We start from the raw sequence: 262,091 nt of genomic DNA, 5'->3' as shown, positions 1-262,091 counted from the left end.
ACCTAAATTTTCTAATTGGATTTTTAAAACGTACGTGTAAGAATTATCTTAAAAGTTTTTTAAATGTAGTTTTTTGAAGTCATTATGTTTTTTAGGTACCGTTACAGTCCATTTAAAGTTGTTCAAGTAAACATTAACTTTTAAGCTGTTTGATGTAGTGTTTGAGGTAATTTTATCTTCGAAAAATGGGACGGAACTTTAGTGTTGAGTTAGTTTTTTTCAGCCAGTTTTGATTACCTCAAAAATACTCGTAGTGTGTGTCAAAAGCAGTATTAAAACCCTTTGTAGCCGTAATTTACATTCTAAAATGAAAATGTGAAATTTTTTTGTGTATGTTGTGAAAAACTGCTCTGAATAGTTTCGATTTTTAGACTAAATTACAAAAAATTTCACGAATTGAGATAAAATTGGATGAATCAACTCAAATTGAAAATTGAATCAACTCAATGAAAAATTCTCATTTCAATTTGGCTGAATATCAACGCTCTTCTAGCTTTTATTACTTCTAATTGTTTTTCGGTCAAATTTTTCTGAAGAATAACTTTCATTAACTTGAGAAAAAAGAAAATCTTAGTTTAAAGTTTTTTTTTAATTATCTTGGTCGAAATCTCTGCTATTTGCACAGCAACCGGATATCTTTGCTTTCATGTGTAAGTAACATAAGTTATCCTGGAGGTAGAAGAACAGCTTACAAACTGTTCAAATTTTCAAGGAGAATTGCTTGCTATTCTCCTGCTTAGAATCATACTTAATATTTTTTATTGCAGTGACAAAATCCTACTAATTGAAAACGGATGTTTTACTGCACAATTGTGAATAAAGAGCCGATTTATCCTGCGACTAATTTCCATTTTGCGAGCTATAATCGTTTCTACACAGATAAAAGTATTTTTTAATCAACAAGAGGAACGGATTTTAAAGTCTAAAAACAATCAGTTTTATATTCCCAAACCTTCTCAACATTTTTACTAATACCTGTTATGTGTTGTTATTCTGTGGATACTCTGTCAATAATATGCAGGCGCGGATCTAGGATTTTCTCTAGAGGGGGGGGGGCGGATTTTCACAAAAATTTTGAAAATTTTATCGACCTGTTTTTAGGTCGACTAAATTGATTTTCTGAGCTTTCCGACCACTATAAAGACCCTATATTGACAAATTTTTCTGCGCCTGCGCAGGCAAGTTTTTCAGAAAAAAGAAGATAAAAAAAGGCGTTTTTAATGCACATTTTGGAAAACTTCGACCAAAAAAATGGGTTTTTTTTGGCGCGCGGTCCCTCTCAAATTTAATATATATTGGCGTCAAAGGTGACATTAGAAAAATGTTAAGGTCAGTCAACCAAAAATTGATAGCCCAAAATAGTGCAAAGGGGGGCCCTTTGAATCGGCAAAAAGTCGAATCCCCGAAAAAGAAGCGTCCGCCGTCAACCCCCCCCCCCTGATTCCCCTACTAAGAATATCTATATAAACTGTATAAAATCAGACCGAAATATGTCTTGTATAGAATCTATTTATAATTTATAAGTAATATGAATTCAGTCTGTATATAATTCCTATGGAAACCATTCATTTGAAGGGCTTCTAAAAAATCAGCTTTGAATTATTTAAAGAATACAACATCATTTAGTGATTAATTTTGTACACCAATTTCAGCAAAAAAAACTAAAGGGAAAAACCTCCGTCAGTGTTATAGTCAGTCAAGATTTTTTGGCGGTGTGAATAATTATGATATATATTATGAAGTTGAACAGAATGAAATTTTAGGATAACTAAGTGCATTTTACATTACGAGGCCAAACTGTGCATTTTGTGCATTGTAAGCGGATTCCGCAACAAGGATGCTCCCTTTGTTCTTTTTTTGTTCTTTGCTTTCCTTTGATCGTTCCGACAAAAATTTCACTTGTTTAAAGACGTGTTTTTGGAATCCAGAAACTTAGAGACACAAAATTCTGCTCCTATCCAGAGCACAGTTTGGCCTCGTAATGTAAGCAATTATTAAAAATATAATAATTATTAAAACGAATTAAACTTGGTCTTAAATATCAACTTTTTTCTGCATATAATCAATTTTCATCCATTTTTGTCACTGCGGGTTGGTACTATTCTGACTAAGATCGAACGCGAATCATGGTGGGCCGATTTTCCGCAGATAGGAGGAGACCTTAGCCACTTCACCATTGCTCCCCGAACAAAAACTCATTCAAACCTCCTATTATTCCGACCATTAATGTACAAAAAAATGACAAAATCCCACTAGAGAACGAGAAACTGAAAAAATTGACAGACACTTACCCCTCGGAAGTTTCGAAATCCTTCGTGGCTGTTGCCGCGTTTGTCGCTGATTCGCTCTCTACTACCGCGTAATGCACTTTAGTTGTCGCCTTTTCAGTGAACGGACCTGCTCTTTCAATCACCACTTTTCCCTTTCCGCACGACTCGGGAAACTTAACTTTCTTGTCGGCACAAAACACGACGTTTCGGGTCGCCGAGTCTTTTTTGATGTCGCGTAGCTGATTCACCGCATCCTCCAGAAATCTTCGGTACTTGCGAGTTTGATTGTTGACGTCGGTTTTATGAATTCGGAAATAAGCTCGCGACTTGCCGTAGAAAATGATTTGACTCAACTGCGAGTCGACACTCTTGAACCACGAGTCGGGATCTGCAGGGTTGTTGTCGGCGACTTCTTTCACTCGGGCCATGATTTTCTCCTTTGTCGACATTTTCTGTTTCACGATATTCGAGAGTCTGACGGAGCCTGGTGACGCACAGTCGGCCCGGTTGTTGTCAACCGCTGCCCCATTTTCAACATCGTTAAGAGGTATTTTTTCCTGAATTCAAGCAAGTTCAAAAAACAGGAACAAATCAAAGGAAAATCAATTGATTGCAAAAGATATTTTTTTTGAAAAAACGTCTACCATAACAACTGTGAACAAACGACAGCCGTATCAGTTCCGAATAATTCCGTAGCTCCTCTAAAAACTATTCGTATGGCTTATTTTTAAGGCAAAAATTTGTTATTTTTTCACCGATTTTACCAATAACTGACTCACCGATCCTCCCTCCCCGTTAGCAACTGCAACAGTCGCGTCCTGATCCTCGGGGTCGTAGATGCCGACGTATCGGAAGCCCAGAGCACAGGCCTCGTTCTTCCTGTCTATCGTGTAGGACATTAGGATGAATGCTCCGAACAGTAGAAGAGTGACGAGACCTTCCCACCAATCCACCTGAACAAATTCAGACCTCTTAATTTTATTCAAGTTTTAATCCCCTTTGAGCAAACATGACTTTTCGAAAAGTTGAATAATTTTTTTTTTCATTTATTGAATGCGAATTCATTCGAAATTTGGAGAAAGCTTTCGTATTATCTTATTTGGCATAGTTTAACCGGCATAATAAACCCAGATAGCATGAATTCTTTAATTGACAAAACTCCAAAAACTGCTAAATAGAAAAGCAAAGACCGATCTTACCCAGGAGCTACGTTTCTTGCATAACTTTGAAAGTTTACATACAAACCTTCTCTTTTGAAATGACGGCGATCATCATGTACAACCAAATATACGCGCCAATGCTCCACGCTGCAGTACACGTGAACACTCCGAAGTTCTTCACACTTTTCCCCGTGCCATTTGGGATAACAACCACACATATTGCTGTGATGACGAATAAGTTAAAGGCCGCTGAGCCGACAATTGTGCCCGGCCCTAGATCTCCCGCTTCGAAATTGTTGCCGCAAATTTCAATCACCGACAGTAGAATCTCGGGAGCCGAAGAGCCGAGTGCCATCAAAGTCAAGTTCGCGACAGTTTCGTTCCAGACTTGCACTTCGATTTCTTTATACTCGCCTGAAGATGTTTTCACGACTCTGACTGAAGTTGTCGAAGTGATCACTTCGATCGCCTCCATGAACAAGTCGGCTATTTGAGACACTCCGAGAAACATGTAGCAGAGGCCTGGGAAAAACTAAGGATTCATCCTGGCAAAATGATACCCACGAGAAACTTAGAACATATTAAATCAAACAGATTTCACAAATTTTTCAATTTAATTGGGTACTAATTTGAAAATTTGGGGACCATTTGAAAATCCTCTCACAAACCTATTAAACATTATGTTTTGACATAGTACTAAGCAGTTCTTAAAACAAAAATAAGCTATACGAGGAGATTTTATAAACGTTACATCTTTCTCATTAATCTCTTCGGATGAGCGCAACCCCCCTCCCCCCCCCCCCCCCCCCTCCCCAACTTCATCTCTAAAAAACGTCCCTCCTTAAAAATGGCTTAGCGAGAGAGTTAGGTTTTCTTCGGGGTTGCAGGATTTTAATGTCCATTTTGAGTCTACATAGAAAAGATAGAAGGAAGAGTGCTTTACTTACCTAGGAAGTAGACAGTCGCTCTGAGAATCATAGTGGCAGTCGAGATCTCCGCCCCAGGCGTGCCCCATTCTAGACAAACAGAATAACTCACTATTTTTGAACCATTTTTACAAAGAGGTTCGACCAGAATGAAACTACAACAAATCTATTGACGATTCTTTTCAGCATGTTATTGCAGTCGTATCCCAACTTTGCTGGCGAAAGCGACTTGTCGGAAAATCAACCAAACAAATATTTCAGCAGTATTTTGAACAAAACAAGAATGAATTTAGCAGCGCGAAAAGAAACTCTTTTCCGGCCACTCTTGAATGAATGGGAAGCAACTATGACGTTGGGTTGATACTTTTTCACACAAAATCAGAAAAAAAACAAAGATAGTTTTGAGTGTGGTACTATCTTGGTTTCGAAAAAAAAACATTTAATAAAAAAAAACTGTCTTGGTCTTAGTTTTTAACACTCTGTCGTAAAAGTAGATGACAAATGGACAATTAAATAAATAGTTGTATTTGCTATTCTAGCTGGTTGGTCCAACTTATCTGACCATTAGATATTTTTCCCCAAAATTTCTCTAGAACTTAGCAGTATTGCTTCCAGTTAACTTCTTCTTAATACAATTTCCTTTTGAACGAGATTCACTTAAAAATGCATCAAAAATTGCATCAAAATAGCATTAAACATTTAGGAGTTTGGAAGCTGCTCGTTGGTAATTTAATACACCTGTAAGCCATCTGTTGTTTAAGTAATCAAGTTAATCGGCAATTCATGAATTTAGACAAATATTATTCAAAAGATTGGAGCTTAAATGCAGCTCAAAATTTCGATTTGACTGATTTGAAAGACAAGAAGCTTTGCTTTTGGAAAATCTGCTTCGAGTTTTACTAGAATTTCGGATAAAGTTAACATCCTCCCCCTAAAAAAACCAAATCAAGATATTGTACCGTACTGAGAGGTGCAAAAACTTCTATTCTGATTGGCAGAAAAGTTTGTCGCAAAGTTTGACCAAACTACCATCATCCCTCTTAAAACGCTTTATCGCAGAGGAAACTGTTCACTTTGTCCGAAAACTCAAATCAAACCCGCATAAAGATTGCAAAGAAAAAAATACTACGTTGATTAAGTTATTTCAACAAACCAAACAAAACCTGTAAATTTACCGCGTTTTTTTTTCAAATAGGGCTGACAAAGGCAAAAAGTGACAAAGAATTTGGAGAAAACAAAAAAAAGCAAACGCTTTGCCAAATTTGAGCCCAAATTGTTACCTTAAAAATGGATAAGACTTTGCTTCATCAAAAATTAAGCAACTTGTAAGTCAAGTTATTATATGAATGAAACCAATATGAGTAAAATTTGAGAAGAATGAAATGTCTGAAAAGCTTTGAATTCTTTTTTAATTTAAATTTAAACAAAAAGCGACAATTTTATTTGAAATGAAACCTACTTGTTTTGATAAAAAATGAACTATTACAAACCGAAATTTCACCCTTCATAAACTATGCTGTAAAAGGAAAACACTCATTTAGATGAAATTTGATAATAAAAAAGATTCGGCCATTTTTGCATAACCAATAATCTGCCAAATCGAGTCCCAATAACCATTTTCATAACGAAGCTTTGTTTTCAACTTTGGCACACATCGGAAAATCAACTGATTGGTTTGAAACCCCTCTTAGAACAATACTAAATTTGAGGGGGAGCGCGACCGGGGAGAGGTCAAAATTTTCCAAAAAGTGCCTAAAAATGCCTTTTTGGCCTGTTTTTTCGAAAATTTGCCTGCGCGCAGAAAAATTGGACCAAATGCGGTCTTTATAGTGATTTGGGAGAGCTCATAAATTCAGTTTGGTTGAACTAAAGACAAGATCGACAAAATTTTTGATTTTTTTTTTGAAAATCCTTGCCCCTCCCTCGAGAAAATCCTAGATCCGCCCTTGCTTTTGATTTTGATCACTTTCAAATACAAACAAGACTGCTTCTATCAAAGCCGGTACCTTTTAAAATTTATGAAATAGTGTTCTTTTTAAGAGAAGTTAATAAATTTTGTAAAAAAAAAAACAAGTAAAAATTCAAAATTATTTTGAGAATTTTCTACAACCACACGCTATTCAAAGTACAAATTGATATACTTCGCATATGCCAATTACCATGCCTCAATTTAGCTTAGAACAATCAGAGTGAAGAGCGCAAATTATATTGCTCGTTAATTATTTCCAATTGGCCAAACTGGCAATCTGTAAACCCCCATAGCTTAACAAAAAAAATGATCTCAGTTAAGATACTTTTTGTTCCGACTTTCGCAATGAAAGTAACAGAATATTGGTGCTCGGGGTTTTTCTTGAGCCAAAATTCGACTTTTTATTTGCCATTTTTGACGGAAGTTTTTTGTATCATTCAAAACGTTTTGTTGTCCTGAGCTTGAGTTTTCAACAAAAAAATCTGAGTGATGTAATCGTTGACATTTTGTGAAATTATTGGCGTTTGAAAATCCCCTGATTGCTTATTTAAAAAAGTTAATCAGATCAAAGTTTCTAGCAGACTTGTTCATTTTTATATTGACTCCAAATTCAAACAAAGCGGCAATTTTTCAAACAGTGCTATGGTAATGGTTAGTTTTAAAAAGTTGTGATTGGGGTTAATCAATATCATTTTTTGAATTCATAAATTTAGCTCTTACTCAGCTAGTTTTTCAGACTTAAAAGTGGGACTATAATATTTTATAACAAAAAATTTGACATAATAGTTTTTTTGTAGTTGCGTTATTGCTCAAATTTTTGACTAAAAGGATTTTTTCAAAATTATTTCCATTTTACAATAGAATGAGAAATTTTTGTACGCCTTTTGAACTTTCAAAAATATATGATCATTTACGAACTCTTCAGCTACTCTTGCAATACTCAATTTTTACATGTAGGCTATCCGTTGTTACTACTCCAATTTGGCCGATTAGCATTAAAATTTTGGTAAAAGCGACTTTCAGTTTATACAAATCAAATTGAAAAAAAACCGCGCGCCCAATTTATCGTAATGTTTTGATCACAAGTTTACAAAACTCGCCAAAAATACAAACTTGGCGTTTTTTCTTCAAAATTGGCCATTGCGCCAAAAAAGGGGAAATTTTGTTAACTTTTAGAAAAAGATTGTTTAAAATTTCCATGAAGTCATCCCCTTGCTAAAATTGTGGATCTGGCTCTGAAATTACTAACAGAAAACAAAGCTAAAAACGTATTCGTTTGCAATTTACTGTTCATCATTTTTTCAGGAATATTTTGACCATTATACTGATATAAGTAACTTACTAGAATTACCGACTCTTCCTCTCAAGAAATAGTTTCCAATCAATTTTAGAGATAATGTAGGAAAGCAATCAACTTTAATCAATTCAAAATCAGTATAAAAATCCTTTCTTAGGCTTTTTAATTTTTTACGAAATGGTTATTCGGCAGGGGCGGATTTAGGCAGAAATTTTTTCGGCAGGGGCGGGGGCATCTTTAACCTCCACCCCCTCACCAACCAAAAGGTCCCTCATTTGGTCTTATTTTATGTCATCCATTTTCGACGACAAACCATGAAGTTTTTTAAGGGTACCTTCGGTGCCAACATCGTGTAATTTTGAAAGGGAGCGCGCGCCAAAAAAAAGAGGCATTTTTCAAAGATTTCAAGAAGCATTTTTAAGGGTACCTTACATGAAGTTTTTTAAGGGTACCTTCGGTGCCAACATAGTGTAATTTTGAAAGGGAGCGCGCGCCAAAAAAAAAGAGGCATTTTTCAAAGATTTCAAGAGGCATTTTTAAGGGTACCTTACAAAGAAGTTTTTTAAGGGTACCTTCGGTGCCAACATAGTGTAATTTTGAAAGGGGCGCGCGCCAAAAAAAGAGGCATTTTTCAAAGATTTCAAGAGGCATTTTTAAGGGTACCTTACATGAAGTTTTTTAAGGGTACCTTCGGTGCCAACATAGTGTAATTTTGAGAGGGAGCGCGCGCCAAAAAAAAAGAGGCATTTTTCAAAGATTTCAAGAGGCATTTTTAAGGGTACCTTACAAAGAAGTTTTTTAAGGGTACCTTCGGTGCCAACATAGTGTAATTTTGAAAGGGGCGCGCGCCAAAAAAAGAGGCATTTTTCAAAGATTTCAAGAGGCATTTTTAAGGGTACCTTACATGAAGTTTTTTAAGGGTACCTTCGGTGCCAACATAGTGTAATTTTGAGAGGGAGCGCGCGCCAAAAAAAAAGAGGCATTTTTCAGAGATTTCAAGAGGCATTTCAAGAGGCATTTTTCAAAAATTTGACTGCGACGCAGAAAATTTTGTCCAAATAGGATCTTTATAGAGTTTTGGGACCGCTCGGATGATCATTTTAGAGTCGGCCTAAAAAAGTGGACAAAATGTTTGAAGTCCCCCCACCTCGAGAAAATCATAGGTCTGTCTCTGTTCCGCGGTACCAACCGAAAAAGAGGTTTTTCCAAATTTTTCATATCAAAAAAGTTTAGCTGGGTCGAATTCTCATTTTTCATATGCAGTATTTTAAAAACCTGGGGTAGGATTAGCTTCAGATGAACCTCTTTTCAAGTTGCATCATTTTGTTCGGTCACAGAGAAGAACTTTTCAAGTTGCATCATTCGATCGCCTGTAGAATTGAACTGTAATTGTTGATGGTTCTCTGTGTTTCAAAAGCATGATTCACGTTCAAAGCTAAGCAGACCCTTTTAGTGGAGCTGATTAATTTGAGTTGATCAAGTTGTGGCAATAAACGCAGTATTAAATAAATGAGAATAATCAGCAGGTCAAAATCATCAAGGTATCAAAAGTTACATCAATTGAGAAGTTCTCAAGGTGAGCGAAAAAGGCGGTGTATATAAGTTATTAGTAACTGTAGTTACTGACTTCAAAGCTAATTTAAACTATTAGTTACCCATAGGTAACTAAAAGTTTAAATTAGCTTTGAAGTCAGTACTAACAATCTTTATAACCTTTATAGTGCTGAAAATGCTAAAATAGAACAGCCTACTTTTTGTGCCATTCTTGAAACCACTTGCAATGATCTATCTAACTTCAATTTCAATTTCAGTTTGTCAGTATGGGCGATAGCTTCTCAAATATAACCACTGGTTTTTCTTGTTATAACTTTTAACTTTCGGTACTAACGTGGCAGTATGATTCCCCCCGTGCTGCAGTCCTCTTTGGGTGCGTTAGGATCACACTTTCCATATATGGGCTCACTAGTAGTTGTATTATCGGATGCAAGAGCGGGGCTCACACAGACAACAAACAGCACAAAGGTCAACAAAAAAGGCGGAGGAAGGGCGGATGAGGTCAATTTGCGCCCGATTGAGAAACCACTATTTCTCCTCATTTTGAACTAAATCCGACTTGTAAAAGCCGCCAGCAATGTGTGATCTGAGAAGCCAACTGTCTAGATATCAATGTTGATTGAGCGCCAAGTTCCGCTATTGGTAAGTCTGAATTAGCTAGAAACAGAACAAAAGTCACAATTCATCGTAACCGATGATTTATAATGATTACCTGATATTTGGATCAAAGCAAACATAACTAATCTCTCGGTAAATGCGCGCTTTCATGTGATGTTATTAGTGTTAGAAAAAGGTTTACCTGCAACTTTTGTATATAACTTTTAGCTATCGCGTCTGCCGTTGAATGGTTCTGGTGTAACACCATTTTAAAAAGTGAAACATGGCGAAATTGTGAGTTGTGACCTTATTGTTACGCTATTTACAAACGAGATGCAGCTAATAAAACATAACGCCAACAGACGGTAATAGTAAGATTAACTAGCCGTAAACCAGTATCAGACGGTAGTATGACATAAACTTTTAACTGGGTGTTTACAGTTTAAAAGTTGGACTTAGATTTTGCCCTTATTTTTAGATAGTTGCATGCAGGAGTAGGGGGGGGGGGATTAGTGGGGCTTAGTCACACGTTTTGCGCAAATTGAGAAACATAGTACAACGGTTAAAAATTTTTGAAAATCCTACAAACCCCCCCCCCCCCCCACCCCCCACCTATAAAACAATTAAAACTTACACTATTGAACTTGAAAAAGCCCTCAACCTTGCCAAGATAACATTTTTTCTGTGCTTAAAAAATTTTTGGAGAAGGTTCTTTGAAATTACTTTTCAAAACAGACTTTCAAACCTGAGATAAACAATAACAGCTAACTTTTTTTATATCCAGGTGTTTTGTTGTAAAGTTAATTAACTTACTATTTTAGGAAATCGAACTCAGGTCGGGGGAATTCGTTTAAATTTATTGTTCATCTGCACGTCTTCCGTAAATTGAATGAAATTATGTTCAAAAAATTCTGTTTCTCACTTAGTCTAGGCTAAGCGCTAATTCGTGTCTGAAGAGCGAAAAACAAGGAGAATATTTATAACAAGTGAAAACGTTGCTTCAGACAATAAAATAAATACTTTTATCTAACTGAAAAAAAACAGAAGGCAAGGAAATGCGAAAAAAATTTAAATGTGTTTCGTTAAATTTTCAAACAGCAAAGGCACTATACCTCATTAAAATTACCAAAATTGCTATTTTTGTCAAAATGCAGTTTGACGAATGAGTACCTTGTTTTTATCTATTCCAAGCGAAATTTGAGCGCATTTAGCGATAACATTAAAAACGCTTTTAGTTAAGTTAGTAGCTTATATTTTCACCATGCCAACATAAATAACAAACAAAATTTTCCCCGGAGAGAAACGATAATCAATCCGTTAATTTTATAAACAGTTAAACAATTTCAGCAGCAATTTATGATTTGGTATTCACCAAAAATAAAATTGAACTTTTTGAAATCATGATCAATTCATAATTAAGGAGGAAAAAAAACAGGTAAAAATGAAAGGTTTCCGTGTTTAATTCCCAAGTACGCAGAAAATATAAAAATCAATTGGATAGCCAAGCACAGCATAAAAGAAAATTACAAAGGTTGCTAAATTGTGACTTAATTTTTCAAAGCAGAAGACGTGATCAATCTTAAGATCAATATGCTGAAAACAAAGTGCATTGCAAATGGTAAATAAATGCTGTAATTTTAGCTCAAAAAAATTGACAATTATACAGACTGTTGATTTCAGCGAACAGAAAACTCCCTTCAAACCCCCAAAAAGATTAGTTCACAAAAGCAAATCCCCATTAAATAGAAAGACCTTTAGTTGCCTCTAACAAAACTTACCATTGAAGATGAAAAGCTCAAACACTTCTGACTTAATTCTTCTTGTCAAGATGACACTTCGAGAAAACGGATTCAAGATAGCACGTTTTGACACTTATCTCTCAAAACTGCCTGATATTTTCTTAGGTTTTAGGAGAATTGAATTTAGGTTTAACAAATAGGTGACAAAAACTGAAATTACTTAGGTACAATTGTTACTTGAAATTGGGATGCCTTGAGAAAATCAATTTGACTGGCTGCAGAAAAATAAATAAACTAAAAAAAAAATTCGAATATGAGCCCCCTCCCTCCTCGAAAAAAACCCAGTACCACCCTAGAACAGCATGCAGATAATAATTCAGATAACATTTTAAAATATAACCATAAGAATTTCGAGATGCATTGGGGGGGGGGGGACATAACGGAGAGTATGTGCATTTTAATTTTTTTCTTCCAACTAAATTAGTGTCAAAATTGTCAAATCAATTCAACAAAAATAATAAGAGGAGTTTGAATAAAATAAAAAAACAGATTTTTGAACACAAGCATTTTTCTGAGACAAGTCGGAAAAAGAGTCGGAAGAAAGGACGAGGGTCGAGGGCGAGGAGGTTGTTTTTGAGGATTCGATGCAATTCAGTTTCGAGTAAAAAACTGAAAACCTTCTGCAAATCAGGATTCCAACACAATTTTGTCCACCGCAATATTGTACACCAATTTTTTTGTCCACCGGATTTTTCTCAACTGGAAAATCATCCATTATGATTTTCAGAAACACAATAGATAAATAAAAAAAACGCCCATGCTTCAAAAAATTATGAAAAAGTAAAAAGATTAATAATGTAATATTACTAAATAAAGCTTTCAAACGACTTACAAAGGGATGTTGAGATCAAAAGCAATCCAACCTTTCCAATTCCCGGAGTGCGGTCTGTATTTAGACAACCGCGTATTCCTACTCGTCAGTAAGCAGACAAATACTGTATGAACCAATCAGAATCGAGATTGGAAAGCGAACTTTCGAAATCAACAATTATTCTTTATTCATTTCTTCCTTGTCTCGATTCTGATTGGTTAAAACAGTATTTGTCTGCTTACTGACAAGTAGGAATACGCGGTTGTCTAAATATTGCTACGTAACCCCAATTCCCTTACAGTATTTATTACAGTTCATCCAAAACACAGAAGCAAGAAAAAAGTAAATTCTACACGGTGGTTGCTCGACTAGCATAAAAGTAGACTAGCTTAAAAGTTTGAAAACCTGAAAATGTATCGACTAGCTTAACTTTGCTAGCTTTTTTTCTCAAAAAGACAAAACTGATTTTATAATCCGTTCAAATTAAACTTTGAATTTCCGGGAAATAACAATTTTAGCAATGGAAAAACTAAGCAAATGAAACTTCCTAACAGATTAATTGTGATCAGCCATACCCCGACCTGTAGTGGCTTGAATCATATATTGAAAATAAGTGTGAAATGTGCAAAATGAACTGGGATTTAAACCACTTTCTTGTATATAATGATTTTAGTTTTAACAACACGTGTTTGTGTTTCAATTTTTAGGTTAGTTGATACAATGTTTAATAAAAAAAACTTTCAATCTAGTCGAGCTTCAAGCTAGTCGAAACACTGCTAGACACGCGAATGGTGGAATGTGATTGATAGCCATTGCATTGTTGCAAAACGTATGAAAAATTTGGATTTCAATGAAAACTGCGGAATCAAATTTATTATTTTTTGCATAGTAGGTACCAATTTTCTTCAAATGCTTGCTTTTTTGAAATTTGAAACCCACATAAGTTCTTAGGAAGTCCAGTGCAGAGTTTTTAACAAAAAAAAACTTGAATCAAGTGATTCCGCAATGTACAGCAAACAAACGGCCCTGCTTTAGATGGCGCGGAGTTCGATAGGGAAAGTTTCTTTCAACTACGGAGTAATTGATCCTGATCAATTTGCTTTTTCTGATGAAATGCCGCCAATCAAACTTGCGATTAATTTTTGGTTGCTACATAGGTCACCCGGCTACAGTCGTCAACACACTAATTATAGGAGATGACTATTTGTTTTGATGGCAGAAGAAAATCTAAGTAATTTACAGTTCAGCTGTCATTGCACTCTTACAACAAACACGACAAAACACATCATTATTTTCTTTTGATTTTAGTTTTGCTTATAAGGATAGCATTTGGTGGGAAATTTTAGCTCAAAGCTAAACGCTGGTTGTTTTTGCGAGTAAGAAAAAAAAAGAAATGAACAAAGTATAGTTTTTTGAAGAAAACTTGACAAGCCAACTTTTTGAGTTTTCAACATTATACATATGATAATGCATCATTTGATTGCTTCAATCGGAAAATGACAAATTTTTCTTTGCACCAAGACTTTGGTTTTTCAGAATCATGACATATAGTCAGGGTGGAATTGTTACTGACGACTAAATCAGACCAGTTTTTCTCTACACGGATTTTTTTGTCGTTTTTCTGTCATTTTTTTTTGAACTCAACCAAGTTTGTAGATACCCTCTTTTCACAAAAATTTGGCCTCTTCTCTCGTTTTCCGTTTTCAAAAAAACCTATATATTCTGTCCCTAGCTTTTAGAGGGGAAGTGCTAATGAAAAAGCGCAACTTCTTAACTTAAACTAGGTACAATTAGAGTTTTTGGCCTGTTGATTTAGGAATTGTTGTGTGGCGTAGTAAGTTTTGTCAAAAATGATTTAAAAAATGTTTTAAAGAGCTCGCTTGAAAAAATTCAGAAAATTGAGAATACTTCCGCGCCTGATATGATAACACAGTTAACCCTTTACGAGTTTTCTTTAAGTTGACTAAAATTGGTCAAAAAACCCATCCTACACCTTAGCTTTCCTCAGTATTTCTTGATGCGGCAAAAACAACAAAGGTGTAGTTCGTTCGAAGTTTGTATCAACCATTTAAAGTTTTTTTGATCGCAAAAGAGTGTTTTAGTGGTCTTAATTAAGTTCCTTGATCAAATAGTTTGTTTGCGCGCTTTTTTTGCACAAAATTTTGTAAATTAAATGTAATAAAACAAAAATTATTACATTTAATTTAAAAAAATTAAATGTAATAAAACAAAATGAAATTTTTTTTTCAAAAATTTCAAATTTTTTAAATAAAAATCATCACCCCACACGCCATATAAAGTACAAAAGATAGATTTTGTTCCTTCTAACAAATCAATTACGGCAACTAAGCTTCGACCAACCAATTTGGAACGATTTCTAAGACGGACTAAATCTCCGCTTACGCGTTAATAGCGCGAATTATATCGCGCGTTAGTTAACCCAAATTTATCAAATGGCCAAAATGGCAATATTTAAACTCTCATAGTTTTACGAAAAATGATCACAGGTGAAATATATTTTCAAATTTAAGCTCAAGACAACAATACTTTTTCAATGATATAAAAAAATTCCGTCAAAAATGGCTAGTTAAAAAGTCGAAATTTGTCTGAAGAAAAAAAACCAACCCCGAACCCAAATATTCCGTTACTTTCGAATCGAAAGACAGAACAATAACAAGACTCCTCGTATATCAGGGCGAGGCCCTTAATATTCCGACTGCACGTTTGTGCGTTATGAGAACGCATTATATCATGCGTTAATTATCCCAAGTTGACCAATTAAGCAAAATTCAAACCCCTATAACTTTTTGGAAAATGATCAAAGGTAAAATAGTTTTGTAAATTTGAAAGGAAGACAATATCTCTCAAATGGTTTAACAAAATCCGGTAAAAAATCTTAGTTAAGAACTTGAAATTTTACTGAATGAAAACAAGACTGCTCGTATCAGCCCAACTCTCTGAGTGTTCCAATTGCCATTAAATTGGTCTCGAATAGCTTTTGGTAAATTCAGTAATTGCAAAACTATGAATTTTAAGCTGATCTTTCCTAAATTTAAAATTTAAGAGTGTTACAATTTGAGTTGTGTATGTAGTTAATAAAACCAATTAGCTGCCTCAACTCACTTCGGAACGGTTTTGCAGTGCGGGATAATTTGCCACGCATGTAAATTATAAAATGAGCAGTTTCGACCGATTGGTGGTTAGATAGTTTAATGGTGTGCAGAACCGAGAGGGCCCATGCAGATCAAGAGTTCGATCCCCCGAGGAATCAGAGTTTTGTAAAAATGGTCTGAATGAAAAAAAAACCACCTCGAGCATATATATATTCCTCACTTTCTTCGAAAGTCAGAACAAAAAGTGATAAATAGATAGTTAACTACTCAGCTGAAGTTTGTACAAATGAAATGTCAAAAAACGTCATTATCGGCCATATTTCTGTAAATTTGTGTAAGTTCTGAAAATTTTGGCAAATGAAATGTCAAAAAACGTTATTATCGGCCATATTTCTGTAAATTTGTGTAAATTCTGAAAATTTTGGCATCTATAAAACAATATATATAGCCCGGTCAAAATTTCGATTTTTTGCCAATCCTTCTAATCAAAAACATAGACGCAACTGTGCGCGATGTTTCCACATGCCTAACGGCCCATTGCCAAAGTATTCTTTACCATTTTGAAACTCTGTTTAACTCACCAAGACTGTCCACTCCGTTGGTATATTTCTGAATGGACGAAATCTACTTCCAGATATCAAATGATTAACCACTGCAAGCGAAGATAAAGTTCCGCAAAATGTCCCTTGTTACTTGGTTGAATGAAAGGAATGCGCAACAGGCCAAGTCATAATTTGATCGAGAACATAACTTCTGCAACCAAAATTCAAAGCAGCTGCTTCAGTTCGAAAGTGGATAAAACAAAGACTTTTCCTGTAGAGTCAAGCTTAGTTGATATGAAATTCTGGAGGCTGAAAAATCTGAACTATTTTGATTGGCAAAAGGTGATTTCGGATTTCGGAAAGTGTCGCTTTTTATCGCAGAGCAACTATCGACAATTGTAACGAGTTCTACCAACAAATTTAACTACTTTGCGCCATTTGGACTGACATTAAATATCTGTTTTATGCTCAGAAAACTGAACTTATAGTTTGCTAACATTTTCGATTCCTTCTCGCTTTAGCGTATTTGCAGAGTTAATATGCGCTTTATACCATGGAGTATATAGTTTTAGACAACGTTATAGCATGTTTACCATGCCATGTGTATAAAAACACCGACCGTATTTGCCATAAATTACGCAGTTTCGTTTTTGGTTTGCAGTTCAAATTTATACGCTTCAGTACTCGTTTAGTTTCAACATCGAACAATAAATATGCAAACCATTAATGTGAAAACAAGAATGAAGATAGAACAAACTTGAAGCTCTTTTGCGATATTTCTGCAAGTGTAGAGATCTCAAATTCATTCAAATGGATAACATGTTGCGTATTTGTCATTGAGAAACACTTGTTGGCCATAAAAAAGGGAACTTGAACAAAATTGTTTTTATCAGAGCAAAGCTTTGAGTGATCCGGATGCCCTTTAACGTATCTAAATAAATTTTTTAATCTTCAAAAATAATTTGAAACTTTCAAACAAAAACTGACAAAAATTTGGAGTGATTTTTTTTTCAAAACTTGGTAACGCGCTATGTAAAGTGCAACAAAAAGTCGAAAAAATTTCATTCATTCATTCTCTAAAACTCTGCAAATGAAATCATTTTTTTTCACCGCATCAATTTTTGTCACTTGTTTTTTTTCTCTTATTATGATTAAAATTATCTAATACTTCTTCAATGATTTTATAGAGAGGCAAAATGAAGCAAATCATTTTTTTGTATCGCCATAACCCGGGGTGACATCCAGATTATCTCATTAATCTACAAAAAAAACCTGCAAGAAAACTAGACGGATTGTATTTAGAATCATGATTTTTTTTTGAATGGCAAAGAAAGTAACGGAATACATTTGCTCGTGGTTATTTTGTCATCAAAGCAAATTTGAAAACTTTCAGAGCTTTTTATGATATTTCATAAGACTCGATTCTGAGGTCAAAAAATTTTCAAGTATTTTTTCAGCCTTTTTATGATGTTTGAAGGTTATAGAAGCGTGATTTTAGACAACAGGAATAGTTCATGCCGCTATTCCAGTTTCTAAAATGCTGATTTGAAACACAAAATCTACGCGCTTCTGAAATCAAACGTCTCTTTTGTAAATAAGGTTGAATTCGTAAAACAAATTTAAAGACAAACACTGTTTACTACTGTTTAGCACCAGAACTAAGACGGCGCAGTTTTTTTGCCAAGTTTCGACCCAAAGTTTTATCCCCAACTTGATTTTGTTTGACTCAATTAATTTGATCGAAAAATATTGAAAATTTACCCGGTCAATTTGTCAAAAATCATGTATAAACAAAATCTCCTACGCAGCCAGACACAATTTAAAAATTAAAAAGTCTATAGATTTTTCAAATTTTTCGTTAAAGTGCTCCAAGCTGAAAGTTTGGCTTTTAAAGTTTCCAAATAAAACTGAATATGCGAATTGGTTTATTACACAAACTTTCAATCAAAACAGTTTTCTGAATTTTTGGTGATCTGAACTGAAGACTCATTCTAATATATTTATTTTAAATGTTTTAGCAGAAAAATGACAGAATATTTGTGCTCGGGTGGTTTTTTATAAGCAAACTCCGACTTTTTAACTAGCATCTTTTAAAAAATCATTCGAAAAAATTTATTATCTTGAGCTCAAACTTACAAAGATATTTCACCTGTGATCATTTTTCCTGAAGGAATGGCGGTTTAAAGATTGCCCATTTGGCCAAAATCGGACTTTTAAAGCGCGATGTATTCCATGCTTTTACCGAGAATTTATCTGCCTTAGAATAAGTTTCTAATTTTTTGAGGCATGCATTTTGAACTATTTAATTTATTGCTAAATGCAAACTATATCACATGTGGGGCGATTATTTCCACTAAAAAAACGCAAAAAATTTTCTTTGTTTTTTTCTTTTTTTGAAATTTCATCAATTGTCTTCATTCAAACTACTCCGTAGAAATTGAAATGCAGTCGAGGCCTTCAAGGGTTTGCCTTGATACGAGTATGTTTATTTTAAGAAAGATTGAGTCAGATTTTTGAAATGATTTTTGACCTACAAGATGTGCCATCTTCTAAGCAATTCAGACTTACCGTTTTTGGACAAAACTCAACCCAGTTTGAGATAAACTTGAAAAAACTGCAAATTTATAGTTGCTTTTTTGGATATTTCAATTTGACAATACTTTGTTGCAAAGCTTATGCAAAAATGAATACGACTACATAAGGCAGAAAACTTCAGCCATAAAAAAGTGAGGTGTCCAAAGCGAATGATCGCCCTGAACTCAAAAAGACTAGAACAATGTTTTTGTGATTTGTTTATAACTGGATTACTTCTACTTCAAACTCTAGATGGCAGTCAAAAAATGTAGTTTTCTGCTGATAAAACAAACTCGCTAGAAATCATGAAGAAACAATGCGAAAAAGCAATATGACGCTCATTTAAAAGACATTATTTTAATTTGTCTCGCCGTTAATATTCTGCAGATTTGAAGCAACATCGCTCCACAATTGCAGGAAAATTTTCTTTTTTCTTTCTTAAAAATGCATTTAACCTACCATGTGTAGGCAAAAGTTGAGCCTAAGAGAAAGGTTTCTCGGTGCAATTGGTGGATGATGCTGCAAAAGATCCAAGTGTATAGCTTATTACTACTATCAGATTTGCAAGATTTACGACCAAAATTTTTATCCATTATTTTTCATCCATAATTAGCCCTCGTTAGAAATCAAAAAGAAAAAAGAGAAAAAACGATATGAGGCTACTTTAAAATATGTTTTGTTTAAATTGTCTTGCCGGTAATTTTCTGATGTTTTAAAGCAACATCAATCCACAGTTGCAAACAAAAATTTCAACCTTCTTTTTTATAAAGGTGTTTAATCCTTCATTCAAATGCAAAGCTGAGTCTGGCAGAAAATTTTTTCGATCAAATGGCGGAGGATGGTTCAAAAGATTCAAAGAAAAAGTTGTAGCATACTACTACCATCATTTTGTAAAAGTTGTTTGCTCCGAGAAAACAACTTTGATAAATGTGGATCCGAAAAACCGACAAACTAGAAAAAACCTATACTGGATATTGCTGAAATGGTTCCACTATGACTCTATATATCCGACTATTCTGAAAAAGACTCACACGTTATCTTGAAGCCGTCTGCGCATACCTAAATCTTAAGATTATAAGCTTAATAAACCAAATCATGAGACAGAGGCGAAGCGGAGCATCTCATCAGTTGCGATACAACACAAACAAAAAAACAAGTCGAAAAAAATCTAGTTTACATTCAGTAAAATCGGCGAAATTATGTTTGAATCTAATTCTTTCAAATACTGTAAAACCCAGACATCTCATCAGCATGGGGATTTTTCTCTTATATGTGGGTTACCAGACATGAAAAATTACGACTTCTTCCAGCTTTGAGAAAAAACAAACCCTTGGGTCCTTCTAAAACACCAGTATGGGCATTACATTTTTGTGCCTGCAAAAGCATCTCCAGTAATTCAATTAGTTATTGAATAGCTCGCTCTCAAAAATTTTCTAGATAGAATTAAATTGGCTAAAATTACACCTTTCTGTCAGAAAAACACAATTTTTTTCTCACACAAAGGTGTAATTTTAGCCAATTTAATTCTATCTAGAAAATTTTTGAGAGCGAGCTATTCAATAACTAATTGAATTACTGGAGATGCTTTTGCAGGCACAATAATGTAATACCCATACTGGTGTTTTAGAAGGACCCAAGGGTTTGTTTTTTCTCAAAGCTGGAAGAAGTCGTAATTTTTCATGTCTGGTAACCCACATATAAGAGAAAAATCCCCATGCTGATGAGATGTCTGGGTTTTACAGTATTTGAAAGAATTAGATTCAAACATAATTTCGCCGATTTTACTGAATGTAAACAAGATTTTTTTCGACTTGTTTTTTTGTTTGTGTTGTATCGCAACTGATGAGATGCTCCGCTTCGCCTCTGTCTCATGATTTGGTTTATTAAGCTTATAATCTTAAGGTTTTCATCCATAATTTTTCATCCATAATTACAACTCGTTATAAATCAACTTAAAAGATTTTTATTTGTTTTGTCGTGCCGTTAATATTCTGCTGTTGTAAAGCAACATCGCTCCACAATTGCAGAAAAAAATTTTAAAAAACATTCTTATAGAGGCGTTTAAAAATTCTTGTATAAGCGAAAGTTAAGCCTAACAGAAAACATTCTGGATGTAGTTGGCGGATATCAGTTCAGGAAAACTAATTATAGAAACAGTAGTTTATTGCTACCATCTTATTTGCAACATTTACGACAACATTATTTATACATAAAATTTCAGCCATGATTAGAATTCGTTAGAAATCAAGAAGAAAAAGGAGAAAAAACGATACGAGACTACTTTAATAGATTTTTTGTTTAATATGTCTTGCCGGTAATTTTCTGCTGTTTTAAAGCAATATCAATCCACAGTTGCAAAAAAAACTCAATGTTGTTTGTTATAAAGATGTTTAATCATTCATTCAAATGCAACGATGATCCTAGCAGAAAAAATCATCGATCTAACTGGCGGAGGTTGGTTCAAAAGATTCAATTAAAAAGTTGTAGCATACTACTACCATCATATTAGTACGAATTTCGTGAAAATTTTTCAACCATGATTTTTTATACATAATTAGAACTCGTTATAAATCAAAAGAAGAAACGGGGAAAAACGATATGAAACTAACTTTAAAGGATGTTTATTTGTTTTGTTTTGTCCTTAATATTCTGCTTTTGTAAAGCAACATCGCTCTTCAGTTGCAGAAAAAAATTCTTTTTAAATTTTCTTTTAAAGGCATTTAAACATTCTTGTATCTGCAAAACTTAAGCCTAACAGAAAAGTTCGGATGTAGTTGGCGGATGTTAGTTCAAAAGATCCAACTATAAGAACCGTAGTATATTACTACCATCATATTTGCAAAATTGTGGACAAACTTTTTATACATAAAATTATATCTATGGTTAGAACTCGCTAGAAATCAAGAAGAAAAGGAGAAAGAACGATACGAGGCTACTCGAAAATTTATTTATTAATTTTGACTTGCCAGTAAAATTCTGCTGCTGTAAAGCAATATCAAAACACAATTGCCGGAAAACTTTTCATTTTTTCACTGCATAGACGTTTAACTATTCATTCATATGCAAAAGTTATGCCTAACAGAAAAGTTTCTCGATGTAATTTTCGGAGGATAAAACACAAGATTCTAATAAATAAATCGTAGCATAATACCACCATCAAATTTTCAAAATTTACGACAAACTTTTTCAACTATAAATAGAGCTCGTTAGACATCAACAAGTAAAAGCGAGGAAAACTTACAAGAGGCTAAGTTAAATGATATTACTTTAAATTGTAAGAATTCAGAAAAAATTTTCATCCAATATTTTTTCTCCAAAATTAACCCTCATTATGAAGCAAGAAGAAAAACCGAAAAAAAACGATATGAAGCTACATTAAGCGAAGTTTTTTTTGTCTTGTCGTTAATAATCTGCCGTTGTAAAGCAATATTGCTCCACAATTGCAGAAAAAAGTTGTTTCTTAATTTTTTATAAAAGCGTTTAAACATTCTTGTATATGGAAAAGATAAGCCTAAAAGAAAAGTTTCCGGATGTAGTTGGCGAATGTTAGTTCAAAAGATCCAATTATAGAAACCGTCGTATATTACTACCATCGTTTTCCCAAGATTTACGACAAATTTTTCATACGTAATATTTCATCCATGAATAGAACTCTTTAGAAATCAAGAAGAAAAAGGGGAAAGAACCATACGAGGCTACTCAAAAATTTGTTTAATTGATTTTGTCTTGCCAGTAATCTTCTGCTGTTCTTACTCAAAATCAATCTACAATTGCAGGAAGAATTTTCATTCTTCTTCCTCATAAAGACATTTACCTTTTAGCATATGCAAAAGTTATGCCTAACAGAAAATTGTCTGGATATAGTTGGCGGATGTTAGTTCAAAAGATCCAATTAGAGAAACCGTAGTATACATCTACCATCATATTTGCAAGATTGAAGACAAATTGTTGTATACATAAATTTCCATCCATGGTTAGAAATCGTTAGAAATCAAGAAGAAAAAGGAGAAAGAACGGCACGAGGCTACTCAAAAATTTACCTATTAATTTCACTTACCAGTATAATTCTGCTGTTGTAAAGCAATGTCAATCCACAAGTGCAGGAAAATTTTTCAATTTTCCCCCGTGTAGATAGACATTTAATTTTTCATGCATATGCAAAAGCTATGCCTAACAGAAAAGTTTCTCGATGTAATTTTTGGAGGATAGTTCACAAGATTTAATCAAAGAAATCGTAGCGTATTACTACAACCTCATTTGCAAAATTTACGACAACTTATTCCAATTATAATTAGAGCTCGTTAGAAATCAAGAAACAAAAGCAAAGAAAAATTAAAAGAGGCTAATTTAAATGATTTTACTTTAATTTGCAAGAACTAAGAAAAAATTTTCATCCATAATATTTTATCAAAATTATTATTCATTAAAAACAAGAAGAAAAAACGAGGAAAAAAACTAAATTAGGCTAATTTAAAGGATTTTTTTTATTAAGTTTTGCCGTTAACTTGCTGCTGTTGTAAAGCAACATCGATCCACAACTGTAGAAAACTTTTTTTGAAAAACCTTTTTCTAAAGGAGTTTAAAATTCTTGTATAAGCAAAAGTTAAGCCTAACAGAAAAGTTTCTGGATGTAGTTGGCGGATTTTAGTTCAAAAAAACCAATTATAGAAACTGTGGTATGTTACTACTATCATACTTGCAAGATTGACGACAAAATTTTTATACATTAAATTCCATCCATGATAAGAATTCGTTAGAAATCAAGAAAAAAAAGGAGAAAGAACGATACGAGGCTACTTTGAAAGATTTTTTGCCTAAAATGTCTTGCCAGTAATTTTCTGCTGTCTCAAAGCAACATCAATCCACAGTTGCAAAAAAAGTTCAATGTTCTTTGTGATAAAGGTGTTTAATCATTCATTCAAATGCAAAGATAAGCCTAGCAGAAATTTTTTTCAATCTAACTGGCGGAGGTTGGTTCAAAAGATTCAATCAAAAAGTTGTAGCATACTACTACCATCATATTTGTAAGATTTACGTAAAAGTTTTTCATCCATAATTTTTTATTCATAATTAGAACTCGTTATAAATCAAGAAGAAAAAACGGGAAAAAACGATATGAAGCTAACTTGAAATGATGTTCATTTGTTTTGTGTTGTCCTTAATATTCTGCTTTTGTAAAGCAATATCGCTCTACAGTTGCAGAAAAAAGAATTTTTTAAAAATTTTTTTAAAGGCATTTAAACATTCTTGTATCTGCAAAAGTTAGGCCTAACAGAAAAGTTTCTGGATTAAGTTGGCGGATGTTAGTTCAAAAGATCCAATCATAGAAACCGTAGTATTTTACTTCCATCATTTTTGCAGGATTGAAGACAAATTTTTGTATACATAAATTTCTGTCTATGGTTAGAACTCGTTAGAAATCAAAAAGAAAAAGGAGAAAAAACGATACGAGGCTTCTCGAAAATTTACTTACTATTTTTGTCTGGCCAGTAAAATTCTGCTGTTGTAAAGCAATATCAATCCACAATTGCCGGAAAATGTTTCTTTTTTTTCCCTGTATAGACATTTAATTATTCATGCATATGCAAAAGTTATGCCTAACAGAAAAGTTTCTCGATGTAATTTTCGGAGGATAGTTCGCAAGATTCAATTAAAGAAATTGTAGCATAACACCACTTTCATATTTGCAAAATTTACGACAAATTTTTTCAACTATAATTAGAGCACCATAGACATCAAAAAGTAAAAGCAAGGAAAACTTACAAGAGGCTAAGTTAAATGATATTACTTTAATTTGCAAGAATTAAGAAAAAATTTTCATTCAAAATTTTTATCCATAAAAAAAACTCGTTATAAATCAAGAAGAAAAAACGGGGAAGAAGATATGAAGATACACTGAAGGATGTTTATTTGTTTTGTCTTGCCGTTAATATTCTGCTGTTGTATAGCAACATCAATCCACAGTTGCAAAAACAATTCAATCAATGTTATTAAGGTGTTTAATCATTCATTCAAATGCAACAAAGAGCCTAGCAGAAAATTTTCTCGTTCTAACTGACGGAGGTTGGTTCAAAAGATTCAATGAAAAAGTTGTAGCATACTACTACCATCATTTTGTAAGATTTACGAAGTTTTTCAACCATAATTTTTTATCCATAATTAGAACTCGTTATAAATCAAGAAATAAAAAACGGGAGAAAACAATATGAAGCTAACTTTAAAGGATGCTGTTTTGTTTTGCGTTGTCCTTAATATTCTGCTTTTGTAAAGTAACATTGCTCCACAGTTGCAGAAAAAAATTGTTTTTAAATTTTTATGAAGGCATTTAAACATTCTTGTATCTGCAAAAGTTAAGCCTAACAGAAAGTTTCAGGATATAGTCGGCGGATGTTAGTTCAAAAGATCCAATCGTAGAAACCGTAGTATATTACTACCATCATATTTGCAAGATTAAAGACAAATTTTTGTATGCATAAAATTCCATCTATGGTTAGAACTCGTTAGAAATCAAAAAGAAAAGGAAGGAAGGACGATACGAGGCTACTCGAAAAATATTTTTTTTCTGAATAGATATTTAACTATTCATGCATATGCAGTATTTATGTCTAAGAGAAAAGTTTCTTGATGTTCTAGAACTCGTTAAAAATCAAAAAGAAAAAGGAGAAAAAACGATACGAGGCTACTCGAAAATTTACTTACTATTTTTAGTTCAAAAAAACCAATTTTAGTTCAAAAATTTTAGTTCGAACTAACATGTGCAGTATTTATGTCTAAGAGAAAAGTTTCTTGATGTAATTTTCGGAGGATAGTTCACAAGGTTCAATTAGAGAAATTGTAGCATAACACCACTTTCATATTTGCGAAATTTACGTCAAATTTTTTCAACTATAATTAGAGCTCGATAGACATCAAGAAAAAAGCGAGGAAAACATACAAGAGGCTAAGTTAAATGATACTACTATTTAATTTGCAGGATTTAAAAAAAAATTTCATTCTTAATTTTTTATCCATAATTAAAACTCGTTTAAAATCAAGGAGAAAAAAACGTTAAAAATTGATTTGAAGCTATATTAAAGAATGTTTATTTGTTTTGTCTTGCCGTAAATATTCTGCTGTTGTAAAGCAACATCGCTCCACAATTGTAGAAAAAGTTGCCACTTAAGTTTTTATAAAGGCGTTTAAGCATTCTTGTATATGCAAAAGTTAAGCCTAACAGAAAAGTTCGGATGTAGTTGGCGGATGTTAGTTCAAAAGATCCAATTATAGAAACCGTCGTAAATTATAACCATCATTTTCGCAAGATTTACGACAAAAATTTTATTACGTAAAATTTAATCCATGATTAGAACTCGTTAGAAATCAAGAAGAAAAAGGAGAAAGAACCATACGAGGCTATTTAAAAACTTATTTATTAATTTTGTCTTTCCAGGAATTTTCTGCTGTTCTTAATCAAAATCAATCCACAGTTGCGGGAAAAAATTTCATTCTTCTTCCTTTTAAAAACATTTAACTTTTCATGCATGTGCAAAAGTAATGCCTAATAGAAAAGTTTCTCGATATAATTTTTGGGGGATAGTTCACAAGATTTAATCAAAGAAATCGTACCGTATTACTACAACCTTATTTGCAAAATTTACGACAATTTTTTTTCAATTATAATTAGAGCTCGTTAGAAATCAAGAAACAAAAACCAAGAAAAATCACAAGAGGCTAATTCAAATGATTTTACTTTAATTTGCAAGAACTAAGAAAAATTTTTATCCCCAATTTTTTATCAAAATTTAAATTTCATTTCAAACAAGAAGAAAAAACGAGGAAAAAACTAAATGAGGCTAAGTTAAAGATTTTTTTTTTATCTTTTGCCGTTAACTTGCTGCTAAAGTAAAGCAACATCGCTCCACAATTGCAGAAAAAAATTTCCTTTTTCTTTTTTTATAAATTTGTTTATAAAAAGTCCATGTACATGCAAAAATCCAGCTTAAAAGAATTTTTTTTGGATGTAATTGGCGGAAAATAGTTCTAGAGATCCAATAATAGAAACCGTAGTATACTACTGCTATCATATTTGCAAGATTTACGACGAAATGTTTCATAGATAATTTTTCATCATAATCAGAATTCAAAATCAGATAGTTTTTCATCGTTAAACAGAAATCAAGAAAAAAAAAACGGGAAAAAGCAATATGAAGCTAGCTTAATTGATTTTGATTTGTTTTGTTTTGCCGTCTGTTTTGTAAAGCAACATCAATCCACAGTTACAAGAAAAACTTCAAAATCCTTAGTTTTAGAGGTGTTTGATCATTCGTTCATGAGCAAAGACTAGCCTAGGAGAAAATTTTCTCGATGTCACTGGCGGCGGATAATTCAAGTGCTTGTTTAAAAAAAATATTATTGCTATATTACTGCCATCGTTTTTACAAGACATACAAAGAAAGTTTTCATCTATAAACAGATCAATAAGTAAAAGCGAGAAAAATATAAAAGAGGCTAAATTAAATGATACTACTTTAAATCGTCTTGCCATTAATATTCTGCTGTTGCAAAGCAATATCAGTCCACAATTAAGGGAAAAATTTTCATTCTACTTCTTTATAAAGGCATGTAACTATTCATGCATATGGAAAAGTTATGCCTAACAGAAAAGTTTGTTTCTCGATGTAATTTTCGGAGGATAAGTCATGAGACTTAATTAACTAAATCGCAGCATAAAACAACAATCATATTTGCAAGATTTACGACAATGTTCTTTCAACTATAGTTAAACGTTGTTAGATATCAAGATACAAAAACGAAGAAAAATTACAAACTTTCCTTTTTCTTTTTTATAAATGTGTTTAACCCTTCATGTATATGCAAGAGTCCAGCTTAAAAGAAAATTTTTGGATGTAAATGGCGGATGATAGTTCAAATTATCCAAATATAGAAATCGTAGTATACTACTACCATCATATTTTCAAGATTTATGACAAATTTTTTCATAGATAATTTTTCATCAGAATCAGAAATCACTAAAAATCAAGAAAAAAACGATGAAAAGTTACATGAAGCTTTTAAATGATATCTATCAATTTTGTTTCACAGTTGACTTTCTGCTGTTTTATAGCAACATCGCCCCACAATTTGTCTTTTTCTTTCTTTAAGTTGTGTTTAACTATTATTGTATATACAAAAAAAATAAGACTAACAGAAAAGTTTCTGGATGTAGTTGGCGCATGATAGTTCAAAAGATCCAATTAAAAAACGTATTAAAGATCCAAGTAAAAAAAGATCCAATCAAAAATTAAAAAAAAAAGAGAAAAAACGATACGAGGCTACTCGAAATTTTACTTAATAATTTTGTCTTGCCGTTATTATTCTGCTGTTGTGAAGCACCGTCGCTTCAAAAGTGCAGTAGGGTTTTCCTTTCTTCTTTTTTTCGTATATACACATATCTTATGATGAATAGTTTTAAAATCGTTTAGTTTTTTATTGGCGCCGTCGGTGCTGTCTGTGATACTGGATTAATTCAAAAAAGTACCTGCCAGTTTGATATCGGGAGTGTTCGTTAGCTAAATTAGTTGAAGTTTTTATAATTCGGATTGCAGTAGGAGATTTTTTTATTCAGAATTAAAATATCGTTCATTCGGTTTTCACACGGCGCAAACCAACAGGATACGGCGCGGGGACTGGGAAAACCTACTCGGGATCACGGCGTTTTGGTCAAGCAAGCGCACGGAGGCACCGATTGCATGCGAGAACTGGATCACTCCTTCTACCTGGGGGGTAATAGCAAAGCAGGGATTTAATCCTACGGCTTTTTATTTCGATTGCACCCTCTCAGCAGCTCAAATTGTTGGGCTTCCGGAGGATGTGCAAGGTTAAATGGTGTGGAGGTGGAGCAGACGCTCATTTCTAATTGTATTTTAGCATGGGGGAGCGCGGGCAGGATGAACTCCACATTTGGAAGCACCAACTGGACTTGGCGAAGAATAGATATCCAAGAGCAATGAACGAGTTCGCGAACTTTTTCAAAAAGGAAAGGAACGAAACGTTCAAAACACATCAAATATTGTCTAGAAAACAGAGGGTCGGCGAGACGTTTTTAATTTTTTATCCAATACAAAGCGGGTTGGCGGCAAGGTGCCATCTAGGAACGCTGGAGCAAAAGGTTCTGCGGGATATTTTTACAGTGAATTTGTCGAATAAGGAGGCGCAAACGGGACTCTGCCGATCTACCAAACATCTAGATGAGGTTTACCGGACCGAACTATAGTATGAACGAGAGGAAAAATTCATCAAAAAAAGCAAAGTTTTCGATGGAGGGCTCGCTACGACGACGGCGGGGGCGCTTCAGATAAAATTAGAACATGTGAGCTCAATCCGCGGTGAACATCGACGACCATTTCGACGACCAATTCGACGACCATCGGGATTGAAGAGGAGTATTTAGAGGAAAAAATTGCGGTGGAGTGAGTCGCAAGCGTTGCGATCAAAGTGGGTGTAAAATGGACCACATTGGGAGATGTCCCGAGAAAAACGCTAACTGCATTTTTGTTTTAAAAAAACGGGACACTGTGAGCGCACGTGTAGAGGGCGAAGAGCAAAAGCAAAAGGACGTGTGGGCCTTACTCATGAGGACTGCAACTAGGGAGATCCTCACCAGGAACAGGACGAGAACGCACCGCGCTATGGATACTCCGTCGGATGGGTAAACGATCCCAATGAAGCAGTCTACTGCTGGGATTCAGATAACTCGAAAAACTAAATTGTAATGTCGATCCGGCGGAGAAAGTAAGAGGAACTGAAATTAGCGGGTGCGAAGCTAAGGCTCAAATTCAGTGAACACTCCACTCAAGCCTGGATTGATAGCGGATCGCCTTTATCCATTTTCACAATTGGAGAACTCAAACATACCTTAGGAAAGCAGAACGTGCAGCCCAGTCGATAGATCCAAAGGTCGACCATTTCAGGATTCATGAAAACAATCCTTTGGAGCTGATGGGGAAATTGATTGCGACTCTTCACTCCAACTGATAGACAACCCAGGCAGCAATCATTGTGATCGGAGACTGTAGCCCATCAATCATCGGTAGAGTCCTGATGCCGGCACTGGGGTTCATACTTGTTCAAGCGCCAACGGAGCAAAGATTACTCAAAATTCAGGTGCAACCGGATATTGAGACCCAGGAAGGTGACCTAGATGACTGGCAGAAACATTTCAGTATTTCAAAGCCTTTTTCATAAGGTAGGGTGCATACAAAAATTTCAAATTCAAGCTGAATTCTTCAAAATTTTAGAATGCCTATCCAACAAAAGGGCAGAAAAGTGACTATCACACTACAAGGTAAAATAGATGATGAAATTGATAAGCTACTGGCACATGAGCACATAAAAAAAACTGGAAGAGTGCTCAGACTATTTCGTCTCACCGATCGTCATCACAGTTAAAAAGGTCAATTCGGTAAAATTGGCATTGGAGTCAAGGGTATTGAATAAGCAGGTACTTAAAAAGAAGTACCAGATGCCAAGCATTGAGCTGCTAATGGACAATGTGGGGCAAATGATGAGTGAACGGAAAAATGGGGATTGTTTCCCACTACGATGGACCTAACTTATGCTGCGATGATTGCGGAATTTCAGAGTGGCATCGACGCGAAACTCTCAGAATTTTCCTGTGCGCACGCTTTGATTGACGATATCTTTGTTATATCTAAAGGTTCCGAAAATGAGCATATCGCGTTGGCCGAGAAAAACGCGAAAAAAACTAGATAAAAAAACATGGCGCTGAAATTGGAGAAAGCAAATTCGCGAGGAAAGAATGTGAATGTTTGGGACAACGTATCACAAATTCTGGCATCACACCTTTACTAAGCAAAAACGACCCCATAGATAATTGTCGCAATTAGAAAATCCCTCCAATTTTTGTCACATTTAAAATCCTTCATGGGATCGATACACAGCCTACACAAATACTTGCTGGCGCTAACGGAATACACGGCGTCGTTGCTTCCACTACTGAGTACGAAAAAATATTCATGTGGACAAACGAATGCCAATTGACATTCGAAATACTGAAAGAACAAGTGGCGAACATCATCGAACTAAAGCATTTTGTTGTGCATAAGGATATCCCAATCGTTTGTGATGCAAATCATGATGGCTTAAAACAACTAGGCTCCGAAGGATGGCGTCCGATTTCATTCGCATCTCGGTTTACAAACGCGGTGAAGAAAAAGTACTCTACAAATGAATGAACTGGAGATGTTAGCAGTTGAATGGGGCTCGGAATATTTTAGAATATACTTAATTGGTAGGCATTTTCTAGTCGTAACGAATCATAAGACGTTGGTGACACTGCTAAATGGAAATATAAAGGAAAACAAATTTATGTTTAGCAGATTAACACGATGGATCGATAGAATATTTTTGCTGAACTTCAAAATCGAACACATGCCAGGGGCAAAAACGGTTGAGCTGACTACTTACCAAGGCACCCCGTCGGTGATGCATTGCCTGTTAGTAGAATTGATAATACACTCACTGTTGCTATAATACGCTCAAAATTTTAACTCCTTCGGATATGCGAATTTAGAAAACACCGCCGGGTTAATGAAATCCAAATCAAAAATATCGACTGTTTCGGGCAATAAAAGTGCAGTATGGAAATTTGTTTGCAAAATTACACCGGATGAGGGCGGAAAACTATGTGCTCGAAAATCAACCAATCAGATGGCAGAGATTTGTATATCTGATTGTAACGACCAAAAAGGCGCAAAAATAGTCAAATCCATTACTGACTGCTAATTGAGTGAGTTAGAAATTCCTTCCATTCCAACTAGTTGTGTTTGTACTTTTACAATGACGAGCGTTAACTTGAAGAAATAATTAAACTTTTTTCACAACATCCAGATTTTACGAGCGGGAGCAGCAGCGAGGTTGAGGCGGTGGATACTCGAATCGACTGGAGGCGGCGGCAACGGGATTGAGTGACATTTTTTGTAATACAGTAGTTTCAATTCCATCGGCATTTGGGGGTAAAATATTTCCGCCGGCTTACCCAGCTAATGTGTTGATGTCTGTCATCCCGCCAGTAGACGCCCTAACAGAACTCGTTAGTCTAAAGACCCACGACTGAAGGCGATCAAGGAAATGGTAGAAAGAAAAGACCCTGATCTGGACCGGAATCTCAAAGCAATGGGTGCATATCTGGGTCATGGGTCACCATACGAATGACTTCCATGTAAACGAGAATTGTTTTTGGATGTACGAACTCCTTGTTGTCCCAATGCCCCTTGAAACTGCGTTGTTTAATTGGATTCATAGTCTCCATCACTGACGGGGTAACATGTTCGAAGCAGCGAGGGACGCGTGGTTTCCTAATCTCCACCGGAGTTTGGTGGCCGCCGCCGACGGAAGCAAGGAGTGTACCGCTGCAGGTAAAAATCTAAGACCAATGTGCGGCATAGGTGATATTGGGAAAATATGTGAAATTAAGGAGCCAAACGAATGCCTACAATTAGATTTTTGCGGCCCTGTCAAATTTTTAAATGAACCAGACAAATACATCGTGGTGGACCGGTTTTCACGATGGCCGTCGGCTATGATTTGTATTCATAAGAAAAAGGATAAGGTTCCAAATTTCTGAAAAACTACATATTCCAAGAGTGCCAAAAACCATTTACGGGAATCAAAGAGTCTAGCTTTACTTCAAAAGCAAAAAAATGTTCTGTAACAATAAAGGAATTGAAATCATCTACTCGCCAGTAAACGAGCATAGAGCCAGCGGCTGCGTAAATCGCACGATAGGTAGTTTGAAGATTTTTTTCTTGACTTATGCAAAAGAAAAAAATCATGGGAATCCAGAACCAATGATAAAACGCGAATTTAGTGCTCTCAAGTTTGCACCGAACGCAAACCATGCTATTCGAGCACACCACGGTCTGGAGGCCAACACGATTCTTAGAAATCTCACCAGAAAACCATTGCTACAAAAACTTAACTGGGACAAAATATTGAAACAAAAAAAGTATTTTTAGATACTCAATTTCCGCGTACTAATCGAATGCGCCACCCGACACAGGTTAGCTGAAATGAAAGGTCGGACACCAAGTATGATGTGGAACATTTAAACCACCCACGGGGGTTAGCGGTCAATAAGCTGGTCAGTAGGCCTGTATATTCTAAAGACGCGAAGTGCGCGAGCAACGGCAGTGGCTCCAAAGGCGCTAAGGAATCGAACACCCGAGGCCCGTCGAGCAAGCCAAGTAAGCGGACGGAATTGTTTCAACGGATTAGAGACCGCAATCGAAGATATAAACCGTTAAATTAGATGGTTGTTACAGAATCTGAACGTACCTTGCTTGAAAAAACTAACCGGGCACTAACACTATTGCCTACGGCAAAACACCTGCAGATGTTGGACATTTAGTTTTAAAATTCAAGATCCCCTGGTCGTTCACTTTTTAGTGAAAATGCACGGAGCAGTTCAATTTTTGTATTCATCTTAAAATGTCAATATAGAGTTTGACCAGGATACTTTGCTCAAACCTATGTTCGGGTTTGTCGGATTTTTTTTCGTGAGCTTCCTTATATGCTTCAGTCTTGACTTTTTTTGTTCCGATATCAGTTCAGACTGCGTTGGTTGGATTCATTCATACCGAACAATTTCAACACTTTGACCAATCACTTATACATCTAAAGTAGATCAATCCCGTATACTCAAAATTACAAAGATCTTATACCAAGGTTAATTTGTGATGAAATAATGGGTAGAAATTGGCCAATTTGGGCAATCTGGGAAATCAATTCGCTCGATTTTCGTTTTCTGTGTGCGATTAGCAAAATATGCGATTACACAAAGCAATCTGGCTCAAAAATCATTCCAATTTTAAACCAGAAACGTTAACCAATCCTATTTTTTGGTTATGATATTTAGAGTATAACACTTTTTTTTTTAATTTATGGTGTGAGGTCTTAGTTGAAAAAAATAATACATTTTTTTATGAATTTTTTTCTCTGCATTTTTTCAAAAAAAATTCTCGTGCACTCAAAAAAACTTGATAAATTTTTGAAAAATAAAAGAACTGTCCTGATTTATCCAGTGTTGTTCTCTTTAACCGGTCTTTTTTCCCCAAAAATTACTGCTTACCCTAAAAGTTATTTTTTTAGTATAAAAATGGTTGTCATATACTTTGCTCAAATTTCAAAAACTCTTTTAAAGCCTTTTGAAAAAAAACTTCTCATCAATTGAACGTTTTTGAAAGATTTTGTTTGAAAATTCCTTTCATAGTTTGAATAAAAAACAGTATAACGGAAAAAAAATTTTTAGTATAGTTTTCAAGTACGAAAATTGTAGGATTCGAATTTTTTCTCTTTTTAGGCTTTTTTGTTCTTCTCTGATCGCAAACTCAGTTCTGTGGGAAACAAATCTTTTATAGAGAAAAACTGCACGTTGATTTATCTATGCCTCGTCCTGGCTGATTTTCTCACAAATCAATTTTTCGAGGTAGAATGTAGATTTTATTCCAGGTCAGCGGCGGATTTAGGGTGGGTGGGGGCCGGACGCCCTCTTTCACGGATTCGACCCCCTGCCGACCCCAACGGTCCCCCTTTGGTATTTTTTTTAGAAATCCATTTTCAGCCGACCGACCCTTAAATTTTTCTAAAGGCGCCTTTGGCGCCAAATAATACTAATTTTGTGGGGGGGAGCGCATGCCGAAAAAACGCGATTTTTTAATCAAAATTTTCCAAAAAGTGCCCGTAAAAACGCCTTTTTTTTGGACTGTTTTTCAAAAGTTCGCCTGCGGCGCAGAAAATTTGGCTAAAACAGGGACTAAACCGAGCTAAGGAAGAGCTCGAAAAATCAATTCGGTCGACCTAATCAAAAAGAAAATCCGCCCCCCCCCTCCAGAAAATCCTAGATCCGCCCCTGTTCAAGGTAGAAGTTTTCATTAATAAAAGTGATCACATCAAGTAACATGACTACCCAAATAATGCAATCTATCTCTCTGATTTTTGCCAACTGTTTTAACCCCTGTTTTTGTTGTAAAACACATACGTAGAATTTTGTTTTCGGTCAAAACCCAAAATTCCATTGAGGACACCAAATTAGCTTGAGTTTTTTGTATTTGTGCAGTAAGTTTTTAGGCTTATTTTATAAAAAAAAATCTGCTCGTCATACATTTTTCTTTAAATAAAAACTGCTCATCGAGAGATTTAATTAATGTTTCCCTACGTAAAAATCTGTAGAAAATTAAAAGAAAAAAGTGTTGTTCGATTTAGAAAATTCGATTAAGAATAGAAGTTTTAGTCGATCCGAGCAGTTCGTGAGATAATTTGACCCCAATAAAAATTTAGTCAACTTGATTCTAAACTCCTTTGAGTCAAAGCTGAAAATTATAACGTTCATATCAACTTCAGAATCAGATTTCGCCAAATGTGAATAATTTGTACTTCATCTTCTGTTTTTTACTCATTTTTTGCGCATATCGACTCTTTGTAAGGCTTGCAATCTAGACAGATATCAATTCTTCAGTTTGGCAACACTAAACCCCACAAATAAATTATTATTTTTTGAATTATGAGCACTTTTTCGTCAAACGGTTCCTAATTCTCATTGATAAGTTTCTTATTGAAACTGTGTTTGATTTGTGTAAAACTTGGAACTCTCTTGATAACTGGAATGCTATAACATATGAACAATTTTTTTTCAGCTTAAATTTCTGTCTAAAAAGCTACATATTTTTTAAATGAAGTTGCTGTTCCAGGATTAGTCTGATCCAACATTTATTCACGGTTTATGGCCTTAAGTTTACGCCAATCAATTCATGCTCCATTGTTTCAGTCGTTCACCAATTACCCTGGTCAACATTTTTCGAAAATATATCAAAACCGATTTCAATTTCAGGTGACATATTCTTAAAAGGTATCTATCAAGTGATATGTCAAAGACCTTCAAATCAAACTAAGAAAATATTAATATGAAACGCGCTATAAAACAAATAAAACTGATTTCCCTAATTTAGATTTCCATTAGAAAAATTAGACACATTTTTAAAAAAAAATCCCGGGTAGCGATTTGTTCATTCTAAAGATTTGCTAAGCTTGGATATTTTTGACGTTCATGATTTAAATTAAAGTTGAACCAAAGGAACCACCTTTGGAAATTTTTGGCAACCAAAATTGAGGGGAGAGGCGGTCCACCGCCCCCCTCTGCACGCTACTGACAGTAGTACATTATTTGTATGTAACGCTTGAATCTCAACCAACCCAAATAAATCTTGGATGACAGTAACTACAAACCGGCAAAATTTTTGCTCAAAAACTCACCAAATACCTCAAATAACCAACAAACGAACAAATTTTTTTTTCGCAAATTAAGTGAGCGTTAGCTCGAATGGTTCTTTTGGCACATTTTTTTGTGCTAAGAAAATAGTTTATAAATTTTGAAAAACATTTTGGTCTGTTTGCATTGGCGAAAACAAAAATTAAGGATGATCACTATCCTTGTTGTTGCTTCATTAGAGTATTTTCCCTTATTTTACAAAATTGAAAAGCCTATGCTTGCTTCAATTTCAAACACTGATAAAACCTGCAATTACTCCCATTCAAACCCTTGAAGTAACAGCAAATGTTTCTCGGCAAATAAATCCGACAATCGTTGAAATTGAACATTATAAGTCGTTCATAGCCCCAAGAATTTACAGCTCAAAACTCGAAGCAAGCTCTCAAAACACTAGTATTTGTCCTTGAGACAAATAGTCTTCTTTAGAGATCAAAACAAACTGGTTAAATCTGAACCCGTTCAGAGAAAAAAAAACTTTGAAAAACGAATCAAAGTGGACTATAGACCCTCGGTTTTGCATGTATGAAGCTTAGGGTACTGGGAGATTCGAACCCGAGTGACCGGCGGTTTAGCCGTTGTAATTTACTTTAGTCCTGTTAGTCTTTGAGCGTTTTCACTTGTTCTTTACTTTCACACTAACACAACCTATTTTGCACTGCAGCATCCTCCTACCCCAAAGATTGAAGAGCTGGGGCAAGCCTACCGTCGGTAGGGTAAGTTCGGTCGTGGATGTCAACATAAGAGCAGAACGTGTGTATTCGTCTTCGCCGTAGTAAAAACTTAACGATGCGGGCGAGAGGGCAAAATTATCGCGAGCTATCGGGTTCAATCATTCAGAAAAGATCACTCGTTTTCAGATTGATTGTTACCTTTCGCAATCTTGTGAGGTAAAGTGACATATTTTCGTAGACAACGAGACCATATAGCGTCGGCGTACGACTGGATTCGTATGTACTTTTTCATATGATCAAAATATTCTCGGGATTGGTTGGGGGTTAACGCTCCAGAGGATGGACAGGCAACCTATCGTTAGGTTTAGGCCACTGCAGTGCGGTGGCACCATCTGTTCACATGAAGATATCATTCACTTTAACTGTGAGTGTTTTCATACTTTCAATTTTTAACCGTTTGGCAAGTAAAGCAGATTGAAGCCCTAACTTGGGTTTTGACAACGCTTTCCTTGGCGCAAAAAACGCCCTATCGAAGACAAAAGATGTTCTAGTTCTGTGCGAGCGCACGCAAAGACCCAACGGCACAGAAAAGATGCTGCGAGCTTTCACAAATCGTGTGAAGCTCGATACGATCCACAGCTTCCGTGAAGTAACTGCGGAAAATTGTCAGTTGATCTTATACAAGGAGGCGTGAGTGCCCCTCAAGAAATTTTTCCGTACATCTTCTGGTGAATTATCATTGCCAGATGTTTTTTGAGTAATGAGAAGCTCAATCGGAGAGACGGCCTGGTGGTACTCCTGTCCTATGATAACTTCTATATCTTGATACTTGTACTGTAGGCGCTGTATAGAAGCTAACATAGGATTTTTGTCCTGCAACTCAGGCATATTAATACATTCTGTACCAACGTAAATGTTGTGTTTCACAAAAGATTTCATAGTGAAGAACAAATCGGCGTTATTTGATTCAGACGAGACAATTTGACTCAATGAGTTTCGATGACGTTTATAGCATTGAAACCACTGATGTGCAAATGGATTGGCTCACCAACCAGCTTTAAGTGGCTAGCGAGAGAGATAGAGATACCCAAGAATGTGTAGCCGTCTCAAAGAACCAACCTCTGAAAAATGTTGTCATCGGAAGACATACCAACTGTTGCAATTGGAAACAGTCTTTTCGGTAATTCTTTGTGATTTTCGCTTCCTCAAACCGCTTGAGCGGGAAAATGTTCAACACTTTTCGGTTTTGATTAATGGTTTTCGTCGAAAAGTTTTATCAGCACAGTGAAACAAAATTCAATCTCACAATCCTGTCTGAGACATTTCTTTGCCTCCGTGCAGTTACGGAATCAATGGTTCCTATTGAGGTGCGCAAAGCAAACTTTTTGCTCAGGTTCAAAATTTCCACGTTGAGTTCTTTCTGTTAAACCCAACGCAAGACAAAAAGGCATGCTTTCCTTTACACAACAAGCACGGCGGATAAATAGGCTTGTTTGTTTTTGTAATCCTAACTGCTTCTAGCATATGATGCAAACATTTTATTAATTTCGGTTGAACAGTTTCGTTCGTGTCCGGTTGCGAGCACCTTTAGTTAAGTTAATTTCTCGTAAACACTCAAATAGTTGAATTTAAGGGTTCAAGTAAAATGTCCAAATTGAGCGTGCCAGTTCAGAGCATTACCGTCAAATTGACTGAATTATAATACTGGGAGGCAATCTTTGCTGTTATTTTTCATTATTTCAGCTAGTTCACGAGCCAAAATTGATTGCTGTACCGGATGTTCAAACGACGAACCAACAAGGGGTTTAGAAAACCCTTGGTACGAAGAGTTCACATTGAGGACACTAATACACGGTACCACCACAGCCATGCGGCCTGATCCCACCTTAAGTACGGCCAATCGGAGTGGTAAAAAAACATTCGCATCAGTATTCTAACGCGTTGTCATCAGAGAAAATCTGTAGAAAATTTAAAGAAAAAAGTGTTGTTCGATTTAGAAAATTGAATGAATAGAAGTTTTAGTCGATCCGAGCAGTTCGTGAGATAATTTGACCCCAATAAAAATTTAGTCAATTTGATTCTAAACTCCTTTGAGTCAAAGCTGAAAATTATAACGTTCATATCAACTTCAGAATCAGATTTCGCCAAATGTGAATAATTTGTACTTCATCTTCTGTTTTTTACTCATTTTTTGCGCATATCGACTCTTTGTAAGGCTTGCAATCTAGACAGATATCAATTCTTCAGTTTGGCAACACTAAACCCCACAAATAAATTATTATTTTTTGAATTATGAGCACTTTTTCGTCAAACGGTTCGCAATTCTCAGTGATAATTTTCTTATTGAAACTGTGTTTGATTTGTGTAAAACTTGGAACTCTCTTGATAACTGGAATGCTGTAACATATGAACAATTTTTTTTCAGCTTAAATTTCTGTCTAAAAAGCTACATATTTTTTAAATGAAGTTGCTGTTCCAGGATTAGTCTGATCCAAAATTTATTCACGGTTTATGGCCTTAAGTTTACGCCAATCAATTCATGATCCATTGTTTCAGTCGTTCACCAATTACCCTGGTCAACATTTTTCGAAAATATATCAAAACCGATTTCAATTTCAGGTGACATATTCTTAAAAGGTATCTATCAAGTGATATGTCAAAGACCTTCAAATCAAACTAAGAAAATATTAATATGAAACGCGCTATAAAACAAATAAAACTGATTTCCCTAATTTAGATTTCCATTAGAAAAATTAGACACATTTTTAAAAAAAAATCCCGGGTAGCGATTTGTTCATTCTAAAGATTTGCTAAGCTTGGATATTTTTGACGTTCATGATTTAAATTAAAGTTGAACCAAAGGAACCACCTTTGGAAATTTTTGGCAACCAAAATTGAGGGGAGAGGCGGTCCACCGCCCCCCTCTGAACGCTACTGACAGTAGTACATTATTTGTATGTAACGCTTGAATCTCAACCAACCTAAATAAATCTTGGATGACAGTAACTACAAACCGGCAAAATTTTTGCTCAAAAACTCACCAAATACCTCAAATAACCAACAAACGAACAAATTTTTTTTTCGCAAATTAAGTGAGCGTTAGCTCGAATGGTTCTTTTGGCACATTTTTTTGTGCTAAGAAAATAGTTTATAAATTTTGAAAAACATTTTGGTCTGTTTGCATTGGCGAAAACAAAAATTAAGGATGATCACTATCCTTGTTGTTGCTTCATTAGAGTATTTTCCCTTATTTTACAAAATTGAAAAGCCTATGCTTGCTTCAATTTCAAACACTGATAAAACCTGCAATTACTCCCATTCAAACCCTTGAAGTAACAGCAAATGTTTCTCGGCAAATAAATCCGACAATCGTTGAAATTGAACATTATAAGTCGTTCATAGCCCCAAGAATTTACAGCTCAAAACTCGAAGCAAGCTCTCAAAACACTAGTATTTGTCCTTGAGACAAATAGTCTTCTTTAGAGATCAAAACAAACTGGTTAAATCTGAACCCGTTCAGAGAAAAAAAAACTTTGAAAAACGAATCAAAGTGGACTATAGACCCTCGGTTTTGCATGTATGAAGCTTAGGGTACTGGGAGATTCGAACCCGAGTGACCGGCGGTTTAGCCGTTGTAATTTACTTTAGTCCTGTTAGTCTTTGAGCGTTTTCACTTGTTCTTTACTTTCACACTAACACAACCTATTTTGCACTGCAGCATCCTCCTACCCCAAAGATTGAAGAGCTGGGGCAAGCCTACCGTCGGTAGGGTAAGTTCGGTCGTGGATGTCAACATAAGAGCAGAACGTGTGTATTCGTCTTCGCCGTAGTAAAAACTTAACGATGCGGGCAAGAGGGCAAAATTATCGCGAGCTATCGGGTTCAATCATTCAGAAAAGATCACTCGTTTTCAGATTGGTTGTTACCTTTCGCAATCTTGTGAGGTAAAGTGACATATTTTCGTAGACAACGAGACCATATAGCGTCGGCGTACGACTGGATTCGTATGTACTTTTTCATATGATCAAAATATTCTCGGGATTGGTTGGGGGTTAACGCTCCAGAGGATGGACAGGCAACCTATCGTTAGGTTTAGGCCACTGCAGTGCGGTGGCACCATCTGTTCACATGAAGATATCATTCACTTTAACTGTGAGTGTTTTCATACTTTCAATTTTTAACCGTTTGGCAAGTAAAGCAGATTGAAGCCCTAACTTGGGTTTTGACAACGCTTTCCTTGGCGCAAAAAACGCCCTATCGAAGACAAAAGATGTTCTAGTTCTGTGCGAGCGCACGCAAAGACCCAACGGCACAGAAAAGATGCTGCGAGCTTTCACAAATCGTGTGAAGCTCGATACGATCCACAGCTTCCGTGAAGTAACTGCGGAAAATTGTCAGTTGATCTTATACAAGGAGGCGTGAGTGCCCCTCAAGAAATTTTTCCGTACATCTTCTGGTGAATTATCATTGCCAGATGTTTTTGAGTAATGAGAAGCTCAATCGGAGAGACGGCCTGGTGGTACTCCTGTCCTATGATAACTTCTATATCTTGATACTTGTACTGTAGGCGCTGTATAGAAGCTAACATAGGATTTTTGTCCTGCAACTCAGGCATATTCATACATTCTGTACCAACGTAAATGTTGTGTTTCACAAAAGATTTCATAGTGAAGAACAAATCGGCGTTATTTGATTCAGACGAGACAATTTGACTCAATGAGTTTCGATGACGTTTATAGCATTGAAACCACTGATGTGCAAATGGATTGGCTCACCAACCAGCTTTAAGTGGCTAGCGAGAGAGATGGAGATACACAAGAATGTGTAGCCGTCTCAAAGAACCAACCTCTGAAAAATGTTGTCATCGGAAGACATACCAACTGTTGCAATTGGAAACAGTCTTTTCGGTAATTCTTTGTGATTTTCGCTTCCTCAAACCGCTTGAGCGGGAAAATGTTCAACACTTTTCGGTTTTGATTAATGGTTTTCGTCGAAAAGTTTTATCAGCACAGTGAAACAAAATTCAATCTCACAATCCTGTCTGAGACATTTCTTTGCCTCCGTGCAGTTACGGAATCAATGGTTCCTATTGAGGTGCGCAAAGCAAACTTTTTGCTCAGGTTCAAAATTTCCACGTTGAGTTCTTTCTGTTAAACCCAACGCAAGACAAAAAGGCATGCTTTCCTTTACACAACAAGCACGGCGGATAAATAGGCTTGTTTGTTTTTGTAATCCTAACTGCTTCTAGCATATGATGCAAACATTTTATTAATTTCGGTTGAACAGTTTCGTTCGTGTCCGGTTGCGAGCACCTTTAGTTAAGTTAATTTCTCGTAAACACTCAAATAGTTGAATTTAAGGGTTCAAGTAAAATGTCCAAATTGAGCGTGCCAGTTCAGAGCATTACCGTCAAATTGACTGAATTATAATACTGGGAGGCAATCTTTGCTGTTATTTTTCATTATTTCAGCTAGTTCACGAGCCAAAATTGATTGCTGTACCGGATGTTCAAACGACGAACCAACAAGGGGTTTAGAAAACCCTTGGTACGAAGAGTTCACATTGAGGACACTAATACACGGTACCACCACAGCCATGCGGCCTGATCCCACCTTAAGTACGGCCAATCGGAGTGGTAAAAAAACATTCGCATCAGTATTCTAACGCGTTGTCATCAGAGGTGTTTGCGGGGTCAAACTTCATGCTGAATTACTCAAATGGACCACAAGAGGCATGCTATTTGCAATGCAGCCTAGTGATCAAAGAAGCTGCTGATTCTGCCTCCGGTTTTCATTTAAATGAGCTGTTGACAAATGATAAATTTTTGGATGATTCAACGCCACCTGCGGCGCAGATGGTGCGACGTTTTGCGGAACTGTGTGATCTAATGGAAAATGATTCATCAGACCATTACTACCAAGATTTTGTTTTGAAATCTTTCAAACCCGACTTCTTCTAGCTTTCTTGTATGATTGTCAGCTAATGCTAGCATGTCTATTTCATTTTGTTGCTGTTTTAATATCAAAGGCAAGTTGATCCTGTCGCAACTTATTCAATTCTTCTTTCAAATTTTTAGACCCGGTGACTCCAGTTTCAAGCAAATGTTTAGATTTTTTGTCGCCAGCTACCTTTTCTTTTCGGGTCTTTACTACAGTTTAATTTGCTTCTGGGTTTCCTAAACACAGTTTCTAAATTTCAACCTCCTGTTAAACTTTACTATTAGTCTCTGTTAATTTGTGGAGATAAAAATCTCTTTTTTGATTTTCGTTTTGGTTTTCAATGAGTTCTATCACAAGAGCTTGATATTTGTGAAGATATTTTTCCGTGGAGTCTCTGTTTTTTTTCCATATTTTTACCGAGTATAAACTTGTCAATTATGATTTGTAAAATACAAGCAAAGCTCAAAAGAAATGTTTTTTTTTGATAGTATGACATCAGCAATCAAAGACTATGGCAGTCAAATCCATTTTATTTGAATTAATTTTAATCAAAGCTGATTTTGAGGTGAAAGCGTTCGAGTTTAAGGATGCGGAAACAAACGACTAACAAGCTCTGGAGAAGTCTCAGTGTACGAGCGAAATGGAGAAATAGGAGCGAAATAGCGAAAAAGGACTTGGAGACGAGAAAGGAGACTTGTGCAAGCTAGCTAAGCTAGAGACATTGAAGGTACAAGTGATCAATGAAATAAGCCTTATATGTTTCTTCGTCATTGAAACATGTTCTGAATCCTTGAATTCTCAGAGGGGAGTTCAAAGTACGAGGAGAGTTATCACAGAAAGACTAGTTTCTAGGAGTACTATTTTAACTAAATGAAACCTCTGCTTAAACTTGTTTTGTATGGCTTTCGGGTGTTAAAGGATTAAACATTTTCACTGTTTACTGGTTTTGAGAACACTGAGGCTGGCGCTGTAACGCTTTAACAAGAGGAGAGTCTTTAACTCAAGGCGAGCAGGCAGGTGAAGTTTCTTGTACATCTGATTGACCAACTGATCCTCAGCCTTGCACTTAGAAATGAAGTCTTTTGCCACAATAAGTACGAGAACACCTGGCCAACTAATTGCTTCTTTATATGCTCAGTACTGCTCCTTTGGTAGTAAACGATTGCACATAGGTTTTTCTTGTACCGCAGTAATAAATATATAAACAGCCCAGTTCTTATTCTGCGGTTTTGCTTACTGCTATGATCACTTATGAAACTTTTAATGGAATCGTGCCGAATGACATTCTCGGTATGTGAAGATAGAAAATGGTGCAGATAGAACTGAATACTTTTTCTGCAGAAACTTTAGCATTGATGTTCAAACTTAAACCGGGTTTCTGCACACCATCGCAACCTTTCTTACTAATGGGGTTGGGAATTAAGTGGTCGGTTGAATTCGAACAACACACGAGGAAAAAAACGGAGGCTAAAAAATTCAACTTTACTCAATTTCACTCAATTTAAAATCAACTAACCAGACCACCACACTTAACAGCGAAAACACCTAATCGATAGACTTACGAGCGAAACGGGGTGTGTTTTTATCTTTAACAAGAGGGGTGAGGAAACAGGCAAGCCAGTTGATTTTCAACAAAATACACGCAAAAATCTGAGCCTGAATAAATCAAATTATTCTGCCTGATTTTAAACTACTAGACCACTTAACTAGTGTTTATTGTCATGTAAAGCAAAGTTTGCCGAGCTCTGCGTTTTTTTTTGGCAATAATTGAAACTTTTTCACAAAACTTTTTTTGGATATTTCTTTTAGCGGGTTTGAGTCATACGCGGATTCAGTATTTAGTCTAGTACCCGATGTCTATTATGCGACCACAAGGACATTCAATCCTAGATTATTTTAATGCAAAACTTTTAGTAACGAGAAAAATGTGGAACTTTATTCCAACTAAATTGATCTAAAACATTTGAATTTCGAGAAAAAGTGCTAATTTTGTTAAAAGACACTTATCCAAATTTTTCAGTAATGGGAAAAAAAATAGATCTCGGAGCTTGCTCTGTGTCGTATTATAACATAGAATACCTTTATCAAATTCATAGCGGCAAGTTGATAAAGTTTTGTTTAACAAGTTTTCAAGAATGGGCGATCACCGGGAAAAAGGCAAAAGCTCCGAGTCGAGAAAAATTTCAATTCCACGCGAACCAAAATCTACAATCAGGATAGCTGAGAAGGCCTCTATAACAGTTTTTGGCTAGCAGAACACTTTCGGCCAACTGGACATTCCCAACACTCGCACTAGGAACGAACTTCGGCTAACTGCACTACGTGACGAGTTTCGGCAAATTGCTCACTTAGACATTGTCGGCCAACTGGGTTTTGACGAATTTCGTCCAATTTTCGTATAACTCTCAGCCAATTTGCTAATACTCTTGGCCAATTGATCTCTAACTCTCTCGTCCAAGTCGCTATTTATCTAGGCCAATTGATTGCTATCACTCTCGGTGAAGGATACACTCGTGTCAGTGTCGATACACTAGTGTGTGGGTTGATACGCTCGTGTCCGATATCCTCGAGTCCAAGTAGACACTTTAGTCCGGAAGGATAGACTCGAGTCCGCATCGTACAGCTTCTGAAAATAACTCTGTCCGGGTCGTCCAGCTTCTGAAAACAAATCTGAAAGTCTGTCCGGGTCGTCCAGCTTCTGAAAACAAGTCTGAAAGTCTTCCGGGTCGTACAGCTTCTAAGAACAAGTGGTCCGGATCGATATAGCTTCTGAAACCAAGTCGCCCCGGGTCGGACAGCTTCTGAAAAAAAGTCTGTCCGGGTAGATACACTCCAGTCCGTGTCGTGCAGCATCTGAAAACAAGTCTGTCCGGCTCGTCCATTTTCTGAAAACAAATCTGAAAGTCTGTCCGGCTCGTCCAGCTTCTGAAAACAAATCTGAAAGTCTGTCCGGGTCGTCCAGCTTCTGAAACCAAGTCTGAAAGTCTGTTCGGGTCGTACAGCTTCTAAGAACAAGTGGTTCGGATCGATATAGTTTCTGAAACAAAATCGCCCCGGGTCGGAAGCTTCTGAAAACAAGTCTGCCCGGGTCGATACACTCGCTCAAGTCCGGGTCGTACAGCTTCTGATAACAAGTTGTCGCGGGTTGCAGCATCAAAATGGGCTCGCTCCACTCTCAAACTCTGAAAAAGTAAGCCAATTCAAACAGTTGAATTAACGGTAAAAAATTTTCGGAAAACCAATTCGATAGTCGGTATATTTGCACTTTTTACATCGTGCATGGCAACAACAACTTATAGTTTAAAACACAAAACAAGCTCTGAAAACACTGGTGTTCGCTCTGGAGACAAATCACTCGTTTTTGGGGGTCAGACTTAATCAAGTAAGAACCGTGTTAGAGATTAAAAAAACGCTTAAAATAATGTATCACCCCTAGTTTAGTTTCTTAAAACATAGTAGCTGGTGTGTTCGAACCTACGCCAACCGGTGGACGTTTTAATTAGCTTTTAGACCGCTTGGCCATACCCGCATCCAAGTTTAGGCGTAAATAATTGATTATAACGGATTATTATGATGATTTTTGACAATTATAATCGATTATAATTACCAAAATTAGGTCTTTAAGGGATTTATAATTGATTATAATCGTGATATTTTCCAAGAGATTATTATCTCTTATAATCGATTATAATTGATTATAATTGATTATAGTTCTTACCAAAAACCCTTAAAATCAATTATAATCGATTATAATCGATTATAATCTCTTATTTTGCCGAAATTTTTTTATATTCGAAATATCTCTTACGGGTTATTTTTTTGTGTCAATAGAAAAAATCTCTGAAAGAGAGATCTCTTGAACACTTTGGTTCATCTGAACACAAAGTTATACCACGAAACAAAAGTTTCATAGAGATCCTTTCATATGAGTGGAAAGGTTCTCGCGGTAGATGAAAAATAAATTTTCAGAATCAATCATGAAACTAAATCAATCTGCTGATGTTTTGGTGTTTAAAAAAGCTTAAAATATGCATCAAAAAACAACTCTATTGGGGAAGAAATGAAAAAAAAAACTTATAAATTTGAATTAATTGGAAAACTTTAAAAACATTTTTCTCATTTTTCATAGGAACCAGCGTACACAAAAAGCATAAAATATAAGCAATTTAGATGCAACTTCGAAGACAAAAATGGACAAACAAAAGGGATTATAATCAATTATAATCAATTATAATGGATTTTTGTGCAAAACTAATAAAATAGAAATTTGAATAAAAATAATGGATTATAATCAATTATAATCGATTATAATTGTATCAAAAAATAGACGAAAAAATAATCGATTATAATCGATTATAATGGATTATAATTAATTATAATTTGAATTTAAAAAGAGAGATTATAATCGCTTATTAATTGATTAAAATTGATTGTTTCTCAATTATAGTGAGACTGGTACTAAAATAACGCTAAGATAACGTAATATAATCGATTATTAACGCTTGAAACTGGATGCGGGTAAGTTTGTGCACGTTAGTCCAATCATTTTGCTGATTACTTTCACGCTTGTTGTGGCTAAAAGCATTTATACTCCAATTGATTTTCGCTCAAAAGTTACATCTGCGCGACAACAACGCCAATTTTTTTCCTGCATGGAAACGTACTGACAACTAAATTAATAAACTGATAAAAAAGACGGAATTGATCAAACAAACCGTTGAGTAAGAAATCATTTTTTGTATGATCGTACACCGTCAGTCCGACACAAAAATCCGAGGGCGATTCATTTTTGATTTTAACTTCAAAAAAGAAAACAAAACATGCAAGCAACCTGATAGAACTAAAAAAATTCTCTCTGTTTACTTATTCAAAGCAAAAACCACATCGAAAAATATTTCTGTTTGCAAAATTTTAGGGGTGTGAAAAAATAGGGGAAAACCCTGCAAGTCGTAAAACTACTGAAGTTGGTTTTAAATCTCTGTTCAGTTTCAAATTCTAATTTTAGAGTTTATGTTTTAAAGATTCCACCTCTAAAAAGCATACATAATGTTTTGGTGATAACAACTGATTTTCACCAAAAAAACGGAACGTTTTTGTATACTAATTTTTTTTTCAAAACTCGTGGGGCATCTGTCTGATAAGTTGTGGCCACCCAAAAACTGTGTTTGAGTTTATGTTTGTGTTTTTGGCTTAAATCAAACAATCATCTCTTGTTTTCAATGTTGTACCGGCTCTTATGGTCACAAAACAAAAAAAATGTACCTGATGGCAAAGTAAGACATTAATTTTTTGGACTAAACATACTCAAGTAATCATTTTTAAGGCTTGATACTTTCTTAAACAAAAACAATTTATGGTGTCAATAAACTCCAATGAAAAAACTAAAATCGATGATTATAAGTTTTTTGAAAAACTTACTGTTTATCAAATCAACGAGTTCAGATTTTTTTGAACAGACGAATTTTTTGCTTAATTCGGTTGAACATTAAAAACTCCCATTATTAGTAATATCAGTTTTATAGACCCTAACAATTTGAAGGTTGGCAAATACTCTTTGAGTAGTCATGGTGAATTGATTTAGTGGTGAATTGACCTTTTATGAATAATTATGTTGACTGGAAAGTATTAGTTTTTCATTTTTAACCACAATTAAAAGTAATTGTATTTAAAATTTTCGAACTCTTCGGTGATAACTGTACGCTTTAGTTCTCGTCCACTATTAATAAAATTTACCTATTAATAAAAAAATTCACCAGTAACTTTACTAAAAAATGTCACCAATTTTGTTCCGATTTTCGAAAAAAAAGAATACTTATTCTTGGTGTGTTTTTTTTCAGTCAATTTACTCAACAAAAAAATAGTTTTTAGAAAAAAAGATTAAGCCCTATTGAAGATATCGACTCCCTGGTATCAAAGGTTTTAAAAAAAAAGATTTTACCTACGATCATTTTTTAAAAAAAGTTATGGCAGTTTGTAGTTTGCCAATTTGGCCATGCTTTGGACCAATTTATGGGCATTTTGAAGATTTTATCCATAACCCCGAAAGCGTAACGCAAATTATTTATTCGTTGCGACTTATCCTGCACAATAAAATTGTTCCAAAGTAAATTGAGGCTAGCTAGTCTGTCGTAGTAATTTGGTACGACTCATTTTTTTTACACTTTCTGATATTATCCACATTCTATAGTTTTTCAACATTTTCTTTCTCAAAAATCTATTCGATATGAGTTAAGGGGAAATTGGAAGATTCAAGGCTTTACCCTGGTATACGAGCAGTCTTTTTTGTTTTATTAAATGTGTGTATATTTTTGAAAATTATGAGTACAAACATTATCAAAAAAGAAACAAATAAATGTGCATGGTTCATTGATTTCAGCTTTAAAAAATGATCCATGTTATATAATTATAGTGAGCAGGCATTCGTTCCTAATTTTTAGCCGCAATTGAATCAAGATTGATCGTATCAGAGTAAAGCCGTCAATGTTCCAACGGTCTTTTATTGTCTAAGAAGCAGTGTTCGTTCTAACAAAATGATGAATTTTTCGAACAAGAAAAAAACATGTATATAATATTTTGAGTTTTTTAAAAATCAAGCCTCCACAAGCCATATAAAGTACTAAGTGATAATTTTCAAAACTAGTAACGTAGGATTTATGACAAATGGCCTGTTTTAATCAATTTTGAACGATTTCTATGAGGGATTATATCTCCGCATATTGACAATCTTTAAACCGTCATAACGTCATGAAAAAAAAATAATCACAGGTAAAATGATTTTTCAAATTTGATCTCAGAATGACAATACTTTTCAGCTGATATAAAAAAAATCCGTCAAAAAGTCTGAGTTAAAAACTCAAACTTTGTCTGAAGAAAAAAAAACACCCCGAGCACAAATATTCCGTTACATTTTGAAGAAGGGGAAACCATTTTGTTTTGAAATCTTTTTTCTTACTCAACTGTGGTTTTTATATGCCAAATAAGTCAGCTCAAATGAAAATGAATTTTGATTTTGAAAAGCTATCGTGGATAGTTACTTTTAGCAAGAAAGCTTTTTTTTGTCAATTTTTGTCGCAATATTCAGAAGCTGCAGAACCTGATATTAATTAAATCGGCGAAAATTAAGTTTTTGAAAATTAAATTATAGAAGGAGTCTGTGAAAGTCAACTAAATAGTGTATGAAGTAGTCAAGATGTAGAAAAAAAAAGATTTGTGAATTTCTAATAATCCAAATTCAACTTGCTATGACGTCAAATCTTTTTTGCCAATTAACACTCTTTCGAGATTAATCCTCTTCTACTGCTCGCCGTTTTTTCCATCCCGATAAAATATCCATACGAGGCCATCAAAATATAGCTATCAAAGTAGAGTATGCTGAATAGTCTTGCGTTCTATAGTCAATTTTTGCTGCAGAGCAACATCTTCCCGTGTTGCATAAAAACTTTTAAAAAAGCGGAAAAAAGCGTTCGTTTTACAACCACTGAGCTTGCATATTCCACTTGTAGTTGCAGATTCCAGGACAGCTTAAGTATATTAAACACATGTATTATTGTTTGTATATGGATTCCACAAATGGTTCCGAATTCCTCAAATTTTGTTGTGGGTTCCACAAATTTTACTTCGGATTCCGCAAAGTTGACTGTTTTTGGAGCGATTTCGAGCAATACAGATTTTAAGCTATTTGTCCTAATCCAAAACAGCAAAAAAGATCAGAGAAAAGTAGCAATTTTGCGGATTTCTGTTTTTGGCCTGTTGCCGAATCCGCTTCCAATTCTCAAAATGCACAGCTTGGCTTCTTTATGAGCTAGTTTGAATGCCGATATTAGCAGCAGCAGAAGTCAATTGAGCTATAACAGTTTGTAAAATAGCTGAACAGTCGATAACAAAAAGTATACTGTTGGCATGGTCTAAGTCAACTACACACAGTCCTTGTGAAACGCAAATGACCTGAACTACAATTTTTTGTGATTCAGACAATCACTGATTTGAATTGCTAGAGCGTACAAGAAAGCCGGCATTTTACTCTATTTGTCACTATTTGTCAACGCAGAACGGGTCATAAGCTCATCATACACTCTCACTTTACATCCTAAACTTGCATGATCATTAATTTTGTACTGATGTTTTTTGGTGAACTTATAGTCACCTTGGTTAAATCATTCTGGTTGCCAAATTTTTTCCAAAGTGTCCCACTTTGGTATAATTTTACGACATCCATTTTTGGTTGACCAACCTGAAAATTTTTCCAAAGGCGCTTATGGCACCAAAACAAATAATATTGAGGAGGGGGGGGGGGAAGCGCGCGTCGAAAAACGCAGTTTTCTAGTCAACATTTTCCAAAAATGGCCTATAAACGCCTTTTCTGGCCTGTTTTTTGGAAAAAATTGTCTGCGGCGCAGAAAATTTTGACAACATATGGTCTTTATAGTATTTTCGGTTGACCGAAAGTGAAATTGGTCAACCTAGTACTAAAAAAATCAGGCAACTTTTTCAAAAATTTTCGAAAAACCGCCCTTTCCCCTAAAAACTTTCCAGCAAACGCCACTGGTCACAATGCTTCTTTTTCAAGCCCATAAACTTTGACTCATCAGGTTTTACATCTTTTATAACTTGTTTTCAATGTTGTACCGGCTCTATAGCTCACAAAATAAAAAAATTGTATCTGATTGCAAAAAAAAATACATTAATTTTTTTTTTTTACTAAACACAGTCATCGTTTTTAATGCTTGATGCTTTCTTAAGCAAGAACAATTTAACGTTTCAATCATTTTTAAGCATACAGATCATACAATTGCTTAAAAATTTCATCTTCAAATCTAATGTTAAGAAACTCAAACCGAAGACTAAATATTTTTTGAAAAACTTACTGCTTATTACATCAACGAGTTCAACTTTTTTTTTGCACAGACGAATCTTTTGCACATTAAAAACTCTTAGCCCATTTTTAGTCATATCATTTTTGTAGACCCTAAAAATTGCAGGTTGAAAAATACTCTTCAAATAGGCATGGTGAATTGATTTCAGTTATGAATTGACATTTTATAATTAATTATAATGAATAAAAAGCATTTGTTTTTAATTTTTAACCGCAGTTGAAAGTTATTGTTTTTATAGCTTTCAAATTCTTGTTGATAATTGTACGCCTTAGTTCTAATCGATGGCTCAAATTTAACAAATAAAATTCACCTTTAAATTCCCCAAAAAAGGTCACCAATATTTGTTCCGATTTTCAAAGATTTGCATCTCTTGTAACTTGTTTTTAAGCACTCGCTTGTTTTTAAGCGCTAAATCATAGTGAAAATTTTCAGATTCCTTGATATCTTTGTTTTTTTTTTCATTTTTTGATAAGACCGATGATCTGGCGTCATTATCCGATGCTAGTTTGGGTGATACCGCCGCTACCGCAACAACTCGCAAGAAAAGACAGCTCCCAAGAAAAGAAAACTCGCAAGAAAAGACAACTCGCAGCAAAAGACAACTCGCAAAATTTAAGGAAAGCGACTACTCGCAAGTATTTGAAGCTAATTGTAAGCTTTAAATTCTCGGTTTAAGGTCGCCGGCGGGCGCGTTACGCGCACTTCGCCGCTTCGTGGCAATAACCGGCTCTAAATTTCGTATTAAGTCCTACCCTCTGTTGGCAAGCTTGCAACACGTTGGCGCGACTGCGGCGGTGAGTATATTGCGGATCGTCTTTTCTTGTGAGCTGTCGGATTACGGATAGCGCAATCGTCTGCGGTGACGGTTCCTTGAAAGCGACTATTGCTCCCCTTTCCGGTCATGTTTTTGAGGTTGAAGCCGTACTTCTTGCTGCTTTAGGCTACGAGTTTGGCTTGGCAGGGGTTTTTGGCTGAGAACGTTTCTGCTTATTTGTCTTTGCTTATTTTAACTTGAGCTGCACCAGATTTCTTATCCGTTATTTTGCGATAAACAGGACCACTAGAAAGGTTGTAAATTTTATATGCCATGTTTTCCAAACAGTTGAAATTAGCAAAATAATCCAGCTTGGAAGCAATCGGGTATAAGCTAAATTAATTAGCTAACAACAACAGCCATCAAATAAACAGAGCAATTAATTGACAAACAGGAAGCATTTACCTTCAAGTACAAACTATTTGGATTTTAAATGTTGTCGGATTTTTCTGCTCGTAAACTGTAAAACAGATGCAATTAGCAAAATAATCCAGCTTGGAAGCAATCGGGTATAAGCTAAATTAATTAGCTAACAACAACAGCCATCAAATAAACAGAGCAATAAATTGACAAACAGGAAGCATTTACCTTCAAGTAAAAACTATTTGGATTTTAAAGGTTGTCGGATTTTTCTGCTCGTAAACTGTAAAACAGATGCAATTAGCAAAATAATCCAGCTTGGAAGCAATCGGGTATAAGCTAAATTAATTAGCTAACAACAACAGCCATCAAATAAACAGAGCAATAAATTGACAAACAGGAAGCATTTACCTTCAAGTAAAAACTATTTGGATTTTAAATGTTGTCGGATTTTTCTGCTCGTAAACTGTAAAACAGTTGAAATTAGCAAAATAATCCAGCTTGGAAGCAATCGGGTATAAGCTAAATTAATTAGCTAACAACAACAGCCATCAAATAAACAGAGCAATAAATTGACAAACAGGAAGCATTTACCTTCAAGTAAAAACTATTTGGATTTTAAATGTTGTCGGATTTTTCTGCTCGTAAACTGTAAAACAGATGCAATTAGCAAAATAAGCCTGTATATATGTTTTTTAATGTGCAGTTAGCTAGAACAGTATATTTGCTGGTCATAGACAGGGCCGCCACCAGAAGGCCTACATAACGGTCCCAACCAGCAGCATTGCTTTGGGCGAAGAAAAAAATTCCTTGGGCGCCAATATACAGTAATTTTGAGTAAGCGCGACTTTTTGGTCAAAGTTTTTCAAAAAGTGCCTAAAAATGATTTTTTACTTGTTTTTTTTTCATATGGCCAACACGGGGTCTTTTGAGTACATTGGGAGAGCTCGGAAAATTAATTTGGTTAACCTAAAAAAAAGGTCGACAAAAATTTCAAACACGTTCTGAAAATCCGCTCCCCCTCGAGAAATTCCCAGATTCGCCTCTAGATATATATACTAGAAGTGCGCGCCGAAAAACGCAACATTTTGGTCGACATTTTCCTAAAACAATCTAAATCACTTTTTACTCGTTTTTTTTCAAAAAATTGCTTGAAACGCAGATAATTTGGTTCAACTGAGGTCTTTAGATTGGTTTGGAGAGCTCGGAAAATCAATTTGGCTGAACTGAAGAAAAAGGCTCACAAAATTTTCAAGAATTTAAAATTCCTTCTCCCTCGAGTAATTCCTTTATCTGCCCCTGTAAGGATGCCTCTGAAATATCTGATCAAATATTCTCCAAAGCCCAGCGAGAAAAAAGAGTTTAATTATTTATTCGAAAAAATTGGTACTGTTTTTTCAGCGAACACCAGCAAGCATGAAATAAAAAATGAAAATTCCATTACATTCGTTACAATGTCGGAACAATAAGCAAGTCGCTTAATTAACTTTTGAACCGATGAATTTGTACCGAACTATGGGTTATCATATTCGAAACCCAACGGGATTTTTTTTTGATGCTAGTGTAATCGAAAACGCTACCTAGACGTCAATTCGAAACTGTTGCCTCTATGAGCTACGGAGATAAGAGCTCATCGAACCTTTTAGCTTCCTTGATTCGGATTCCAATTTTTTGAAATAGACTGAAATATTGAAAAAATTTCAGTCTCTAGATATAGGGTAAAAATTGGTTTGAATTAACTTTAAACTAGTTTTTTCTGTTGTTTAAGATATAACTAGACTTCATTCACTCATTGCTCTATTCAAATTGCACAATTCTTACTCACATAAGAAAAAACATTAAGAAAAATTAAACACTGCTCGAAACATGTTGAAGCGTTGAATACTACTACTGGCACATTAAAATATTTGATTGCTTTTGGTCATGAGAATTGATGAAAATTGGCTAAAAAATTGATAAAAATTATAAACGAAGCTTCTGAAGGTTTTTTTCTGAAGGTGCTGCAGATCGTTTCTACCAAAAAAAAATTGTTACAAACTTCAGGGCATTCGAATAATTCAGGTCATTGCACTGATTTCAGCGGTCAATTTTAGATCCAGTTCAATTTTGTACCATTTAACTGAGTCGCAAATACACCAAGCATGGTCGGCCATACGTTCAATATACGGTCGGTTTGCGTTACAAAACGGAAAAAACAAGCTTTTTGCGCGATTTTAGTCAATGTGTACAAACACGTTGTGTTTTATAGCTTTTCTTTTCATGTTTTAGACAGTCGATTTGCAACACTACTTTACTAAATTTGCATGTTCAATTTATAATTCTTAACCACAAAAGTCAAGTTGCGTTCTTCGCTCCAACTGAGATAAAGCGAACAAAAAAGTACAGTTGAAAAAAATAACAAAAATGTCAGAAATTGACTGGGATGCTATTAGAGCGAAACTTCCGACCGACAAAAATCCAGGGGACAAAGCCAGAAGGAAGCAGATGTTTAACGAATTCGACAATGGTTAGAATTAGAAATATCACGCAACACTTTCTAAATTTTTGATCTACTTTTTTCGTCCAAATAGCTAGTTCGATCTAATTTTTTCGTCCAAAAGAAACTCCTCAACTGAACCAGAGAACCTTTGCAGTTTAAGGCTAACTTATTGTTTTGTCATTTTCTAGGGGGGGGGGGCTATTCTCTATGACAGAAAGATACCGAATGCACAGAAATTTTCAACCAATCAACACTCTTTGTACTGTCTAAAAATATCTAAGCTTCCTGTTCAGGTTTTGACATACTGAATTCTGATGGGCTAGTAAAACTTTCTCTTAGTCGGTCCATCAAGCGATGATCGTTTTCTTGGTGCTCGCTGCGAGGTTCACTTGAAGATCATCTGAAAGTTCGCAAAGATTTCAATGAATTTTGCGAGCAAAAATTTTGTCAATGAAGAAAGTTGTCATAATATTGCACATTTTAACGGCAAAAACGATCGCAGTCCATACTGCTCCGCGCTCTTTTTAAGTTATATTATTTTCTGTTCATGTTGTCTGATTGTTACGAAAACTCGATTGATACGAAAACACGTTAACTTGATACCACAAAAAACTGTGGAATCAAGTTAACATCCTGCCCCCCCCCCCCCCACCTCAAATAGACACAGTTAAGATCCTCCACCCGAGAGTTCAATTTAAATTAAATTTGCTAAGCGCTGCGTGTAAAATGCTTTATTCTGATTTGCTGAAAATTTGAACTCGGCTTTGGGGGGGGGGGGGGGAGCAGGATGTTAAATTGGTCCAAATTTGGTGATTGCCTAGGTAACGGAATACTGAGTCTAGCAGAAGTGGACAAGGCTATCAGAGATGTTCTGTGCATTGATGAGCTGTTCGATGCCAAACCGGCCATCATGAGGGCATTCCAACATGCGAAGAGTGTGAGTAACAAGGGAGACGCGAAAGATGACTACATCGAGTTCATAGAGTTCCGACAGTTCCTCCTAGCTCTCAGACAGGTGACAAAAACAATATTAGTAATAAAAACTATATTTATTATAACAAGAGTAGCCGGTTGCAAAAAAAGGCTCAGTGCAAAACAATAATCTCATATCAAAAAAAAAAAATTCGAAAAAAGTCCATTTTTTTCAATTTTTTTAAATTTTAAAAATTTAAATTTTTTTTTTTGAAATAATAAGATAAATCAACAAACTATTTCCTGCCTACAAAACATTATAAGCAATCACTAATTTGTTCAAAGCAAAAAATCATTCATTGTTGAAATGAAACTTCGGCTAAACTTTAGACCGTTGAAATTTTAATCCGTCTGAAAATTAAAACTTCCGCTACCCAAAATTTTTTTGAAATAACTTTCTGAAATCTGAATAACGACCAAAGAGGTATTAATATGATGCGGACCATTGATGAAAATAATGAAACTTTGAAATTTCCAATTAATAATCCTATTAAAACTAATTGAAAAAAGGGAGGCGAATCTGGGCGTCCCAAAAGCAAGTAAAAAATGGCATAAAGGATCTTTAAAAGAAAACGCAAAGATAGTCAATGAGTTTTTGAACATTTAGAAATTATACTGTCGTTGAGAATCGAAACCGGCCTTCTTTTGGCGGAGGCAACTGCACCATACCTTCTGCGTGTCTCCAAACAACAGCCTCAAGAAAAGCGTATAAAAAATGCTGTTAAAATTCCAAATAGAGTTAGAACTACACAGATATTGAAATTGAACTTTTACATATTTTCTTTTTTTGATTAAGAAAATAAATGTGAAAAATGACGAGGTGGTAAAATAGGAGGAGTTAAACCATTAACCCATTAGTATACCCATGGATAAACTGGGGGAGGGTGGAGTGGATATAGTTCAACCATAGGAATCAACCCTTAACCCCTCTCCCCCCGTTCAACCATTAACCCCCCGCACTGGAGTTTCATGGATTATAATCAAATATTATGATTTTTCCTTGTCAGTCTCAATACATTTCAAATATAATCGCGATTATAATCGATTATAAAGGATTTTTTAAGAGTTTATCGATAAAACCTGCAAATTTTTTCAAAGATACCTCATTTAATGTTACACGTTTCATAAATTTTTACTGTTCACGTGATATTTTATAGCTTCATTTTCTCTATTTTTCAGTTTGGCAGTTTAACATTTTGTAATTGTCTTTTTACCATCGCCATGGTAAAAACCGCCATTCTCCCATTTTTACTATCGGGGAGGGGGGTCTCAATGGTTGAACGGGGGTGACTAAATGTAAATTCCGTCACCTCTTCTAAACTCCCGTCCCGTGAAACTCCAGTGCTCTTCCTCCAATTTGGACGCTCGGCAATATTGGCAGTTAAAGGAATAGCGATTTGGCGGCTGGGTGAATGGCAATTTTGGTTAACAAAATTTTACAAACTGTTAAGCTACCATGAAGTAAGAATTGAAAAAGTAGAAAAAGATAAATAAGTCTAAGATCTGCGCAAGATATAAACTTTTAAATGTAAGAAATTCTGAAACTTAATAGATATCAATTGCAGAAAACAGGAAATGAGATAAAATGTAAATTTCATCTATAATTTCTCAAAAGAGGCGTTATGACCTGTTACAATCGATTATAATGGGTTATATTGACATAAAAAGTTTATAATTAAAATCCATTTTTAATGGATTATATAATCGAGTTTTTTTTGTAATGCTATAGGTACTGAATATAAACACTTATATAAACACAAAAAAAACTAACATGAACCATGAGCGCTCGGTGCCGTTACTTACTACAAAATATATTCATTGATTTAAAACTATTTTTTGGACGAGTTTCACTGCACAGTTACTTTCAAAAAGCTTCGGCTTTCTGTGACAAAAAAAAACATCAAAATTGTTATTATTAACATTTTTAAGGGTGGTGTGCACACAAAATTTTTGAAAAATTTCAATTAGCAGAAGAGGGTTCAAAATCTTGAAAATGAAAAATCAGTAGCGTTTCCCTCTGTCTTCAACCAGGGTTTCAAAAGAGCTACAAATAGTGTAACAACAACAGTAAATTGGTTTATTTCAGTACTTCGAGTACTATGTGGCGTTCCAGCGAGTCGATTCCAGTGGCGACAAACGCATAGAGCTGGTCGAGTTCCAAGCTGCCATCGGGAAACTGGAGACATGGGTGGGGACTATCGACAACCCCGAAGAGGAGTTCAAGTCTATCGACACAAACGGAGGGGGGTTTATTCTGTTTGACGAGTTCTGCAACTGGGCTATCGCTAAGAACCTGGATTTGGAGGACGACGATGATTAACTTGGAAAAACATTATAATCTGTTTATAAATAATCCCCTCCCTTTATAAACATTTGTGTAACAAAATATGTAAAGCGATGGATCTTAAAATAAATACAGCCAGACGGATTGAAGCTTATTGTATTAAAAATTTCATAATACCAATTTTATCACTTTGGGCTGGACGAGATTTTCATAATCAAAACATCTTCTGTTTGGCTGCGGTAGATACATGTCATCAATTTACTAATTAAAGTTAAATCAATTCTTCAACTGCGGCACAGACTTATATCTCATATATAATGCTATTTAATTTAGGAAACAATTAAAAGCTGAACTAGCCTTTAATTGTGCGCTACAGACAATGTTTTACAAGAAATAAAAATTCATTTCTTGAAAAGTTTCTATGAAAAAAGTGATTTTCGTTGAAATTGATTTAACCAGCTTGTTGTTGTACGTTAAATATTCGAGAAAAAAGAAAACATAAAAAATAGTAGCCTCACCCGGGTTGACCAAAATCTTATTATACAATTCAATACTATAGAAAAAATACTTACATACAACTTGAGACAATTCCATAGATTCAAAAACATTGTACGAAATCACAAGATAAGAATTTTTTCCGTACAATGGAATTGTATGTTAAGCATTTTTTTCATGTTATTTTTTTTGTGTTTCGCCCTGGTCACAAACATCAAAACTGTTACCACTCAAAATTATAACAAATTAATGTAACTTTGGATCAAAATAACATCCCCCCCCCCCAGACCCCCAGATAGACCAAGTTAAAATCTTCCTCCCCAGCATTTAATTTGCATTAAATTTATTAAGCGCTGCATGTGTAATGCTCGATTCTGATGGGCTAAAAATTCCTAACCAAGTTAACATCCCGCCCCCCAAAAAAACGGTTTTGGGAGGATGTTAACTTGGTCCGTTATTTTTTGAATATAACAACGAGGCCTCTGGGCCTCTGTTTGGAAAAACTCAGACTTTGAAAAATGTGGCCTGTCTTTTGGTTATAATTTGGTTTTATCTTATCATCTAAAATTGAAAAGTACAATTCTGCCATCACAGAGAACCTTCATTGTAACCCTTGAATATTTTATGAATAAGGATTGAGAGTGGACTACGTTATAAGCAAAAACAGAAAATTTTTAGAAAACGTTCTTTTGTTCGTAAACCTGGTTTACCTAATGAAAAGAGAGCTGAAAAATTTTTTCCTCAGATTTTAGTTTTTTAAATGAAAACAAGGCTTAATTTACAATTTTCATAAAATAAATTCTTATGACCAGCCTTTTTATTGTATTGGGTAAACCCAGGCAGTTCAGAGGATTCTGTGTTTCAATCTTCCCGGAAAAATTTTGGAAAAAGAGACAACACTGCAAATTTTTCTTGAAAAAATTTGATACGCAACGATATTCACTCACAGCAAACAGCAAGTTTTGAGTCGAGTCTTGTACTGGGTTAACGGACCAACTACTTTGCACTTATTCCATTTGGCATAATTTCTAGAGTTACAAAAACTTACAAAAAGCTTGCTGCAATTAAATAGCAGGGGCTTATGCATTGAGCAGCATGAATAATTATAAGCCCTCAAAATATGGGCTACAACTGGTTTGGTCTAAGACCCCCGTAATGATTAGTAAAATAATCAAAAGAATTGTTGAAACCTCTATATACAATTCAAAAGAAAAGTAAGTAAAAAACTCAACCCCTAAGTTTTGAGCACACTTTGAGGCATAACTAAAAAGAAGATTCAGGGGGAACCGTCTCTTAGCACAAATATTGATTAGCATGGCCATGTACAAAAATGCAGTTTGAGGATTTGCAGCTACAATTCTGCTCTTTCAAATTTGAACAGCGTGCACCCAACCGAGTTTTTAATTAAACAAACAAATGGTATGGTTTTTGAATTTATTTGAAAATTAAGGCTTGTTGTTTTCATATAAAAGCACATCCAATTACAGCAACTAACGCATGCTAATAGACGTACATGCTAATCGCCCAAAACGTTTAGCTGATTACTAATCAAAAAATAAATTATCTTAAAACCCACACACACATAGAATTGAATTAGTTTTATAGATCAACCATTTTCAAATCATTATATACAAGTGCATATAATGATACATGTAATTCATATATGTATATATTTATATATATATATATATATATATATATATATATATATATATATATATATAACAACTTTTCAACACAACTGGAACATGTTTTCGGAAGTTGGTTTAGCTCTTGACTCTCTCTTACCGAACATCACCCGCGTAAGTCGTCCTCCTCCTCCTCAGATATCTCCAATAGATATCTTAAAAATATATATCTTAAAGTAACTGGCTATATTTGTTAAAATCGTCAATTATTGATTTCGAATAGAACTGAATACACTGGCAGAGCATTGCGATATGCTCAGTTTTTTTGCAAATCTACTAACATATACTTACGATCACTTTGAGGAGGAGGAGGACTTACGCGGATGATGTTCGGTAAGAGAGAGTCAAGAGCTAAACCAACTTCCGAAAACATGTTCCAGTTGTGCTTGAAAATTTTTAGCTTGCTGCGCAGCTACCTCGTCTTGTTTCTGTTTTTTTTTATGACCATAAACCAAATCTCGTTCGGCGTATGAAAAACATTTACCCAAATGTTCAATTATCCATCAATGAAAAAATATTCAATAAATTCAGCGGTACTAAAAAATGTCTACAAAAATTTCAGTCCTTCAAATACAGGTTTCGAGTTTTTTCCAGGCCTTTTTTCAGATCTGTCGCGAATACTAGGCTCTTTTTAACCGGTATGCAGAGTGAGTGTGGACCAACAGCAACCGCATCAGGAGGCAACTGAGCAGAATTAGGCCGTACGTAGGGGTCACTCGCCTGGTACTGTGGCGAAACACAAGAAAGAGCAACAACAGGGATAAGAAAAAAACTCAAAAAACTTATAAGTCTCTAACTTTTCAAAAGAGTAGTTTTTTCGCATCGTGCTTATTTAATTTTTTAGGGAATTTTAAAATTATTGAAATTTGTTAATCTTTGAGTGCCAAATTGTTAATTTTTCTGTGTTTGACAGCACACACGAAACGTAACCACTGTTTGAGCTCAAAAAAAAACCAAGAAACACGATATACTAAAATCCGAAAAATCCAAAATCTTTAATTTTTGACTCAAAATTAAAGTTTTGGTTATTATTGGATATATGTATTTGAAACTGAATAAAATAAGCCCGAATTAATAAGCAAGTTTTTGTGACAATTAGCCTTACAAAAAAAAAAAAATAAGTTTTAGAAAAATTTTTTAAAAATAATTCTTGTATGTTAGGAAAAGAACGGCTGCTTAACTTCCGGCACACTGAAATCTTTTAATCATGCAGGAGTCCAAGCGGTGGGAATATGAGCACCGGAAAACAAGTCAAAGCATGTAAGACACATGAAAAAAAAATCGAAAGAATAGTATGAAATAAAATGCGACACCTTATTTAAAAAACGTGAAAAACAGCCGGTAGAAAAACGTGACATATAAGCAGTACCGAGGCGAGCGGAAAGGAGCGAGGAGAAAACCCGCCACCCACTCCATCGCGCCATTAAAATGAGGTTTTTGACTGTTATCAAAACAGCTCAAAACTTGCATAATTTTAACCACCTCCGTCAAAAAATCCTTCTCATGCTTTTTGATTGAAACTCAACTTGGTATGATGCTTTTGAGAAAACACTAGCTAGTTTATGGCAATACAGTAATTACATGAATATGATGAACAAAATCGGCCCCACTATCTACCCTGCAAGTGAACAATGATATCAGTACCAGACGAGTCTCCGGTCGTTATCAGACACTGGCCTTTAACTTGTCAGACTGGAACTACATGGAAACCGTTGAAATAATGACTCTGAAACTTTGCTGACCTCAAATTAACAAAAACGGATTTCCATACCGTCCTTTGAATTCTAATCTAACCGCCTTTGGGATTTTGTTTATTAATGAATCGAAAACTAGTTTCAATCAGACAAAAACTTACGCTCATTTTTTTAGTAGTTATATCCAGCTGATACTCAAATAAATTGGACCAAGTGTCCAAGTTATTTTATTCAATTTAGGGTCTTTTTGATAATATAAGAAAATTTGCTCAAAATAATTAGGAGTTTTGAGCTGAGGATACTAGCAAAAAAAGGCCGCAAAGTTGTACTGTTATTAATAGCTCACAAGTTTTTCGTATTTTTGCCGTAAGGGAAACAAAAATGATTTTTCACGCCATTGTTAGCAAGGTGGGGGAATTTTTTCAAGGTCGGACGCATAACTACAAAAGGCAAGTTGTGCTGCTTGGCTGCTTATTTCTCATTACTTCAATACATGTTCACGCCCATTCGCGGAGTGAGCGGAGCCAATTTCCACCAAACTCTTCTTCTGGGAAATTATCAGAAGGTTCACACTGTGATCTGAATATTCTGGAGGAAGCATTGCTGGCTACTGCGAAAGTCCAGAATGGTTAGTTGGGGGAGGGGGAGGAGGGTCTTTATTCGCGGCAGCAGATGGAACAAATAACAGAAAAATAAATATGTCCAAATTAGAAAACAATTATCAAAAATCGGAAAGTATCTGTTGCCAATTAAGACAGTTACGAACAGTTTAAAAGTAATCGATTGTTCGGAAACTGTCTGGGATTCGGTGATTCCTTGTCATGAGAATAGAATCTTATAAAACGGACCGGCAAAGTAGTTGTAGCGTCAAAAAATACTTTTCTAGTTAGTTTTCAGCGACTTCCAGAAATAACCAATCTTTTCAGGTTTTTATTTTTCCAACAACTAGACCAAGAAAAATGTCGCAATGTTTCCGTGTTGACGTCAGTTGCATAAAATGGCATTTTATTGTTGTTTAAATGTAAGAAACCGCTTTTTCCCAACCGTTGCTTTAACTTTGGGGTCAAATCGTGGAAACCTGACTGAAATCAAGTCCAACACAGCTAATGGCCCTGAGAAAATGGCCCTTAAAAACAGTTTTAAAAATTGAAACGATTTAAAACATTTTTTAAGGAAAACGCTTTTTCGATAGAAAATTTCCCGGTTTTTGGGCAATTTCTTAGAAACAATATAACAATTTGTTTGCAACTTTTTGATTACTTTTCGGAATCTTCAGCGGCAACGCGTCTCCTAAGCTTTGATTATGAACTACTTTGAAAGCAATTATGAAACGGACTGATAGGACTCATTTGCATAGCAAAATTATATGAATTTCATCCATTCGAAAGCTTTAAAACTAAATTAATTGATTTCCAGCAAAAAAGACGACAGCTGTAAAGACGAAAATCACTTTTGATGGGACTTTAAAACGACTCCTCAAGCGTTTCTCCAATTGTTTTCTGAGATAATAATACTCCTAAGCTTAAACGGTTTATTTTAAGTGTTTGAAATATATTTGTCGTCTTAATGTCCAGTTATTGTAATTATTTAGCATCAAATAGAATGTCCAATTTGAACAACTTTTTCTCAGACTTTGTAAGGTGATTTGTATTGGCTAATATACAGTCCGTCATTTGATTCCTGTTCCATAAGCCTTTTCACACGACTTGTCGATTAATTTTTAATACATTAAGTTTTATTAGGACAGTTACGAACAGTTTAAAAGTAATTGATTGTTTAAAATTGTCTGAGATTCGGTGGCTCCTTGTCATGAGAATAGAATCTTACAAAACGGACAGGCAATGTACTTGTAGCATCAAAAATAATTTTCTTGTTAGTTTTCAGCGACTTGTTGGAAAAACATTAATAGAAAAATTAGAAAATTGAACATAGAGCAACTAGTTTTTGCAGCAAGTTTTCCAAACAAAAATATAGCAATATAAAATCAATATAACTTTCTTTCACTTCACTCGTTATATCTGATTAGCGACAATTTTGAGAAAATCAATATATAAATTGTATATGGTCTGAATTAAATCGGTATTTAATCTGCATTTAATTTACATATAGTCTGTATAAAATCTGTATGAAATCAGTATATAATCTAAAGATATTGTAGAGATAATCTGCAGATGTTCTGTATTTGATCTGCATACAATCTGTATATAGTATGCAGAAAAATTGATACAAAAAAAGAACAGTTTTAGAGTATTTTGGTCCATGATTGTTAAATGGAGAGATATTTTACGAAAATTTTGCTAAAACAAAATGCATTATAACCGATAATTAAAATTACATAATTGAAGTTTTGTTTTTTATAAATTAACAACAGATCTGAAATCTGTTTAATTTTCGGTAGATAACTGGTTTTTATCACTATCATTTTTGTCACTATGGATGTAAAAATTTTTTGAAATCAGCCGAATTTCAAGCAAAATCAGGTCATTCTAATCAATTTGTACAAAAATGAGTGCTATTTTACAATGAAGACTTATCATTTCCCGTTCGTCCCGCAATTACAAGTTGCAGAAAAATTTGACGAACAACATATCCAGAAATTCTCGCCGCTTAGACTATTGTTCTGAATCTGTTTTTCAAATGGAAACAATTCAGGTCAGTAAGTCAAGTAAGGTCACTAAATTGATTGGGTTTTTATTCACTTAGGCCATATAAAGGACTTAATTCAGAAAGATGAAAGTTTTTTTTTTGATTTTTCTTACAAATCAAAAAATAGAAAATATTTGTGCAATCTTTTTTACACGCTCAGCAAGCAGCTACATCTAAAAAGTTTTTTATTCTATGAAACTGTTTAAGAAAAACTTCGTAAAGCGTAAATAACCTGAATGCCTGAGTAAATTTCAGTTCTCAACATGTCGAAAGTTAAGCTGTTATAATAAACTCTCAACTGATCTAAAACAATTATTTAAAGAAATTGAGTCAAACGTTAATTTGCCCTAACTAGTTAATTTGGTAGTGCAAATCAAACTAGTCAAACCAAACAAAAAAGTGAATTATTTTTTTCTTGGTGTCTGGCAGTGCTTACTTTTGAATTAAATTATGATTTTACATATTGGATTTTTGCAATTGCTTTAGCCCACATGGAGCCGTCAAATGAAACATTAAGCACGCTGAAACAAAAAGGACAATTATTCATATGGAACTCGTGTGAGTTCTTGCTGAATTTCGGTTAATTTGGAATTTTTTTTTCCAATTTTCGAAGAAATGCGGCACATTTGCGCTTGCGATGGTTTTTTAGTTCAGTCAAATTTGGAAATCGAAACAAATTTTCACTAATTTTTTTTTTCACCATTCACCATTACTATCAGAGCTTAAGTGTACAAAATAATTTACTTCCAGTTATTTTTCTTTAAAGTTCTGGATGCTTGAAGTTTGAAAAAATGCCATGCTCTGGACTAGTTTATTTGCGTTGATGTCATTTTATTTTTGATGCTGACATCGTAACGCGACTTGTTTATTTGTGGGCAATTATTCGTCCTACAAAAACGTTACAAAAAAAATTCTAATAGTTCCGTAGGCTAATCGATGATTTTATTTTACTGCATTAAAATTTCACACATGTTTGATATTGTCCGAAACGTATGGGTTGTATATTGTCCGAAACACAAATTTCGGCGTTTGATGTAATAGTTTTACGTTTCGAGTAGAACACGCGGATTTTGTTCGAACCAAATTTCTTAGTAGAAGACAGCCCTTTCGGTTGAGCACAATTTTCAAACATAGTCAATTCCATAATCGAAACATAGTTAAACACTATTTTGAGTCATCATTTTTCCCATAGTCGAACAATTTTTCATTCAGTTAGGTCGGTCGAAACACTCAGTTTTAGTTGAATCAATCAAACAGATTTTTCTTTCGATGGAGTTGGTCGAAACATAGCCACTGCGGGTCCAGTCAGTCTAAAAACAACTTGTTAGAGTTGATCATAGTCGAATACTTTTTTCCTTGGGTCGCGTCGGTCGAAATCTAGCCAGTTTGTTTCGACCAGCCATTTTTGGTCGAGTCGGTCGAAACATATTTCAACTACCTGAACCCCTGGAAGTAATTTCTAAGCAAGCCATTTTTCTTTTTTTTCTTACTGTTGAAAGCTTATGAATGAAAAAATAAATTGTCATGAGCTCCAATTCGTCATTTGTTAAGCTAACAAAAAATAATTCCAGACTAGATAAATCCTAAATTTATACAATAGTTTTAGTTGTTTTCTGAAAATTTTTGATAGATAAATTGAAAAAATGAAAAGATATCGACCAACTCGAAGGAGCTTACTACAAAATCGAAGGCGCTTATTGCAAATCAGACAAATTTGGACAATTTTAGGGACATGGGTCGCAGAAAGCAACCACGCCTCCCCCCCAAATTCTGGTTGCCAAAAATCCTCAAAGAGTCCCCCCTAAATACTTTTAGTACATTCATTTTGGTCGCTCAACCCTGAAAATGATTTTCAGGCTTAAAGAGGAGGCTTAAGGTCTTAAGGCTTAAGGCTTAAGGCTTGAGGAGCATAAAAAATCCAAATTTTGAGGGGGAACGCGTGCTGAAAAAAAAACGCAATATTTTGGTCAAAACGTTCCAAAAGCGCCCAAAAACAACCTTTTGCCCTGTTTTAAAAAAAATTGCCTGGGGCGCACACATTTTGGACAAATTAGGGTTTGTACAGGGTTTTGTACAGGAGCTCTAAACCGCACTCTATCTTCCCAATCAAAAAGTTCTGGCAAAATCCCACTTAAGCGAAGAAATTACGTGAAAAATTAAGAAAAAAAAAACAGTTTGGTAGTGAAATAGGAACCACGTGCTCATTCATATGTCGGTTGGGTTGAATTACCCACGCATGTTTTAGTCTGTATCAAAGTCTACCGGGCTGATTGTTTTAAACACACCTTTATCTGGCGTTTGTTATTATAACTAAAGGCACTCCGCACCCACAAAATAACCGATTTGTTTAAAATTGAAGCTTAATCCCAACTTAATTTGGCCAAATTTATTTACGAGAAACGCCAATTTTAATTTCTTACCAAATCTGTCAATTTGTTGTCTTATATCAGGAATACACAACGCATTTACTTCAAACATTGACATTTTATTTCGGCAAATTTGCCAAAAAACTGGTTAAAAGAGGTACACATCAGCTGTTATTTCTCGGTAATTAGCTTTTTTGATAATGAAAAAAAAAAAAAACGCGGCGACCCAATTTTTTGTCGCCTCTAACTGGTGTCTGATATCTAGGCGAGTCCCAAGACAGTCTTCCCACCCTTATTTTATGTCACCATAAATTTCCAGTTCTACTATTGTGCCAGTCATTTTAGATAGGAAGATCTGAAGTTTTTTTAAAACACTACACGAGGTTTCATTGTCTAAGTTTTCCCAGATGAGCTTAAAAAGTCCATTGGCGCTGGCTTGTTGAATGCGAAACAGTAATTATTTTCTAACAATTTAATTTGTTGGTCTGAAACAATATCAAAATTGACTCATTTTTTTTAATTTTTCAAAAACTTCCAACAAAAAACCATGAACAATAAGAGCTCAGCAGCCCCGGTTAGAAACTCCTGATTACCATATTAAATGCTTTGCTGAAAAAAAAATTGAACGCCTATTTAAGCCTTAGCAGTTCTGAAATATATATTTTTCAATGGTGATTTTCTTACAATTTTTTTTTTTGGAAATGTTTCAGCCCACATAATCTGTAGTTTACTTTAAAGTCTTTTTTACGCTAAGAAATTTGACATTTAAAAACACGAAATGTTACTACCGTATTTTATAGTAACGAATATTCAATACGCAAGCTGCATCCAATTATGCAACTAACAATTAAAAATGTCATTCAATCAAATACGTTATTTTAAACTTTTTTAGAACAAACCTTCAGTCTCTGTTTGTGTCAATTGAACGTAAGTTTTATACTACATAACCTTTTCTGAGGCGAACAATAAATCGTACCGACGTCGATATAACAAAATTATTTTAAATTATATTTACGAAACTTCGTCATATATATATTTTTTCACACCTGAAATTTTTGGCGACGAGTTTTGCCATATCAGATAATCACAGAAGTAACTTGTTTTTCTCCAAAAACACTGCAAAGTTAGAAGTTTTGTGGTATAAAAAGACAACTGAAAGCTTATGGCAAGATAACGTATGCATGAAAACTTATGGTAAGAATTTGTCATTTTTATTGCTTCATAACATGTGTGACCTCCGAACAAACAGAGCAACGAGAGTGGATTGTTGTTGTGCAAGTAGCATGCAGTATTTTGGCCAGAGTAATTAAAGCAAAATTATATCCTAGCCCTTCTCTTTTTTAGAAAAATTAGCCTGGAAAACGAAATACTTTCATCAACCAATTTTTTTTTTCTACTGTAAGACAGCTTTAGTTTTTTGAATGGAGACTGGAAGAGGTTTAATGAGACAATTGATGACTCATGAGCATTGCTGAAATTGCTGGATTTGGTGCAAAAATAAACCACGCTAGACCAGAGTTCATTCCAATCTCATTTTTTTCCGTTTTTTGAATTGTCTTACGTGTTTTTCAGGCTGAACGAGTGATGTTACGAAGTAAGGTACGAAGAACAAATGTGTTCACCATGCAAACTTGTCAATTCATTCACCATGCAAACTTTCCTTGCATTATCACAACGTAAAATTAGTTTTTCAAAATTGAATTTCACATGTGAAATCTTAAATCAAACTGAACTCTTAAATCTAATTGGACTAATTTTTATCAAAAAGTGTCTATCAAAAAGTGTTCTAGTTTTAGGGCCATCTATTTTTTTGAGGTTGGAGTGAACCTAATCAACTTCACAACCCAGGTTGACCTATATAGACCAAGAATGCTAATCACACAATTCGATAAACTAAGTATATGAAAAAATACGTATCATAAAAATTTCATACATTTTGCTAAAAAGGTATTATCGAGTTTTCAAAGAAATTTTTTCTTGTTTTGGCATAAAAGTTGGTGTATCGTACAAGTAAAAAAATTTTGTCAAAAAACTGCTTATGATACAATTTCAATATGTGGAAGTTGTATGTCTAGCATTTTTTTGAAGGCGACAACAAAAAATTTTCAAAAATATTTTCCAAGTATTTTTGAAATTTACTCTAAAGCAATTTTTTTTCAACCGCAAATCAAATTTTGTACTTAATCAAACACTTTCCCAATTTTTTTTGCATGCAAAACTTTATTTCCTGTGTCCTAGATACACAAAAGCTGGATTTTTTTTCCGTATCTCTGGATAGCTTTTTTTCAAAACGCGAAGAACTCCTCTTTCTTTTGTCTGGCATGTTTACTTATATTTTTTATCAATAATTAAAAAATTAACAAATTCAAACTTTGAAAATAATCATATTTTGAAAAAATTTGCCAAAATTTAAAAGTTTGGAGCTTTCAAATATGATTTGTTTCAGAAGACTCTTTTACAATTCAACTCAAAGATTAACTGTAGCCTCTTGCTGTTAAAAAAATTAAATATTTTGAAAAACTATTTTGATAGTAACTAGAAAAAAACAAGGATAGCCGCTTATTGTGCAAATAGCACCAAGTGTTCCCACCACAGTCATAAAAAACAAAAAAAAAATATATATTTTTTTCAAATTGGTATCGTTTTTTTTTGCATGTTCTGATACAAAAGATCTGTTGCGTTTTGTGTTAAAACTAAACAGTAGAACTAAACAGTAGATAAAGTCAATGGTAAAAAAAATTTCAAGAAAAATGACTTGAAAAACGAAAAACAAATATATATGTATGCAGAAATTTTTTTGAATTTTCAGTTCATTTATTCTTAAAATTGCATTTATTCTTAAAAGTTCATTTTAATAAGCTATTATAAGCGTACATGGCCACCTTAATTGCTCAAAATTTGACCAAAAATCAAAAACTTCAAACACATTTTTCTCGACACTGTGAATAAAATTTTGAAATTTTTAAAAAATTGTTCGAATAACGACTAAAAGGGCTTTATCATTCACTTCAGTCTGATGATTCATTTTAGTTCCTCATTTTCGTGGAAAACAACACAAAAACAATTCAAACACACCCAAATACAATGTTCCTCCTCAATTTCAATGGTCAGAACAAAAAAATGGATTGTCAACAAACCTTTTGGCAGTTGTTTTAATAGTTTAGAAAAATTACTGTAGCCGGAATATTTTGCATGTAACGCAGCATACAGCTATCAGTGTTGCCTTTAAATTTTTCTGTTATTTTTAAGGGAAATTTTTAAGCGAAGTTGTGTTTGGAACAAAAAAAGTTCAATCCTTTGAAGTTGAAACTATAATTTTGCCAAAATTGTTTATTAGCGAAGGATACTTAGCAAATTATTGCCGGGTATTTTCACACGCTGGATTGATTGTGGATCTTAAAAGTCTAAAATTATTGAATCTCACTGAGTTCTTAAAAACTACAAAAAACCAGCAGTGAGCGCTCAAAGATAAAAAATGACTATGTTGTATATATATATATATTCAATTTCTTAAAAACTCCAAAATAAAGTATTAATTTCCAAAATAAGCGGATTTTTAATTCGATGTAAATCTAATCTATTTCAGTGTATTATGATGTTTTTTGAGAGGGAATAAAATTTTTTATGTTCAGTTCAAAATCTTATCAATGGATGTTCAATCTAGCTGCCTTATTTTAATTATATTTAAGTGTTTTTGTATACTTCAAAGGATTTTTAATTCCGTTATTAGTTTATATATTTTTTGCGTTATAACAATTCATAATTTGGTCGCCCTGCTTCCGACGTAACCCGAAATTTCTTCGAAAAATTTGTGGAGTTATACTTACGTCAATCAAATTATTTTTGCCAAAATTGGCCACTGGATACTGCACCAACTAATTAATTTTGCGCCAAAATCTAGCCTAGCAATTTTAAAAGTCAACCAAACTATGTAACAGCTTATTTTTTCATATAACAGCGCTTAAAGTATTTTAGGCATTCCCTGGAAAACTTTGACAAAAAATGCGTTCTCTGCGGCACGCCTCCCTCAGAGTTGAAAAAAGAGCCGCCGATGACAACAAGCGACAATTCGTAGCAAGGCAGTGGCAAGTTGAATACGCTTGCTCCGTTTCGCTCCGCTGCGCTTACATCCGACACGAGATGAATACTGGGCGTGCTTCAGTGTTCCCCGCTTAATCTACTTTTACGAACTGTCGTCTCTTACGAATTGTCGCCTCACGCGTTTAATAGTACCATAGATAGGACTCTATCTAATTAATTTTTTGTTGATTGGATTTTACAGCAAAACGGTGTTCCAGTACGTTTCTTCCTAACTGATAAGAATCTTTTTTTGATAAGAATCTTTTGATAACTTTTTTCACCTATTGTTAAACGTTTTGTTGCTTCCAGAGAAATGTATTTATTATTTCATTTTGTTTTTCGTTAAAATTACACAAGGCCATTTTTCTGAGAATTCAAGCAATTAAACTACGACAAAAAGATACCAAGTTTGAAGAATGGAGGAAAAAAGTTGGATACATTGGATACTTTGTGTTTTTGGCAGCAGCTTCACAAGCTCTTCTCTCAGTTGACGTTATTTCTTGTAAAAATAATTGAATACTTCCAACTATGGATAAAACTTCTTTTCTTAATATAATTATCATAAGCCAAATATCTAATACAGAAAGATGAAACAGCGCCGGCTTTTATTTTGAGCCAATAATCTTGGCAAAGTTCACTGAAACATAATTGAAATTTTTTTTTTGTTCAGCACTTTTTTCAGACACAAGAAAATGCGTGAAAAACTCACTTCAAAGGTTAACTTATGAAAAAAAACAATTTAAAAAATGGTCTATTAAAACTGACATCAAAGCTAATTGAGTTAGTTGTCATAGCTATCGTCACCAATTTGTGTCTAAAATGATGAATCTTTTAAATTGCTGATTAAAGCTGCTTAAATTGCTGATTAAAAGTTTCTGACTACAACCAAATAAATCTGAAACAAAGTGAGTAAAACTATAATAAATTCGGTGAAACGTTAAGAAAAATTAGAGAAAAAACCTACAAAAAAGACTGGAAAAATTATTAACGGGCCTTCGGAGCAACTTTTTGTATCACAGCAACCAAATTTCGCGCTAATTTTTATTTTGCCTCTTTTTATTTTAAAACAATTCAAGTGTAGTTGTGTAAAGAACCAAACTAATTCAGTCCGGTTCCCATCAAACCGTAATATTGGAATTGAAAAAAATATATATAATTTAGCAAAACTATTTGCTAGCGCAGGATAATTAGCAACTTTTTGATAATGAAGAGAAAAATTTTGCATCTTTTAAAAATGAGTTTTTTTAATTACTAAAAACTCTTGCATTCGTAGCATTTTTAAAACATCCTTTGAAACAACACAATTAGTCACTCTGAAGTAAGACGTTTAAAAACACTGTCTTTTACTAACTGAACTTTTACTACTGTACGGTCTTACAAACAAACTATAAGGCCCCTTTTTCCAGATCTAATGCGCCGAATGAAAAATGAAGCTGGGTTTTGTCAACAATTAATCTCCCTATATTTTATATGAATAAATTTGTTATTGAACTAAAAGCAAAAAAAAACGATGTTTCAAAAATTGTTCGCTGTGTTGCAACTTTTTTCTATGGATGATAAATTTATTTCAATGCAAGGGATGCTTCCACGCTGTCTGAAAGCAGCATATCAAATTTCAAGCATCTTTCTATCATTATACTCTCACGCCATGATTCAAATGCTAAAAAAATTTCCTATGCAAATTTATAATGCTTATTTTTGAAGTCTTCTGCTGGTCAGTTTTATAGTAGTCCAGTTATTTCCAATCACCAGTATTGTAGATGTAATTACAAACCAAAACATCTCAAGAAGAGAACTTTTCATATTACTTTTTCATATTAGCACTAGGGCGTTTTTGTTTTTTCAATTCTGTTTTCAGCAAAAATAGGCTAGTAAAACCAAGAAAACAGATGGGTGGAAGAATAGGTCAACCGCAGCTTGCTCCGGAATAAATGAAAGCTTTTGTTAAAAAAAACACTATTAACGCATAAACGCTCATTCACTAAAAAAATGGTTTTATTTTGTCAATCAAACATTTTTCCAACGCAAAAAGTGGAAAGCGTTGTCTGCGGTTAAAAGTTTGCTTTCTTCCAAGCAAAAACAAAAGACGGAAAATTATGTCAGTGGTTGAGGAAAACCAATTCAAAACGTTTAATTTTCAGCTCAAGTCGTAGTACGTAAAGCGTTCGAATATATCACAATTCTCAAACAAATCTTAAAAAACTAATTTTTGAAGCCTTTTTTGAGGGACTTTTTTGCACTAAATTTTCATAAAGTTATTCAAAATAAAAGTGAACAAATTGATAATTCTTAAAAATATTTTTTGTTTTTATATTTAACAAGACTGCTCATATCAGGGAGAAGCCCTGAATGTTCCGACTGCCTTTAAAGGTTTTATGGAGCAGTAGTATCAAAAAATAAATGTAATAAAATAAAATGAAAGAAAAAATATAAACTTTGAATTTTTTTGAAATCATCCCCCACACGCCATATAAAGTAAAAAAAAGGATAGATTTCGCTCTTTGTAACAAATCAATTATGGCAAATAAGCTTCTTTCAATCTATTTGGAACGATTTCTAACTTGAAATAAATCTCAGCTTACGCGTTAATAGCGCGAAATATATCGCGCGTTAATTGTCCCAAATTGCCCAAATTGCCCAAATTGGCCCAAATTGGCCCAAATTGGCCAAATTTTAAACCCCCATAACTTTACAAAAAATGATCACAGGTGAAATATCTTTTCAAGTTTAAGCTCAGGACAACAATACCTTTCGAATGATAAAAAAATCCGTCAAAAATGGCTAGTTATAAAAATGAAAATTGTCTGAAGAAAAAAAAACCCACCCGAGCACAAATATTCCGTTACTTTCGTATCAAAAGTCGGAACAATAATTGTGAATTACTTGTAGCCAGATAATTTGTAGAACTGTTAGTAGCCTTGTTGCAAGATCATAAATTGTTTTATTGCTTCTAGACAATTGAAATAGTTTTCTGAAACTTTTTCAAATAAAATTAATTACCGCATTTTTTGTCAGGTTTCGAGCTATAAAACTACGAAAAAAGCATCCAGTTCAAAAATACTTGAACAAACATTCAAAAAACAGAAAGATAGGAAAATAATTTATTTTGAGAATGCTGAAACAGGTGAAAACAACTTAGAACTTAGCTATCTTGTTTGGATCTTCGATTACTTTAATTATATTTGTGGCAATTTTTAAGTTTCATTAAATCTTTGGCATTATTTAAAAATACCACTTTTTGATGAAACCATCAAGTCAGTCTCAAATATCTAAAAAAAGTTATGTAAGAACAGAGGATAGATAAAGTTTTTAGCTGAAAGTACACTTTTACTCGCTGGTTCTTTTTCAAAACAATATTTTGATTATTTGTTTAAACAATTTATATGTAAGAAAAAGCTAGTGAACTTATTAAAATTTTTGCACATCTAGTACAAAGCAGTGTTCGTTTGCGACCAAGACGACAAAAAATTATCACGACCATTTTGTAGAAGCAAAAATAAACAGACATTTAAAACATTTCTGTCCAATTTCTCCGATCGCTGCAGAAGTTACTTTCTAAAAAACCAATTTTTCAAGCAAGTCGGCGCAAAGTTTTTTCACGTGTTTTTTTTTGAAAAATGTGCCGTTTTGCTTACCAATCAATAATTTAACTAAAATTTTAAATTATCTAAGAATTCAAGCTGTCGTAAAGCTACCAGTTTTGTCAATCAAGAATCAATCACTCGACAATCAAGCTGACAGTTTTTGGCCAATTTTATAAACCAGAATCGCCAAGTTTAACTTCTGTCCCAATTTTGTTTGCTGATCATCTCATATCAATAACGTTCTTCTTGGAATCCGTTATATAATATGCTTGAACATAAACTTTTTGTCAGTTTTTGCGTCTAAACAATATATTATCTTTATTAAACTGTTCCGCGATTGTGTTTAGTTAAAATTGATATTTACAAAACTTAAATTTTGTAAACTGGTGCTCATTTGAACGCTAAAAATATTTATTCTACAAGAAACGATTAAAACTACAGATTTAAATAAAATGTATATTTTTTGGCGAGTCAATATGATGAGTCCAACATGAAGCAATCAAACGAGTTCAGGTGTATTAGAGTGAAGATAAAAGTATAACTGATTCCCGCAGTCGAGCATTATTTTCCAGTCTGGATAAAAATCGATTACCTTGTTATTTTAGAGTCAGTCTCTGTAAAATTTACAAAAAAATTTTGAAATCCAGTTTAAAAAGATTTTAATTCTTAAGTTTTTAACCTAAAGGAAATCTATTTATTACGAAAATAGCGTATTTTTTAAGAGAACTTTGTTAAAATGATTTTTAAAAGTCATATCAGTTTGGTTGTTTTCTTTTAAGTTTTTTTTCCATATTACATGACACTTTGTTATTTTTGAACATCTTCGCAAAAACCTGATATAAAAGTTGATATTGATATAATGGCCATTGGTTAAATCTTCCTAGTTTTTAGGTAATTTATTTTTTAATTTTTGGTTTATTTTAACAGTTTTCTTGATTTTTTACATATGTTAATGCACAAAATCTGATTTACAATGATGATTTTCTAGATTTTCGTTGCATAATTTTGAGGTCAAACGTTGATTTTTAGCGAACTTTTTCTCTATTTAATACATTGGTGTTTGCCCAATATCTGATTTACATTGATAGTTTTTTAATAATTCTATTGCATATTTTTGAGCTCAAAATCTGTTTTATATTAACTATTTTTTTATTTATTTCTTGAATTCTGAAACATCTGGCACGTGCGTTTTTGTTTAAAAAAGCAAGAATAAAGTATTTCAATTAGTTTTCTAAATTGCATGTTTTTTTTGCCTTGTTTGCAAAAAAAATCGATTTTAGTGAGTCGTAAAATCCATCGAAATCGATTCAAATGAATTTTTTTTGACACTTAAATCGATTTAAAATTTTCAAAACGATCGATTTAAATCAATTTAAAATGGATTTAAGTGAGATTCTGATGGAATTAAGTGAGATTCTGATGGATTCTAGTGAGTCGGAAAATCCATCGAAATCTTTTTAAATCGATTTTTAAGACACTTAAATTGATATAAAATTTTCAAAAAGATCGATTTAAATCGATTTAAAATCCATTTAAGTGCGTAAAATGTACATGGTTAATCGATTTGGATCGATTTGAAATCGATTTAAAATCAATTTAAATCGACTGGAAACCATTTTTGTCAGTGCGGGCTTCCTTTGCTCCAAAACAACGACAAATTTTTTAAAAAGAAATGTGAAAAAGATGAGAAATAATTAAAATGTCATCTGATTTTTTTCAATAATATTTACGGCCGTTTTTACTCGGCTTAAATATACTTTAAAAAACGGCAAAACGGTACCAGTTCCGAAGGAGTTTCAAAAAGTGGAATATGAACAAAGATAAATTGTTTTAAGAAAAAAAACAAAAAATTGTGTAATTTGTGCTCCTGTCACCAAATTCAGTTGCTCCTATTTCAATTTCATGTCAATGCAATTATTTAATTTCAAATTTGAATGAAAAAATTTCCTTCACTAAATTTAAATGTCAAACGCTAGAAGCTAAGGCAGCGCCAAAAATCTTTTAAGTCAATAATCTTGGCTATTTTCATTGAAATTTCCTTGAATTATCACGAATTTCAAAACAAATGAATTAATTGGCCATAAAGACTCATATCAAAGCCTAACTATTGAAATAATAAGCAAGCTACTAAAACTCATTTCAGAGCTGAAACTAGAAAAAAATGTTAATAAGTTATCAAACTCAGTTAAAAGCTAAGCTAATTTTTAGGGCTGTCTTCACACAGTATTTTCTAAAGTAAACATTATCTCAAACTGGTAAATAGAGCTAACCTTTAAAACATATTTCCAATCAAATAATTCTTGAACAAAATGAGTAAAACCAGTAAAACCAGTAAATTCAGTAAAAATTCATTGCTCCGGCCATTTCAAAAATAATGTGGAGGAATTTTGTATTCGGGTGTGTTTTATTGGCTTTTTTGCTTTCTTTTCATAAGTCCCGACGATCAATTTTCACTGCAACAATTTATCAAACGTGAGGTGAACAAAAACGTGGTTTTTGTTGTGTCTTTTTTTCATGCAAACACAGCCAACAGCAAAAAATGTCAGTGGTCGAGGACAATCAATTCTCAAAAAGTTTAATTTGCATTGCAATTTAGAGTAGAAAGAGCTATTCAAAAATCTGATAAAAAGTCTTGAAAGTTTAGCTTTTGAAGTTTTCTTCGGGAATTTCTTTGACATCTAATTTTTTAAGATTTTAAAAAGGAGTTGTGAAATTATTTATCAACTTGTTTCACAATTTTTTTTCATGTTTTTGTTGTCAATTACTCGTCATCAGACCATTAGGTAACCTTGATCTCAAATCTTTAATCAATTAATGTGCTTCAAGAGCAATGTTTTGAAATTATAATTTTTTGATATTTTTAAATTCGGCCCTTTTTTGTCTGATGTCAAGATATAAAACTACGAACGAATGATACCAGTATTGTTAGTTTGAACTAAAAGCAAAAAACGATGTTTCAAAATTTTTTCTCTCTGCAATTTTTTTCTATAGATGTTAAATTTATTTCAATGAAAGGGATAATTCCACGCTGTCTGAAAGCAGCATATTTCATGCATCTTTCTATCATTATACTCACACCATAATTCAAATGCTATAAAAAAATTTCCCATGCAAATTTTTAATGCCTATTTTCGAAGAAGTTTTTGTAGTTTTCTGCTGGTCAGTTTTATAGTAGTCCAATAATTTCCAATCAACAGTATTGTTGATGAAATTACAAACCCAAGCATCTCAAGAAGAGAAATTTTCATATTACATGGCCTTAATTTGCACTGAGGCGTTTTTTTTCAATTCTGTTTCTAGCAAAAATAGGCTTGTAAAACCAAGAAAACAAATGAGTGGAAGAATATATATGAGCTTGCACAGGAATATATGAAAATTTTTGTAAAAACAATACTTATTAACGCGTAAAAGCTCAATCACTAGACAAATGGTTCTCTTTTGTCAATCGAACATTTTTCTTTGACCGTTTTTTGAAAAATGTACTCTGTTTTGCTAACCAATTAATAATTTAACTAAAATTTTAAATTATCTAAGAGCTCAAGCTGTAGTAAAGCTACCAGTTTTTGTCAAACAAGAATCAATCACTCGATAATCGAGCTGGCCGGGTTTGGCCAATTTTATAAACCGGAACCGTCAAGATTAACTTGCTCAAAATTCGTTTATTTATCATCTCATATCAATAACGTTCTTCTTGGATTCCGTTATATAATATGCTTGAGCATAAACTTTTTGTCAGTTTTTGCGTCTAAACAAAATATTATCTTTATTAAATTGTTCCGCGATTGTGTTTAGTTAAAATTGATATTTACAAAACTTAAATATTGTAAACTGGTGCTCATTTGAACGCTAAAAAAATTGATTCTACAAGAAACGATTAAAATTACAGATTTTTAAAAAAATATATATTTCTTGGCGAGTCAATATGATGAGTCCAACTTCATGAAGCAATCAAAAGAGTTCAGGTGTATTAGAGTGAAGATAAAAGTATAACTGATTCCCGCAGTCGAGCATTATTTTCCAGACTGGATAAAAATCGATCACCTTGTTATTTTATAGTCAGTCTCTGTAAAAAATTTTTAAAAAATTTTGAAACCCAGTTTGAACAGATTTTAATTCTTAAGTTTTTAACCTAAAGGAAATCTATTTATTACAAAAATAGCGTATTTTTTAAGAAAATTTTGTAAAAATGATTTTTTTGAAAGTCATATCAGTTTGGTTGTTATCTTTTAAGTTTTTTTCTATATTACATGACACTTTGTTATTTTTAAACATCTTCACAAAAACCTGATAGAAATAAAAGCAGGCATGAATTTAAAATTCCGAAAAAGATTTGGAGCACGGCGGATAAGGATTTAAGAAATTACAAAATTGTTGTGCATATTTTAAAATCAGTTATATTGATTTTCCCCGCTCAAACCCTAGGTTTTGCGCCTTATAGTCTCGTTCGCGTCGAGTACCAATCTAACTACATGAAAAATTTACCAAATTTTTAACTATCAGTTTTTGAAAACCAGGCAATTTATTTTTTTTTTGCATTTGTTGAAAACTGTTGAGAAAATGCTATTTTTTTCTGCGCGATCTTTCCCTTGGAATTAGCATATGGTGGCGCAAAAGAAACATTTGGAAAACAATTAGGGTCAGTCAGCTTCTGAAAATTGATGTGATTTGTTTGCTCTAAGTGACCTTTGGGTTGTGAGGGGATCGAACCTCAGGCGGCGGGGGCGACGGTGTGGAGGAGCAGTTACGCCTTTTATATGCCGGAGCATTTTTCGCGTTTAGTGCTAACAGCAATCATTTTTCATTCCGATAAAAAACTACACAAACTAATTGTTTGCAACTTTTTTCAGGGCTCCCTCACTGACAAAAATGGATTTAGATCGATTTTAAAAATGAAAAAAGTATGCAGATTAGATTGAAATCGATTTAAGTTGTAAAAAAAGTAAGTTAATCAAAACCAAGTTTCAGGTCGATTTGGATCGATTTTAAATCGATTTAAATCGATTTAACTTCAACGCTAAAAAAATCGATTCCAGTCGATTTTAAATCGATTTGAATGGTTCTTAAATCTGACCTAAAATGAAATCGATCCAAATTGATTTTTTTTCTCTTCTTTTTTTTCTTTCAATTTTCGAATCACAGAAAAAAAATGAAAATTTTTGTTACGTGTCGTTACAAATACCAAAATTGACTAAAATGCTTGCAAAACTAACCCTTGTAAAACTAATGCTTGTAAAATTGACTAAAATGAATGTAAAATGCCCCACCTCGGAGGATACAGAGACTCTCGCTACGCCACGGAGAGAATCTCGGGTTAAATCTTCCTAGTTTTTAGGAAATTAATTTTTTAGTGAAAAATTGGTTTTTTCGAAAAATCGTGTTTCGTCCCACAGCTTTGCTTATTTCTCCTCTGTCTCGAAGAACTATTCAAAAATGTGTGTTACTATCTGTAGCCCAACATCGTAGCTTGATATTGATATAATGGCCATTGGTTAAATCTTCCTAGTTTTTAGGTAATTAATTTTTTAGTGAAAAATTGGTTTTTTTTTAAAATCGTGGCTCGTCCCACTGCTTTGCTTATTTCTCTTGTGTCTCGAAGAACTATTTAAAAATGTTTGTTGCTATCTGTAGCCCAATATCATAGCTTGATATTGATATAATGGCCATTGGTTAAATCTTCCTAGTTTTTAGGTAATTTATTTTTTAATTTCTGGTTTATTTTGACAGTTTTCTTGATTTGTTACATATGTTAATGCACAAAATCTGATTTACAAGGATGATTTTCTAGATTTTCGTTGCATAATTTTGAGGTCAAACGTTGATTTTTAGCGAAGTTTTTCTCTATTTAATACATTGTTGTTTGCCCAATATCTGATTTACATTGATAGTTTTTTAATAATTTTATTGCATATTTTTGAGCTCAAAATCTGGTTTATATTAACTATTTTTTTTATTTATTTCTTGAATTCTGAAACATCTGGCATGTGCGTTTTTGTTTAAAAAACCAAGAAGAAAGTATTTCAATTAGTTTTCTAAATTGCATGTTTTTTTGCCTTGTTAGCAAAAAAAATCGATTTTAGTGAGTCGTAAAATCCATCGAAATCGAGCGATTCAAATGAATTTTTTTTGACGCTTAAATCGATTTAAAATTTTCAAAAGATCAATTTAAATCAATTTAAAATGGATTTAAGTGAGATGCTGATGGATTTAAGTGAGATTCTGATGGATTCTAGTGAGTCGGAAAATCCATCGAAATCTTTTTAAATCGATTTTTTAGACACTTAAATCGATATAAAATTTTCAAAAAGATCGATTTAAATCGATTTAAAATCCATTTAAGTGCGTAAAATGTACATGGTTAATCTATTTGGATCGATTTAAAATCGATTTAAAATCAATTTAAATCGACTGGAAACCATTTTTGTCAGTGCGGGCTTCATTTGCTCCAAAACAACGACAAATTTTTAAAATGAAATGTGAAAAAGATGAAAATTAATTAAAATGTCATATGATTTTTTTCAATAATTTCTACGGCCATTTTTACTCGGCTTAAATATACTTTAAAAAACGGCAAAACGGTACCAGTTCCGAAAAAGTTTCAAAAAGTGGAATATGAACAAAGATAAATTATTTTAAGAAAAAAACAAAAAATTGGGTAATTTGTGCCCCTGTCACCAAATTCACTTGCTCCTATTTCAATTTCATGTCAATGCAATTATCTAATTTCAAATTCGAATGAAAAAATTTCTTTTACTAAATTTAAATGTCAAACGCTAGAAGCTAAGGCAGCGCCAAAAATCTTTTAAGTCAATAATCTTGGCTATTTTCATTGAAATTTCCTTGAAATATCACGAATTTCAAAACAAATGAATTAATTGGCCATAAAGACTCATATCAAAGCCTAACTTTTAAAAACTATTGAAATATTAAGCAAGCTACCAAAACTCATTTCAGAGCTGAAACTTAAAAAAATGTTAATACGTTATCAAACTCAGTTAAAAGCTGAGCTAGTTTTTAGAGCTGTCTTAACACAGTATTGTCTAAAGTAAACATTATCTCAAACTGGTAAATAGAGCTAACCCTTAAAACATATTTCCAATCAATTAACTTATGATCCAAATGAAAAAAAAAACAGTAAAACCAGTAAATTCAGTAAAACTTCATTGCTCCGACCATTTCAAAAATGTGGAAGAACTTTGTGTTCGGGTGTGTTCCCAACGATCGTTTTTCTCTGCAACAATTGATCAAACGTGAGGTGAAGAAAAATATGGTTTCTGTTGTGTGTTTTTTTCATGCAAACACAGCCAACAGCATAAAATGTCAGTGGTCGAAGACAGCCAATTCAAAAAGTTTAATTTGCATTGCAATTTAGACTAGAAAGAGCTATTCAAAATTCTGATAAAAGTCTTGAAAGTTTAGTTTTTGAAGCTTTCTTCGGGAATTTCTTTGACATATAATTTTTTAAGATTTTAAAAAAGAGTTGTGAAATTATTTATCAACTTGTTTAACAATTTTTTTAAATATTTTTGTTGTCAATTACTCGTCATCAGACCGTTACGTAACCTTGATCTCAAATCATTAATCAATTAATGTGCTTCAAGAGCAATGTTTTGAAATTATAATTTTTTGATATGTTCAAATTCGGCCGTTTTTGTTTGATGTCAAGGTATAAAACTACGAACGAATGATACCAGTTCAGAATAACTTGAAAAAAAAATCAAAAAATCAATATACAAACACGAATGACATGAAATTAGAATAATTTGTCCTGACACCAATCTATTTCAAAGGACGTCATTTATTCTGAATGAATTTAACAATTTCCAACTAGCTATAAACCTTTCTACTAAAATAAACATTATACACTGAAAGCTAAAACAGTGCCAAAAACTAGCAACTCTCATTGACGCTTTTTAACTTTTTTCAGACAATAATTTCTTTAGGTTACTTGATACCACTTCAAAACTTATTATGCAAAACAAATGAAATAATGGGTTACGAAAACTCGCTTCAAAGATTAACTTAAAAAAAAACAAATGCAATATTAGGCTATACTCACATTAAATCTTACCGAAAAAAATAGTTAATAGGTTCTCAGTTTTTTTTAAAAGTATAATAAATTGACGGTTATCTTTACCCAATTTCGTCTAAACTTATTGTTATTTAAAATGTCTGACTAGAGTTGCTCCTTAAAATCTCAATCACGAATTAATTAAATTTGAAACAAAGTGAGTAACACTTCATTGTCCCGACCATGTGATAAAAGCAGAAAAACTTTGTATTCGTGTTTGGTTTAATTTTTTTCCACACAAAAATATGTACCATAAATTATCATCGGAGCGGTGATATACTTAATTGACGTTTTTTTAGTCTTGATTCGAACGACGTTAAAAAGTTTTCAAAAGTATTCCTCAATATCGAGAAAAACTAATTTAAAAGATTTTCACCTTTATTTATATTTTGAGCTAAAAAAAAAGAGAGCAAACAGGCTTTTGAAGAAATTAACTCAGATTTGGGAGCACTACTTTGAGCGCAATTTTAGTAAATTCAATTAACTTTGTGCAAAACAAATATAAAAAAATCGAAATTATTTACTATGATTTTTGAATATGCCCTAATTAAAGTGTTACGTCAGACCCTTTTACCACACCACGCAGAAAAAATCAAAACAAATTGCTTCTCTGTCGAGAAATTTTTTAATTTTTTGTTATTTTCAAACTAAATATCTTTTGATGACGCTGAAGACACTTTTTATGATATCCAATCTAAAGGCCAGGATTTTTTTATTCAATTTTAGTTTTAACAAAGTTAGTGAAAAATAAAATTTCTTTTGAGAAATGAGTTGTCTTTTTACTGGTGATAAAACCACCGTCCTACATGTACGGTGACCGGCTATCTTTGTTAAGGTAGGCAATGAATCAGAAAACATGATATGAACATCGGCAGTTCGCATATCAATCAACTAATCATTTTGATTCAAATCTGCTGACTTAATTGATATGTTCAGTTTTATAGTTATTTTAAACTTCTTTCAAAACTGAAATTCAAGCTATATGCTTACAAGAAAAGGAATCTTTAAAATTATTCAAGACTTTTTAAGATATTTCATCGGAAAATTTGTTTGAGACTTTTTGAGATATTAACGGAATGTTGGGCTGAAGGTAATTTACGTTCCATCAAAAATCGCATTAGGGGAACTGATGTCTAAACATCATAGTTAGTTCAAGAGCACGGGTTATAACACTTAAATCAAGGTGACCGAATTATATTTTACTTTCTCATTTTTTTTCTGAAAAAAGCTTTTTGTTTTACCATATCTACCAGATGGTTCTTTGTTTTAACTGATTTTTTAGATCAAATTTCAATATGTTTTGATGTTTTTGCCCAAAAAAACTCAAGTCAACTGTAGAAGCATGCACTTGAACTACTCTGTGATATTTTTGCTAAGCGATAAAGGTAAACAGTTAACTTGATTTCAGTACTCTTACCCCAGCCACCGGCTGTACATTCACTCTACGGTAACTGTAACAATGACATTGAGAGCCATAAGACGTTACTCAATGATAATAATAATCCTAATACATATGTTTTAAGATCATAGAATGACCTTTACATCACATCCTCCCTCGATAAATTAACGATTTACTACAAAAATTATCATTTTTCTGTGTCTGTTACGTCAGATTCTTTTATCACACCAGTTTATTACACCATGTTTTGCATTAACTTGTGCCACAACAAAACTGTAGTCCAGTTGCGAAACTTTTGCTGCCTCACGCACTGGATCGTGTCATAAGTAGTCCATAATCTCATATGCTTCCCCGGTAAATCTTTGTGATCTGTTATTATCTTGAAAGAAGCTTCAAGCAAATAGTTCTGAAAATTAGTCACGGCCCATACGACCACCAATAAATCCAATTAGATGACACTATTTTTCAACTCCGCTTCGTTCAAAAACCGGAACGCATAGCAAATTGGTTTCAAATCCTCGGCGTGTAATTGTTCTAATTCAGCCCCAAGACCTTTTTTTCGATATTACGGGTTTTATTTTTGTGTCTTTTTTTCACATCAAAATGATGGGTTTGTAGAAAATCATTTACTGTACCTACATCCTTTCAAAGGTTTCCCCACGTTTTGGTTCCCATTCAACCTCGAATATTCTTTCATTAAACCTCGGAAAGGTTCCGTCGCTTCCGCTAAAATCGGGATGAAGCGTATGACTCGGTTAATCGACCCAATCAGTGATCAAAAATCCAATATGTTTTCGAAATTATTCAATTTTAATATTTAATCTACATTTCTTCCTACAGGCTCAATACCTTTGTTTGATAATTTAAATCCCAATCGTTCAATTTCCTAATCAAAAATGATGCACATGCTTCATTTGAAAAAAGTTTTAACATCATTCAATATCGGTAAGGTTCTCCGAAGTTCTCACTGATGGCGTTCCGCGGAACCCCGGGTTGCTATAGCGACTCAAGTAGACATACTCCAGGCAAATGACGCAACACATAGTCCATGACACGTTGAAACTCAATAGGCATATCCCTATTCCATAGAAGCCTGTTTTGAGCCCTTATATTCCTGTTAAGTATCCTCCCACTTTAGTTAAAATACTTTGCTGACTTGTTTCCTCGCTAAGTCGCGATCCGCGAGTATGCATATTTTATGTCAATATTTGAAAACCATGTCAATTTTGCCGTATCCCCGCTAATGGCTAAAGTCACGTTGTCTACTAGCTCATTCATGTTTGTCAACTGATATCGACTCCAATAAATCTATTCCTAAGTCTCCTTTTGCCGTTAGTACCGTTGATAAGATAAAACAATCTTCAGTACATTTGCCCAAAATCACGATGTAACCGTCGTCTATGAGGCCATGAAATGTTCTTTCAATTTGAGGTAATACGGGTATTAGAATTCTTCTTCATTTGTCTCTATGGGACAAAACAGTTGGTGAAACTGTGTTCAGACTTCACTTTTTCTCAATATTCTTTTTGGTAACAAACAGTTCCTGAAACTCATATAGTATACAATTAATATACTTACGCTGATCTGCGGAATCTTCAATTTCGATTGTCTCTGAAACACCCCCTCTTTCATTAACTGTTTTAGAAGACGGAATCTGCCATACTTCGATTTCTAATGCGGGTAAACCTTATTTCCAAGTATATTCGGTTGTCCCCCTTCCGTGATGTAGAAATCTGCGGCTCTGGCTGTACAGCCTTTCGATTATATAACGACGGAGATACTCCCGTTTATCTGGATGACGTTATCCGTTGCACTGTAAAACAAATTGGGATATCTCCTTTGGAACCACTTTGATGCCCAGAAGCTTCTCTTTTTTCTAACTTGTGTAATGTTGCTGGCGAAATATACGATACAGGACTTGGACAATTTATTTGGAATTCGGCTTGCCGCCGACTTTTCCCAATCCTAATGTCCAACATTTTTCAATTTTCCTGTCTGTCATTGTCCATAACTGTTCTCATGGCGAATAATCAATTTCGTCGTCATTCTGTTCCTCAAACTTTCTGATAACGTTTAAATCGTACAATCCATTCACTTTATTGACCGCCACTTTTTCTATACAATTCTCAACAAAAATTCCTCTGTTACCGCAATTATCGTAATTTATGTTCTAAGCTTTGCGATACTCCCAATGATTAGCTTTCAATAGGTTTCCACAGTTATGGCATTTGTCTAACCGTTGTCCAATCACCCCGTTTATGAGCTCTCGTTTTACACAACCGCCGGATTAGCCCGCATTGTTAGTTGGTCGCCCTGGGTTGAACCAATTAATATGCTTTTAAATTTTCTGAATGAGTACCCCAGGTCAATTATGTCCACACAATAAGTATAAATTTTGAAGAAAACTGTTTTAAACACACAGTCACGGGGCATAAAATTTGATCTTTTACTTTTCAACCAATTAAACGAACAAAAGTTTCTTCATGATTTTGACGTTTTCTCTGTTATTATTTGAGATCAAATGATGAATAAATCTGTTTGTGAAGATATAGCTGGTTATAAAACGTGGAACAATTAGTTGACTATGTAATCAAAGACCGTCAAAAAAGTGTTCTTGTACGCGGAAAACGATGGAAAACGGCAAAAGAAAATAAACTTTGGGATGAAAAAGTTGTTCTAAAACTAAATATCTTAGCAAGGTTCTCATGTAAGTTGTACAACGAATTCTCCGTTGTTTGCGAGAGTTTTGTTGACAGCCCGAACCCTTTTCTGACGTCCCTACGGTTAAAAATACAAACAAACTTTTTTTTTACGGGTGATGCACATTTTTTTTGCGTCTGTATTACATCAAAATTAAACAGTGCTGATTTAAATTATCCGGACAAAATGAATAAAATTTGAATTTTCAAATACATTTTTTTCTCAATTTGTGTTAAAATTAGACAAAAAGTGAAGAAACAAAAGTTGTTTAGAATTTCATCACAATTAATATGGTGCAATTTTTTCTCCGAAATTCTCAACCTTAATTTTATCCCAAAAATGGGTCATTTTGAATTTTTTCAGACAGTCAAGAAGTGCGCTGAAACTTTTTTTTAATTGACGAGGAAAATATATCACAAGAAGCTTCTTTTACAGCCCAACAAGGGCTGAATATCCAAAATTTTGTGTAAAGTGTTTAAAATTTGTTTTTAATCAAAGTTTTTTGGTTTTACATATTAAAAATCACGTTTCTTGAAAATCAAGCAAAAATGATTTCTCTCAACAGATTTTTGCAGATTTAGCCTTCTAAAATTTTGTTGGGCTGTGTAAGAAGCTCTTGTGATATATATTTCTTATCAATTAACAAAGCAGTTTCACCGTTATACTTGATTGTCTGAAAAGAGTCAAATGACCTATCGATTCTGATGAAATTCTAAGCAACTTTTGTTTTTGTCTAATCTTAACACAATTTGAAAAAAATGTAATTGAAAATTCAAATTTTATTCATTTTGTCCGGATAATGTAAATCAGCACTGTATTATTGAAAACTTCGAATTTCAGTTTCGGTTTTATGCGTTGTTTTAGAGTCGATTGCCGTTTCCTCCATGTATCTGAGCGTCATTCTTCATTGTCTCATTTGGACTGTTCAGGAACTCAAGGTAAAAGCCACATATCATCTTACAACTTTAAGTAATTTTCAGTTTGTTTTCTCATAAAATTGTCTATGGTAAAACCAAAATTTGCTAATAGGATTTTTGTATTTTTGATATTTTAGAAGAAAGCGATAGTTCAACTAAAAAAAGACATTGAAAACCAACGCACGCCAAAAGATCCTTCAGAAAAATTTTGTTTAAGCGAACCAAAAAACTGACGTGGTAGCATAGTACCGTTGAGGGACCTTTTTGGCGTTCAGAGTTAAGTCAATTTCCGGATGAAATCAACGTCTTCTACCTTCCCCTGAAATATCAAATGCCAATTTTGGCAAAAATTTCTAAGACTCAAACAAACTAGGGTTTATTTGAACTACTATAGCTCAAACAAGCTATTTCGGATGCTCTTTAGGCGAACGAAATCTTTTTTTTGGCGCTTGTTCCCAATTGGCTCAAAAGGCAACTTTAGTAAGAAAAAAATATATGTTTTGTCAGTCAAAAAAGTTTATCGTAAAACAAAACCAAATATCGTCATCCCAAGTCCACCTTGATGCTGGGTAATTATTAATGCAAGACGTTAAGAGTGGGTAGGCAAATATAAACATCTGAGAAAACATAAGCAAGACTGCTCGTATCAGAGCGAAACCCTGAGGGTTCCGAATGCCGTTGAAAGTTGATGGAAAAAAAATTTAATTCAAAATTGCTCAAATAATTGCAAGAAAAAGTTTTTTTTTCATTTTGTTCTATGCGACCGATGCGGTCATCAAAACTAATACATGAAGCAATCTTGAGTGGGAAAAACAAATGGCAGCAAATTTAACACACCAAAATTTGGAAAAATTGATTGCCTGCTAAACATCAAAAAAATTATTTCATTGAATAAAAAAACATTTGAAAAAGTTCAAATTTCCAAATACTTGAGAGTAAATATTGACTCAAAATTTGTTTTCTACGATCATATACAAAAAAAGAAAACATAAAGCTTGAACTTTGCGGAGTACTATATCGTATACCAAGTACTTGAAATCGTCATAACTTTTACGAATAAACAAACTTTATATACTATTGCCTTAAAATTTAGTGTTACCTGTTTAAATTTTTTAAAATTTAAACAAACCGATTTGCTTGCTTACAAGCTAACTTCTAATAAAATTTTTGAATAAAAAATAAGTAACGACTCAACAAGGAATAGTAAGAAATGCTGAGACAAACAGTCTGCAGTTTTAACGAAACACGAAACAAAAAATTATCCTGAATCAACACAAAAATTACAAAAGATCTTGTAGCACAGAGTGGAACAGAGCTCGTCAAAACAGAAGCGAAAACCAAATCAACAATTTGAACCCCATGTTTTATAAAAAAAAACTTTATCTTGCTTAAAGAGTCGGTACCCGAATTTTTCGCGGTTTGAAAATCCAAGGCGAAAGAACTATGCATATTAATTGTAGTTTTTTTGAATGTTTTTCTTTCGACTTCTGTAAGTCAATCAGAAAAAAGTTTGCTTCACAACGCTTGGGTCACTTTTTTGCTTCGAATGCTTGAAATTAGACCATTGAGCTAATAGCGTCCTCCCAATCTTTTGTCAGTCAATAATCTTGCTTGTTTTGGCTTAACTTAAATTGCCATAAACAAGCAAATTCATTTTGTCTACCTTTTTCGTCGACCTCTTTTTGTCAAAAAAATTGGTCGACCTTTGTTTAGGTCGAACAAATTGATTTTTCGAGCGGTCCGCGAACATTACAAAGACACTACTTTGAGACAAAATTTTCTGCGCCGCAGGCAAATTGTTGAAAAAAAAATTAAAAAAGCCGTTGCGCGCTCCCCTTCAAAATTAGTATATTGGCGCCAAAGGCGCCCTTAGAAAAAATTAGGAGTTTAAGGTTCGACCGAAAATGGATTTCTTAAATTAATACCAAAGGGGGACACCCCCACTCCCTATAATCCGCCCCTGATAAGTTTATCGTGAATTTTATAATGCTAACTTTTTTTTGCCTCAACATCATGTCTGTCGTCCTAATGTCCTGTCGTCTTATGTACGTTGCACCAAGACGCTGACTCTTACTTCTTTTACATGAAAGGTTACATTTTTTTGAACTTCAGTCTTCGTCAGTGGATGAGATTTGGGAAGATCGATATGGACCCTCTGAGTTGGAGATCATCGAGCAGGAATACTTTGACCCCCTCAACTGGACAATCACCGGATACTTCGATCCAAGTAAGCTGCTATGAACAGTTTTTCGGAAAATTCTCGTAAATGTATAAAGGGAGAGAAGTTGACGCAGCGATTACTAAAAGCACTACTAAAACGTGAGCAAAGCTGCCTGATTTTTGACCTCCTTTTAAAATTTTTGAAGTAGTTTTTGGTTCAAATACGATAAAATATATCAAAAAATTATTGAAAGCAGATATTACTCCCAAAAACAAAAGGATCTGTTCCTATTAGAGGCAAGAAGCCTTTAATTCCTCAATTGGAAAGGATTCCTGAGCCGGTTTGTTTTGCCGCTGACATATTGCCTTAATAGAAAACTGGTAAAAAGCGCGCTTTAATTTTTGATGATTGACCAAATTGACAATTTTCAAATCCTCATATCTTGAAAGTTCCGACTGCTCCTTAAAATTTGAAGAATAAGTCATCTATTTAGGTAATTTAAAAATGTATAAAATGATTAAAAATTCTATTCTAAAAAGCATCTTTAAAAATATATATATTTTTTTCAAGTGATTATTTTTTGAATGTATTCTCCAGACGCTACGAAACTATTCCACACAGTAAAAAAATCCTTCAATGGTATAGTACGAAGTAATGTACTGGGCGTCTAGCAACGAATTATTAGTTACAAATTGCTTGACTAAAATCAAGTTGGATCAAATTCTAGGCAAGATTATATCGCCTCTCACGCGTTAATAGAACAAAATCTGAACAAAATTTGAACTGTCAAGGTATACACCGCCATAATTTTATAGAAAAAATATCACAGGTGAACTATTTTCTTAACTAAAAACTCAAGACTTCATTACTTTGCAGATGGTATAGAAAAATCCGCTAAAAAGTAGCTAAGTCAAAAATTGTCTGCAAAACTACATTACTCACAATATTTCCATCCTGTCTTCAAAAACCCGAACAGCTCTCGCTAAAATTGACTTTTTCATCGGCAGTTACAAAGCAATCTTGAAAATTCATAAAGAACGAAAACTTGCGGCGATTTAATCTGACTCAGATATTTTTCCAAATTGACGGGAGCTAAGCTAGTTGGAATTATGAACTCATCACTAGACGCTGGTGATTTTGCTAGCGTCTAAACGCCACTTCAAATCTATAGAAATATCTTTTTTTTGGAAATTTTGTCAACTTTAAGTTTTTAAAAGCGTTTTTTGAAAGAAAAAATTCTTTCATTGATTTTGTGGAGCAGCTAGAACCCTCAGGGTTTCAACTTGATTCCAGAAGCCTTCTTTCTTTAATAGACAAAATTTTTAAAACAAAACATTGAAAGTTTTGATTCAAATTTATTTAAGTTTTGATTTAAATTCTATTTTAAAACTGATGCATTTACCGACTTGATAGCTTTTACCAACCCGAATAGGTTTTACCAGACAAAATAGTATGTCTCAATAGTATTTGGAACATTTTCAGAGCTAGGTAAGTCGCCGACTACTTCTTAATGTCACAAAAGTTATTCTCGTTAAATTTCCTAAAGTTGTCAAAATTGCAATTTTCAAAACCGCATACACTACAAAATGATCACAGGTAAAGTACAGGGCGTCAAAACTTGTTTTTATAGATCATCTCTCATTTCAAGATTATTGGGTTATTGAAGTAATTGGGTTATTGAGGTAATTCGCTGCAGTTCACAGCAAAAATTCGCCGAATTCTAATGATATAATTTATTGAGTTGAACTTTTCGTTCATGCATTTTTTTTGCGCAATTTAATGAACTTTTACTGCATTTTGTGCCGAACAAGCTACTTTTGAGCTGAATCAAAACAATCGGGTGAATAAAAATAAAACAGAATATTCACACTCGTTTTTCTCAATTAGGTTTTATTTGGCCAATAAAAATTGCTTGGAAATGACCACAAAAATTGCTTGAATTTTTACCAGCTTTTTTATAGTGCAATTATTTTTGAAAAACTTTGAATCAAAATTAAACCCATAAAACGAGTCAAGTCATTTGGTTCAAATTTAGGGTGGTAAACAGGGTCAATTGATGTAATGATAACTATAAATGACCCAGTTTACATCCTTATAGTAGCTTGATCAGCACAATTGCAATGAATTTTCAATAAATTCCGCAAAGAAATGTGTGAACAAGAAAACCCAACACATTGATTTACATCATCATAAATTGGTGACTTTTTGCTGTCCACAGCAAGAAGAATCACATCCATAATCCAAATACTAGTAAATGAGAGAGGATTTATAAAAAGCAAGTTTGATAACACCTTGTATATTTTATAAAAATTGTTGAGCTCTTAAGCAATTCAAATGATTTACTAAACTCCGCTCAAAAGTGGTTTAATTAAAAAGTCGAAATTGATTGGAAAAATGCGCAGATTTTCATCATTCGCTTCAAAAGTCGAAACAGTATTCCAATGAAACATGGAAAGTTTGATAAATTGTGGTTCTCCGAGAAAAAAAAACGGATCAATTAAAAACCAGGATCCGAGAAAGAATAGATGAAATTTCATATTTGAAACAAGTTATATCACATGTAACTGGCTGTTGTTTAAAACAAAATAAAAAAAGTTGGAACCATACTAATTATCTACAAAAAAAAAACAAAAAAAATTAACATTTTTTAAGAAGTTCTGGTTTTTGTTAACTATTCCCCCTATGGTAACGAACTTCCGCCATTTAAGAATGAATTGAACAGCTGAGCATACACAAGTTTTGTGCCTTGTATCAAAATCCCTCTTGCGAAAAGGGGCAATAGTTAACAGAGTCCGAAGCGTTTATTAATTCTTTTCTGTACAGTTTTTAAATGTGGTACAACTGAGTTTTAAAATCAAATTGCACTACTTTTCAAAAAATCACATTTCAAGCAACATTTCGCAGTAAAGTGAAACTGAGCGTGGACAGCTGACGAAATCATTGGGGTTACTGGGTGCTGCCCTACTATGAAAGGAGCATGAAACAGTAACATAATTATAAGTTATAACGAGGAAAAAGAGAGAAATGAAAAAGAAAAAAAAATTAAACCTTCAGTTACAACTTTGTTAGAGTCAAATTGTTCATAGTAAGCGATCTTCTGACGTTCCAGTACAATGTCAAGTTCACCCCCACAATTAAGTGACAAGTTTCAGCCAAAATTGGGTGATTAATACTCATTTTCGTTCATCCTTTTTTCTCTACCCTGCAATATTTAATCTGATAGACGTGGAATTTAGGATGACATTTTTAATCAAGCCTTTAAAGTCCGGACGGTTTTTTTCAAGCTCCAATTAAATGGCTCAGTATTTCTGGTAGCCTGACTACGTCTTGTTTTCTTCTAAGTCTTTTTAAAAGTGCGCTTGGAGCAGTTGGTTTCTAAAATAAAGCTAATCATACTTTTAAAGAGAATTATCTCTGACAGTCAAAAGAAAAAGCGGCCGCCCAAAATCCCGATTAACCGACTGTTGCAAAAAGAGCGATTGTGTTCTAGTCTCCCACAGGACATGTGATCCTATGAAGCGTCTAACTTCATAGCCATTCATAGACGACACATGTTTAGATTATAACCGATAAGCAACCTTTTTTGGTCGTTTTTTGACAAACGACAAAATTCGGCGGTGACGTCAAAATATTCCAAGCTGTCAAATCTCCATATAGCTGAAAATTGAAAGACAAGTCATTTTGGTTTTAATCTCTAAAATGATTCTTTTTTACAACCGATCCCCGGTAAATTATATCCCTAAGCACCCGAAGAAAACTGGTCGTCGAAAAATTTGACACACATTCAAAAACTGGGATGACTTGAGAATAAATTGCTATGAGACTAGAAATTTTTGTATACTCACAAAGCTTAAGACAAGATTATCAGAGGGAATCTGCCCTAAAATAGATTATCTTGTTGATTGCAGGGACTTTTATTGCCTCTAGTATATGTTTATTGTACCATTGAAGCAGAGATGTTAGCTCGCCTAAGCGACGCCAGCCGACCGCCAAACCGAATTACAAAAGCAGCAGTAACCAGTTGACTAACTAAGTTTGAAATGTCACTAATGTCAATTAACATATTTTCGCTTTGCTGTTTTTGCATCACCAGCGCCGCTATCTTGCCTTTTGCAGAAAAATCAAAATTATTTGAAATAAACGTTTTTTTTCTCGAACCCTCCCCCTCTCTATCTCTCTCGCTCCTCCGTACGCCCACCTGTAAAAAAAATATAGAGCCCCTTTATACTCACTAATTTAGATGGAGTGGTTTAATGAATGGGGCATTACCAAAATTGGGTAAATCATACCGGATGTGCCTCTGTCGTCTAGGATCTCGGGGTTCCGATAAACCCGCGGGCGTCCCGCTGAAATGATAATGAAACTGCATCTTAAATCCCCACGCAACAATTCCCTTGTTTCTCTTTAAACCCTGTTGGATATTAATTCCCGGGTGAATTTTGGGCTGAATTGACAGTTTGTTTTATTTTAGTTAACGTCATTATACCCTGTCGTTGTTAAATATCCCAAAATCACAAACGTGCCCCTGTTTCTTTTTAGCAGACCGACCTCTTGCTTAATTAACCTGATAATGTAAATGTCAGACAACTATCCTTGAAATTACTTTGTGTTTACGAGTGATGGCAGTTTTGTTTACCCTATGTTATGTCGCTGTTGTTTTGGGCTCCTGTTTTGCGTATGATAGTACCTTTTTCGGCGGAGGATTTTTCCCATACATTGAGCGTCAATTCTTTCAGAGCACACGATTTCGTAAGTAGAACTCTGTTCAAATATTTTTGTACCAACGAACCAAACTAGAAACCCCAGCGTGAAAATTTTGGATTGAAAAAGTAGTATGCCGAAACGAGTTTTGTGATGTATGTTTCCATCAATTTGACCCATTTTGACCGCCTCAACTCAACTTATTTAAGTTTCGGCTGTTCAAAAGCAACAAAAAATTGCAATTGAGGCGGTTTCTCGTCAAGTTTGACCCAGCAGTTTTGTTTTTACTGAAAAATATTTTTGACCGAAAAAAAAACATTTCAGTTGCGTTGGAGGAAAAACGTTTCGATTGTGTTCGATCGAGGAAAAACAGTTCGACTGAGATCGACCAAAGATTTTGATGGAGTTTGATGTTATACTTGATGTTGGGATCATGTATAGGCCTTCTCATTGCAATCCTGTATATGATCGGCAAACTATCTAGCTGCCTGGACATATATACTTTCTATTTGCTTCTGTCTTAAAGGCAAAAAACCAACAAAAAAGCAAAATTCAGTTGATTTTTTTCAACCGTTTTGATTTTGAGTTCGAACATGCTGCTAATTTGTTTCCTACTTTTTGTTTCGACTTAATGCTTGAGAATGTATACTTCTGCTTTGCTTTGTGCTTGACTTTATATTTCGACCGGCTCGACTTCAAGTTTCGATCTTATGTTCCAAATTGCGTTGGGTTTTATGTTTCGGTTTTTTTTTTCGATTTCGTTTCAACAGATTGATTTTAAGTTCCGACTTTGAGTTCAACTATAGGGTCTTTTCGACCACGGAAATTTGGTCGAACTCTGTCATTTTTCTTTTACGGCTTAAGCGGCAATTTAGTCCAGAATATAAAATGGCTGCTCATATCATGATGAAGCTTTAAAAGCCGATACTTCTCTATGATTATCTGAAACTGTCGTAGACAAAAAGAGTTAGTTTGGTTTTTACAAAAATTCTTTGATCTAGCTTTCCCCTGATGATTCACAAAGAGAAATTTTGCGTCAGTTACTACAATATTTGAATCAAGGGCTTTGTCTTTTTTGGATTGAATCATGAGCTGGTTAAATTGCCGCAGTTGCTTTTGCCGAACAGAAAATTGAAAATTTCGTAAGCTAATCCAAAATTTTAGAATAAAGACCACCCAACTACCATTACTTTCTCCGATCAGTTAAAAAAAACAATGAAAACGAACAAAACTGGTCGTATCAGGGTAAAACCCTAAATGTTCTGATTTTTTTAATGTTCTGTGGACTCATTTGAAATAAAATGATTGATGAAATTGATGAAATGATTGATGAAAGGATAAAAATGAAAAATTTCAAAAAATGTTTTTTGAAAACCACCTTCCACACGCTATTTAAAGTACAAATTGATATTTTATAACAGACGAACAAGCTTGCCTCAATCCAAATTGGATCGAATTTTTATGTAGATTAAATTTCCACTTACGCGTTAATAGCACGAGTATTATCGCGCGTTAATTGTCTCAAATTGACCAAATTGTCCAAATTTAATTTACGCAATTTCACACAAAACGATTGCAGGTGAAAGTTCTTTTTAAATTTGAGCTTAGGGCAACAGTACTTTGCAATGATGTTTTAAAAAATCCCCGCCAGTAAAAAAGTCGAATTTTGTATGGAGAAAAATAAGCACATCGAGCACAAATATACCGTCACTTTCTTCAAAAGTCGGAACAAAAACTGGAAAACATAAAAACAACTTCAAATTTTCTAAAACTATTCAATAACCACGAGAAAATTTTAACCGATTTATTGATATAATCACTTACTTAAGCAGCTCCACAGAGTTTCTATGGCAGCATTTTTGAAATATATAATGTAAGATTTAAAGTAAAATTTTGGGTAACAAAAAAATTTGAGTTTACCGTCAGAAAAGGTCCACAAGAGAAAAATTTAACAAAAATGTCCCCATCTGTGTAAATTTCGGGCTCTCGTAAAAATAAAAAGTTTCAAATTGCGGATATAAATGTGCATTTTAAATTTTACAGCTTCTGCAACAGATCCTTCAACTTCGCATAGCGGTTCAAACTCAATACAATGCCATTTAAATCAATAATTTCAATTACCTAGGGATGTTTTTTTTGTTGTATTCAAATGCTTACGATTAAACAATATAATGTTTTTTTGAGCTTTTTTGAAAAAAAACATATATCATCAATCTCTTCTCCGTATAACTCACAAAAAATGTCGTCAAATTTTTTGTGTTTTCTACCTTTGATTTTTAAAAGTTTCAACTATTGTAACTCCTTCATCAAACCTAAAGTACATAGCCTAATTACGACAAATATTCTAAACACAAAATTAGCCTGTGCGTGCAATCGCGTACAAGTCTGTATTGTGTATGCGAATGCTTGTATATAAATAGCTGTATTTTTTCATCAACGCTACTTGGCTGTCTCCTCTCAAAAATCTTTCGATTGCTTTAAAAAAAATAACTGAAACTGTGTCTAATTTTAGAGTTCGTTTTTTCGCAAGATGTCGCAAAAATCTTGCATGACCTTCGGAAAACATTAAGCATATTTTAAAAAAACTGTAAGTTTTGGTCGACAGGGGAGTCATACTGAAGGCTTCAACTCGTGACCTAAGCCAACGTGTTTTGGAAAAATCATACCAATCGTTATTAATCTTTATCACGGGCCCTAATGAAACCTCTGTCGATCAAACACAAAAAAGGCAGTTAAAATCCGTTTGAATTGTCAATTTTGTTTGTGTATATATATATATACAAACAAAATTGACAATTCAAACGGATTTTTCCAGTTTGGGTTGAGAATAGTCAAAAGTTGTGTAAAAATTTTTCCGAAATTATTTTGGTGCAAATTATTTTGGAAGTTTGCGTCCATCCAGCTGGTATTAAAATATGTTTGGCCTGTTTTAATCAATCGAAGATTATGTTCAAACTACTGGTTCAATCGATACAATCGATAAGGAGCCTATATCAAAGTGAGCCTCAAAATGAAGCCCAACAAATTTTAGGGATCATAATCACGCAAAAAGTGCAGTATTTTTACCCTTCGTTTTATACTCTTCTGTTTGCACGGAGAATACACCCTTCTTATAGTTGTTTGGGCGGCTCTGTTAGACCTTGTTTTCTTTTGGTTGTTTATCGCATGATCAGGTAGTTAAAACGTAATTGTAGATTGACTAAAGCAGGCCAAAACTGACCCAGTTTAAAGTTAAATTTTAGGCCCGATTTTAGCAGAACAGATTGCACCTTAGTAATTCTGACAAAATTCTAAGCAGCTGCTGTTGGCTTGTTTTCTTGTCTAATCTTAACCAAATTTGAAAAAGTTTGCCTCGATAATTTCCGAGTTATATTTGCTGTTGATTTTTTTTCTAATTTTTTGCAAGTATATTGGCAATCGGAGCATTCTGATCTACGGGCTGACCAATCAACAAATTTAGTTGTTCAAATCGATTAGTTATTTAACTATGCGTGCTTTTATTTAGTTCCGCTGATCCATACAAAGTTTGGCCCCATTCAGGGCAGACAGGATTATGACCCGAACAACAAGATGGACCAGGAATTCTATGGGGGAATACCCTACGCCAAAACACCAGTGGGAATAAAAAGGTTGTGATTATTCATACTCATATATTTTACCATGAAGCCCCACCTCATAAACACAAACAGTTCATGAGGGCATGTATCAAAAACCAGAGTAGTTTTTGATGATGACAAGAAATTCAAAAACTAAACATTTAAATAATAAATTTTAAAAAAAATTAAATAAAAGTTTCGTTTAACTTATGATCAAAATTTACTGTTGAATTCAAAGTCAAATATCCAAAAAAAGCGAGTCTAGGAATTTGCGAAGGGGCAAAATATTGACTTTTCATTGGCCGAGTTGATATCGCAGAATCAATCTGGACGACCTAAAATTAAAAAAAAACATCCAAAATCTACAAAAAAACCTATACTGAAATTTAAAAAAAAAATTTTTTTTCTGCTAAAATCTTAAGTCTACGTGTGTACAACCACTGAAGCAAAAACAGGCAAAAAAAAATATGTGGAATCTTTGATTTTTATCTGAAAAAAATAGAAAAAATGGACCCGCAGTGATGTTGAAAGAAGACAAATTTTGCACAATATTGCATTTTACAGAAAGAAGTTTATTTCTTTTAAAGATTTGAGCGTCCTGAGAGGTGGACGGAGAAATACGCGGGCGTACTTGACGGAATCAATTTCAAGCCCCCCTGTCCGCAGTTCTCCTGGTCCCCCCTCACAGCATCATTCGAGGGCAGAGACCAGTACAACCAATCCAGGGTCCCCACTAGTTCCGACTGTCTGTACTTGAATATATGGAGACCGGCGTTTCCGTCCAGAGGCGACAACCCGAATAATCATTACTTAAGTGTACTGGTGAGTATTCATAACCCGGGTTGAAATTCAAAATTGTATAACTTTTTTGCACTGTTTTGATCAGGGGCGGATCTAAGATTTTCTCGAGGGGAGGGGGCAGATTTTCAAAAAGATTTCGAAATTTTGTTGACCTTTTTTAGGTTGACCAATATGATTTTCCAGGCTCTCAAGAATTTTTATAAAGACCCTATTTTACCAAAATTTCTGGCGAAAGTTTTATAAAACAGACCAAAAAAAGGCGTTTTAGGCACCAAAAAAGGCGTTTTAGGCAATTTTAGAGGAAAGCGGCGCGCGCTTTCCTCTAAAGTTCAGTATATATTCTCGCCGAAGGTTTCTTTAGAAAAAATTTAGTGTCCGCCAGCCAAAAATGGATATATTAAAATAGTACAAAGGTGGGACGGCAGGGGATTGAATCCTTCAGAGATAAAAACGTCCGCTCGATTAGCGATTTATAGTTTTCAATCAGTAGGTTGCTGGTTCAAATCCATTAATAAACTGTTATCACTTTCAATTAGCAGAAGGAATACTGAAAAATGTGAACGTTTTGACACAGTTTTTTCTGTTTGACTATAAAATTTTGCGTTCGCGTTTGTTGTCCCGGCGTATTTTTTTTATTCAGTTGCTTTTACGAGTCAAAACTACGAGTGCTTTTACGAGGCATGAAAACTTAAAATTGATTTAATCATTTAAATAAATTAATTAAACTTGCTAAGTACATTTGTAGAAAAAATAATTTTAAACATCTGCTCTCTTTACTCAAAATAACCTCCCCCCATCCCCATTTTTTTTAGTTTTTGATGCAAGCAATGATTTACCTTGTTGTTTAATGACTAATTTTAATTCACTTTACAGTTTTGAGAAAAAAAATTCGCTATAGATGCTTATAAATTGCTGCTCAGTTTCTACTTTTAGAGTTTTTCTTACGATTATATAATCAAAGTGCTCCTATTACTGGATCTAGTGGTGCATTATGGTCCATTACCCTCCAAAAAATGATCAAACTTATTCCTCTTAATAAATTCTCACTTGTGAGAGGAGGGGGAGGGGGTAGTTTAGTTTTAGTTGTGTGTGTGCTATGATTGTGCAGGTGGTGATCTATGAGGAGGACTTCTACATGAACAGACCGGAGGATCCCCTGATGAGTGGGAGTGGGCAGTCGTGGAGCAACGACCTCCTTGTAGTCACCGTCGCTTTCAGATCCGGACTCCTCGGATACTTCAACGGCAGTAAGATTCACTTTCACATTATGAAAAAAATCACAAAAATCATCAGAATTATAATAATATTCAGGTGCGGATCTAGGATTTTCTCCAGATGAAGGGGTGGACTTTCAAAAAAATATTTATCAGTTTTGTCAATTTTTTTCGGTCGACCAAAATGATTTTTCTAGTTCTCCCAGAACACTATATACACTCAAATTTGACCAAAATTTCTGCGCTGCAGGCAAATTTTTGAAGAAAAATAACAAAACAAAAAAAAGGCTTTTATAGGTAGTTTTTTTTTTCAATTTTTTTTTTCAAATTAGTGTCATTTTTCTTCATGGTGTGATAGAAGAATCTGAACGAAAAACTAGAATTTAGGGATATGCGACAGTTTTTGTAGAAAAAATTAGCTAAAAACCACGAAAAAAACTCGTAAAAAAAGTTTAAGTTTTTCAAGCTTAAAAAAAAATTCTAGAAATCCAAAAACTAATTTCACTTGAAAAAAATTTCACTTGATATTTTCAAGGTTTAAATTAAGCATAAATAAGCTAATGTAAGCCTGCTCGCTCGCTCGAAATTAGACGAAAAATCAGTCCGCTGATTATTTGTGGTTCCTCATTTTGCGTGGAGAACAAAATTTTGAAGTAAAAAACTAAAACTCCTCCGAATACAAAGTTCCTCCCCATTTTCAACAAACGGAACGATATTAATAGTAAATTGTTTCTAGTATAGATCCAAACTCAAACATTCTCCTGTTTATATAATTAATCAATTTATCTTCAATTCCAGTTCTGAGACCGCCGTTAGCCAAATAATACCCATTTCCAGATAACTCTTCAAGCAAATCCCCGGCAGAATGTTGATTTAGAAAATCATCGATTGAAAAGGCCCTATGTTAAAAATGAACATATTCTGAAAATAAAACACGTTCAGCCCATACAGTCTATGTCAACATGAACAATCATATCAGAAAAATTCATCAAAGTCCCGAAAAAAGATCCCAGTCTGAAGTTCCCTTAGACATTTAATTTAAAATTTCCATAACATAATGTCATTTCAAGTAAAACAAGTATCAAAAATATCTCTCATGAAAAAATTTTATTGAACAAAGTAATTCTGATTTTCAGAGAAGCCTCAGAAAAATCATCTCAGACATCTCGTCTCAACACCCCATTCCCATCATAAAACTGAAACTATTCTAATTTACAAGTAAAATTAACAATTGCTAGCTGGAGCTAGTTTCTACTAACTTGCACTTTATACAACGCCCTAGATTGGACTATACCATCATCAAAAGAGTAAGAATTATATAGGTGTAATTGAAACTAAAGTTTTTTTTAGAAAAAAAGTCGGAACAACAGGTCTAACACATTTTTGAGAGCGACTGTTGGTCACACAGGGAACGATTATGACTCACACTCAACGCAAATTGAGTTACCATCAATTACGTAATTCAAAACCTAAATTACATCATATCCATTGCATATTAAACTTCTGTTCACAGGCAACGTGGCCCTGTATGATGTGAAGATGGCGCTGGAGTGGGTGCACGAGAACATCCACTCGTTCCGAGGCAACCAGTCCAAGATCACAGTGGTGGGGGCTGGCACGGGGGCTACGCTGGTGTCACTTCTCGCCATCAATCAACGCACCTGGCACAAAAAGGTATGGTCAATCGAACAGTCCGTGCGCTTTTTCCTGGGTCTAGGACAACAGGCCGACGGGACTTCAAGTTGGGTTAAATTTAGGTGAAAAATGATGAGCATAAAACTTGCTTAGAATTTTAGCAAATTTAGTAGGGTTTCATTTGTTTTGCATATAGGGACAGTAGCCGAGCGTATACATGGTGCGTCCCGGCGGTTTCGGCGCCGGTTCGAATCCCGCCTAGGTCATTTCCTTTCTAGAACTCGAATGCGCACCGAACTTGATGGGATGCTCCGTAACCAGGTTCGGTCCCCCCAAAACCCATTTTAACCGTCTTTTCGCTCTAATTTGGTTCAGCCTTGGTTAAGGCTGACCTTTAAAAAGAGCAGTTTGTCTCAAGGACAAATACTGGCCATTTTTGCAGCTTGCTTTGAGTTATGCAGTTTATTGTGGCCGATGTTACCGATGATAAAGCTTGTTAAACATTATAAATTATCCTTATATTTTCAAATTTCCGGAGTTATTTTGCCGAGAAAATACTCATTAATTAAAGTGTTTAAAAACCGTTTTTTTTTTATAATCTTGGAGATTGACGCGCACATTTTGGCGCCCCACAAGGGACACTTTTTTTGTGTTTCCCCAGAATTATTGCTCGTATTCGTATTTTCATACGCTATAAGCCTCGTTGGTAGTGGGGGAGCAAAAGGTTAAACACAAATTAGAACCTTTGAAAATTTGTTAGTGTATTCGTTGCAATTAGTGTTCGTGAAGACCCGATATCGATCACTACTCAGCAGATATTACCACTGCCGGTTGATATGCGACGGCGTCACCCAGGTTGAATTAAGCCGCTACCGATCCCTATTTGGCAGATATTACCATTACTTGTTGATTCGCGGTGGTGTCAGTTAACCGAAGTGAAGCAGGTATTACCATTGCCAGTTGATGTGCGACGGTGTAAGTTAACCAAAGCAGTGAAACTATTGACTCCCCAAACAGGCGAACGAGACAGCACTTCAGGTGTTATTGTGAGTTGAAGACTCTGTGGGTGCAGTTGTACAGGTGAACGAGACAGCACTTCAGAGAGCACTTCAGGTTACGTGGATTGAAGACTCTGTGAGTTCACGTGTTCAGACTCTTCAGCACAGTTGGGTCGGATCTACTTGTGAGTGTAGCTGCTAGGCTCGTGAGTGCAGTTGTTCCGACTCGTGAGAGAGAAACTTCTTCCGGTGCCGAAAATCTCCAAAATCGTCAAAAAACTGTAAGACTCATCTATAAACTTTTTTGTGCAATAAAATTACATACGGTGTCTTATTGTGTATCCCAACTCAAAGCAAGCTACAAGTGGTAATTTTCCCGATACCACAAATTTTTGGGTAATTGTGAGCGGATTGAAAATCCAAAAAATCGGATCATAGACAAGGGGTACTAGACTAGTTTTTTGGATTGGTTTACGACTCGAACCTGCTGACCAACGTTTTCGAAAAATTTTGGGAAAAAAGTAAAAAATCGCCAAAAAATTCGTTAAAACGTCCCCATAATTCTGCGAAACTGTGCTGTAACATGACACCAACCTTATTGTAAGTAGTCTGGTAGCGAAATATCAGGCAAATTAAGTTGAGTTTTTTCATCCTCAGGTTTTTTCCGCGTGTGTTGTTGGAACTTAACCAATTTGCCTGCTCCCCCGCCCACATTGATGAAACTGTGAGCCAGTTCGCTTCAAGTAAATATAAGCCGTTTCAGCCCGTCCGATTATTGACTTCGTTGCGCGACACTAATGTTAAGTGGTCAAGTACGGTGATATTAAGTGAGTTAAGTTGAATTCTTTCATCCTCAGGTTTACTCCGTGTGCGTTGTTGGAGTTCAACCTACCTACTTAATTTCCCCACCCCATTGGTACTTTAGCGTAACGTAGCCGACGCATAGGTCTCTTGAGTGTATGGTATTCATTCTAGGAGCTAGTTTCTTGGATCACGCGCTCCGTATACTATCCGCACCGTCCCAAAAGCGCGTGAAAAAGACTTGTTTCACAAAGCCCAGTTTAAGCTTTAACTTTAACGCCAGGTAAAAGTTTGTGGATTTACTTGAGTGAAAATACAGTATGTTCTGAGAGTCGTTTATTTCTGAAATTATTAAGCATGGAAGTTAAGTTTCAGAAGAAAATTAAGAAGTTGTTTGAGAAACGTTGCACTCTCGAAAACGAACTTTGTAAATGCCACGAGATAATTTTAGAATACATAGAGAGTCAGAGTCGTTGCTCAAAAATTGATACTTATATTGAAAAATGTAGGAACTATATAGAGCAAGCGGTCGAGATAAATACTGAGTTGATTGATATGGCTGCAAAAAGTGCCAATCCCGACGAATTGATACCGGCACAGGATATGTGGCTTCATAAGTTGACTCAAAGCAACCATAAAGTTTTGCAGGAAGCTATCACATATAAAACAAGTTTTGAGGCAGTAACAGAGCCGGACAAAATTGATAGCAGCTCAAAAGTTTCTCATCATTCTGAAAAAAGTGAAAAGCCCCGGTCGCATAAAACAGATACCCGCTCTAAGTTGTCGCATCGAAGCAGCCGACATCAGCAATCGGGCTCTCAGAAATCTAGTTATACCGCCGCTCCGTCGAAAACACTTTCTGAGAAAAAGCGCGAATTAATGATTTTAAAGAAACAACAAGAGGAACTTGAGAGGCAGGCAAAGGTATCATTAAGACTGAAAGAACAACAAAGCCGTTTAGAGTTGGAAGAATTGGCTGAGGAACACAGGAAAAAACTGGCAGAAATTGAGTTGAAAGGGCTTGAGTTAGAAGATGAGTTGTCGGAAATCAGTGAGAATGCTGAGGAAAGTGGTTTAACTCGAATCTCTCCACAACTATCAATAGACGAAAAGGATCGTACGCGTCACTGGGTAGAATCTGTCGACCACAATCAGCCTGATGCTGTTGTAGTTCCCAATCAAGAGCAGCACGTTCGTTCAACAGCTCCTGAGGCAACTTATCCTGCATCAACAAATTACTTGGTCTCATCAAGTTTTACAGGCGTGAATAACGGCCACGCAGCTTCTAGTGATCCGGGATTGTATTACAGTAACCACATTCACGGACAACATCATAATTTGTCGAATTTGGTCCGATCGCAGGTTTCCGTTAACAATCCAGTAGGGTTACAGCAGGTCATTCAACCTGTTTCTAATAATTTGCCTCAGCAAACTTTTTTGTCCACTCATCCGGTGCTAGGCAATCCAAACACAGGTTCAGTAGTCCCGGTAACTTCTGAAAACTATTTTGCTCCGCCATCATCTGCAGAAGTTCCTTCTGGTGTAACACCGTTTGTTCCTGCATCAACAGCAGTTAATCATGTTTCTTTAAGTCATCACACTGCAAGATCAGTAGTAGCTGGCTACCAAGCACCTGTAGCCCCATCAGAACAACATATGGGTGTTCCCGTTAGTAGTTATAACTTTTCAAGTGACCACTACAACCCTTATAGTAATTTGTGGAGACCAGCTGTTGCTACCCCTTTAATGTCAACTCAACAGCACTACGTTCCTTCGACAACTGTTTTTTCCGCAGTAACTCCGATTGTTCCTACGAATAATTTTGTTCCTTATACAAGTGGAGGGACTGTGTTCTTTGCGCAGCCTGAAAACTTTTCACATGCTAATCAACCGTTCGTTCCTGATTGTCACGGTAACTCTTCGAATTACACAGAGCCAACTCCCGGTAATTCACCTGGTGCAGACGTCGAGCGTCCACTTTTGACACGAGAGTTGGTTAATATACTCATGCACAGCCAAAAAGATCATCTCCCTGAGTGGAAGCTGACCCAGTTCGATGGCAACCCACTTAATTGGCATGAGTGGTTTGGGCAATTCACATCGACGGTCGATTCAGCCATACTCAGTGACGATGAAAAGCTTACCTATCTGAAAACGCTCGTAGTGGGTAAAGCAAAATCCGCAATCGCTGAGTACAGCTATAGCGGAGTACTATATAAAGACGCATTAGCAACTTTCAAAGAAAATTCGGGCAGCCGCATGCTGTAGTAGGGGCTCACCTAGATAAATTGAGTAAGTTTCCGCCGCTGAAAATGCATAACTCGGAAAATGTAATTGGATTTTCCTCTGCAATTTCTGGACTTGTTGCCGTATTCAAGTCTCTGTCTTTTAACGACGACCTGAAAAGTGTTAACTTACTGAATCAGGCTGTGAGTAAGCTTCCCCCGAACCTTAAGGAGGCATGGTCGATGCAAACCGTAAGACGCCAATGGCATAGACCAACTCTGCTAGATTTCAATGAATGGCTCAAAGAAAAAGCGGAGGGTCATGAGAGGCTGAAAACGATCAATTCTAAGGGTAAGTCTGAAGAACCAGTTAAACAAAAAGTAGTTACAAAAGTGCTTGCAGGTAACACTAAGGTAAGTTCTAAGGATGAGAAAAGTAGAGAAAAGACAAGGTTTCCTCCATGCTCGCTATGCAAAGGGCAGCATGCACTCTGGAACTGTTCCGTGTTCAAAGAGAAAAACGCAACACAAATGGCTAAATATGTAGCAGAACAAAAGCTCTGTTTTTCTTGTTTACAAGGCAACCATACCTTCTGAAAGTGCCAAAAGGCAAGAAAATGCCCAAAACAGGACTGTGAGAACACTCACAATGTGCTTCTTCATGGAGCCGAGAAAGTTTTCCCGCCCAAAGAGGCTGACCGATCACCATCGACTCAAACTAATACAAACACTACTTCTGCAAATAACGCAGCTTGTGTTAAACCTTGTGAGGGAACTGCAAAAGGTATTCTTCCCGTTGCGTTGGTAGATGTGTCCTCTGGTTCGGAAAATTCGAATGCACTAGCACTTTGTGACACCGGTTCCACTCATTCTTGGGTTTCCGCGGCACTCGTTGAACGTCTGAAATTAGTTGGCACGCCCGTAAATGTTACGACCGATGGTTTTAACTCAGCCAAGGTATCTAAAACTTGAGTTCACTTGAAAATTTTCGCAAAGCCCAATGAAAGTGAATTTTCGTTTTCGTTTGTCGCTTTCGTTAAGCACAACATGTATATAGGACCCGATGTTATAAAAGTTTCCGAATTGCAGGTCAAATACCCGCAACTAGCCCCGTTAAAGACGACTGCGTATAATTACAAAGAGATTGAGATAGTTATAGGACAGGACTTCTATCATGCGATAAGACCCCTCGAACATGTCTTCGGAGATGAACTTGACTCACCGTGCGCCGTCCGACTTCCGATAGGTTGGGTCATTAGTGGTCCGTCTCCTGATCGTTCGTCCTTAAATTCTTCTTCCTTTAACTGCGTTACGGACGATACTTCTCTGACCGACCAAATCAAAACTTGGTATGAGTTAGAGTCGTATGGTGCGTTCAAGCAAGTAGATGCCCGTTCCGCCGCAGACAAGCGTGCTTTGTCGATCCTAAAAACTGAAACCGTTCACGATGGTGAGCGTTACACTGTACCGATGCTGTGGAGTGATAATGATGTTAGCTTGCCTAACAATTATTATTCTTCATTAGCCCAATTAAAGTCGTTAGAGAAAAGATTAGATAAAGATCCGTTACTTCGCGAGAAGTATACCGAAACAATCAGAGAAGATATAAGTAAAGGATATGTCATAACCGTCAACCCGCACGATCCCAGCTCACGAGCCGAACGTGAGTGGTATCTTCCACACCATCCGGTTTTGAACGCGAACAAACCCGGCAAGGTGCGCCGTGTGCTCAATGGAGCATCCAAATTTCATGGCACTTCCTTAAATAGATCTCTCTTGGTTGGCCCGGATCTCCGTCAAAATCTTATTTTTGTACTGTTGAGGTTCCGTCAACACAAGTACGCCGTCTCAGCGGACATAGAAGGTATGTTCTTACAAGTTAGAGTACTTGCGCGAGATCAACCGTCTCTCCGTTTTTTGTGGCGGGAGGACCCCACTTCAAGTGTGGTGGTTCACCAATACACCCGTCATATTTTTGGCGCTCGTGATTCACCAACTTGTGCGAATTTCGCGCTACAAAAAACTGCTTCTGATAATCAAGCTGAATGCCCCGAAGCCGCTTCAGCCGTTGTCCAGAAGTTTTATATGGACGACTATCTTGTGTAACATTCGCCCGGAAGATACATATCGACGGATAACAAAACTAAGTCTTAAGACGATTGGCTAGCGTCTAAACAGAGCTTTGCATGTTATTCATCGTCTCTACCAAGCCAGTACTTTTCGGTGTTCTTTCTTACATCGGGTCGACAAAAACGTTACTGCTCTCCGGCTTCGACCAGAACGCTCAAATTAACTGAATTACATGCAAAAATAGTGAGCTCATGGCTGGGTCTCAGTATCCCCAGACCACGAGGTCACTCCTAAAAACAGGGCTACTACTTATTATATTACTATTGTTTTTGTTCAGTAGATAAAAACCATCATCTCCATCGAAGATGGATCAACCATTTCCCCCCAACTCCTAGCTTCTCATCCTTATCAAAATGAATCCAGTTGTTAATTAAATTCAATTCAGGACATGACAAGAAGCTAAAAGTTTATATAAAAGGCTAAAAGTTCCAGTCCCGAAACCCTTCCGGATTCTTGAATCCAGTGAATCAAGCTCCTTAAGTTCAATTTCACGCCAATCCGGAAGGCTGGTTCTCACCCTTCACCGTTGTTGGCAGCGGCCTTGCAACTATTGTAGCAGCACAATAGTTGCAACTTGGAACGTTCTCTGCTATTGTAGTTCGTTGTCGTTTTTCTTTAATCTCGATTTTCGTTCTGTTCGCAATCACAGATAAAGTTGTTCTGTTTTTCTTAGTTCTTTTTCTAAAAATGGCCGCTTCTGACGCTTCTCAGAAATATTACGTCATCACTTCGAAAATTTAAAATTTTAAAATACGGGAATATCCTGACCTTCACCGTTCTGCCAATCATCCGAATAACGTCGTTAATCCTTCGAAATCATCAACTCGGAAGGCCTACTGCTAAAAATTCGAAGTCTGCATAAATTGCATTTTGGCCATTCTGGTCGAATGTCACATACTCCCCGGACAGTCCGGTCAATGTCCTCATTGAATCGCACTATGTTCGTAAAATGGTTACAGTGTCATCGAACAGAATTTACAAAATGCACGAAATTACCTTTATCTACGTCACATCGACTCACTGCAGAATATAAATGGCATCATACTACATCACTATAGCCTTCAAATTCTCTCATTAATCTGCACTCTGAGGATATGACTTAAGATAAAACATATTTTCTGACTTCCAGTGTCAATGTCCCGATTAAAGCTTTTTCTCCTAGATTTAAAAGGTGTTGGCTTGCAGGACAGTCCTGCCAACCAACAAGCTAAAATTATCCTACTATGCTCCTTCCCTTCGGAAATCTTGCTTGTTTATTGTCCTGAATATTAAAACCAAGAAACCTTGTGGTTAGAAAGAACAATGCAACAACCTCCCTCCTCAAGAAGTTACTCAAGTTTTTCATGTCACCACAAAGTGACCAGTCTTCCTAAGTGATTAAAAACAATCATGCAGGCTGGAATATTTAAATATATTCTTCCCTCAAGCCTTTCTAAATAAATAATAAGTGTCTCTAAAGCCACTTCTGTTAAAATCAAAATGCAAATTTATAAATGCAACAATTTCAAAACTCAACAAAATGTTTCAGTTTTCAATTACAACTTGGTTGCTTGGTTTCTCACTTGAGTTTTTCACACACATAAAACAATTCTGAGTTTTGACTTTTCTTCATCATCCCTTTGTTCTCTTCTTTTTTCGTCGTTTAGAAGTTCTAAAACTTCTAAATTCTTCTAATTTTCTTTCTTGCTGCCTCTTGTTTTCTCGACCATTCGTCAATGCTCCATTTCCTCCTCCTGTGACACTGACTCCGCACTTTCGGTTTCCGTGTCTTGTAGCACGTCATTGACTATCCTGACGCTGTTGGAAGCCGTCCTCCAACACTTCTGCTCTTCCACCCTCTGTTTACAGCAAGGTAGGGGATCCACGTTTGATTCTCTGTTTCTACAGAAGCTGTTGTGGAGACACAACGTCACGTTTCTCTCCAAATCTTCTTTCAGCATCTCTGCCTTCTCATTTCCACTACGCTCGCTCGTCCTGGAAATTCTTTTCACAGCGGTGGTCACTGCATTCCGATGGGTCACGAAAGCTCGCTTGAAAGCTCCTGCCCCAATGTCCAGCTGATATTCACTGTATACTCTGCCATGCTTCGACATGTGCTTTTTCGCATACTCGTACAACCATGCAGTCATGTTAGCTCTGAACCATGGCATCAATCGTTTTCTTGCCCATATCTTCTTCACTTCCATTGGAATGTTTAGAACTTTGCACATTGTCTCAAAAAGATCTAAATCTTTTAGACAATCTAATTTCTGCAATTGTTCTCTCGTCGGTGCCTCCTGTCTATTATTTTCTCTCACATGAGCTTCCAGCCATCATATCGCCATTATAACTCCCACTATCACTATTGTTATGGGCTGTGATGAATCTGGTAAACCCATGGAGAGCAGCTCTCCAGAGTCCCAGATCAACACCAGATTACTACGCTTGGGATACCACCAGGTCTGCAGCAAGCAGTGGCAAGGAAACTCGTCATGTGTCAACATGATGCTCCTCCAATTCCGTTTTCCCGAAGCTTCCAGCAATGGTTCCACTTCCATCATCACTCGGTGGATCTCATCATTCTCATCTACTGCATTGTAATCTGTGACAGTTGATCCTCTCTGTTTCTGTTTTTCAAAGTCACTGAAGTTCCCGCTCACATATCCCATGAACTTCTTTCCCAGTATTGACTCCAACTCCTCTTTGGTTCTCTCTGGGACTGCTGAGAACATCTTACATAGTAACTCGTTAGACTTTTCAGACATTCTCGCCAATCTCACACACTTTGGCACTGAGAAAGCTTGATCCACGACCGTTCTTGTACTCTTCACGTCCACAGCCACGAAATGTACAGGGTATCTGCTCTTGCACATTGGAGCCAACGTTGAACCCACCAAATATCGTGCTCCTGATGGTCTACAATAAGTTTCGCTGTGTCTGATGTTCATCTCTGTTTCGATTGCCTCCCTCCATTTTCCTATATACTTCTGCTCAGTCTGCAGAACTCCTGGGAATACTTCTACGCTGATGGCTGTGACCATCTCATGTTTCTGTTCTAGATTCAATAGTGACTCTAAAGAACCAAACATGCTGTAGAATCCCAGTGCTGTCACTAGATTCACATCGGCTCCTCCATGGCAATCTGCTATCAGTTCCGTTTCCGTTCTCGCTTTCATCACTACATTTCCAAACAATACTGTCAACTGCTTGTGTTGTTTCTCCAGGGTTTTCACACAGTCTAGACTTCCACAGACGTGACCCTCTAGTCCACAGACTTCCGCCAGACAGCTGCCACGTTTGACCCAGTCTTCTGGTCCCCAGCCAGGCAACTCCATTTTATCTTCTCCGTTGCTCTTAGAGGCTGTTATCATCACATTATATATGATGTTGAGGTCACGCAGGTTACAGTCCGCATTCAGTTCCCTCTGTATGTCTTGTGTCGCCCGTAATATTGAGTCAGCGTTGGGACTAGGACACCATGATGGCTTCATCAATTCCCACACTGCCATCAAGCTCGTTCTCAGTAATTCATCTGAGAATCCCAACCCAAATTCCACTCTCTTGTCGGATTTTGGTACTGAAGGTGCAGTCACCTCTTCTTCCAAGACCAATCCCAATTTGGCCTGTGGATTGTTAACGCTCTTAGTCGTCACAATTCTGGACGTCCAGAATCTTAGTAACACCGCCTGCTCATAATCAAAGAAGCAATCGCGTATGTCTTCACTCAGGAAAGGATTGTATGCTATCCCTATAATCCCGGACACATAGCTATATGACTTCTTCTTGATCGGTCCACAGTATTCGCTGGATCTCGGCAATGCTCCCATAGATTCTTTAGTGAGCCTCAACTCCTTGTTTGAGAATCTCCTGATCTCGTCTATCTTTTTCATGGGTTCCAATTCTTCAGGTTCTTTCATGTTCACCCTCATCGGTTTACTTTGCTGCATATCCAGCATTGCTAGTAAGAACATGGCTTTCGTTCGCTCATCGCCTTCCCTCAACATTTTAACACAAGTGTTTAATGCAGGTACTGAAATCTGCTCTATCAGGAATCGAATGAAACAGAGAGCGTCTCTCCGCTTTGCACACGCTACTGCTGCTCCCTCCTGGACTATCAGATCCCTCAGATTCGTCATAAGGAAAACTTTTTCCTCCTTTGATCTCTTCCTTTCTTCTGAATCATATTCTTCGCGAGTCAGTCCCATCATGCACCAGGCGAGCCTGAGTTGCAATTCTGTCCTTACGTAAGGTACTGCCACGAGAGCATGTATTCTTGGCGTAGTCCTCATTTCTTCTTCGAAATACCTCAATACTACTGCTTTCCATGGAAGGCTCACTAACTGCTCGATCGTCTCCGCCTCTACGTCAGACGACGCCAAAGTTCCATACGCCGTCTGCTTGAGGGTGGTGCCTTGCAACATCATTTCCAGATAACCCTCCATGGCTTTTTCGTCTTCCAGGGCCATTACATACCCTCTAGCCGAGTTCCGGTATTCCAACATCTCCATGTATCCACCGGTGGGTTCATCTATCGACACTGTCTCCGACACTGTTAGTCGGTTGTATTCCACTGGTGTCAGTTGTCCTGCAACACTTCCTTTTCCATGATTCATGGGAGATGGTTTGAAGTCCCTCATTTTACTCTCTCCACATTGACTGAGTATTTCCATTTCTAAAGTTGCTCCAGTCAGAGTGCGGTCACTCCTTTTGGATTTATAACCGGTTGATTTTATCCCTGCCATCAGAATGGGTGGCACCATCGCTATATCAGTTAATATTCTATCTGTGCCGGACAATTGATAATCACCTTGCCCCAAATCCATAACTTCTTCGACTCGCTTTCTTTTCGCTGAGTTACCAGCTTTCATCGATATTTCTGAATCCACTTTCGTCTTTCCAATTCTCCTCGGCATCACTCTGCTGCCTAACTTCATTTTCATCGCATTGATTTTATCAATCACCATTTTTGATCGCATCGTTCCTCTCCTGGTCCTTGACAGGTACACCACCTCTCCTTCATTGTCCTGCGGTGTCATCTTGATGGGAGAATTCGCTTCACTCTCATCAGTGGCTGAGTCGATCAATAACTCACTCAGTCTCCCTTCACACTCATCAAGCTTGTCAAGTACTTCTCTCATCAAGGGTTGATTGAGACCTGTTTTGAGAATGGACTGGGTCCCATAGCTCTGAATCACAGTCCAGACTTCTTCCATGAACGCCACTCTGTCCAGCTTACATCCCGTCCTACTCTCGTGGTCTCGGTGATGTACTTCCCATTCTTCTTCGGGCAGCGTTCCCAAGAAAGGTACTCTGGCTGAGGCCTCTATTCTTCTCCTTCGAGGTGATTCCATAAGGATTCTCTGGTCGTTATTTCTTGAATTGCCAGGAGAGCTGCTCTCCGGCAAATTCCGTTTCATTTCCTCAAAGGCTGACGGAGGTTCCAGTGTCGAGATGCCTTCATCCGCTGGCTCAGTCGTTTCCAACGTGTCTGCATTATTCTCAAGATCACTGAAGATATTGAAATCCAGGCTGGATGTTCCTCCTGTCGATGCCCTGTCGTCTTCCCCACCAGCTTGATCTTGTTGCATGGGTTCTTCCGTCTGACGGCTTCCACCCTGTCCGTCATCTCCTTCTGACTTGTCCTTGTTCGAGCTCGATGGTCCTTGTTCGTCATTGTCAGCTTCTTCCTGGAATCTCGGTATGAGCAATGTACCGGCTGATTTATCTTCCTCTTCTCCATGGACCACTTTGATTTCTTCGCAACCGAAGGGTGCTAGGAAGGTTCTCGTCTGCAATATTCCTCCCACTTTCATCTCCTTTTTCACACTGGTCAGGATTAATGAGGCTTCAGGCAATTCTGTCCTGCCTCTCATTCTTATCGGAGTTAAGCCTAGTTCCCTCCATTCCTCATCAAATCTTCCAGGCTTGGGAGTACCGGCGTTGCTTATTCTCCTTCTCGTCGCTTGATCCGTGTATGCGAATCGTGTGTACTGTAACACGGCGGCATTTCTCCCTACGAAGCATGGATCCATCGTCACCGAGAAATTCCCTACTCTCCTTTCATTGGCTTCGAATGCTCTCAATCTAGGAGTTTGTACTACGGAGACTGCTCCGAGCAGCATCCTTCTTATCAGAGGGAATTCAGGGATTGCTTCCGGTAGCTTCTTGTAATCGCCCCACTCCTTCGTCTCTTCTCTCACTTTGTGATAGGCTGCTGTGAGACGAGGCACTCTGGTCATTTCACCATTCGTTTTGTCATAGGGCCTCAGATTCCAAAGCTTTGGAACACCTCGATGTGCCCTCTTTCTACTTCTCCCATGCGGTCACAGAAGTGATCGTCAAAATTGATGACTGTCATCTCTGGCTCCGATATTTTCGCAAATAACAGATCTTCACTCATGAGCTCTCGCAATGCGTGCTGCTCACACCAGTTCAGTGTACTACCGTCCACTGCCGATATGAGGTTCAGTTGCAACACCGACCTCCTATATGCTTCCACTTTAACGTCAGGGAACGCAAAGGTGACTGCTGGTCCATAGATCACTGTCACGAACTCCGTGACTCCTCTGATCAGCGCCAAGGGATCGATTCTCATAGCTAAGCTCAAATCTGTTAACAGCGGCATGCCTCCAACATGTCGTCTAACATCTTCCTCTCTTTCAATTGTCTCGTCTTCTCCGGTTCCAAAGCGATTCTGCTGCAAGAGATACTGGATAAGAGTGTGTCTCAGGTCTCTTATTTTGTTCCACGAGTCTGTGGATTTCTTCATATCCAGATTCCTCACTCTCTCTTTCATCTGCTCTGGACAACGTGCCAGTTTCATCAGTCCTCCCAAGTTTCCGTGGGTTATTGCGATCAGTGTCAGAAGTCCATCTAGTCGCAGGTTCTGTATTCCATCCGTAAGCAGTATCGCCGGTCCTTTTACAAAACTCTCCGCTCCGAACGTCACGGACAAGGCTATTAATTCCACTATCGATACTTTCACTACTGCTTGGAGGAATTCCTTTATCAAATAGTGCGAGACTTTCGGGTAAACTTTTGCCAAGAAGGACGCGGTCCATCCGGCTCCCAACCCTTCTAGCATGCTGTCTGTCCTTTCAAATCCCTCCTGTCCCTTCACTTCCTGGGTCCAGAAGGTTTCCAGAGTAATCTGACACATTCTGTTCACGAACTCAGCTGTCTTTTCTCCGGCATTTTCCGCCAGATTCACCTCCTTCAACAAGTAGGCGTGTATCTTAGTGATCATTACTGGGCCTTGCTGAAAAGCATCTGCACCCAGTGCCGCTACTCTCGGATTCAGGTGTAGCCACTGGTTTGCTTCCGGCTTGGTTCTCAGCACCATCGCTTCCAGATGAGCTCTCGTCTCCAGTGAATTCTTTCTTCTCGTGTCTTCACTCGCCACTTCCATTGCTCGGAACCACAAGTCGTTGGACATCGCCGTGATCACTCGATGGTCGTCATCTATTCCTGGTTTCAGTTTGAGTTGCCGACTGAAGTTGGACAGTTCCAACCCCAGCACTTCGTCCAACACCAACATGTGTAGCGCGTGGTCCTTGAACCCTCTCATCGCGTTTGAGATATCTGACCATACTGCAGGCAGTTCAGCCTTAAGTGGCCTCAGGTTCTCCATTTCTATCATGCGATTCGGGGCTGATATGATCACATCATATTTTCCCTCCGAAAGTAAGGCTACCATTGCATACACAAATTTCAGTCCACCCGGGAGATGTGCATATCCCGGAGACAACGCAAATACTACTCTCAACGTCATTTTATTGAATGATCCCTCCTTTGTCGCGTCTACCACTTCACCCATTGACTCCAGGATGTCTTTTATCGCTGGCCATACTGCGTTTTCTGCTGTTGCAGGATCTCTGAGCCTGCTCAGAAAACCTCTACTGTGTAGATGGTCATTGATGCCAGCAAACACAATCGTTATCGGGTTTATTTCTGTCTGCCTTTGTACCCCTATAGCCAATGACACTGATTGCAATAGGTCTAGGTCAACTGCGGCCAGCATTATGACGTCCGGCCAAAACAAAGACTTAGAGGTGTACACGAACTCTGAATTCGCTACTACCATGATTTTGGCCTTTCTCATCTCTGCTTTGTCGTAGGCGGCGAAGATGGTCTCATCTTTCTTTATCGCTGTCAATCCGCCATATCTCTGGGCATCACCATCTTGGTTCACTAGTTTTGGGTACACTCTCTCCTTCACATGACCAGGTGGTGTCGTCAATTGCCTAAATATCTTCACGTGTTGTCCAATCGGCGCTCTCGCCGTCAGGAATCTTCCTGGCCTTTCTTCACGATTCCTCTCATCATGGTTCAATCTCACATCTTGCAACGGTCTTGCATTCACAGGTCCTATTGTGTTGTTGGAGGGCAGTCCCTCCAAGTCGGCAAATCTCAAGGCCGTCGTGGAGCTGAAATTTATGCTAGCGGCTATCAACCAGTCTACGCCGGTTATCGAGTACAATCTGCTGACGGATAGCGTCGCTCCATTCAGCATCCTCCTTGCATCTTCGATGAAGCTCACTCTCTGTAGGTCCAGCTTCATTAGTTCGTCTTTGTATATATGCCAAGGAGACGGTATGGATCGCGACCACATCAATGAGCCTCTGCTCGGTCTCTCCTCTCGACTGGTACTCGTCGTCTCCGATCTAGTGTCCGATCTGGATGTGCCTGCTACTTCCTCGATTGGTTGGTTGACAGGTCCTATCCTTTTCCTAGGATGAATTGTCCTCATCATCGGTGCTTCTCCCAACCGATCTTGTACGTCTGTTCTTCGACCTGGTTCACCGGAGCTTTGTTGCCGGTAATTTGTGACGGCTGGGACCGTACCCAAGCGTGTTTCCAGGTTAGGAGGCACAAAGGTGGTGATCACCGTATCACTCACCGTTCCCTCTTCCTTCAGCACTCCTGTGTCAAAGAGTTCTGCTTCCAGCTCATCCAACCGTTCTAGGAAGACTCGATTCAACCAAGCTTGTCCTTCGACACTGTCGAAGTGGATGCCATCTGTGGTCAGTCTGGCTTGATCCATGGCTCTCAATTCATGTTCAATGTCCGTGAGGATCATTCTTCCGGCATTTCGATTTGCTAGGTTTCTCAAGATGTTGTTCCATCTCATGACTCCCTCGTTGTGCCTTCTTCCTGATGCTGTCAGGCTTCTTGCGTTCATTGGCACCGTGCAAACGGTCAGTACCGCGCAACTGAACTTCTGCCAGAGAGTAGTAAACAAACACACCATCATTGATTCCCACAGTGCTTCCTGCTCATCTGATCCTCTGGAGATATCATTCGTCCCAACTAAGATCATCACATTGGGTATCTTCCCTGGATTCATCAGCTCCACCATGCGATATAATTGGGCAATCGTCGCGCCTCCAAAGGCCATCACCGTGGTGACCCATGAGGTCCTCAAATTCGACAGCACTCTGGCTAAGCTGTCTCCCAATATCAGGTGAGATGTCCCGAGTGGTGGTTGCTGCAGGTTCACAGCCGGGCTCCAGGTAGCTCGATTGAAGCAGGCCCTCGGATCTGTCTCCGGAACTCCCGTGAAATTATACTTCAATTGATTATTCTTCTGCACGTCTATTACACGAGACACTTTCTTCGCTGGCATCTTCCTTACTTTACTCTCTGGGATTCTCGAGTTCCCCATGAGTGGTGTCACGTTACTCATCCCTTGTCTGATTACTGTCTGGGAGAGTTGTACTCTGCCCGTATCGTCAATCGTTCCATAGGGTGCAGTCACCCCGGAACCTGGTGCATTCTTGTTAGCGACCAATCGTCCAGTTTTCTCTATCAGTTTTCTCACTGTCTGTTCTACGACGGGGTCACCCAAGGTGTCGCTAGGATCCGGGATCGTTACTCGATTTGTCTCCATTGGAGGTCGTGTCTCCGTTGTTTGACTCATTTCTCGAGGCGTCAAGAGCTCCATCGGGGACTGCCCACGAGGAATATCCCTTGCAGGTATTACTTTCTCCACGGCCGTTGTCAACGCCACCTGCTCCGATCGCTCTTTGTATTCCTGCCTTAAGCGTTCGATCTCTTGACCCTGCTTTTTGTTGCAGTCTTCAAACAACTTTCTCCACATGTCCCGGTCTTCCTCCATCGCCAGCATGGTCTTCGTCATATCGTCTAACTCCTTCTTCGTACTCCTCAGTTGATCGTTCATCTCGTCCAGATCTTGTATGGTTTGGTTCGTCTGAACCTTCTGTGTTACTTTCGCCCTTTTTGGTGGCACAGCTGCTCTCAGTGGTGAACCAGACGAGGTTACCTCGCTGTTCATCTCCCGATGCATTCTCGTCAGCCCAGGTTTAGGCTTAGAGGGCATTGGCATCTCACCTGGTTGGTATGTCCTAGAACTTCCCAATCCAGGCTCATTCGCCAAGTCACTCCCTGAGAGAGCCCCGTTTCTCCACCTCATCACTCTCATGTTCGGGCGGTCTAGTACTCCTCTTTCTCCATATGCTGCCATCAACAGGACTTCCGTGGGGCGGTCCCCACGGTTGTCGTGCCCCAAGATGTTGATCAGGGCGGTCAGCAACATGACCACCTCTGGGTCCTCCAGAGCGAAGTCTCGTTCGATCAGCCAACGATAGATCGCATCTACCATCGGTCCCACATATGCCTCTGCTAGGTCCATCAATTCATCCAGGTTGAAATTGTCCATAGTGTTCTTTCCAAGTTTGATTTGATTTCGATCTCAAGTTTTGACTCAAGTGAGCAATTAAATGATCAATCAGGATCTAGAAAAGGAATCACGACTGTCACACCTGTCAGTTTCACCTTAATATATATCGTTAAAATTTGCTTAAAGACAGTTCAGATAAAAAGATATTTATCCTAAAATTTATTAAAATCAATTGGTTTCTAAAATTTTGGAATTCGACCTAAGATTGGACAGTCCAAACTTTGGATCTATTCCCAAGATCGTCATCTAGTTGTTCATGGTCACTAACCCCTACTTACCCATGATCTTAATAACCTAACACATAACATAACATAACATAACACACATATCACATATTACATGCAACTTGGTCCTTTGGCCTAACACCCTCTCGCACATCACTCAGCCTATACTTAAGTAATATTTCTTATGTAGATATACTTGTATGTTCGTATCAGAGAATATCACGTGTACAAGCGCGTACAATTCCCGAGGATGCAGTCTTCCTCTATTTGGATCGTACACTGGAAGCGAAAGCTCCTTCACGTCCATTTCCACAAGGAAGTCCCTCAGCCTCGTCAAAGACAAGACTAGGTTTTCTGGGTCCACGTGCTGCTTCTCCGTCGCCCTCGTTACCAAGAAGCACAAGTACTTTCCCGGTATCTGCGACACCGCCGGAGGTAAGGCTGCTACGCCCCCTATCCCTGGTCTTTGCTTCCAAAGGAATTCCACGTTTTTGTATTCCCTCTTAAAATCTGCCGCTAGCGCCGTCCTAAAACTCATGTCTGCGGTGATTGCTATCGCACATGTTCTGTTTGTGAGTATGAAATCACTGTCTGTTTGTATTATGTTACTTGAATATTCATTTGGTAAGTTAAAATATGACTCAACTACCCTGCCTATGTCAGGTTTCTTAGGTTCTTCGCCTGTTTCTGCTTCTAACTCTCCTGTTTCTCTTGCTATTCTTAATTTTTTTATTATCAAGTTTTCAGTGTGGGTAAGTCCTACCCCCACTCCCCGGACAAAATTATCAATCGGCGTCCCCGTCGATCGCATACCTGGTATTAAGTCAAGGTTAGAAGCTGGAATGAGAAGTTGTCCTTCCTGGGCAGCCCAGGAAGGATCCTCTCGTTCGGTCTTAATGTATTTCGCGCTTTCGCGATCTACGTCTTGAATCGTAACGTTGGTCTCTTTAGGGTCTGATGTCATTTCGTTCAGCCACTCTAAGACGCGCAGGTTCGTCTGATCTTGTTCATATGACTGCTGTTGCTCATCGTCAAATTCTACCTCGGGTTTTGACCAGTCGTCAACCCACTCATCGTTATGATCATCGACTATGTCAATGTCTTGTGACACAGTTATTTCTTCTAAACCCACTACTTCCTCCACTACTTTCTTCAGATCTATCCTATCCACTACAAAGTCGTCACCGTAAGGATTGTACTTCTTTCTTGGTCTCGTCCCGTCCTTCCGACGAGTCTGCATCGTGAACGGAAGATCTGGTTCCAAGTTCTTGGGAACCTCTGTCTGTTCGGGATCCTGCCAATCTTCCTCTGCGTAGGGTAAGGTCTCATCGTCCGCTTCGATCTGTTCGTTTGGATCCAGGTCCAGCGGTGTATCTGTACCATCCTCTACGATTTCGTTTCCATCGTTCTTCTGCCTGGTGCCTTTTTCATTGACCTCACAAGCAGGATCCATCATTAGATAACCCCCTTCTTCCATGTCTGCAGGTACACACCAGTCTTCTGTCGATGGATTGTGTGGCTTGATGTTTTCGTAGTGGGCTGCTCGGCCAGTACTCAGTCTATAAAAGCGTCCCTCTTGGTGCACCTCTGTAATCATGAAGGGTCCCCTCCACTTCTTCAGAAGCTTCTTTGTCCCTTTCGGTGGTATAACGTTCTGAAATACCCAAACGTAGTCTCCCACCGAGTAAGCCTTTGCACCAGCTGCTTTCTTGTCGAATCTTTTCCTCTGCCTTGCCTGTGCTTGCTGAGTGTTTCGTCTACACAAGTCGTTCAACTCCTGTTGGCGTCTGATCACATCCCTCACGTAGACCTGTGGGGACGTTTTCTTTCCCTCATATTCTGGGTAGAAGAAGGTTAAGGGTAAAGACTTTTCGTGTCCAGTTAGCATCATGTGTGGACTGACTCCAGTGGTGGAGTGTTGCGTGCTATTATAAGCTCCCATCACCTGCGGAAGGTATCTGTCCCAATCGGTCATGTACCTGGAACAATATACTCTCAGCATCGACACTAACGTCCTATTCTGTCTTTCCACTAAACCGTTCGTTTGAGGGTGGTATGTCGTGGAGTGAGCCTGAGCGACCTGTGAGCGTCTCATAAGCTCTTTCGTAAGCTCTCCTACGAAAGCCGTTCCATTGTCCGATTGAAACGTCATTGGACAACCATGTCTTGCTATCCACGTGTTGATCAGGTGGTCGCATGTCTCTTCCGCCGAGGCTGTTATGCAGGGCACGGCCTCTGCATACTTCGTGAAGTGATCTATCATGACCAAGACTTGGTTATAACCGCTGTCTGTCATGCATATCTTTTGGTGATCTATCTGCACCACCTCGTTGAATTCAGACGACTCAATCGATTGTAAAGGAAATCGTAATTTCCTTGGATCCTTGACCTGTTGGCATGACAGGCACGCTGTTACCCATTTCTCACATGTCTTTTTCATTCCAGGCCACTCAAAGCGCTTCAGGATCCTCTGATACACTTTGTCGATCCCTTGATGGCCCATCTGATCATGCGACCTGAATAATAGTTCTGTCTGATATAGTTGCGGCAACACTATCGCGTTATATTTGTATAAGACCTTGTCTTCTTCTCTTCTCCTGCAAGCCACGATCCCGTCCTTGTTCAGATATAATCTCCCCTCCTTCTGCATGAAGTATTGTCTCAGGATCCTATAGCTATCTTCTTCTAGGTCACCTTTGTCAGGTGCACCGTTTTCTATCCACCTTTTTAGGTTGCTTGTCATGCGATCATTTCTCTGCGCCCTTAGAAGGTCCGAGAGTCTGTATCTCGCCTTCAAGTACGTCTTCATGACTCTCATCTGACTGTTCAGCTCGTTGGGCTGATGTGTGTCTTCTTCCATCTTAACGCACCAAATCTTCGCCAACGGTTGTGTTTCTTGCTGAAACGGCTGAAGATCAGTCCTGACTACCTCTTTCTGCGGCAACAGGCTTATCGAACGTTTCGATACCGCTATCGTTTCTAAGTCATCCGCTGCGTTGTCAAAGACTCTTTCGCTTGGTATTAGGTAGCGATCACTGTCAGGATCCTGGTACACCTCTCTGTCCAGGTCTCTCGCCCGAGTTTCCACTAGTAGCGTGTGTATCGCCAGTTCTGACAGCTCGGATCCCGAACTCGAGTTCCTGTCTGAATAGGTGTCCATTCCTGAGTTTCGGGAATCATCATCCGTCGAAGAGGTTGTGCTGGAGACTGCACGCTCCTCCAGATCATGTCTGTGCTTTCTTCGCATCCATCTGAACTCCCCGGACAAAACCTTGTTCTCTCGGTCCTGTTTCTCATCAGGAATTTCCTTGTTTATCTCAGACTCCCCGGACAAATTTCCTTGTCCCGGGTGTTGATCTTGTGATCGCTGGTTCTTCTCATCATCCTTCTCCCCGGACGAATAGTCTTGCAGCAGATTTTGTTCTACAACTTCACCCTCTTTATCCCGGTCTACAAAGGTGACGGTTTTCTTTCGCTTGCTGCTCCCCTGTTCTTTCTGTCCGTAAGAAGTACTTGTTAAAATCTCCTGGGGTATTGAGGATACTAGTTGCTGAACTATTGTCCTACAATCCCTTTCGTTCTCTTCGTGCTGTCGTCTGGACGGCATGATCTTCACCTTCTCACTGACTGTCAGCGATGCCACTGCTGCTGTCCACTCGGGGTCATCTCTGGTCACTTCTCTTTCTAACAATCCACCCAGCATCCGCATTATTTGTGGTGTGACTTGCACCGTTTTATCCAATAATGAGAGGCTGTTTATATTCATGCGAGAGAGTTCTTGCTGGACCAGGTTCGAGCGCAGCAACAAATCCAAGGGGACCGGATCCTCCTTGGACAGGATCTTTATCTCGGCTGCTTTCTCTACAGGTAACTCAGGGTGCCCTGGAATTGGATGTCCTGATTTATCCAACCATCTCGTTGAGGGAAGCTCTTCATAAGTTTCTTTGTTCAGAAACGAGAATCCCTCCTTTACTTCCGCCTGATTGGCCTGCTTCTGCTCCAATCTTTCATAGAACTCAGTTTTCTTACTGAGGCTGTCAGCATTCTGGTGTTTATCACGCATCCTATGTTCGATTATCATATGGTAGCCATCCAGTCTTACTATCCATCTACCAATATAACTCTGATCCATCGAGTAGGTCTTCAACCAGGATAACGCTCTGTTGTCCACGCGTAACTTGAAGGGAGCGCTCCCCAAGTATGCACGGTACTTCTCCACGAAGGTGACTACTGCAAACATTTCTGCTTTTGGTGCGCCATATTTTATCTCTGTGTCACTCAAGACTTTGATGCAATGGGACGGAGAACTGTTCTTCCGTTCCATTCTTGCTCTTGATGCAATATTCCTGAGATGGCCACCACCGATGCGTCTGTGTCGAGAACATACATTCCCTTTTCTGTAGGCATGCCCAGCACTGGCGCTTCGCACAGTTCCCGTTTTATGTTCTCGAAGGCAACCTGTGCCTCATCGTTCCATTCGAACTTTTTCCCTTTGTTGCGCATCAGCTTCTGCATCGGGTACACCTTGTCCGCGTATCCTTTTATGAATTCTCGGTAGTAATTGGCAAACCCTAGGAAGCTCATTAGCTGTGTGTCCGTCCTCGGAGCCTTCCATGTCAGCACAGCCTCTACTGCTTCCGGATCTGGCCTCACACCATGCCTGTCCACCATTCTTCCCAGGTACTTGATCGAATCCCTAAGGATTTCACATTTCGATGGTTTGCATTTCAAGCCTGCTCTTTTCATACATCCGAAGACCTCATCGAGCCGATCAATGTGATCCTCCAGGGTCGGTGTCGCTATGACTACGTCATCCACGTAGCACATCAAGAGATTCCCGTACTTTTTGGTCACTCCTGTCAAAGCCTGAGCCATCAGCCTTTGAAAAGTTGCTGTTGCATTGCACAAGCCGAAGGGCATCCTCTTCCAGTGGTACAACCCCAATTCGCACGCGAATCCGGTTTTCTCTCTGTCCTTCTTTCGCAGAGGAACCTGCCAGAAGGCAGAACCCAAGTCCAATGTGGTGAAGAACTTTGCATCACCAAGTTTAGATAGGCTCTCGTCTATTCGCGGTATCGGGTACGCATCTTTAATCGTTACCGCGTTCAAGTAACGAAAGTCGCAACAAAATCTAAGCTGCCCCCCTTTCTTTTTCGCCATGACTACCCCGCAAGCCCACGGCAATTTCGAGGGTTCTATCATGTCGTATTCAAGCAGCATTTCTATTTCCGCTCGGCACGCTTCCGATTTATGTGGCGTCATTCGCCTTGCGCCTTCCCTATGGGGAACGGCGCCCTCTTCTAGTTCGATTTCGTGTTCGACGAAATTACAGCAACCGATGTCCGCCTTATGTTTTGAAAATACTTCGGCGTTCCGATCTAGGAGGTCCCGCAATTTTTCGAAATCTCCCTCACCTATTTTTCCTTTCAAATGTTCTATTTCTGGCAAAACCGGTTTGTCAGAATCTAGTTCACATGACGAGGGGCGTTCTGGAAAATTCGAGCAGCTTGATAAGCCGTCGTCCGTTTCGGATTTCATTGAAAACAATTTATGAATAGATTTTAATTCATTAATTCTCTTTAAAATTTTATCTTTATTTGCATGATAAGGACAGTCTTTCACACTATATTTCTTCAAGTTTTGTGTCTCCTCATAGTCGGTCCTCATCGGCAAAGCGTAGCCAAGCTTCTTTCCACGCTGGATTGAAACCGTGGTGTCCAGTGTGTTCAACAACACACTGACACACAGTCCGTTTCGCGTTACCGAGAAGCTCCGGCCTAAAATCACCGAACTCTGACTATTTGGATTCGGTACTAAGCAAACCTGTTTGCTATCACTTAACGAATTTAAATTTCTCATTCTAAAAATTGCTACTACAGCTTGTCCTGGTTGTAACTTTACTTTTCTATCCAAAAAAACTGGTACCTTATTTTCATCTTTTATTATCCTATTAACTGGTCTCTTAACATACTTTCGGTCCGGGTTTCTAATCCGTATTAGACCGTTGTTCAAGTCAATCATCACGTCAAAATTCCTGACAAAATCTCTGCCCAAGATGAATTGGTCGGCGTCGTCCAGATTCTCTACCACCAGGAAGCTCATCCAAAGGTCTCGTCCTCCCATGTGAAGGACCGTTATTGGTGTTCTTCCGGCTACGTAGATGGCTCCTCGATTTGCGGCGGCCAGTCGGAGGTTCGTAGGAATCAGATCTTCCCGTGTGAAGCCCATTCTTTCCCAAGTTTTTATCGGCATCACACTCACTACCGCTCCTGTGTCCAGAAGCCCTGTGACTCCGATTTTTGTTCCGTTGGTGTCGAGCAGATGTGCTGTCACATCTGCTTCATATCCAATGTGTACTGCGTCTTGTTCAATCATGGCGTCGTGGCCTATCCTGCGGACCTTGAGTTCCTCTTCTCCCAAATAGATCTGCCCTATTTGGTCATCATCTGTTGTTACATAAGTCCTGGTGTAGATGCTGATCCCATCCACGTTCAGCATCACTTGATACGGCCCATAGACTTCTAGGTAGCGTCCATGAAGTTTCTTCATGCGAGGGCCACCCGTGGTTAGTAGTGCCCTCACAGCCCTCGACTCGGTGCGTGGCTCCATCTGCCTCAGATAGTCTGCATATGTGTCCAAATGCATCAAAGTGAACTCAGATGGTTCACTCAGATTTCTGATTACCTGATGCCCTGCCACCGAGATTATCGATTGTATTTTACTTCCTTGCTGTGCCATACCGAACCTCTGACCAGAGATAACATTAAGTTTCATGCTCAAGCTGCTTGGTGCTTTTGCCTCTTCAACTTCCGTTGCTTCAAAGGCGTTCAGTTGCTCCTGTAATTTTTCATTCTCCAGCTCGAGTTTCACCTTTTGCTCAATCTCTTTCGTCACTAGTTCCTGCTGTACTCTATTTATAGCATCCCTCGCAGCTGCCCTATAATCGATTTTGAAGTCATCGGCCGCAGTTGCTGGTTCCGGTTCACGTGCTTCTTCTGTTACCGCTTGCATCTTCTTTGCCACCAGCTCTTGAGGTTTATCCTTTCTGCGTGCCTCCGCTTCACTCAAAAGTCGAGCCTTGCTGGCTTTCACTCCTGACAAAGCTTCTTCATGTCTTGGATGCTTGAGGTCTGCCACTGCATCCCAGAATTGCGGACAATCTGATTTAAAATGACCTTACAAGTTACAAAAGAAACACCTCGGGCCGAATTTCGCAATTACTCCTCTCATGAAATCCTCATGATCCAACTCTGACGCATCTTCGTCCTCGAGGCTAAAGCCTATTGCCCTCATGCCTTGTTTGTAAGCTGGGCATGCTGACACATGATGGTCTGTTGAACTGCAATTAGCACAAGAACGTCTCTTGTCCATATCATCCCTCGGTCTGTACCAATTGTTCCCTTGGTTTGCTGGTCCGTTGTTAAAATTGCCATAATTGTTCTTGTAATATCCAGATCTCGAAGGAGGTTTCAACAAAAGATACTCTTTTGATTTGAGCCTCAACTCCTCCGGTGTTGGCGCATTAGTTGATAGTGGTGTGTAATGCGTTGCTAGCATCGTACGAAGTTCATCATTTTTCACACCATCGATGAATTTTGAGGCTACGGCCAGGTTCATCCTTCGGTTTGACTCATCCGGTTGGCTGTGTCTTCTCAGCATTTCCAAATCATCGAGAAACTTGTCTATTGTTTCATCTTCTCGTTGCCTCCGTTTCTCGAAGCGCATCATCGCCTGGTGCCCCTGCACCCCTGATCCGAAACGGTTTAACAAGATTTCGAAGATTTTCTCAGCAGTGTCACGTTGATACTGTTTCTTGGCCATGACACAGTTCAGGGCTGTCCCTTCTAAGTTGCTGGTGAGCGCGCTGCATTCCTGTCTCTCCGACAAGTCCTCTTCCTCGAAATGCAGCTTCATTACCTCTATCCAGGTATCAATACAGCCATCAGATTCGTCTTTGTAGCATCTTGGCTTCTTAAAGACTCTTCTGGACTTCTCACTGCGTTCATTGGTTCTAGATAACCTCGTCAGAAATGTCTCCAAAGACCTGTTCAGGGGTTCAAATGCTGTGGCCATTGCCGTAGCATCCCTTGAGTGTCCCACTTGAGTGTCCTCACACCTTGTCGAAGGCTCTGTGTTCGGTGCATCCCTGCAATCCGAATCACCATGAGCGTTTCCTGCTTGACCTGCATGACTCCTCTTCGGGCTTGCATGCCCCCTGTTGCCGGAATCGCTTCTCCCAGTCGCATGTGTGCTTTGCGTTGGTCGTTCGTTCGAGGTTTGTCTGTTCCCCGTTGAACTTGCTCTACTGTTCGGGCCCCATGCTGTATTACCCCTTGTGGCATAGCCTGATGAACTGCCCCTGCCTCTAGTGGATCCATACGTCTTCCTCCTTTGATGTTCATTGAAGTTCACCCTCGGTTCCCTGCTTGGACCTCCCGAGTTCGGCTCTCCTTCTTTTGGTCCACTCTTGCTGCTTAGTAGCCCGTCCAACCTATCCATGATAGCCTGCGTTCGCCTCTCCATCATCGCGTCTATCTTTGTGTCAAGAGACCCAAGAGACTGCTCTTGCTGAATTCTTAACTTCTCCATGTCGGCTCTTAAGCGTAACTCCCTCTGTTCCGCCTCTCTTGTCATTCGCGACAAGTTCCTCGTCATATGTTCGTCCGTTCTTTCTTTCAAGCGTTTTTCGCTTCTGCCAACTTCTTGTCTGTTGCGGTTTATTTCTTCCCGCAGACTTTCTCTTTCAATGTGAACTGCTCTTTCCAGTTCACTCATCCTTATCGACATCTGTTCATTTTGTTCTCCTAAACTGCCCACTATGTTGTTTAAGGCTTCCTCTAGTGCTGCCCCGTTATCCATGAGTGGCGTCACTAGTGGTGGTGTAACTCTGTCGGTCCCAGGTAGCTTCGTGCTGGTCGAGATCCGGGCCTTGACTCTCTGTCTTGACGTCTTTTCATTATCTATTTCAGGATCCGCTAACGCGTTGCCTAGCCCTCTGGTTCTACTCTCTCCAGTTTGTGGCTCTGAACTTGTCCTAATCGCGAAGTCTGTTGACTGGCCTGGTGTGTTTGCCTCTTTGCTTATCGTTGTCACTACACCAAATTTGTCCATGGTTCCAGTCTCTCTTCCGACGTATGCCTCGTTCTCCTGGATCGAACTGTTGAGGCTGACCTGAGATCCAAAGTCCCCTTGCTCCTCTTCATCCTCTTCCTCCTGGGATTCACCGTCATTTCCTGCTCCTCCTCCCATGCTGAATGGAAAGATGTTTCCGAAGGTGTTCTTCATTCTTTCTGAGAATGATGATGACGTTGTTTGTTTCCCCGTTCCGCCTGCCATCATAGTGTTGTCTGTCGGAGATCCTCTAGTTGCCGTTACTTCAGTTGAGATGTCGGACAGTTCCGACATCTCCTCTCGATCCAATGTCCCGATGGAAGTGGCAAAATCATGGCCTTGTTCTACCGGGGTAGATTCACTCGCCAGCCTTCTGCCTCTCCCTTCCAGTTCATTTACTTCCTGGTTGTCATTCATGGTATGGTCCGTATTGACCTCCACTTCTAACAGTTCTCTTCGCTCTTCTGAGGTCTTTTGACTTCTCGTTTCAACCATTCTGCCTGAAACCGTCCCCCTTTTGTCAGACCGGGATCGCTTGATCCAATCCACAAAAGGATCGGTCATCGTTTTTCTTTGCTTTTCAGGTATGAATTTCCTAGAGCTATTACCTCGTTTTGATATCCTTGACTTGTCTAAACTCATTCTTTGTTTGTCACTTTCCTATGCCCACTCTTGACTCAATTGCTAGAGACCTTATAGTTTTATTAACAATAATAATGACACAACACAATAAATTTCACCAGATTCTACTAAATAGTGACCACGAATCCCTGTATGTTGTCAGAGTACAGTTTGTATAAAATTTATTCACACTGACCGATTATCGGTCCAAAGATCTGGAAACTAGCACAATATGATGTTATCAGTCAATTTTAAAAGATAGTGTACTCACTACCCAATCAAGCACAGTTTAGGTTGATTTAAAATAAAAAAAAAACAAAAAAATATATATTGACACATTACGAATGTATATATAAAAAAAATGTATGTGTCTTGTACTCTTAGTCGGTCGCAGTACAATAGTCGAACCTGTCTTTTAAAGAAAAAGCTTTCCCTGCTTGGTGCTGCACCAAACAGACAAAACTTTGAAGGCAGTAATTTTCTCAAGTGGGCGTCTATTGCACCCACCGAGTACTGTGTTACCTATTCTGCCTTCGGACTGCCCGAGCTAGACCTACTAAAATCCTCAGGGCAGTCACTTTTCCCAAAAACGTATTATGTTTCAAATCCACACCAATGAGTCACGCTCTTTTTAATTTAGACTTAGTGTCGCGAATATCCGAGTTCGGACCTGTTTTGTATTAGTCTGGTTCTTTTTGAAAGGCAAGTTACCAGTGCAGTCACTGATACCTAGCCTGTGTATTAATAACCTAATACCTCTCGCTTTTTAGTCTTTCTTTCGTTTACCTAAGTCCTTAATAAAATAATACCCCTCCGGATTGGCACAAATAGGACCCTTCCGGACTGTCAGAATATAGACCCCTCCGGATTGGACCCCTCCGAATTAGCAACTATAAGACCCCTCCGGATTCGGACCCCTCCGGTTTTGTGGAAAAGAGACCCCTCCGGATTCGGACCCCTCTGACTTTGAAAAATTTCGACCCCTCCGGATTGGGAGCCCTTAGCTCTGTCAAAGTAGCTTTTCGTAGTTTTCTTAATTTCAGCTTATACCCCTCCGGATACGTTCTGCGTTACTTTTATGCTGTTTGAATTAACTGGGAATGGTATAGGGTCCTTTCCTAGACCCCTCCGGATTGAAGTTAAGGCACTTATTTGACAATTCACACTAACGGTGAAGGGTCTTATCACTTGCCTAATTTCGACTCTATTATGGTTGTCTTGTGCCTTCAGCCCTCCCTTTTTGCCTAGAAATGTCCTAAGTTACTTAGTTCAATCGCTATCAACTTTTGGTAGGGGTATAAGGGTTTTTCAGAAAAATTTATAAAAAGTGAAGGGTGTACCCCTCCGGATTTGTGTAATTTGCTAAAAACAATCTCAAAAAATTTTCTCGCTCGCTTTTTCGAGTAATTCTCCTTCCTACTAGTAAGTTCAGCTAATTTCTGATCTAATGGTACCAAGATTGACTCGATATGCTCTGTAGTTCCAAAGTTATTAACCAAAACGTCTTTTTTCTAAATTCAAAAATTTTCTCTCTTATAGGTTCCGCCTAACTTTTTCCGCCAATCTGGTCCTTTCGACCTAAAAATTATTGATCTGAGCTCACAAGGCCTATACTCTTCTAGTTCAATGCAAAAGACTCGATCTAAAACGCTTTTGTAAAAAAAATTTGCGAAAAACTATGCTACCTGGACCCCTCCGGATTGATGAATCCACCAAATCAAACACGTTATATTCGATTTCTCTGCAACCCGGAAGGCTTTCGGGTAGCGGGTTTTAAAACTCGTAGATTCACTAGTGGACGTTGTCCGAACAACTAATTTTACTGTCCTAACTCAAAGATTTCAAAAAATTTTCTGATTTTATAGTGTTTCTTACTATCAAAAATTGGGAAAATTTGGTTTTTGGTACCAAACTAGTTCCAACCACTTCCGAACTAAAGTTAACCGGTTCTACTTATTACAGTAGTGCAGTTACGATGTAACACACTAACTTAGCGCTTTTTTCCGTTTCAAAAAATATCGATATCTCAAAAATCGCGACTTGTGGGGGGATCAAAATATCGCTATTTTGACCCTAAAAACCGGTCTGTTTTCGTTGTTTTTCACTGAAAAACGATATAAGACTATTAATATAGGCTATATAAGTAATAATATTAGTAATACTATACCCCTCCGGGTTTGTTTATTATCCGAATTAAGGTGCTTAAATCGGATATTCGCAGTTCGGTGAAGGGTCACTACAGTGCAGCACTGTCGAGCCCCCCACAGATTACTATCTTACTTTTTGTGCCAAAAGGGATACAAAACTTGTTAACGATACCCAACAGTCGATTGTTGTTGTCGTTGAGCCCCTTCTTGTTGCTCCTTGTACTGCTTGCCGGATCGGTCTTCACCCAGGACCCTTCCGAATTGAGCGCAAATCAGCTGACCCTTCCGGATTGAGCGCAATTTATCATTAACGTGCTTAAATGCTCAAATAACCCTACAGTACAAGCCTCACAAACGGGCTACAAAACTGATCGTAACGATCCTGACTGATATAAATGCCTGTAATAACAATATATCTATCAACAACAAACGGGGGGGTTGAATCACATCTTGTCTGGAGGGATGATTTCTACTGATTTTTTACTTTTTTACTGTTTTTGGTTTTTTCGGTTATTTTTTTATGTTTTTTGTTTTTCTTGGGTACTATACTACTTTTTGTTTGGTTTTGCTTATATCTTTAAGTGTTTTTGGTCACAAACCACTCAGGGGATGAGGGGTTCATGATTCCCCCCACCCTTCCTGGTTCGTGAATTTTCGGTCTTAACTAGGTTAAAAAACTATTCACGGTAATCCGGAAGGCTTCCGCGTTCCGAACTACCCTTCCGCCCCGGCAGTTTAGGCCTATTAAGGGCGTTAATGTGAGCATCCGCTCGGCGCGGAGTGCTCGTTAACGGTTCCGCCGGTCATGATGTTATGAAAAAATAACACCCAGGAGCGCCATAAAAACATACATGTAACATTCGCCCGGAAGATACATATCGACGGATAACAAAACTAAGTCTTAAGACGACTGGCTAGCGTCTAAACAGAGCTTTGCATGTTTTTCACCGTCTCTACCAAGCCAGTACTTTTCGGTGGTCTTTCTTACATCGGGTCGACAAAAACGTTACTGCTCTCCGGCTTCGACCAGAACGCTCAAATTAACTGAATTACATGCAAAAATAGTGAGCTCATGGCTGGGTCTCAGTATCCCCAGACCACGAGGTCACTCCTAAAAACAGGGCTACTACTTATTATATTACTATTGTTTTTGTTCAGTAGATAAAAACCATCATCTCCATCGAAGATGGATCAACCCTTTCCCCCCAACTCCTAGCTTCTCATCCTTATCAAAATGAATCCAGTTGTTAATTAAATTCAATTCAGGACATGACAAGAAGCTAAAAGTTTATATAAAAGGCTAAAAGTTCCAGTCCCGAAACCCTTCCGGATTCTTGAATCCAGTGAATCAAGCTCCTTAAGTTCAATTTCACGCCAATCAGGAAGGCTGGTTCTCACCCTTCACCGTTGTTGGCAACGGCCTTGCAACTATTGTAGCAGCACAATAGTTGCAACTTAGAACGTTCTCTGCTATTGTAGTTCGTTGTCGTTTTTCTTTAATTTCGATTTTCGTTCTGTTCGCAATCACAGATAAAGTTGTTCTGTTTTTCTTAGTTCTTTTTGCTAAAATGGCCGTTTCTGACGCTTCTCAGAAATATTACGTCATCACTTCGAAAATTTAAAATTTTAAAATACGGGAATATCCTGACCTTCACCGTTCTGCCAATCATCCGAATAACGTCGTTAACCCTTCGAAATCATCAACTCGGAAGGCCTACTGCTAAAAATTCGAAGTCTGCATAAATTGCATTTTGGCCATTCTGGTCGAATGTCACATTGACTCGTTCGAAAATACCGCTGACGCTCTTAGCCTAAGTAAAGACTTAGTCGCAATGCTCAAATTAGGTGGGTTTAACCTGACAAAGTTTGTTAGCAATGTACCCGAAGTTACAACCGCTCTTAATCCGGACAACCGTGAGTCCAACCCGTCAGTTAAGGATATTTGTAAGAGTCCAGACCAATCGTCGCATGTTCTTGGTCTCAGGTGGGATCATGTAAAAGATACCCTAGTAGTAAGTAGAGGTGTTGATCGACCACTAGATAAAGCAATTACTCAACGCACCGTGTTGAGTTTTGTTTCCTCAGTTTTTGATCCAATAGGACTGGTAGCTCCATATACTGTGAAAGCGCGCCTTTTACTAAAAGACATATGGAGAATCAGTGGTCAAAAGTGGGATGATGATCTCCCAGAGGAAATTAAACAACAATTTCTAGATTGGCACTCAGGACTTCCACTATTAGGTACTCTGACGATACCTCGTAGCTACTTTACCGAACCGTTCGACCGCTGTGAACTTCACACGTTCGGTGATAGTTCGCAGGACGTTTTTTGCGCCGTATCGTTTCTCCGAGCCCGACTTGCTAAATCGCAAAAGACCGAGTTAGCTTTTGTATTTGGGAAAGCCCGTGTAGCGCCTATGAAGATGCTCTCCATTCCCAAGTTAGAGCTTCAGGCTGCTCTGCTTGCGACTCGACTCAAAGAAGAGATTTTGAAAGCGCTTACTTTCAAAGTAAGCAATGTATTCATGTGGACTGATTCTACCACCGTTCTCCAGTGGCTTAACTCGTGCAACAAACTTCCTGTGTTTGTTGGAAACCGCACTGGTGAAATCTTGGAGTCCACCACCATTGATCAATGGAATCATATACTCAGTGGTGATAACCCAGCTGATACCGGCACACGAGGGATTTCTTCGGAAGCCCTCAAGGATAGCAGCTGGGTTAGAGGCCCTAGTATATCGAGGACATGTGATTGGCCATTCAAGCCGAACACTGATGTCATCAAAAAGATCCAATTAAAAGGCCCACTCTGTGACATTGATACATGCCTTGAGACTGCATCTACGTTTGTTGTTGATGCTTCATCTGAGAAAGCGCCGTCGATCCGTCTGTTTAAAAATTGGGATAAATTCAGCTCAATTGTAAAGTACAAACGTGTTTTAGCGTTTATGCTTCGCGTGTGCTACCATCGCATAAACACTTCCGTACAAAAACGCTTGAAATAACCGACCCGTCCGAGTTAGATATTGCCGAGCAGAAGCTCATTTATCTCGCTCAGTCCGAATCATTTCCTGCCGAAGTGAAAATACTTCAGTCCGATAAACTGATAACAAAGAAAAGTCGGATTGCTAAATATTCTCCGTTCATCGGCCCAGCTGGCATCCTGCGTTCAACTGGACGTATCAGCCGTCTTGTTTATACCGACTTTGATAGCAAACATCCAATAATACTGGATGGTCGACACCGAGTTGCTCATATGTTGATCAGGCATATGCACTTTCAACATGCACATCAGGGGTTGGATTACATGCGTGCTGTAGTTCAGTTGAAATACATTGTTCTGAAGTTGCGCTGGTTACTTGGGAACATCGAAAATACTTGCATAACATGCCGTAAGCGCAAAGCAAAAACAGTTGTGCCCATTATGTCTGACCTACCGATTGAAAGACTGGGTTACAAGCAGCCTCCCTTCTCCAACACAGGTGTTGATTACTTTGGCCCGTTTCAAGTGCCAATACGCCGAAGTACCGAAAAGAGATGGGGTTTCCTATTTACCTGCCTCACGACTCGAGCAGTTCACATCGAGTTGGTTCCATCTCTCGATACTAGTTCCTGCGTCATGGGCGTAGAGCGATTTATTGCAAGGCGAGGTACCCCCAAAACCATTCTTTCTGACAATGGCACGAATTTTGTTGGTGCTCAAAAGGAGCTCCTATCCTGTGTCCAAAATTGGAACAAAGTCGCCCCGGCCGTTTTCGTCCACAAAGGCATTAAGTGGAAGTTTAACCCGCCCAGTGCCCCTCATCACGGTGGCGCCTGGGAGCGGCTAGTGAGAAGTGTTAAGCGAGTGTTGTACGACATATTAGGCAACAGGAGATTAACTGAGGAAGTTCTAGGAACAACGCTCTGCCTAGTTGAACAATTACTTAACGCAAGACCGATCACTCCGGTCAGTTCCGATCCGCACGACCTAGAGGCCCTCACCCCGAATCACTTCATTCTCGGTCACAGCGCAGCTAGCTTCCCGTCGTTAAGTTTCGAAGATAACTTTGATTATAAAAAGCGTTACGCCAGAGCACAATCGTACGCTAACGCAGTTTGATCACGCTGGCTGCGTGAATATGTACCATCTCTCAACAAGAGAGCAAAGTGGCATAATGATTCGGATGTCACACTGAAAACCGGCGACTTGGTTTGGGTAGTCGAACCCGACAGCCCACGTGGGCATTACCCACTCGCCCGTATTGCTAAACTACACTACGGCAAAGACGGATGCGCCCGATCCGCCGATATCAAAACTGTTACGAGCGAGCTGATACGACCGACCGTAAAACTCGCACCTGTTCTTCCGTCTTTAGGGGGGGAGGATGTTGCAGCGCAAAAGTAAATGTGCGAGAGTATAAATGCATAAAACTGAACCAAAATATAAATGCATATAGGGACAGTAGCCGAGCGTATACATGGTGCGTCCCGGCGGTTTTGGCGCCGGTTCGAATCCCGCCTAGGTCATTTCCTTTCTAGAACTCGAAAGTGCACCGAACTTGATGGGATGCTCCGTAACCAGGTTCGGTCCCCCCAAAACCCATTTTAACCGTCTTTTCGCTCTAATTTGGTTCAGCCTTGGTTAAGGCTGACCTTTAAAAAGAGCAATTTGTCTCAAGGACAAATACTGGCCATTTTTGCAGCTTGCGTTGAGTTATGCAGTTTATTGTGGCCGATGTTACCGATGATAAAGCTCGTTAAACATTATAAATTATCCTTATATTTTCAAATTTCCGGAGTTATTTTGCCGAGAAAATACTCATTAATTAAAATGTTTAAAAACCGTTTTTTTTTATAATCTTGGAGATTGACGCGCACAGTCCCCAAAAAACTAACCCAATTTGAGAAAAACGCGTTTTAAGTTTGAAGTTGTATTCGTATCTTCTTTATAAATTAAAACAGCACTGTGTTCAAAACATTAAACAATATAGTCAGAACTGAAATGAAAATACTGTTTAATCATCAAAAAATACCATGTCAGACATTGATCTCGTCAAAATAAACAATAAAAAACAAGCTGTTAAACCGATTAGCACTAGTGCTCACAAAAGTATTAAGAAGCAATGGTCATACGAAATAAAAAATTTCAATGCCTCATCTCGATATCAGATTGACTTTAAATAACAATAATGTATGGCTCATGCACTAAAAAATTACTAAAATCACACTGTTTTTGACAATTTCATTATGGGAGAACATGATTTGGAGAATGTAATTTTCAATTGATTTGGTTGGTAGTAGCGTTTTTTGTAAAAACTAAAACACATACGTTCCGAAATTTCCAATTTCAAAACTTAACCTTTTCGCATTTAGACTGAGGTATAAAAAATTGTCCACTTTTTTATTGCAATATTCTTTTAAATTCTTTTTATATTGTCGGGCGCATTAAACTTCTGTTCGTATTGTCGAGTTAACATAAAAATTGGCACGAGATTAATAAGGCTATTACAACAAATATATAGTCTTCTTTTTTAGTCTTGTAAAACTGCCAATTATAACATAAGACTGATGTTTATATTGGGAGCGGAAAAGTACAAATCAATCTATGGTATGGCCCGTGCTAATTGATTTTGTTCTGAGGCAATGTTTGCTAATCTCGAAAAAAAATTTAAAAAATAGACTTTTTCAGGGACAAATTAGTGGCAGAAGGGTCTTTATTTTAATTTTATTAAATAAAGAACAGTAAACGAGATTCACAATCGGACTGATCACGGACACATATTTTTTTAAGTAGAATTTAAATAAATTGTTGTTTTTTGAAAGTTCAACGAAGAACGGAATTTTGCGAAGTCACTTTCCGGGTTTGGGGTTTTATCTCGATTCAAAATGATTACAGCGCAATCATCGCTATTCAATTTTTATATTTTTATATAGGGGCGGAGGATGTTGCAGCGCAAATGTAAATGTGCGAGAGTATAAATGGATAAAACTGAAACAAAATATAAATGCATATAGGGACAGTAGCCGAGCGTATACATGGTGCGTCCCGGCGGTTTCGGCGCCGGTTCGAATCCCGCCTAGGTCATTTCCTTTCTAGAACTCGAATGTGCACCGAACTTGATAGGATGCTCCGTAACCAGGTTCGGTCCCCCCAAAACCCATTTTAACCGTCTTTTCGCTCTAATTTGGTTCAGCCTTGGTTAAGGCTGACCTTTAAAAAGAGCAATTTGTCTCAAGGACAAATACTGGCCATTTTTGCAGCTTGCTTTGAGTTATGCAGTTTATTGTAGCCGATGTTACCGATGATAAAGCTTGTTAAACATTATAAATTATCCTTATATTTTCAAATTTCCGGAGTTATTTTGCCGAGAAAATACTCATTAATTAAAGTGTTTAAAAACCGTTTTTTTATAATCTTGGAGATTGACGCGCACAGTCCCCAAAAAACTAACCCAATTTGAGAAAAACGCGTTTTAAGTTTGAAGTTGTATTCGTATCTTCTTTATAAATTAAAACAGCACTGTGTTCAAAACATTAAACAATATAGTCAGAACTGAAATGAAAATACTGTTTAATCATCAAAAAATACCATGTCAGACATTGATCTCGTCAAAATAAACAATAAAAAACAAGCTGTTAAACCGATTAGCACTAGTGCTCACAAAAGTATTAAGAAGCAATGGTCATACGAAATAAAAAATTTCAATGCCTCATCTCGATATCAGATTGACTTTAAATAACAATGATGTATGGCTCATGCACTAAAAAATTACTAAAATCACACTGTTTTTGACAATTTCATTATGGGAGAACATGATTTGGAGAATGTAATTTTCAATTGATTTGGTTGGTAGTAGCGTTTTTTGTAAAAACTAAAACACATACGTTCCGAAATTTCCAATTTCAAAACTTAACCTTTTCGCATTTAGACTGAGGTATAAAAAATTGTCCGCTTTTTTATTGCAATCTTCTTTTAAGTTCTTTTTATATTGTCGGGCGCATTAAACTTCTGTTCGTATTGTCGAGTTAACATAAAAATTGGCACGAGATTAATAAGGCTATTACAACAAATATATAGTCTTCTTTTTTAGTCATGTAAAACTGCCAATTATAACATTAGACTGATGTTTATATTGGGAGCGGAAAAGTAAAAGTCAATCTATGGTATGGCCCGTGCTAATTGATTTTGTTCTGAGGCAATGTTTGCTAATCTCGAAAAAAAAATTTAAAAATTACTTGATTTTTTCAGGGACAAAATAGTGGCAGAAGGGTCTTTATTTTAATTTTATTAAATAAAGAACAGTAAACGAGATTCACAATCGGACTGATCACGGACACATATTTTTTTAAGTAGAATTTAAATAAATTGTTGTTTTTTGAAAGTTCAACGAAGAACGGAATTTTGCGAAGTCACTTTCCGGGTTTGGGGTTTTATCTCGATTCAAAATGATTACAGCGCAATCATCGCTATTCAATTTTTATCATTTTGACTCAAAATGGTATTTTGTGACCCGTCGCGATGCAAAAAAAGTCGCGCAATTTCCATCTTGATGCCTTAGCAATTTTGGACGCGTGGTGATCCACTATTACCGATCGCGACATAAAGGACAAAAATTATGGTACAATAATTTTCTGATGTGCTTTAAAACGTTAAATTATGTTCAGTTATTTTAAAAATATATTTTTTCTGAGATCTGGTGCAAATATTGGCTATAACAAAATTTAAAAATTATTACAGAATTTCGTAATTATATGAAAAACATTTTTTCAACAACAAGACATAGTTCATTTAACTGTTTTCCATTTAACCGATTTTTGATTTAAAGTTATCAATTCTTGGTTTAAAATTACCATGAGTTCGGTCATAAAAAGTGCAGGATGTTTGCGCCAGCAAAGCTGTTTCTTAAGTGTTTCCAACTAATTTCTGTTTTCCGGATGTTTCATGTATCAGATGTTAGCAGATGGGTACCGCCTCAACATCCGAAAAAACGAAAAATGTTGCAAACATCCACAAAACAGCTTTACAAGGGCAAATAACTTATATTTTTCAAAAAATAGAGCAAAGATACCATTTCTACCAGTCGCTTAAGAGGTGCTGTAGTGGTCGAATGAAGGCGGATCGCGTCAACTTGTTGCGAGTTTGCCAAAAGAGGGTTGGAAATCCTATTAAAATTAGAGCCGGTTATCGCCGCGATGGGGCAACGCGCGTGTAGTGTTCCCACCGGCGATCTTAAAACGAGAATCAGTTAAATTGAAATCGGATAATGTCCTAATTGTGAAATTTTTTTGAGATAGCATAATTATTATATATGTTCGGATGCTTGAAATAGCGGATGTTTGACATATGCGATGTTTGCCCTAGACCCATATTTCTCATACTATTCTTTCAGGCGAATAACGGAAGTAAACAGTTCTTCAGTCACTGAGAGGCATTGTAAGAATGCCTGCTTGGATTGTAAATTACGATTGAAACTGTATTAATGTCACATCACAATCAAGCCTTTTGAAGCTTTCCTCGGAATACCTAAAATGGTGTAGGTGTAGTAACAAGACAACTCACAAAATCAGAAAATTCGATCACTTGTGTAATTTTTTTCGAGTTATTGCAGTCCCAAAAAAGTTTGTCGTTGCGAGTTGTCGTGGTCCCACAAAGTGCCATAGTTTCTTCTTTCAACACTCCAAGGGGCTGTTACAAAAATCAAATACCTTAATTCCTGATTGCTACTATGCAATTTTTTTTTCGATTCGAGAGTATTGGTCTCAAAAATGGACATGTCCACCTTCTATAATTTTTTTTCTAGGAATCCCAACAAAATATTTACAAGACATTTTTTTTGCTCACGACGCCCATTTGTTGTAATATTTAAGCATGTAAGCTCAATACTCTATTTCAAACATTTTTTTTTTGCATACAGATTTTATCCAACCGGCTGGATACAGCATAAGAATGATGGCATTGAAAATGTGGGGAAAAGAAAAAATAACCAATTATAACCCGGAAGTTGGGGGTGTTTAGCTCATCAGTAACATCGTCCTCATGAGTGGCAAGGGACTGTTCTCTCCTGGCAGTTTCCAGGCACCGTCCGAGATCAAATTCTACTCCAATGTGTCTGCCCAGATCTACGGGTGTCTGGACCAACCGGACCCTGCAAACCCCCAACTGGATTCTATCAACATGACTTGCATGGGAGCGGTCGGTTTTGTTTTTATATTTTTCAATTATTTTTTCGGCTTTTTTAGTTTCTTATCTGAAAATTTAACAAATCAATGAAATTGACGAGGCCGTAATTTGACTTATTTCTGCTCTGAGGAGATTTTTCAATAAGATGGCTTCTTTTTGGAGATTTGCAGACTACATAAGACCATAGGTAAGATGTAATCGGCCATATATTCCATATATGGAATGAAACATTGGCCACAGATTAGATGTAAGCCTATGGTAACCAAATTTATTTTGCAACATAATCAGGGCGAACAAACTAAGATCAAATTGCAGCTTCTGACAATGGTCTTTGAAACACTAAAAATTGAAATTAACAGAGCAAACCAATACTTGAAGTTTTGAGCAATATTTCTAAAATTTTAAAACGCAACTCCTTCAGCGAAAAGTTTTCTTGCACGTTGCAAAGTATGTTTACGAGAAACTAAAACAGAACAAAAGGTAAAATCAGTATAGATAGGTGCAAGTAAAAAGTCGAAATTAGACTGAGTAAAAAACTCCTTGGAGCCAAACATTCCTGTGTTCGAAAGTCGGAACAAAAACGTGTGTTTTGACAGTTGACTGAGGAGCAAATGTTAAACATGTCTTTGGAGGGGGGAGCTGGCCAGTACCCTTCAGTGAAGGGATGGTACAGATATTACAGCAGATATCCCTGGACACCAGTCATAGACGGGGACATTGTAAGACCAGAGGTGACAAACTTCCTCCAGTTCAACAACTACGACGAACAACAGCTCAGATCCATGTTCTTTGAGTTCCAGGTATCACCACCTAACAAGTTCTTTGTTTCTGACGAGGGGGCCTTTCTGTTATACGGCCTAAAACTGTCGAATTGTTCGTTGAGTTTCTGTTTTTAACAAAAATCTTGAGTTTTTTTGCTGTTAATAGTTTTAATCAGGGGCGGATTTAGGGGGGGCGGACTCCCCCTCCTCAGGGATTCGACCCCCTGCCGACCCAAAGGCCGACCCCCTGCCGACCCTTTGGTACTTTTTAAGAAATCCGTTTTTGGCCGACCGACCCTAAAATTTTTCTAAAGGCGCCTTTTGGCGCCAATATATACTAACTTTGAGGGGGAGCGCGCGCCAAAAAAAACGCATTTTTTTTTGTCAAAATTTTCCATAAAGTGCCCAAAAAAAGTCTTTTTAGTGCTTTAGGAGATCTCGGAAAATCAATGTGGTCGCCCGAAAAGAAAAGGTCGTCAAAATTTTCAAAATTTTTTTGAAAATCCACCCCCCCCCCCTCGAGAAAATCCTAGATCCGCCCCTGGTTTTAATAATTCAACCAATCAGATAAGACGAGAAATATGATGCAATTTTCAAAAAACAAAAACATCAGATATGGGTCGTATAACAGAACAAAAACCCTGACGAGAAGTTGTTAATTTTTAATCATAATTTTTGCCTCTGGGTTTCATTTCTGATCTGCTTTCTGGTCAACAATTTTACGAAATAAAATATTTCTAGAAACAAAGTCGTGCCGTTTTCCAAAAACTGTTCTCATGTTTTGCAGTTTTTTGTAAATCCTATAGATTTATCTACAACTTTTTTTATTTCTGATGTAAGACAAGTAATAGATATTTCCTGAAATGATTAGGATAGAATACCCGAATTGACCAAAAATCCTGATCATACAATTTTCATATATGGAAATATGCTAGTCATACACTTATCATGCAATTCCATACGTACAAAAAATAGCATGAGAAAACTATGATTAGTAATTTTTCATATATGGAAATAGTATGACTAGCATTTTTCCATTAACCAAAAACATAGATTTTTTTAAAATTTAATTTTTCAAAATTTTTAGAATATGTTTGTAACCGAACACAAATGACAAAAAGCATGGTTTTCTCAACACTAGAGTCGCCAAAGGTTTGATCGTCTCGCATTTACAATGCATTGGAAACGACCTGAATTGTACCAGAGTTTTCTTGAACAAATGATATACTGAAAGCATCAAACTTTTGAAATTTGGCTGATTTTGATTATTTTTAAAGTTTGATTTTCCGAATTATCAGACATTAATCAAGGCATACATAAACATGCCATACAAAAAAAGGAGTTTATAGCGTTTTAGAAAAAAGGAAAAAATATCATTTTTGTGTATCCAGGACTGCGTTATGCACACAAAAAATTAAATTTTGCATGCAAATTTTTTTTTAGAAAATGTTTAACCAAATTCAATTTGTAGTTGAAAAAAAATATTTTGCAGCAATTTCAAAGTTATATGATTATCATTTTTTTGACAAAATTTTTTTTCTTTTTTTATAGTAAGAGACACTGACCGACTTTTACGCCAAAGCAAGAAAAACAATTTTGAAAATTCGATGACACCATTTTAGCAAATTGTATGTAACTTGTATGACTAGTATTTTTTCATAGACTTAGTTTATGGAATTGTATGATTAGCATTTTTGATCTATGGAGGTCAACCCGGGCATCAATGTAAAAGTTCTATCCAGCTTAAAAGCCTTTGTTGGGTACGGGTTCACAAACTCATTTTTCGACTTCAAGGGGTCGAGCCGATATATATTTGAAACTGAATAACCCAATACTTCGCATCAGTACAAACAAAGTTTCGCGGCATTGTCAGGCAGGCAACTAGTGAGCGCTTGCTCTGCTTCGCTCCACTGTGCTTACATTTGTCGCTTGAGATATAGTTTGCGTGAACCAGTGTTGGAAGGGGCGTTCAATAGGGAATTTAGGGGGGCGGGGGGTGGACTTACCCCCTCAAGGATTTGACCCCCTGATGACACAAAGGTTCCCCCTTTGTACTGTTTTTGGTGATGGACTCTAAAAATGTTCTAAGGGCGCCTTCGGCGCCAATATATAATATTTTTGAGGGGGAGCGCGCGCCGAAAAGGCGCAACTTTTTGATCACAATTTTCAAAAAAGTGCCTAAAAACGTTTTTTTTTTGGCCTGTTTTATTCTGTTTTTCAAAATTTTGCTGCAAATTGTTGACAATTTGTTTGAATAATGTTTTGTTTTGGAGCGAAATCGAAAAGAAAAAATTTGGCAATTTGCCGGGTTAAATGTTAAATTTATGACACGGCGCTTGGGGAACTTTTGTTTGTTTAGCAAGTGACATCAATTGAAATGACCACTTTTGAGTTTTCAACTTCTGTCGAGCTGAATTTCTTTTCTTGTCAGTGATTTGGGATCAGTAAAAACAGTATTTAAAATAACTTTCGGACCTGTTGAACAATCTTATCTTTTTCGATACTGTTGTACTTCGGCACTATTGTACTGCCTCGTTGAAGGTTTTTAGTTCTAGACCGAAGCTAAATTTCGGCTACCTGTGAACAATTTTTTTTTGGTCATTCAAATATGCTAATACATGGCTAATCACTGAAATAGATGTCAAATGTGGCTACTCAAATGATTGAGAGACTAATTTAAAGAAAAAATGCAACCTCTCATTTTCGTCTAAGACAGTAACAAAACCATACTCATCGAAATTTTTGTACCAGAAAGCATAAGCAATTTAACAGAAAGAATAAAATCACTATCTTTCAGTTGACCGATGGGTGTTGAGTTTTACATCGATAACCACCAGGCCTTTTCATTAACATTTGGTGTTTCGGGAGTGCGGTCTGTATTTAGACAACCGCATGTTTATGCTCGTCAGCAAGCAGCAAGTACTGTATTAGCCAATCAGAATTGAGATCAAACTTATGAAATAAATAAATATTAATTGTTTCCTTGTTTCTATTTCGGTTGGTTAATACAGTATTTGTCTGCTTAACTGACGAGTATGAATAAGTGGTCGTCTAAATACTGCTATGTAACCGTGTCTCGACACTAGCAAATATGCAAGACGAAGCAGCCCGCCTGCGTTATCTGCTTAAATTTTGATCGACTAAAATTTGTTTTAATCTCTTGGATTAATTTGATTTTAGCAATTGATTTGAGCTTTCTGAGTACATTCTGATAGAACTACAGTTTATAAATTTTAATCATTTTTTAATGAGGACTTTGCCGATGTTTCAGTAAGCGCGTATGTTCTATAGCCGAATTGAAGACGAAACATGAATTACACTGATACTTTAAAATGGGGTTTTCCTTATAACAAAATATGGCAAATTAAACAATATAAAAAGGGTTACCTAGCAGTATTAAGACAACTGCGTGTTCATGCTCGTCACTAAGCAGGCAAATATTATGGAATGCGGCCAAAAAGTAGACAAATTTTATTTCATACCGGCCAAAAAGTAGACAAATACTATATTAACCAGTCAGAATTGAGAACAGAAAGCAAATTTAGGAAATTTGATGGCAGCTGATTGGCTGAAAATTTTTGCTATTCCGTCCTTCTGTTTGCTCCTGCTAATGGTTTGCGTTAAAAACTGAGTTCGGGTAAGTTATGTTGCATAAAGTTGATACTATGTAACATGGAAAATTTTGTTCTGAAAAAGCTCAAAAAACATTTTAGAAGCTTCTTTTGCAAAATTTTTGAATTTTTTTAGTGCTGCCAAAATTGTTTTTCCAATTTGAAATTAAGTCATTTTTCTCCTCCTCTAAAGGATTGGTACCTGAAAGCGTCCCCTTGTTCGTACTATTTTACATCTGTTTTAGCAAAATAGTGGCCAGATCGATTTAGGGGGTGTAAAGTATGGATTTTTCATAAGCTAGCTTTGATTATAGCCCAGAGTTGTTCAAAATTGTTGGTAATACTGAAGAAAATTGAATTAAGACACTAATTTGTATAATTAACAGCAGGGGCTGTTAAATTTTGTCGACCTTTTTTTAAATAAAATTACCTTGCGAGCTCTCTGAAAGCACTAAAAAGACTGTTCTGCTCAAACTTTCTGCACCGCAGCCAAAATTTTGAAAAAAAACAGGCCAAAAATCGCGTTTTTAGGCAATTTTTGGAATGATTTGACCAAAATGTTTGCGTTCTTTTGGCGCGCACTCCCCCTCAAAGTTAGTATATATTGACGCCAAAGGCGCCTTTAGAAAATTTTTAGAGTCCGTCACCAAATTTAGATATCTCAAAATAGTACAAAGGGGGGACCCTTTGGGTCGGCAGGGAGTCGAATCCCTGAAAGAACGTCCGCCCCCAGCCCCCCCCCCCCATTAAATCCGCACCTGATTAACAGCCTACAAATGCAACCCCGAATAGGATATGTAAAAACCAATTTGGTTTGCACGTTAATTGTATGAAATGCATATTCTATACAGAATGATTTTTCAGAGTTATTACAAGCTTGGGAAGGGAGGTCACTTAGGGTGGGAGGAGATTGCACGGTTGACCCCTACAAAAAATCGACAAAATTTTTATCGTTTTTCGAAAATTCACCCCATTGAGAAAAACCCAGATCTTACTCTGCTATTGCTACATTTTGAACCAAATTATGGCATACTTCTGTTCTACAGGTTCTGGGGATAAATGTGATAGCGGGTGTGAACAGCAACGCCGGGGTGAACGGGCTCGCATTCACAGGTATGAACAATTCACCACAGACCAATTCATATCGGCATAAATTCATCAATGACACAATAATTTAAAAATTCCGAAGCTATTAATCAGAGAAAATGAGTATTTGTATTTGTATTTGTTTGCTGTATTCGGTATTTTTTCATCTCTATATCAACGAGAGTTGGGGATAAAGTGGTAAAGCGAAACTGAGATTTTTTTTCAAAGTTTCAAATTATCAGAAGCCTCTGTCATTGTAGATAACTATTATCCCTTCCCCGTAAACAACAAAAAATCATACAAATAATTATAAACTGTGTCCTAAACAGGTATGGTGGACATTGACGCCGACAGCTACCACACCCCCTACGACTTCAAGAAGTACACAGCCGGATTGAACAGTGACTTAGGCCAGTGCGGGTTGAGTGCGATCCTGTTCCAGTACACAGATTGGACCGAGCCCCCCGACCCAGACAGAAGCAGAAGAGACAGTCTCATTCGCATGTGTACAGACAGGTTTAAAAGGTACACATCACAGTTAAATAAAAGGGGAGGGCGTGTCGAAGTTTCGACCAACTGAGTACGGGGCGGGTGTGGTTTTCTAAAACAAATGATGACGTTTTGAATCTTTTTAATGAATTTTAGGCACTTTGAGTTATGACCGATGTGGTTAACTCATAGAGTAATTTCGGATAGGGTACACCGTCTGCTCGTCACGCTATCTTATTTTCGGCCGGATAGATTCGTGCAACTTCTTAGTCTAATACCGATCCTAATCTTACTCTTATACTATCTAGTCTCAGGGTGTTTAACTAGTCTCTGCTAGGCTCAATAGATCTAGGGTATACTGGTTTATTGCGGCTGCTGAAGTCTTCTTGGAGAGTCAACTAATTTCTAAGTTAAATTCAAATCTCTCTGGTGCTGAAATTACAAGTAATTCCAGCAATTACAAATAAGTGGGTTGTTAGTTTGATGGATCATGATTGGTTAATATTAAATACTTTACAGTGGTAAAATATCTAATTTATCCAATCATAAAATGTAGTTTAGATCAGGTTCCACCCATCCGGGTTTTACAGAGTTTTTTTAGAATAGTCTTTCTGTAATTCAAAGGATGGATGATGAACGTTGGTTTTTGGCGAACATCATATTTCGTCTGGGTTCTCTTGTTAGAGAAGTTCCAGGTTCAATCGTTGTGTCTTCTCATGACAACGACTGGGTTTTCGCAACAAACTCAAATCTGATTTCAGAATGGTTGGCTATGACAGGTTTTTTCGTTTCATGTAGAGAAGTTCTTTGTGTTTGACCTTGTCTGGGAATGGCGTGGAGATTGTGCGTGGAGGGGATGCCTGCTTACTCGGATCTGTACGTATACTTGAACATCGAGGTGGTCATTGGTCTAGTTCAATGAAGTCCTTTTCTGCGAAGTCAAGTCGTACTCTAAATCCTTTGAGTTGTGATTGTGGGCGGCATATTGATTGTGGTAGGCCATTCTTTTTCGAGTGTGTTGGGGTCATTTTGTCTTTGGATGTTCGTCTTTGGTGTTGTATGCTGATCTATATACTGCAAGGTATAATTTACATTTTATAAATTTTTTATTAGTTTGGTGTTTTAATTATGATTTTGCTTAGTTGTTTTCACAAAAGCTTTTTGTTTTAGTTCGGTTATTTTGAAGAGTTACTCACCCTTGAGTACCTCTTATTAAAAATAGGAGTGTGGTCACAAAGCGTGGATGTAGCGCGGTGGGTTAGGCCGGCTATAGAGCATGCTCAGGACGTCCTCTCTGGTGGGTTAGGCCAGGAGTGGGAGTATGATTTTGTGCGGTTTCTGTGAGAGGTCCTGATATGTGATAACGTTTTATGTTGAGTTTATTGTGGTTTTTCTTATGTTTCGTTGGTTGTGTACTTTTTTCAAAAATCAAATTGTTTTTGGTATGGGTTTGTCTTTCGACTTTTTTGTGTTTTATTATTTCTTTCTTAGACTTTATAATAGTCTTCAAAAGAATAAATTATCCAGTTTTAAACTGGGTTAATCCGGTTTGGGTACCGTTGGTTTCTTTTTCTTAGTCATGCTGTTATTCTATGTGTTGTGGTGTTTAGTAAGCTGCATTGGTTAGTTTTGTTTAGTATATAATTCCTTTCCAACCGGGTTAAAGGAAAGTTTGAAACTTGTTATCGTGTGTTAGAGTTGTTGAGTGTGAAAACTTAAAACTGAAATTCATTATTTAAACAATTCTTCGTGGGCGAGCTTGTGCGAGTTTGGATAGAATTCTTGTGCGAGTGAATGAAAATATCAAAAGGTTAGTACTGCATTTGCGTTTTATCAATTTACTACATAGAATTTCAATTTTACTGCTAGTTTTGGGGAAAAATTAAGTTACAAATTTTCATCATTATTAGAATTACTGCTTTTAGGGAAATAATTTATAAATTAATTTACTACATTGGTATGAATTTTATTGAATTTATCTAGTGTAAAATATTAATAGAGTTTTTAAGAATTTGAAGAAGTTTTCGATTTTTTATTTTTCTTTATTGTATTTTGCAGATGATCGTGAGATGAAGACTAAAAATCTAAATAAAACATGGATAAAGAATGGTTAGTGTTTTATTTTAAATTTATTAGTTAAGAATATGTATAAATTATACTTACCTGTTAGTCGTCGGGGAAAAAACCGTGGGGGAAGATGTCGTGGATTATGTCGGAATTTGTTAGTAACTTTGCTAGTATGCGAATGATGTTTTTAGTTTGAAGCAGTGGCCAAAGCAATGGTTTTTAGTTCTTCAGTGCCAACTGCAAACTCATAAGGTGTGTTTTGGATGAGATTATATAATTTGTGGTTATATTTAGTGTTGTGGATGAATTCTAATATGGGGATTTCTATAGGTTGAACAAATTCATGTGGGATAAGGAAGGGTCTGGATTCTTCTGCGTTGAAGGTCTTTGTGATGGGACAAAAAATATACATTTGGGTTATGGGATCATAATTGCGAAGAATACCGTGAAGGTTAGTATCTTTGATGCAATATGTGAAATTAAGAAAAAATGGTGATGTGTATTTAGAGTTAATAAATTGAAAACGATGGTGTGGTTGTCTTGATGGAGTGTGTAGGTCAAAGTGATTCTGTATAAAGCGGTAATATGTATATGTGTGGGTTTGTTTAGTGCGTAACATAATGTCGTGTGAGCAGTGCAAATCTCGTTCATGCGGTGCAAGGAAATGAAAGGTTAGTGAAAATAATTGAAATCTTTCTTTAAAACTTTCGTAAGCTTGTGTGTCGGTTAGTGCTTCAGAAATGATGTGGTCGAATTTGCGATCAAATATATTGAGTGTAAAAACATATGGTGTTTTGATGAAAATTTTTTCTGTGATTTGTGGGTTAGCGAAGCGATCATCATCTAAAAATTGGTCTTGGTTAGTTCGGATGATGTTATGATCGTAATATTCTAGCGTATATTCGTTAGCTCGGGGTGCAGTGTATGTTTTTAGTGATTTTTTATATCCGATGTAAGTAAATTGTCTATGTGTTAGTGGTGTTGTGAGTCGATATAGCATATCTTGATTTCGTTCTATATCGATGTGAGTATTAGATAAAGGTAGGCAAAGGGGGTTAGTAAAATGATAATATGATGTCCAATGAAGTGTAGGCATTAAAACTTGTTCATCTACAAAACTACGTGTGTCGTTAGTGTCGTTAGGGGTATTTAAAGTATACTGTGGAAATGAGGGTAAGGTGATGGCTAAAAAATCTTTCGTGTTAGTGTGATTTGGATGATTAATATATTCACGGGCTGTTCCTGGTTTTGTTGGAAATGGATGGTTTGGGAATTTTCTTTTGAAAGTGCGGTAAGCTCTATTAGTGCTAATTGATGATTCGTTGGATGTGGATGATGGTTCTAGTGATGCGGTATAAGCTGAAGAGGGTGTAGGGGTAGATGGGTTTGATGATTCTATGGTTGATGAAATCTGGTTTATAGTTGAGGTGTCAAGGTGGAAGGGTTGTTGTCGTAAGGTGATAAAATTATCTAGTTCTTGGGAGATTTGGGGGGTGTCTGGAGAATTGGATGATCGATCTGAATGAAGTGAAGAGTAGGTTGGGGTAACTTGTGAAGCATAGGAGGGTGTAGAAATGGATGGGAGTGGGTTATATGGTGGGATTGGTTGAAAAGAGGGTTTCAAAAAAACTGAGGGATTGGTTTGAAAATTATTGGATGGAGATGGTTCAGAGTCGGCAAATTCATCAGGGGTTTCAATATCTGGGTTATTGAGTTGTGAGATGGAGTATAAAACTGAGTTATGTGAATTAGTGTCTGAATTCATGCCTGATGTTGAATTATTGTTTGGGAAATCGGGTGGCGGGAAAGCAAAAAGTGGAATTATTGTAATTGGAGTGTTGAGGTTGGTTGGGTGGGAATTTGAGCGGTGTAGGGATCCAAGTGGTCGGCTCATCGTGGGCTAAAAAAATTATTATTTTGAGACTGAAAAGCAGTTGTATGTGGTTGTTCTATAATTTGTTCATATGTATTTTCATCTAGTGAATTGTGTGTCATCATATGTTGAATGGGACTTTGTGATATGGTTGGTCTGAAATTTGGAGTATGTGTTATTGCTAAATTTCGAAAATTTCGTGGGACTAGTGATAATGGATGGTTATGTGGTAGGGGTGGTAACTGTGGTGCTGTAGGCGTAATGTCTACATTGTTATGTTCTTCGTCATATGTGTTCTGTCTTGTTGCTATTTTTGTGTTGTATTCTTTTATTTGTGCGTCTAAAAGAATTTTGTTTATTGATGATGAAAAAATTCCAAAAAATCCTGCAAATAAGATGCGTGCTACACTTGCTTGTCTATTTACTTGTGTGTGTGTATAGCGCATGTATTATAGATTCCTTTTAAGAGTGAGAAAAGAAATCCTATAAAGTTAAACATTGCGTTTGAAATAGTTAATTTTTCTAAGATGTAATAGGGCCATCCTAGAAAATCAAGAATTTCATTTTTGAGTGTAACAAAGCTAAAAATATTTATAGGTGAGATATCTTGTGGTCGGTATTTTTCACCGTTGAGATATATATAGTCTTTAATGTCTTTAAAATATCCGCTATAATCTTGTGTATAAATGTCTGCAAATCCTGCTGTTTCGGCAAGTTTGCGTAAGTTTTGGTCAATTGATTGTTTTTGTATCGTGTCCATTTGTGTTAATAATTCCTGGAATTGTTGTGTTCTAATGTGATGTTGTATATCGGATTTTGAATATATTCCAATTGATTGTAAGTCAATATTTGGGTTTCGAACAATAGCTCTAATGCTTTCAGGTGAAAATTTTTTGAGTGATTGCATTAATGTGGGATATGGGGTAAGAAGGTAATATTTATCATCATCAGGGTTCAGTTGTACTACATTGTGGCTATTTTCTGATCCACATGGGACTGCGGTATCCCAGAAATAGGTTCGTCTTGAAAGTTTGTCAACGAAGTGTACTTTATTCTTATAAAAGATAGGGATTCTTTTATAGCATCGTTTATCTTCAAAAACATATAGTGGTGATACTTTTTTGGTACAGGTATAAAACCATAAAATGTTTCCTTCATAGTCTACAAAATTTGATCTATTGCCTGATAATAAATATCCTGCGTAGGGTATTTTTAATACTGCTAATGCGAGTGATTGTAGGATTTGTGTTCTTTCTAATTCGCATAGTTGGTGAAGTGTTTCTAATTCAGAGAGTGACATTTCTTGAAAAATTCGGCTAGTTGTGTAGTCTAATTTCATATCTAAGTGAATATCATAGTGGATATTACCGAAATATGTACTATTCATTAGTGATAGTTCTTGTAAACGTGTGCTTCTAGTGTCATGGGGCTTTAGATGTCCACCGGGTTGACCTTTACTTTTTTGAAAATTAACTGGTATATATGATGTTCCTTCGTTTGGAGGATGACCTGTGGCATATGGGTCGATTTTTATTTTTCCAGTGGTCATGTCGAATCCTTTTTCGTATTAAACTAATATTTCAGAGTATTGTGTTTTGTGAAGTGGGTTTCTGTATTTACATGCAAGTTCTGTTTCTTGATATATTTGAAAACGTGTCAATTTATTTTCTATATTGTGTATGTTCCTAAAATTAGAACTTTGTTTTCGTGATGGGTTTACTTGTTCATATGGAATGGACTGTATAAAATATTTTTCGTGAAATTTTATCATACGAGCGTGTATTTTTGCTACTTGAAATGTTGTACATGTGTCTTCGGGGAACCAAACAATTGTTGCTTGTGTTCGTGTTGTAGGGTCACAATAGCCTTGATCGTTTTTACAAGGTAATCTAATTCCTTGATAGACCATTGTGTTATCTGATAAATCGCGTGTGAGTTGTATTTTTTCGAGTTGTATTTTCCAATCGAAAAACATTATTTCTTGATATCCTTTATTTTTTGTGTCTGCTTTGCAGTTTGATGGGTTATTTATACCAATATGTGGTATCCAGTGTTTATCGTGTATGTCATAAGTTAATCTTCCGTGTGCGCCGTTGTATGGATATTTTTCGTCTAGTTTTATATGTCCTTGATATCTTTCAAGTTCTGCTTGATGTACAGAATCTGAAAAAACTTGGAAATATACTAAATTTCTATCTTTGTTTTTATTTTTTGTGATATTTAGTCTGAGTAACTCGTTTTTACAATCTTCGGGATTGAGATGTAAAAGTCGTTCTATATTACTCTGGTAGAATGATTCGTGGTCAAGTCGGTTTTTATTTCCATTTGAGACTTGTGAACAATGTACTTTCTTTTCAGAAAATGTTGCTGTGAATTTATATCCTATAACTGTTGTTGCTCGGGCTTTTGAATAAAGTGTCGCTATTACATTTGTTGTTTCTATGGCTTGTGGTTCTGTTTCGCATTGTGATACTTGATTTATTGCATATTTGTGTAGTGTTTTTTGTTCGTTTTCGTCACAATCGTAATGTGTTACTAATAAATCTTGGGGTCCTGTGCGGGGGGAAGGGTTTATGTTTTGATTGGAGATTACTAGAAAAAAGAGTTGGAGAAAAATCAATATTTTTAGAATATACATGTGTATGATAATCCTGAGTATGGGTTATAAAATGTGATGTAACCAATTGTCTTTTTGGTATATCTGTCGTATTTGTATATTAATTCAGTTGTTATAAATGGTGGTGGTAGGGATTGAGGTGTTATATTTGGTGGATTTAATGGATAGGGGTGTTGAGTAATGTTGTTTAATTTAACCGTGATTTCAAATTTTAATTTTAGACTATTCTGTTGGAGTATTTGGATGTTATGAGCACGAATGTCTTCGTGAATGTCTTGTCTATATTGTAGTCTATTTAGTGCCCAGTTATGGAGTCGGTTATTTTCTAGGTGTTGTCCAAATAATGGTGGAGGTGCTGTGAATGTATTCCAGTCTAGTCTTAAAGGAATATTTGTTGATGATTGTTCTCGATATCTAGCGTCGAGGTTATTTGGGAAATTTAAGTTAAAAGGTGGTGGTGAAATCTGGCTTATTGATGGTGTTGATGGTAGTGATAATGTTTCTGGTAGTGATGAGGATGTTGTTGTATCCGTAGAAATATCTATTGGATCATTGATTAAATTTGGTTCACCTTGTGTGAATGAATGTGTTGTCCAATATGGTAGTCGTGATGTTTGGTTTGTAGGGTTAAAGGGATTTTCACGTATTTGTTCAGATGTTGGTGTTGAACCTAAGTAATCTGAGGGTAGGCTTGAGGTGCTACGTTGTGAAAGAAGCGTAGGGGTTTCTGGTAATATACCAATGGGGTTTTCTGGAGTACCTTGTGATGGGGATTGGGGTATATCAAAATGAACTCGGGGAGTTTGAAAATTTCTGTTTCGTAGAGGATGTATAATTTGTCTATTTATTTCTACTGTATTTTGGTTTTGACTAGGGTTTCGTATTCTACTTAATTCTTGTGGTAATGTTGGGTATAAGTTATATGTTGGTTCACTTAGAGGTGCTTGTCGTTGAACTGGTTCTAGTGGTTCTGATTAGCGAGCGTGTCGTTCTTCAAAGGTATATGGGTTATCTTGAAAGGAAATTCGTGTAGATGTTTGGTGGTTTTGGGTAATTGAAGGTGGTGTTGGGTTTTCCTGGGATGATGTCGGTGAAGACTGACTGTGTGATTGTTGGTTAGCAATTTTTGATGGTTTTTGATCTATTCTTTTAGTGAAAAAATTTATGTTTATTGTAGTATTCTTCAAAAAAAGAATTAGGAGGATTGTTGCTAGGGCGAATGTGATAATTGCTTTCTTTATACATTTGCATATTGTCAAGATGAGAGATGATAGAAATGTTATAAAAATTACAAATAGTAAGAAAATATCTGTTCTACTAAAAATGGTTCGTATCATTTAGATAAGTTTTGTGAATCGTACCTGTGGATATAGTCAATAGCTTTTGAAAGCTGGAGGTATAGTTCAAATATGGAATAGAAAATTAAAAAAATATTGCAAAAAATGATTAAGATTATTACAAAAGATTCAAAGGTATCAAAAAGAAATATGATGAAAGGTTTAAATATTGTGAAAAAGTTTGCGAGAATGTTTAGAATTATGGTAACTGGTCGAGAGAAGAGCATTTAAGAAATGGCTTCTCGATCGAATATTTTTTGTTGTTTGAGGCAATTTTCAAGTGTGGTCGAATTATTTATTGGTTTTTTGACAAGTGGGTCGAGTTTTGTGAAAAATTGTTGGGGGCAAATTTTATGGTGATCGGGAGGTCTTCTTTGTCTTTATTTCCATTTGTCAAATGATCTGGGGTATTTTTGAGATTTTTATACTTTAGGCTAATTAAAATGGTCGTTCTTTTACTTTAGGCTAATTTAACATATTTGTTTGGGGGGTATTTGAGGTCTGAGTTGGGGAAATATTGTTGATCTTTGGTTTATTAGATAAGGGAGGGTTATGATATTATGGTGATATTTATTTTAGTTGTCAAGTTGGAATGGTTTGCTTATTTTTGACCTGGAGGTCGCAAAGTTATAGTTATAGATATGCCTGGAGTTTAATATCGTTCGTCTAGTTGATCTGTGTTAGAGTTAGAGAAGGTGACGGATTGGATGAATCCTATTGGCTAATTATGAACTAGAATCGTTGCGTGTTTGTCAGCATGTTATTTTGAAAAATGAAAGTTCAAAATATTTCAGAGGTGCAAAAATTATTAAATATAAATTTAAAGCTGTTTTTGAAATTCGACTTTCTTTAATATTTTAGATTGTGGAATGAATGTTTTATAGTTTTTACGTGGTTGATTTCTAAGTCGTGATGACTCTCTATGTTCTGATTTGTCGATTTGTTCCTGAGGTATTATTTTTTCTGTCATTTTTCTATTTTTTCTTTCTTTTTGTGGTGTATTTTGATCTAGCTTTTTTGTATTGTTTTTTGTTGTAGTTGATTTTTTATTTTGGTTTTCGAGGTGAATGTCATGTTGTTCCTTTGTTTTATTTTCCGTATGTGGGTAATTTTGAATAACTTTCAAACCTGTGAAAGAATACAATTGAGTTAGTTCGCGTAGTGCGTATTCTTTTGGATAATAAGGTAATAGGTTGTTTCGATGTTGAACAATTTCTTTTTGTTCTGAGTCGGTGATTTTATATGTGACATCAGTGGGTTTGGCAATTATTTGGTATGGTCCTTTACGAAGGGGTTGTAATTTTTTAGAAATTCCGTTTTGAGTGTTATAATTGGGTATTAAAACAAATGTTCCAATTTTTAAATCGGAGGCTGGTGTAAAGCGTGAATTTATTTGTTCATTAATGTTTTGCCTTTGTAACAACTTTTTTGTTACTCTTTGGTAAATTTCATTGTGTTTTTTATGTCTGTTTAAAATCCATTCGGTGTGTGTACCGGAGGCTAATTTAAGAATTTGTGGGTGATGAAAATGATCTTCATCGTGTGTGTGTAGAGGTAGATTATAACAAATTGAGTCTTTATTCGGTTGACAATAACTTTGTGCATTTTTATGAGAGTTTGCTGTAAACATAATCGGTTTGCGTGGCTTTTGATTAAAAACCATTTCATATGGTGACATTCCTAGAGTTGTCGTGATTTGTGAATTATATGCTAAGGGAAATAGTTTCACATCTGCTGACCATTCGGTATATCTTGTATCATTTCCATTGATGATACATCTAAGATATTCTTGTAGTGAACGGTTCATACCTTCGACTAAGCCGTTTGTCCAAGGTGCGTGAGATGTACGTGGTTTGTGTTTGATGTTATATAGATGACATAGTGTGATGATTTCATTATTTATGAATTCTGTACCGTTGTCTGTAACTAAAATTTCTGGTAGTCCGAATTTAGCTATCTAGTGTTCATAGAGTGTTGTGTAAGCGTAATAAGCGTTACAATGTGGTACTGGGTTAAGTGCTACATAATGTGTAAACGCGTCAACAATTACCATAATGTAGGAGTTTCCTTCGGATGAGGGTGAAATTGGTCCTTTTGTATCAAATGAAATACGGTGGTTAAAGTACAAACTTTGTCGTTTGAAATCTTGTTTTTGAGCTATTTGTTTTTGATTTGGATAAGGTTTTTTTAGCTGACATACTTTACAATCATTGCATAGTACTTTTATCCAAATTGGTGCATTTGGAAAATAAAAATTTTGTATGAAATTTGAATATGTTTTCTCTGATCCAGATTGTCCTTTAATGTTTCGTGTATGTGAAATATTAAAAGCTATAAGAATCATACTTAGAGGGAGACAGGGAACTGTAGATTCATTTAATTTGTATTCTAGAAGATCTGTGTTTTTGTTAATTGTTGTATTATTAAATTTTCGAAAATATCGGAGGAGTGTTTTATTTCCAAAAATAGTTGTATCTGCCTTGACGGGTTTAGTTTTATATTTGTGCCATGATTTTAGTTGTCTAATTACTGGGTCAAGATTTTGATATTGTTTCAAAGTATTAATTGTAACTTTATCTGTTGGGGGGAGAAAAATGTTTGCAATTTCTAATTTAGATAAAGGAATTGTATCAAGTGGGTCATGGAGGTCAAATACTTGATTTATTGTGTATTTTGAATCGTTTGTTTGTGGTCCTGATAAATTTATTTTGTCAGTTAGGTTTTCTTTTTCAATTAATGGAAAAAGGTCTTTTTTATGCGGGTGTTGTTTTACTCTTTTTTGTTGGGTGTTATTTTTTATCCATTGTGAGTATGGAATTGGTTTGAAAGTTGATGTTCCAAGTAGATCAACTTCGTAGTGGTTATTTTGGCAATCTAAATAAAGTGGGAAGTGTTGTAAATTGTTTATCTGTGATTGTTCAACGTCAGTTTTTACTGCATATTTGCATTCAAGTCGGGGTGATGTTTCGTTTTCTGCAAGGTAGAATTTTATATTTTTGGGTATTTCTACTGTAGTTTTACGTGTAAGTAATTCAGGTGGTGTATTTCGACTTAATGTGTCTGGTAATGCAAGATTTTTTCCTGCTGTCCAAACTATATGTAAGTTTGGGAATTTCATTAGATTTAATTGAAATCTATAAACTCGATGATTTGGATTGGATTTTTGTGTAAAGAGAAAAATGATTGGTTTGTGATCTGTAAATAGAACTGTTGGATGTTTTGATCCAAGTATCAGAAATTCATATTCTGTTAGGGTATATATTATGGCTGTACATTCTCTCATTAGAGTTGAGAGTCGTAGCTCTGCTTGAGTGAATAATCGAGAATTTGCTGATATAAGATTCATTTTGTTTGTGCCATTGTGTGATTGTAATAATGCTGCGCCGATGCCAAAATTCGAAGCATCGCACATTGCATAGAATGGTTGATTTGGATCTGGAATTGTATTCGAAATTTGTTCAGTTAGGAGTTTTTTAAATTCTTCAAATCGTGCTTGATGTTCTGTGTTCCATTCAAAATTATTTTGTTGTCTAAGTATTTTATAGAATGGTCTTAGGTATAATTGCATTTTATAGACATATTTGCTTAAAAAGTTTAACATTCCAAGGAATTTTTGGATTTTCTTTTTGTTTGTTGGTGGTTCGAGTTTTTGAATAGCATCAATGCGTGATTTTAATGGAGTGATTGTTTTTCTTTCTATATTATGTCCTAAGAATTTAACTCGTGTTAAAAAGAAGTGTGATTTATCGGGGGCGGCCTTCAGATTTTCGTTCTGGAGTATTTTGTGATAGTTTTCTAAGACATTGAACATTTCTTCTTTTGTTTGTGATTGCATAAAAACATCGTCTAAATAAGTGATTGCGTTTTTCTTGAGTTTTAGTGGTCTAAACATTTTGCTCATAAAAGCTGAAAATGCTGCTGGTCCTATGGATATTCCATAGAATAGGCGGTTGAATTCATATTGCTGATTTCCAATAACAAATTGTGTTAAGCGTCGCGATTGTTCATCTAGTGGCATTTGATTATATGCACTATTCATATCTGCGGTTGTAAAGTATTTTCCGTTTATTTTTGTTAAAATAACTTGTATTGGTTCAATAGGCCAATTGCATTTTGATTCGTCTATTAGTGAATTAAGGTATCTAGCGTCTAGAACTATTTTTAATGATTCTCCTTTTGCTAGGATGATAACAGGGTTGATAAATGTGTTACCTTTTGGTTGTTCTTCTTTGTTTACCGGTGAGATGATATTGTATTGTTCTAAAATATCGAGTAATCTGTTTACTTTATCATGTAAGTGAATTGGTACTTTACTTGCTCTTTGTTTTTTGAAAACTGCGTCAGGTTTTAGTGGAAGGTGTAGTGATGAGCTGATTTTGCCAACATCAAATTTAGATGTTGCATAGACTGATGAATATTTTATTAGCTGTTTGGCTAATTTATCAAATTCGTCTTGTGTTATTTGTGAATGTTGAAAGTTAAACATTGTTAAAAACTTCTGTTGAGTCTCTGTGTAGTTACTTATGTTGAATGTAGGTTTGAAATATGGAGTTTTTGTGAAATAATCTGTATTTCTTTTTTCATTACTTATTATATTATTTATGGATAATTCTTCATTAAGAATTGTGGATTGACAAATATCTAATAATTGGAGTATATTATTTACGCGGTATTCTTTTTCGTGTATTGGTGATATCGTAGCGTTGGTTTCGCAATAGCCTAAAAGTCCTAAAGGTAATGTTACTTGATAGGGTGTATTGTTGTATACATGTAGAGATATAATATCTGAATTCGAGTTTTTCAAATATTTTATGGATGAGATTGTGATTTTGAAAAACTTATGGATAGGTTTGAATTCAAAGTCTGACATATAGAGTTGTTGTTTATTTTGTTTTTTATCATATTGGTGAACTTGTTTTATTGAAAAATTATATATGTTTCCTGATAGTGGTTTCAGGTGTTTTCTTTGTTGGTTATATATTGGATAAAATTTTGAAAAGAATGGTGGTTGTTTGTTTAATCTTTGGACAAATGTTAGGGATGTGTCTTTTGTTTTTGTGTATTTATCTTTGATTAGTATTTTACTGTTTAAGATGTTGATTGTTGGTATATATTTAGAGATAAATGGTATTCCTATGATATTGTGTTTAATATCAGTGATATGAAATATTTGTTTAAATGGTTTATTTAAAATTTTATTCTGCTCCATTGTTCTTGTGGGGAGAAGAAATAATTGAATTTTTCCATAGTTTACCAATGTTGATCCCTGTGCTGTTGCTAGTTTACTGGAGGTTTCAAGAGGTTTTAATTTTGGGTGTAATGTTTTTATCTCATTCCATGTGGGAATGTTTATTATGTTTGATTCTGCTCCTGAATCAATTAAAAAATCAATTTCAAGATCTGGTGGTTGAAATTCTTTGTTTCTTGGACTTTCTAAAAGAAATGGTATTGTCCAAATTTTTTCTTTAGGTTGTTCTTTTTGTATATTTTGATAGATGTGATTTGTATTCAAGCATTTTGTTTTGTCGTTTTCATTGGATTGGTTTGTAGTGTTGATTTCGTTAGTTTCTTGTGCCGTTTGTGTGGAATGGATGGGTTCAATATAATAATTGTGAAGGAGTTCTAATTGATTTTCATATATATGTGATGAAAAAGGTTGTTCATATATAATAGGTTCGTAGTCATTTTCGACTGCTATCATATTTATGGAGGTAGTGTTTTCTGTATCACTTTCTGAATCTGATGATTCACAGTTTATTTGATTCAGTTGTAGCTCGTTATTTCCTGTGTCATCAATACCTGGGGGGTCTGATGTCGTTTCTGGATTTGATTGTACTTGATTTATATTTCTTTGATGTTTAGGTGTAGTACTTCTGTGGCGATTATTAGAATTATTATAATGGTTATTATTCCTGTGTGGTGATTGGGAATAATTTCTATAACGATTATTATAACTTGAATGTCGATTTTGTGAATTATTTCGTGATCTGTTTTGATAATTATTGTTTGGCCTGTTATAGTTTGATCTATTATATGAGTTATTCCTTGGTCGATTGTTCGGGTAATTCTGGTTTCGGTTGTTTGAATAACTTCTATTTCGATTATTGGAGTAGTTTCTATTTCTATTGTATGATGAGTTTCGTGATTGATTGTTTGGATAGTAATTATTCCTTGATTGGGAATTAGATCTAGAAACAAATTGTGTTGTGTTCGAATTTGATCTGGAGTAGTTATTTCGACTATTTGGTCTATTGTAATGATTTTGTGACGAATTTTGTGTATTTCTTCGTTCTGGTGATCTTCCTCTATAACTTGAGTTATATGGTGATTGATTTCTCGTGTAGTTGGTATTGTTCGGAAGTGGTTTTCCTGAACTGTTGTTGCTGTATACATTTTTGTTCGGTAGATTTTGATCTTTCTTCATGTATTGGTAGAATGATTTATTCGGTTCTTTATATTTTTGAGGTTTGTTTTGATTGTCCTGTTGTTTTTGTCTACATTCAGAAATACTATGTCCGTATCGTCGGCAATAATTACACCATTTTTTGAAAGATGGTTTGCCTTTAAAGTTTGGGTGTTTTTCGTAAATATTGAGTATTTCAGTGATTTTTCAACGAGGTCTGTATCTGATTCCTGTATATTATTGATATTTGTGGTATTTGTTTCAATTCGGTTAACATATTGTAATTTCTGATTTTCTGTTTCTTCAAGTTTCATTGTGATTTCCGCTTGCTCTTGCTTGTCTACTAGTTTTCGAAAATCTAAATTGGGCTCTCGAATTGAGGAGGGATGGGATGCTCTCTTTTTTATTGCTATTTTCCTTAATTGAGGTGTTAAGGTCATCATTAAGATTTCTGTCATTTTTGTGTTTTTATAATCGTGTGTATTTAATGAATATGCTTTTCGAACTAGTGTTTCGATACGTACTGCTAATTGTTTGATGGTTTCATTTGGTAATCTGCGAATTTCATTACATAAAACTCTTTGTTGTTGTTTGTTTCTTTCGGAGTCAAACATTTTTGAAAATTCTTGTGTAAATCTCTTCCAATTTGATTTTATTTCTATAGGCAATACTGAAAACCATTTTTGGGCTGCGCCGTCTAGGGTTGTCTGTATCAACGCTGTGCGTCGATGTATCCAGTTTTGATGTAGTGGCGTATTAATTGGTTCAGGTCCTATATTTAAAATTAAATTTGCTGTTACTGCATTTAAATAATCTTCTACAGAATATTCAGGGTCTGTTCCTGTGAATACCATTAATGGTTTGTTTGATGTTATTGATGATCCACCCATAAGGTATGGATTCATTGTCATTTGTAATGATTCTGCTGCATTTGGCATTTGTGAAAAATTAGAAAGTTGATTTTTTGTTATTTCGTGTTGTTGAAGATAATATGGAAGTGGTATTTCATTTTGCATTTGTGTTGGTTGATATGAGTGTGTAATCATTGGGTTTTGTGGCTGAATTGGTTGAAAAGATTGTGTATTAATTGGGTTTTGCATTTGTATTGGTTGTTGATTTTGTGTATCTATCTGGTGTGGAGAAAAATTTCTATGATGTGTATATGGTTTCTGCATTCCTTGTCCGCGATATTCTTGCGTATATGGTGCAAATATATCTGGTTGTAAATGATCATCATCAGAGGATAGGTAATCCGTTTGATGAGGTGCTTGTTTTTTTTTTATTCTGTTGAAAGAATGGGTAATTTTCACTATGATCCTGTGGAGGATGTGGATTAGCTTGAAAATTTACTGAATTGGTGGTTGCCATTGGATTATTCCAATATCGAGATCTGATTTGATTATTATTATTATTTCGTGGAGGATAGTTTGTTTTTGATGAATGTGTATAATTATAATTATGCTCCGCAAAATTGTTTCTTGTGAATGTTCTGCGTGTTTTTGACGGTATTGTCATGGATCTATATGTTTGGTAATCCATTTGTGAATATTTTGGAGCAACCGAAGGTTTAACGGTTGATTGTAAGGTTACCTGTGCTAGCGAAGTGTTTGTATTTCTTGGTGTTGTTAAATTTGGACGTATTGGTGAAATACTTTGTTGTGTAGTTGTTGTTGTTTGGACAATTTCTTCATTTATGAAGTGTGATGGTGTCTGAATATCTTGTTGAGTGAGATTTCTAGTTCCATTAAGGTTTTCATTGTGTATGACGGTCGAATTTAAACTGTTATTTCGAGTATCAGGTAAAAATGTATTGTAGTTTAATGGTGTTGCGTCAATGGTTAATGGTACTACTCTTACATAATCTCTTATATAAGATATTGTACTTATTGCTTGACTTGCAATTGATTGTGGGATATTTATAAATGCATAATGAGACCATTCGGGGTCCCAAACGTAGTCTGACTGTTCTGTGATGGCGGTATCATCGTTTGAATTTTGAGGTCTAAAATTTTTTCTTGCTTGTGAAATTAAATCTATATTATGTGTGAAATAATCTATTATAAACCATGCCAAAATTTTTTGTAAGTCATGTTTTGTATGTTGTGAAACTTCATCTTTAGTGAAATTTTCTTTAATTATATTTAGAAAAGATGAAAATAGTGTGATTTCATGTCGTACCCTTATATGTTTAGATGTCTCTGTCGGTGAGACATTTGAGATTGGGATTTCGTTTTCTAATATTGAGATATAACTATATATTATTGCAAAAACTTCATTAGTAAATATGGAGTTTGCTCTTTGTGAGTTATGATATTGTATGCTTTTTATATATTCTGAGAATACTTTTGAAAATTCTAAATCAAGGTCGTCTGTTTGAATTACATATTTGCGGTGATTCGGGTTTGGTGAGGTGAATTCTATGGTGTAGATTCCGTAGTGTTGTGTCAAATTACATATATCTTTCAGATAGTGATCAATAATTTGTCTTTTGATTTTTACATCTGGGAACTCTGTTTTACATGGGCTAATTCCGGGTTCAAACAAATTTAGTAGTAAATTCTTGCAAAGTATGTGCTGTCCTCTATCATTGGGTGCATCTACGAGGAAGGGGAAGATATCGTCATCATCTGGACTATCTTCACTTGGAGTGTGTGTTTGGCTCATTTTTTCGTTTAATGACTGTTAATAGGTAATTATCGATGTGTCTAATTGGTTGATTCCAGTTATATAAGTGTACTGGTTTGTGTTTATATTGCTTTTTTATTCGTCTTTTTCCTCTTTTTGATGAATTTGAAGTTGTTTCTGAGTCGGAAAAATATAATTGATCGTGAATGGGACAATTTTTATCAATTGATTCTTTTAATTTATAAAGTTCGTCTAAATTGCTGACATCTGATTCTGAAAATGCGTTTCTGTTTTTGGAAAATCTTTTTCGTGTGATTTGTCTTTGTTTGTTTATTATTTTTCTTTTTAGTGTTTGTCGTTTTGTTCTAATATATTCAACTGTTTGTGTATGAGGTGTGATTACAAGATCGTATTTTTTGTTATCTATTTCACAGTTGTGTAAAACGATTGTTTGTTTGTTTCCTAGATTTTTAAATGACATAAGGTTTAGGATGACGGATGCAAAAAGTTGTTAGATGATTTCTATTTTCTTAAATTGTTAGTCCTTACGATTTTTTGGTTAGCTTAACCTGGGTCTATTTGTTCAGGGTTGGAGAGAAAAGTATATCGATTCCGAAGAATGATTTTTTACTTTCTCGTGGCTAGTATAAGCTAAGGTGTTAACTTACTTAATCTTACTTAGGGGTAGTGATTGTGTTCAAGGGTTGGAGAATAGTAAATCGATCCACAAGGTTCAGGTATAATTAGAACGCGAGTAGTTCGTTAGATACTATTTTAAACTTACTAAGTCTAAGATTTATCCTGAGTCTTGATAAGAGGAGGGTTCAAGTGAAGGATGAATAACTGAAGTTGTTCACTGTTTATCCTAATTTGAATGGTTAGTTTTGTTGAAAAATTTCTATTAGTCTTGGGTTTTTAGAAAGGGTTGGATAGTGAATCGACATTTGAGGTCGTTAGACACTAGCTAAGTGGGTGGGGGAGAACAAAATTGTTCTTTTTGATCCAAGGATAGGCCTTGATGATCAAGTTTTACATTTAATTAAATATAAAATGAATTAAGATCCAAGAATAAGCCTTGATGATCTGGTTTTAAATTTAAGTGATTTTAAGTTTAAAATGATTTAAATTTGTTGAAGAAAAAGATTTAGTTTTTTTTGATGTTAGTGAGCTTATGATTGCTGTTATGTTTTAGGTGATGAAGCTGGGACAATTGGATGGTTTATGATTACTAACAGTTTATTGTCATGCTACTAATTTTTATTTTGATTTTCAATAAATATTTTCCAAACATGTTTTATAGAATACTGCAGAATTTTAGAAAAACGATCTGAGATCTTTTTATCAATCGTTATTGTATATTAATATTTTGTGTTGCGCCTGAAATGATCATGAAGATTGACTTCAAGATTTAAGTTTGCAAATGAAAATCTAAATTCATTGCTAATAAGATTCTAAATATAAAAGTTTGTGTTGGCTTTTGCCGTACTATCATATAACTATTTGGTAAGTTTCTACTTTGTCGTATGTCGTCTCTGGTTCGAGGTCTTCTTCCAATTCCGGGCAGTTCTCTTATCGTTCGGAATATTGGCTTTGATCAATTGAGTCGTAGAGACATTTCGATTAAATTATCGTCGTGTAACATTTTAAAAATGTTTTGTCTAAATTCTAATCTATGTTTGGTTAATTCTAAGCTATTAAGGTCTTGTTCGAGACTTATGGTCGCACCAGATGAGTTATGACCGATGTGGTTAACTCATAGAGTAATTTTGGATAGGGTACACCGTCTGCTCGTCACGCTATCTTATTTTCGGCCGGATAGATTCGTGCAACTTCTTAGTCTAATACCGATCCTAATCTTACTCTTATACTATCTAGTCTCAGGGTGTTTAACTAGTCTCTGCTAGGCTCAATAGATCTAGGGTATACTGGTTTATTGCGGCTGCTGAAGTCTTCTTGGAGAGTCAACTAATTTCTAAGTTAAATTCAAATCTCTCTGGTGCTGAAATTACAAGTAATTCCAGCACTTACAAATAAGTGGGTTGTTAGTTTGATGGATCATGATTGGTTAATATTAAATACTTTACAGTGGTAAAATATCTAATTTATCCAATCATAAAATGTAGTTTAGATCAGGTTCCACTTTATTCAACATGCCAATTTTTGTACATTAACATTAACTTTGCTGTGTAACCTTCGATTTTGCGAAGTTGTATGTGGGTACAAAATCTATTTTTAATTGCATAATGCAGTCACATGCCAATTTTCAAGACAGATGGACTACGTGGACACTAATTAGAATCTCAGAAAATTGCAGGTTGTGAGGAGCCGGTACATAACTGTTACTGGTTTTCGTAATTTATTTTGCCAAAAAATCACTTGTGGTTGTTTTTGATATCAATTGATCGTTTGCTTGCAGATGCCCAATGGTGAATTTTGCCAACTTCATGATGAAGCAGCCCAAGTATGCCATCAAGGAGGAGGGGGGAGAGGATTTTGGGCGAGTTTGGATCTACCAATGGGACCACCCCTATGGCAAAATATTCCCAGAGTGGATGGGGGCCATAGAGACATCCGATCTGGTGGTATGTATGGCCATAGTTAACGTTCGAATAATAGGGTAGGCTCTTTTCATCCCCCCCTCCCATCAGCAAATTTTCACAAGTAAAATTTTTTGTTCATACTGCCGAATTGGTATGAAAATTGTAATGCGGGCTGATTAGGCCAGTGCAAACATATTTGTTTTAACCTTGTACGACCACTCGCTACACCATAAAAATGATGCTCGTGTGAGGTGTGGGAGAAAAGGAAAAAGAGCCATTGGGTCATATTTCATTTTCTCTTCAGAGGGTCGTAAAACATTGTCTTTTGTCGGGCCAAATTAAATTGCCTTTCTATAAGGCCATATGACATTTTTAGTAGGTGAGGCCATTGTTTATTTTCTATTTGTGTGGTCGAGGTCAGGGGCGGATTTAAGGAGGTCCCCCTTTGTGCTATTTTGAGATATCCCTTTTTAGCTGACTGATTTTTCTAAAGGTGCCTTCGGCGCCAAAATATACTAATTTTGAGGGGGGAGCGCGCGCCGAAAAAATGCAATTTTTTGTTCAAAATTTTCCAAAAAGTGCCGAAAAACGCCTTTTTTGGCGTTTTTCTTCTTCAAAAATTTGCTTGCGGTGCAGAAAGTTTTGCCAAAATGGGGTCTTTATAGTGAATTGAGAGAGCTCAGAAAATCAATTTGGTCGACCTAAAAAAAAAAGGTCGAGAAAATTTTCGAACGTTTTTTAAAAATCCGCCCCCCCCCCGAGAAAATCCTAGATCCGCCCCTGGTTGAAGTACAGCTTTATTATGTCTCCCCGTCTCAAAGCTTGGATTTGTATTAATACAAATAAAACTTATAATCTTAGTTAAACTTCCTAGCAAAAAAAAACAAATGTTTTATTCTATCTTATTATTGTTAAATTTTAAATTTCAAAAATAAAGGCAATAAGGTAAGGAAAGGGGTAAAACAGTTATCCAATTAGCTCTTTTTACTCCTTGGCTTTAAAATATTGAACCAAATATTTCGCGATTTTTGATAAGATTCGATTATTTATTCATGAGAGAAAAGACCAACATAGGATCTCTTCAGAATTTTACGGGGAACTACTGTTGTGTCCTTGATTAAGTTTTCCATGCATATTTTCTTGGCTATTTTTCTTGAGTGTGTCATATCCCGAATCCTCGCGCAATGAGAACGGACCATGGTATGGGCCTCGAACCTTGGACGTTTCGCTTGCAAAGCGGAGACGTATAGCCACTTCACCACCACTCGCGCTACGACTTCACTTTCAGCCCCAAAAACGATTTCTCCAAGTCTGATTAGTTTTTTTTCAACTCTATCTTGTCAGCCCATCAGAGTTCAGTATTCATAATTGCTAATGAAATAAGCGATAAACATAGATTTTTGAAAAATTTAAAGGGCGTTGATTGGTTGCGAGTTTTCACGCATTCGGTACTTCGCGCATGAGAACAGTCCCCTTACTATAACTGATGTGTCTAGTACATGATGACTCACCCGATGAACACAAAGAGGAATCCGTCATTCACTTCGGAGGAAGCCAAACTGTCCCTTGCGTTCTCCTCTTATATCGGAAACTTTGCCTGGTACGGGTGAGTATTGTAACCATATGCATAAATGCACTACATAACTGAACAATCTTGCTTAGCTCCTTCAAAAGAATGCGTTTTTTTGCGAAAAAAATTTAACAAAAAATTAAAATTAATGCTCTTTTTCCTGCGCCAGACTTCTAGCAAGAATTTTGCAAAAATTTGCATTCCAAGATCTTTTAAGCTCTCTCCTTTTTGCCATCTAGCCAGTTTCTTTACAACTATCACGATCATGATTGAAACTTTTAAGGAAGAAAAATATCTTCTTCTACTGTTTCTAATACATTTTTTGTGAATCCTTTCTTTTTAATTTGAGAGATCCGAATTATGTCAAAAACGGATTTTGGGACGGACGAGCTGAGAAGAAGACGCCTTTCTGGGAGGAAGCGACTCTTGATAATGGGAAGAAGTTCCTCAACTTCCGGGTGAACCAGCTGGAAACAAGGGAAAACCTGGCCGCTAAAGACTGTGCATTCTGGCGCAAACTAGTTCCAACCCTTCACGAAGAGTTCCAGCAAGTCATAGGTAATCTTATCTTCCAAGTTTAATGTTCCAATCACCCTTAACACCCACCCCCCACACCTAAAGTTTGATTGTCGATGGCAGAGGGTGGATTTTGTTCGCCCATTTCTAGTGCCTCAAACAAAACTCGTATAGGCCAAGTGCGAAGTCATGCTGATGTCATATTTTAGTTTTATTCGATTTTTAAGAAAACTTTATATCTAAATCTGTGCCGTACGCATAAATTTTTTCAAAACTGTGAGAGGGTTTCGATTGAAAAACATTTTAGGTCGGACAAATTGATTTTCTTAGCATCATAAAACATTATGCGGAACATATTTCCCATTTTGCTTTTATAAGTTGAGCGCCGCAGAAACATTGTGTTTTCGGCGCGTGCCCCTCCTTCAAAGAAATACACCTTTAGAAACTATTTAGGACTGGTCGGCTAGCAATTGGTGTTGCAAAATAGTACCAAATAGTGAACGCTTCTGATTCATATTTATCTTCTGCCTAAAGAAGATAAAACCAGAAAGTTTACGAACAGCAGCAAGTCTTTATTGAAAGACACTTTCCGACTGACTGTCGACATTTATGGTATTCAACTTGTAATGATGTTATTTTTAATGTCACCAGTACAAGTTAGTTACTTTTTTCAGGATTTGCGAAATTGGAAACGAGATAGAGGGTTGAAACTTTTTTGAGGTATTTTAAAAGATTCTAAAATTTAAAAAAGACTATATATGTGCTATATTTTTTTGTGTCACGTTTGATTTTTGATAGGTTTTTAAAAAGGTATCTTCGAAAGTTAGAAACTTTTAAACAAGACAATGTTAAAGATTTCAGGTTTTGACGCAACTGATGTTTGCCTATTTTACTCATCGCCGACGCACAAAACATTAAATTTGACAAATTGAGCTATCGCAAAAAAATGCTGAGATATTTTCGAAAACCTATTTCGTCTCCATTCTCGAAGATTCCCTGCTCATTCAGTTTGTTAGATCTTGAGCAGGGGCGGGTCTAGGATTTTCTGGTGGGGGAGGGGCGGATTTTCAAAAAAAATTACAAAAACTTGACTTTTTTAGGTCGACCAAAGTTATTCTGTGAGCTCTCCCAAATCACAATAAATTTGGGTCGGCAGGGGGTCAAATCCTTGAGAAACAAAAATGTCCGCCAAACGTCCGGGAGTGGAAAAAAAAGACACTTGGTTCCAGGGGCGGATCTAGGATTTTCTCGAGGGGGGGGGGGCGGATTTTCAAAAAAAAATTCGAAAATTTTGTCGACCTTTTTTTTTTTTAGATCAACCGAATTGATATTTGAGCTCTCCCTAAGCATGGTTTAGTCCCTTTTTGGCAACATTTTCTGCGCCGCAGGCAAAAATTTGAAAAAAACAGTCCAAAAAAGGCGTTTTTAGGCACTTTTTGGAAAATGTTGACCAAAAAATTGCGTTTTTTCGGCGCGCGCTCCCCCCTCAAAAATAGAATATATTGGCGCCAAAGGCGCCTTTAGAAAAACTTTAGGGTCGGTTGGCCAAAAATGGATTTCTTAAAAAGTACCAAAGTGGGGACCCTTTGGGTCGGCAGGGGGTCGAATCCCTGAGGAAGGAACGTCCGACCCCCCCCCCCCCCCCCCCTAAATCCGCCCCTGCTTGGTTCGGTGTTTTGAGGTGTGGGGGTGGTTCACGGGGGAATTGCTCACATGTTCCGTATTACCTAATTGAGTGTTTTTAGAAACCTATTAGAAACTTAAGAGTCTCATCCGCGATTGTTTAATTTGTTCTTTTGAGGCTGAGTATTTTCTTCAGATGAGAGTGGGATTTTGAACCTTCCCACCATGGGTATCTTCAACTTCGGAAGGGACTTCAACGGACCCAAAAACCAGAGCTACGTCAGATGCAAGCAAGAGTTCAAATTCCAATGATGACACGACAAAATAAACAACAACAAAACAAACAAAAAATGGATGCACAAAAGCTGCATCAAAAACAGAAAGTCGACATTCCAGAAAGCAGAAATTTGAAGCCGAAAAAAGCTTCAGTTACCCAATATACGAAGGAAACGCGCAAATTGTAGAAATTATTAGATCTGAATTCAAATATGAGAGCGCGCTGCTTTTTACCTTAGCCCTTGAGCCATAGACTCTTTGTTTATCTGAGAGCGTTTCTCAAAACCATGATGTTTTGAAACAGTTTTAAAAACAGCATTTTAAAAACAGTTTAAGAATCATACTCTATTTAAGTGGAAAAAAAATAGACGAAACTTTCTTAATTTTTAAAAGTACTCGCAACAGTGTTAAAAGCAAATTTAATCGGCTCACAAAGGTTTTTGAAAGGAAAAGTATATACAAGTAATATTATTAAACTAAACGAACAATAAAAAACAAACAAACAACTTTCAGGCCTAAACGAACAATTTTCAGGCCACTTTTGGCCAGCAATACTGCATAAAATTTAGCTTGGAGTGGATGTAGAGTAGATTTTACTAGAGACGTTTTTGAATATCTGAATATCTAGAAAAAAAGCTGTTAAGTTACACATAGCGGGTTTCCAACAACAAAAGTTGCCAATGGACGCGTTTATATTTTTATACCCAATATCCAAAAAAAAAAAGTTTCATAGCTGCTTTTCAAGCCTCTTAGTTTTTTAATCACAAAAACACTGCTTAAAAAGGGGATATCAAAATCTTGCTGGACTAGATTGAGTCATGATGTGCACCACAATGCGCAGAAATTGGTCCGTGAACTTTCAGATCGTCTGTGAACAATTTTGAGAGTAAAATGAGAAAAATGGTAAAACCGTTCATTTCGCCGATGATGCGTCTATAAGTTTTGCGGTTAATAACTTGCCTAGTTTGATAACTAACAAAAAAAAAGTCTGTATCGTTTGTTTATCACAGAACGAGATCTTGATTAACGCAAAAAAAGTATTAATCACCTTTGAAAAAGAGAATCTCTCGGTGTTTCATGTTTTGAGAATAAAAAATTGAAAACCAGTTATTCATTATTTTATTGGCAATATGTTTTCTAGAAATTGTGTTTTTTGTAGAATACTTGCAGCAAGTGAACAAGACTGCTCGTATCAGGGCGAAGCCCTGATTGTTCCGACTGCCTTTTAAGGTCTGTGTAGCAGTAATAATATGAAAAATTTAAATGTAATAAAATAAAATTTAAATTTTTTAAAAAAAAAATTTGAGATTTTTTGTGAAAACACACCCCCATACGTCATATTAAGAAGAAAGTGATAGAATTTGCTTTTACTAACAAATCAATTATGGCATATAGGGCTCAGGACAACAATAGCTTTCGAAACGATGTTAAAAAAAAATTCCGTCAAAATGGCTAGTAAAAGAAAAATCTAAATTTGTCGAACCAATTTGGAATGATTTCTCAGACGGATTAAATCCCCGCTTACGCGATATTAGAGCGAAATATATCGCGCGTTAATTGTCCCAAATTGGCCAAAATGGCAATTTTTAAAACCTCATAACTTTACGACAAATAGTCACAGGTGAAATATCTTTTCAAATTTAAGCTTAGGACAACAATAGCTTTCGAATGACATAAAATTCCGTCAAAATTGGCTAGTTAAGAAGTCGAAGTTTGTCTGAAGAAAAAAAAACCCACCCCGAGCACAAATATTCCGTTACTTTCGTATCGAAAGTCGGAACAATTATTCATTGCAATATCTTGGCCTAGTATGGGACAAAAATTGTGTTTGTAAAATAAACATAAACTGTCATACAAAATAATGTAACTCGTGGAGTACAGCCAGTTTTATCTTGCGCCAAAAGCTGCAATTGATGGTGCTTGTTGCGTTTGCAGTCTTAGTTTTTCCATTTGTTGTATCAACGGTAATTTATATATTTGTTTGTTTGGACTGTCAATTGAGCCCGGGTGTAAGAACTTGCCTCTCTAGAACGATTATGATAGAAGACGTGATATGCTGTTGAAATGAACATAAGATTTCCTGTGGAAAATTTTAAACAAAATATTACTTGCTGTAAGTTTTGGATCTGTTTTTTGAAAAAATTAATAAATAATAGATAAAAGTGAGTACAAAACAAATTAACAAAAATTAGGGTCACAAAAGACTTCCTGCGGAAATTTTTAAGCGAAATTTTGCTTGCCTTAAGTTTTTCATCTGTTCTATTTTTTGGAAAAAAAATTGTTCGGTAAAAGATAAACATGAGTTCAGAACGAGTTAACGAAAGTTGGGGTCAAGGTTGTCGGTCTTCTAAAGTTGCGCCCAAAATAGGAGCGAATTGCCCCAAAGTTTGAAGAAGATTTTGAAAAAATGATCTTTTTCTTTATTTTAGAAAATTTGCACCTTTGAAGACATTTGTAAATTGTTATCTTGTACTGTATACCTTGTATTTGGAAATTTATATAGTAAAAGCAACTTATTTTTGGAATATGTTGTGAAATTGCATGTTTAAAATTTTCATGATCAGTAGAAATTCTTAACTTTCTTATCATAAAAACCGACATGCAAAAAAAAGCGGAATTTTTCTTCTAAACTTTTCCCAATAACTGATATTTTGAGTAATTTTTGACTGAAAAAGTCAGAAAATTTTTTTAGCAATTTTTTTAGGAAAGTTATTTTTTTGTAGGTTCCTTGCAGCAAGTGAATAAAAATTTTCAAAAGTATTGCTGGTTACTCAGTTTTTAATTCAATTCCTAAAAACCCAGTGTTTGCAAAAATTACAGCTGGTTTCCATTTACACAGCCCAAAAATTTTTGTAGCATTTTGACAGTCATTTTTCATGATCCCTGAAATATTTTCAGGAAACAAGCAAATCCAAAATTACTCCTCTCGTTTTTATGGTTGGAACAGAAAACCATAATTTTAAACAACTAAAAACTAACAAAAAATTTTGAATAATTTTCATCACAAAACTTTCCAAATTTCTAAGGAGAACCTTATTAGAAACCTTAAGTTCAAATTATTTCTAATAAAATTTTGTGTTCATTCATTCTGTAGGACTACTTAAAGAGAGTACGATTTCAATGAGCTCAACCCAGCTATTTTTTTATTTCAATGATTTCGAAGTTAAGGAACCACTCTGTGATGTTCAAGCAGCAACCCGGAAGATAAATCGTTATCTAAAATTTTAATGTTAGGGTTTATATACTTGTTGTAGCAAGGTCACTACAACTTTTCATAGTAATCTTTCCGCCCTTGATCACACAAGCATAGCTCTTTTTTTCAACCTTAGTCGCGAATTTCGTTGCAATGCAATTGTTGCGATAAAATGTGTTCATTTTGAAAGTGTTAATTTTGATCCAGCTATTAAGTACAGCCAATCCTAAAGATAATAACACATATTATTATATTACAAATACCACTTTCGCTTCAAGGTATCAAGGATCTGAAGCGTAGAGTTCGGGAAGGAGACGAGCAACCAAATAAGAGGGTTCGAAACTGAGGAGGGTCGGGTGTTTTCAAATAACTTTTTCGTAAAATAGTTAAAATGCGTCCGCTCGATAAATTGAGGCATGTTAGTTGGTACGTTTTTTTCTTCATTTTCTCTATTTCTTCATTTTTTTGCTTGTGTATGCGAAGTGCAACTTCGCTTTTGTGTTAATTGTTGCATTAGCCAGAGCTGGTCAACGTATTAACAACATCATAATTCGTTATCAGCAAATGTGTACTCAAAGTATCAGATGTAGCAGTCCAAGGCAAGACAAACGGACGAAAATTATAATACCGGTCTTCTGGGCCACAAAGACACAAAGAACTCAGAGCCACTGTAACCATTCAAGCATTTCTTGATAGCGGTGACAGCTAAGGAGAACGTTGATACGTAATTATTATTAGAAAATTCGAAAGAAGTATGGGAAGAACCTGCACCTAGACCGGAGTCAACGAGAACTGTGGTGACGCAGTAGCACTAGCAGCTGGAGAATTGAGGAAAAAACTCGCACCGGTCAAGTCAGTACAAGAGAATGAGGAGACGATAACCAGTGGCCTAAAGGTAGGACATAATATCAATTAATTTGAGGTACAAAGATGCTCAGCGTCAGAATTGTTTTTGGCGCTAGAAACGGAGAGGAAGGTTCAAGCAATAAAGCACGGAGAGAAAGATTCAAGCAATAAACCAAGTGAAGATGTAAGAATAAACCTCGAAGGAGACGTGCGAAGGAGGTATTTCAGAATGTATAGCCACAGACAACAGAAGAAAGTCAAAAAATTTAGAAAATGAAAAGAATTGTTGGAAACTTTTCATGCAACAATGAGTTGAAATTTTTTCCTACATCAGGGGAGTAGATATTTGAGAAGACTTGAATTTTTACCCAAAAAAATGCCGTTTCGTCATCCAGAGTACAATACTTTTGCATTAGTTTCCTATTCAGGGGAATCATTTTACTGCCTAAATCAAAAGAGAGCGTTTCATCAATCACATGTCAAATTTTATCTCTGTATGGTATGTAGATGCAGAAAAAAACGAGTTACAAGTCAAGAAAACAGAATTGTTTGTTGGCAACAATTAGTCAAAATTTTTGTAGACCAGGGTTGTAGATAGTTGAGAGAAGTTGAAACTTTGTCGACAGTTTTGCTGTTTTGTACTCAAATTAACAAAATACTGCAACAAAACTTTACTTCAGAGCGTCAAACTACTGCCTCGATCAGAACTACTGCGTTTCTCCGATCATGTTTCAATTTATATCGCGAACGCTGTATCTTCTTATCTGCAGATTACAGTTGTTTGTTTGATAACAATGATTCGAAACTCTATCAGAGATTGGATGTTTGGAAGGAGTTGAAACTTCATCGAAAGAGGTGCTCTTTCAAAGTACAGAACACCAAACTATTGCAATAGACTGTTACTCTAGAGTATTAACTACCGCATCTAACATGGAATACTGTTCCGTCAATCATATGCCAAACTTTAAACTTGTATCTCATACATTTGCAAAAAAAGAAACAAAATAAGATAAAATGAGTTGTTTGTTGCGAACAATGAGTTAAATTATTTTCTTGTATCAGGGGTGTAGAAATTTGGGAAAAGTTGAAGATTCATACCAGATGTTGGCCTTTTGTATTACAGAGTACCAAACTATTGCGATTACTTTCTACTGCAAAGTGTCAAACTACTGACTCCAACAGAACAGATTATTTCATCGATGATATGTCAAAGTTTGAAAACGTTTCTTACATAGCTGCAGTAAAAACGACACGCAACTGTATAAATTGTTGTTAAATAGGTGAAATTAACTTGCATCAGGAGTGTTGAAATTTTGGCTTGCATCAGGAGTGTAGATATTAGGGAAGGTTTGAAACTACGTCGAAAGAGTTGCTCTTTCGTACGTACTCCAGAGAACCAAACGATTTCATTGAATTCCTAATTCAGAATATCAAAATACTGCCTAGAGCGTCAGAGTATAAAATAGAGGTTAATGTTTCATCAATAAAAAGTTAAATTGTAACCCGTTTTTCAGATGAATACAAGTGAAAAAAACATTCGATGTAAACAATGACTTAAAAGTTTTGTACATCAGAGGTGTATATATTTAAGAGGAGTTCAATTTTCATTGAACGAATTGTATTTGTACTCCAGATTACCAAATTTTTCCAATTGTTTCTTTATTCAATGTATCAAGCTACTGCCTCCAACAGAAGATACTGTTTCGTCAGTCATTTGTCAAGTTTTAAATTTGTATCTTATGTTTTTGCAGAAAAAAAAACAACAAAAAATTAAATTAAAAAATTGCTTCTTGAGAAAAAAGAGTTGAAACTTTTTTGTATGAGGGGTTTAGATGTTTGGGAACTTTTGAAAATTTATTGACATAGTTGCTTTTTTCAGAACTCCAGAAAACCAAATTATCGCAAAACATTCATACTTCAGACTTCCAAACTACTGCCTCCAACAGATTTTACTGTTTCATTAGCCATATGTTGAACTTTAAACCTGTAAAAAATATATATTTGCCTAAAAAACGATTGAACATACCTTTGAATGTAACATAATTGTTTTTTGAAAAAAATGAGTCGAATTTTTTGTGTTTTAGGAGTGTAGATATTTGAGAAGAGCTCAAAGTTCATTGTTCGATCTGCGTTTTATTACTCCGAAAAACTATTTTTTCAAGTAGATTCCGAGAGTCTTATTGCTGCTTCTAACATGAAATTTTGTTTAACCATTCAAATATTAAAATTTTACCCTATGTCCTAAATGAATGCAGAAATAGTTAACTCTTGATAGAACAGAGTTGCTTTTTGGAAACAATGAATTGAAACGTTTTTCAATTCAGAGGTGTAGATGTTTGACAAAAGTTAAATTTCATCGCCAGTTTTTTTATTTCGTTTTCCAGAGAAATAATTAATCGCAATTGATTCCTATTTCAGAGCATCAAACTACTGCATCCAACAAAAGACAATGCTTTATCAATCATATGTCAAACTTGGGCACTAAAGCTTATGAATTTCCACAATAAAACAATATAGAAATGAATAAATCTGAGTTTCTAGTTAAAAAAAGTCCATCGAATTTTTAAAAATAAGATATGTAGGTAACTGTAAGGGTTTGAAACTTCACAACTTCATCAAAAGAGTTGCTTTTCTTACTCCACTGCAACAAAAAACTGTAATAAATTCAAACTCTCAGTAAAAAATAACTGTCTCCTACAGAGTATACTGTTCCGTCAATCAAATGTCAAGTTTTAAACTTGTATCTTATACATTTGCAAAAAGATAAACAAATTAAATTAAAATGAGATATTTGTTGAGAACAATGAATTGAAAAATTTTCTTGTATCAGAAGTGTTGACTTTAGGGAAGAGTTGAAATTTTATCCCAGCAGCTGGTCTTTTGTGCTACAGACTACCAAACTATTGCGATAACTTTCTATTGTAGAGTATCAAACAATTGACTCGAATAGAAAAGATTGTTTCATCGATATTATGTCAAATTTTAAAACTGTTTCTAATATAGCTGTAGTAAAAACGACAGGCAGCTGAATAAACTGTTGTTAAAAAGTGAAACTAATGTCTTGAAACTTTTTCTTGCATGAGGAAGGAGATTTTAGGAAAGTTTGAAACTACGTCTCAAGATTGAAGTTAGAATCTATTGCAAGGGTTTGGTTCTCTGGAGTACGTATGAAAGACCAAACCCTTGCAATAGATTCTTACTTCAGAATATCAAACTAACTACCTAGAGCTTCAGAGTATCAAACAGAGGTTAGTGTTTCATCACTAAAATGTTAAATTGTAGACCGTTTTTATATGAATGCAGAAAAAGTTCAAGTGAAAGAAAAAACATTCGTTGTAAGCAATGACTGGAAAGTTTTGTACACAAGGGGTGTAGATATTTGAGAGAAGTTCATTTTTTCATCGAAAGAATTGCTATTTTGTACTCCAGATTACCAAGTTTCTCTAATTGTTTCCTAATTCAATGTATGAAACTACTGCCTCCAACAGAAGATACTGTTTGGTCAGTCATTGTCAAGTTTCAAATTTGTATCTTATGTTTTTGCAGAAAATATACAACAAAAAGTGAAATTAAAAAATTGCTTCTTGAGAATAAAATGAAACAAAAAATTCAAAAATTTGGAAATTTTTCTATGAAAATCATACCCTCACACAAGAGTTTTTTGTTAATTGTCCCAAATTCGCCTATTTGGCAATCTTTAAACCCTCATAACTTTACCAAAAATGATCACAGGTAAAATATGTTTTCAAATTTGAGCTCAGGACAACAATACCTTTCGAATGATATAAAAAATTTCCGTCAAAATTGGCTAGTTAAGAAGTCGAAATTTGTCTGAAGAAAAAAAACCCACCCCGAGCAAAAATATTCCGTTACTTTCGTATCGAGAGTCGGAACAATTGTTCATTGCAATATCTTGGCCTAGTATGGGACAAAAATTGTGTTTGTAAAATAAATATAAACTTTCATACAAAATAATTTAACTCGTGGAGTAAAGCCAGTTTTATCTTGCGCCAAAAGCTACAATTGATGGTGCTTGTTGCGTTTGCAGTCTTAGTTTTTCCATTTGTTGTATCAACGGTAATTTATATATTTGTTTGTTTGGACTGTCAATTGAGTATTGCTGGTTACTCAGTTTTTAATTCAATTCCTAAAAACCCAGTGTTTGCAAAAATTACAGCTGGTTTCCATTTACACAGCCCAAAAATTTTTGTAGCATTTTGACAGTCATTTTTCATGATCCCTGAAATATTTTCAGGAAACAAGCAAATCCAAAATTACTCCTCTCGTTTTTATGGTTGGAACAGAAAACCATAATTTTAAACAACTAAAAACTAAGAAAACGTTTGAATAATTTTCATCACAAAACTTTCCAAATGGAAGCCACACAAAAAAAAAACTTAAGTTCAAATTATTTCTAATAAAATTTTGTGTTCATTCATTCTGTAGGACTACTTAAAGAGAGTACGATTTCAATGAGCTCAACCCAGCTATTTTTTTATTTCAATGATTTCGAAGTTAAGGAACCACTCTGTGATGTTCAAGCAGCAACCCGGAAGATAAATCGTTATCTAAAATTTTAATGTTAGGGTTTATATACTTGTTGTAGCAAGGTCACTACAACTTTTCATAGTAATCTTTCCGCCCTTGATCACACAAGCATAGCTCTTTTTTTCAACCTTAGTCGCGAATTTCGTTGCAATGCAATTGTTGGGATAAAATGTGTTCATTTTGAAAGTGTTAATTTTGATCCAGCTATTAAGTACAGCCAATCCTAAAGATAATAACACAGATTATTATATTACAAATACCACTTTCGCTTCAAGGTATCAAGGATCTGAAGCGTAGAGGTCGGGAAGGAGACGAGTAACCAACTAGGAGGGTTCGAACTTGAGGAGGGTCGGGTGTTTTCAGTAACTTTTTCGTAAAATAGTTAAAATGCGTCCGCTTGATAAATTGAGGCATGTTAGTTGGTACGTTTTTTTTCTTCATTTTCTCTATTTCCTAAATTTTTTGCTTGTGTATGCGAAGTGATACTTCGCTTTTGTGTTAATTAGTGCATTAGCCAGAGCTGGTCAACGTATTAACAACATCATAATTCGTTATCAGCAAATGTGTACTCAAAGTATCAGATGTAGCAGTCCAAGGCAAGACAAACGGACGAAAATTATAATACCGGTCTTCGGGGCCACAAAGACACAAAGAACTCAGAGCCACTGTAACCATTCAAGCATTTCTTGATAGCGGTGACAGCTAAGGAGAACGTTGATACGTAATTATTATTAGAAAATTCGAAAGAAGTATGGGAAGAACCTGCACCTAGACCGGAGTCAACGAGAACTGTGGTGACGCAATATCACTAGCAGCCAGAGAATTGAGCAAAAAACTCGCACCGGTCAAGTCAGTACAAGAAAATGAGGAGACGATAACCAGTGGCCTAAATGTAGGACATAATATCAACTAATTTGAGGTACAAAGATGCTCAGCGTCAGAATTGTTTTTGGCGCTAGAAAATGAGAGTAAGGAAAGATTCAAGCAATAAACTATATGAAGATGTCAAAATAAACCTCGAAGGAGGCGTCCGAAGGAGGTATTTCAGAAGGTATAGCCACATACAACAGAAGAAAGTCAAAAAATTTGGAAAATGAAAAGAGTTAAATGAAACTCATTGAAAGAATTGCTATTTTGTACTCCAGATTACCAAATTTTTCCAATTGTTTCTTTATTCAATGTATCAAACTACTGCCTCCAACAGAAGATACTGTTTTGTCAGTCATTTGTCAAGTTTTAAATTTGTTTCTTATGTTTTTGCAGAAAAAAAACAACAAAAAATTAAATTAAAAGGTTGCTTCTTGAGAAAAAAGAGTTAATTTTTTTTTGTATGAGGGGGTAGATGTTTGGGAACATTTGAAAATTTATCGACATAGTTGCTTTTTTCAGCACTCCAGAAAACCAAACTATCGCAAAACATTCATACTTCAGACTTCCAAACTACTGCCTCCAACAGATTTTACTGTTTCATTAGCCATATGTTGAACTTTAAACCTGTAAAAAATATATATTTGCCTAAAAAACGATTGAACATACCATTGAATGTAACATAATTGTTTTTTGAAAAAACTGAGTCGAAATTTTTGTGTTTTAGGAGTGTAGATATTTGAGAAGAGTTCAAAGTTCATTGTTCGATCTGCGTTTTATTACTCAAAAAAACTATTTTTTCCAGTAGATTACAAGAGTCTTTTTGCTGCTTCAAACATGAAATTTTGTTTAACCAATCAAATATTAAAATTTTACCCTATATCCTAAATGAATGCAGAAAAAGTTAACTCTTGATAAAACAGAGTTGCTTGTTGGAAAGAATGAATTGAAACGTTTTTCAATTCAGAGGTGTAGATGTTTGACAAAAGTTAAATTTCATCGCCAGTTTTTTTATTTCGTTTTCCAGAGAAAAAATTAATCGCAATTGATTCCTATTTCAGAGCATCAAACTACCGCATCCAACAAAAGACAATGTTTTATCAATCATATGTCAAACTTGGGCACTAAAGCTTATGAGTTTCCACAAGAAAACAATAGAGAAGTGAATAAATCTGAGTTTCTCGTTAAAAAAAGTCCATTGAATTTTTAAAAATAAGATATGTAGGTAACTGTAAGGGTTTGAAACTTCACAACTTCATCAAAAGAGTTGCTTTTCTTACTCCACTGCAACAAAAAACTGTAATAAATTCAAACTCTCAGTATAAAATAACTGCCTCCTACAGAGTATACTGTTCCTTCAATCAAATGTCAAGTTTTAAACTTGTATCTTATACATTTGCAAAAAGATAAACAAATTAAACTAAAATGAGATATTTGTTGAGAACAATGAGTTGAAAAATTTTCTTGTATCAGGGGTGTTGACTTTGGGGAAGAGTTGAAATTTTATCCCAGCAGCTGGTCTTTTGTGCTACAGACTACCAAACTTTTGCGATAACTTTCTATTGTAGAGTATCAAACTACTGACTTCAATAAAAAAGATTGTTTCATCGATATTATGTCAAATTTTAAAACTGTTTCTTATATAGCTGCAGTAAAAACGACAGGCAGCTGTATAAAATGTTGTAAAAAGTGAAACTAATGTCTTGAAACTTTTTCTTGCATGAGGAGTGTAGATTTTAGGAAAGTTTGAAACTACGTCTCAAGATTGAAGTTAGAATCTATTGCAAGGGTTTGGTTCTCTGGAGTACGTATGAAAGACCAAACCCTTGCAATAGATGTTTACTTCAGAATATCAAACTACTACCTAGAGCTTCAGTGTATCAAACAGAGGTTAGTGTTTCATCACTAAAATGTTAAACTGTAGACCGTTTTTATATGAATGCAGAAAAAGTTCAAGTGAAAGAAAAAAATATTCGTTGTAAGCAATGACTGGAAAGTTTTGTAACTCAGGGGTGTAGATATTTGCGAGAAGTTCATTTTTTCATCGAAAGAATTGCTATTTTGTACTCCAGATTACCAAGTTTCTCCAATTGTTTCCTAATTCAATGTATGAAACTACTGCCTCCATAAGAAGATACTGTTTAGTCAGTCATTGTCAAGTTTCAAATTTGTATCTTATGTTTTTGCAGAAAATATACAACGAAAAATTAAATTAAAAAATTGCTTCTTGAGAACAAAGATTTGAGTTTTTTGTTGTATCAGGGGTGTAGATATACGGGAAGATTTGAAATATTATCAACATAGCTGCTCTTTCCCACGTACTTCATAAAACCACACTATTGCAAAATACTCATCTATCAGATTTTCAAACTACTGCTTCCAACAGAACTTACTGTTTAAACAAACAATACTGTTTTGTTCACTTGTAAATCGTTTTTTCTGCAAATATGTAAGATACGAGCGGTAAACAAGCTCAAAATTATGACCCGAGTTATGACCTCACAACTCAAACGTGAACAAGCTCAAAATGAGGTCCAAAACTGACGAAGTTGCTTCAGTTGGCTCGAAAAATAACAACGCTTGCTCGTAGAGCTTCCGCGATAATCCCATTCGCTTCCGCAAAAAATTGGTCTAAGAACCACCTTAGATGAGCTTGCGCGACCCTTGGTTGAGCTGCAGGAGCTACTGATCGAAGCGGAAGACTCCTATTTTGAGCTGAAAAATGGGGGTCTCAGGGCTCGTATCTTACATATTTGCAGAAAAAAAACGACATACAAGTGAACAAAACAGTATTGCTTGTTGAAAACAGTGAGGTGGTTAGATTTTTTTTTCAAATCAGGACTAGTGATACTTAGCAAGAGTTGAGACTTCATCGAGAGTACTAAATTACTGCTAAAACTTCTAATTCAGAGTATCAAACTACCGCCTCCATCAAAAGCTACTGTTTCTTCAATCATATATCACAGTTTGACCCGGTAACTTATATTGCTGCAAAATGAGTACAACATACAAATGAATGAAAAACAATTCTTGTTGAAAACAACGAGTTGAAAACTCTTTTAAATCAATGATGTAGTTATTAAGGAAGATTTATAATTTCATCAAAAAGTTGATTTTTCGCACTCCAGAGTAACAAACTACAGCAACATAATTAAAATCCACATTATCAACATACTGCCCCAAGGAAAGATTCCGTTTCACGAAAACTAAATCAAAAACTAACCCTATCTAAAGTAAAGCTGCAGAAAAAAACCTTATACAGGTGAATGATATCTAGTTGATTTTTGAAAACGATGACTTGAAAGATTTTCTTGTAACAGGGTTGTAGATAATTAGAGATAGTAAAGACTTCCTCGTAAAAGTTGCTCTTCTGTACTCCAGAGGTCGAAACGGTTGCACTAGATTCTTCCCCTAGAGTATCACTTTACTGCTTCCAGCAGAGCATACTGTTTTATCACTCATATGTTAAAATATAAACCTGTATCCTGTTTAGTTACAGAAAAACCGCCATATAATTGATTAAAGCAAAATTTTTGTTGAAAATATTGAGTTGAAATATTTGTATTTCAGGGCTGTAGGTACTTGAGAAGAATTCAAAGTTCATTGTTCGATTTGCCATAAGATGCTCCAAAAACCATCTTACTGAACTAGATTCCGTATTGCTACTAAAACTAACTGGAGTGTCAATTGCTTCATCCAAATTTAAATACTGTTTAATCAATCAAATATTATACATTGACCCTGTATCCTAAATAAATGCAGAAAAAAACTCTTGATAAAACAGAGTTGCTTCATGAAAAACTTGAATTGAAACGTTTTTCAACTCAGAGGTATTTGAGAATAGTTGAAATTTCTTCGCTATCTGTTCGCTTTTGTTCTCCGGAGAACTACTTTACCGAAATAGATTGCTTTTTCAGGGCATCAAACTACAGCCTTGAGCAAAAGACATTGTTTCATCGATCATACTTTGACCGTGTATCCTATAAAGTTCTGTGGAAAAAAAATGACAAAAAGTAGAAAACAGAGTTGCTGGTTAAAAATACTGAGTTGAAATATTTTAAAAGAGGGTTGTAGATAAGTTTCATCAGTCACATGTCAAACTTTAAACCTGTTTCTTATATAAATGCAGAAAAAACGACATGCAAGTGAATGAATTGGAGTGTTAATTGTTGCATTAGCCAGAGCTGGTCAACGTATTAACAACATCATAATTCGTTATCAGCAAATGTGTACTCAAAGTATCAGATGTAGCAGTCCAAGGCAAGTCAAACTGACGAAAATTTTAATACCGGTCTTCTGGGCCTCAAAGACACAAAGAACTCAGAGCCACTGTAACCATTCAAGCATTTCTTGATAGCGGTGACAGCTAAGGAGAACGTTGATACGTAATTATTATTTAAAATTCGAAAGAAGTATGGGAAGAACCTGCACCTAGACCGGAGTCAACGAGAACTGTGGTGACGCAATATCACTAGCAGCCAGAGAATTGAGGAAAAAACTCGCACCGGTCAAGTCAGTACAAAAGAATGAGGACACGATAACCAGTGGCCTAAATGTAGGACATAATATCAACTAATTTGAGGTACAAAGATGCTCAGCGTCAGAATTGTGTTTGGCGCTAGAAACGGATTGGAAGGAAAGATTCAAGCAATAAACTATATGAAGATGTCAAAATAAACCTCGAAGGAGACGTGCGAAGGAGGTATTTCAGAATGTATAGCCACAGACAACAGAAGAAAGTCAAAAAATTTAGAAAATGAAAAGAGTTGTTGGAAACTCATTGAAAGAATTGCTATTTTGTACTCCAGATTACCAAATTGTTCCAATTGTTTCTTTATTCAATGTATCAAACTACTGCCTCCAACAGAAGATACTGTTTTGTCAGTCATTTGTCAAGTTTTAAATTTGTTTCTTATGTTTTTGCAGAAAAAAAAACAACAAAAAATTAAATTGAAAGGTTGCTTCTTGAGAAAAAAGAGTTGATTTTTTTTTGTATGAGGGGTGTAGATGTTTGGGAACATTTGAAAATTTATCGACATATTTGCTTTTTTCAGCACTCCAGAAAACCAAACTATCGCAAAACATTCATACTTCAGACTTCCAAACTACTGCCCCCAACAGATTTTACTGTTTCATTAGCCATATGTTGAACTTTAACTCTGTAAAAAATATATATTTGCCTAAAAAACGATTGAACATACCATTGAATGTAACATAATTGTTTTTTGAAAAAATGAGTCGAAATTTTTGTGTTTTAGGAGTGTAGATATTTGAGAAGAGTTCAAAGTTCATTGTTCGATCTGCGTTTTATTACTCCAAAAAACTATATTTTCCAGTAGATTACAAGAGTCTTTTTGCTGCTTCTAACATGAAATTTTGTTTAACCAATCAAATATTAAAATTTTACCCTATATCCTAAATGAATGCAGAAAAAATTAACTCTTGATAAAACAGAGTTGCTTGTTGGAAACAATGAATTGAAACTTTTTTCAATTCAGAGGTGTAGATGTTTGACAAAAGTTAAATTTCATCGCCAGTTTTTTTATTTCGTTTTCCAGAGAAATAATTAATCGCAATTGATTCCTATTTCAGAGAATCAAACTACTGCATCCAACAAAAGACAATGTTTTATCAATCATTTGTCAAACTTGGGCACTAAAGCTTATGAATTTCCACAAGAAAACAATATAGAAGTGAATAAATCTGAGTTTCTCGTTAAAAAAAGTCCATTGAATTTTTTAAAATAAGATATGTAGGTAACTGTAAGGATTTGAAACTTGTATGTATAGCCACAGACAACAGAAGAAAGTCAAAAAATTTAGAAAATGAAAAGAGTTGTTGGAAACTCATTGAAAGAATTGCTATTTTGTACTCCAGATTACCAAATTGTTCCAATTGTTTCTTTATTCAATGTATCAAACTACTGCCTCCAACAGAAGATACTGTTTTGTCAGTCATTTGTCAAGTTTTAAATTTGTTTCTTATGTTTTTGCAGAAAAAAAAACAACAAAAAATTAAATTGAAAGGTTGCTTCTTGAGAAAAAAGAGTTGATTTTTTTTTGTATGAGGGGTGTAGATGTTTGGGAACATTTGAAAATTTATCGACATATTTGCTTTTTTCAGCACTCCAGAAAACCAAACTATCGCAAAACATTCATACTTCAGACTTCCAAACTACTGCCCCCAACAGATTTTACTGTTTCATTAGCCATATGTTGAACTTTAACTCTGTAAAAAATATATATTTGCCTAAAAAACGATTGAACATACCATTGAATGTAACATAATTGTTTTTTGAAAAAATGAGTCGAAATTTTTGTGTTTTAGGAGTGTAGATATTTGAGAAGAGTTCAAAGTTCATTGTTCGATCTGCGTTTTATTACTCCAAAAAACTATTTTTTCCAGTAGATTACAAGAGTCTTTTTGCTGCTTCTAACATGAAATTTTGTTTAACCAATCAAATATTAAAATTTTACCCTATATCCTAAATGAATGCAGAAAAAATTAACTCTTGATAAAACAGAGTTGCTTGTTGGAAACAATGAATTGAAACTTTTTTCAATTCAGAGGTGTAGATGTTTGACAAAAGTTAAATTTCATCGCCAGTTTTTTTATTTCGTTTTCCAGAGAAATAATTAATCGCAATTGATTCCTATTTCAGAGAATCAAACTACTGCATCCAACAAAAGACAATGTTTTATCAATCATTTGTCAAACTTGGGCACTAAAGCTTATGAATTTCCACAAGAAAACAATATAGAAGTGAATAAATCTGAGTTTCTCGTTAAAAAAAGTCCATTGAATTTTTTAAAATAAGATATGTAGGTAACTGTAAGGATTTGAAACTTCACAACTTCATCAAAAGAGTTGCTTTTCTTACTCCACTGCAACAAAAAAACTGTAATAAATTCAAACTCTCAGTATAAAATAACTGCCTCCTACAGAGTATACTGTTCCTTCAATCAAATGTCAAGTTTTAAACTTGTATTTTATACATTTGCAAAAAGATAAACAAATTAAATTAAAATGAGATATTTGTTGAGAACAATGAGTTGAAAAATTTTCTTGTATCAGGGGTGTTGACTTTGGGGAAGAGTTGAAATTTTATCCCAGCAGCTGGTCTTTTGTGCTACAGACTACCAAACTTTTGCGATAACTTTCTATTGTAGAGTATCAAACTACTGACTTCAATAAAAAAGATTGTTTCATCGATATTATGTCAAATTTTAAAACTGTTTCTTATATAGCTGCAGTAAAAACGACAGGCAGCTGTATAAAATGTTGTAAAAAGTGAAACTAATGTCTTGAAACTTTTTCTTGCATGAGGAGTGTAGATTTTAGGAAAGTTTGAAACTACGTCTCAAGATTGAAGTTAGAATCTATTGCAAGGGTTTGGTTCTCTGGAGTACGTATGAAAGACCAAACCCTTGCAATAGATTCTTACTTCAGAATATCAAACTACTACCTAGAGCTTCAGAGTATCAAACAGAGGTTAGTGTTTCATCACTAAAATGTTAAACTGTAGACCGTTTTTATATGAATGCAGAAAAAGTTCAAGTGAAAGAAAAAAATATTCGTTGTAAGCAATGACTGGAAAGTTTTGTACATCAGGGGTGTAGATATTTGCGAGAAGTTCATTTTTTCATCGAAAGAATTGCTATTTTGTACTCCAGATTACCAAGTTTCTCCAAGTGTTTCCTAATTCAATGTATGAAACTACTGCCTCCATAAGAAGATACTGTTTCTTCAATCATATATCACAGTTTGACTAGAAACGGAGAGGAAGGAAAGATTCAAGCAATAAATCATGTGAAGATGTCAAAATAAACCTCGAAGGAGACGTGCGAATGAGGTATTTCAGAATGTATAGCAGAAGAAAGTCAAAAAATTTAGAAAATGAAAACAATTGTTGGAAACTTTCCATGCAACAATGAGTTGAAATTTTTTCCTCCATCAGGGGAGTACATATTTGAGAAGACCTGAATTTTTACCCGAAAAAATGCCGTTTCGTCATCCAGAGTACAATACTTTTGCATTAGGTTCCTACTCAAGGGAATCATTTTACTGCCTAAATCAAAAGAGTGTGTTTCATCAATCACATGTCAAATTTTATCTCTGTATGGTATGTAGATGCAGAAAAAAAACGACTTACAAGTCAGGAAAACAGAATTGTTTGTTGGCAACAATAAGTTGAAATTTTTGTAGACCAGGGTTGTAGATAGTTGAGAGAAGTTGAAACTTTGTCGACAGTTTTGCTGTTTTGTACACGAGTTAACAAAATACTGCAACAAAACTTTAGTTCAGAGCGTCAAACTACTGCTTCAATCAGAATTACTGCGTTTCTCCGATCATGTTTCAATTTATAACGCGAACGCTGTATCTTCTTATCTGCAGATTAGAGTTGTTTGTTTGATAACAATGATTCGAAACTCTATCAGAGATTGGATGTTTGCAGGAGTTGAAACTTCATCGAAAGAGGTGCTCTTTCAAAGTACAGAACACCAAACTATTGCAATAGACTGTTACTCTAGAGTATTAACTACCGCATCTAACATAGAATACTGTTCCGTCAATCATATGCCAAATTTTATCTTATACATTTGCAAAAAAAAGAAACAAAATAAATTAAAATGAGTTGTTTGTTGCGAACAATGAGTTAAATTATTCTCTTGTATCAGGAGTGGTGTAGACATTTGGGAAAAGTTGAAGATTCATACCAGATGTTGGCCTTTTGTATTACAGAGTACCAAACTATTGCGATTACTTTCTACTGCAAAGTATCAAACTACTGACTCCAACAGAAAAGATTGTTTCATCGATCATATGTCAAAATTTGAAAACATTTTTTACATAGCTGCAGTAAAAACGACACGCAACTTTATAAATTGTTGTTAAATAGGTGAAATTAACTTGCATCAGGAGTGGTGAAATTTTGGCTTGCATCAGGAGTGAAGATATTAGGGAAGGTTTGAAACTACGTCGAAAGAGATGCTCTTTTTGTACGTACTCGAGAGAACCAAACGATTTCATTGAATTCCTATTTCAGAATATCAAAATACTTCCTAGAGTGTCAGAGTATAAAATAGAGGTTAATGTTTCATCAATAAAAAGTTAAATTGTAACCCGTTTTTCAGATGAAAGCAAGTGAAAAAAAACATTCGATGTAAACAATGACTTAATAGTTTTGTACATAAGGGGTGTAGATATTTAAGAGGAGTTCGATTTTCATTGAAAGAATTGCTATTTTGTACTCTAGATTACCAAACTTTACCAATTGTTTCTTTATTCAATGTATCAAACTACTGCCTCCAACAGAAGATACGGTTTCTTCAGTCATTTGTCAAGTTTTAAATTTGTATCTTATGTTTCTGCGGAAAAAAAAACAACAAAAAATTAAAATAAAAGGTTGCTTCTTGAGAAAAAAGAGTTGAAACTTTTTTGTATGAGGGGTGTAGAGGTTTGGGAACATTTGAAAATTTATCGACATTGTTGCTTTTTTCAGCACTCCAGAAAACCAAACTATCGCAAAATATTCATACCTCAGACTTCCAAACTACTGCCTCCAACAGATTTTACTGTTTCATTAACCATATAGGGAATTTTAAACCTGTAAATAATATATATTTGCATAAAAAACGATTGAACATACCATTGAATGTAACATAATTGTTTTTTGAAAAAAATGAGTCGAATTTTTTGTGTTTTAGGAGTGTAGATAATTGAGAAAAGTTCAAAGTTCATTGTTCAATCTGCGTTTTATTAATCCAAAAAACTATTTTTTCAAGTAGATTCCGAGAGTCTTATTGCTGCTTCTAACATGAAATTTTGTTTAACCATTCAAATATTAAAATTTTACCCTATGTCCTAAATGAATGCAGAAATAGTTAACTCTTGATAGAACAGAGTTGCTTTTTGGAAACAATGAATTGAAACGTTTTTCAATTCAGAGGTGTAGATGTTTGACAAAAGTTAAATTACATCGTCAATTTTTTCATTTCGTTTTCCAGAGAAATAAATAATCGCAATTGATTCCTCTTTCAGAGCATCAAACTACTGCATCCAACAATGTTTCATCAATCATATGTCAAACTTGGGCACTAAAGCTTATGAATTTCCACAAGAAAAAAATATAGAAGTGAATAAATCTGAGTTTCTTGTTAAAAAAAAGTCCATTGAATTCTTTAAAATAAGATATGTAGGTAATTGTAAGGATTAGAAACTTCAACATTTTAATCAAAAGAGTTGCTTTTCATACTCCACTGCAAAAAACTGTAATAAATTCAAACTCTCAGTAAAAAATAACTGCCTCCTACAGAGTATACTGTTCCGTCAATCAAATGTCAAGTTTTAAACTTATATCTTATACATTTGCAAAAAGATAAACAAATTAAATTAAAATGAGATATTTGTTGAGAACAATGAATTGAAAAATTTTCTTGTATCAGAAGTGTTGACTTTAGGGAAGAGTTGAAATTTTATCCCAGCAGCTGGTCTTTTGTGCTACAGACTACCAAACTATTGCGATAACTTTCTATTGTAGAGTATCAAACTACTGACTCCAATAGAAAAGATTGTTTCATCGATATTATGTCAAATTTTAAAACTTTTTTTATATAGCTGCAGTAAAAACGACAGGCAGCTGTATAAACTGTTGTAAAAAAGTGAAACTAATGTCTTGAAACTTTTTCTTGCATGAGGAGTGTAGATTTTAGGAAAGTTTGAAACTACGTCTCAAGATTGAAGTTAGAATCTATTGCAAGGGTTTGGTTCTCTGGAGTAAGTATGAAAGACCAAACCCTTGCAATAGATTCTTACTTCAGAATATCAAACTACTACCTAGAGCTTCAGAGTATCAAACAGAGGTTAGTGTTTCATCACTAAAATGTTAAATTGTAGACCGTTTTTAAATGAATGCAGCAAAAGTTCAAGTGAAAGAAAAAACATTCGTTGTAAGCAATGACTGGAAAGTTTTGTACATCACGGGTGTAGATATTTGAGAGAAGTTCATTTTTTCATCGATAGAATTGCTATTTTGTACTCCAGATTACCAAGTTTCTCCAATTGTTTCCTATTTCAATGTATGAAACTAGTGCCTCCAACAGAAGATACTGTTTGGTCAGTCATTGTCAATTTCAAATTTCTATCTTATGTTTTTGCAGAAAATATACAACAAAAAATCAAATTAAAAAATTGCTTCTTGAGAACAAAGAGTTGAGTTTTTTTGTTGTATCAGGGGTGTAGATATACGGGAATATTTGAAATATTATCGACATAGCTGCTCTTTCCCACGTACTCCATAAAACCAAACTATTGCAAAATATTCATCTATCAGATTTTCAAACTACTGCTTCCAACAGAACTTACTGTTTAAATAAACAATACTGTTTTGTTCACTCGTATATCGTTTTCTGCAAATATGTAAGATACGAGCCGTAAACAAGCTCAAAATGAGGTCCAAAACTGTCGAAGTTGCTTCAGTTGGCTTGAAAGTTAACAAAGCTTGCTTGTAGAGCTTCCGCGATAAGCCCATTCGCTTCCTCGTGAAAAATTGTTCTAAGAACTACCTTAGATGAGCTTGCGCGACCCTTGGTTGAGCTGCAGCAGCTACTGATCGATGCGGAAGACCCCTATTTTGAGCTAAAAAATGGGGGTCTCAGGGCTCGTATCTTACATATTTGCAGAAAAAAAACGACATACAAGTGAACAAAACAGTATTGCTTGTTGAAAACAGTGATGTGGTTTTTTTTTCAAATCAGGGCTAGTGATGCTTAGCAAGAGTTGAGACTTCATCGAGAGTACTAAATTACTGCGAAAACTTCTAAATCAGAGTATCAAACTACCGCCTCCAACAAAAGCTACTGTTTCTTCAATCATATATCACAGTTTGACCCGGTAACTTATATTGCTGCAAAATGAGTACAACATACAAATGAATGAAAATGAATTCTTGTTGAAAACAACGAGTTGAAAACATGTTTTAAATCGATGATGTAGTTATTAAGGAAGATTTATAATTTCATCAAAAAGTTGATTTTTTGCACTCCAGAGTAACAAACTAAAGCAACATAATTAAAATCCACATTATCAACATACTGCCTCCAAGGAAAGATTCCGTTTTAATAAAACTAAATCAAAAACTAACCCTATCTAAAGTATAGCTGCAGAAAAAAAAACCTTATACAGGTGAATGATATCGAGTTGATTTTTGAAAACGATGACTTGAAAGATTTTCTTGTATCAGGGTTGTTGATAAATAGAGAGAGTAAAAACTTCATCGTAAAAGTTGCTCTTCTGTACTCCAGAGGTCGAAACGGTTGCACTAGATTCTTCCCCTAGAGTATCACTTTACTGCTTCCAGCAGCGCATACTGCTTTTATCACTCATATGTTAAATTAAAAACCTGTATCCTGTTTAGTTACAGAAAAAACCGGCATATAATTGATTAAAGCATAATTTTTGTTGAAAACATTGAGTTGAAATGTTTGTATTTCAGGGCTGTAAGTACCTGAGAAGAATTCAAAGTTCATTGTTCGATTTGCCATATGATGCTCCAAAAACAATCTTACTGAACTAGATTCCGTATTGCTACTAAAATTAAATGGAGTGTCCATTGCTGCATCCAACTTTAAATACTGTTAACCAATCAAGTATTATATATTGACCCTGTATCCTAAATAAATGCAGAAAAAAACTCTTGATAAAACAGAGTTGCTTCATGAAAAATTTGAATTGAAACGTTTTTCAAATCAGAGGTATTTGAGAATAGTTGAAACTTCTTCGCTATCTGTTCGATTTCGTTCTCCGGAGAACTACTTTACCAAAATAGATTGCTTTTTCAGGGCATCAAACTACAGCCTTGAGCAAAAAGCATTGTTTCATCGATCATACTTTGACCGTGTATCCTATGAAGTTCTGTGGAAAAAAATGACAAAAAGTAGAAAACAGAGTTGCTGGTTAAAAATACTGAGTTTAAATATTTTAAAATTGGGTTGTAGATAAGTTTCATCAGTCACATGTCAAACTTTAAACCTGTATTTTGTATGGCTGCAGTAGAATCGACACACAAGTGTATAAAGTGTAGTTAATTGCGTGAAATCAACGACGTAAAAATGTTGCTTGCGTGAGTGGTGTTGATAATTGGGAAGAGTTTAAACTATGTCGAAAGAGTTTCTCTTTCGCACTCCAGATCACCAAATTATTGCAAAAGATTTTTTACTTCAGAGTACCAAACTGCTGACTCCAACAAAAAACACTGTTTCATCAATCATAAGTCAAACTTTGACAAGTGAAAAGAAACAGTTTTGGTGGTTGAAAACACTGAATTGAAAATTTTGAAATATTTTAGGTATTTAAAAGGAGTCGAAAATTCATAACTTCATCCTGGAGCTTTTTCATACTCCAGAGTAACAAATAACTACATCAATTTCAAACTCCAAGCAACAATTTACTGCCTCCTGCAGAATATACTGTTTCATCAACGTATGTCAAAACTTAGTCCTGTATCTTCTATAAATGCAGAACATACGGCATACAAAAGATTGAAATGGATTTGTTTTTCGATAACAATGAGTGGATTTTTTTCTGGTTTCAGAGGTACATATATTTTAGAAGAGTTTGGAATTTATCGAAAGATTTGCTCTTTTGCACTCCAGACTACCAAAATATTGCAATAGTTTTCAAATGCAGAGTATCAAACTACTGCCTCCAACTGAAAAGATTTTTTCATCAAAATATACCAAATTTCACAAATCATTTCTATACAGCTGCAGTAAAAACGACACGCAAGTGAGTTATTTTTTGATAAAAACGGTTCGAAACTTTTTCTTGTTGCAGAGGTGTAGATATTTGAGAAGTGTTTGAAACTTCATCGAAAGAGTTGCTCTTTTGTACTCCAGACTACCAAACTATTGCAATCGTTTTCTTCTGCAGAGTATCAAACTACTGCCTCCAACAAAAAAGACTATTTCGCCAATATTATGTCATTTTTTGAAACTGTTTTTTATAAAGCTGCAGTAAAAACGACACGCAAAAGTATCAATGAAAGTTAAACGTGTGAAATTAGGGACTTGAAACTTTTTCTTGCATCAGGGGTTTAGAAATAAGAGAAGAGTTAAAAACATGTCGAAAGAGTTGCTCTTTTGTACTCCAGACTACCAAACTAAAGCAATTGATTTTTATCCCAGAGTATCATCCTACTGTCTCCAACAAAAGATAAAGTTTCATCAAACCTAAATCGAATACTAATTCTTTATAATGTGTAGCTGCAGAAAAAACGTTATACAGTTTAAAAAATTGAGTCGAATTTGGAAAAAAAATGAGCTGAAAGATTTTTTTGTATCAGGATTCTCGATATATGGAACGAATTAAGACTTCACCGTAGGAGTTTATCATTCAGACTACCAAACCATTGCGATAGTTTTCTGCAGCAGAGTATCAAACTACTGACTCCAACAGAAAAGATTGTTTCAATAACAATATGTCAAACTTTAAAATTGTATCATAAATAGCTGCAGTAAAAACGACACGCAACTGTATAAATTGTAGTTAATTGTGTGAAATTAACGACTTGAAACTATTTCTTGCATCAGAACGTAGATAAATGGGGAGATTTAAGACTTCGACGTAAGAATTGTACTTTTGTACTCCAAACCACCAAACTATTGCAAAAAATTATTACTCCAAAGTATCAGAGTACTTCCTCCAACAGAAAACGTTGTTCATCAAACATATGTAAATTTTTAAACCCCTATCTTAATTAGCTGCAGAAAAAATTACCCGCAAGTGAAAAAAAAAAGTTAATTGTATGAAATCAAAGATTTGAATATTTTACTTGGATCAAAGGTGTAGATACTTTGGCACTGTTGAAACTGCATCGATTGCATCGATACTCCAGGTTACCAAATTAATGCAATAGATTTTTACTACAAAGTATCGAACTACTGCCTCAAACAAAAAAATATTGACAAGCAAATGAATGAAATACAGTAATTGTGTGAAATCAATGAACTGAAACCTTTGCTTGTATCAGGGTTATAGATATTTGGGAAATTTTAAAATTGCTGCAAAATAGTTGCTCTTTTGTACTCCAGACTATCAAACTAACGCAATAGATTTTTACTCCAGAGTACCAACCTACAGCTTCCAACAATAGATGCAGTTTCATCTAACTTAACTGAAATACTAACCATGTCTTATGTATAGCTGAAGAAAAAACGTTATACAAGTAAATAAAATCGAGTTGATTTTTGAAAACAGTGAGTTGAAAGTTTTTCTTGTATCAGATTTGTATATAAATGGGAAGAGATAAGACTTCATTGTAAGAAATGCAATTTTGAGTTCCATAAAACGAAATATTGCAATAGATTCTTCCCTTAGAGTATCACAATTCTGCCGCCAACAGAGCATACTGTTTCAATAATCATTTGCTATTTTTTAAATTTGTATCCTATTTAGTTGCAGAAAGAAACGACATGCAACTGGAAAAAAAACAGAACCGTTTGTTGAAAACAATGAGTTGATAAATTTAGAAGAGGGGTACAGGTTACTGGAAGGAAGTGAAACATCATAAATTCAGCAAAAAAGTAACAAGTAACTGAAAAAGTATCCAGAGTAACAAAATACAGCAATAAATTTAATTTCTAAGCATCAATTTTCTGCATCTTCTTCTAGAGAATAAACTATTTCATCATTCATATGTCAAATTTTAAACCTGTTTCTTCTATAAATGCAGAAAAAAAAGACATGCAAGTCAGTAAAACGCAATTGTTTACTTGGAAACACTGGGTCGAAATTTTTTCTTTTTTCAATGGTGTAGATATTTCCAAAATATTTGAAGATTCATCAAAAAATTTATTTTCTTATACTCCGGACTACTAAATAATTGCAATAGTTTCTGCTGCAGAGTATCAAACTACTGCCTCCAAAAGAAAAGATTGTTTCATCAATAATAAACCAGATTTTAAAACTGTATTTTAAGTAGATTCCGTTTTGCTACTAAAACTAACTTGAGTGTCAATTCCTGCATCCAACTTTAGATAATGTTTAACCAATGGAATATTATGTATTGACCCTGTATCCTAAATAAATGCAGAAAAAAAACTCTTGATAAAACAGAGTTGCTTCTTGAAAATTTTAAATTGAAACTTTTTTCAAATCAGAGGTATTTGAGAATAGTTGAAACTTTTTCGATATCTTTTCGCTTTTGTTCTCCGGAGAACTACTTTACCGAAATAGATTGCTTTTTCAGGGCATCAAACTTCAGCCTTGAGCAAAAGACATTGTTTCATTGATCACTTTGACCGTGTATCCTATGAAGTTCTGTGGAGAAAAAATGACAAAAAGTAGAAAACAGAGTTGCTGGTTAAAAATACTGAGTTGAAATATTTTAAATGAGGGTTGTAGATAAGTTTCATCAATCACATGTCCATTTTTAAACCTGTTTCGTATATAAATGCAGAAAGACCGACATGCAAGTGAATGAATTGGAGTTGTTTGTTTGCTAAAAAGTTGTCCAAACGTTTTCTTGTTAAAGATGTGTAGATATTAATGGAAGGGTTTGAAACTTAATCGAAAAGTTTGATCTTTTGTACTCCAAGTTACCAAACTTTTGCAATAGTTTTTGCCTGTGGAGTATCAAATTACTATCCCTAGCAGAAAAAATTGTTTCATCGATATTATGTCAAACTTTAAAACTGTATTTTATATAGCTGCAGTAAAATCGACACACAAGTGTATAAAGTGTAGTTAATTGCGTTAAATCAACGACGTGAAAATGTTGCTTGCGTGAGAAAAAAACGACCAACAAGTCAAGAAAACAGAATTGTTTGTTGGCAACAATTAGTCGATTTTTTTGTAGACCAGGGTTGTAGATAGTTGAGAGAAGTTGAGACTTTGTCGACAGCTTTGCTGTTTTGTACCCAAATTAACAAAATACTGAAACAAAACGTTACTTCAGAGCGTCAAACTACTGCCTCGATCAGAACTACTGCGTTTCTCCGACCATGTTTCAATTTATAACGCGAACGCTGTATCTTCTTATCTGCAGATTAGAGTTGTTTGTTTGATAACAATGATTCGAAACTCTGTCAGAGATTGGATGTTTGGAAGGAGTTGAAACTTTATCGAAAGAGGTGCTCTTTCAAAGTACAGAACACCAAACTATTGCAATAGACTGTTACTCTAGAGTATTAACTACCGCATCTAACATAGAATACTGTTTCGTCAATCATATGCCAAACTTTAAACTTGTATCTTATACATTTGCAAAAAAAAAGAAACAAAATAAATTAAAATGAGTTGTTTGTTGCGAACGATGAGTTAAATTATTTTCTTGTATCAGGGGTGTTGACTTTAGGGAAGAGTTGAAATTTTACCCCAGCAGCTGGTCTTTTGTGCTACAGACTACCAAACTATTGCGATTACTTTCTACTGCAAAGTATCAAACTACTGACTCCAACAGAAAAGATTGTTTCATCGATGATATGTCAAAATTTGAAAACGTTTCTTACATAGCTGCAGTAAAAACCACACGCAACTGTATAAATTGTTGTTAAATAGGTGAAATTATCTTGCATCAGGATTGTTGAAATTTTGGCTTGCATCAGGAGTGTAGATATTAGGGAAAGTTTGAAACTACGTCGAAAGAGTTGCTCTTTCGTACGTACTCCAGAGAAACAAAAAATTTCATTGAATTCCTAATTCAGAATATCAAAATACTGCCTAGAGCGTCAGAGTATAAAACAGAGGTTAATGTTTCATCAATAAAAAGTTAAATTGTAACCCGTTTTTCAGATGAAAGCAAGTAAAAAAACATTCGATGTAAACAATGACTTAAAAGTTTTGTACATCAGGGGTGTAGATATTTAAGAGGAGTTCGATTTTCATTGAAAAAATTACTATTTTGTACTCCACATTACCAAATTTTTCCAATTGTTTTTTTTTATTCAATTTATCAAACTACTGCCTCCAACAGAAGATACTGTTTCGTCAGTCATTTGTCAAGTTTTAAATTTGTATCTTATGTTTTTGCAGAAAAAAAACAACAAAAAATTAAATTAAAAGGTTACTTCTTGAGAAAAAAGAGTGAAATTTTTTTGTATGAGGGGTGTAGATGTTTGGGAACATTTGAAAGTATATCGGCATAGTTGCTTTTTTCAGCACTCCAGAAAACCAAACTATCGCAAAATATTCATACCTCAGACTTCCAAACTACTGCCTCCAACAGATTTTACTGTTTCATTAGCCATATAATGATCTTTAAACCTGTAAATAATATATATTAGCATAAAAAACGATTGAACATACCATTGAATATAACATAATTGTTTTTTGAAAAAAATGAGTTGATTTTTTTGTGTTTTAGGAGTGTAGATATTTGAGAAGAGTTCAAAAATCATAGTTCGATCTGCGGTTTATTACTCCAAAAAACTATTTTTTCAAGTAAATTCCGCAAGTCTTATTGCTGCTTCTAACATGAAATTTTGTTTAATCAGTCAAATATTAAAATTTTACCCTTTATCTTAAATGAATGCAGAAAAAGTTAACTCTTGATAAAACAGAGTTGCTTGTTGGAAACAATGAATTGAAACGTTTTTCAATTCAGAGGCTTAGACTTATGACAAAAGTTGAATTTCATCGCCAATTTTATTATTTCATTTTCCAGAGAAAAAAATAATCGCAATTGATTACTCTTTCAGAGCATCAAACTACTGCATCCAAGAAAAGACAATGTTTTATCAACCATAAGTCAAACTTGGGCACTAAAGCTTATGAATTTCCACAAGAAAACAATATATAAGTGAATAAATCTGAGTTTCTTGTTAAAAAAACTCCATTGAGTTCTTTTAAATAAAATATGTAGGTAACTGTGAGGATTAGAAACTTCACAACTTCATCAAAAGAGTTGCTTTTTTTACTCCACTGCAAAAAAAACTGTAATAAATTCAAACTCTCAGTTTAAAAAAACTACCTCCTACAGAGTATACTGTTCCGTCAATCAAATGTCAGGTTTTAAACTTGTATCTTATACAATTGCAAAAAATAAGCAAATTAAATTAAAATGAGATATTTGTTGAGAACAATGAGTTGAAAAATTTTCTTGTATCAGGGGTGTTGACTTTAGGGAAGAGTTGAAACTTTATCCCAGCAGCTGGTCTTTTGTGCTACAGACTACCAAACTATTGCGTTAACTTTCTTTTGTAGAGTATCAAACTACTGACTCCAATAGAAAAGATTGTTTCATCGATATTATGTCAAATTTTAAAATTTTTTTTATATAGCTGCAGTAAAAACGACAGGCAGCTGTATAAACTGTTGTAAAAAAGTGAAACTAATGTCTTGAAACTTTTTCTTGCATGAGGAGTGTAGATTTTAGGAAAGTTTGAAACTACGTCTCAAGATTGAAGTTAGAATCTATTGCAAGGGTTTGGTTCTCTGGAGTAAGTATGAAAGACCAAACCCTTGCAATAGATTCTTACTTCAGAATATCAAACTACTACCTAGAGCTTCAGAGTATCAAACAGAGGTTAGTGTTTCATCACTAAAATGATAAATTGTAGACCGTTTTTATATGAATGCAGAAAAAGTTCAAGTGAAAGAAAAAACATTCGTTGTAAGCAATGACTGGAAAGTTTTGTACACAAGGGGTGTAGATATTTGAGAGAAGTTCATTTTTTCATCGAAAGAATTGCTATTTTGTACTCCAGATTACCAAGTTTCTCTAATTGTTTCCTAATTCAATGTATGAAACTACTGCCTCCAACAGAAGATACTGTTTGGTCAGTCATTGTCAAGTTTCAAATTTGTATCTTATGTTTTTGCAGAAAATATACAACAAAAAGTGAAATTAAAAAATTGTAAAGTAAATTAAACAGTGATGTGGTTTTTTTTTCAAATCAGGGCTAGTGATGCTTAGCAAGAGTTGAGACTTCATCGAGAGTACTAAATTACTGCGAAAACTTCTAAATCAGAGTATCAAACTACCGCCTCCAACAAAAGCTACTGTTTCTTCAATCATATATCACAGTTTGACCCGGTAACTTATATTGCTGCAAAATGAGTACAACATACAAATGAATGAAAATGAATTCTTGTTGAAAACAACGAGTTGAAAACACTTTTAAATCGATGATGTAGTTATTAAGGAAGATTTATATTTTCATCAAAAAGTTGATTTTTTGCACTCCAGAGCAACAAACTAAAGCAACATAATTAAAATCCAAATTATCAACATACTGACTCCAAGGAAAGATTCCGTTTCAAGAAAACTAAATCAAAAACTAACCCTAACTAAATTATAGCCGCAGAAAAAAAACCTTATACTGGTGAATGATATCGAGTTGATTTTTGAAAACGATGACTTGAAAGATTTTCTTGTATCAGGGTTATAGATAAATAGAGAGAGTAAAGATTTCATCGTAAAAGTTGCTCTTCTGTACTCCAGAGGTCGAAACGGTTGCACTAGATTCTTCCCCTTGAGTATCACTTTACTGCTTCCAGCAGAGCATACTGTTTTATCACTCATTTGTTAACTTATAAACCTGTATCCTGTTTAGTTACAGAAAAAACCGCCATATAATTGATTAAGGCATAATTTTTGTTGAAAACATTGAGTTGAATAGTTTGTATTTCAGGGCTGTAGGTACTTGAGAAGAATTCAAAGTTCATTGTTCGATTTGCCATATGATGCTCCAAAAACAATCTTATTGAACTAGATTCCGTATTGCTACTAAAACTAACTGGAGTGTCCATTGCTGCATCCAACTTTAAATACTGTTTAACCAATCAAATATTACATATTGACCCTGTATCCTAAATATATGCAGAAAAAAACTCTTGATAAAACAGAGTTGCTTCATGAAAAATTTGAATTGAAACGTTTTTCAAATCAGAGGTATTTGAGAATAGTTGAAACTTCTTCGCTATCTGTTCGCTTTTGTTCTCCGGAGAACTACTTTACCAAAATAGATTGCTTTTTCAGGGCATCAAACTACAGCCTTGAGCAAAAGACATTGTTTCATCGATCACTTTGACCGTGTATCCTATGAAGTTCTGTGGAAAAAATTGACAAAAAGTAGAAAACAGAGTTGCTGGTTAAAAATACTGAGTTGAAATATTTTAAAATTGGGTTGTAGATAAGTTTCATCAGTCACATGTCAAACTTTAAACCTGTTTCTTATATAAATGCAGAAAAAACGACATGCAAGTGAATGAATTGGAGTTGTTTGTTTGCTAAAAATTTGTCGAAACTTTTTCTTGTTACAGATGTGTAGATTTTAATGGAAGGATTTGAAACTTTATCGAAAAATTTGCTCTTTTGTACTCCAAGTTACCGAACGTTTGCAATAGTTTTTACCTATAGAGTATCAAATATCAAATTACTGTCTCCAACAGAAAAAAATTGTTTCATCAGTCACATGTCAAACTTTAAACCTGTATTTTGTATGGCTGCAGTAGAAGAATTGACACACAAGTGTATAAAGTGTAGTTAATTGCGTGAAATCAACGACGTAAAAATGTTGTTTGCGTGAGTGGTGTTGATAATTGGGAAGAGTTTAAACTATGTCGAAAGAGTTTCTCTTTCGCACTCCAGATCACCAAAATATTGCAAAAGATTTTTTACTTCAGAGTACCAAACTGCTGACTCCAACAAAAAACACTGTTTCATCAATCATTAGTCAAACTTTGACAAGTGAAAAGAAACAGTGTTGGCGGTTGAAAACGCTGAGTTGAAAATTTTGAAAGAGGGATGTAGGTAATTGAAAGGAGTTGAAAATTCATAATTTCATCGAGCTTTTTCATTCTCCAGAGTAACAAATTACTACATCAATTTCAAACTCCAAGTAACAATTTACTGCCTTCTGCAAAATAAAATATACTGTTTCATCAACCATATGTCAAAACTTAGTCCTGTATCTTCTATAAATGCAAAACATACGGCATACAAGTGATTGAAATGGATTTGTTTTTCGATAACAAGGAGTGGATTTTTTCCTTGTTTCAGAGGTACATATAATTTAGAAGAGTTTGGAATTTATCGAAAGGTTTGCTCTTTTGCACTCCAGACTACCAAACAATTGCGATAGTTATAACTGCAGAGTATCAAACTACTGCCTCCAACAGAAAAGATTTTTTCATCAAAAATATACCAAATTTCACAAGTCAATTTTATAAAGCTGCAGTAAAAACGACTGGCAAGTGAGTTATTTTTTGATAAAAACGGTTCGAAACTTTTTCTTGTTGCAGAGGTGTAGATATTTGAGAAGTGTTTGAAACTTCATCAAAAGAGTTGCTCTTTTGTACTCCAGACTACCAAACTATTGCAATCGTTTTCTTCTGCAGAGTATCAAACTACTGCCTCCAACAAAAAAGACTGTTTCGCCAATATTATGTCATTTTTCTAAACTGTTTTTTATAAAGCTGCAGTAAAAACGACACGCAAAAGTATCAATGAAAGTTAAACGTGTGAAATTAGGGACTTGAAACTTTTTCTTGGATCAGGGGTTTAGAAATAAGAGAAGAGTTAAAAACATGTCGAAAGAGTTGCTCTTTTGTACTCCAGACTACCAAACTAAAGCAATTGATTTTTATCCCAGATTATCATCCTACTGTCTCCAACAAAAGATAAAGTTTCATCAAACCTAAGTCAAATACTAATTCTTTATAATGTGTAGCTGCAGAAAAAACGTTATACAGTTTAAAAAATTGAGTCGAATTTGGAAAAAAATGAGCTGAAAGATTTTTTTGTATCAGGATTGTAGATATATGGAACGAATTAAGACTTCACCGTAGGAGTTTATCATTCAGACTACCAAACCATTGCGATAGTTTTCTGCAGCAGAGTATCAAACTACTGACTCCAACAGAAAAGATTGTTTCAATAACAATATGTCAAACTTTAAAATTGTATCATAAATAGCTGCAGTAAAAACGACACGCAACTGTATAAATTGTAGTTAATTGTGTGAAATTAACGACTTGAAACTATTTCTTGCATCAGAACGTAGATAAATGGGGAGATTTAAGACTTCGACGTAAGAATTGTACTTTTGTACTCCGAACCACAAAACTATTGCAAAAAATTATTACTCCAAAGTATCAGAGTACTTCCTCCAACAGAAAACGTTGTTCATCAAACATATGTAAATTTTTAAACCCCTATCTTAATTAGCTGCAGAAAAAATTACCCGCAAGTGAAAAAAAAAAGTTAATTGTATGAAATCAATGATTTGAATATTTTACTTGGATCAAAGATGTAGATACTTTGGAACTGTTGAAACTGCATCAATTGCATCGATACTCCAGGCTATCAAATTAATGCAATAGAATTTTACTATAAAGTATCGAACTACTGCCTCAAACAAAAAAATTATTGACAATCAAATGAATGAAATACAGTAATTGTGTGAAATCAATGAACTGAAACCTTTGCTTGTATCAGGGTTATAGATATTTGGGAAATTTTAAAATTGCAGCAAAATAGTTGCTCTTTTGTACTCCAGACTATCAAACTAACGCAATAGACTTTTACTCCAGAGTATCAACCTACAGCTTCCAACAATAGATACAGTTTCATCTAACTTAACTGAAACACTAACCATGTCTAATGTATAGCTGAAGAAAAAACGTTATACAAGTAAATAAAATCGAGTTGATTTTTGAAAACGGTGAGTTGAAAGTTTTTCTTGTATCAGATTTATTTATAAATGGAAAGAGATAAGACTTCATTGTAAGAAATGCATTTTTGTGTTCCATAAAACGAAGCATTGCAATAGATTCTTCCCTTAGAGTATCACAATACTGCCGCCAACAGAGCATACTGTTTCAAAAATCATTTGCTATTTTTTAAATTTGTATCCTATTTACTTGCAGAAAGAAACGACATGCAACTGGAAAAAAACAGAACTGTTTGTTGAAAACAATGAGTTGATAAACTTAGAAGAGGGGTATAGGTTATTGGAAGGAAGTGAAACATCATAAATTCATCAAAAAAGTAACAAGTAACTGAAAAAGTATCCAGAGTATTCCTGCTTCAGAGTATCATATTATTGCAACCAACAAAAAAAACTGTTTCATCAATCAAATGTTACTTTTTGACACTGTATTACCAATAATTGCAGAAAAATATATACACTTGATAAAACAGAATTGTTTGTTGATACAAAGGGCTTGAAACGTCTTTCAAATCAGAGGTTCAGATATTTGAGAACACTGTTTCATCAATTATATATCAAACTTGGACCCTGTATCTTATGAAGTTTCAGGAAAAAACCACATAGAAGTGAATAAAACAGAAGACGCTCTTGCATCAACCATCCGCCAAATTTTATCACTTTGTTTTTTATACTTGCAGATGAAACGACATACAAGTAAAAAAATGGAGTTTTTTTATTGATAACAATGGGTCGAAACTTTTTTTTTGTATCAGAGAATTAGACATTTGGGAAGAGTTTCAAACTTCCTCGAAAAATTTGCTCTTTCGTACTCCAGAATGCCAATCTTTTGCACTGGATTTTTTTCTAGAGTTTGAAACTACTGCCTCGACAGAAAAATTGTTTCAACAGACATATGTCAAATATTTAGCCCCTCATCTTGAAATGCTGCTAAAGAACTGTCGCGCAAATGAATAAATTTAATTAATTGTGTGAAATCTATGAATTGAAACCTTTTCTTGTATCAGGGATGTAGCTAATTGGGAAAAGATGAAACTGCGTCGAAATAGTTGCCGTTTCATAATTCAGAACACCAATTTACTGCAACAGGTTGTCACTCTAGAGTACCAAACTACTGCCTCCAGTAGTTTTCGAGTTGATTTTTGAAAACGGTGAGTTGAAAGTTTTTCTTGTATCAGATTTATTTATAAATGGAAAGAGATAAGACTTCATTGTAAGAAATGCATTTTTGTGTTCCATAAAACGAAGCATTGCAATAGATTCTTCCCTTAGAGTATCACAATACTGCCGCCAACAGAGCATACTGTTTCAAAAATCATTTGCTATTTTTTAAATTTGTGTCCTATTTAGTTGCAGAAAGAAACGACATGCAACTGGAAAAAAACAGAACTGTTTGTTGAAAACAATGAGTTGATAAACTTAGAAGAGGGGTATAGGTTATTGGAAGGAAGTGAAACATCATATATTCATCAAAAAAATAACAAGTAACTGAAAAAGTATCCAGAGTAACAAAATACAGCAATAAATTTAATTTCTAAGCATCAATTTTCTGCATCTTTGTCTAGAGAATAAACTATTTCACCATTCATATGTCAAACTTTAACCCTGTTTCTTCTATAAATGCAGAAAAAAAAGACATGCAAATGAGTAAAACGGAATTGTTTACTTGGAAACACTGAGTCGAAATTTTTTCTTTTTTCAATGGTGTACATATTTCCAAAATGTTTGAAACTTCATCAAAAAATTTATTTTCTTATACTCCGGACTACTAAATAATTGCAATGTTTTCTGCTGCAGAGTATCAAACTACTGCCTCCAAAAGAAAAGATTGTTTCATCAATGAAAAATCAGATTTTAAAACTGTATTTTAAGTAGATTCCGCTTTGCTACTAAAATTAACTAGAGTGTCAATTGCTGCATCCAACTTTAAATACTGTTTAACCAATCGAATATTATGTATTGACTCTGTATCCTAATTAAATGCAGAAAAAAATCTCTTGTTAAAACAGAGTTGCTTCTTGAAAAAATTGAATTGAAACGTTTTTCAAATCAGAGGTATTTGAGAATAGTTGAACCTTCTTCGATATCTTTTCGCTTTCGTTCTTCGGAGAACTACTTTACCGAAATAGATTGCTTTTTCAGGGCATCAAACTACAACCTTGAGCAAAAGACATTGTTTCATCGATCATACATTGACCGTGTATCCTATGAAGTTCTGTGGAAGAAATGACAAAGAAGTAAAAAACAGAGTTGCTGGCTAAAAAAACTGAGTCTAAATATTTTAAAAGAGGGTTGTAGATAAGTTTCATCAGTCACATGTCAAACTAACCCGTTTTCTTCTATAAATGCAGAAAAAAAAGACATGCAAGTGAGTAAAACGGAATTGTTTAATTGGAAACACTGAGTCGATTTTTTTTCTTTTTTCAATGGTGTAGATATTTTCAAAAGTTTTGAAACTTCATCAAAAAATTTGCTTTTTTATACTCCGGACTACTAAATAATTGCAATATTTTCTGCTGCAGGGTATCAAACTACTGCCTCCAAAAGAAAAGATTGTTTCATCAATAATAAATCAGATTTTAAACCTGTTTTTATTTAGTTGCAGAAAAAAAATGCAATACAACTGAAAAAAAAATATTTGTTGAAAACAATGAATTGAAGTTTTTGTATTTCAGGGTTGCAGGTTTTTGAGAAGAATTCAAACTTTGTTGTTAGATTTGCCAATTGAAACTCCAACAGCTAATTTTTTTTGGAAAAGATTCCTGCTTCAGAGTATCGTATTATTGCAACCAACAAAAAGAAACTGTTTCATCAATCAAATTATACTTTTTGACAGCAGAGTATCAAACTACTGACTCCAACAGAAAAGGTTGTTTCATCAACAAATGTCAAACTTTAAAATTGTATCATATATAGCTGCAGTAAAAACGACATGCAACTGTATAAATTGTAGTTAGTTTTGTGAAATTAACGACTTGAGACTTTTTCTTGCATCAGAACGTAGATAAATGGGAAGACTTAAGACTTCGACGTAGGAATTGTACTTTTGTACTCCAAACCACCAAACTATTGCAAAAAAATTATTACTCCAAAATATCAGGTACTTCTTCCAACAGAAAACGTTGTTCATCAAACTTATGTAAAGTTTTAAAACCCAATCTTAATTAGCTGCAGAAAAAATTACCCGCAAGTGATAAAAAAAGTTAATTGTGTGAAATCATTGATTTGAATATTTAACTTGGATCAAAGGTGTAGATACTTTGGAACTGTTGAAACTGCATCGATTGCATCGATACTCCAGGCTACCAAATTAATGCAATAGATTTTTACTATAAAGTATCGAACTACTGCCTCAAACCAAAAAAATATTGACAAGCAAATGAATGAAATACAGTAATTGTGTGAAATCAATGAACTGAAACCTTTGCTTGTATTAGGGTTATAGATATTTGGGAAATTTTAAAATTGCAGCAAAATAGTGGCTCTTTTGTACTCCAGACTATCAAACTAACGCAATAGACTTTTACTCCAGAGTATCAACCTACAGCTTCCAACAACAGATACAGTTTCATCTAACTTAACTGAACTACTAACCATGTCTAATGTATAGCTGAAGAAAAAACGTTATACAAGTAAATAAAATCGAGTTGATTTTTGAAAATGGCGAGTTGAAAGTTTTTCTTGTATCAGGATTGTATATAAATGGGAAGAGATAAGACTTCATTGTGAGAAATGCATTTTTGTGTTCCATAAAACGAAATTTTGCAATAGATTCTTCCCTTAGAGTATCACAATACTGCCGCCAACAGAGCATACTGTTTCAATAATCATTCGCTATTTTTTAAATTTGTATCCTATTTAGTTGCAGAAAGAAACGACATGCAACTGGAAAAAGAACAGAACTGTTTGTTGAAAACAATAAGTTGATAAACTTAGAAGAGGGGTATAGGTTATTGGAAGGAAGTGAAACATCATAATTTCATCAAAAAAGTAACAAGTAACTGAAAAAGTATCCAGAGTTACAAAATACAGCAATAAATTTAATTTCTAAGCATCAATTTTCTGCATCTTTGTCTAGAGAATAAACTATTTCACCATTCATATGTCAAACTTTAACCCTGTTTCTTCTATAAATGCAGAAAAAAAAGACATGCAAATGACTACAAAGGAATTGTTTACTTGGAAACACTGAGTCGAAATTTTTTCTTTTTTCAATGGTGTAGATATTTCCAAAATGTTTGAAACTTCATCGAAAATTTGCTTTTTTTATACTCCGGACTACTGAATAATTGCAATATTTTCTGCTGCAGAGTATTAAACTACTGCCTCCAAAAGAAAAGATTGTTTCTTCAATAATAAATCAGATTTTAAACCTGTATTTTATTTAGTTGCAGAAAAAAAATGCAATACAACTGAAAAAAAATTGTTTGTTGAAAACAATGAATTGAAGTGTTTGTATTTCAGGGTTGTAGGTTCTTGAGACGAATTCAAACTTTGTTGTTAGATTTGCCAATTAAAACTCCAACAGCTAATTTTTTTTGGAAAAGATTCCTGCTTCAGAGTATCATATTATTGCAACCAACAAAAAAAACTTTTTGATCAATCAAATTATACTTTTTGACACTGTATTCCGAATAATTGCAGAAAAAAAAATTCTTGATAAAACTTGCTTCTTGAAAAATTTGAATTGAAACGTTTTTCAAATCAGAGGTATTTGAGAATAGTTGAAACTTCTTCGCTATCTTTTCGCTTTCGTTCTCCGGATTACTACTTTACTGAAATAGATTGCTTTTTCAGGGCATCAAACTACAGCCTTGAGCAAAAGACATTGTTTCATCGATCATACTTTGACCGTGTATCCTATGAAGTTCTGTGGAAAAAAATGACAAAAAGTAGAAAACAGAGTTGCTGGTTAAAAATACTGAGTTGAAATGTTTAAAAAGAGGGTTGTAGATAAGTTTCATCAATCACATGTCAATTTTTAAACCTGTTTCTTATATAAATGCAGAAAGACCGACATGCAAGTGAATGAATTGGAGTTGTTTGTTTGCTAAAAAATTGTCGAAACTTTTCCTTGTTACAGATGTGTAGATATTAATGGAAGTGTTTGAAACTTTATCGAAAATTTTGCTCTTTTATACTCCAAGTTACCAAACTTTTGCAATAGTTTTTGCCTGTAGAGTATCAAATTACTTTCCCCAGCAGAAAAAATTTTTTCGTCGATATTATGTCAAACTTTAAAACTGTATTTTGTATGGCTGCAGTAGAATCGACACACAAGTGTATAAAGTGTAGTTAATTGCGTGAAATCAATGACGTAAAAATGTTGTTTGCGTGAGTGGTGTTGATAATTGGGAAGAGTTTAAACTATGTCGAAAGAGTTTCTCTTTCGCACTCCAGATCACCAAAATATTGCAAAAGATTTTTTACTTCAGAGTACCAAACTGCTGACTCCAACAAAAAACACTGTTTCATCAATCATTAGTCAAACTTTGACAAGTGAAAAGAAACAGTGTTGGCGGTTGAAAACGCTGAGTTGAAAATTTTGAAAGAGGGATGTAGGTAATTGAAAGGAGTTGAAAATTCATAATTTCATCGAGCTTTTTCATTCTCCAGAGTAACAAATTACTACATCAATTTCAAACTCCAAGTAACAATTTACTGCCTTCTGCTGAATTTACTGTTTCATCAACCATATGTCAAAACTTTGTCCTGTATCTTCTATAATTGCAGAACATACGGTATACAAGTGATTGAAATGGATTTGTTTTTCGATAACAATGAGTGGATTTTTTTCTTGTTTCAGAGGTGCATATATTTTAGAAGAGTTTGGAATTTATCGAAAGATTTGCTATTTTGCACTCCATACTAACAAACTATTGCGATAGTTTTCAACTGCAGAGTATCAAACTACTGCCTCCAACAGAAAAAACTTTTTCATCAAAAATATACCAAATTTTACAAATCAATTCTATATAGCTGCAGATAAAAATGGTTCGAAACTTTTTCTTGTTGCACAGGTGTAGATATTTGAGAAGTGTTTGAAACTTCATCGAAAGAGTTGCTCTTTTGTACTCCAGACTACCAAACTATTGCAATCGTTTTCTTCTGCAGAGTATCAAACTACTGCCTCCAACAAAAGAGACTGTTTCACCAATATTATGTCAATTTTTGAAACTGTATTTTATAAAGCTGCAGTAAAAACGACACGCAAAAGTATAAATGAAAGTTAAACGTGTGAAATTAGCGACTTGAAACTTTTTCTTGCATTAGGGGTTTAGATATTATAAGAGAAGAGTTAAAAACATGTCGAAATAGTTGCTCTTTTGTACTCCAGACTATCAAACTAACGCAATAGACTATTACTCCAGAGTATCAACCTACAGCTTCCAACAATAGATACAGTTTCATCTAACTTAACTGAAATACTAACCATGTCTAATGTATAGCTGAAGAAAAAACGTTATACAAGTAAATAAAATCGAGTTGATTTTTGAAAACGGTGAGTTGAAAGTTTTTCTTGTATCAGATTTATTTATAAATGGAAAGAGATAAGACTTCATTGTAAGAAATGCATTTTTGTGTTCCATAAAACGAAGCATTGCAATAGATTCCTCCCTTAGAGTATCACAATACTGCCGCCAACAGAGCATACTGTTTCAAAAATCATTTGCTATTTTTTAAATTTGTATCCTATTTAGTTGCAGAAAGAAACGACATGCAACTGGAAAAAAAAACAGAAATGTTTGTTGAAAACAATGAGTTGATAAACTTAGAAGAGGGGTATAGGTTATTGGAAGGAAGTGAAACATCATAAATTCATCAAAAAAGTAACAAGTAACTGAAAAAGTATCCAGAGTATTCCTGCTTCAGAGTATCATATTATTGCAACCAACAAAAAAAACTGTTTCATCAATCAAATGTTACTTTTTGACACTGTATTACCAATAATTGCAGAAAAGTATATACACTTGATAAAACAGAATTTTTTGTTGATACAAAGGGCTTGAAACGTCTTTCAAATCAGAGGTTCAGATATTTGAGAACACTGTTTCATCAATTATATATCAAACTTTGACCCTGTATCTTATGAAGTTTCAGGAAAAAACCACATAGAAGTGAATAAAACAGAAGACGCTCTTGCATCAACCATCCGCCAAATTTTATCACTTTGTTTTTTAAACTTGCAGATGAAACGACATACAAGTTAAAAAAATGGAGTTTTTTTATTGATAACAATGGGTCGAAACTTTTTTTTTGTATCAGAGAATTAGACATTTGGGAAGAGTTTCAAACTTCCTCGAAAAATTTGCTCTTTCGTACTCCAGAATGCCAATCTTTTGCACTGGATTTTTTTCTAGAGTTTGAAACTACTGCCTCGACAGAAAAATTGTTTCAACAGACATATGTCAAATATTTAGCCCCTCATCTTGAAATGCTGCTAAAGAACTGTCGCGCAAATGAATAAATTTAATTAATTGTGTGAAATCAATGAATTGAAACTTTTTCTTGTATCAGGGATGTAGCTAATTGGGAAAAGATGAAACTGCGTCGAAATAGTTGCCGTTTCATAATTCAGAACACCAATTTACTGCAACAGGTTGTCACTCTAGAGTACCAAACTACTGCCTCCAGCAGAAAATATTGTTTCAAAAAACATATGTCAAAACTTAACCCTGTATCTTGTATAGCTGCAAAAAAAAATGTCACGCAAGTGAATAAATTATAGTTAGTTCTGGCAAGAATTGAAACTGCATGAAAATTGCTGGTCTTTCGTACCACAGAGTACCAAACTATTATAATAAAATCTTACTCCAGACATTTAAACTACTGCCTCCAACAGAAGGAACTTTTTAATCAAAGATGTCAAAGTTTAAACCTTTATCTTCCATAGCTGCAGAGAACAGGACATAAAATTTTATTACAAGGAGCTCTTTGTTTATTCGATTGAGTTGAAAATTTTTTTTTTATCAGGGTTGTAAATATTTGGGAGGAATCGAAACTATATCGAAAGATTTGATTTTTCATACGTACTCTAGAGTTGGAAACTAATAGTAGTTTCTTACTTCAGAGTATCAAACTACTGACTCCAACAGAATATACTGTTTCATCAATCATAATTCAAATTGTAAGTCTGTATCCTATATAAAATCAGAAAGAAATGACATCAATTGAATCAAACAGAATTGATTATTGAAAACAATGAGTTTTAGTTCTTGTATTTCAGAGTTAAACTTATTAGAGAAGTGTTAAAAGTTTATTATTAAGTTTGCTCTTCTGTACTCCAGAGTGCCAAACTTTTGAAAAAGATTTTTTCGAAAGTATCAAAATACTGCCTCTAATAAAAAAAATGTTTCACGAGACATATGTCGAAATTTTAGCCTTGCATCTGATATTGCTGCAGAAAAAACGACTGCACATGATAAAAAAATTGTGTGAAATCAACGACATGAAATTTTTTTTATCAGGTATGTAGATATTTCGGTGAGTTGAAACTTTGTCGAAATAGTTGCTCTTCTGTTAACCAGAATGCCAAACTAATACAACAGATTTTTACTCTAGAGTACCAAACTACTGCTTCCGACAGAACATACTGTTTCATCAATCATAATTCAAATCAAATTGTAAATCTGTATCTTATATAAAATAGGGAAGAAATGACATACAAGTGAATCAAACAGAATTTTTTTTCAAAACAACGAGTTTTTGTGTTTGTATACCAGGGGTAAAAAATATTTGAGAAGGGTTAAAAGTTTATTTATAGGTTTGCTCTTCTGTACTCCAGAGTGTCAAGCTTTTGAAAAAGATTTTTTTCCAGAGAATTAAACTACTGCCTGCAACTGAAAAAAAAATGTTTCAGCAGACATATCTCAAACTTTTAACCCTGCATCTTATATTAATGCAGAAAAAACGACAACAAATGAATAAAATTAAGTTAGTTGTGTGAAGTCAACGACATGAATCTTTTTTTTTGTATAAGGGACGTAGATATTTGGGACGAGTTGAGACTGCCTCGAAATAGCTGCTCTTTCGCTAACCAGAATGCCAAGCTATTGCAACAGATTTATACTCTGGAGTACCAAACTACTGCCTCCAACAAAAAAATTGTTTCCAATATGTCATATTTCAATCTTGATTTTTGTAAAGCTGCAAAAAAATGACACGCAGGAGAATAACTTAAAAATTTTGTAGGAAATCAATGAGTTAAAAATTTTGTCTTGTATCAAGGTTGTAGATGTTTGGGAGGAGTTGAAACTGCGACGAGTAGTAGCTCTTTCGTACTCCAGATTGCCAAACTTTTGCAAAAAGACTTTTTTTGCAGAGTACCAAACTAGTACATCCGACAGAAAAAATTGTTTCAGCATACATATGTTTTAATTAATCACTGTATCTTGTATAAAGGCAGAAAAAACGACACGCAAGTGAAGAAAATAAAGTTAGTCGTTTGACATCATTTAGTTGGAGCTTGTTTCTTGTATCAGAGGTGTAAATATTCAGAAAAAGTTGAAACTCCATCAAAAAATTGTTTGTTTGTACCACAGAGTACCAAAATATTGCAATGGTTTATTACTACAGAGTATCAATCTACTGTCTCCATCAGAAGATACTGTTTCATCAAACAGAAATCAAAAGTTTAAACCCTTCATTTAATATAGCTAGTACTAGATGTTGGGGCTGAACAGGGGGGAAGGGGAGACCTCGAAGACCTACATGTTTTAAAATAGGGAAAAGAACATTCGGTCTTCCAGCTATGTATTAAGATAGGGAATAGAGTCTACAATATATTACATAGTATTGAGAAAAGAAGTGAAGTAAGGTTTCAGTGTGATGGTAAGAGAATGGTATTTCTTTTTGGATTTTGCGTGGAAATGTCTAGTTTTTCACAAAATCTCGGCGAGCGTTAATTAATTGTTAAATATCATTGGTTAATTACCAGTAGATTGTGGAATGAAATTCTTGTAATTAGTTTTTTTCGGTGCATGGTAATTCAATGGTAAGAGTTTTAGGGTAGAAATTGAGATTTTTATCGAAAAATTTTCGAAAAAATTTCAAAACACGATAAGATTTGTTATAATTTGATCTATTATTTACTGTATTAGAGAATCTTAGTTTTTAAAACAGTGTTTTCTCTAACTGAAACCTAAAACTTCGAAAAAAGTCAAATTTTTGAGAAAAAAATTTATTTACAAAGAAAAAATATAAATCACTGCATCGTAATTGAAATTTACCGCAAATTTTTAATAAAAAACCTACAAAACACTGCATCTTACAAAAGTATAATTAATTGCATCAATTGTTATAATTTTATTACCTTGAATCAGTTCTTAAAATTTTAATGGTTTTGTATGAATCCATCATCTTGTCTTTTTGGATAAAAATAACTAAGTCCTTTCTTTGTTTGCTCATATGTGGCCACCATATGGTTTACAGTTCTGAATCCTCTATTTGTAGATGTCAAGTTGATTGCTCCATCGAGTACTCTCCTGTTTTTTAAAATGGGGCCATCTCCAGAATTTTCTAGAACTCGTTTGTTTAAATCTTTAATAATGAAATTGAATTTATCTGACTTATTGTCGAGCAGCAATATGTCTTGCTACAAAAACAGAGCATTTATGTACATCTAAATTCTTCACTGAAAAGTCCCGGCTCCCGTTTATTATAATTTCCATGGATACTGCAACACGTTCGAGGGAAGAAATAAGATTTTGCATCCGCTTTGAAAGAGTCTCTGCTGTCATTTTCCCTCATTTTCCCAAATGTCTTTTTTTCTGGTTGGACATAGTCGTATAAATTTTCCTCTGCAGGAGCTAAGTAAAGCAAATCTGCATCCATCTCGAACTCTTCAAACTTGTTTAAATCACAGAATTTGTCAGAAAAATTATAGTAGAGTTCCAACATTGTCAGTTTTGCATACTGAAACATGAAAAATCCAACAATGATGGGTTCTCTGTGTTCAACAGTTGATTTCAGCAATTCGACCTCATATAAGTCTTTCTCTACTGTGATCAGTCTTTTAAACAGTGGTTCATTGTTTACCTTATGAGTTTTTTTATCGCTCAGATATTTTGTGATTGTATGTCTGGATCTATCCATGATCTGATATCCATAGGAGGAATTACCCAAAAGTTTCCTTGTTTCTTTTACAACTCCTGATAGAGGTTTTCAACTCCTTCTCTTCTAGCATCAACCACTGATTGAACGAAAATATTAAAGCATTTTCGAGGAGAATATTGAAGAAAACGGTAATTTTTGGTGCAATGCAAGCCAAGTTCCAAATAAAAGTTGAAGAGAGGGATTATAACTGTTCCATTTTCTAGCTTGAAACTAGATATCAGCACTCTCTGAGGATGTTTTAACATTTCGTTCTCGATTTCATAGTTTTTTATGTAGTCCCATATATCGTTTCTTCCAACTTCGGTAATTTTGAAAATTGGTGGAATGTTGGCAAGTTTTGATTTTAGGTAATCTGGATCAACTAAATCGCACTGAACATAACCAAAAATAGATCCATCTTATATTTTTGCTAACAAATAGTCTGAAGAAAGAGGTCTTTTCTAAGGAAAGTGTGTTCTGACGTGAATTCTGATTTTGTCATCGGTTTTGAAACTTTCCCATTACTAACACTCCCTCATTTCTTCAACTTTGTATCATTTCTCTTTTATGTATTCCTGTCTCATATCATCCATCTCTCTCTTCTTTTTACCTCGTTCAATATACTGGTCTGTTAAGGAGGGACGCGCTTCTTGACAAGAACAGACTTGGTAGTAACATCCCATTGCTTCGAAGAATTTTTTACAGTGATCACAATAACAGTCCACATTAAAACTGTCAATTTTCTTCTGTTTTCCAGATGTGAAAAAGCTCTCAATTTTGCATTCTGGTCTTTGATCGCGATAGAAAGACATAACCATATTCTCAAAAGTGCGAGATTGGTTATGTCAAGCTCTAAGCTTCCGCATATCGGTGTCAAGCTCCCATCTCGTGTACAGACCTGTTGGCATATCTTGACACATTGAGAAGGGGTAGAGCTGACTTGCATCAATTCCAACGATCCATTTTCATAAATTTGACGAATTTCTGATGAATGTCTCATCAACTACAGCTTTTTGGTTGAACACAATCGAAGGACCACCAGTCATATCTTCTCGTATTTTTTCACACTAATCTCTATCACTTTCGCAAAATGGATAAAACTTGTAATTTCTAGATTTATGTAGACATATGATTGCTAGATTTGGAAATGTACATCCAAGTTCTAACATACCTATCCTCTTGTTATGATAAAACTGAATCATTTTTTGCATTGCTTACAGGGTTGAAACTACATCTTGTAATTGTACTACTGCAAAAAGTCTTTGAATACAGTCATTCCGTTTTTATTCCAAGTCTCTCGTAAGTAATTATAATTATCCAAACCAGATGGAGGTACAGTTTTGATTTGAAGCTTTTTCAGGGCTTGTTGTTGGTCAAACCCACTCTTTTTCGGCTTTTCATAATCCTTAAAGTCTTTGTCTAGAGGATTATTGTTTCTAAATTTACTAGAAAAGGCTTCAAACGGTGGCAATTCGGGAAAATCAAGTTTTCTGGGTTGTAAAACTATTCATAGGGAAAAAAGTTTTTTCGTTTCGCTAGCTTTATAGTTTTTGAGAAAGAAGTCTAGATTTGTTGCACCACCGAGAAATTTCCTTATCTGAAGAAGTTGAACTTCTCCAAAATTGAAAGGAATAAAACCATTTGCTTTTTTGACGACTTATGTTTCTTGTTCTTTATCGAGAATCAAATAACGGATCAAGTAGGACTTGATCAAATTCAAATCACATCTACCGCTGTTAAATCCAAAAACAAGTAAAGTGTTTACATGTCTCTCCAGATGCTGTTTCGAATCAATGAGTTGATTTTTCTGAATTCTCAAGAATTGTGTTGACATATGCTTCTTCCGAATCTTCAATGCATTCGTCTTCGTATTCAAATTTAATACTCAAATAATTCTTACCTCGTTAGCTTAGCTGATCAAAGATCTTTTTTATTCTTTTAATGTTAGCCACTTCTATTTCTTGAAATTTCCTTCTCATCTCCAGCTTACTTTTTTCAGCCAGCAGTTCGAGGTTGCTTACAAAATCAATAATCAAGTTCTGTGGATCCTTGTTGTACAAAACGATGGGTTCATCAATCAGATTCGATGATAAAAAGACTAAAATTGGAACATGCTTTCCAATCAAGGTTGTAGTTTATGTTTCTTTTAGTTCCTCTGAAGGAACATAAATCGACTCAATATCGAAAGTTGCTAGATTATTAAACATCTTCTTAGTTTCAAAAACTGCAAGATTGAGTCCTTCTAGCTTTTCAAACAAGGTTTTGCGGAGCTCATACACGTTATATGGGTGAATATGCCTCACTCAATCCCTGCAATTCAGGAAATGTTTATTGAACTGGTCTTATTTGTGAAAAAAGGTGTCACAGCTAGGGCATCAAAAACACTTGAAGAAACCATCTAAATCATTTGTATGCATGATATGATTTTTGAATCTCAGTAGCCTAACTGGTTTATCAAGTCTTATAATACTTCTTCGAGCTAGTTCTTCTACATATTCACCTTCTTGGATATTCAAATCGTATATAAAGATGATTCTTTGCACAGTCTCCTCGACAACAGGTAAGTCTTCTACTGAAACTCCACGAAAATTTTTAGGATCAACACCAGACATTGTTATGAATTCTGTAAAGTATCTAGAAGTGTGAGAGTCGATATCATTCTGTCCGTTCATGTAGATGGCCTATGCGCGGAAAAGGCACAGATGATATTTGTATGGTTTTTTGTCTTTGTTAGATATAAAACAGACAACATAATTGTTTTTCAGTAGAGGTACAGGTAAGACAGAGTCCGAACATCCCATTGGGATGTTTTTCAGCAAAGCAGCGAAAAATGTGACGTTAGTAATCAACTTGAATCGCCACTTTGTGTTTTGACGTTCTTGGGTACATTGTTCCACAATATCAAATTTTTCAACTTTTCCTTGGATTGCTATCTAGTCTGCTTTAGCACAAAGCAAATGGGATTTTTCAATTAAACTATTGTCTTCATGGTCGTAGAAACATTGATACTCATCAGTCTCAAAATTTCGTTGAACCAATGTTGATTTTAGCGGCAGAATCGAGCTTGTTGAAGACTTCTTCAAATTTCTCATTGATAACTTTGATATCCAACTTGGGCATTTGGAAGTTTAAAACCTTACTTCTGCCATTTTCCATCTCCGTATCCACCAGAAAATATTGACAAGCACCAAGTTCCTTCTTCAGTTTTTCACCATCCTCCCTTTCTTTCTCCACAATCTTGTTCAAGTCCGCTACAGTATCACTAGGTTTCCGTTGCTTAGCTCCATGTTCCTTTCTCCGATGTTGTTGGAGAGAATAGTAGCTTGGGAAATCTTGTTCACAGGAAGAACAAACCGTCGATTGCTTAGAACTTGGTAAAGCATGCTTCTTGGCTGTATGATAGTTCATTTCTGGCTGATTGTAAGTAAAATACTTACAATCAAGATACAAAATAACTACTTTAGAACAATTTTTCCGGTGTCGAGCTGCGTTTTGACGAAGATACATATTTCACCAGTTTCCACACTTCACCTTCTCGTTTCGGTTAAGGGCTGCATTATCTAAGAAATAGAAAACTGGGACTTTAGAAAAGTTCCAAATTTAAAAACTCAGGGTACCATTTGAATAAAGAACTTATTTTTTTCTTTTCGCGAAGAAACGAACTGTAAGCATTGAAGTAAAATTCAATTGAATGTTTCTGATTGGCAAACAAAATTAATGCTTTAATCCAAAAAAATAAGCGTATTTATACTAACAATTACGTCGTCGCCTCTTCAATTTTCCTTTTATGGCTATTACGCCATTCTAAATATGGAGGAAAATCTAGAGTTTTTCGATTAAAAAAATCAACCAATCAGATTTCTGCAGTTTCTAGACAAAATTTTGAACGGAAAATAATCATTATTTGAAAAATGTCAATTAAACTACATTCAAATTTTCTCAAGTTACTCTACAAGAAAAACGAAAATTTACCGTGTGATTTTCTTATTGATGAAACACGTTTAGATTCTTACTTTTTTCACAATTTTTTGGACGTTTATTTTGTCCAAAATAAAGTTCTCTGTCTAAGCAACTGTCTATTCAGGGAAAGTTACTCAATCAAAGAGGTTACTTTTGAATCAAAGAGGTTACTTTTGAATCAAAGAGGTTACTTTTGAGTATTGAGCATCGAAGCTATAAACTTACTGCTGAGTTAAACCTGACTAGAAAAGAAAGTCTATTTTTTAAAGAAAAATTGAAGTTAATAAGAATATCGTACGATAATTTTTCCAGGACTCTTTTCAATTCCTACCCAATTCCCAAATTTGTCAAAACTATCCCGCAAAGTGCTCTACTTCTTCATTTCTTTTAAGGTTCAAAGTCTTGCATGATCAGGTTTGGTTTAAGTTTCCCAGAGATTTGCTTTGAAAAGTTCATCAATTTCGAGCTATCTTCTCAAATCTACATCAAAATCAAACAATTTGACTACCTACTCCAAAATTAGCAATTTCTTATTGATTACATACAAAAAATTTAATTAAATTAACGAGAAAACTTGCAGAGATGCTACTGGTTCTAATTTTTTTTCTTTTGTTTTTTATATCAAAAAAATTTCTTATTTTTACAGCAAACAATTTTTGGTCATTCATTTTTCCGATTGTTTTTCTGTACAATTTTACTTTTTTGGAAGATTTAAGTTCTTAAAAGCTGAATTTGTCTTTTATTGGATCCGAAAACTCGATCAAAAAGCGGACGTTTTTGTGATTGAAAACGACAATGTGTAAAAAATTCTAAAATGGAACTTTGTTTCCGATAGGACACAAATTTTATATAAAAATTCCTTAGGAGGAAGCTGCAAATTGATTGGACCCCACTATAATCGAAATAAAGAAAATCTGTTTTGATAGGTTAAACCCATAAAATCGAGTTGAGGGTATCCCTCTCTCTCTTTATTAAAAATCTTTTTTTTTCAATTTAACTACCGTCAACTACCTCCTCTCTCAGCTCTAATGAATTTAATTTCAAATTAACTACCGTTAATCACCTCCCTCGTAATTGTAAATCAATCGTTCTTTTTAGTATTTTACTCAACTTATTGCTCAAAATGATCCTCTCAGTGCAAAACAGCAACCTTATGTTCTCGATTGAATTTTCGCCTCCTCTAGTACAAATCCAAGTGCGAGAAACTTTCTATGGAGTTTTTCTGGATCGAATGGACGTCCAAATCCAAGTCTGGCACATGGTGGAAGTGATGCAAAGGGATTTCAACGCACATCATATGACACAAGTACCCATCACAGAGAACTAACTTGGAAAAATGCAAATGATGGAGGAAGTGGCCAAGCATATGGGAATGAACTACCCCGAAGCTCCTGACTCTAGATATGTGGCTCAACCATTCCACGATTTCCTCTTTCCTTGGGAAGAGGGATCTGTGGACAAACCAATTACCATCGAAGAATATGAGGGGATCTCTGAACCAAGATCTCCAGTCAGCGAACCACCAAGACAACCACCGGCGATGGAGGCAAGACCAGTTTTGCGCTCCATAGAGATTTTGCGAAGTTTTGAGAACTCAGCTGCTCGACAGCTTTTTGATTTGTAAATAATTTGGCTGCTGTCTTGTGTTTTGTAATTTAAATTCTTTTCATCTAATAAATTTATTTTTAAGAGATAGGAAAAAAGAGATGAGGTCATAACTAAATTTGCTTAAAATTTTGCAAACGCAAAATTTTTTTGTATTTTTTTTTCTTAAATCAAACTAATTATGCCATTGGTAAATATTTTTACAAAGTTTTGCTGTAAAATGGCAAAAAAAAACAATTAAACATCTTTTAAAAAAATTCACAAAAATTTTTTGCACACGTGATAAAAAACTTTTTACAATGTTTGCAAATTGGTTAAAAACTTTACAATAACTTTTGCATCACGCAAAATTTTTTGTATTTTTTTCTGGCAAATTTGTTTAAAAATCAAAGAAAATTTCGCAAACTGCGAAAAATTACCAATAAATAATTTCGCCTTTTAAAGAAAGCTGTAACAAAATTTTCTTGCACTGTCGAAAATTCAAAATTTTGAATCTCTTTGTTCTGATTTGGATCATAAAAACTTCATTTTTTGCATTTACGTTGATCATAAACATCAGAAAAACAGTGTAATAAGATAGGGAATAGCACTCAGAGTCATCAATTATCAAAAAAATTTTAGCAATAATTTAACAAGTTTTTTACAGCAAAATAACGCGTTTTTTGCATTTGCATTAAAGAAATGGATATGGTTTTTTCATTTGTTTTTTCAAAAAATCATGAAAAAAGTTGCATCATGCAAAAAAATTTCTCGAAAAATTTCGCATATTCGTTATAAATTCTTTACAGTTTTTGCAAATTGCAAATTTTTTCACAATATTATTAGTTGAAAAATCTGGTTGGAAAATCACAAACTATTTGAAAAATCGTTAAAAAAAATTCGCATTTTGAAGAAAATTTCATTAATTTTTTTTCGCATTTCAAAGTTTTTCTCGCACTGTTAAAAATGAAAGTTAAAGAATTTCCTTGTTTTAAATTTGATCATCAAAAGATTTGATCATGTTTTTGCACGTTTCTTAGCCAAAAACATTAGAAAAACAATGTATTAAGTCGCGGAATAGCACTCGAATTCTTCAAAACTGATAATTTTTAAACAATAATTTAACAAAAAGAAAAAAGAAGTTGCGTCCTGTAACAAATTTCTCAAAAATACGCAAAATTGGTTAAAAATTGATTACTTTTTTTGCATCTTGTAAAAAAAAGTAACATGATGTATTCAGTGAAAAGCATTTGAATTGAAATCAAAACAACTCTGACAAAACTTTTTTAAAGAAATAATCAAAAACAATAGAAAATTTGACACAATCGCTATTTACAGAATGATAACCATCAATAAAACAATTCTTATTTTGAACAAATCAGATTGGGCCCGAACTTGGCGTAGATGCAAGTTTTTGATTAGATTTTAGATAATGTTTTTTGAATTTTTTCGGAACGAGTAGTTTCCTTGATACGCTTGGTGTTTTTTCAGCTCCTTTCCATCGTAAATTATCTTGAACTCCGCATTTAAGCTGATTGAATATTAAACCACTTGATGTGACAATACTTGAAAAGAATCTGTGTTTGTACAAAGTGTAAAGACAATCAATTTCTTGATATGTTTATTGAAATTTTTCCAATCTCTGAAGAGTTTGGCTGAGAGATGTTCCTATTAAAATTAAATGAAACTTGCAACTTCTCAAGGAACAAAAAGAATCGTGAGTAATCTTGGGTTACTATGCGTTTTTTTTTAAATTCGTTGGAAACAGAAATAAACGATGATTTTTTATTATAATCTGTATAAAATCTGAACAAGAGCCCAGAGTTTGCGTAGATGCAAGTTTTTAATTAGATCTTAGATAATGTTTTTAAAACTTTTTCGGAACGTGTCGTTTCCTTGATACGCTTGGTGTTTTTTCAGCTCCTTACCATCGTAACTTATCTTGAACTCCGCAACTAAGCTGATTGAATATTTAACCACTTGATGTGACAATACTTGAAAAGAATCTGTGTTTGTACAAAGTGTAAATAGAATCTATTTCTTGATAAGTTTAATGATATTTGTCTAATTTCTGAAGAGTTTGGCTAAGAGATGTTTCTATTAAAAATAAATGGAACGTGCAACTTCCCGAGGAACAGAAAAAATCGTGAGTTTTTTCGTAAAAATCGTTGGAAACAGAAATAAACAATGGTTTTTTATTATCTGAATTAAGGCTGGAAAGAGCTTGACACATAGCAGCTGCCATTGGGAAGGATAGTTTTTTTTTGCAGAAGATGGTGGATTTATATTGTAGTTCTTATGCCTACGCAATTTCCATATAAGGAAAATCCTTTCACATTTGGTACTACTTCCATGTTTGGAAATCACGATGACACTTACTTTCATTTTCATTCAACTCAAAATCATTTCATTCATTTCTTCTCATCTGATCAGTTTGCTTTTCAAAAATAAACTCAATAAAAAATGATAAATCTAACTGTATTGAATTTTCAAAAACTCAAAAAAGAATTGGGAGGTTTGTTTGTTTCCAAAAACCTACAAGAAGAAAATTTTTTCTGAACCCTGATATCAACAATTAAAAATTAATGATTTGGGACAGTTTAAAAAGCCAGAAAAAATCTATCGTATTGAAAAAGAAGGAGAAGCATTATCGGCAGCCTGGAATACTGTCATTCACGATGCTGAAAATCTTGGACTCGTACCCATATATGAAGCCAAATCTGTTACAGAATCAAATATGGATCAGGAGCTCGACATCTGTAATAGAGTTTATGACCTAGCAACATTCAACATGAGGAAGGTGTGTGTCACAATCAAGACGTACAATGTGAACAAGCCACCCTACATTCAGATTCGACTCTTCACTGCAAAGGAAAAATGAAGACATTAAGCAAGTTAAATATATCAACTATACTTTGAATAAATTCAAAGAACTGTCCTAAATTTTGGGAGACTTTATGTTTGTTGATAAATGTTAGCCTCGGAAATGCTTTGTGATATTTTTTGCGTCTGGTAATTGACATAATATTTGTTCAAAGCAGTTTTTTCTCACTGAAGTTTACATTTAGAGCTAGAATATCTGAGGAAAAGTCTGACAAAACAAACAATTTAATCGAAATTGACTTAAAATCTTAACCAATTATCAGTTATTTGTTTTCAGTTATTGCTGAGGAAATTAATTAAAACTTATTTACTTACTGTTTTTTCTAAATTTCAGTGAATTTTGTCTTAATTGGAACAATATTACAAACAAGAATGTAGTTGAAAACGTTATCAATTTTTTTTGAGTTTCTGTTTTTCATTGGTTGTTTTGAATTGGCTTAGCCATAATTTGATGTTTTGATTGGCTACACAAAAAAAAATTAGACTCTTAAAAAGGAAAAAACATTTTATGGTGATTACAAAATATATTAAAAATGATGCAACAATTCGAGTTGTTTCAAGTTTTTTTGTTTGTTTCAGTAAGAAATATGTTTCTAACGAAAGTGTTTTCAATGTTTGAAATGGGCATTCATCAGTTTTTGAAATGAATTACTACAAAAAACTACGAGAGTGGTGGACAGATGACGTTGATGGAGATTGCATTAGTTTTAACTTGTATAGAAACACAGAAAATTCAATTATTTTGTTAAAAAGATGGAGAGGAGATTACAAAAAAGAAGAGTACTGCCAAATTTATCAACAATGTTTTTGTTTAGAAGAATTAACTCAGATTGAGTGATCGATCAGTAAAAAATTAAAATAATGGAAGAGCCTATGAAACAAAAATTGAAGATAAGGAACATTATTTCGATTACTGTTTTGAATTTGATACGAACACAAAGTCTAGATTTGTCAGTATTTCTTTCAATTGATTATCCAAATTTAAAAGACTTCCGGTTGTTTATACTACAATATATCAAAAATAAAAAACAAAAAAATATATATACTTTGGTATTTTTTTCCAGTTAGAAAGAGAACAAATCAATAAAATGTTGGTCGAAAATTGAAAACATGAAATGAATATCGAAAACAAAATTTAAACCAGACAAGATACCTAGCTTATCTCAATTTGGTGGAAAATTAAAATGTTAGTTATGTCAAAAAATTTCAATACAATTAACTGATTGAGAAGTTTGATAAACATAGTTTTTTCTGATCTAATTTGAGGCAATTTTTTGAGGCAATTCAGCTCTTTTTTTCTAAAATTTTGGGAAATGCTAAATCTCCCATTTATTCTCAAGATCTTTTTTACTTATTGAGATGCCGTCACTGAATAGAAACGAAAGAGTTGCATGTCCTGAATGTGGCAGAGAATACAAACACAAAGACATCGTAGATCCTATGGTGTTTCGAAGTGTGTGAACTGTAATTTTAATACTTATAGCAGCAAGAAACTCACTAATCATTTCAAAAAGAAGCATCCTTTTTTTCAAAATGATGTTGAATTATGTGCTCAGCAGCCTTCAAACACACATAAAGAGAAGGTAAAAATCATATTGCTTAGATATTAATTGGAATATTAATTTTTACTGAATCTGAAAAGTCTATAAAATTGTGATAAACTTTTAAAACTCTAGTGAAATTTATACAGTGTTTTCATCACAATACCTGATCTGTCATTTATTTTTTTATTCAAAGGTTTCGATTGATGATAAAGACAGCAAAAATCAAGCCTTATTTGTCGTGAAACTTTCTATGGAAATCGATCCGAAAACGTTTAATCAGCAGTAAATACTCCATTGGTTGCAAACTTGCGGAGACTTTGTTGCAATAAATGTGTAATAAAAGTGCATAAAATACGCTGATGAGTGGTAAAGTTTTTGTTTAAAAACTGTAAAAACTTGGATATTTATAGAACATCGACCAATTAAAAGGTTTTGTGTTGTTACTATTTTGAATTTTTCCTTGATTAGTGCTTGTATAAGTTTCCATAGATTAGTGCGTTGTTAAGCACATAATGGGGTTTGATTTATTAAGAATTATGGTTTTGTACTGTTTTTTTATGACTTCAGAAAATAAAACTGATAATTGTCCTGGAAAAGATGAAAAAATGTATGTTTTTGCTTAAATTTGAAAAGTTCAAGATAATGATATACATCATTCTCAACTAAAAATTAACTTCAATGTAGTATTTCAGATTTGAAACAGCAATATACAGTTATGAGGTTGATAAAATCATTTAAAGATTTTAGCAAACCGATTTTGGTATTAATTATGCTTTGGATTATTGAACGTTCGTTGAAACGATACATTTTCCCACCTAAAATTCATTTTTCAAGTAAAAGTTTGTTCAAATTGGATTGAATTGGAAGATAGTAGATGAAGCAGAAACTTGGAAAACATTAAATTGAGATAGAACCTCAAGTTAGTTCATTAGGAGTTTTGAGATAATTTTTCTGATAAGTTTTATATTTATTCGTAATTCATTAGAAAAATTTGTTTTCATTTGATATTTTTAGAAGAAAAATCAGATGTTTTGAGGATAATTTTTGTACAGTAAATCCAATCCGACATCTTTTGGACAATGATACATGAAGCATAAATAAAAAACTTGCTTTCAAGATCTACATTTCACAAATTTGTATGAAAAAATTTGATCTGGACACATTTTTGAGAAAATAATATAGAGCTTGCTGAAGATTTCTAAGCAAACTAATACTTTAGCAGAACCAAGTTTTGATTATTTGACATTTAACACGAAAAGCTTCAATTAGACACACAGTGAAAATTTTGTTCTGGTTAGCCTCTTCTTCAATTAGAAAAGTAGGCAGAAATATAGAACTTTTTGCTTAATAAACTTCGGAAAATTTTACAATTGATCCAGTTTGCGCTTTGATTTCCTTTGCTAAACCTATTTTTTGAGACGCACTTTTTTAGAAGTTTGTAGCAAATTTAGATGTTGCAGATGTTAAGAACTAGGTTTTCAGATTATAATCAAAAGGGCTGCTCTTAGTTTGTTCAAAAGCTCAACGTTAAAACACACTTTTATATTCCCAATTTCAAAATGTGCTTTTGAATGCTTTAACTAGCCCCAACTCTCTCTCTCTCACTTGGACATTTTTGAGAAAACTTCCGACAAAAATCAAGAGTAAAAAGCAATATACTAGTAATTTTAGCAAGAAAAGTGATAGTTAATGATCTCAAAAGTTGTATTTTTTGCAAAAATTGCTTAAGATTTTACTGTAGCAACTGAACAAGGGATCTTAAGGCAAATATTTACAAATTAAATCGTAACAATCAGACAGTATCAGTTCTAGTTTCATCTCTGCGGGCAAAACGTTCTTTCAATTGATAATATTTTCCTTCTAAATTTCCCTGTTCTGAATAGAATCTCTTGCAAAGTGAGTTCAATAGCGAAAGCATGTATTAAATAGAAAACAATAATAACCTTAAATATAGAACTTTTTTACACAAAAAATCATAATAATTAAGTTTTAAAAGCAACAGAGAGATAATCATCAGTTATTAAGAAGATTTTAATGAATTTCATCAAATATCTAATACACTTTTTAAAAAAATTTATCTCAATTTTGGTCAGTTTCAGCAGTTAACTTTTAAATTTTTATCATTAATCTGAAATTTTTAATTAATTACATGAAAAGTTTTTCACAAGTTATAATTTTTGTACAAATTTGAGCAAATCATTGAGAAAAAACTGAGGAGAAAAGAACTTTCATAGAATGGTGCTTTCATTGTTCATTTGAATTGAGATTTTTAATTAATTTCTCCCCCAATTGGACAAAAATCGACCTAATTACCCAAATAAAAGGTTGAAAATGGAAAAATTTGGTTAAAATTGATTAAATTTCACTTTACTTTCTCAAAAATTAAGATTAATTTCACTATTTTCCGGAAGTTTCAATATTGATTCAACTTTAATGAGCTTTTTTTAGTGTTGAGAGCATTATATAACCCGCTTTTTAGCTCAAACTATGGTAAACTTTAGCGTATATCAATATTTTGAGAAAAATTGTGGAAAAATTCATTTTTTTATTCAAAATTTTGTATCGTTGTATCAACATGATGCCAACTAAAACACAATAAGAGCTCAAATTCAAACCCTGTAAGTAGATACCTTTTCTCAATTAGATCAGAAGCAACAACAATTTCGCCAAAACTATGAGGTTTCTGCGACTTTTTTCCAAAAAGTTGAACTTTTGGCAATTTTTTCCATTTATTTAAAATTTTTGCAGTTTTTTTTTTACAAAACCTTGACTTCTTTCGATTTTTCAGTAGATTACAGCATTGATTCAGGTAGATCTTTTAAAAAGTAAGATTATCTAATAAATTAGTTAATTTGTCGAATTATAACAAATCTTTCCGTGTTTTGAAGTTTTTTTCGAAAATTTTTTTGATAAAAAATCGCAATTTTTGCTCAAAAACTCTTACCACTAACACACCATGAACCAAAAAAATAAATAAGAGACCTTCATTCCACGATCTACACGTAATTAAAATTTAGTTTTTTCCAATCAGATAACGCACCCCGAGATTTTTGCGAAAAAACTAGACCTTTCCACACAAAACCCCAAAAAAAACGTTTTTCTTACCATTCTCTTACCAATACACTGAAACCTTAGCAATTCTTTTCTCTATCTTAATACATAGCTGGAAGACCGAATGTTCTATTCCCTATCTTGATACATGTAGGATTTCAAGAATCCTTCCCCTTCCCCCCCCCCCCCCCCCCTGATCAGCCTCAACATTTACTAATATAGCTGCAGAGAAAACGACATACAAGTGGAGACAAAATCTGTCAGCTGCTTAAAACATTGAATTGAAAAATGTTATTCTATCAGGGGTGTAGATATTTGTGAAGAATTGAATTTTATTTGAAAGAGTTGCTCTTTTGTACATACTCTAGAGTACCAATTATTGTAGTAGAATATCGCTTTGGAAAATCCAACTATCTTCTTTATCAGAACATACTATTTCATCAATGTTAAGTCAAATTTATACTCTGTCTCTTATATAGTTTCAGAAAAAAAAAGAAAGACATAAAGTAATTGAAGCAGAATTGCGGTGATTCTAGATATTCGTGAAGAGTTGAATTTTGATCAAAAAATTGCTCTTTTGCACTCCGCAGGACCACACTACTGATATTAATTCCCATTCCAGAGTATTAAACTTCTGCCTCCAATAGAAGATACTGTTCCACTAATCATGTGTGATAATTTAACACTCTATGTTATATAGTTGCAGAAAAAATGAAACACAAGTAAAGAAAACACAATTGCGTGTTGAAAACAATCAGTCAAATACTTGTATATCAGGTTTGTAGATATTTGAGAGGATCTGAAACTTCATCAATAGAACTATTTTCATCCTAACTTTGAGTTAAAATTTTCGATTCGAACAAAAGATACTGTTTGATAAATCAGCAATTAAATCTTCTATACTTCCACATAAACGACACACAAGTGATTAGGATAGAGTTGTTTGTGTGATAACAAGGAATTGAAGATTCTACTTGTATCAAAGTTGTAGACATGTAGGAAGAAATGAATTTTCTTTGAAAAGTTTAGTTTTTGTACACCTGAGTACCACGCTTCTGCTATAGATTTTTACTCCGGATTATTGAACTACGGTCTCAAAAGGGACTGTATCATCAGACAGATGTCAAACTATATTCCTGTTTTTTTTAACTGCAGAAAACAGAATATACAGGTGAACGATTTAGAGTTCTTTTAGTGATAACAATTAATTGTAACGTTTTTCTTTTATCATGAATTTCATCGAGCAGAAAACACGATATACAGGTGATTAAATTCGAATTTTTTTGGTGATAACAAGGAGTTGATATTTTTTTGTTTTATCATGAATTATATCATTTTCTTTTTTATCGAGGTGTAGAAGTTTGGGAAGAGGTGAGACTCGATTGAAAAAGCTGCTTTTTCGTACACCAGACTACTAAATTTTTGCAATAGGTTTTTTATTGAGATTGTCGAACTAATGCCTCCAACAGAATATACTGTTTCATCAAACATATGTCAAATTTTAACCCTGTGTCTTCTTTAGCGACGGAAAAAAACATACAACTGAAAAAAAAATAGAATTCTTTGTGTGATAACAGTAACATGAAACATTTTCATGAATCAAAGCGTCGAAATTTAAAAATGTTGAAGTTAAGTCAAAAACTTGCTCTTTTGTACACCAAACTACCAAACTAATGCAATAGGTTTTTATTTCAGAGTATCGAACTACTGCCTCGAGCTACTAGCATCGAACTACTAGCAGAAGATACTGTATCATCAAATTTATGTCAAAACAAAAACACAGTATTTTGTATAGATGCAGAAAAACGTCATAAAATTGAATAAACTAAAGTTGTTTGGGTAATAACAATGAGTTGAAACTTTTTTTTTGCATCAGTGGTGCAGTTTTAGGGAAGAGTTGAAACTTCATCGAGAAAGCTACTCTTTCGAACTGCAGACTGTTATGCTATTGCAATCCGTTTTTACTCCAGATTGTCGAGTTCTTTTGGTGATAACAATAAGTCGAAACTTTTTCTTTTATCGTGATTTTTATTTTTTTATTTTATCGAGGTGTAGACATTTAGGAAGAGTTAAGACTTCCTCAAAAAGTTACTTTTTTGTATACCAGACTACCAAATTATTGCAATAATTTTTAATTGAGACTAATGCCTAAAACAGAAGATACTGTTTCATGGAATCAATTTTTAACCCTGTGTCCTATATAGCGACAGAAAAAAACAGCATACAAGGGAAAAAATAAAATTGTTCTTGTGAGAACAGTAATATGAAACATTTTTTTATATCAAGGTGTAGAAATTTAGAAATGATGAAATTTCATCAAAAAAATTGCTCTTTCGTACACCAGACTACAAAGCTATTGCAACAGGTTTTTACTCCAGATTATCGAAATACTGCCTCTAACAGAAGATACTGTTTCATCAAATTTATGTCGAATAATAACACTACTTCCTATACAGTTGCAGAAAAAACGTCATACAATTGAATAAATTAGAGTTGTTTGTGTGATAACAATGAGTTGAAATCTTTTCTTGCATCAAAGGAGTAGATAATGGGAAGAGTTGAAACTTCGTCGAGAAAGTTTCTCTTTTGTACTGGAGACTACTAAGCTTTTGCTCCAGATTATCGAAGTACTGTCTCTAACAGAAGATACTGTTTTTATCAAGCAGATGTCAAACTAAATTCCTGTGTATTTCTAGCTGCAGAAAACACGATATACAGTTGAACAAATTAGAGTTCTTTTGGTGATAACAATAAGTTGCAACTTTTTCTTTTATCGTGACTTTTATCATTTTCTTTTATCGAGGTGTAGAAATTTGGGAAGAGTTGAGACTTCCTTGAAAAAATTGCTTTTTTGTACACCAGACTACCACTTTATTGCAATAGGTTTTTAAATGAGATTGTCGATTTAATGCTTGCAACAGAAGATACTGTTTCATCAAACATATGTCAAATTTTAACCCTGTATCCTATATAGTGACAGAAAAAAAACAACATACAAGTGGAAAAAAAAACAGTAAAGTGAAGCATTTTCTTATATAAAGGTGTAGAAACTTAGAAATGTTGAAACTTCTTCAAAAAAGTTGCTCTTTCGTACACCAGACTACCAAACTACTGCAATTGGTTTTTACTCCATATAATCGAACTAGTGCCTCTAACAGAAGATCATGTTTCTTTAAATATGTGTCAAAAAATAACACTATTTCCTATATAGATGCAGAAAAAACGTCATACAATTGAATAAATTAGAGTTATTTGTGTGATAAAATGAGTTGAAACGTTTTCTTGCATCAGAGGTGTGGATGTTGGGAAGAGTTGAAATTTCATCGAAACAGTTGCTCTTTTGTACTCCAGATTACCAAATTATTGCAATAGGTTTTAACTCCTGTTGGAGGGAGTAGTTCGATAATCTGAAGACGCTGTTTCATCAAACATATGTCAAGTCTCAACCCTGTATCTTACATAGCTGCAGACAAAACGACATACAAGTGAAAAAAGTAACGTTGTTTGTTGAAAGCTTTGAGTTGAAACTTTATTTACATCAGGGTTGTAGATATTTGGGTAGAGTTGAAGTTTTGTAAGCCCAGGGCAGCAGTTTTTCATTATCTCAGGGCTGTTGAGTTTACAAAAAATTGCAACATTATTACTTCAAGTTGTAAAAATTTGGAAAAACTTGCAACTTCTTCATCCCCAGAATCTAGTGTTATAGAAAAAACCGCAACGTTTTTTTCCCGAGGGCTGGTTTTTCAGATTTTTAAAAATAATTGCCTTTGCGTTGTTTCAGGGCTGTAGAAGTTTGAAAAGAGCAGTAACTTCCTTACCCCAGGCATTAGAAAGCTTTGGGATATGAATGAGTTGCAATGTCATTACCTTGGCCTGTAGAATAATTAAATCCAGTTTCAAAGCTTTTAGCCAAGGGTTTCCAGGTTTTGGGAAAAGATGCAATTTAATTATCCCAGGTAGAGTTTAAGGGATGATACTTAAAGCATAAACCGTATTTTCAAATTTGAAGATTAAAACCATATTCGCTTCTATGTCTCTAAATAACTTTCGCTTAACGAAAAACAAAGGGTTTCTGCAAATGCAGATTCAGGGGGGGGCGGACGCCTCATCCGATTCAGGGACTCAATGAAACCTTCGCCACCCCCTTCGGTACTATTTTGCGACATGCAATGTTAGACCTACAAACCGTTAAATTTTCTAAAGGCGCCTCAGGCGCCAATATATACTAGTTTTGAGGGGGGTGCGCGCGCTGAAAAAAACGCGATTTTTTGGTCAAAATTTTCCAAAAAGTGCCTAACCATTGGAACCTGTTTTTTTGGCGAAAATTTTTTGCGCAGAAATTTTGGCGAAAACAGGCTCTTAGTAGTGTTTTGGGAGAGCTCGGAAAATCAATTGAGTCGACCTAAAAAAAACAAAGGGTCGACACACAATTTTCCAAATTTTTTGAAAGCCCGCCCCACCCTCGAGAAAATCCTAGATCCGGCCCTGTCTTTTATAGTGTCTTGGGTGAGCTGGAAAAATCAGGCAACAATTTGTTGCATCTGAAAAAGCGACAGTTCGTCGCAGAACAGTTTTCCACTTTAATTGTGTAACCAATTTAAAATGGATTGATTTAGCAAAGCACAGCAACCAAACGGCCATGCCTTTGTAGGTGTGGAATATTTCATGGAGCTACTAAGCAAAAAAGCACCCCAAAGAAAAAAAGCAAATTTTAAATCTATTTCAAACTTAGCTTACAAAAACTTATTTCTGCTTGTAAATTTGAAATTGTTTTACTAGCACTTTGCAGTAAACCAGCAGCTTATTTTTGCAACTGCAAAATTTCAATATATCAACTGGCGCGTTTGAACAGCACGCTTTGGCTGTCATGGTTGGTTAAAACATTCATTTTCGTTTTGCCACACACTTAAAGTAAGTTGAGTATAATAAAGCTATTTTTTGGCAAACATCACAATTGGTTTTCATTTTTTTTTCTTAGCTTCAAAATAGTGTGTGTCCTTCAAAAACTTGGCTGTGGCGCTGATTTTTTTGCAGACAAATTAGGGCTTTTATAGTGTTTCGAGAGACCTCGAAGCAGTTTGGCCGACGATTTTTAAATGGGACAAATTTTCAAGCTTTTTTTCGAAAATCCGCCCATAAATGAAATTACCCGCAAACTTTCCTCGAAAGCAAGATTTTAGTTTAAATTTCTTCTCAAAAAGATTCAAGTTGTCTTCTTTGCAATTTTTTAGTCCTTTAAGGCCAACTGTTTAAATTAAGTGAAAGCATGTAAATAGGATATTTCACCTTATCGCATTCTGAGATTAGAAATCAGAGGGTAAATGAATTTACAAAACAGGTTTCAAGGTTTAAAGGCCGTGCCATCCGATTCATAGCTTCATAAAACATTCCGATTAAACAAAGTGTCCCATTTACTTTAACGTAGGCAAACACCCAGCACCGAGCGAACACTCACTTCAAGTTACGTAATAATTTACTGCCCCCATTTTCAGTTGGTTGGTGGAAAATACCCGAAGTTCTTGGGGTTCGTAGACATTTCATGTAAACAAAATAAATCGAGCTGTCAAACCGATTAATCAACAACGCCGAAATTTCAACCAGCCGAAAAAGTGAAATGACATCTTGTTGATTTTTATCGAGTTTTTACGCAAGTTATTTGAGTCTTACAAAGAGAGTTGCAAAAAATTAAGACAATTTTGACAAAGTTTTGCATCTATTTTCCATTTAAAAAACACAATGAGATATGAAATCTGTCTGAACAAGTAGCTTTTGCTTTCAAAATTTCTCCGTAAGAGGTCGGCTGCTTTTCAAACTAATTTTGATGTCCGCTTTTTGCCTAATTATATAAATATCCTTTTCGTTACGCAAATCTGAACGAAGTTCATTAACCTACCAAAAACTGAATTTTGTGACGTCAGAAATACATATTTTACTCATTGCAGCGCGCGAAAACTGTCAACAAATTATAACTGATCTAAAAAGTAGTTTTTTTGACCGATTAAACCAATATTGCCAATAATTTGGCTTTCAGCTGCATACTGCATAAATTTCGGTTAAGAAACAGAGCGGCTAAATGAAATTTCTATTTCAAGCCCGATCTCAAAGTAGTCTCTCTTAATATTTTGTTACCTATTTCTAACTTGCGTTTAGAACCATATATCAATTATTTAATGACTAAGCTCACATGATTAGTCAATATTAGATCTATTTTCTAGCTTTCATTTTGTAATTTGGTCTCGTTGCAATTGGTAAGTTTAAAATAAGTAGCCAACTAATCTTTTGCTAAACTAAAATTAAAAACTGACGTGTTTATCAAGATTTTTCTTCAGATAAGTTTTTCGTCGCAGTAACGAAAATGGGTATTTTTAATTATCGCAGCTTTGAATATTGGCATCTTCAAGCGCCGTTTTTATATTAGATTTTTGGTTTTCAAAAGCTTAAAAGGTGAAAAAGTAACATGATTAAAATGCACCGAAAAGATTTTTTTTAATTTGCCTTTTCTAATTGCAAACTTAGATTACTAAACTTACTTTTTGCTACCAACGCAATTTTACAACAGAAAAAAATCAATAACTGAATTGTTGCGTTTAAGCAGCACGCTTTAACTGCAAGGTCTGTTAAAGCGTTCATTTTAATTTGCCACTTACTTGAAGTAAGTAGAGTATAATAAAGTTCTTTTTTGGTTCAAAAAAAGTTTTTTTTTAGTAAAACAATATCACATCTAATTTGAAAAACTAATTTAAGCTCTAAAATAGTCCGCTTTTAACTGTTCGTACTCTAAAAACTTTGGTTGGGGATGGGGGGATTGGTCAAGGGGTTTTTAATTTTGTCTTGTAATCAAAACTATGACCAGTTGACTCTTTGCCCTCTACAACGAATGATAACACAGAAACAATTAGGTAAAAATGGCTCTGGACTACAACACCAACAATCAAGTTAACATCCTCCCCCAAATAGATCAAGTTAAGATCCTCCAGTCCAGTGCTCAAATTGATCCAACAACACCAACTGCTAACTTGGTCCAACGCCAATTTTGTGGTTTTCAAAAATTATAAATTGTACTTTTTTGCAAAAATATAAAAAAATTTACATCAGGGGTTGAAAAAACTCTTAACTTTACTTTGCTGATCATTTGCTAGTTCAACACGGATTGAAAAAGAAGCAGCAATGGGAGACAAGCCAGATATCAGTGAAGTGAGCACCTTCGACAAGAGCAAGCTGAAACCCACAGAGACGGCGGAGAAGAACCCCCTTCCCACCAAAGAGAGTAAGCACTCCATACACACACACCATTTCACATCACAGAGTATAGCCCATATGAACAATCTCCCCCCTTAATAGATCAATCTGAACAATCTCTGTCAGAAAATGATGTAAGGGGTGAGATTGTTCACTTAGACCCATAGTATGCCTCTTCCCTGGCCGAGGTGCGCGATTTGTTTTCACACGACTTTCAAAGTCGCGGCGATGTTAACTCGTAACCCTATACTTCTTTGATCACAACCCTGTATAACTAGTACACACCAACCATATAATTGATGTTAATCGATAAAGTTGAACAGCTCGTATGTTTGTCTTTCCCCTCATGAATGCGATGTAATATCATAGTGAATAAAGTTATATACCTGAAATATCCAAGTATTTAAGCCCAACCAAGCTCCCCAAAAGTAATTTGTGTAATTGTTTCAGCCATTGAGCAGGAAAAACAAGCCTAGAAAGGGGGACGCCTCAGTCACAAAAGAAGGAACTTGACTCTTGGCCCAATTTGTACTTCAGCAAAAACTTATTTTGAAATTTTCGACCCTCGACGAGAAAAATGAACTGTGACTCTATTTAACTTGATCTGGAAACTGTTTTCGATATGGACATGGCGAATTGAAACATATTTATTCAATCAATGTTTTCAACAAAAAGACAACCTTCTTTGTTCCTAATTTATGTATGATCTGCTTCACAAACATTGTATTGTCAAAAATTTAAAAGTTTTTTTGTTTTTTGATTGTTTTGGGAGCTTGTAAAAACAATTTTCAGCCGTTTGCGAAATGAAGGAAAATGTCCAAGATTTTCTTATCTATGAATTTTTGAAGTTGTTGAAGTGGTTTCTCCTTTTTGCACAGGATCTATGATATGAAAAGCTTCGCGAAAATCCTCACTCCAGAAAAACCTCACCTTTGGCAGGGGCAGAAGTAGGAATAATATTGATCCTTTCATAACGAGAAGGACATATTTGGTACTTACTATTCAAGATCTAAAACTTCAGCCCCCCATCGCATGCAATTTCAACAATACTGCTCGTATCAGTGCAAAGCCCTGAATGTTCAGCTGTTTTTTAGGGTCTATGGAGCAGTAATAAAATTTTAAAAAAATTAATGTAATAAAATAAAATGAAAAAAAAAAAATCTTAATTTGATTTTTTTTGTGAAAATCATCCCCCTCACACGCCAAATAAAGTACAAAGTGATAGATTTTGCTACTATTTTTCGACGAAAGTCGGAACAATAACAACAATTTTTATTTCAAAATACGAAATCAATGATGAAAATATATGGCACCATTTCAACTGTTGCAACATGCAAAAAATGTATACCAGTGCTTGGTCAATACACTTAAATCTGGCATTTTAGTGAAATTTTATTTAGAAAAGTGGCAATGAAGCAGAACACCGATTTTGGACACCGATTTGCGACACCGATTTTGGCTGACCAACCTCAAAACTTTTCTAAAGGCGCTTTGGGCGCCAATATAACTAATTTTGAGGGGAAGCGCGCGCCAAAAAACGCATTTCTTGTCAAAATTGTACAAGGAGTGCCCAAATACGCTGTTTTTTGAAAAAGTGGCCTGCGGCGCAGAAGATTTTTTGATAAAATAGGGTCCTTATAGTATTTTCGGAGAGCTCGGAAAATCAAATTGGTCGACCTAAAATAAAAGAAAGGTCCGTAAAATTTTCAAGGTTTTCACAAAAACTGCTCCCCTTTTAGAAAAATTTATGCGCACGTCACTGTTATCTTGAAGCTAAGATATTGGGAAAATGGGTACAGCAAAAAATTTATTTGAAGTGAATTGTGAAAAATTGATTTTGTCTAGTTCAAAAAAGAAATCATTAGTGTTCAGTCTTTAGGAAATCACTTGCAATCCGCGAGCGTTACTTTATTCTTTTTTTTGACATTAAAAGACCAAAAAGATCTTAATTTGAGAACTCAAATTTCTCCGCAGGAAAATTTTTTTTGAAAAATAAAACGTGCTATAAATGTCCTAATAAGTTGATAAATTAACATACCGCAGGGCCGCAAACTGTTCGAAGTGTTTCAGTAATCAAAAAATGCAATTTTTCAACGCCTAATTTTACAAAAAAAAACAAATAAAGCTATTGGTAAGTAAAATCTTTGGCATCTTTTTCTTGTGCAAATTCCTTGTTCACAATCATATTTTGTTCATTTTTTTGGAAAAAAATAATATACCAACTTCCATTTTGAAAACCCCCACGAAAAAAATAAATCAAAAGAATAAACAATTTTTGCGAAAATCATCCCCCTCACACGCCACATAAAGTACGAAGTGATAGATTTTGCTACTATTTTTCGACGAAAGTCGGAACAATAACAACAATTTTTATTTCAAAATACGAAATCAATGATGAAAATATATGGCACCATTTCAACTGTTGCAACATGCAAAAAAATGTATACCAGTGCTTGGTCAATACACTTAAATCTGGCATTTTAGTGAAATTTTATTTAGAAAAGTGGCAATGAAGCAGAACACCGATTTTGGACACCGATTTGCGACACCGATTTTGGCTGACCAACCTCAAAACTTTTCTAAAGGCGCTTTGGGCGCCAATATAACTAATTTTGAGGGGAAGCGCGCGCCAAAAAAAAACGCATTTTTTGTCAAAATTGTACAAGGAGTGCCCAAATACGCTGTTTTTTGAAAAAGTGGCCTGCGGCGCAGAAATTTTTTTGATAAAATAGGGTCCTTATAGTATTTTCGGAGAGCTCGGAAAATCAAATTGGTCGACCTAAAATAAAAGAAAGGTCCGTAAAATTTTCAAGGTTTTCACAAAAACTGCTCCCCTTTTATAAAAATTTATGCGCACGTCACTGTTATCTTGAAGCTAAGATATTGGGAAAATGGGTACAGCAAAAAATTTATTTGAAGTGAATTGTGAAAAATTGATTTTGTCTAGTTCAAAAAAGAAATCATTAGTGTTCAGTTTTTAGGAAATCACTTGCAATCCGCGAGCGTTACTTTATTCTTTTTTTTGACATTAAAAGACCAAAAAGATCTTAATTTGAGAACTCAAATTGTTCCGCAGGAATTTTTTTTTCTGAAAAATAAAACCTGCTATAAATGTCCTAATAAGTTGATAAATTAACATACCGCAGGGCCGCAAACTGTTCGAAGTGTTTCAGTAATCAAAAAACGCAATTTTTCAACGCCTAATTTTACAAAAAAAAACAAATAAAGCTATTGGTAAGTAAAATCTTTGGCATCTTTTTCTTGTGCAAATTCCTTGTTCACAATCATATTTTGTTCATTTTTTTGGAAAAAAATAATATACCAACTTCCATTTTGAAAACCCCCACGAAAAAAATAAATCAAAAGAATAAACAATTTTTGCGAAAATCATCCCCCTCACACGCCACATAAAGTACGAAGTGATAGATTTTGCTACTATTTTTCGACGAAAGTCGGAACAATAACAACAATTTTTATTTCAAAATACGAAATCAATGATGAAAATATATGGCACCATTTCAACTGTTGCAACATGCAAAAAAATGTATACCAGTGCTTGGTCAATACACTTAAATCTGGCATTTTAGTGAAATTTTATTTAGAAAAGTGGCAATGAAGCAGAACACCGATTTTGGACACCGATTTGCGACACCGATTTTGGCTGACCAACCTCAAAACTTTTCTAAAGGCGCTTTGGGCGCCAATATAACTAATTTTGAGGGGAAGCGCGCGCCAAAAAAAAAACGCATTTTTTGTCAAAATTGTACAAGGAGTGCCCAAATACGCTGTTTTTTGAAAAAGTGGCCTGCGGCGCAGAAATTTTTTTGATAAAATAGGGTCCTTATAGTATTTTCGGAGAGCTCGGAAAATCAAATTGGTCGACCTAAAATAAAAGAAAGGTCCGTAAAATTTTCAAGGTTTTCACAAAAACTGCTCCCCTTTTATAAAAATTTATGCGCACGTCACTGTTATCTTGAAGCTAAGATATTGGGAAAATGGGTACAGCAAAAAATTTATTTGAAGTGAATTGTGAAAAATTGATTTTGTCTAGTTCAAAAAAGAAATCATTAGTGTTCAGTTTTTAGGAAATCACTTGCAATCCGCGAGCGTTACTTTATTCTTTTTTTTGACATTAAAAGACCAAAAAGATCTTAATTTGAGAACTCAAATTGTTCCGCAGGAATTTTTTTTTCTGAAAAATAAAACCTGCTATAAATGTCCTAATAAGTTGATAAATTAACATACCGCAGGGCCGCAAACTGTTCGAAGTGTTTCAGTAATCAAAAAACGCAATTTTTCAACGCCTAATTTTACAAAAAAAAACAAATAAAGCTATTGGTAAGTAAAATCTTTGGCATCTTTTTCTTGTGCAAATTCCTTGTTCACAATCATATTTTGTTCATTTTTTTGGAAAAAAATAATATACCAACTTCCATTTTGAAAACCCCCACGAAAAGAATAAATCAGCTAGTTATTTCACATGAACCAGAGATTCTTTCAAAATTAGCAACACAGTTCCTGCAAATGATTCAATAGATAAATAAAAAACAAAACTGAGCGAGCTAAACCTGAAACTTTCAATTCCGCAGAGGCAAAACTTCATTTTAAAAAACATTTTGGTTAGAAGAGCTGCAAACCAGGTAAATAGAAGCAAAAACGCAAAAAAGGCATGATAAAAATCAACTTCAGCCACAAAAACTATGCAACTACGTGAGTTGAATTGGAACCTCTCAACTAAGATTCTTTAACCACTTATCACTAAAGCCTTGGGGGCGGATCTTGGTTTTCTACCTGCTTCCCGTTGTCTTTTTTCTTAGATATTTAGCAGCGACGAAAATATTTTTTTTTCAGTCGATCGAAGTGAAGGATTGAGTAAATTCACTTTGGCGGATTTCAACACGATATAACCACATATTCAATTGTTTTACTAAGTTCCATCCGTTGCTATAGAAGTAACCACTTCGACCATCTGCGACCAAACTTGAAGTAATTATTTTACAAAATATTCTGCAATAATAGCAAGTCAGCCAATATTGACTTCGCTAAAAGCTATTCAGTCAATGAAAACAACAAAAAACACATTTTGTGCTGATTTTTTTTAAAATCTATGTTTTGCTACTACAAATGCATGATATTTACGCTATGTCAATTAAAACGGCGAGCAGAAAACGAAAGACCCACAAGTTTTCAGTGAACGTTGCGCTGTCAACCCAAACAAATAAAATCGTTGGGTGGAAATGTTTCAGCGCCCCCTTATCAGCACAGCAACAGTGAATTATTTTGATACAAAAAAAGTTAATGTTTTTTTTGCAAAAAAAACTAGAAACAGCTATTGCTTCAAATAAAATTTTGCATGCACCAGTGAGACATAAAAACTCACTCAGACGATTCTACCTAGTGAATTTTTTACATAACAAAAAAAAAACAATTATCAGCGTTGCTAAAATGAGTTAAGCAAAATTTCTTCACGCAAGTTTGTTTAAAAGGGTTTGCAAAATTTTAGCTCTAGGAACAATAAAGGGTGAAGAAGTTCTTGCTGACAAAGCCGCCAAAAGTGCGTGCATTCCACTCATTTGACAAAATCTTAAGCCATCGTGCAAGAACTGCCCATTATGGACTAGAATAAGATAAAATTTTCACTTTTCTTTAGTGCAAGTAAGGTCGAGTTTCAGAAAAAAGTTATATATACACTATTCAGCTCATAGAGTTTTGACATTTGCATGTTCATAATAAATTAATTGTTCAAGATTTCCAAATGGACACGCTATCATACCGCCAAATGGATCGAAAAACCAAAACTAAATTCTCATCATTTTTGAAATTATCAAATATTATTTTCAGAATCAAAGTACTGCGTGCCTGAGTGATTTTGTTGACTGTTGCCGCTATTCTGAAAGAATAGTTAGTTGATAGGTTGTGTAGGAAATAAGAACAAAATTTTGAGACTCCATTAATTGGTTAGATAGCGCAATGCTACCGGACAAACAATTTCAAGTAAATCTTCAGAACTTTTTGAACTCAAAATAGCGCACGTCTGTCTGCCAGTGAAGTTGACTCTAAAAAGATACGCTAAATTTGTTCTCTGTAATTTTCAATTTGGTTTTTGCCTCACTTCACACATTTCGTGACAACAAATGGTTGAGCTTTCAAGATTGTTATGGTTAAAACAACTTGATTTTTGGCCTGTAGTTGAAATGACTGTTGGGTGATGGGGAAAAGACCTACTTTGGATTCACTCGTGAGACTGATGGTACAGAAGAGATCGACGATGTTGACTGCTTTGACACAGAAAATGCATAACTTGTCAACAACAGACTCTTCACAGAATTGTTCACAACAAAAGAACCGGTCCACTGGGCTTCTTGACGTCGAGCATTATAGTATGCACGGTAGTTCGGCTCAGAGCATGGGCAATGTGTCTTTGTCAGATGCTCCAGATATGTCACCTCGTCGTAATTTGCCAGATTACATTTCCTTGCCTTCACAAGCTGATTTTAATTGACATGGAACCAAACGCGTAGAAATATGTGAAGTCATCGATGAAATGTATGAGGAAGTGGTGCAATGGAAACCAAATTGGTTTCAAGTGAAGAATTGGTAGACTGGTTTTTTGCATTTTCTGGGAAATCTTGTTATGAAACCATAGCTATTAATGTTCATGACAACCATTCTTCTTCAGAAATTATCCAGAAAGAGCGAAGTCAAAGAGCATATTCTACATCTCAAACGCAGAAAAGAACTTTGGAAAAGTGTTGATTAGAAGTTAGGGCTGTTCAAAGTAAACTGTGTCTAGTGAGAAACAAAATTCCTGAGAATCTTAATCGCTCGTTCTCTAAGCTCAAGGTGAAAGAAAAAACTACAAGTGCTATGCGATTTCTCAATGGGCAAGAAGCTGGAGTTGTAAAATAAGATGATCTCACAGAAGAGAAAAAGTTGATAAAAATGTATGTGAGTACACCGTGAAACTATCTGTTAGCGAACCCTTGAAAAATAAACACCCAGTATCTCCAAAACTCTCCAAGTTAGCAGTCTTACCCCAGGAGCGAGACTTATCAGACGCAGCATTCCATTTTATTTTCTTTGATAGTTTCACACCTGATTGTATTCGCCGGTGTGTTTTGAACATTTTTGGAGCAGCAAGACCTTCTAGCGCCAATGCTTCAGCTCTCACGTCTAATTTTAGTAAGTCGGAAACTGAAGGAGTGCTGCTGGTTGATGTTAGCAATGTGTTTAACGAGTTCAACAAACAGTTTGCTTTATTCAACATGTATGTTGAGTGCCCAGCTATGTCTATGTTTCTCATCTATCTTTACAGAAAGCCTGAGTACTTGTTATTAGACGGAGAAGAGCTTTTGTCGCAAAAAGGAACCACTCAGGGCGGGGCTGAAGGTATGGTATAGCTCTGTTACCTCTCATTAATCAACTCCATGACCTTCTTGAAATTTTTGGTATGCCGATGACTTTATGCAGGTGGAAAACTTAAACAACTCAAGTCATGGTGGGAAGCGTTAAAAAGAACTCGGACCGGAGTATGGGCATTTCCGATTTCATCCAAGACTAAGTTTATTGTTTCATAAGAATACTTGGATTTCGCAGAGCGTATTTTTTCTGGAAGTGGTATAATGATTTTAACAGAGGGACACAAGTAATTGGGATGCTTGATTGGCAGCAAAAAAGTCAGTGAAAACATGTTCTCATGAAGTCAGATGATTAAGTGAACTTTGAGTTTATCTCAGATCGCGGAGACGCAGCCACACTGTGCTTTGGCAGCCTTTACGCATAATTTCAATCCGAAGTGGGATCACATGAGAGTGATCGACTGTAGCCAAGATCAAATTAAAGGTAGTCCCACCAAACTCGAAACCAAAATGAGAATGCAGTTTTTGCCGAAGCTGATTGGTAGAGTATCACCAGAAGGCATTGATAAATCTGTGCTAGTTCTTCCGGCAAGACTGGGCGGTTTGAACATCATCAACCCAGAAACAGACCACGCTCAGAAATTCAAAGACTCCGAGAGCCTTTGTAAACCTCTTGTTGAGAAACTTTTGTCGAGCGATACTGGTTCTCCTTCTGTATTTCAGTAGAAAACAGTTTCTGTCCACTGAAATACAGAAGGAGAACGAACGGCGCGCCAGTACCCAGTACTCCATACTCAAGAGAATTTAAACCGGTTAACGAAAGAGGCGCATGGAACTGGCTCACAACGTTGCCGTTAAAAAAACATGGTTTTTGCCTGAATAAAGCAGCGTTTTGGGATGCATTATGCTTGCGATATAATAGGCCGCTGAAAGGTGTTCCTGCTCACTGTGTTTGATGAAAAACTTTTTCGGTTGAGCATTGCTTGTCTTATTCTACTGGCGGATTCCCAGTTATTTGGCATAATGAAGTGAGAGACCTAACAGTGGAAAAGTTGACTGAAGTTTACTCTAACGTTGAAGTCAAACCGCATTTAGAGCGTTATCTGGCGAGTTTTTGGCTTTGAGAACATTAATAAGTGGCGACAAAGCTAATGTAGTCTGGGGAGGCAGATTTGAGATGGCATTCTTTGATGTAAGAGTATTCAATCCTTGCGCCAAGTCAAATTCTGGTACTCTGCCAAGTATGTACCGGAAGCACGAAGTGGAAAAAGAGATGCTATAATCAATGTATCAGAGAATGTGAACAAAGGTCATTCACACCTCTTGTTCTTTCGTGCGTGGGTGAGGTGTCATGGGCAAACTTGCTACCATGTTTTAAAAAAGACTTCCTTCGATGATCAGTGGGAAGAAAGAAGTAACTTCGTATAGTGCAGTGCTTTGATGGATTCGATGTCATCGTGGATTTTCGCTTCTCAGATCATATGTATCGGTGGATCACATTCATCATATCGGAGACCGACGAAGGATTGTGTTGATCAAAAGAATTCTTGAAGCACTCTCGATGGACTTCACTTAACTTGCATAGATGTTTCTTTTATGATATCTGTTGTAGTTTGTTCGAGTATGAACAGTTCAATTCCAGATGAAAGAGAAATTAACTGGTTGTACCAATAAATAAACGAGAATTTTAGTCTAAAACCGTTAAAATGTATTCATTAGTACCCTTCCAATAAAAACAAAAATAAACTGCCTTAATCTCTGATTATTTTTTAAAAATTTTTGTTTCAACAGACTTGTTGTTTCAACTAACGGGCAGCAAAGTTTGCTGTACATTGAAGTAAATTTAGCTAATACCAAAGAGAGATGCTACTGGAAAACCAAGTAAGACGTAAAAAATTGCGTCTAATTATGTGAGCCTGCCTTAACTTTTAGAGATATGTATGACGATGTGACCCTTTTCTTCTTAGATGGAAACAAAAAGGAGAAAAATTGACGTTTAAACTTGATGGATTTTGCAGAAGATGGTGGATTTATTTTGTAGTACTAATGCCTAGGCAATTTCCATATAAGGAAAATCCTTCCACATTTGGTACTACTTCCATGTTTGGAAATCACGATGACACTTACTTTCATTTTCATTCAATCTCAAAATCATTTCATTCATTTCTTCTCATCTGATCAGTTTGCTTTTCAAAAATAAGCTCAATTGAATTTTCTGTGTTGAATTTTCAAAAACTCAAAAAAGAATTGGGAGGTTTGTTTGTTTCCAAAAACCTACAAGAAGAAAATTTTTTCTAAACCCTCCTATCAACAATTAAAAATTAATGATTTGGGACAGTTTAAAAAGTCAGAAAAAATCTATCGTAGTGAAAAAGAAGGAGAAGCATTATCGGCAACCTGGAATACTGTCATTCACGATGCTGAATATCTTGGACTCGTACCCATATATGAAGCCAAATCTGTTACAGAATCAACTATGGATCAGGAGCTCGACATCTGTAATAGAGTGTATGACCTAGCAACATTCAACATGAGGAAGGTGTGTGTCACAATCAAGACGTACAAAGTGAACAAGCCACCCTACAATCAGGTTCGACTCTTCACTGCAAAGGAAAAATGAAGACATGAAGCAAGTTAAATATATCAACTATACTTTGAATGAATTCAAAGAACTGTCCTAAATTTTGGGAGACTTTATGTTTGTTGATAAATTTTAACCTCGGAAACGCTTTGTGATATTTTGTGCGTCTGGTAATTGACATAATATTTGATCAAAGCAGTTTTTTCTCACTGAAGTTTACATTTAGAGCTAGAATATCTGAGGAAAAGTCTGACAAAACAAACAATTTAATCGAAATTGACTTAAAATCTTAACCAAATATCAGTTATTTTTTTCAGTTATTGCTGAGGAAATTAAATAAAACTTATGGTGATTACAGAATATATTAAAAATGATGCAACAATTCGAGTTGTTTCAAGTTTTTTTGTTTGTTTCAGTAAGAAATATGTTTCTATCGAAAGTGTTTTCAATGTTTGAAATGGGCATTCATCAGATTTTGAAAATGAATTAGTACAAAAAACTACAAGAGTGGTGGACAGATGACGTTGATGGAGATTGCATTAGTTTTAACTTGTATAGAAACACAGAAAATTCAATGATTTTGTTAAAAAGATGGAGAGGAGATTACAAAAAAGAAGAGTACTGCCAAATTTATCAACAATGTTTTTGTTTAGAAGAGTTAACTCGGATTGAGTGATCGATCAGTAAAAAATTAAAATAATGGAAGAGCCTTTGAAACAAAAATTGAAGATAAGGAACATTATTTTGATTACTGTTTTGAATTTGATACGAACACAAAGTCTAGATTTGTCAGTATTTCTTTCAATCGATTATCCAAATTTAAAAGACTTCCGGTTGTTTATACTACAAAATACCAAAAATAAAAAACAAAAAAAAGTATACTTTGGTATTTTTTTCCAGTTAGAAAGAGAACAAATCAATAAAATGTTGATCGAAATTTCAAAACTTCAATTGAATATCGAAAAAAAAAATCAAACCAGACAAGAAACCTAGCTTATCTCAATTTGGTGTAAAATTTATATGTTATTTATGTTAGAAAATTTCAATAAAAATAACTGATTGAGAATTTTGATAAACATAGTTTTTTCTGATCTAATTTGAGGCAATTTTTTGAGGCAATTCAGCTCTTTTTTTCTAAAATTTTGGGAAAGGCTAAATCTCCCATTTATTCTCAAGATCTTTTTTACTTATTGAGTTGCCGTCACTGAATAGAAACGAAAGAGTTGCATGTCTTGAATGTGGCAGAGAATACACACACAAAGACATCGTAGATCCTATGGTGTTTCGAAGTGTGTGAACTGTAATTTTAATACTTATAGCAGCAAGAAACTCACTAATCATTTCAAAAAGAAGCATCCTTTTTTTCAAAATGATGTTGAATTATGTGCTCAGCAGCCACCAAACACGCTTTAAAAGAAGGTAAAATTAATATTGCTTAGATATTAATTGGAATATTAATTTTTACTGAATCTGAAAAGTCTATAAAATTGTGATAAACTTTTAAAACTCTAGTGAAATTTATACAGTGTTTTCATCACAATAACTGATCTGTCATTTATTTTTTTATTCAAAGGTTTTGATTGATGATAAAGACAGCAAAAATCAAGCCTTAATTGTCGTGAAACTTTCTATGGAAATCGATCCGAAAACGTTTAATCAGCAGTAAAAACTCCATTGGTTGCAACCTTGCGGAGAATTTGTTGCAATAAATGTGTAATAAAAGTGCATAAAATACGCTGATGAGTGGTTAAGTTTTTGTTTAAAAACGGTAAAAACTTGGATATTTATAGAGCATCGACCAATTAAAAGGTTTTGTGTTGTTACTATTTTGAATTTTTCCTTGATTAGTGCTTGTATAAGTTTCCATAGATTAGTGCGTTGTTAAGCACAAAATGGGGTTTGATTTATTAAGAATTATGGTTTTCTACTGTTTTTTTTTGATGACTTCAAAAAAGAAACTGATAATTGTCCTGGAAAAGATGAAAAAAAGTATGTTTTTGCTTAAATTTGAAAAGTTCAAGATAAAGATATACATCATTCTCAACTAAAAATTAACTTCAATGTAGTATTTCAGATTTGAAACAGTAATATACAGTTATGAGGTTGATAAAATCATTTAAAGATTTTAGCAAACGGATTTTGGTATTAATTCTGCTTTGGATTATTGAACGCTCGTTGAAACGATACATTTTCCCACCTAAAATTCATTTTTCAAGTAAAATTTTGTTCAAATTGGATTGAATTGGAAGATAGTAGATGAAGCAGAAACTGAGAAAACATTAAATTGAGATAGAACCTCAAGTTAATTCATTAGGAGTTTTGAGATAATTTTTCTGATAAGTTTTATATTTATGCGTAATTCATTAGAAAAATTTGTTTTCATTTGATATTTTTAGAAGAAAAATCAGATGTTTTGAGGATAATTTTTGTACAGTAAATCCAATCCGACATCTTTTGGACAATGATACATGAAGCATAAATAAAAAACTTTCTTTCAAGATCTACATTTCACAAATTTGTATGAAAAAATTTGATGTGGACACATTTTTGAGAAAATAATATAGAGCTTGCTGAAGATTTCTAAGCAAACTAATACTTTAGCAGAACCAAGTTTTGATTATTTGACATTTAACAAGAAAAGCTTCAATTAGACACACAGTGAAAATTTTGTTCTGGTTAGCTTCTTCTTCAATTAGAAAAGTAGGCAGAACTATAGAACTTTTTGCTTAATAAACTTCGGAAAATTTTACAATTGATCCAGTTTGCGCTTTGATTTCCTTTGCTAAACCTATTTTTTGAGACGCACTTTTTTAGAAGTTTGTAGCAAATTTAGATGTTGCAGATGTTAGGAACTAGGTTTTCAGATTATAATCAAAAGGGCTGCTCTTAGTTTGTTCAAAAAGCCCAACGTTAAAACACACCTTTATATTCCCAATTTCAAAATGTGCTTTTGAATGCTTTAGCTAGCCCAATTCTCTCTCTCTCTCACTTGGACATTTTTGAGAAAACTTCCGACAAAAATCAAGAATAAAAAGCAATATACTAGTAATTTTTGCAAGAAAAGTGATAGTTAATGATCTCAAAAGTTGTATTTTTTGCAAAAATTGCTTAAAGATTTTACTGTAGAAACTGAACAAGAGAACTTAAGGCAAATATTTACAAATTACATCGCAACAATCAGACAGTATCAGTTCTAGTTTCATCTCTGCGGGCAAAACGTTCTTTCAATTGATAATATTTTCCTCCTAAATTCCCCTGTTCTGAATAGAATCTCTTGCAAAGTGAGTTCAATAGCGAAAGCATGTATTATACAGAAAACAATAATAACCTTAAATATAGAACTTTTTTACACAAAAATCATAATAATTATGTTTTAAAAGCAACAGAGAGATAATCATCAGTTTTTAAGAAGATTTTGTTGAATTTCATCAAATATCTAATACACTTTTAAAGAAAATTTATCTCAATTTTAATCAGTTTCAGCAGTTAACTTTTAAATTTTCATCATTAATCTGAAATTTTTAATTAATTACATGAAAAGTTTTTCACAAGTTATAATTTTTGTACAAATTTGAGCAAATCATTGAGAAAAAACGGAGGAGTTTGATCTAGAACTTTCATAGAATGGTGCTTTTATTGTTCATTTGAATTGAGATTTTTAATTAATTTCTCCCCCAATTGGACAAAAATCGACCTAATTACCCAAATAAAAGGTTGAAAATGGAAAAATTTGGTTAAAATTGATTAAATTTCACTTTACTTTCTCGAAAATTAAGATTAATTTCACTATTTTCCGGAAGTTTCAATATTGATTCAATTTTTATGAGCTTTTTTTAGTGTTGAGAGCATTATATAACCCGCTTTTTAGCTCAAACATGGTAAACTTTAGCGTATATCAATATTTTGAGAAAAATTGTGGAAAAATTCATTTTTTTATTCAAAATTTTGTATCGTTGTATCAACATGGTGCCAACTAAAACACAATAAGAGCTCAAATTCAAACTCTGTAAGTAGATATCTTTTCTCAATTAGATCAGAAGCAACAACAATTTTGCCAAAACTATGAGGTTTCTGCGATTTTTTTCCAAAAAGTTGAAATTTTGGCAATTTTTTCCATTTACTTAAAATTTTTGCAGTTTTTTTTTACAAAAACCTTGACTTCTTTCGATTTTTCAGTAGATTACAGCATTGATTCAGGTAGATCTTTTAAAAAGTAGGATTATCTAATAAATTAGTTAATTTGTCGAATTATAACAAATCTTTCCGTGTTTTGAAGTTTTTTTCGAAAATTTTTTTGATAAAAAATCGCAATTTTTGCTCAAAAACTCTTACCACTAACTTACCATGAACCAAAAAAATAAATAACAGACCTTCATTCCACGATCTACACGTAATTAAAAATTAGTTTTTTCCAATCAGATAACGCGCCCCGAGATTTTTGCGAGACCTTTCCACACAAAACCCCAAAAAGAAACGTTTTTCTTACCATTCTCTTACCAATACACTGAAACCTTAGCAATTCTTTTCTCTATCTTAATACATAGCTGGAAGACCGAATGTTCTATTTCCTATCTTGATACATGTAGGTCTTCAAGACTCCTTCCTCTCCCCCCTGATCAGCCTCAACATCTACTACTATAGCTGCAGAGAAAACGACATACAAGTGGAGAAAAAATCTGTCATCTGCTTAAAACATTGAATTGAAAAATGTTATTCTATCAGGGGTGTAGATATTTGTGAAGAATTGAATTTTAATTGAAAGAGTTGCTCTTTTGTACATACTCTAGAGTACCAATTATTGTAGTAGAATATCACTTTGGAGTATCCAACTATCTTCTTTATCAGAACATACTATTTCATCAATGTTAAGTCAAATTTCAACTCTGTCTCCTATATAGTTTCAGAAAAAAAAGAAAGACAAAGTAATTGAAGCAGAATTGTGGTGATTCTAGATATTCGTGAAGAGTTGAATTTTGATTTTAAAAAATGCTCTTTTGCACTCCGCAGGACCACACTACTGAAATTAATTCCCATTCCAGAGTATTAAACTTCTGCCTCCAATAGAAGATACTGTTCCACTAATCATGTGTGATAATTTAACACTCTATGTTATATAGTTGCAGAAAAAATGAAACACAAGTAAAGAAAACACAATTGCGTATTGAAAACAATCAGTCAAATACTTGTATATCAGGTTTGTAGATATTTGAGAGGATCTGAAACTTCATCAATAGAACTATTTTCATCCTAACTTTGAGTAAAAATTTTCGATTCGAACAAAAGATAATGTTTGATAAATCAGCAATTAAATCTTCTGTACTTCCAGATAAACGACACACAACTGATTAGGATAGAGTTGTTTCTGTGATAACAAGGAACTGAAGATTCTACTTGTATCAAAGTTGTAGACATGTAGGAAGAAATGAATTTTCTTTGAAAAGTTTACTTTTTGTACACCTGACTACCACGCTTCTGCTATAGATTTTTACTTCGGATTATTGAACTACGGTCTCAAAAGGAACTGTATCATCAGACAGATGTCAAACTATATCCCTGTGTTTTTTTAACTGCAGAAAACAGAATATACAGGTGAACGATTTAGAGTTCTTTTAGTGATAACAATTAATTGTAACTTTTTTCTTTTATCATGAATTTCATCGAGCAGAAAACACGATATACAGGTGAATAAATTATAATTTTTTGGTGATAACAAGGAGTTGATTTTTTTTGTTTTATCGTGACTTATATCATTTTCTTTTTTATCGAGGTGTAGAAGTTATGGAAGAGGTGAGACTCCGTTGAAAAAGCTACTTTTTCGTACACCAGACTACTAAATTTTTGCAATAGGTTTTTTATTGAGATTGTCGAACTAATGCCTCCAACAGAATATACTGTTTCATCAAACATATGTCAAAATTTAACCCTGTATCTTCTAAAGCGACGGAAAAAAACATACAACTGAAAAAAAAAGAATTGTTTGTGTGATAACAGTAACATGAAACATTTTCTTGAATCAAAGCGTCGAAATATAAAAATGTTGAAGTTTAGTAAAAAACTTGCTCTTTTGTACACCAAACTACCAAACTAATGCAATAGGTTTTTACTTCAGAGTATCGAACTACTGCCTCTAGCAGAAGATACTGTATCATCAAATTTATGTCAAAACAATAACACAGTCTTTTGTATAGATGCAGAAAAACGTCATACAATTGAATAAACTAAAGTTGTTTGGGTGATAACAATGAGTTGAAACTTTTCTTGCATCAGTGGTGCAGTTTTAGGGAAGAGTTGAAACTTCATCGAGAAAGTTACTCTTTCGGACTGCAGACTTTTATGCTATTGCAATCGGTTTTTACTCCAGATTGTCGAGTTCTTTTGCTGATAACAATAAGTCGAAACTTTTTCTTTTATCATGATTTTTATCATTTTTCTTTTATCGAGGTGTAGACATTTAGGAAGAGTTGAGACTTCCTCAAAAAGTTACTTTTTTGTATACCAGACTACCAAATTATTGCAATAGGTTTTTAAATGAGACTAATGCCTAAAACATAAGATACTGTTTCATGAAACATATGTTAATTTTTAACCCTGTATCCTTTATAGCGACAGACAAAAAAAACAGCATACAAAGGGAAAAAATAGAATTGTTCGTGTGATAACATTAATATGAAACATTTTCTTATATCAAGGTGTAGAAATTTAGAAATGTTGAAATTTCATCAAAAAAATTGCTCTTTCGTACACCAGACTACAAAGCTATTGCAAAAGGTTTTTACTCCAGATTATCGAAATACTGCCTCTAACAGAAGATACCGTTTCATCAAATATAAGTCAAATAATAACACTACTTCCTATATAGTTGCAGAAAAAACGTCATACAATTGAATAAATTAGAGTTGTTTGTGTGATAACAATGAGTTGAAATCTTTTCTTGCATCAAAGGAGTAGATAATGGGAAGAGTTGCAACTTCGTCGAAAAAGTTCCTCTTTTGTACTGCAGACTACTAAGCTTTTGCAACATTTTTTTACTCCAGATTATCGAAGTACTGTCTCTAACAGAAGATACTGTTTTTATCAAGCAGATGTCAAACTAAATTCCTGTGTATTTCTAGCTGCAGAAAACACGATATACAGTTGAACAAATTAGAGTTCTTTTGGTGATAACAATAAGTTGCAACTTTTTCTTTTATCGTGACTTTTATCATTTTCTTTTATCGAGGTGTAGAAATTTGGGAAGAGTCGAGACTTCCTTGAAAAAGTTGCTTTTTTGTACATCAGACTACCACTTTATTGCAATAGGTTTTTAAATGAGATTGTCGATTTAATGCTTGCAACAGAAGATACTGTTTCATCAAACATATGTCAAATTTTAACCCTGTATCCTATATAGTGACAGAAAAAAAACAACATACAAGTGAAAAAGAAAACAGTAAAGTGAAGCATTTTCTTACATAAAGGTGTAGAAATTAAGAAATGTTGAAACTTCTTCAAAAAAGTTGATCATAGACTACCAAACTACTGCAATTGGTTTTTACTCCATATAATCGAACTAGTGCCTCTAACAGAAGATCATGTTTCTTTAAATATGTGTCAAAAAATAACACTATTTCCTATATAGATGCAGAAAAAACGTCATACAATTGAATAAATTAGAGTTATTTGTGTGATAAAATGAGTTGAAACGTTTTCTTGCATCAGAGGTGTGGATGTTGGGAAGAGTTGAAATTTCATCGAAACAGTTGCTCTTTTGTACTCCAGATTACCAAATTATTGCAATAGGTTTTAACTCCTGTTGGAGGGAGTAGTTCGATAATCTGAAGACGCTGTTTCATCAAACATATGTCAAGTCTCAACCCTGTATCTTACATAGCTGCAGACAAAACGACATACAAGTGAAAAAAGTAACGTTGTTTGTTGAAAGCTTTGAGTTGAAACTTTATTTACATCAGGCTTGTAGATATTTGGGTAGAGTTGAAGTTTTGTAAGCCCAGGGCAGCAGTATTTCATTATCTCAGGGCTGTTGAGTTTACAAAAAATTGCAACATTATTACTTCAAGTTGTAAAAATTTGGAAAAACTTGCAACTTCTTTATCCCCAGGATCTAGTGTTATAGAAAAAACCGCAATGTTTTTTTCCCGAGGGCTGGTTTTTCAGATTTTTTAAAATAATTGCCTTTGCGTTGTTTCAGGGCTGTAGAAGTTTGAAAAGAGCATTAACTTCCTTACCCCAGGCATTATAAAGCTTTGGAATATGAATGAGTTGCAATGTCATTACCCTGGCCTGTAGAATAATTAAATCAAGTTTCAAAGCTTTTAGCCAAGGATTTCCGGGTTTTGGGAAAAGATGCAATTTAATTATCCCAGTTAGAGTTTAAGGGATGATACTTATAGCATAAACTGTATTTTCAAATTTGAAGATTAAAACCATATTCGCTTCTATGTCTCTAAATAACTTTCGCTTAACGAAAAAGAACGGTTTCTGCAAATGCGGATTCAGGGGGAGGCGGACGCCTCATCCGATTCAGGGACTCAATGAAACCTTCGCCACCCCCTTCGGTAATATTTTGCGACATCCAATGTTGGACCTACAAACCGTTAAATTTTCTAAAGGCGCCTTCGGCACCAATATATACTAGTTTTGAGGGGGGTGCGCGCGCTGAAAAAAACGCGATTTTTTGGTCAAAATTTTCCAAAAAGTGCCTAAACATTGGAACCTGTTTTTTTGGCGAAAATTTTTGGCGCAGAAATTTTAACGAAAACAGGCTCTTAGTAGTGTTTTGGGAGAGCTCGGAAAATCAATTTGGTCGACCTAAAAAAAACAAAGGGTCGACACAAAAAAATCAGGCAACAATTTGTTGAATCTGAAAAAGCGACAATTCGTCGCAGAACAGTTTTCCACTTTAATTGTGTAACCAATTTAAAATGGATTGATTTAGCAAAGTACAGCGACCAAACGGCCATGCCTTTGTAGGTGTGGAATATTTCATGGAACTGCTAAGCAAAAAAGCACCCCAAAGAAAAAAAGCAAATTTTAAATCTATTTCAAACTTAGCTTACAAAAACTTATTTCTGCTTGTAAATTTGAAATTGTTTTACTAGCACTTTGCAGTAAACCAGCAGCTTATTTTTGCAACTGCAAAACTTCAATATATCAACTGGCGCGTTTGAACAGCACGCTTTGGCTGTCATGGTTGGTTAAAACATTCATTTTCGTTTTGCCACACACTTAAAGTAAGTTGAGTATAAAAAAGCTATTTTTTGGCAAACATCACAATTGGTTTTCATTTTTTTCTAAGCTTCAAAATAGTGTGTGTCCTTCAAAAACTTGGCTGTGGCGCTGATTTTTTTGCAGACAAATTAGGGCTTTTATAGTGTTTCGAGAGACCTCGAAGCAGTTTGGCCGACGATTTTTAAATGGGACAAATTTTCAAGCTTTTTTTCGAAAATCCGCCCATAAACAAAATTACCCGCAAACTTTCCTCGAAAGCAAGATTTTAGTTTAAATTTCTTCTCAAAAAGATTCAAGTTGTCTTCTTTGCAATTTTTTAGTCCTTTAAGGCCAACTGTTTAAATTAAGTGAAAGCATGTAAATAGGATATTTCACCTTATCGCATTCTGAGATTAGAAATCAGAGGGTAAATGAATTTACAAAACAGCTTTCAAGGTTTAAAGGCCGTGCCACCCGATTCATAGCTTCATAAAACATTCCGATTAAACAAAGTGTCCCATTTACCTTAACGTAGGCAAACACCCAGCACCGAGCGAACAGTCACTTCAAGTTACGTAATAATTTACTGCCCCCATTTTCAGTTGGTTGGTGGAAAATACCCGAAGCTCTTGGGGTTCGTAGACATTTCATGTAAACAAAATAAATCGAGCTGTCAAACCGATTAATCAACAACGCCGAAATTTCAACCAGCCGAAAAAGTGAAATGACATCTTGTTGATTTTTATCGAGTTTTTACGCAAGTTATTTGAGTCTTACATAGAGAGTTGTAAAAAATTAAGACAATTTTGACAAAGTTTTGCATCTATTTTCCATTTAAAAAAAAACAATGAGATATGAAATCTGTCTGAAAAAGTAGCTTTTGCTTTCAAAATTTTTTACTCAGAAATAAATTTTTTACTCATTGCAGCGCGCGAAAACTGTCAACAAATTATAACTGATCTAAAAAGTAGTTTTTTTGACCGATTAAACCAATATTGCCAATAATTTGGCTTTCAGCTGCATACTGCATAAATTTCGGTTAAGAAACAGAGCGGCTAAATGAAATTTCTATTTCAAGCCCGATCTCAAAGTAGTCTTTCTTAATATTTTGTTACCTATTTCTAAGTTGCGTTTAGAACCATATATCAATTATTTAATGACTAAGCTCACAGGATTAGTCAATATTAGATCTATTTTCTAGCTTTCATTTTGTAATTTGGTCTCGTTGCAATTGGTAAGTTTAAAATAAGTAGCCAACTAATCTTTTGCTAAACTAAAATTAAAAACTGACGTGTTTATCAAGATTTTTCTTCAGATAAGTTTTTCGTCGCAGTAACGAAAATGGGTATTTTTAATTATCGCAGCTTTGAATATTGGCATCTTCAAGCGCCGTTTTTATATTAGATATTTGGTTTTCAAAAGCTTAAAAGGTGAAAAAAGTAACATGATTAAAATGCACCGAAAAGATTTTTTTTAATTTGCCTTTTCTAATTGCAAACTTAGATTACAAAACTTACTTTTTGCTTATGTTCGAACGCGGTTTACTTGCGTTTTTGCAACACGCTACCAACGCAATTTTACAACAGAAAAAAAATCAATAACTGAATTGGTGCGTTTAAGCAGCACGCTTTAACTGCAAGGTCTGTTAAAGCGTTCATTTTAATTTGCCACTTACTTGAAGTAAGTAGAGTATAATAAAGTTCTTTTTTGGTTAAAAAAGTGTTTTTTTTTAGTAAAAAAAAATATCACATCTAATTTGAAAAACTAATTTAAGCTCTAAAATAGTCCGCTTTTAACTGTTCGTACTCTAAAAACTTTGGTTGGGGAGGGGGGGGGGGGTGGTCAAGGGGCTTTAAATTTTGTCTTGTAATCAAAACTATAACCAGTTGACACTTTGCCCTCTACAACCAATGATAACTGATAACACAGAATCAATTAGGTAAAAATGGCTCTGGACTACAACACCAACGATCAAGTTAACATCCTCCCCCAAATAGATCAAGTTAAGATCCTCCAGTCCAGTGCTCAAATTGATCCAACAACACCAACTGCTAACTTGGTCCAACGCCAATTTTGTGGTTTTCAAAAATTATATATTGTACTTTTTTGCAAAAATATAAAAAAATTTAAATCAGGAGGTTGAAAAAACTCTTAACTTTATTTTGCTGATATTTTTCGAGTTTTTTCATCGTGCTTTTCTATTTTCAGGTAAAATTTCGTTGACAACGACTATCCAAATCATTTGCTAGTTCAACACAGATTGAAAAAGAAGCAGCAATGGGAGACAAGCCAGACATCAGTGAAGTGAGCACCTTCGACAAGAGCAAGCTGAAACACACAGAGACGGCGGAGAAGAACCCCCTCCCCACCAAAGAGAGTAAGCACTCCATAGACACACACTCCATTTCACCTCACAGAGTATGGCCTGGCCCATGTGCACAATCTCCCCCCTTAATAGATCAATCTGAACAATCTCTCTCAGAAAATGATTTAAGGGGTGAGATTGTTCACTCGGACCCATAGTATGCCTCTTCCCTGGCCGGGGTGCGCGATTTGTTTTCACACTACTTTCAAAGTCGCGGCGATGTTAACTCGTAACCCAATATATCTTTGATCACAGCCCTGTATAACTAGTTACACACCAAGCATATAATTGATTGATGTTAGTCGATAAAGTTGAACAGCTCGTATGTCGGTCTTTTCCCTCATGGATGCAATGTAATATGATAGTGAATAAAGTTGTATACCTGAAATATCTAAGTACTTAAGCCCAACCAAGCTCCCCAAAAGTAATTTGTGTAATTGTTTCAGCCATTGAGCAGGAAAAACAAGCCTAGAAGGGGGGACGCCTCAGTCACGAAAGAAGGAACATGACTGTTGGCCCAATTTGTACTTCAGCAAAAACTTATTTTGATATTTTCGACACTCGACGAGAAAAATGAACTGTGACTCTATTTAACTTGAACTGGAAACTGTTTTCGATATGGACATGGCGAATTGAAACATATTTAATCAATCAATGTTTTCAACAAAAAGACAACCTTCTTTGTTCCTAATTTATGTATGATCTGCTTCACAAACATTGTATTGGCAAAAATTTAAAAGTTTTACTTTTTGATTGGTTTGGGAGCTTGTAAAAACAATTTTCAGCCGTTTGCGAAATGAAGGAAAATGTCCCAAGATTTTCTAATCTATGAGTTGTTGAAGTTGTTGAAGTAGTTTCTCCTTTTTGCACAGGATCTATGATATGAAAAGCTTCGCGAAAAACCGCACTCATGAAAAACCTCACCTTTGGCAGGGGCAGAAGTAGGAATAATATTGATCCTTTCATAACGAGAAGGACATATTTGGTACTTACTATTCAAGATCTAAAACTTCAGCCCCCAATCGCATGCAATTTCAACAATACTGCTTGTATCAGTGCAAAGCCCTGAATGTTCAGCTGCCTTTTAGGGTCTATGGAGCAGTAATAAAATTTTAAAAAATTAATGTAATAAAATAAAATGAAAAAAAAAAATCTAAATTAGATTTTTTTTTGTGAAAATCATCCCCCTTACAAATAATTTTTCTTTAGAGGATGCACTGTTTTTTTACTTATAGGCTCGGCTTGTTAATTGTAAATTGAGATGATGTTTTTCGTCACTACCACTGAATATATGATTACTATTTTTTTCTGATGTTTTCGATGCCTGGTTCATATTACTCATTAGCTTCAACAGAAGTTTTTGTCGTATCAGCCATAAAATTGAGCTCAGGTTTGATTTTGGTTAGTTTTTGTTTTCCGGATTCTGGTACTCGATTTGAAAAGTGTCCGATACTGTTTCTAGTGTCCGCTCAAGCTATGCTTAACAAAAACAATCCTCTTTGGACCTTTTTTTATATTGCCAGATTCTGCAATGAACTGAAGTTTTGTCACTATCAAGTGTTTTTAAACTGAGTTTTGTATCAATTGAATGTGATAGCTCGATTAACAAATTATCTTGGTTTTGATTGATTAAAACAGTATCTTATTCTCTGAGTTTTTTTTTTAAAGTACAAAGTGATAGATTTTGCTACTAGTAACAAATCAATTATGGAGAATAAGCTTCTTTTAACCAATTTGGAACAGTTTTTAAGACGAATTAAATAGCGTGAATTATATCGCGAGTCATTTGTCACAAATTGGCCAGAATGGCAATCTTTAAACCCGCATAACTTAACGAAAAAAAATCACAGGTGAAATACTTTTTCAACTTCAAGCTCAGGACAACAATAACTTTCAAATGACTAAATAAAATCCGTCAAAAATGGCTTGTTACAAAATCGAAATTTCTCTGAAGAAAAAAAACCTACGAGCACAAATATTCCGTTACTTTTGTTACGAAAGTCGGAACAATAACTAAAATTTCTATTTCAAAATACGAAATCAATGATGAAAATATATGGCACCATTTCAACTGTGCAACATGCAAAAAAATGTATACAACAATACAAGTGCTTGGTCAATACACTTAAATCTGGCATTTTGGAGAAATTTTATGCCCCCCCCCCCTCAATTCTGGTTGCCAAATTTTTCCAAAGGGTCTCCATTTGGTATAACTTTGCGACACCGATTTTGGCTGACCAACCTCAAAACTTTTCTAAAGGCGCTTTGGGCGCCAATATAACTAATTTTGAGGGGAAACCTGTGCCAAAAAACGCATTTCTTGTCAAAATTGTACAAAAAGTGCCCAAATTCGCTGTTTTTTGAAAAAGACCTAAAATAAAGGAAAAGTCCGCAAAATTTCAAGGTTTTTAGAAAAACTGCTCCCCTTTTAGAAAAATTTATGCGCACGTCACTGTTGTCTTGAAGCTAAGATATTGGGAAAATGGGTACAGGAAAAAATTTATTTGAAGTGAAATGTGAAAAATTGATTTTGTCTAGTTCAAAAAAGAAATCATTAGTGTTCAGTTTTTAGGAAATCACTTGCAATCCGCGAGCGGTACTTTATTCTTTTATTTGACATTAAAAGACCAAAAAGATCTTAATTTGAGAACTCAAATTGTTCCGCAGGAAAACTTTTTTTGAAAAACAAAATGTGCTATAAATGTCCTAATAAGTTGATAAATTAACATACCGCAGGGCCGCAAAACTGTTCGAAGTGTTCCAGTAATCAAAAAACGCAATTTTTCAACGCCTAATTTTACAAAAAAAACAAATAAAGTTATTGGTAAGTAAAATCCTTGGCATCTTTTTCTTGTGCAAATTCCTTGTTCACAATCATATTTTGTTCATTTTTTTTGGAAAAAACTAATATACCAACTTCCATTTTGAAAACCCCCACGAAAAGAATAAATCAGCTAGATATTTTATATGAACCAGAGATTCTTTCAAAATTAGCAACACAGTTCCTGCAAATGATTCAATAGATAAATAAAAAACAATACTGAGCGAGCTAAACCTGAAACTTTCAATTCCGCAGAGGCAAAACTTCAATTTAAAAAACATTTTGGTTAGAAGAGCTGCAAACCAGGTAAATAGAAGCAAAAAAGCAAAAAAGGCATGATAAAAATCAACTTCAGCCACAAAAATTATGCAACTACGTGAGTTGAATTGGAACCTCTCAACTAAGATTCTTTAACCACTTATCACTAAAGCCTTGGGGGCGGATCTTGGTTTTCTACTAGCTTCCCGTTGTCTTTTTTCTTAGGTATTTAGCAGCGACGAAAATGTTTTTTTTTTCAGTCGATCGAAGTGTAGGATTGAGTAAATTCACTTTGGTGGATTTCAACACGATATAACTAACCACATAATCAATTGTTTTACTAAGTTCCATCCGTTGCTATAGAAGTAACCACTTCGACCATCTGCGACCAAACTTGAAGTAAATATTTTACAAAATATTCTGCAATAATAGCAAGTCAGCCAATATTGACTTCGCTAAAACCTATTCAGTCAATGAAAACAACAAAAAACACATTTTGTGCTGATTTTTTTAAAATCTATGTTTTGCTACCACAAATGCATGATATTTACGCTATGTCAATTAAAACGGCGAGCAGAAAGCCAAAGACCCACAAGTTTTCAGTGAACGTTGCGCTGTCAACCCAAACCAATAAAATTGTTGGGTTGAAATGTTTCAGCGGCCCCTTATCAGCACAGCAACAGTGAATTATTTTGATACAAAAAAAGTTAATGTTTTTTTTCCAAAAAAAACTAGAAACAGTTATTGCTTCAAATAAAATTTTGCATGCGCCAGTGAGACATAAAAACTCACTCAGACGATTCTACCTAGTGAATTTTTTACATAACAAAAAAAAACAATTATCAGCGTTGCTAAAATGAGTTAAGCAAAATTTCTTCACACAAGTTTGTTTAAAAGGGTTTGCAAAATTTTAGCTCTAGGAACAATAATAGGTGAAGAAGTTCTTGCTGAAAAAGCAGCCAAAAGTGCGTGCATTCCACTCATTTGAAAAAAACTTAAGCCATCGTGCAAGAACTGCCCATTATGGACTAGAAAAAGGTAAAATTTTCACTTTTTTAGTGCAAGTAAGGTCGAGTTTCAGAAAAAAGTTATATATACTATATTCAGCTCATAGAATTTTGACATTTGCATGTTCATAATAAATTAATTGTACAAGATTTCCAAATGGACACACTATCATACCGCCAAATGGATCGAAAAACCAAAACTAAATTCTCACCATTTTTGAAATTATCAAATTTTATTTTTCAGTATCAAAGGACTGCGTGCCTGAGTGATTTTGTTGACTGTTGCCGCTATTCTGAAAGAATAGTTAGCTGATAGGTTGTGAAGGAAATAAGAACAAAGTTTTGAGACTCCATTAATTGGTTAGATAGCGCAATGCTGCCGGACAAACAATTTCAAGTAAATCTTTAGAACTTTTTGAACTCAAAATTGCGCACGTCTGTCTGCCAGTGAAGTTGACTCTAAAAAGATACGCTAAATTTGTGCTCTGTAATTTTCAATTTGTTTTTGTCTCACTTCAAACATTTCGTGACAACAAATGTTTGAGTTTTCAAGATTGTTATGGTTAAAACAACTTGATTTTTGGCCTGTAGTTGAAATCACTGTAGGGTGATGGGGAAAAGACCTACTTTGGATTCACTCGTGAGACTGATGGTACAGAAGAGATCGACGATATTGACTGCTTTGACACAGCCAATGCATAACTTGTCAACAACAGACTCTTCACAGAATTGTTCACAACAAAAGAACCGGTCCACTGGGCTTCTTGACGTCGAGCATCATAGTATGCACAGTAGTTCGGCTCAGAGCATGGGCAATGTAATGTGTCTTTGTCAGATGCTCCAGATATGTCACGTCGTAAATTGCCAGGTTACATTCCCTTGCCTTCAAAAGCTGATTTTATTTGACATGGAACCAAACGCGTAGAAATGTGTGAAGTCATCGATGAAATGAATGAGGAAGCGGTGCAATGGAAACCAAATTAGTTTCAAGTGAAGAATTGGTAGACTGGTTTTTTGCATTTTCTGGGAAATCTTGTAATGAAACCATTGCTATCAATGTTCATGACAGCCATTCTTCTTCAGAAAACATCCAGAAAGAGCGAAGTCAAAGAGCATATTCTACATCTCAAACGCAGAAAAGAACTTTGGAAAAGTGGTGATTAGAAGTTAGGGCTGTTCAAAGTAAACTGTGTCTAGTGAGAAACAAAATTCCTGAAGAGAGTCTTAATCGCTCGTTCTCTAAGCTCAAGGTGAAAGAAAAAACTACAAGTGCTATGCGATTTCTCAATGGGCAAGAAGCTGGGGTTGTGAAATAAGATGATCTCACAGAAGAGAAAAAGTTGATAAAAATGTATGTGAGTACACCGTGAAACTATCTGTTAGCGAACCCTTGAAAAATAAACAAGCAGTATCTCCAAAACTCTCCAAGTTAGCAGTCTTACCCTTGGAACAAGACTTATCAGACGCAGCATTCCATCTTATTTTCTTTGATAGTTTCAAACCTGAATGTATTCGCCGGTGTGTTTTGAACATTTTTGGAGCAGCAAGACCTTCTAGCGCCGATGCTGCAGCTCTCGTCTAATTTTAGTAAGTCGGAAACTGAAGGAGTGCTGCTGGTTGATGTTAGCAATGCGTTTAACGAGTTCAACAAACAGTTTGCTTTGTTCAACATGTATGTTGAGTGCCCAGCTATATCTATCTTTCTCATCTAACTTTACAGAAAGCCTGAGTACTTGTTATTAGACGGAGAAGAGCTTTTGTCGCAAAAAGGAACCACTCAGGGCGGGGCTGAAGGTATGGTATAGCTCTGTTACCTCTAATTAATCAACTCCATGACCTTCTTGAAATTTTTGGTAAGCCGATGACTTTATGCAGGTGGAAAACTTAAGCAACTGAAGTCATGGTGGGAAGCGTTAAAAAGAACTCGGACCGGAGTATGTATTTCCGATTTCATCCAAGACTAAGCTTATTGTTTCATAAGAACACTAGGACTTCGCAGAGCGTGTTTTTTCTGGAAGTGGTATAATGATTTTAACAGAGGGACACAAGTAATTGGGATGCCCGATTGGCAGCAGAAAAGTCAGTGAAAACATGTACTCATAAAGTCAGATGAATAAGTGAACTTTGAGTTTATCTCAGATCGCGGAGACGCAGCCACACTGTGCTTTGGCAGCCTTGACGCATAATTTCAATCCGAAGTGGGATCACATGAGAGTGATCGACTGTAGCCAAGATCAAATTAAAGGTAGTCCCACCAAACTCGAAACCAAAATGAGAATGCAGTTTTTGCCGAAGCTGATTGGTAGAGTATCACCAGGAGGCATTGATAGATATGTGCTAGTGCTTCCGGCAAGACTGGGCGTTTTGAACATCATCAACCCAGATACAGACTCCGCTCAGAAATTCAAAGACGCCGAGCGCCTTTGTAAACCTCTTGTTGAGAAACTTTTGT

The 262,091-nt window shown here is 35.1% G+C and overlaps 4 protein-coding genes across 8 annotated transcripts in view; 3 read left to right on the top strand and 1 right to left on the bottom strand.

Annotated features, from left to right (window-relative positions):
- Positions 1 to 16,727, bottom strand: part of LOC134854919 (sodium/calcium exchanger 2-like) — a gene marked incomplete in the record, with an annotated part of 56,205 nt that extends 39,478 nt beyond the window's left edge. Inside the window, 5 exon segments of the mRNA XM_063871319.1 lie at positions 3,057 to 3,223; positions 3,516 to 3,952; positions 4,378 to 4,446; positions 9,511 to 9,833; positions 16,078 to 16,727. Of these exon segments, the coding sequence (XP_063727389.1) occupies positions 3,057 to 3,223; positions 3,516 to 3,952; positions 4,378 to 4,446; positions 9,511 to 9,718 (881 nt within the window).
- A 38,091-nt stretch (positions 16,728 to 54,818) lies between these two features.
- On the top strand, positions 54,819 to 58,610 carry LOC134854064 (flagellar calcium-binding protein TB-44A-like). Its single transcript, XM_063870136.1, has 3 exons — positions 54,819 to 55,098; positions 55,893 to 56,086; positions 58,130 to 58,610. The coding sequence occupies exons 1-3, from the start codon at positions 54,996 to 54,998 to the stop codon at positions 58,361 to 58,363; spliced, it is 531 nt and encodes a 176-aa protein (XP_063726206.1). The 5' UTR covers positions 54,819 to 54,995; the 3' UTR covers positions 58,364 to 58,610.
- An 8,595-nt stretch (positions 58,611 to 67,205) lies between these two features.
- LOC134854290 (acetylcholinesterase-like) lies at positions 67,206 to 169,775 on the top strand. Of its 5 annotated transcripts, none has more exons than XM_063870484.1 (15): positions 67,206 to 67,397; positions 87,912 to 87,985; positions 90,077 to 90,191; positions 98,332 to 98,455; positions 99,010 to 99,244; positions 100,332 to 100,470; positions 101,951 to 102,111; positions 140,006 to 140,182; positions 140,767 to 140,970; positions 145,589 to 145,655; positions 145,958 to 146,153; positions 165,456 to 165,621; positions 167,076 to 167,185; positions 167,499 to 167,707; positions 169,485 to 169,775. In XM_063870484.1, exons 2-15 carry the CDS (start codon positions 87,932 to 87,934, stop codon positions 169,598 to 169,600), a joined length of 2,073 nt encoding a protein of 690 aa, XP_063726554.1. In that variant the 5' UTR covers positions 67,206 to 67,397; positions 87,912 to 87,931; the 3' UTR covers positions 169,601 to 169,775. The 5 variants fall into 5 exon arrangements, with proteins under 5 accessions (XP_063726554.1, XP_063726555.1, XP_063726557.1 ...); XM_063870485.1 differs by lacking the exon at positions 67,206 to 67,397 and adding an exon at positions 68,027 to 68,143; XM_063870487.1 differs by lacking the exons at positions 67,206 to 67,397; positions 87,912 to 87,985; positions 90,077 to 90,191 and adding exons at positions 93,470 to 93,678; positions 94,437 to 94,874.
- Positions 169,776 to 233,930: 64,155 nt separating this feature from the next.
- LOC134854864 (thymosin beta-like) lies at positions 233,931 to 256,200 on the top strand. Its single transcript, XM_063871223.1, has 4 exons — positions 233,931 to 234,070; positions 243,869 to 243,990; positions 255,412 to 255,565; positions 256,000 to 256,200. Exons 1-4 carry the CDS (start codon positions 233,971 to 233,973, stop codon positions 256,023 to 256,025), a joined length of 402 nt encoding a protein of 133 aa, XP_063727293.1. The 5' UTR covers positions 233,931 to 233,970; the 3' UTR covers positions 256,026 to 256,200.
- The last annotated feature ends 5,891 nt before the right edge of the window (positions 256,201 to 262,091 follow it).

Source organism: Symsagittifera roscoffensis, chromosome 9 (assembly GCF_963678635.1).
Source record: "Symsagittifera roscoffensis chromosome 9, txSymRosc1.1, whole genome shotgun sequence".
NCBI lineage: Eukaryota > Metazoa > Xenacoelomorpha > Acoela > Convolutidae > Symsagittifera > Symsagittifera roscoffensis.
The sequence above is the reverse complement of the archived record's forward strand: the minus strand, read 5'-3'. Positions and strand labels throughout refer to the sequence as shown.

What these genes read in the sequence shown, in the direction of transcription:
- LOC134854064 (XM_063870136.1), top strand. Translation starts at nt 54,996, where the DNA reads ATGTCAGAAATTGACTGGGATGCTATTAGAGCGAAACTTCCGACCGAC. An exon ending in GTTTAACGAATTCGACAATG is followed by an intron (nt 55,099 to 55,892) that starts GTTAGAATTAGA and finishes GTGATTGCCTAG; the next exon opens with GTAACGGAATACTGAGTCTA. An exon ending in TCCTCCTAGCTCTCAGACAG is followed by an intron (nt 56,087 to 58,129) that starts GTGACAAAAACA and finishes GGTTTATTTCAG; the next exon opens with TACTTCGAGTACTATGTGGC.
- LOC134854290 (XM_063870484.1), top strand. Translation starts at nt 87,932, where the DNA reads ATGTATCTGAGCGTCATTCTTCATTGTCTCATTTGGACTGTTCAGGAA. An exon ending in ACACCAGTGGGAATAAAAAG is followed by an intron (nt 98,456 to 99,009) that starts GTTGTGATTATT and finishes TTTCTTTTAAAG; the next exon opens with ATTTGAGCGTCCTGAGAGGT. An exon ending in GGAAACTTTGCCTGGTACGG is followed by an intron (nt 167,186 to 167,498) that starts GTGAGTATTGTA and finishes TTTTAATTTGAG; the next exon opens with AGATCCGAATTATGTCAAAA.
- LOC134854864 (XM_063871223.1), top strand. Translation starts at nt 233,971, where the DNA reads ATGGGAGACAAGCCAGATATCAGTGAAGTGAGCACCTTCGACAAGAGC. An exon ending in CCCCCTTCCCACCAAAGAGA is followed by an intron (nt 234,071 to 243,868) that starts GTAAGCACTCCA and finishes AATCTGTTACAG; the next exon opens with AATCAACTATGGATCAGGAG. An exon ending in ACAAGCCACCCTACAATCAG is followed by an intron (nt 243,991 to 255,411) that starts GTTCGACTCTTC and finishes AAATTTCGTTGA; the next exon opens with CAACGACTATCCAAATCATT.